Source organism: Pleurodeles waltl, chromosome 3_2 (genome assembly GCF_031143425.1).
Source record: "Pleurodeles waltl isolate 20211129_DDA chromosome 3_2, aPleWal1.hap1.20221129, whole genome shotgun sequence".
Taxonomy (NCBI): Eukaryota; Metazoa; Chordata; class Amphibia; order Caudata; family Salamandridae; genus Pleurodeles; species Pleurodeles waltl.
Window position 1 is genome coordinate 211923548 of NC_090441.1, and position 288358 is coordinate 212211905.

Sequence of the window (288358 nt, forward strand, 5' to 3'; positions counted from 1 at the left end):
CGGTATTTGTAATGGAGAAATTAGTGCCGAGACGTCCCTTTGGAGGTTACTGTTACTCTGTATAAATATCAAACAACGTAACTTAACATGAGAGTGTAAACAGTACTGGGAGAGTACCAGAACAGAGGCAACAGTACCAGGAGAGTGGTAAAAAAACGTGGATAGAAGTAGCAGTACTGAAGAGTGGTAACAGTACCGGGAGACTGTGAGGAAGGGCCTCTTTTGACATGGTAGCCCCCACTTTTGCCAGGGAAATGATGTGGTTTCGAACTGTAAGTGCTCTGGACCCCTCCTTAACAGGATCCAACGGGCAGATCTCTTTCCCTAAAACTGTACTATGATTGGCCCTTCAGCCACCTTTCTAAGCTCCTAGTAAATGGTACCCCTGGTACATAGGGCCTCAGTACTGAACACGGTCCCCCAGAGCTTCAGCACCAATGGTGTCACTCTGAGAGGCCCCACACCAGCCTCATGCAGACTGCCATTGCAAGCGCATGACACGGTGAATCTAAAAGTTGCAAACTCAACATGGCATTCACCCTGAGTGCCCTGTCCATTAACACTGCATGCACTGTAGGTAACTCACCCCACTGGCAGGCCTTACAGCCCTAAGGCAGGGTGCACTATAATGTATGTAAGGGCATGTGTTTGCATGAGAAAATAAGCCCCAACTGTGTCTTTACAAAACCTTTAGGCATAGTAAGTGAAGAGGGAAGTCATAGCAAATACATGTGCTGGCCACTGGTCAATACAAGTTCCCCGGCTACATGATGGCCTCTCTGAATACTGGGTTGTTTGGTATCAAACAACTCAGAATAATAACCCCACACTAATGTCAGTGTTGGATTCATTATAAAAGAGTACCCAGAGGGCACCTTAGAGGTGCCTTCTGCAAAACCTAACAGCCCTGGCATGGTTGTTGATTGGTCCTGACCAGTCTGTCCCCACCAGGCAGGATTCTGGACTCCTGGAATGAGAGCCTTTTCCTCTCAGGAGTCGGAGCACAGATCCCTCCCAGGGTGGAGGTTTTACCCCTCCTTTCCCAGGCAGGCACCCTGCACCAGCGGTCAGCTTCAAAGGCTTCACTGCCTTTACAATCTGACCTCTGCTGCTAGCAGCAGATGGGTGTTCAATGGTTTTTCTCCCACTTTGGGTGGGAAAACCAGCGGGAAACCTAGCCAGAGCAGGAGGAGTGGCTATCCCCAGCCTGCACCACCCCTCAGGTGTGGCAGGTGAGGTGACCACTCCATTTAATTTTCCTCCATCTTGGATGGTAGGGAAATAGTCAGTTAGTGTTAGGGATGGGACCCCTTCCCACAGGAAGTGATCACTTAGTGTCGCCACCCTAAGGTAGATAGTCCATTGGCCACTACCAGGTACTCCCCCTAACTTCCCCTAAACACAGTATTTAGTGGGCACCTCTAGACCTGAGATTCAGATTCCAAGGACAAAAGAAGACCAGCAACATAGAAGACCCAAGGCTCGAGAACTGAATTCCTGCTGCACCAAGAAGTAGGCACCAAACCCTGCCTGCTGCACCCAGGACTCGACAATTGCCACTGAGGGGTTGCTTGGACATCAGACAGACTCTAAAATCCCCCCAGAGGACCTCCACACTCCTAAACATCACCAAAGATCTCCCTTCAGAGTGAAGGCATCACTCTCCTGCAACAAAGACCAAAAGACCAGTGAAGTCCAGTTCACTGACCGGCTGCTGTCCAAGGAACTGGATGCCACAGCTGGACCACATTTCATCCGACAGACCATGAGGATAAAACTTACAAGTGTGCCAAGCTTGGTCGCACTGCAACCTCAAGTGGCCACACCGTGCAATAGCCCCAGGTACTGGTCATTCCACATCGGACACCCAAAAGGACGGTTCCACTCCAGACTGAAAAAAGACCAGGAAGAAGACCCAGTTGAGAGACTTCAGAAAACACCATGACCCCCCACCAGAGTGCCCCTGCTGACCTGCAAGCGACCCTCAATTTTAAGGGCAACTTTGCACACAGCTCCTGTACCCAGCCACCCTGTGCCCTGCACCAAAGATCCAGCTGTGCCCTAAGGGTCCCCCACCCTTGTGACCTTGACACTTCAAGGGGACCCGCTGGACTAACCTTGAAGTCCACCTGTGCAGTGGTTTATCTTGTGAGTTGTTGTTATGTGGCAGTGTATGAGGTGCTTCAGTACTCTGTGGTTTTGTTACTTGAGTGATGTTGGTGTAGCTAGTAAGTTGGTGTTATGCGGTGGTGTCTGAGGTGGGTCAGTGCTCTGTGGTTTGATTTCTTTGAGTGGCATTGGTTTATCTTGTGAGATGGTGTTATGCAGCAGTGTTTGGTTGCTTGAGAGAGTGATGTTGGTGTTATGTGGCAGTGTGTGAGGTGCTTCAGTGCTGTATGGTTTGATTACTTGAGAGAGTGATGTTGGTGTAGCTAGTGAGTTGGTGTTATGCTGCGGTGTCTGAAGTGGGTCAGTGCTCTGTGGTTTGGTGAGTTGGTGTTATGTGGTGGTGTATGAGGTGTTCAGTGTCTGTGGTTTGGTTTCCTTGAGAGACATTGGTGTATCTAGTGAGTTGGTGTTATGCGGCGGTGTCTGAGGTGGTTCCGTGCTCTGTGGTTTTATTTCCTTGAGTGACATTGGTTTATCTTGTGAGTTGGTGTTATGCAGTGGTGTGTGATGTGCTTCAGTGCTCTATAGTTGGGTGCTTGAGAGAGTGACAATGTATCTGGTGTTATGTGGTGGTGTGATAGCTGGGTTGTTGCTCTGTGGTTTGGTTGCATGAGACAGTGATATTGGTGTTATGCGGCGGTGAGTGAGGTGCTTCAGTGCTCTGTGGTTCGGTTGCTTGAGAGAATGGAGCTGGTGTATTTAGTCAGTTGGTGTTATACAGTGGTGTGTGAGGTGGTTTGTTGCTATGTGGTTTGGTGTCCTTGAGCGGCATTGGTGTATCTAGTGGGTTGGTGGTTTCAGTGGTGTGTGAGGTGGCTTGTTCCTCTGTGGTTTAGTGTCCTTGATTGGTGTTGGTGTATCTAGTCAGTTGGTCTTATGCAGCGGAGTGTGAGGTGGTTTGTTGTTCTGTGGTTTGGTGTCACTGAGGGTAGTTGGTGTATCTAGTGAGTGGGTGGTATACACCGCTGTGTGAGGTGGTTTGCTGCTCTGTGGTTTGGTGTGCTTGAGAGAGTGAAGCTAGTGTATCTAGTCAGTTGGTGTTTTGCAGTGGTGTGTGAGGTAGTTCGTTGCTCTGTGGTGTCCTTGTGTGGCGTTGGTGGATCTAGTGGGTTGGTGGTATACAGCGGTGTGTGAGCTGGTTTGTTACTCTGTGGTTTGGTGTCCTTGAGGGTCGTTGGTGTATCTAGTGGGTTGGTGGTATACACCGGTGTATGAGGTGGTTTGTTGCTCTGTGGTTTGGTGTGCTTGAGAGAGTGAAGTTGGAGTATCCAGTCAATTGATGTTTTGCAGTGGTGTGTGAGGTGGTTTGTTGCTCTGTGGTTTGGTGTCCTTGAGGGTCGTTGGTGTATCTAGTGGGTTGGTGGCATACAGCGGTGTGTGAGGTGGTTTGTTGCCCTGTGGTTTGGTATCCTTGAGTGGCGTTGGTGTATCTAGTGGGTTGGTGGTATGCACCGGTGTGTGAGGTGGTTTGTTGCTCTGTGGTTTGGTGTGCTTGAGAGAGTGAAGTTGGAGTATGCAGTCAGTTTATGTTTTGAAGCGGTGTGTGAGGTGGTTTGTTGCTCTGTGGTTTGGTGTCCTTGAGGGTCGTTGGTGTATCTAGTGAGTTGGTGATATCCAGCGGTGTGTGAGGTGGTTTGTTGCTTTGTGGTTTGATGTTCTTGAGTGGCGTTGGTGTTTCTAGTGGGTTGGTGGTATACAATGGTGTGTGAGGTGGGTTGTTGCTCTGTGTTTTGGTGCCCTTGAGTGGCGTTGGTGTATCTAGTGGGTTGGTGTTATACAGCGGTGTGTGAGGTGGGTTGTTAGTCTGTGGTTTGGTGTCCTTGAGTGGTGTTGGTGTATCTAGTGAGTGGGTGGTATGCAGTAGTGTGTGAGGTGGGTTGTTGCTCTGTGGTTTGGTGTCCTTCAGTGATGTTGGTGTATCTAGTGGGTTGGTGGTATACACCAGTGTGTGAGGTGGTTTGTTGCTCTGTGGTTTGGTGTGCTTGAGAGAGTGAAGTTGGAGTATCCAGTCAGTTGATTTTTTTCAGCAGTGTGTGAGGTGGTCTGTTGCTCTGTGGTTTGGTATCCTTGAGTAGCGTTGTTGTATCTGGTGAGTGGGTGAAATGCAGCGGTGTGTGAGGTGCTTTGTTGCTCTGTGGTTGGTGTGCTAGAGAGAGTGAAGCTGGTGTATCTAGTCAGTTGGTGTTTTGCAGCGGTGTGTGAAGTGGTCTGTTGCTCTGTGGTTTGGTATCCTTGAGTAGCGTTGTTGTATCTGGTGGGTGGGTGATATACAGCGATGTGTGAGGTGGTTTGTTTCTCTGTGGTTTGGTGTCCTTGAGGGTCGTTGGTGCATCTAGTGGGTTGATGGTCTACAGTGCTGTGTGAGGTGGTTTGTTGCTCTGTGGTTTGGTGTCCTTGAGGGTCGTTGGTGTATCTAGAGGGTTGTTGGTTTACAGCGGTGTGTGAGGTGGTTTGTTGCACTGTGATTTGGTGTGCTTTGTGGCGGTGCTTCATGCTATCATGTTGTCACACATTGCCATAAGGATCACTGCACCCTCTTAGGGGGGCATAGAGGTTGTTTGTGCAGGTGTCATGATTCCGAAACTCCAAAGGTATAAAGGAGTGGTTTTGGGAGGCTTAAACTACAAGGAAGGGCCCTTGTAAAATAGGTGGCTGCTCACGTCACCTTTCGGTGCAAAAGATGGTATTAGCTTCTGCAGTAAACTGCTCACCTGTCCTGACTTGAGCTCCCACAGAAGTGGTTCTGCAAGTCTTCAGAGGACGCACTGTGGTGTGTGGGCGTTGAACTGTGCACACAAACCAGCGTGTGCGCCCATTAGGACACAACACAAATACCTCCTCATGCAAACAATACATGAACAACACCTCACCAGATAGAGACACACACAGAAACACACACATACCCATAGAGAAAAACTACCCACAGTGGATGTCTGTATGTTCTGTGACAAACAGATATAAAGACATACAAAAACACCACTGCAGGTGCATATACACACCATGAACACACACCGTCACCATGTCCACTCATGGAGAGAAGAATCCGCACATCCCCACACAGACAGTGACCAGGGAGCACCCACCCACGGAGCGGGAGCAGGGGCTGCCTCTGGGGCCAGGGGCAGGGGAGCTGGGCAGAAGTGCTTTGAGGCTTGGGCAGAGTGGGTCCTGGCCCGCGACCCCAGACTTTCAGAGGGAACCTGTTAGGGTGAGCAGACGCCCAGGATTTTCCCGGACAGTCCCGGCTTTAAGGGAGGGTCGGTTGAGGTGTTCCTCCCAGAAACTGGGGAGAGAAATGTCCAGGCTGAAACTCGGTGCTGCCTGCGTCATCAAGCAGCTCAGGGGGTGTATCCCAGGGCTGCGGAGCCGCAGGTGGAGCCGGGGCCACCACAGGGGGAGCTGGGGCCACCACAGGGGGAGCCGGGGCCACCAGAGGGGGAGCCGGGCCACCAGCAGATGGAGCCGGGGCCACCACAGGGGGAGCCGGGGCCACCAGAAGGGGGAGCCGGGGCTATTCACAGGGGAGGGGCCTGAAGATAGATATGTACACGCCCTGATACCCAGGAGGACGTTTGGGCTCTGGTTTAAGAGGGCTCAGCACACCGTACCGCCGCCTTAGCGTCATTTATTTTACGCTAAGGCAGCGCTAAAGTGGCTTTTTCCCTGCACCATATTTACAATACAAGCATTGCGCCACTTTGTAACCCTTTGGACCATATTTATACTTTTTTAGTGCCGCATTTGCTCTGCTTTTTGACGCAAAAATGGCACAAACTTACAAAATACAATTGTATTTTGTAAGTTTGTGCCGTTTTGCATCAAAAAGCGGCGCAAATGCAGAGGTAAAAAAGTATAAATATGGGCCGTTGTGCTACATTATGCCTGCGTCAAGCATAATGTATGCAAAGGGGGCGTTCCCCCGTTAGAGGGGGCCGAAAAAATGGCGCATAAAATCGAATAGAGATTTCTTTGCGTCATTTTCTTTGCCACTTTTAATGCCTGCTCAGAGCAGGTGTGAAAAGAGGGCACACCCTTACTTGCAATGGGCCTCATGAACTGTTCAGGGTTAGTCTGAACAGTACATCAACGTCTGACGCATCCCCCCTGCCCTGCACCGTGGTGCTCCATATCTTTGAAACGGCCACACCTGGTGGCGGTAGGACGGCGCCAACAGACCACTGGGTGCAGCGACACTTTCCTTAAATCTGCCCTTTAGTCCTATTTCTATGTTGCTGCCTGTCCCGGTTTTTCGTCCTCAAACTCTGGTCACCCTACGCCTGGTAGAGCCAGCTCTGCCCTGCAGTCTTGCCCTGAGGAACTTCAATAATTCTTAAACAGGTTGTTTTTAATACCCTTCCCATTCACGTATTTGTAATATGGGTGTGTGCGTCTATTACAGACATTTTGCAGAGAGATATTGTGTTTATGTTTCAAGCAACATTCATAAAAAGGTTCTTTTATATGGAAACGGGACCTCGCATGTGAGACATGGGAGGGGGTCTCAGATGTTATTTGCAGTAGGAGTGGGCTGCTGCTGGGTTACAAATTCAGTGCTTAATTTGTCAAAAATGAAGTGCCAGGGCCCAGGATATTTCTCAGGAGCCCAGTGAAGCTTGCATCTCCCAAAGTCTCTGCCAGTGCTGCCAATCGCCCCTATCACTGCCACCTGCCGCCCTCACACTGCCACAACTTCAGCGGCCTCTACTGTTCCAAGCCACCCAAAGCTGCGAGGATGGCCTCATGGCGCGGATATCTATTTATGTTTAAAGTGCATTGAATTCTTACACACTCCCACAGTGTGCTTTGTTTCAATATAGACAGACAGAAGCACCATCTGCACGTCATAAATATGTGCCTGTGTTAGGAAATAAGTGATGAGGCTGGGCCCCGGCAAACACCCGCACAAATTAAGCACTAGCTTCAATGTTAAAAACACAGGTCACTGTCCTTGAATATTAGATGTAAACATTTTCAGAATTTGGACCTGTTCACTGACAGTGACCGGACAAAGAGGGCATGAAGGAGCTGAAACTGGATCATAATTTCAAAACTGTTCCGGACAGGGGCACCCAAAATACATTTGACCCAGGGCCCCCAGAGTGCTTCGGCTGGCCCTGGGCCCCAGATGAATGTGAATTGGTTGTTGCTGGGCCTCTTCTGCCTGCTGCGGGAGTGCCCAGACCCCGAGCAGAGCTGCCTGGCATGCACAGAGAAGGGAACAGGAAGAGCGGAACCCAGGCTGAGAAACACATGAGAACCATGAGCGGCGGAGAAGGGTGGAGCGGCCAAGGAAGGAGGAGAGAAACCTGATTACTAGATAGAAAGAGGAGGAGAGACCAGGTGGGAGGAAAGAAGGCCGACAGGAAAGAAGGGAACACGAAGGAAGGAAAGAAAAAAGTTGAAAATGAGGATGAAAGGATATATGTACGGAAGGATGAAAGGATGGGTGGATGGAGGGGTGGAAGAATGAATTCTTGGATGGTAAAAGAATGAATGGATGGAAGAGTGGAAAGATGGAGTGAATGGATGGATGTGTGAATGTACAGATGGATGGATACATGAATGTATTGATGGGTGAGTGGGTGAATAGATGAAAGGCTGGGTGGAAACAGTGTGGTTGGATTAAGGAAAGGAGGGTGTATGGAAAGTGAAGGGATGAACAAATGGATGAATGGACGAATAGATGAAAGGGTGAAAGGTTGGCTGGGAGAGTAAACGGGCCAAGAGGTGAAGGATGAATGTATGGAGGGATGGTCAGAAGAAGAGGAGACATGTGGGTGAAAGGACGGATGATGCATGCATTTATGTGATGTGTTGATGGGTGAAAAGATGGGTGGGTACTTGAAAGGACGTTTTCGAATGTTTGGCTGGGGCAATAAGTCGGCGCAAGAAAAGGGGACAAAATAAACGGATGGATGAATAGATGTCTGTGTGAATGGATGGACAGATACAGGGGGGAGGGGCAAAGAAAATAAGGAACTCTTCTGGGGGGTCTGGTTCCTTCACTTCACATGCTCGGTGTGATTAGAGCTACGCTTTAAGTGGGGGGTCCTGGTTACTCTCTTGTGCATACAGAACTCCTAATCCAACACAGTCCCACAAACACACTGCCGGGTGCACATAAACCCCAGGCAACACAGAGATACATCCCACCAAATGCACACACTGCCACAAGGCATCGTAAATACTCAAGAAACCACCACATGCACACACTGCCACAAGGCATCATTGATACCCAAGAAACCACCACATGCACACACTGCCAGAAGGCATCATAAATACCCAAGAAACCACCACATGCCCACACTGCCACAATTCATTATAAATACCCAAGAAACCACCACATGCACACACTGCCACAAGGCATCATAAATACTCAAGAAACCACAACATGCGCACACTGCCACAAGGCATCATAAATACTAAAGAAACCACAACATGCGCACACTGCCAGAAGGCATCATAAATACCCAAGAAACCACCACACGCACACACTGCCACAAGGCATGCATCATAAATACTCAAGAAACCACCACATGCACACACTGCCACAAGGCATCATCATAAATACTGAAGAAACCACTACACGCACACACTGCCACAAGGCATCATAAATACTCAAGAAACCACCACATGCACACACTGCCACAAGGCATCATAAATACTCAAGAAACCACCACATGCACACACTGCCACAAGGCATCAGAAATACCCAAGAAACCACCACATGCACACACTGCCACAAGGCATCATCATAAATACTCACAAAACCACCACATGCACACACTGACACAAGGCATCATCATAAATACTCAAGAAACCACCACATGCACACACTGCCACAAGGCATCATCATAAATACTCTAGAAACCACCACATGCACACACTGCCACAAGGCATCATCATAAATACTCAAGAAACCACCACATGCACACACTGCCACAAGGCATCATAAATACTCAAGAAACCACAACATGCACACACTGCCACAAGGCAACATAAATACCCAAGAAACCACCACATGCACACACTGCCACAAGGCATCATTGATACCCAAGAAATCACCACATGCCCACACTGCCACAATTCATTATAAATACTCAAGAAACCACCACATGTACACACTGCCACAATTCATTATAAATACTCAAGAAACCACCACATGTACACACTGCCACAAGGCATCATAAATACTCAAGAAACCACCACATGCACACACTGCCACAAGGCATCATAAATACTCAAGAAACCACCACATGCACACACTGCCACGAGGCATCATAAATACTCAAGAAACCACCACATGCACACACTGCCACAAGGCATCATAAATACTCAAGAAACCACCACATGCACACACTGCCACAAGGCATCATAAATACTCAAGAAATCACCACACGTACACACTGCCACAAGGCATTATAAATACTCAAGAAACCACAACATGCGCACACTGCCAGAAGGCATCATAAATACCCAAGAAACCACCACACGCACACACTGCCACAAGGCATGCATCATAAATACTCAAAAAACCACCACATGCACACACTGCCACAAGGCATCATCATAAATACTGAAGAAACCACCACACGCACACACTGCCACAAGGCATCATAAATACTCAAGAAACCACCACATGCACACACTGCCACAAGGCATCATAAATACTCAAGAAACCACCACATGCACACACTGCCACAAGGCATCATCATAAATACTCACAAAACCACCACATGCACACACTGCCACAAGGCATCATCATAAATACTCACAAAACCACCACATGCACACACTGCCACAAGGCATCATCATAAATACTCAAGAAACCACCACATGCACACACTGCCAGAAGGCATCATAAATACCCAAGAAACCACCACATGCACACACTGCCACAAGGCCTCATAAATACCCAAGAAACCACCACATGCACACACTGCCACAAGGCATCATCATAAATACTCACAAAACCACCACATGCACACACTGACACAAGGCATCATCATAAATACTCAAGAAACCACCACATGCACACAGTGCCACAAGGCATCATCATAAATACTCTAGAAACCACCACATGCACACACTGCCACAAGGCATCATCATAAATATTCAAGAAACCACCACATGCACACACTGCCACAAGGCATCATAAATACTCAAGAAACCACAACATGCACACACTGCCACAAGGCATCATAAATACCCAAGAAACCACCACATGCACACACTGTCACAAGGCATCATCATAAATACTCACAAAACCACCACATGCACACACTGCCACAAGGCATCATAAATACTCAAGAAACCACCACATGCACACACTGCCAGAAGGCATCATAAATACTCAAGAAACCACAACATGCACACACTGCCACAAGGCATCATCACACACTGCCACAAGGCATCATAAATACTCAAGAAACCACCACATGCACACACTGCCACAAGGCATCATAAATACCCAAGAAACCACCACATGCACACACTGCCACAAGGCATCATCATAAATACTCACAAAACCACCACATGCACACACTGCCACAAGGCATCATAAATACTCAAGAAACCACCACACGTACACACTGCCACAAGGCATCATAAATACCCAAGAAACCACCACATGCACACACTGCCACAAGGCATCATAAATACCCAAGAAACCACCACATGCACACACTGCCACAAGGCATCATCATAAATACTCAAGAAACCACCACATGCACACACTGCCACAAGGCATCATCATAAATACCCAAGAAACCACCACATGCACACACTGCCATAAGGCATCATCATAAATACTCACAAAACCACCACATGCACACACTGCCACAAGGCATCATCATAAATACTCAAGAAACCACCACATGCACACACTGCCACAAAGCATCATAAATACTCAAGAAACCACCACATGCACACACTGCCACAAGGTATCATAAATACCCAAGAAACCACCACACGCACACACTGCCACAAGGCATTATAAATACTCAAGAAACCACCACATGCACACACTGCCACAAGGCATCATAAATACTCAAGAAACCACAACATGCACACACTGCCACAAGGCATCATCATAAATACTCAAGAAACCACCACATGCACACACTGCCACAAGGCATCATAAATACTGAAGAAACCACCACATGCACACACTGCCACAAGGCATCATAAATACTCAAGAAACCACCACATGCACACACTGCCACAAGGCATCATCATAAATACTCACAAAACCACCACATGCACACACTGACACAAGGCATCATCATAAATACTCAAGAAACCACCACATGCACACACTGCCACAAAGCATCATAAATACTCAAGAAACCACCACATGCACACACTGCCACAAGGTATCATAAATACCCAAGAAACCACCACACGCACACACTGCCACAAGGCATCATAAATACCCAAGAAACCACCAAATGCACACACTGCCACAAAGCATCATCATAAATACTCACAAAATCACCACATGCACACACTGCCACAAGGCATCATAAATACTCAAGAAACCGCAACATGCGCACACTGCCACAAGGCATCATCATAAATACTCAAGAAACCACCACACGCACACACTGCCACAAGGCATCATCATAAATACTCACAAAACAACCAAATGCACACTCTGCCACAAGGCATCATAAATACTCAAGAAACCCCCACATGCACACACTGCCACAAGGCATCATAAATACTCAAGAAACCACCACATGCACACACTGCCACAAGGCATCATAAATACACCACATGCACAAGATCCACCTCCAATCCTCCCAACACACAATTGGCACACAGGCTGGGTCCTAGGGTGGGCCAGGTCCACCCAAACTTGACCTGTTGCCTTCCCATTGATAACATCAACCTCAATAAAAAGTTCATCGTTTTTCTACCCCCTATTACTCACCAGCCCTGGAGGAAAGAGGATGCAGAGCTCTGAGGGCTTTTCCTGACCTGAAGCTGCGGGTGCTGTCTTAGATTGGCTGTGAGGCAGAGATGGACATTGAAGTTCAGGGCCTGGCCCTTTGGTAATGTTCTAAGGATCTGCAAAGGCCCAACCCTGATACATCATTCGTGTAAAATAGTTGTTTTCATTATTAACATGGCTTTTCTGTTTTCGTGCTTTTAATTATCGGGCAGGATATTGGAAAGTGTATTACACATTTTAAAGTGTGTTCTCCTTATATTTAGTGTTTTAAGTACAGGGACTTTAAAGTTCCATGTCAGCCTAATAGCAACCCTTGTGATTATTGCAACATTAAAGGACTGATGACAGTGGAGGTAGATTGTGGCTGGTCAGGGGGTGGGGCCCAAGGTCAGCTGTGGGATGAGGCACCTGAGAGAGAGCAATGGTAGCAAAGAGGATAATCAGGGCTGGAAAGGGGGTGCGTTGCCGAGTCCATGGTTAGGTGGAGGTAGTAATGGAGGGACCCCCTCTCCGAAGACTGGCACCGAACCGTGTTACTCGCCTGATACTCCCGCCTTTGAAATCTTCTCATGACATTAAACGGGGAAAAATCGCTTTTTTTAGGTTAACATTTAGGAAGAGAGGAGGAAAGAGTGCATCTTACAAGGCCTTGTAAAGCTCAGGGGAGACAAGGAGGGCCCGAGGCAGGCCCGGCTAGACACACGCGCCCAGCTCTACAGGTCTGTGAGCCAACAAAGCAAGTGGAGGAACCAAGGGCCATATGTAGGAACACATTTTCCCATAGACACAGAATGGGTAAAAACCTTTGCTACATCTGGCCCCAAGTGTTTGGCTTGGCTCTAGGAGCCTGGAAATGAGCGGAGCCCTAAAAGGTTTGCCATGTAAATTCTACAAATCTCATGTAAAATAAGACAAAGGCGGTCATTCTGAAAGCACCGCCAACAGGCTGGCGGTGCTTTCTTCCCTATTCTGACTGCGGCGGTAAAGCCGCGGTCGCACCGCCGGGGCCGGCGGTTTTCCGCCGTTTCTGCCCCGGCGGTGATAATCCGCCAGGGCACGCTGCAAGCAGCACTGCCCTGGGGATAATGACCCCCTTACCGCCAGCCTGTTTCTGGCAGTTTTCACCGCCAGGAAGAGGCTGGCAGTAAGGGGTGTCCTGGGGCCCCTGGGGGCCCCTGCACTGCCCATGTCATTGGCATGGGCAGTGCAGGGGCCCCCTAACAGGGCCCCGGCCAGCTTTTCACTGTCTGCATGGCAGACAGTGAAAAGCACGACGGGTGCAACTGCACCCGTCGCATGGCCGCAACACCGCCGGCTCCATTCGGAGCCGGCTCCTGTGTTGCGGCCTCATTCCCACTGGGCCGGCGGGCGCAAACTTGGTTTGCGTCCGCCGGACCAGCGGGAATGTCGGAATGGGGGCCGCATGAGTGCGACCCCCAAAATCTCCTTAACACTAAAAATGTGCTTTTATTCAACATGCGGGAGCATAGCACCTAGAAACTTTATCAGATTATATCACTGGATCACTGAATTGATAGGCATTTACTAAAAGTGATAGTTTTTTAATATCACCAGTAATTGTGATGTGCGCCTTATGTGTGGCTTAGATTCTTAGTGCAGGTGAAGCATCATTAAAGTAGACTAAATCAAACAGAAAAGGTGCATGTATAGTGCACATCCTGAACACATGTATTTGAAGATGATTTCTGATGTGATCATGACAAAAGGAGACTCAGGGAAATAAATACTCACTTAGACTCACACAGTTTGGTCAGTCAGTGAAGCTGGGATTGATCCGAGGTTTTCTAGTTTTACTTTGTGCTATTCAGCCACTAGACGGGTATCTCATTCTCCTGTGGTGCATGAAAGATTAATGTTTTCTCTTTCATTCTTGGCCTATGATGTTATACCATGGGCAGCAGGGAGAAGCCAAATGAAAGTTCTGCTTATTTTGGGAGGACCTTGAGCTGAGCCATCTGGCTGGAGCCTTCAGTGACCTGCCCACCTCCACAGAGCTCCTGCTGGAGGCATCCCTGGCCTGGCCTTCAGAAGCAGGCCTCTATTGGCCACAGGCCCACCTCTTGGTGAGGCAACGCCCAAAGAAATAAATGGTCACTCCGTTCTGCTTCCTCATACAGGAGTCGAGGGCCAGCCTTTATCTCATCTACTCAGAAATTCCCAAGTTTCAGTGCAGGCCAGTGAACGGGCTGGTATTAGTGCGTGCCCATGTGGGTGCTGGCAGCGGCCATCTCAAGAGCGGTCAACCAGAAACGCAGGGTGAAGAGGAGGAACGTGTACAAGTATTGCTTTAGATGGATGGGATGGAGGGAACTTAACAAAAAGAGAAGACAGGCAATTAAAGTACCCTTCAATTCTACATTTAATGCATGCACACAGAATGTATCCTTTGTATTGTGGTGCAAACATGTTTTGAAGTTCAAATAATGCAATGTAGGGCTTCTAGGCTACCTCCAAAAGCCACAAATTAGGCCTGCAGCGGTTTACAGGAATGCACTTCATGCATAGCATATGATGGGATTATAATATGGCTGATGGGATATCCATCACGCTTGTGACAGCATAACCCTATCCACCAAGACCGTAATCAGGCCCTATGTCAGCCCTTACAGATTCCTCAGTTCAGCTTCCTACTTCAGCTGTACACAGCCATTAGAAGAATACAACACCCTCTAGCCACAAGAGGTTCATCAAAAACAAACATATGATAGGTGACCATAGCTGGCACAGGTGAAGTGGAGAGAGGGAAGGCCTAGACCCCACAGCAACACACCACTTAGAGACAATCTAGCACATGCTCTCAAGCCATGGTTGGAAGGGCACGAGACCCACTACCCTCATTGAACTCCAGTTTAGGGATCACCCTAACCCTGCAAACCACACACCAAAGGTTACTTAATTTTTTTTTCACATAGTAGAGAACCACACTGAATAAAGCACAAACCTGTACACAGCCCACATAAAATAGTCTCATGCCCCTTGATTGGTGTTAATATGACTGATATTATTACAACTGGTATTATGACTGCTGGTATTATGACTGGTAGTATTACAACTGGTGGAATTACGACTGGTGAGATTGCAACTGGTAATATTACAACTGGGGGCATTACAACTCGTGGTATTATGACTGCTGTTTTTACGACCGGTGGTATTATGACTGATGGTATTACAACTGGTGGTATTATGACTGGTGGTATTACAACTGGTGGTATTACAAATAGTGTTATTACAACTGGTGGTATTACAACTGGTGGTATTATGACTGGTGGTATTACAATCAATCAATCAATCAATCAACATTTTTTTATAGAGAATGCTACACACCTGTGAGGGTCTCAAGGTGCCGGGGAGGCATCAAAAAGGGGGAGGGGGGGGGCTGGGAGGGTCACTGTTCGAACAGCCATGTCTTGAGTTTCTTTCTGAAGAGCAGGACGTCTTTAGTTTTGCAGAGGTTGGTGGGGAGGGAGTTCCAGGTTTTGGGGGTGAGGTAGGAGAAGGACCTGCCTCCTGTGGTGGTGCGTTGGATGCGGGGGACTGTGGCTAGGGCGAGGTCGGCTGATCGAAGGTTGCGTGTGGGAGTGTGGAAGTTCACTCTGTTGTTGAGGTAGGTTGGGTCAGTGTTGTGGAGGGATTTGTGTGCGTGGATGAGGATTTTGAATGTGATTCTCTTGTCTATGGGGAGCCAGTGAAGGGATTTGAGGTGTGGTGAGATTCGTTTGCGGCGGGGGAGGCCAAAGACGAGGCGTGCGGCTGTGTTCTGGATTCTCTGGAGTTTGCGTGTGAGTTTGAGTGTGGTGTCGGCGTAGAGGGCGTTACCGTAGTCTAGTCTGCTGCTGATGAGTGCATGGGTGACTGTCTTCCTGGTCTCTGGGGGAATCCATTTGAAGGATTTTTTTAGAGTGCAGAGTGTGTGGAAGCAGGAGGAGGTTAGGGCATTGATTTGCTGTGTCATGGAGAGGGAGGGGTCTAGGATGATGCCGAGGTTGCCTGCATGGTTTGCGGGGGTGGGTGCGGTGCCTAGGGCGGTGGGCCACCAGGAGGCGTCCCATGTGGTTTTGTTGGGGCCAAAGATGATTTCGGTTTTGTTGGAGTTAAGCTTGAGGTGGTTAGTAGTCATACAGTTGGCGTTGTCGAGGAGGGCAGCGTGTAGGTTGGTTTTGGCGGTGGTGGGGTTGCGGGTAAGGGAGAGGATGAGTTGGGTGTCATCTGCGTAGGAGAGGATAGTGATTCCGTGTGCTCGGAGGATGTTGGCTAGGGGGATCATGTAGATGTTGAAGAGTGTGGGGCTGAGGGAGGACCCTTGGGGGACTCCGCAGGTGATCTTGGTAGTGTTGGAGTGGAAGGGCGGAAGGCGGACTCTCTGGGTCCGGTCGGTGAGGAAGGAGGTGAGCCAGTCTAAGGCTTTGTGGCGAATTCCTATGTTGTGGAGGCGTGTGCGGAGTGTGTGGTGGCAGACGGTGTCAAAGGCTGTGGAGAAGTCTAGGAGGATGAGTGCAACGGTCTCGCCGTCGACTTTGGTCCTGATGCCGTCAGTGCATGCGATGAGGGCGGTTTCCGTGCTGTGGTTCTTGCGAAACCCAGATTGTGAGGGGTCAAGAGTGTTGTTTGCTTCGAGGAAGTGGGATAGGCGGGCGTTGACTAGTTTCTCGGCAACCTTGGCGGGGAAAGGGAGGAGGGAGATGGGGCGATAGTTGGAGAGGATTACCGGGTCGGCTTTGGGTTTACCACTGGTGTTATTATGACTGGTGATATTACCACTGGTGTTATTTGTAGGAGGCTGGACTGGCTTGTAGTGAGTACCAAGGGGTACTTGCACCTTGCACCAGGCCCAGTTATCCCTTATTAGTGTCTAGGGTGTCTAGCAGCTTAGGCTGATAGATAATGGTAGCTTAGCAGAGCAGCTTAGGCTGAACTAGGAGACGTGTGAAGCTACTACAGTACCACTTAGTGTCATATGCACAATATCATAAGAAAACACAATACACAGTTATACTAAAAATAAAGGTACTTTATTTTTATGACAATATGCCAAAGTATCTTAGAGTGTACCCTCAGTGAGAGGATAGGAAATATACACAAGATATATATACACAATAGCAAAAATATGCAGTATAGTCTTAGAAAACAGTGCAAACAATGTATAGTTACAATAGGATGCAATGGGGAAACATAGGGATAGGGGCAACACAAACCATATACTCCAAAAGTGGAATGCGAACCACGAATGGACCCCAAACCTATGTGACCTTGTAGAGGGTCGCTGGGACTATTAGAAAATAGTGAGAGTTAGAAAAATAACCCTCCCCAAGACCCTGAAAAGTGAGTGCAAAGTGCACTAAAGTTCCCCTAAGGACAAAGTAGTCGTGTTAGAGGAATAATGCAGGAAAGACACAAACCAGCAATGCACAACTGTGGATTTCCAATCTAGGGTACCTGTGGAACAAGGGGACCAAGTCCAAAAGTCACAAGCAAGTCGGAGATGGGCAGATGCCCAGGAAATGCCAGCTGCGGGTGCAAGGAGGCTTCGAATGGACAGAAGAAGCTGAGGTTTCTGCAAGAACAAAAAGGGCTAGAGACTTCCCCTTTGGTGGACGGATCCCACTCGCCTTGGAGAGTCGTGCAGAAGTGTTTTCCCGCCGAAAGGATGCCAACAAGCCTTGCTAGGTGCAAATCGTGCATTTGGCGTTTTTGGACTCTGCTGGGGACCAGAAGGGACCAGGAGGTCGTAAATTGGACCTGAAGAGAGAGGGGATGTCGAGCAAGACAAAGAGCTCTCACTGAAGCAGGTAGCACCCGGAGAAGTGCCAGAAACAGGCACTACGAGGATGCGTGAAACGGTGCTCGCCGAAGTTGCACAAAGGAGTCCCACGTCGCCGGAGACCAACTTAGAAAGTCGTGCAATGCAGGTTAGAGTGCCGTGGACCCAGGCTTGGCTGTGCACAAAGGATTTCCACCGGAAATGCACAGGGGCCGGAGTAGCTGCAAAGTCGCGGTTCCCAGCAATGCAGCCCAGCGAGGTGAGGCAAGGACTTACCTCCACCAAACTTGGGCTGAAGAGTCACTGGACTGTGGGGGTCACTTGGGCAGAGTTGCTGGATTCGAGGGACCTCGCTCGTCGTGCTGAGAGGAGACCCAAAGGGCCGGTAATGCAGCTTTTTGGTGCCTGCGGTTGCAGGGGGAAGATTCCGTCGACCCACGGGAGATTTCTTCGGAGCTTCTGGTGCAGAGAGGAGGCAGGCTACCCCCACAGCATGCACAAGCAGGAAAACAGTCGAGAATGCGGCAGGATCAGCGTTACAGAGTTGCAGTAGTCGTCTTTGCTACTATGTTGCAGGTTTGCAGGCTTCCAGCGCGGTCAGCAGTCGATTCCTTATCAGAAGGTGAAGAGGGAGATGCAGAGGAACTCGGATGAGCTCTTGCATTCGTTATCTAAAGTTTCCCCAGAGACAGAGACCCTAAATAGCCAGAAAAGAGGGTTTGGCTACCTAGGAGAGAGGATAGGCTACTAACACCTGAAGGAGCCTATCAGCAGGAGTCTCTGACGTCACCTGGTGGCACTGGCCACTCAGAGCAGTCCAGTGTGCCAGCAGCACCTCTGTTTCCAAGATGGCAGAGGTCTGGAGCACACTGGAGGAGCTCTGGACACCTCCCAGGGGAGGTGCAGGTCAGGGGAGTGGTCACTCCCCTTTCCTTTGTCCAGTTTCGCGCCAGAGCAGGGGCTAAGGGGTCCCTGTAGGAGGCTGGACTGGCTTGTAGTGAGTACCAAGGGGTACTTGCACCTTGCACCAGGCCCAGTTATCCCTTATTAGTGTATAGGGTGTCTAGCAGCTTAGGCTGATAGATAATGGTAGCTTAGCAGAGCAGCTTAGGCTGAACTAGGAGACGTGTGAAGCTACTACAGTACCACTTAGTGTCATATGCACAATATCATAAGAAAACACAATACACAGTTATACTAAAAATAAAGGTACTTTATTTTTATGACAATATGCCAAAGTATCTTAGAGTGTACCCTCAGTGAGAGGATAGGAAATATACACAAGATATATATACACAATAGCAAAAATATGCAGTATAGTCTTAGAAAACAGTGCAAACAATGTATAGTTACAATAGGATGCAATGGGGAAACATAGGGATAGGGGCAACACAAACCATATACTCCAAAAGTGGAATGCGAACCACGAATGGACCCCAAACCTATGTGACCTTGTAGAGGGTCGCTGGGACTATTAGAAAATAGTGAGAGTTAGAAAAATAACCCTCCCCAAGACCCTGAAAAGTGAGTGCAAAGTACACTAAGGTTCCCCTAAGGACAAAGTAGTCGTGTTAGAGGAATAATGCAGGAAAGACACAAACCAGCAATGCAACAACTGTGGATTTCCAATCTAGGGTACCTGTGGAACAAGGGGACCAAGTCCAAAAGTCACAAGCAAGTCGGAGATGGGCAGATGCCCAGGAAATGCCAGCTGCGGGTGCAAAGAAGCTTCGACTGGACAGAAGAAGCTGAGGTTTCTGCAGGAACGAAAAGGGCTAGAGACTTCCCCTTTGGTGGACGGATCCCTCTCGCCTTGGAGAGTCGTGCAGAAGTATTTTCCCGCCAGAAGGACGCCAACAAGCCTTGCTAGGCGCAAATCGTGCATTTGGCGTTTTTGGACGCTGCTGGGGCTGAGGAGGGACCAGGAGGTCGCAAATTGGACCTGAAGAGAGAGGGGACGTCGAGCAAGACAAAAAGCCCTCACTGAAGCAGGTAGCACCCGGAGAAGTGCCAGAAACAGGCACTACGAGGATGCATGAAATGGTGCTTGCCGAAGTTGCACAAAGGAGTCCCACGTCGCCGGCGACCAACTTAGAAAGTCGTGCAATGCAGGTTAGAGTGCCGTGGACCCAGGCTTGGCTGTGCACAAAGGATTTCCGCCGGAAGTGCACAGGGGCCGGAGTAGCTGCAAAGTCGCGGTTCCCAGCAATGCAGCCCAGCGAGGTGAGGCAAGGACTTACCTCCACCAAACTTGGGCTGAAGAGTCACTGGACTGTGGGGGTCACTTGGACAGAGTCGCTGGATTCGAGGGACCTCGCTCGTCGTGCTGAGAGGAGACCCAAGGGACCGGTGATGCAGCTTTTTGGTGCCTGCGGTTGCAGGGGGAAGATTCCGTCGACCCACGGGAGATTTCTTCGGAGCTTCTGGTGCAGAGAGGAGGCAGGCTACCCCCACAGCATGCACAAGCAGGAAAACAGTCGAGAAGGCGGCAGGATCAGCGTTACAGAGTTGCAGTAGACGTCTTTGCTACTATGTTGCAGGTTTGCAGGCTTCCAGCGCGGTCAGCAGTCGATTCCTTGTCAGAAGGTGAAGAGGGAGATGCAGAGGAACTCGGATGAGCTCTTGCATTCGTTATCTGAAGTTTCCCCAGAGACAGAGACCCTAAATAGCCAGAAAAGAGGGTTTGGCTACCTAGTAGAGAGGATAGGCTACTAACACCTGAAGGAGCCTATCAGCAGGAGTCTCTGACGTCACCTGGTGGCACTGGCCACTCAGAGCAGTCCAGTGTGCCAGCAGCACCTCTGTTTCCAAGATGGCAGAGGTCTGGAGCACACTGGAGGAGCTCTGGACACCTCCCAGGGGAGGTGCAGGTCAGGGGAGTGGTCACTCCCCTTTCCTTTGTCCAGTTTCGCGCCAGAGCAGGGGCTAAGGGGTCCCTGAACCGGTGTAGACTGGCTTATGCAGAATTGGGCACCTCTGTGCCCAATAAAGCATTTCCAGAGGCTGGGGGAGGCTACTCCTCCCCTGCCTTCACACCATTTTCCAAAGGGAGAGGGTGTCACACCCTCTCTCAGAGGAAGTTCTTTGTTCTGCCATCCTGGGCCAGGCCTGGCTGGACCCCAGGAGGGCAGCTGCCTGTCTGAGGGGTTGGCAGCAGCAGCAGCTGCAGTGAAACCCCAGGAAGGGCAGTTTGGCAGTACCAGGGTCTGTGCTACAGACCACTGGGATCATGGGATTGTGCCAACTATGCCAGGATGGCATAGAGGGGGCAATTCCATGATCATAGACATGTTACATGGCCATATTCGGAGTTACCATGGTGAAGCTACATATAGGTAGTGACCTATATGTAGTGCACGCGTGTAATGGAGTCCCCGCACTCACAAAGTTCAGGGAATTGGCTCTGAACAATGTGGGGGCACCTTGGCTAGTGCCAGGGTGCCCTCACACTAAGTAACTTTGCACCTAACCTTTACCAGGTAAAGGTTAGACATATAGGTGACTTATAAGTTACTTAAGTGCAGTGTAAAATGGCTGTGAAATAACGTGGACGTTATTTCACTCAGGCTGCAGTGGCAGGCCTGTGTAAGAATTGTCAGAGCTCCCTATGGGCGGCAAAAGAAATGCTGCAGCCCATAGGGATCTCCTGGAACCCCAATACCCTGGGTACCTCAGTACCATATACTAGGGAATTATAAGGGTGTTCCAGTAAGCCAATGTAAATTGGTAAAATTGGTCACTAGCCTGTTAGTGACAATTTGAAAGTAATGAGAGAGCATAACCACTGAGGTTCTGGTTAGCAGAGCCTCAGTGAGACAGTTAGGCACCACACAGGGAACATATACATGCACACCTATGAGCACTGGGGCCCTGTGTGACAGGGTCCCAGTGACACATACATATAGGCCACAAACCTATGAGCACTGGGGTCCTGACCAGCAGGATCCCAGTGACACATAACAAACATACTGAAAACATAGTGTTTTCACTATGAGCACTGAGGCCTGGCTATCAGGATCCCAGTGAGACAGTGAAAACAGTGACAAACACCCTGACATACACTCACAAACAGGCCAAAAGTGGGGGTAACTGTAGGAAAGTACCATCTTGCCTGGCATGTTACCCCCATTTTTCACTGTATATATGTTGTTTAAGTTGTATGTGTCACTGGGACCCTGGTAACCCAGGGCCCCAGTGCTCATAAGTGTGCCTGAATGTGTTACCTGTGTAGTGACTAACTGTCTCACTGAGGCTCTGCTAACCAGAACCTCAGTGGTTATGCTCTCTCATTTCTTTCCAAATTGTCACTGACAGGCTAGTGACCATTTTTACCAATTTACATTGGCTTACTGGAACACCCTTATAATTCCCTAGTATATGGTACTGAGGTACCCAGGGTATTGGGGTTCCAGGAGATCCCTATGGGCTGCAGCATTTCTTTTGCCACCCATAGGGAGCTCTGACAATTCTTACACAGGCCTGCCACTGCAGCCTGAGTGAAATAACGTCCACGTTATTTCACAGCCATTTTACACTGCACTTAAGTAACTTATAAGTCACCTATATGTCTAACCTTTACCTGGTAAAGGTTAGGTGCAAAGTTACTTAGTGTGAGGGCACCCTGGCACTAGCCAAGGTGCCCCCACATTGTTCAGAGCCAATTCCCTGAACTTTGTGAGTGCGGGGACACCATTACACACGTGCACTACATATAGGTCACTACCTATATGTAGCTTCACCATGGTAACTCCGAATATGGCCAAGTAACATGTCTATGATCATGGAATTGCCCCCTCTATGCCATCCTGGCATTGTTGGTACAATTCCATGATCCCAGTGGTCTGTAGCACAGACCCTGGTACTGCCAAACTGCCCTTCCTGGGGTTTCTCTGCAGCTGCTGCTGCTGCCAACTCCTCAGACAGGCAGCTGCCCTCCTGGGGTCCAGCCAGGCCTGGCCCAGGATGGCAGAACAAAGAACTTCCTCTGAGAGAGGGTGTGACACCCTCTCCCTTTGGAAAATGGTGTGAAGGCAGGGGAGGAGTAGCCTCCCCCAGCCTCTGGAAATGCTTTCTTGGGCACAGATGTGCCCAATTCTGCATAAGCCAGTCTACACCGGTTCAGGGACCCCTTAGCCCCTGCTCTGGCGCGAAACTGGACAAAGGAAAGGGGAGTGACCACTCCCCTGACCTGCACCTCCCCTGGAAGGTGTCCAGAGCTCCTCCAGTTTGCTCCAGACCTCTGCCATCTTGGAAACAGAGGTGCTGCTGGCACACTGGACTGCTCTGAGTGGCCAGTGCCACCAGGTGACGTCAGAGACTCCTGCTGATAGGCTCCTTCAGGTGTTAGTAGCCTATCCTCTCTCCTAGGTAGCCAACCCTCTTTTCTGGCTATTTAGGGTCTCTGTCTCTGGGGAAACTTTAGATAACGAATGCATGAGCTCAGCCGAGTTCCTCTGCATCTCTCTCTTCACCTTCTGATAAGGAATCGACCGCTGACCGCGCTGGAAGCCTGCAAACCTGCAACATAGTAGCAAAGACGACTACTGCAACTCTGTAACGCTGATCCTGCCGCCTTCTCGACTGTTTTCCTGCTTGTGCATGCTGTGGGGGTAGCCTGCCTCCTCTCTGCACCAGAAGCTCCGAAGAAATCTCCCGTGGGTCGACGGAATCTTCCCCCTGCAACCGCAGGCACCAAAAAGCTGCATTACCGGTCCCTTGGTTCTCCTCTCAGCACGACGAGCGAGGTCCCTCGAATCCAGCGACTCTGTCCAAGTAACCCTCACAGTCCAGTGACTCTTCAGCCCAAGTTTGGTGGAGGTAAGTCCTTGCCTCACCTCGCTGGGCTGCATTGCTGGGAACCGCGACTTTGCAGCTACTCCGGCCCCTGTGCACTTCCGGCGGAAATCCTTTGTGCACAGCCAAGCCTGGGTCCACGGCACTCTAACCTGCATTGCACGACTTTCTAAGTTGGTCTCCGGCGACGTGGGACTCCTTTGTGCAACTTCGGCGAGCACCGTTTCACGCATCCTCGTAGTGCCTGTTTCTGGCACTTCTCCGGGAGCTACCTGCTTCAGTGAGGGCTCTTTGTCTTGCGCGACGTCCCCTCTCTCTTCAGGTCCAATTTGCGACCTCCTGGTCCCTCCTGAGCCCCAGCAGCGTCCAAAAACGCCAAACGCACGATTTGCGCCTAGCAAGGCTTGTTGGCGTCCTTTCGGCGGGAAAACACTTCTGCACGACTCTCCAAGGCGAGCGGGATCCGTCCACCAAAGGGGAAGTCTCTAGCCCTTTTCGTTCCTGCAGAAACCTCAGCTTCTTCTGTCCAGTCGAAGCTTCTTTGCACCCGCAGCTGGCATTTCCTGGGCATCTGCCCATCTCCGACTTGCTTGTGACTTTTGGACTTGGTCCCCTTGTTCCACAGGTACCCTAGATTGGAAATCCACAGTTGTTGCATTGCTGGTTTGTGTCTTTCCTGCATTATTCCTCTAACACGACTATTTTGTCCTTAGGGGAACTTTAGTGCACTTTGCACTCACTTTTCAGGGTCTTGGGGAGGGTTATTTTTCTAACTCTCACTATTTTCTAATAGTCCCAGCGACCCTCTACAAGGTCACATAGGTTTGGGGTCCATTCGTGGTTCGCATTCCACTTTTGGAGTATATGGTTTGTGTTGCCCCTATCCCTATGTTTCCCCATTGCATCCTATTGTAACTATACATTGTATGCACTGTTTTCTAAGACTATACTGCATATTTTTGCTATTGTGTATATATATCTTGTGTATATTTCCTATCCTCTCACTGAGGGTACACTCTAAGATACTTTGGCATATTGTCATAAAAATAAAGTACCTTTATTTTTAGTATAACTGTGTATTGTGTTTTCTTATGATATTGTGCATATGACACTAAGTGGTACGGTAGTAGCTTCACACGTCTCCTAGTTCAGCCTAAGCTGCTCTGCTAAGCTACCATTATCTATCAGCCTAAGCTGCTAGACACCCTATACACTAATAAGGGATAACTGGGCCTGGTGCAAGGTGCAAGTACCCCTTGGTACTCACTACAAGCCAGTCCAGCCTCCTACATTGGTTGTGCAGTGGTGGGATAAGTGCTTGAGACTACTTACCACTCTTGTCATTGTACTTTTCATAAGAGAAAAATATACAAAACAAGGTCAGTGTATATACACATAGCCAAAAAGTTTTGCATTTCCTCTTTTCACTCTTTTCTAAGTGCTGAAAAGTACTCCTAAACTTTCAAAAAGTTCTTAAAAGTTTAAAAAGTTTTTTCTGTCTTTCCAAAAAGTTCTGAAAACTTTTTACTCTTTTTCTATCACTTTAACTCTCTATAAAAAAATGTCTGGCACAGGCCAAAGTGTTGATCTGTCCAAACTTGCATATGACAACCTTAGCTGGAAAAGAGCAAGGAGTCTCTGTATAGAGAGAGGTTTGAGTGTAGGGAAGAATCCTTCCTTGGAACTGTTACTTAACATGCTTAGAGAACAGGATAAGGCCATAGGTGCCCCATCTGTTGAAAAAGTACCTAATAGTTCCCAATCTGATTCAGGGACTCCCCCAGGAAAAGATTCAGGAAAGAAACTTCCTAGCCTGCCCATTACTAGACAATCTAGCATAGATGGTAATGATGATGAGCCACACCAAATAAATAGTGTTGTCTCACATCATAGCAAAAGCATTTATTCTCACCATACTGGTAGTAATGTTTCTGTAAACCAAGCTGTTAAGTTAGCTTCTGTAAGGGACAGGTCTCCTTCTGTTCATTCCCATCATAGCTCTGTTTCTAGAAATGTCCCTCCCACCAACCCTGATGACAGAATGTTAGAGAGGGAACTCAATAAGTTGAGGGTGGAACAAACCAGACTGAAGCTTAAAAAGCAACAGCTGGATTTGGATAGACAGTCTTTTGAATTAGAGAAGGAAAGACAGAAGTTGGGTTTAGATACCCATGGTGGCAGCAGCAGTATTCCCCATAGTCATCCTGCAAAAAAGCATTATTCCAGGAATCTGCACAAGATAGTTCCCCCTTATAAGGAGGGGGATGACATTAACAAGTGGTTTGCTGCACTTGAGAGGGCACATAGGTTTGGGGTCCATTCGTGGTTCGCATTCCACTTTTGGAGTATATGGTTTGTGTTGCCCCTATCCCTATGTTTCCCCATTGCATCCTATTGTAACTATACATTGTTTGCACTGTTTTCTAAGACTATACTGCATATTTTTGCTATTGTGTATATATATCTTGTGTATATTTCCTATCCTCTCACTGAGGGTACACTCTAAGATACTTTGGCATATTGTCATAAAAATAAAGTACCTTTATTTTTAGTATAACTGTGTATTGTGTTTTCTTATGATATTGTGCATATGACACTAAGTGGTACGGTAGTAGCTTCACACGTCTCCTAGTTCAGCCTAAGCTGCTCTGCTAAGCTACCATTATCTATCAGCCTAAGCTGCTAGACACCCTATACACTAATAAGGGATAACTGGGCCTGGTGCAAGGTGCAAGTACCCCTTGGTACTCACTACAAGCCAGTCCAGCCTCCTACAGTAACAAGGCTAGAAAGAGGCTACCTTCTCACAGTCCCTGAACCGGTGTAGACTGGCTTATGCAGAATTGGGCACATCTGTGCCCAACAAAGCATTTCCAGAGGCTGGGGGAGGCTACTCCTCCCCTGCCTTCACACCATTTTCCAAAGGGAGAGGGTGTCACACCCTCTCTCAGAGGAAGTTCTTTGTTCTGCCATCCTGGGCCAGGCCTGGCTGGACCCCAGGAGGGCAGCTGCCTGTCTGAGGGGTTGGCAGCAGCTGCAGTGAAACCCCAGGAAGGGCAGTTTGGCAGTACCAGGGTCTGTGCTACAGACCACTGGGATCATGGGATTGTGCCAACTATGCCAGGATGACATAGAGGGGGCAATTCCATGATCATAGACATGTTACATGGCCATATTCGGAGTTACCATTGTGAAGCTACATATAGGTAGTGACCTATATGTAGTGCACGCGTGTAATGGTGTCCCCGCACTCACAAAGTTCAGGGAATTGGCTCTGAACAATGTGGGGGACCTTGGCTAGTGCCAGGGTGCCCTCACACGAAGTAACTTTGCACCTAACCTTTACCAGGTAAAGGTTAGACATATAGGTGACTTATAAGTTACTTAAGTGCAGTGTAAAATGGCTGTGAAATAACGTGGACGTTATTTCACTCAGGCTGCAGTGGCAGGCCTGTGTAAGAATTGTCAGAGCTCCCTATGGGTGGCAAAAGAAATGCTGCAGCCCATAGGGATCTCCTGGAACCCCAATACCCTGGGTACCTCAGTACCATATACTAGGGAATTATAAGGGTGTTCCAGTAAGCCAATGTAAATTGGTAAAAATGGTCACTAGCCTGTTAGTGACAATTTGGAAAGAAATGAGAGAGCATAACCACTGAGGTTCTGATTAGCAGAGCCTCAGTGAGACAGTTAGTCACTACACAGGTAACACATTCAGGCACACTTATGAGCACTGGGGCCCTGGGTTACCAGGGTCCCAGTGACACATACAACTAAAACAACATATATACAGTGAAAAATGGGGGTAACATGCCAGGCAAGATGGTACTTTCCTACATTATTACACCTGGTAGTATTATGACTAGTGATATTACAACTGATGGTATTGCGACTGGTGGCATTATCACTGGTATTATTAAGACTCGGCACCAGCGTTGCCAGTATCCAATCTTTGATATCAGACATATAGCTCAGTGGTTCAGTGGCCACTGAACTGACCTAATAACAGCATTTTGGAACCCTTGAGGCACCACCCCCCATCCTTGAGTCAATCAGCCCACACAGAAGTCCAGGAGGCACAGATCTATGTTCACATTTCAGTTTCTTACAGATTAGCCATTCCCTCTGAGCGCTGCACATCAGTGTTTAACGCAGCATTGCAGCGATGGGTACACAAGGATGACCAGCTCCAGTGTGAGATGTGTGCAGGTGCAGCCTGCAGTGAGACCCCTCTTCCCACCTCCCAGGTCCCGTCTCTAGCATCAGTAAAGACACTGACCTGAGCTCCTGTTACACTCTCACACTCTCCAGGATCCCTCTGTACCATCACTTAAAGGAAGTCCCCAGTAAAGAGACTGACATGGGCTCCTGTTACACTCTCACATTCTTCAGGCCCCCTCTCTACCATCACCTGCAGGAAGCCCTCAGTAAAGACAATGACCTGGGCTCCTGTTACACTCTCACACTCCCCAGTCCCCCTCTCTACCATCACCCGCAGGAAGCCCCCAGTAATGAGACTGACCTGGGCTCCTGTTACACTCTCACACTCTCCAGGCCCCCTCTGTACCATCACCTGCAGGAAGCCCCCAGTAAAGACACTGACCTGGGCTCCTGTTACACTCTCACACTCCCCAGTCCCCTCTCTACCATCACCTGCAGGAATCCCGCAGTAAAGACACGGACCTGGGCTCCTGTTACACTCTCACACTCTGCAGGCCCCCTCTGTAGCATCACCTGCAGGAAGCCCCCAGTAAAGACACTGACCTGGGCTCCTGTTACACTCTCACACTCTGCAGGCCCCCTCTGTAGCATCACCTGCAGGAAGCCCCCAGTAAAGACACTGACGTGGGCTCCTGTTACACTCTCACACTCCCCAAGCCCCCTCTGTACCATCACCTGCAGGAAGCCCAAGTAAAGACACTGACGTGGGCTCCTGTTACACTCTCACACTCTGCAGGCCCCCTCTCTAGCATCACCTGCAGAAAGCCCCCAGTAATGAGACTGACCTGGGCTCCTGTACACTCTCACACTCTGCAGACCCCCTCTCTAACATCACCTGCAGGAAGCCCCCAGTAATGACACTGACCTGGGCTCCTGTTACACTCTCACACTCTCCAGCCCCCCTCTGTACCATCACCTGCAGGAAGCCCCAGTAAAGACACTGACCTGGGCTCCTGTTACACGCTCACACTCTTCAGGCCCCCTCCGTAGCATCACCTGCAGGAAGCCCCCAGTAAAGACACTGACCTGGGCTCCTCTTACACTCTTACACTCTGCAGACCCCCTCTCTAGCATCACCTGCAGGAATCCCCCAGTAAAGACACTGACCTGAGCTCCAGTTACACTCTCACACTCTCCAGGCCCCCTCTCTAGCATCACCTGCAGGAAGCCGCAGTAAAGAGACTGATGGGGCTCCTGTTACACTCTCACACTCCTCAGGCCCCCTCTGTAGCATCACCTGCAGGAATCCCCCAGTAATGACACCGACCTGGGCTCCTGTTACACTCTCACACTCTCCAGGCCCCCTCTGTAGCAACACCTGCAGGAATCCCCCAGTAATGACACTGACCTGGGCTCCTGTTACACTCTCACACTCTGCAGGACCCCTCTCTACCATCACCTGCAGGAAGCCCCCAGTAATCAGACTGACCTGGGCTCCTATTACACTCTCACACTCTCCAGGCCCCCTCTGTAGCATCACCTGCAGGAAGACCCCAGTAATGAGACTGACCTGGGCTCCTGTTACACTCTCACACTCTGCAGGCCCCCTCTGTACCATCACCTGCAGGAAGCCCCTATTAAAGACACTGACCTGGGCTCCTGTTACACTCTCACACTCTCCAGGCCCCCTCTGTACCATCACCTGCAGGAAGCCCCCAGTAAAAACACTGATGTGGGCTCCTGTTACACTCTCACACTCTCCAGACCCCCTCTGTACCATCACCTGCAGGAAGCCCTCAGTAAAGACACTGACCTGTGCTCCTGTTACACTCTCACACTCCCCAGTCCCCTCTCTACCATCACCTGCAGGAAGCCCCCAGTAAAGACACTGGGGCTCCTGTTACAATCTCACACTCTGCAGGCCCCCTCTGTACCATCACCTGCAGGAAGCCCCCAGTAAAGACACTGACCTGGGCTCCTGTTACACTCTCACACTCTCCAGGCCCCCTCTGTAGCATCACCTGCAGGAAGCCCCCAGTAAAGACACTGACCTGGGCTCCTGTTACACTCTCACACTCTCCAGGCACCCTCTCTAGCAACACCTGCAGGAAGCCCTCAGTAAAGACACTGACCTGGGCTCCTGTTACACTCTCACACTCTGCAGGCCCCCTCTCTACCATCACCTGCAGGAAGCCCCCAGTAAAGATACTGACGTGGGCTCCTGTTACACTCTCACACTCTCCAGACCCCCTCTGTAGCATCACCTGCAGGAAGCCCCCAGTAAAGACACTGACCTGAGCTCCTGTTACACTCTCACACTCTGCAGGCCCCCTATCTAGCATCACCTACAGGAAGCCCCCAGTAATGAGACTGACCTGGGCTCCTATTACACTCTCACACTCTGAAGACCCCCTCTCTAGCATCACCTTCAGGAAGCCCCCAGTAATGAGACTGACCTGGGCTCCTGTTACACTCTCACACTCTGCTGGCCCCCTCTGTAGCATCACCTGAAGGAAGCCCCCAGTAATGAGACTGACCTGGGCTCCTGTTACACTCTCACACTCTGCTGGCCCCCTCTGTAGCATCACCTGCAGGAAGCCCCCAGTAAAGACACTGACCTGGGCTCCAGTTACACTCTCACACTCTGCAGGGCCCCTCTGTAGAATCACCTGCAGGAAGCCCCCAGTAAAGACACTGACCTGGGCTCCTGTTACACTCTCACACTCTCCAGGCCCCCTCTGTACCATCACCTGCAGGAAGCCCCCAGTAAAGACACTGACCTGGGCTCCTGTTACACTCTCACACTCCCCAGTCCCCTCTCTACCATCACCTGCAGGAATCCCGCAGTAAAGACACGGACCTGGGCTCCTGTTACACTCTCACACTCTGCAGGCCCCCTCTGTAGCATCACCTGCAGGAAGCCCCCAGTAAAGACACTGACCTGGGCTCCTGTTACACTCTCACACTCTGCAGGCCCCCTCTGTAGCATCACCTGCAGGAAGCCCCCAGTAAAGACACTGACGTGGGCTCCTGTTACACTCTCACACTCCCCAAGCCCCCTCTGTACCATCACCTGCAGGAAGCCCAAGTAAAGACACTGACGTGGGCTCCTGTTACACTCTCACACTCTGCAGGCCCCCTCTCTAGCATCACCTGCAGAAAGCCCCCAGTAATGAGACTGACCTGGGCTCCTGTACACTCTCACACTCTGCAGACCCCCTCTCTAACATCACCTGCAGGAAGCCCCCAGTAATGAGACTGACCTGGGCTCCTGTTACACTCTCACACTCTCCAGCCCCCCTCTGTACCATCACCTGCAGGAAGCCCCAGTAAAGACACTGACCTGGGCTCCTGTTACACGCTCACACTCTTCAGGCCCCCTCCGTAGCATCACCTGCAGGAAGCCCCCAGTAAAGACACTGACCTGGGCTCCTCTTACACTCTTACACTCTGCAGACCCCCTCTCTAGCATCACCTGCAGGAATCCCCCAGTAAAGACACTGACCTGAGCTCCAGTTACACTCTCACACTCTCCAGGCCCCCTCTCTAGCATCACCTGCAGGAAGCCGCAGTAAAGAGACTGATGGGGCTCCTGTTACACTCTCACACTCCTCAGGCCCCCTCTGTAGCATCACCTGCAGGAATCCCCCAGTAATGACACCGACCTGGGCTCCTGTTACACTCTCACACTCTCCAGGCCCCCTCTGTAGCAACACCTGCAGGAATCCCCCAGTAATGACACTGACCTGGGCTCCTGTTACACTCTCACACTCTGCAGGACCCCTCTCTACCATCACCTGCAGGAAGCCCCCAGTAATCAGACTGACCTGGGCTCCTATTACACTCTCACACTCTCCAGGCCCCCTCTGTAGCATCACCTGCAGGAAGACCCCAGTAATGAGACTGACCTGGGCTCCTGTTACACTCTCACACTCTGCAGGCCCCCTCTGTACCATCACCTGCAGGAAGCCCCTATTAAAGACACTGACCTGGGCTCCTGTTACACTCTCACACTCTCCAGGCCCCCTCTGTACCATCACCTGCAGGAAGCCCCCAGTAAAAACACTGATGTGGGCTCCTGTTACACTCTCACACTCTCCAGACCCCCTCTGTACCATCACCTGCAGGAAGCCCTCAGTAAAGACACTGACCTGTGCTCCTGTTACACTCTCACACTCCCCAGTCCCCTCTCTACCATCACCTGCAGGAAGCCCCCAGTAAAGACACTGGGGCTCCTGTTACAATCTCACACTCTGCAGGCCCCCTCTGTACCATCACCTGCAGGAAGCCCCCAGTAAAGACACTGACCTGGGCTCCTGTTACACTCTCACACTCTCCAGGCCCCCTCTGTAGCATCACCTGCAGGAAGCCCCCAGTAAAGACACTGACCTGGGCTCCTGTTACACTCTCACACTCTCCAGGCACCCTCTCTAGCAACACCTGCAGGAAGCCCTCAGTAAAGACACTGACCTGGGCTCCTGTTACACTCTCACACTCTGCAGGCCCCCTCTCTACCATCACCTGCAGGAAGCCCCCAGTAAAGATACTGACGTGGGCTCCTGTTACACTCTCACACTCTCCAGACCCCCTCTGTAGCATCACCTGCAGGAAGCCCCCAGTAAAGACACTGACCTGAGCTCCTGTTACACTCTCACACTCTGCAGGCCCCCTATCTAGCATCACCTACATGAAGCCCCCAGTAATGAGACTGACCTGGGCTCCTATTACACTCTCACACTCTGCAGACCCCCTCTCTAGCATCACCTTCAGGAAGCCCCCAGTAATGAGACTGACCTGGGCTCCTGTTACACTCTCACACTCTGCTGGCCCCCTCTGTAGCATCACCTGAAGGAAGCCCCCAGTAATGAGACTGACCTGGGCTCCTGTTACACTCTCACACTCTGCTGGCCCCCTCTGTAGCATCACCTGCAGGAAGCCCCCAGTAAAGACACTGACCTGGGCTCCAGTTACACTCTCACACTCTGCAGGGCCCCTCTGTAGAATCACCTGCAGGAAGCCCCCAGTAAAGACACTGACCTGGGCTCCTGTTACACTCTCACACTCTCCAGGCCACCTCTGTAGCATCACCTGCAGGAAGCCCCCAGTAAAGACACTGACCTGGGCTCCTGTTACACTCTCACACTCTCCAGACCCCCTCTGTAGCAACACCTGAAGGATGCCCCCAGTAATGACACTGACCTGGGCTCCTGTTACACTCTCACACTCTGCAGGCCCCCTCTGTAGCATCACCTGCAGGAAGCCCCCAGTAAAGACACTGACCTGGGCTTCTGTTACACTCTCACACTCTGCAGGCCCCCTCTCTACCAACACCTGCAGGAAGCCCTCAGTAAAGACACTGACCTGGGCTCCTGTTACACTCTCACACTCTGCAGGCCCCCTCTCTACCATCACCTGCAGGAAGCCCCCAGTAAAGATACTGACGTGGGCTCCTGTTACACTCTCACACTCTCCAGACCCCCTCTGTAGCATCACCTGCAGGAAGCCCCCAGTAAAGACACTGACCTGAGCTCCTGTTACACTCTCACACTCTGCAGGCCCCCTATCTAGCATCACCTACAGGAAGCCCCCAGTAATGAGATTGACCTGGGCTCCTGTTACACTCTCACACTCTGCAGACCCCCTCTCTAGCATCACCTTCAGGAAGCCCCCAGTAATGAGACTGACCTGGGCTCCTGTTACACTCTCACACTCTGCTGGCCCCCTCTGTAGCATCACCTGCAGGAAGCCCCCAGTAAAGACACTGACCTGGGCTCCAGTTACACTCTCACACTCTGCAGGGCCCCTCTGTAGAATCACCTGCAGGAAGCCCCCAGTAAAGACACTGAACTGGGCTCCTGTTACACTCTCACACTCTCCAGGCCCCCTCTGTAGCATCACCTGCAGGAAGCCCCCAGTAAAGACACTGACCTGGGCTCCTGTTACACTCTCACACTCTCCAGACCCCCTCTGTAGCAACACCTGAAGGATGCCCCCAGTAATGACAGTGACCTGGGCTCCTGTTACACTCTCACACTCTGCAGGCCCCCTCTGTAGCATCACCTGCAGGAAGCCCCCAGTAAAGACACTGACCTGGGCTTCTGTTACACTCTCACACTCTGCAGACCCCCTCTGTAGCATTACCTGCAGGAAGCCCCCAGTAAAGACACTGATCTGGCCTCCTGTAAACTCTCACACTCAGCAGGCCCCCTCTGTAGCATTGTAGGAGGCTGGACTGGCTTGTAGTGAGTACCTAGGGGTACTTACACCTTGCACCAGGCCCAGTTATCCCTTATTAGTGTATAGGGTGTCTAGCAGCTTAGGCTGATAGATAATGGTAGCTTAGCAGAGCAGCTTAGGTTGAACTAGGAGACGAGTGAAGCTCCTACAGTACCACTAGTGTCATATGCACAATATCATAAGAAAACACAATACACAGATATACTAAAAATAAAGGTACTTTATTTTTATGACAATATGCCAAAAGTATCCCAGTGAGTACCCTCAGTATGAGGATAGCAAATCTACACAAGATATATGTACACAATACCAAAATATGCAGTAATAGTATTAGACAACAGTGCAAACAATGTATAGTTACAATAGGATGCAATGGGGACACATAGGGATAGGGGCAACACAAACCATATACTCCAAAAGTGGAATGCGAACAACGAATGGACCCCAAACCTATGTGACCTTGTAGAGGGTCGCTGGGACTGTAAGAAAACAGTTAGGGTTAGAAAAATAGCCCACCCCAAGACCCTGGAAAGTGAGTGCAAAGTGCACTAAAGTTCCCCAAAGGACATAGAAGTCGTGATAGGGGAATTCTGCAGGAAAGACACAAATCAGCAATGCAACAACAATGGATTTCCAAACGAGGGTACCTGTGGAACAAGGGGACCAAGTCCAAAAGTCACAAGCAAGTCGGAGATGGGCAGATGCCCAGGAAATGCCAGCTGTGGGTGCAAAGAAGCTGCTACTGGACAGTAGAAGCTGAAGATTCTGCAGGAACGACAAGGGCTAGGAACTTTCCCTTTGGAGGACCGATCCCCCACGCCGTGGAAAGTCGTGCAGAAGTGTTTTCCTGAAGAAAGACCGCCAACAAGCCTTGCTAGCTGCAAATTGTGCGGTTAGGGTTTTTTGGATGCTGCTGTGGCCCAGGAGGGACCAGGATGTCGCCAATTGCGTCTGGGGACAGAGGGAGCGTCGAGCAAGCCAGGGAGCCCTCTCAGAAGCAGGCAGAACCTGCAGAAGTGCCAGAAAAGGCACTACAAAGTGGAGTGAAATGGTGCTCACCCGAAGTTGCACAAAGGAGTCCCACGCCGCCGGAGGACAACTTAGGAGGTCGTGCAATGCAGGTTAGAGTGCCGTGGACCCAGGCTGGAATGTGCACAAAGGATTTCCGCCGAAAGTGCACGGAGGCCGGAGTAGCTGCAAAAGTCGCGGTTCCCAGCAATGCAGTCTGACGTGGGGAGGCAAGGACTTACCTCCACCAAACTTGGACTGAAGAGTCACTGGACTGTGGGAGTCACTTGGACAGAGTTGCTGGATTCAAGGGACCTCGCTCATCGTGCTGAGAGGAGACCCAGTGTACCGGTGATGCAGTTCTTTGGTGCCTGCGGTTGCAGGGGGACGATTCCGTCGACCCACAGGAGATTTCTTCGGAGCTTCTAGTGCAGAGAGGAGGCAGACTACCCCCACAGCATGCACCACCAGGAAAGCAGTCGAGAAGGCGGCAGGATCAGCGTTACAGAGTTGCAGGAGTCGTCTTCGCTACTTTATTGCAGTTTTGCAGGCTTCCAGCACGGTCAGCAGTCGATTCCTTGGCAGAAGGTGAAGAGAGAGATGCAGAGGAACTCGGATGAGCTCTTGCATTTGTTATCTAAGGAAATCCCCAAAGCAGAGACCCTAAATAGCCAGAAAAGAGGGTTTGGCTACTTAGGAGAGAAGATAGGCTAGCAACACATGAAGGAGCCTATCAGAAGGAGTCTCTGACGTCACCTGCTGGCCCTGGCCACTCAGAGCAGTCCAGTGTGCCAGCAGCACCTCTGTTTCCAAGATGGCAGAGGTCTGGAGCACACTGGAGGAGCTCTGGGCACCTCCCAGGGGAGGTGCAGGTCAGGGGAGTGGTCACTCCCCTTCCCTTTGTCCAGTTTCGCGCCAGAGCAGGGCTGAGGGGTCCCTGAACCGGTGTAGACTGGCTTATGCAGAAATGGGCACCATGTGTGCCAATGAAAGCATTTCCAGAGGCTGGGGGAGGCTACTCCTCCCCTGCCTTCACACCATTTTCCAAAGGGAGAGGGTGTAACACCCTCTCTCAGAGGAAGTTCTTTGTTCTGCCATCCTGGGCCAAGCCTGGCTGGACCCCAGGAGGGCAGAAGCCTGTCTGAGGGGTTGGCAGCAGCAGCAGCTGCAGTGAAACCCCGGGAAAGGCAGTTTGGCAGTGCCAGGGTCTGTGCTAGAGACCCGTGGGATCATGGGATTGCACCAACAATGCCAGGATGGCATAGAGGGGGCAATTCCATGATCTTAGACATGTTACATGGCCATATTCAGAGTTACCATTGTGGAGCTACACATAGGTAGTGACCTATATGTAGTCCACGCGTGTAATGGTGTCCCCGCACTCACAAAGTCCGGGGAATTGGCCCTGAACAATGTGGGGGCACCTTGGCTAGTGCCAGGGTGCCCACACACTAAGTAACTTAGCACCCAACCTTTACCAGGTAAAGGTTAGACATATAGGTGACTTATGAGTTACTTAAGTGCAGTGTAAAATGGCTGTGGAATAACGTGGACGTTATTTCACTCAGGCTGCAGTGGCAGGCCTGTGTAAGAATTGTCAGAGATCCCTATGGGTGGCAAAAGAAATGCTGCAGCCCATAGGGATCTCCTGGAACCCCAATACCCTGGGTACCTCAGTACCATATACTAGGGAATTATAAGGGTGTTCCAGTAAGCCAATGTAAATTGGTAAATTGGTCACTAGCCTGTTAGTGACAATTTGGAAAGAAATGAGAGAGCATAACCACTGAGGTTCTGATTAGCAGAGCCTCAGTGAGACAGTTAGTCATAACACAGGTAACACTTTCAGGCACACTTATGAACACTGGGGCCCTGGCTGGCAGGGTCCCAGTGACACATACAACTAAAACAACATATATACAGTGAAAAATGGGGGTAACATGCCAGGCAAGATGGTACTTTCCTACAAGCATCACCTGCAGGACGCCCCCAGTAATGAGACTGACAGGGCTCCTGTTACACTCTCACACTCCCCAAGCCCTCTCTGTAGCATCACCTGCAGGAAGCCGCAGTAAAGACACTGACATAGGCTCCTGTTACACTCTCACACTCTCCAGGCCACCTCTGTAGCATCACCTGCAGGAAGCCCCCAGTAAAGACACTGACGTGGGCTCCTGTTACACTCTCACACTCCCCAGTCCCCTCTCTACCATCACCTGCAGGAAGCCCCCAGTAAAGACACTGACCTGGGCTCCTGTTACACTCTCACACTCTCCAGGCCCCCTCTGTAGCATCACTTGCAGGAAGCCCCCAGTAAAGACACTGACGTGGGCTCCTGTTACACTCTCACACTCCCCAGTCCCCTCTCTACCATCACCTGCAGGAAGCCCCCAGTAAAGACACTGACCTGGGCTCCTGTTACACTCTCACACTCCCCAGTCCCCTCTCTACCATCACCTGCAGGAAGCCCCCAGTAAAGACACTGACCTGGGCTCCTGTTACACTCTCACACTCTCCAGGCCCCCTCTGTAGCATCACCTGCAGGAAGCCCCCAGTAAAGAGACTGACCTGGGATCCTGTTACACTCTCACACTCTGCAGGCCCCCTCTTTATCATCACTTGCAGGAAGCCGCAGTAAAGACACTGACGTGGGCTCCTGTTACACTCTCACACTCTGCAGGCCCCCACTCTACCATCACCTGCAGGAAGCCCCCAGTAATGAGACTGACCTGGGCTCCTGTTACACTCTCACACTCTGCAGGCCCCCTCTGTAGCATCACTTGCAGGAAGTCCTAAGGACAGCCACTGGGATTGGTTCTCGATTTCACTCCCACACTGTGATGCTCCAAAACACCTGATCACCTGGACACACCAGACAAGACAATAACCACACAAGGCACAATACTGCCATGGCTCACACACACAAGGCTGGTGCAGTCCGGCCCTAACACCTGAACAATGTCTCAGTATGTACCTGTGAGTGCGACCATGGAGGAGGCTGGGCCAGCACTCTAATGCTGCTTTCCATGGACTTTACTTCCTTGGACGTATCCCTCCACAGACTTATCCCTCCAGAGACATACCCCTCCAGAGACTTATCCCTCCAGAGACATACCCCTCCAGAGACATACCCCTCCAGAGACTTATCCCTCCAGAGACATACCCCTCCAGAGACTTATCCCTCCAGAGACATACCCCTCCAGAGACATACCCCTCCAGAGACTTATCCCTCCAGAGACATACCCCTCCAGAGACGTACCCCTCCAGAGACTTATCCCTCCAGAGACATACCCCTCCAGAGACTTATCCCTCCAGAGACATACCCCTCCAGAGACATACCCCTCCAGAGACTTATCCCTCCAGAGACATACCCCTCCAGAGACGTACCCCTCCAGAGACTTATCCCTCCAGAGACATACCCCTCCAGAGACTTACCTCTTCTGAGACTTACGCCTCCAGAGACATACCCCTCCAGAGACTTATCCCTCCAGAGACATACCCCTCCAGAGACGTACCCCTCCAGAGACTTATCCCTCCAGAGACATACCCCTCCAGAGACTTACCTCTTCTGAGACTTACGCCTCCAGAGACTTACCCCTCCAGAGTCTTACCTCTTTAGAGATTTAACCCTCCAGAGACTTACCCCACCAGAGACTTACCTCTTCAGAGACTTAACCCTCTAGAGACTTACCCCTCCAGAGACTTACCTCTTCAGAGACTTACGCCTCCAGAGACTTACCCCTCCAGAGACTTACCTCTTCAGAGATTTAACCCTCCAGAGACTTACCCCACCAGAGACTTACCTCTTCAGAGACTTTCTCCTCCAGAGACTTATCCCTCCGGAGACTTAGCCCTCCAGAGACACACCCCTCCAAGAGACTCACCCCTACAGAGACTTACCCCACCAGAGACTCACCCCTCTAGGGAGACTTATCCCTCCAGAGACTTACCCCTCCAGAGGCTTACCTGTCCAAGAGCTTGGCCAACCAGGGATGATCCATCCACATACATCACCAATCAGGGCTTACACTCAAGTACTTCACTTGCAGGAATTTAAGATCCAAAGACCTCACCCTCCAAGGTTCTAAACATTGACGGGCATATATATGGGCTTTGTGGCAGAGGGCAGCGCAGAAAGTCATCTTGCTCTGCTGCCCTGCGTTGCAGGGAAAGAGCAGGAATATGCCACATTCATCCAATACGGAGCATTCCCTTCCTTTCCCCCTGTGCCGGCGCAGTTTCCACAGCCTAGCTTCAATACAGGCACCCTTTACCATGGTGCAAGGGTACTTTCCTGCACAAAAACAATCCTGTGAGGCTTTTCCCAGTCTCTAGGTGAGCTGCAGAATGTAGCAAACATGGAGAAAAAAAATGAGGAGAAATAAAGACATTTGTACTCGTTAGGCCTCTCCCGGGGAGGCGTATCTTTTTGGTGGATTACCCGGTTTACCAAATTTGGTAAATCTGGAAATGCATTAACCCCTTAGCTGCTGGGCCTTTCCCCCCCCCCAGTGCTGAGCCCTTTTTTGGCTATTTGGGGTAGTTCGCGCTTAGGCCTTCATAACTTTTTGTCCACATAAGCTAACCACGCCAAATGTGCGTCCTTTTTTTCCAACATCCTAGGGATTCTAATGGTACCCAGAGTTTGTGGTTTCCCCTGGAGGAGACCAAGAAAATAGCCAAAATACAGTGAAAATTTCGTTTTTTCCAAAAAATTGGAAAAAAGGGCTGCCGAAGAAGGCTTGTGGTTTTTTCCCTGAAAATGCAATCAACAAAGGGTTTCTGTTGCTGAAATCACCATCTTCCCACCTTTCAGGAACGGGCAGACTTGAATCAGAAAACCCCATTTTTCAACACAAATTTGGCATTTTACTGGGACATACCCCATTTTTACTATTTTTGGTGCTTTCAGCCTCCTTCCAGTTAGTGACAGGAATGGGTGTGAAACCAATGCTGGATCCCGGAATGCTAAACATTTCTGAAAACTAGACAAAATTCTGAATTCAGCAAGGGGTCATTTGTGTAGATCCTACAAGGTTTTCCTACAGAAAATAACAGCTGAAATAAAAAAAATATTGAAATTGAGCTGAAAACAACAGCCATTTTTCTTTATGTTTTACTCTGTAACTTTTTCCTGCGATGTCAGATTTCCAAAAGCAATATACCGTTTTGTCTGCTGGACTCTTCTGGTTGCGGGGATATAAAGGGCTTGTAGGTTCATCAAGAACCCTAGGTACCCAGAGCCAATAAATGAGCTGCACCCTGCAGTTGGTTTTCATTCTATACTGGGTATACAGCAATTCATTTGCTGAAATATGAAGAGTGAAAAATAGGTATCAAGAAAACCTTTGCATTTCCAAAATGGGCTCAAGATAAGGTTTTGTGGAGCAGTAGTTATTTGCACATCTCTGAATTCCGGGGTGCCCATACTAGCATGTGAATTGCAGGGCATTTCTCAAATAGACGTCTTTTTTACACAATCTCTTATATTTGGAAGGAAAAAATGTAGAGAAAGATAAGGGGCAATAACACTTGTTTTGCTATTCTATGTTCCTCCAAGTCTCCCGATAAAAATGATACCTCACTTGTGTGGGTAGGCCTAGCGCCCGCAACAGGAAATGCCCCAAAACACAACGTGGACACATCCCATTTTTTGACAGAAAACACAGCTGTTTTTTCCAAAGTGCCTACCTGTAGATTTTGTCCTCTAGCTCAGCCGCCACATAGGGAAACCTACCAAACCTGTGCATTTTTTAAAACTAGAGACCTAGGGGAATCCAAGATGGGGTGACTTCTGGGTCTCTGACCAGGTTCTGTTACCCAGAATCCTTTGCAAACCTCAAAAAGTGCCTAAAAAAACAAGTTTTCCTCACATTTCGGTGACAGAAAGTTCTGGAATCTGAGAGGAGCCACAAATTTCCTTCCACCCAGCGTTCCCCCAAGTCTCCCGATAAAAATGATACCTCACTTGTGTGGGTAGGCCTAGCGCCCGTGACAGGAAATGCCCCAAAACACAACGTGGACACATCCCATTTTTTGACAGAAAACACAGCTGTTTTTTCCAAAGTGCCTACCTGTAGATTTTGGCCTCTAGCTCAGCCAGCACATAGGGAAACCTACCAAACCTGTGCATTTTTTTAAAACTAGAGACCTAGGGGAATCCAAGATGGGGTGACTTGTGGCGCTCTGACCAGGTTCTGTTACCCAGAATCCTTTGCAAACCTCAAAAAGTGGCTAAAAAAACAAGTTTTCCTCACATTTCGGTGACAGAAAGTTCTGGAATCTGAGAGGAGCCACAAATTTCCTTCCACCCAGCGTTCCCCCAAGTCTCCCGATAAAAATGATACCTCACTTGTGTGGGTAGGCCTAGCGCCCGCGACAGGAAATGCCCCAAAACACAACGTGGACACATCACATTTTTTGACAGAATACAGAGCTGTTTTTTGCAAAGTGCCTACCTGTAGATTTTGGCCTCTAGCTCAGCCGGCACATAGGGAAACCTACCAAACCTGTGCATTTTTAAAAACTAGAGACCTAGGGGAATCCAAGATGGGGTGACTTGTGGGGCTCTGACCAGGTTCTGTTACCCAGAATCCTTTGCAAACCTCCAAAAGTGGCTAATAAAACAAGTTTTCCTCACATTATGGTGACAGAAAGTTCTGGAATCTGAGAGGAGCCACAAATTTCCTTCCACCCAGAGTTCCCCCAAGTCTCCTGATAAAAATGGTACCTCACTTGTGTGGGTAGGCCTAGCGCCCGCGACAGGAAATGCCCCAAAACACAACGTGGACACATCAAATTTTTTCAGAGAAAACAGTGCCTACCTGTGGATTTTGGCCTCTAGCTCAGCCGGCACCTGGGGAATCCTAGCAAACCAGCACATTTTTGAAAACTAGAAACCCAGGGGAATCCAAGAACAGGTGACTTGTGGGGCTCTGACCAGGTTCTGTTACCCAGAATCCTTTGAAAACCTCAAAATGTGGCTAAAATAACATGTTTTCCTCACATTTCGGTGACAGAAAGTTCTGGAATCTGAGAGGAGCCACAAATTTCCTTCCACCCAGTGTTCCCCCAAGTCTCCCGATAAATATGATACCTCACTTGTGTGGGTAGGCCTGGTGCCCGCGACAGGAATAGATCACACAACGGTCAATGTTGGTCCTTACGTGAGGCAGCTGTTGACCCTGGGGTGATCCATTCCTGACGCAGGCACTAGGTGTAGGCACTCGAGTGGGGTAGTGTTTTTATCAGGACAGGTGAGGAGTCACTGGGTGGTAGGAATTTTGTGGATCCCAGCATATTCCTGTAGTTTGTGTGACAGAAATGCGAGAAAAATAGAGTTTTTATTCACCTTTTCAGCTTTGCAGGGTATTCTGGGTAAGAAAACTTTGGGGAATCCACACAAGTCACACCTCTGTGGACTCCCCCGAATGTCTAGTTTCCAGAAATGTTTGGGTTTAGTGTGTTTCTCTATATGGCCGCCGAATCCAGGACCAAAAACACAGGTGCCTGCCTTACAAAACCAGTTTGTTTTGCCATAGATAATTTTGATGTCTCCACAATACGATTTGGGTGGTGGAATTTGGGGCTGAACTAAATTGGGGAGCTCCAAAGAGAGCACTCTCTCTCTCTCTCTACTTCCCGCCGCATTCACCTGCTCTCTGGGTTGGGCTAACCCACTATTACCCAGTTGCACATACAGCTTGCGAAGGGACAGCAGGACTGTCCTCATCACCTCCCTCATAATGTACTGGAAGAGGAGTTATCGAATGGGACTCCTCCGACTGAAAAATCACTCCCAGAGTCTGCGCCATTGTCCTACCCCTCAGATGCTGTCTCAGTATCTGATGTCTCAGTCTCTGATCCTATCTCAGAGCGGTCCTCTATAACCCGAGTGCAGGCAGCAGTCATCCATCAAGATGCCATCTCTGCTATTGGCTAAACTGTTGCTCTAAAACACTAGCCTACGTAGACAGTCACAAAATCGATTGTGTGTGTGAGATACGTGCAACAGTAGAGGCCACCTTACCTGCGCTTCTTCCCTCAATCAGCACGTTCTTTCAAGACACTCAAAAAACACCTTGTCACATACCATTCGTCACAGTCTTTAGCACCTCCTGCGCCAAGTCCAACAATCATTATTGGTGCTCCCACTCCCTCCTCCTAGGATTCCCTTATTACCACCCAGCAAAAGTGCCCTTCATCTCTCCATAGCCGCCCTCCACCCCGCACATACATTTCATTGGTATTTTAGCGCAGGTAATGGCTGACTTTACTAATGTACTCAGCTATTTACATAAAATACAGATTTGCTCTTTGCAGTAGGCATATAAACCTTCTGCGCTTCTTTATGGCACTAAAACTGCCACTAGACAAGTCTGACTCTTTTCCCCCCAGGGAAACCACACACATATTGACAAAAGTGATATATATATATGACAGCCAACCACCTGAAACTCAACTCAAGCAAAACCGAAATAATCCTCTTTGGCCCACACAAAAACACCTGGGACCCCTCATGGTGGCCCACCACGCTAGGCCCTACACCCACCCCCGCCAACCACGCACGCCACCTCGGCATCATCCTAGACTCCTCCCTCTCGATGACCCAACAAATCAACGCTCTCACCTCCTCATGCTTCAACACACTCCGTATACTGAAAAAAACATTCAAATGGATCCCCACAGAGACCAGAAAAACTGTCACTCACACACTCATCAGCAGCAGACTTGATTACGGAAACGCCCTCTACGCCGGCACCACTCTAAAACTCAAGCGCAAACTACACGCATCCAGAACTCAGCAGCACGACTCATCCTCGACCTCCCCGGACACGAACACATCTCTCCACACCTCAAATTGCTCCACTGGCTCCCCATTGACAAAAGGATCACCTTCAAGATCCTCATCCTCGCACACAAATCACTCCACAACACAGGCCCTGCCTACCTCAACGAGAGTCACCTTCCACACCCCCACACGAAACCTCCGCTCAGCTGACATCTCTCTCGCCTCTGTCCCCCGCATCAAACACACCACCACCGGGGGCAGATCCTTCTCCTACCTTGCACCCAAAACCTGGAACGCCCTCCCAACCCACCTTCGCAAGACCCAAAACCTACTTCTTTTCAGGAAGGGCCTCAAAACCTGACTTTTCGAACAGTGAACCTCCCAGCCCCTTTCCCTCCCCCCCCCCAAGCGCCTTGAGACACTCACGGGTGAGTAGCGCGCTTTATAAATCTCTTTGATTGTTATATATAGTTCTATCTATGTATATATCTACATAGATATATCTATAGATACATCCATGTACATAGATATATCTACATAGATATATCTATATATATATATATATATAGATCTACATATAGTTCTATTTTTCTTTTAGTTGTTGTATGGTTCCTTGGGGGCCAAAATGGCCCCCAGGAAAACCCTACAACATATAAAAAAATAAATATTGCCCTAACAGGGGGTCACCCTGCCCACGGGCGACCCCCTGTCTTTTTATTTCATTCATTTTTTTTAAATAAAATTTCCCCGGGGGGGGGGGGGGGGGGGGGGGGGGGTGTCGATCGCGCCCGTGGAAAAAGGAGCTGCAAACAGAAAAAATACCGAAACCATTAGTGCTCTGAAAAAATATTTTTGGGGGCATTCACAAACGGGAAGGGGTCCCATGGGGATCCCTTCCCATTTGTGAATGGGTTAGCATTCACTTCAAGTGGATGGTACCTGCGAGTTGATTTGCGACCGCTTTCGCGGTCACAAATCAACTCTACATCGCGATGCGGTCGCAAATAGGAAGGGAACACCCCCTCCTATTTGCGAGTCGGTACCGACTCGCAAAATGTGTTTCTGCATCGTGTGAGGCCTTTTGCGCCTCACAAATGGCGTTTTTCGCCGTTTGCGAGGCGCAAAAGGCTACCTACATCTGGCCCTTGGTCTCTAAAGGAACAAATAATCACATTTCAAATGACGCAAATTTAACACATTTCTTTCAGTAAATAGTGAGACACTGGCACGGCTGCAAATAAACCCAGGATTGCCAAATAATGAACTACTTTGATGTGGTACACTGGGTCACAGAGACAAACAGTGGCACCTGACTTCAGGAACTTCCAATTCCCAAATAGAAGTAATCCCAGGCATTGACCTGTCATGTAATCCATGGGAATGAATAGTTCCTGGAACCCGCTCTTCTAGGCCAGAGAAGGTTTCATTAAAAAGTTACCAAATATCCTGTTCCACATCCGTGGGTGAGTCACTCATTCATGATGAATCAGAGAATCAAGTATTGATTTTAGAAGTGTAAAAAAATGAGCTTACGTGTTGAAGTATTAAGATAATGGTGCTTGGCTGCTGAGAGCCCCAAAACAGGAGAACAATGGGCGGAGTGGCTGGGCCGCCCCCCCAGGAAACCCCTGGTGGTAAGGGACAGTGAAAAATGCTAAATGTCCCCCTCCTCATGGGAGAGGGCTCCCATAGCAAGGGGGAGCATTGTTTTTTTTATTTATTTGAAAATAAAAACAGAAAAGTGATTGGTACAATGTTGCGTCCTGCTGGCGGGGCCCTGTACCAAACAGAAAAATGCAGGAACCACTGTGATGGCGCTTTGTGGCAATGTTGTAGAAATGACCGCCAGCTTGGCAATCATTTATGAATCTGGAGGGTGGTCCCTCCCCCAGGTCGATGGAATAATTTACTCACTCGCCCTGGAGGAATAACGGGATGGTGACCCAAAAATAAATCAGGCCCTAAGTATTAATACGTCAAGCTCTTTCTATATACAACATTGTTCCTGGATACTGCTCACTCTGAACACTCACGTCACCCAACACACATACTGTGGGAAAGTACCATCTTGCCTCGCATGTTACCCCCATTTTTACCTGTATGTCAGTATGTTTTTGCCTGTGTCACTAGGATCCTGCTAGCCAGGACCCCAGTGCTCATAGTTTGTGGCCTATATGTGTTCCCTGTGTGGTGCCTAACTGCTAATCAGAACTCAGTGTTTATGCTCTCTCTGCTTTCTAAAATTGTCACTGCAGGCTAGTGACTAAATTTACCAATTCACATTGGCATACTGGTACACCCATATAATTCCCTAGTATATGGTACTGAGGTACCCAGGGTATTGTGGTTCCAGGAGATCCCTATGGGCTGCAGCATTTCTTTTGCCACCCATAGGGAGCTCTGACAATTCTTACACAGGACTGCCACTGCAGCCGGAGTGAAATAACGACCACGTTATTTCACAGCCATTTTACACTGCACTTAAGTAACTTATAAGTCACCTATATGTCTAACCCTCACTTAGTGAAGGTTAGGTGCAAAGTTACTAAGTGTGAGGGCACCCTGGCACTAGCCAAGGTGCCCCCACATTGTTCAGGGCAATTTCCCCGGACTTTGTGAGTGCGGGGACACCATTACACGCGTGCACTACATATAGGTCAATACCTATATGTAGCTTCACAATGGTAACTTTGAATATGGCCAGGTAACATGTCTAAGATCATGGAATTGTCTCCTATGCCAAATCTGGTATGAGGGTGCCAATCCCATGCATCACCGGGGCTCCAGCATGGACCCCAGGTACTGCCAAACTAGCTCTCTGGAGTTTTCACTGCAGCTACCGCTGCTGCCAACCCACAAACAGGCTTCTGCCCTCCTGGGGCCTGGGCAGCCCAGTCCCAGGAAGGCAGAACAAAGGATTTCCTCTGAGAGAGGGTGTTACACCCTCTCCCTTTGGAAATAGGTGTTAAGGGCTGGGGAGGAGTTGCCTCCCCCAGCCTCTGGAAATACTTTGAAGGGCACAGATGGTGCCCTTCTTGCACAAGCCAGTCTACACCGGTTCAGGGATCCCCCACCCCCTGCTCTGGCACGAAACTGGACAAAGGAAAGGGGAGTGACCACTCCCCTGTCCATCACCACCCCAGGGGTGGTGCCCAGAGCTCCTCCAGTGTGTCCCAGACCTCTGCCATCTTGCATGCAGAGGTGTGAGGGCACAATGGAGGCCTCTGAGTGGCCAGTGCCAGCAGGTGATGTCAGAGACCCTCCTGATAGGTGCTCACCTGGTTAGGTGGCAAATCCTCCTGTGAGGGCTATTTAGGTTCTCTCCAATGGGTTTCTCTTCAGATAACGAATGCAAGAGTTCACCAGAGTTCCTCTGCATCTCCCTCTTCAACTTCTGCCAAGGATCGACCGCTGACTGCTCCAGGACGCCTGCAAAACTGCAACAAAGTAGCAAGAAGATTACCAGCAACATTGTAGCACCTAATCCTTCCGGCTTTCTCAACTATTTCCTGGTGGTCCTGGTGGTGCATGCTCTGAGGGCTGTCTGCCTTCACCCTGCACTGGAAGCAAGGAAGAAATCTCCTGTGGGTCGATGGAATCTTCCCCCTGCTAACGCAGGCACCAAATTTCTGCATCAACGGTCCTCTGGGTCCCCTCTCATCTTGATGAGCGTGGTCCCTGGAACACAGGAGCTGGATCCAAGTGACCCAGACAGTCCAGTGGTCTTTCTGTCCAAATTTGGTGGAGGTACGTCCTTGCCTCCCTACGTCAGACAGTAATCCTGTGTACTGCGTGAACCGCAGCTGCTAGGGCTTCTGTGCACTTTTGCAAGGAATCCTTCATGCACAGCATAGTCCAGGTCCCCAGCACTCCGTCCTGCATTGCTCAACTCACTGAGTTGACCACCGGCTTCGTGGGACTCTGCTTTGTAGTGTTGAGACGACCGCCGTGTTCAAGTATTTCTGAGGGTGCTGCCTGCTTCTGCGTGGGCTCTCTGTGCTGCTGAGCTCTGTCTCCTCCTCGAAAGAGCAACCTCCTGGTCATTCTTGGACCCGGGCGGCACCCATTTTCTTTAACCGCAACCTTTGCAGTTAGCAGGGCTTGTTTACAGTCTTTCTGCATGGAAATAACTCTGCATCCTCCAGTACACTATGGGACATCTTCTGTGCAAAGGAGAAGTTCCTGGTATCTTCTGTTGTTGCAGAATCTTTAGCTTCTTCCGTCCGGGGGCAGCCATTTTGCACCTTCATCCACGGTTTAGTGGGCTCCTGCCCCCCCTGGACACTTTTGTGACTCTTGGACTTGGTCCCCTTCCTTTGCAGGCCCTCAGATCCAGGAATCCGCCTTCAGCGCTTTGCAGTCAGTTGTTGTCTTTGCAAAATCTCCTATCACGACTTTAGTGTGTTTCTGTGGAAGTAGGGTCACTTTACTCCTACTTTTCAAGGTCTTGGGGTGGGGTATCTTGGACAACCTTAGTGTTTTCTTACACTCCCAGCGACCCTCTACACACTACACTAGGCCTGGGGTCTATTTGTGGTTCGCATTCCACTTTTAGAGTATATGGTTTGTGTTGCCCCTAGACCTATTGCATCCTACTGTGTTCTACAGTGTTTGCACTACTTTTCTAACTGTTTACTTACCTGATTTTGGTTTGTGTGTATATTTTGTGTATTTTACTTACCTCCTAAGGGAGTATATCCTCTGAGATATTTTTGACACATTGTCACTAAAATAAAGTACCTTTATTTTTAGTAACTCTGAGTATTTTACACTGAAGGCAGGAAAAAGTACTGAAGGTTTCTTTTTTTTAGGGAGAGGCTGAGGTCACACATAGCGGCTTATCAATTTTTGACAGATATGCAAGGCACAAAAACCTTTTTTACTCTCATGTCCTTTCTCCCCCATGTGATTAAAGCTGGGAAATGAATAAGGCACATAGGACAGATATATGCATGGTTTGAAACCTTTTTATTCTTAATGTATTTCACACATTCATCATCTGTACTGTTATTTTAATGATTTTACTCATATTTTATCTTTTATAACAATATTTTAACAAACAACATTCAGGCGGGTTTTTTATATATTTGGTTCACTGTTCTTTGTATGTGCTTTATTGGTCACATTTCTTATGTACTAAATTAAGTTTTCAAATCAAATTGAATTGAATAAAACTAACAAATAAAATGTAGTTTTTTAATAATTATGACCAAGATGTGCAATTCTGAAAAAAACCTTTCCTTCTGTCTAGTTTTTTTCAAACCTTATATATATATTTTTTTAATTTATGAGACTTTTCAAAAACAGGTAAAAAAAGAGGAGTTCTGAACTGGGATGCACAATAAATATGGATTAACATTTGTGGTCAACCACAGCTTGCAACAAGGTGTTAACAGATTGCCCCCCAATATAGATTATTTTATTGCCTATGGTGCAATGTGTTGCCGTTTTTAGGGTTGAACCTGCGAAAGCATGTGCTAGCTCATGTGTCTCACTTGTGAGACTCTGTTGTTAACAAAAAGGGATTCGGGCCCACCCGCTGCTTACCATTTGTTGGCTTGTGTGGCACTCTTCTTTCCAGCCTCGTAATTCGGCACTGAAGGTCTAGCATCATTTCTGTTCCTCTTTGTGGAGCAGGGACTGAGCACTGATTGCTTCAACTTATACAGTGCCCGTCCACTGCTCCCTACATAGTTGAGGTACTATTTTGTTCTTTTTAACTTTTAGTGCCTGCAAACAGAAGGCGAGTAACTGGCAAAAATGTGCCCAGCAGGACAAACAAAATTGCAAAGATTTATTTCCTATAGTTAACTTTCTTTTATGTTGCTAAGTCCTCTTTTCTCACTTTGCATTCATGTTTTGTTTTTGATCCTGGGCAGTGTTCTCCAAAGAGGAGGATTATCTTGTTCTAAATATTGCAAAACAATATTGTTTCTTTCTTATTGGTAATTTCCAAAATTATCCTTTAACACAAAACCATGCAGTGCACCCAAATTTACCCCAATCAATCCTCCCCACTCCAATCCACGCCAGTCCACCCCACCTCACCCCACACAATCCACCCCACTCAATCTAATCCACCCAGACCAATCGAAACCACGCACGCCAATTCAATTGCACTCAAATCCTCCCAACCCACCCCACTCCAATCTGCCCCACTCCATTCTGCCTTGATCCAATTTACCTTACTCCAATGGAAAACATTCTGCCCCCTCCAATACAGAACAATCTGCCCCACTCCAATCTTCCACTCTCCAATCTGCCTCACTCCAATCCAAAACATTCTCTCCAATCCAATCCAAAACAATCTGCCCCACTCCAGTCTAAAATAATATGCTCCAATTCAACCCAAAACAATCTGCCCCACTCCAATCCAAAAAACATCTGCCCCAAAAATGTCTGTCCCACTCCAATCCAAAACAATCTGCCTCACTTCAGTCTGTCTTTCTCCAATCCAAAATAAGCCGTCCCACTGCAATCCAGAATAATCTGTCACACTCCAATCTGCCCAACTCAATCCACAACTGTCTGCCCCACTCCAATCCAAAACAATATGCCCCACTCCAATTCACAACTATCTGCCCCACTCCAATCCAAAACAATATGCCCCACTCCAATTCACAACTATCTGCCCCACTCCAATCAAAAACGATCTCCCCTCTCCAATCCACCTCACTCGAATTCACCTCACTCAAATCCAAAACAATCTGCCCCACTCCAAACTGCCCCACTCTAATCTGCCCCACTCCAAGATGCCCTCCACTCTAATTCAAAACAATCTGCCCCACTCCAATCTGCCCGATCCAATTCAAAACAATTTGCCTCACACCAGTCCACCCCACTCCAATTTGCCCCACTCCACTGACGTGGGCTCCTGTTACACTCACACTCCCCAGTCCCCTCTCTACCATCACCTGCAGGAAGCCCCCAGTAAAGAGACTGACCTGGGATCCTGTTACACTCTCACACTCTCCAGGCCCCCTCTGTAGCATCACTTGCAGGAAGCCGCAGTAAAGACACTGACGTGGGCTCCTGTTACACTCTCACACTCTGCAGGCCACCACTCTACCATCACCTGCAGGAAGCCCCCAGTAATAAGACTGACCTGGGCTCCTGTTACACTCTCACACTCTGCAGGCCCCCTCTGTAGCATCACTTGCAGGAACTCCTAAGGACAGCCACTGGGATTGGTTCTCGATTTCACTCCCACACTGTGATTCTCCAAAACACCTGATCACCTGGACACACCAGACAAGACAATAACCACACAAGGCACAATACTGCCATGGCTCACACACACAAGGCTGGTGCAGTCCGGCCCTAACACCTGAACAATGTCTCAGTATGTACCTGTGAGTGCGACCATGGAGGAGGCTGGGCCAGCACTCTAATGCTGCTTTCCATGGACTTTACTTCCTTGGACGTATCCCTCCACAGACTTATCCCTCCAGAGACATACCCCTCCAGAGACTTATCCCTCCAGAGACATACCCCTCCAGAGACATACCCCTCCAGAGACTTATCCCTCCAGAGACATACCCCTCCAGAGACTTACCTCTTCTGAGACTTACGCCTCCAGAGACTTACCCCTCCAGAGACTTACCTCTTTAGAGATTTAACCCTCCAGAGACTTACCCCACCAGAGAATTACCTCTTCAGAGACTTAGCCCTCTAGAGACTTACCCCTCCAGAGACTTACCTCTTCAGAGACTTACGCCTCCAGAGACTTACCCCTCCAGAGACTTACCTCTTCAGAGATTTAACCCTCCAGAGACTTACCCCACCAGAGGCTTACCTCTTCAGAGACTTTCTCCTCCAGAGACTTATCCCTCCGGAGACTTAGCCCTCCAGAGACATACCCCTCCAAGAGACTCACCCCTGCAGAGACTTACCCCACCAGAGACTCACCCCTCCAGGGAGACTTATCCCTCCAGAGACTTACCCCTCCAGAGGCTTACCTGTCCAAGAGCTTGGCCAACCAGGGATGATCCATCCACATACATCACCAATCAGGGCTTACACTCAAGTACTTCACTTGCAGGAATTTAAGATCCAAAGACCTCACCCTCCAAGGATCTAAACATTGACGGGCATATATATGGGCTTTGTGGCAGAGGGCAGCGCAGAAAGTCATCTTGCTCTGCTGCCCTGCGTTGCAGGGAAAGAGCAGGAATATGCCACATTCATCCAATACGGAGCATTCCCTTCCTTTCCCCCTGTGCCGGCGCAGTTTCCGCAGCCTAGCTTCAATACAGGCACCCTTTACCATGGTGCAAGGGTACTTTCCAGCACAAAAACAATCCTGTGAGGCTTTTCCCAGTCTCTAGGTGAGCTGCAGAATGTAGCAAACATAGAAAAAAGAAATGAGGAGAAATAAAGACATTTGTACTCGTTAGCCCTCTCCCGGGGAGGCGTATCTTTTTGGCGGATTACCCAGTTTACCAAACTTGGTAAATCTGGAAATGCATTAAAAGCCATGGGAGTTGCATGTAATACCTCCCTTGAGCAAAGTAAGGCAACGCATCGATTTGCACTTCGCTGCAATACCTTACACCAGATTTTTTAAGACGTTCAAAGCCATGGCTTTGCTTGGCTCCAAAAATCTGACTGAAGGTTTGCATCGCTCTTGTACCACACAAACCGGATCATAAATATAAACTAGGAGTGGGCGGTGACCTCCACTCCGCTGCCAAAATTAAAGGAGTTTTCGGAACATTCCACTCTCTGCTTCAAGTGCGAAGTTTGGCCAAAATTCCGCTAGACCCGGCAGCAGAGTGGAGTGCACAGTGTGCGCACTGCAGCCCAGTTATGGGCCACAAAGCGCAAGTGCATACAGTCTGTGCTTGCGCTGTGTGGCCCAGAACTGGGCTGCAGTGCGCAGTCAGCCCAAAGACGGCAGCGGCTGGGCGTGGCCGTGGAGCTCCTGTTACTGCTGCTGAGGGGCTGTACCAGCACCAGATCCAGGCCGCACTCATTTCATGGTCCTCAGCAGCCCAGGAGCAGGGAGCAGAGGGAGACAGAGAGCCAGGCCGCTGGCAACGGGGACCCAGGTAAAACCCTTCTTTCGCTTTCTCTTCTGTGTGGACAGAGGGGCCAGCAGTGGGCATGGAATGGGGGTTTGGACCTCTGAAGCAGGTTTGTGAAGGAGGGCAGTTGGTGAAGGGAAGTGTGCATGTGTGGCTCCAGGCAGGTGGGCTGTGTCCGTACAATAAGGCCTCAAACAGCAGCTTTTGCTGCCGTTTCGGTACACCCTGGCCTGAATGTGCCCGATCTCGGCAGCACTTAGAAGGCCCAACACTACTTAGCACTTCCGAGATGTGGTGTATTCAGCGCCAGGGTGGTGGGGCAGGCGGCACTAAGCCGCACATGGAACTCAGTGGAATTTCACAGTCTTTACCCAACTCCGCAGAATTCCACAGAGTACAACACCATGTGCTCCACCCACCACTTATACAAACCTGAGTGACTTAGCCTGGTCAGGACTCAGAAATCTGAGGACCTAGTTGTAGGAAAGTACCATCTTGCCTGGCATGTTACCCCCATTTTTCACTGTATATATGTTGTTTTAGTTGTATGTGTCACTGGGACCCTGGTAACCCAGGGCCTCAGTGCTCATAAGTGTGCCTGAATGTGTTACCTGTGTAGTGACTAACTGTCTCACTGAGGCTCTGCTAACCAGAACCTCAGTGGTTATGCTCTCTCATTTCTTTCCAAATTGTCACTGACAGGCTAGTGACCATTTTTACCAATTTACATTGGCTTACTGGAACACCCTTATAATTCCCTAGTATATGGTACTGAGGTACCCAGGGTATTGGGGTTCCTGGAGATCCCTATGGGCTGCAGCATTTCTTTTGCCACCCATAGGGAGCTCTGACAATTCTTACACAGGCCTGCCACTGCAGCCTGAGTGAAATAACGTCCACGTTATTTCACAGCCATTTTACACTGCACTTAAGTAACTTATAAGTCACCTATATGTCTAACCTTTACCTGGTAAAGGTTAGGTGCAAAGTTACTTAGTGTGAGGGCACCCTGGCACTAGCCAAGGTGCCCCCACATTGTTCAGAGCCAATTCCCTGAACTTTGTGAGTGCGGGGACACCATTACACGCGTGCACTACATATAGGTCACTACCTATATGTAGCTTCACCATGGTAACTCCGAATATGGCCATGTAACATGTCTATGATCATGGAATTGCCCCCTCTATGCCATCCTGGCATTGTTGGTACAATTCCATGATCCCAGTGGTCTGTAGCACAGACCCTGGTACTGCCAAACTGCCCTTCCTGGGGTTTCACTGCAGCTGCTGCTGCTGCCAACCCCTCAGACAGGCATCTGCCCTCCTGGGGTCCAGCCAGGCCTGGCCCAGGATGGCAGAACAAAGAACTTCCTCTGAGAGAGGGTGTGACACCCTCTCCCTTTGGAAAATGGTGTGAAGGCAGGGGAGGAGTAGCCTCCCCCAGCCTCTGGAAATGCTTTGTTGGGCACAGATGTGCCCAATTCTGCATAAGCCAGTCTACACCGGTTCAGGGACCCCTTAGCCCCTGCTCTGGCGCGAAACTGGACAAAGGAAAGGGGAGTGACCACTCCCCTGACCTGCACCTCCCCTGGGAGGTGTCCAGAGCTCCTCCAGTGTGCTCCAGACCTCTGCCATCTTGGAAACAGAGGTGCTGCTGGCACACTGGACTGCTCTGAGTGGCCAGTGCCACCAGGTGACGTCAGAGACTCCTGCTGATAGGCTCCTTCAGGTGTTAGTAGCCTATCCTCTCTCCTAGGTAGCCAAACCCTCTTTTCTGACTATTTAGGGTCTCTGTCTCTAGGGAAACTTTAGATAACGAATGCAAGAGCTCAGCCGAGTTCCTCTGCATCTCTCTCTTCACCTTCTGATAAGGAATCGACTGCTGACCGCGCTGGAAGCCTGCAAAACTGCAACAAAGTAGCTAAGACGACTACTGCAACTCTGTAACGCTGATCCTGCCGCCTTCTCGACTGTTTTCCTGCTTGTGCATGCTGTGGGGGTAGTCTGCCTCCTCTCTGCACCAGAAGCTCCGAAGAAATCTCCCGTGGGTCGACGGAATCTTCCCCCTGCAACCGCAGGCACCAAAAAGCTGCATTACCGGTCCCTTGGGTCTCCTCTCAGCACGACGAGCGACGTCCCTCGAATCCAGCAACTCTGTCCAAGTGGCCCCCACAGTCCAGTGACTCTTCAGTCCAAGTTTGGTGGAGGTAAGTCCTTGCCTCACCTCGCTAGACTGCATTGCTGGGAACCGCGACTTTTGCAGCTACTCCGGCCTCCGTGCACTTCCGGCGGAAATCCTTTGTGCACAGTCCAGCCTGGGTCCACAGCACTCTAACCTGCATTGCACGACCTCCTAAGTTGTTCTCCGGCGACGTGGGACTTCTTTGTGCGACTTCGGGTGAGCACCGTTTCACGCATCCTCTTAGTGCCTGTTTCTGGCACTTCTCTGGGAGCTACCTGCTGCTGAGAGGGCTCCTTGTCTTGCTTGACGTCCCCTCTCTCTCCTGGTCCAATTTGCGACCTCCTGGTCCCTCCAGGGCCACAGCAGCGTCCAAAAACGCTAACCGCATGATTTGTAGCTAGCAAGGCTTGTTGGCGTTCTTTCAGCGGGAAAACACTTCTGCATGACTCTCCTCGGCGAGAGGGATCCGTCCACCAAAGGGGAAGTCTCTAGCCCTTTTCGTTCCTGCAGAAACCTCAGCTTCTTCTGTCCAGTAGAAGCTTCTTTGCACCCACAGCTGGCATTTCCTGGGCATCTGCCCATCTCCGACTTGCTTGTGACTTTTGGACTTGGTCCCCTTGTTCCACAGGTACCCTAGATTAGAAATCCACAGTTGTTGCATTGTTGGTTTGTGTCTTTCCTGCATTATTCCTCTAACACGACTTCTTTGTCCTTAGGGGAACTTTGGTGCACTTTGCACTCACTTTTCAGGGTCTTGGGGAGGGTTATTTTTCTAACTCTCACTATTTTCTAATAGTCCCAGCGACCCTCTACAAGGTCACATAGGTTTGGGGTCCATTCGTGGTTCGCATTCCACTTTTGGAGTATATGGTTTGTGTTGCCCCTATCCCTATGTTTCCCCATTGCATCCTATTGTAACTATACATTGTTTGCACTGTTTTCTAAGACTATACTGCATATTTTTGCTATTGTGTATATATATCTTGTGTATACTGTAGGAAAGTACCATCTTGCCTGGCATGTTACCCCCATTTTTCACTGTATATATGTTGTTTTAGTTGTATGTGTCACTGGGACCCTGGTAACCCAGGGCCCCAGTGCTCATAAGTGTGCCTGAATGTGTTACCTGTGTAGTGACTAACTGTCTCACTGAGGCTCTGCTAATCAGAACCTCAGTGGTTATGCTCTCTCATTTCTTTCCAAATTGTCACTGACAGGCTAGTGACCATTTTTACCAATTTACATTGGCTTACTGGAACACCCTTATAATTCCCTAGTATATGGTACTGAGGTACCCAGGGTATTGGGGTTCCAGGAGATCCCTATGGGCTGCAGCATTTCTTTTGCCACCCATAGGGAGCTCTGACAATTCTTACACAGGCCTGCCACTGCAGCCTGAGTGAAATAACGTCCACGTTATTTCACAGCCATTTTACACTGCACTTAAGTAACTTATAAGTCACCTATATGTCTAACCTTTACCTGGTAAAGGTTAGGTGCAAAGTTACTTAGTGTGAGGGCACCCTGGCACTAGCCAAGGTGCCCCCACATTGTTCAGAGCCAATTCACTGAACTTTGTGAGTGCGGGGACACCATTACACGCGTGCACTACATATAGGTCACTACCTATATGTAGCTTCACCATGGTAACTCCGAATATGGCCATGTAACATGTCTATGATCATGGAATTGCCCCCTCTATGCCATCCTGGCATAGTTGGCACAATCCCATGATCCCAGTGGTCTGTAGCACAGACCCTGGTACTGCCAAACTGCCCTTCCTGGGGTTTCACTGCAGCTGCTGCTGCTGCCAACCCCTCAGACAGGCAGCTGCCCTCCTGGGGTCCAGCCAGGCCTGGCCCAGGATGGCAGAACAAAGAACTTCCTCTGAGAGAGGGTGTGACACCCTCTCCCTTTGGAAAATAGTGTGAAGGCAGGGGAGGAGTAGCCTCCCCCAGCCTCTGGAAATGCTTTGTTGGGCACAGAGGTGCCCAATTCTGCATAAGCCAGTCTACACCGGTTCAGGGACCCCTTAGCCCCTGCTCTGGCGCGAAACTGGACAAAGGAAAGGGGAGTGACCACTCCCCTGACCTGCACCTCCCCTGGGAGGTGTCCAGAGCTCCTCCAGTGTGCTCCAGACCTCTGCCATCTTGGAAACAGAGGTGCTGCTGGCACACTGGACTGCTCTGAGTGGCCAGTGCCACCAGGTGACGTCAGAGACTCCTTGTGATAGGCTCCTTCAGGTGTTAGTAGCCTTTCCTCTCTCCTAGGTAGCCAAACCCTCTTTTCTGGCTATTTAGGGTCTCTGTCTCTGGGGAAACTTTAGATAACGAATGCATGAGCTCAGCCGAGTTCCTCTGCATCTCACTCTTCATCTTCTGATAAGGAATCGACCGCTGACCGCGCTGGAAGCCTGCAAACCTGCAACATAGTAGCTAAGACAACTACTGCAACTCTGTAACGTTGATCCTGCCGCCTTCTCAACTGTTTTCCTGCTTGTGCATGCTGTGGGGGTAGTCTGCCTCCTCTCTGCACCAGAAGCTCCGAAGAAATCTCCCGTGGGTCGACGGAATCTTCCCCCTGCAACCGCAGGCACCAAAAAGCTGCATCTCCGGTCCCTTGGGTCTCCTCTCAGCACGACAAGCGAGGTCCCTCGAATCCAGCGACACCGTCCAAGTGACTCCCACAGTCCAGTGACTCTTCAGCCCGAGTTTGGTGGAGGTAAGTCCTTGCCTCACCTCGCTGGGCTGCATTGCTGGGAACCGCGACTTTGCAAGCTTCTCCGGCCCCTGTGCACTTCCGGCGGAAATCCTGTATGCACAGCCAAGCCTGGGTCCACGGCACTCTAACCTGCATTGCACGACTTTCTAAGTTGGTCTCCGGCGACGTGGGACTCCTTTGTGCAACTTCGGCGAGCACCGTTTCACGCATCCTCGTAGTGCCTGTTTCTGGCACTTCTCCGGGTGCTACCTGCTTCAGTGAGGGCTCTTTGTCTTGCTCGACGTCCCCTCTCTCTGCAGGTCCAATTTGCGACCTCTTGGTCCCTCCTGGGCCCCAGCAGCGTCCAAAAACGCCAAACGCACGATTTGCGTGTAGCAAGGCTTGTTGGCGTCCATCCGACGGGAAAACACTTCTGCACGACTCTCTAAGGCGTGGGGGATCCATCCTCCAAAGGGGAAGTCTCTAGCCCTTGTCGTTCCTGCAGTATTCACAGTTCTTCAGCCTAGTAAGAGCTTCTTTGCACCAACCGCTGGCATTTCTTGGGCATCTGCCCATCTCCGAGCTGCTTGTGACTTTTGGACTTGGTCCCCTTGTTCCACACGTACCTTCAGACAGGAATCCATCGTTGTTGCATTGCTGATTTGTGTTTTCCTTGCATTCTCCCTCTAACACGACTATTTTGTCCTTAGGGGAACTTTGGTGCACTTTGCACTCACTTTTCAGGGTCTTGGGGTGGGTTATTTTGCTAACTCTCACTATTTTCTAATAGTCCCAGCGACCCTCTACAAGGTCACATAGGTTTGGGGTCCATTCATGGTTCGCATTCCACTTCTGGAGTATATGGTTTGTGTTGCCCCTATCCCTATGTTTCCCCATTGCATCCTATTGTAACTATACATTGTTTGCACTGTTTTCTAAGACTATACTGCATATTTTTGCTATTGTGTATATATATCTTGTGTATATTTCCTATCCTCTCACTGAGGGTACACTCTAAGATACTTTGGCATATTGTCATAAAAATAAAGTACCTTTATTTTTAGTATAACTGTGTATTGTGTTTTCTTATGATATTGTGCATATGACACTAAGTGGTACTGTAGTAGCTTCACACGTCTCCTAGTTCAGCCTAAGCTGCTCTGCTAAGCTACCATTATCTATCAGCCTAAGCTGCTAGACACCCTATACACTAATCAGGGATAACTGGGCCTGGTGCAAGGTGCAAGTACCCCTTGGTACTCACTACAAGCCAGTCCAGCCTCCTACATTGGTTGTGCAGCGGTGGGATAAGTGCTCTGAGACTACTTACCACTCTTGTCATTGTACTTTTCATAAGAGAAAAATATACAAAACAAGGTCAGTGTATATACACATAGCCAAAAAGTTTTGCATTTCCTCTTTTCACTCTTTTCTAAGTGCTGAAAAGTACTTCTAAACTTTCAAAAAGTTCTTAAAAGTTTAAAAAGTTTTTTCTGTCTTTCCAAAAAGTTCTGAAAACTTTTTTTTCTTTGTCTATCACTTTAACTCTCTCTAACAATGTCTGGCACAGGCCAAAAAGTTGAACTGTCCAAACTTGCATATGATCACCTTAGCTGGAAAGGAGCAAGGAGTCTCTGCATAGAGAGAGGTTTGAGTGTAGGGAAGAATCCTTCCTTAGAACTGTTAATTAATATGCTTAGAGTACAGGATAAGGCCATAAGTGCCCAATCTGTAGAAAAAGTAGCTAATGGTTCTCAATCTGATCCAGGGACTCCCCCAGGAAAAGGTTCAGGAAAGAAACTTCTCAGCCTGCCCATTACTAGACAGTCTAGCATAGTTGGTACAGAGGTTGAATCACACCATACTGATGGTGTGCTCTCACATTATACTGGTAGCCAAGCTGTTAGGGTGCCCTCTGTAAGGGACAGGTCTCCTTCTGTTCATTCCCATCATACCTCTGTATCTAGAAATGTCCCTCCCACCCACCCTGATGACAGATTGTTGGAAAGGGAGCTCAATAGATTGAGAGTGGAGCAAACCAGACTGAAGCTCAAGAAGCAACAGCTGGATTTGGATAGACAGTCTTTAGAAATAGAGAGGGAAAGACAGAAAATGGGTTTAGATACCCATGGTGGCAGCAGCAGTATTCCCCATAGTCATCCTGCAAAAGAGCATGATTCCAGGAATCTGCATAAGATAGTTCCCCCGTACAAGGAGGGGGATGACATTAACAAGTGGTTTGCTGCACTTGAGAGGGCCTGTGCTGTACAGGATGTCCCTCAAAAGCAGTGGGCTGCTATCCTATGGCTATCATTTACTGGAAAAGGTAGGGATAGGCTCCTTACTGTAAAAGAAAATGATGCTAACAATTTCCAAGTTCTTAAGAATGCACTCCTGGATGGTTATGGCTTAACCACTGAACAGTACAGGATAAAGTTCAGAGATACCAAAAAGGAGTCTTCACAAGACTGGGTTGATTTCATTGACCAGGCAGTGAAGGCCTTGGAGGGGTGGTTACATGGCAGTAAAGTTACTGATTATGACAGCCTGTATAACTTGATCCTGAGAGAGCATATTCTTAATAATTGTGTGTCTGATTTGTTGCACCAGTACTTGGTGGACTCTGATCTGACCTATCCCCAAGAATTGGGAAAGAAGGCAGACAAATGGGTCAGAACAAGAGTGAACAGAAAAGTTCATACAGGGGGTGACAAAGATGGCAACAAAAAGAAGGATGGTAAGTCTTCTGACAAGGGTGGGGACAAATCTAAAAATGAGTCTTCATCAGGCCCACAAAAACACTCTGGTGGGGGTGGTGGGCACAAATCCTCCTTTAATCAGAACAAGGAAAAGAAACCATGGTGCTATTTATGTAAGATAAAAGGCCATTGGACAACAGATCCCAGTTGTCCAAAGAAAGGCACCACAGCTCCTACCACTACAACCCCTACTGCTACACCTAGTGTCCCTACTAATAGCAGTGGTGGTGGGAGCAAACCTACTAATAGCCAATCCAAGGGAGTAGCTGGGCTCACTTTTGGTAATTTAGTTGGGGTTGGTCTAATTAGGGAGACTACAGAGGCTACTTTAGTCTCTGAAGGGGCTATTGACTTAGCCACTTTGGTTGCTTGCCCCCATAACTTGGAGAAGTACAAGCAACTAACCCTAATAAATGGTGTTGAGGTCCAGGCCTACAGGGACACAGGTGCCAGTGTCACAATGGTGATTGAGAAACTGGTGCACCCTGAACAACACATACTTGGACACCAGTACCAAGTAACCGATGCTCACAACATAACACAAAGCCACCCCATGGCTGTTGTAAATCTCAACTGGGGGGGGGTATCTGGTCCAAAGAAAGTTGTGGTAGCTTCAGATTTACCTGTAGACTGTCTATTAGGGAACGATTTGGAGACATCAGCTTGGTCAGATGTGGAGTTGGAGGCCCATGCAGCAATGCTGGGCATCCCAGGGCATATTTTTGCTTTGACAAGGGCTCAGGCCAAAAAGCAAAAAGGACAGGGAAGCTTGGATCCTGGAACAATGGACCAAGTGCTCCCTAAAGCTAGGGCTAGTAGAAGCAAACCACTTCCTACTATCCCTCCCTCTACAGTGGATTCTACTTCTGAGGAAGAAGAATTCCCTCCCTGTGCAGAACCTACACCAGAGGAGCTGGAAGCAGATGCTGCTGAGCTTTTGGGTGAAGGGGGGCCTGCCAGAGAGGAGCTGAGTGTGGCACAGCAAACCTGTCCCACATTAGAGGGTCTCAGACAGCAAGCTGTCAAACAGGCTAATGGGGATGTCAGTGACTCACACAGAGTTTACTGGGAGGACAACCTCTTGTACACTGAGAATAGGGATCCTAAACCTGGAGCTGCCAGGAGATTAGTGATTCCTCAGGAGTACAGAAAGTTCCTCCTAACACTGGCACATGACATTCCCTTAGCTGGGCACCTGGGTCAAATGAAAACTTGGGACAGATTGGTACCACTGTTTCATTGGCCTAGGATGTCTGAGGACACAAAAGAATTTTGTAAGTCCTGTGAAACCTGTCAAGCCAGTGGCAAGACAGGTGGCACTCCAAAGGCACCCCTTATCCCACTGCCTGTGGTTGGGGTTCCCTTTGAAAGGGTAGGGGTTGACATAGTTGGCCCCCTTGACCCTCCTACTGCTTCAGGCAATAGATTTATCTTGGTGGTAGTGGACCATGCCACAAGATATCCTGAAGCTATTCCTTTAAGGACCACTACAGATCCTGCAGTGGCAAAGGCCCTCCTGGGAATATTTTCCAGGGTGGGCTTCCCAAAGGAAGTAGTATCAGACAGAGGAAGCAATTTCATGTCTGCATACTTAAAGGCCATGTGGAAGGAGTGTGGTGTAACTTACAAGTTCACAACACCCTATCATCCACAAACAAATGGACTGGTGGAGAGATTTAATAAAACTCTCAAAGGCATGATTATGGGACTCCCTGAAAAACTCCGCAGGAGATGGGATATCCTTCTACCATGCCTCCTTTTTGCCTACAGGGAGGTACCCCAGAAAGGAGTGGGCTTCAGCCCCTTTGAACTTCTTTTTGGACACCCTGTTAGGGGTCCACTCACACTTGTAAAGGAGGGTTGGGAACAACCTTTAAAAGCTCCTAAGCAGGATATTGTGGATTATGTACTTGGCCTCAGATCAAGGATGGCTGAGTACATGAAAAAGGCCAGTAAAAACCTTCAGGCCAGCCAAGAGCTCCAGAAGCAATGGCATGATCAGAAGGCTGTTTTGGTTCAGTACCAACCAGGGCAGAAAGTGTGGGTCTTGGAGCCTGTGGCCCCAAGAGCACTCCAAGATAAATGGAGTGGTCCACACACAATTGTTGAAAAGAAGGGTGAAGTCACCTACTTGGTTGACTTAGGCACTGCCAGGAGTCCCCTTAGGGTGCTCCATGTCAACCGCCTGAAACCCTACTATGACAGGGCTGATCTCACCCTGCTCATGGCAACAGATGAGGGACAGGAAGAAGACAGTGATCCTCTACCTGATCTCTTCTCTTCCACAGAACAAGATGCTCTTGTGGAAGGTGTAGTTTTGGCTGATTGTCTTACTGCTGAGCAGAAAGATAATTGCATAAATCTCCTAGGACAATTTTCAGAACTCTTCTCCATTGTGCCAGGCACCACTTCTTGGTGTGAGCACACTATAGATACTGGAGACAGTTTACCTGTCAAAAGTAAGATCTATAGGCAGCCTGACCATGTCAGGGACTGCATAAAGCAAGAAGTTCAGAAGATGTTGGAACTAGGAGTGGTTGAGCACTCTGACAGTCCATGGGCTTCTCCTGTGGTACTGGTACCAAAACCCAATTCTAAAGATGGAAAGAAGGAAATGAGGTTTTGTGTAGACTATAGAGGTCTCAACTTGGTAACCAAAACTGATGCTCACCCTATACCCAGGGCAGATGAGCTAATAGATACACTGGCATCTGCCAAGTATCTAAGCACTTTTGATTTGACTGCAGGGTATTGGCAGATCAAAATGTCAGAAGATGCTAAACCTAAGACTGCATTTTCTACCATTGGAGGACATTACCAGTTTACTGTAATGCCTTTTGGTTTGAAAAATGCACCTGCCACTTTTCAGAGGTTGGTGAACACAGTCCTGCAAGGGCTGGAAGCTTTCAGTGCAGCATATTTGGACGATATAGCTGTCTTTAGCTCCAGCTGGGATGATCACCTGGTCCACCTTTGGAAAGTTTTGGAGGCCCTGCAAAAGGCAGGCCTCACTATCAAGGCTTCAAAGTGCCAGATAGGGCAGGGTAAGGTGGTTTATCTGGGACACCTTGTTGGTGGGGAACAGATTGCACCACTTCAGGGGAAAATCCAAACTATTATTGATTGGATTCCCCCTACCACTCAGACTCAGGTGAGAGCCTTTCTAGGCCTCACTGGGTATTACAGGAGGTTCATTAAGAACTATGGCTCCATTGCAGCCCCTCTTAATGACCTCACATCCAAGAAAATGCCTAAAAAGGTATTATGGACAGCAAACTGTCAGAAAGCTTTTGAGGAGCTGAAGCAGGCCATGTGCTCTGCACCTGTCCTGAAAAGCCCTTGTTACTCTAAAAAATTCTATGTCCAAACTGATGCATCTGAATTAGGAGTAGGGGCAGTCCTATCACAACTTAATTCTGAGGGCCAGGATCAACCTGTTGCTTTTATTAGTAGAAGGTTGACCCCTAGAGAAAAGCGTTGGTCTGCCATAGAGAGGGAGGCCTTTGCTGTGGTCTGGGCTCTGAAGAAGTTGAGGCCATACCTGTTTGGCACTCACTTCATTGTTCAGACAGACCACAAACCTCTACTTTGGCTAAAACAAATGAAAGGTGAAAATCCTAAATTGTTGAGGTGGTCCATATCCCTACAGGGAATGGACTATACAGTGGAACATAGACCTGGGAGTAGCCACTCCAATGCAGATGGACTCTCCAGATATTTCCACTTAGACAATGAAGACTCATCAGGTAATGGCTAGTCTTATTGTCCTTCGTTTGGGGGGGGGTTGTGTAGGAAAGTACCATCTTGCCTGGCATGTTACCCCCATTTTTCACTGTATATATGTTGTTTTAGTTGTATGTGTCACTGGGACCCTGGTAACCCAGGGCCCCAGTGCTCATAAGTGTGCCTGAATGTGTTACCTGTGTAGTGACTAACTGTCTCACTGAGGCTCTGCTAATCAGAACCTCAGTGGTTATGCTCTCTCATTTCTTTCCAAATTGTCACTGACAGGCTAGTGACCATTTTTACCAATTTACATTGGCTTACTGGAACACCCTTATAATTCCCTAGTATATGGTACTGAGGTACCCAGGGTATTGGGGTTCCAGGAGATCCCTATGGGCTGCAGCATTTCTTTTGCCACCCATAGGGAGCTCTGACAATTCTTACACAGGCCTGCCACTGCAGCCTGAGTGAAATAACGTCCACGTTATTTCACAGCCATTTTACACTGCACTTAAGTAACTTATAAGTCACCTATATGTCTAACCTTTACCTGGTAAAGGTTAGGTGCAAAGTTACTTAGTGTGAGGGCACCCTGGCACTAGCCAAGGTGCCCCCACATTGTTCAGAGCCAATTCACTGAACTTTGTGAGTGCGGGGACACCATTACACGCGTGCACTACATATAGGTCACTACCTATATGTAGCTTCACCATGGTAACTCCGAATATGGCCATGTAACATGTCTATGATTATGGAATTGCCCCCTCTATGCCATCCTGGCATAGTTGGCACAATCCCATGATCCCAGTGGTCTGTAGCACAGACCCTGGTACTGCCAAACTGCCCTTCCTGGGGTTTCACTGCAGCTGCTGCTGCTGCCAACCCCTCAGACAGGCAGCTGCCCTCCTGGGGTCCAGCCAGGCCTGGCCCAGGATGGCAGAACAAAGAACTTCCTCTGAGAGAGGGTGTGACACCCTCTCCCTTTGGAAAATGGTGTGAAGGCAGGGGAGGAGTAGCCTCCCCCAGCCTCTGGAAATGCTTTGTTGGGCACAGAGGTGCCCAATTCTGCATAAGCCAGTCTACACCGGTTCAGGGACCCCTTAGCCCCTGCTCTGGCGCGAAACTGGACAAAGGAAAGGGGAGTGACCACTCCCCTGACCTGCACCTCCCCTGGGAGGTGTCCAGAGCTCCTCCAGTGTGCTCCAGACCTCTGCCATCTTGGAAACAGAGGTGCTGCTGGCACACTGGACTGCTCTGAGTGGCCAGTGCCACCAGGTGACGTCAGAGACTCCTTGTGATAGGCTCCTTCAGGTGTTAGTAGCCTTTCCTCTCTCCTAGGTAGCCAAACCCTCTTTTCTGGCTATTTAGGGTCTCTGTCTCTGGGGAAACTTTAGATAACGAATGCATGAGCTCAGCCGAGTTCCTCTGCATCTCCCTCTTCATCTTCTGATAAGGAATCGACCGCTGACCGCGCTGGAAGCCTGCAAACCTGCAACATAGTAGCTAAGACGACTACTGCAACTCTGTAACGCTGATCCTGCCGCCTTCTCGACTGTTTTCCTGCTTGTGCATGCTGTGGGGGTAGTCTGCCTCCTCTCTGCACCAGAAGCTCCGAAGAAATCTCCCGTGGGTCGACGGAATCTTACCCCTGCAACCGCAGGCACCAAAAAGCTGCATCTCCGGTCCCTTGGGTCTCCTCTCAGCACGACAAGCGAGGTCCCTCGAATCCAGCGACACCGTCCAAGTGACTCCCACAGTCCAGTGACTCTTCAGCCCGAGTTTGGTGGAGGTAAGTCCTTGCCTCACCTCGCTGGGCTGCATTGCTGGGAACCGCGACTTTGCAAGCTTCTCCGGCCCCTGTGCACTTCCGGCGGAAATCCTGTGTGCACAGCCAAGCCTGGGTCCACGGCACTCTAACCTGCATTGCACGACTTTCTAAGTTGGTCTCCGGCGACGTGGGACTCCTTTGTGCAACTTCGGCGAGCACCGTTTCACGCATCCTCGTAGTGCCTGTTTCTGGCACTTCTCCGGGTGCTACCTGCTTCAGTGAGGGCTCTTTGTCTTGCTCGACGTCCCCTCTCTCTGCAGGTCCAATTTGCGACCTCTTGGTCCCTCCTGGGCCCCAGCAGCGTCCAAAAACGCCAAACGCACGATTTGCGTGTAGCAAGGCTTGTTGGCGTCCATCCGACGGGAAAACACTTCTGCACGACTCTCTAAGGCGTGGGGGATCCATCCTCCAAAGGGGAAGTCTCTAGCCCTTGTCGTTCCTGCAGTATTCACAGTTCTTCAGCCTAGTAAGAGCTTCTTTGCACCAACCGCTGGCATTTCTTGGGCATCTGCCCATCTCCGAGCTGCTTGTGACTTTTGGACTTGGTCCCCTTGTTCCACACGTACCTTCAGACAGGAATCCATCGTTGTTGCATTGCTGATTTGTGTTTTCCTTGCATTCTCCCTCTAACACGACTATTTTGTCCTTAGGGGAACTTTGGTGCACTTTGCACTCACTTTTCAGGGTCTTGGGGTGGGTTATTTTGCTAACTCTCACTATTTTCTAATAGTCCCAGCGACCCTCTACAAGGTCACATAGGTTTGGGGTCCATTCGTGGTTCGCATTCCACTTCTGGAGTATATGGTTTGTGTTGCCCCTATCCCTATGTTTCCCCATTGCATCTTATTGTAACTATACATTGTTTGCACTGTTTTCTAAGACTATACTGCATATTTTTGCTATTGTGTATATATATCTTGTGTATATTTCCTATCCTCTCACTGAGGGTACACTCTAAGATACTTTGGCATATTGTCATAAAAATAAAGTACCTTTATTTTTAGTATAACTGTGTATTGTGTTTTCTTATGATATTGTGCATATGACACTAAGTGGTACTGTAGTAGCTTCATGTGAGAAGGTAGCCTCTTTCTAGCCTTGTTACCCCCACTTTTGGCCTGTTTGTGAGTGTATGTCAGGGTGTTTGTCACTGTTTTCACTGTCTCACTGGGATCCTGATAGCCAGGCCTCAGTGCTCATAGTGAAAACACCATGTTTTCAGTATGGTTGTTATGTGTCACTGGGATCCTGCTGGTCAGGACCCCAGTGCTCATAGGTTTGTGGCCTATATGTATGTGTCACTGGGACCCTGTCACACAGGGCCCCAGTGCTCATAGGTGTGCATGTGTATGTTCCCTGTGTGGTGCCTAACTGTCTCACTGAGGCTCTGCTAACCAGAACCTCAGTGGTTATGCTCTCTCATTTCTTTCCAAATTGTCACTGACAGGCTAGTGACCATTTTTACCAATTTACATTGGCTTACTGGAACACCCTTATAATTCCCTAGTATATGGTACTGAGGTACCCAGGGTATTGGGGTTCCAGGAGATCCCTATGGGCTGCAGCATTTCTTTTGCCACCCATAGGGAGCTCTGACAATTCTTACACAGGCCTGCCACTGCAGCCTGAGTGAAATAACGTCCACGTTATTTCACAGCCATTTTACACTGCACTTAAGTAACTTATAAGTCACCTATATGTCTAACCTTTACCTGGTAAAGGTTAGGTGCAAAGTTACTTAGTGTGAGGGCACCCTGGCACTAGCCAAGGTGCCCCCACATTGTTCAGAGCCAATTCACTGAACTTTGTGAGTGCGGGGACACCATTACACGCGTGCACTACATATAGGTCACTACCTATATGTAGCTTCACCATGGTAACTCCGAATATGGCCATGTAACATGTCTATGATCATGGAATTGCCCCCTCTATGCCATCCTGGCATTGTTGGTACAATTCCATGATCCCAGTGGTCTGTAGCACAGACCCTGGTACTGCCAGACTGCCCTTCCTGGGGTTTCACTGCAGCTGCTGCTGCTGCCAACCCCTCAGACAGGCAGCTGCCCTCCTGGGGTCCAGCCAGGCCTGGCCCAGGATGGCAGAACAAAGAACTTCCTCTGAGAGAGGGTGTGACACCCTCTCCCTTTGGAAAATGGTGTGAAGGCAGGGGAGGAGTAGCCTCCCCCAGCCTCTGGAAATGCTTTGTTGGGCACAGATGTGCCCAATTCTGCATAAGCCAGTCTACACCGGTTCAGGGACCCCTTAGCCCCTGCTCTGGCGCGAAACTGGACAAAGGAAAGGGGAGTGACCACTCCCCTGACCTGCACCTCCCCTGGGAGGTGTCCAGAGCTCCTCCAGTGTGCTCCAGACCTCTGCCATCTTGGAAACAGAGGTGCTGCTGGCACACTGGACTGCTCTGAGTGGCCAGTGCCACCAGGTGACGTCAGAGACTCCTTGTGATAGGCTCCTTCAGGTGTTAGTAGCCTTTCCTCTCTCCTAGGTAGCCAAACCCTCTTTTCTGGCTATTTAGGGTCTCTGTCTCTGGGGAAACTTTAGATAACGAATGCATGAGCTCAGCCGAGTTCCTCTGCATCTCCCTCTTCACCTTCTGATAAGGAATCGACCGCTGACCGCGCTGGAAGCCTGCAAACCTGCAACATAGTAGCAAAGACGACTACTGCAACTCTGTAACGCTGATCCTGCCGCCTTCTCGACTGTTTTCCTGCTTGTGCATGCTGTGGGGGTAGTCTGCCTCCTCTCTGCACCAGAAGCTCCGAAGAAATCTCCCGTGGGTCGACGGAATCTTCCCCCTGCAACCGCAGGCACCAAAAAGCTGCATCTCCGGTCCCTTGGGTCTCCTCTCAGCACGACGAGCGAGGTCCCTCGAATCCAGCGACACCGTCCAAGTGACCCCCACAGTCCAGTGACTCTTCAGCCCAAGTTTGGTGGAGGTAAGTCCTTGCCTCACCTCGCTGGGCTGCATTGCTGGGAACCGCGACTTTGCAAGCTTCTCCGGCCCCTGTGCACTTCCGGCGGAAATCCTGTGTGCACAGCCAAGCCTGGGTCCACGGCACTCTAACCTGCATTGCACGACTTTCTAAGTTGGTCTCCGGCGACGTGGGACTCCTTTGTGCAACTTCGGCGAGCACCGTTTCACGCATCCTCGTAGTGCCTGTTTCTGGCACTTCTCCGGGTGCTATCTGCTTCAGTGAGGGCTCCTTGTCTTGCTCGACGTCCCCTCTCTCTGCAGGTCCAATTTGCGACCTCCTGGTCCCTCCTGGGCCCCAGCAGCGTCCAAAAACGCCAAACGCACGATTTGCGTGTAGCAAGGCTTGTTGGCGTCCATCCGGCGGGAAAACACTTCTGCACGACTCTCCAAGGCGTGGGGGATCCATCCTCCAAAGGGGAAGTCTCTAGCCCTTGTCGTTCCTGCAGTATTCACAGTTCTTCAGCCTAGTAAGAGCTTCTTTGCACCAACCGCTGGCATTTCTTGGGCATCTGCCCATCTCCGAGCTGCTTGTGACTTTTGGACTTGGTCCCCTTGTTCCACAGGTACCTTCAGACAGGAATCCATCGTTGTTGCATTGCTGATTTGTGTTTTTCCTGCATTATTCCTCTAACACGACTCTTTTGTCCTTAGGGGAACTTTAGTGCACTTTGCACTCACTTTTCAGGGTCTTGGGGAGGGTTATTTTTCTAACTCTCACTATTTTCTAATAGTCCCAGCGACCCTCTACAAGGTCACATAGGTTTGGGGTCCATTCGTGGTTCGCATTCCACTTTTGGAGTATATGGTTTGTGTTGCCCCTATCCCTATGTTTCCCCATTGCATCCTATTGTAACTATACATTGTTTGCACTGTTTTCTAAGACTATACTGCATATTTTTGCTATTGTGTATATATATCTTGTGTATATTTCCTATCCTCTTACTGAGGGTACACTCTAAGATACTTTGGCATATTGTCATAAAAATAAAGTACCTTTATTTTTAGTATAATTGTGTATTGTGTTTTCTTATGATATTGTGCATATGACACTAAGTGGTACTGTAGTAGCTTCACACGTCTCCTAGTTCAGCCTAAGCTGCTCTGCTAAGCTACCATTATCTATCAGCCTAAGCTGCTAGACACCCTATACACTAATAAGGGATAACTGGGCCTGGTGCAAGGTGCAAGTACCCCTTGGTACTCACTACAAGCCAGTCCAGCCTCCTACATTGGTTGTGCAGTGGTGGGATAAGTGCTTGAGACTGCTTACCACTCTTGTCATTGTACTTTTCATAAGAGAAAAATATACAAAACAAGGTCAGTGTATATACACATAGCCAAAAAGTTTTGCATTTCCTCTTTTCACTCTTTTCTAAGTGCTGAAAAGTACTTCTAAACTTTCAAAAAGTTCTTAAAAGTTTAAAAAGTTTTTTCTGTCTTTCCAAAAAGTTCTGAAAACTTTTTTCTCTTTTTCAATCACTTTAACTCTCTCTAAAAAATGTCTGGCACAGGAAAAAATGTTGAACTGTCCAAACTTGCATATGATCACCTTAGCTGGAAAGGAGCAAGGAGTCTCTGCATAGAGAGAGGTTTGAGTGTAGGGAAGAATCCTTCCTTAGAACTGTTAATTAATATGCTTAGAGTACAGGATAAGGCCATAAGTGCCCAATCTGTAGAAAAAGTAGCTAATGGTTCTCAATCTGATCCAGGGACTCCCCCAGGAAAAGGTTCAGGAAAGAAACTTCTCAGCCTGCCCATTACTAGACAGTCTAGCATAGTTGGTACAGAGGTTGAATCACTCCATACTAATGGTGTGCTCTCACATTATACTGGTAGCCAAGCTGTTAGGGTGCCCTCTGTAATGGACAGGTCTCCTTCTGTTCATTCCCATCATACCTCTGTATCTAGAAATGTCCCTCCCACCCACCCTGATGACAGATTGTTGGAAAGGGAGCTCAATAGATTGAGAGTGGAACAAACCAGACTGAAGCTCAAGAAGCAACAGCTGGATTTGGATAGACAGTCTTTAGAAGTAGAGAGGGAAAGACAGAAGTTGGGTTTAGAAACCCATGGTGGCAGCAGCAGTATTCCCCATAGTCATCCTGCAAAAGAGCATGATTCCAGGAATCTGCACAAGATAGTTCCCCCTTATAAGGAGGGGGATGACATTAACAAGTGGTTTGCTGCACTTGAGAGGGCCTGTGCTGTACAGGATGTCCCTCAAAAGCAGTGGGCTGCTATCCTATGGCTATCATTTACTGGAAAAGGTAGGGATAGGCTCCTTACTGTAAAAGAAAATGATGCTAACAATTTCCAAGTTCTTAAGAATGCACTCCTGGATGGTTATGGCTTAACCACTGAACAGTACAGGATAAAGTTCAGAGATACCAAAAAGGAGTCTTCACAAGACTGGGTTGATTTCATTGACCAGGCAGTGAAGGCCTTGGAGGGGTGGTTACATGGCAGTAAAGTTACTGATTATGACAGCCTGTATAACTTAATCCTGAGAGAGCATATTCTTAATAATTGTGTGTCTGATTTGTTGCACCAGTACTTGGTGGACTCTGATCTGACCTCTCCCCAAGAATTGGGAAAGAAGGCAGACAAATGGGTCAGAACAAGAGTGAACAGAAAAGTTCATACAGGGGGTGACAAAGATGGCAATAAGAAGAAAGATGGTGAAAAATCTCAAGATAAGCATGGGGATAAGGGTAAAACCAAAGATCCCACTTCAAATCTTAAACACTCTTCAGAGGGTGGGGATAAAACAAATTCTTCCTCTTCTTCCCAACCTGCACACATTAAAAAGCCTTGGTGCTTTGTGTGTAAAAACAGAGGCCATAGGCCAGGGGATAAGTCCTGTCCAGGTAAACCCCCTGAGCCTACCACCACTAATACATCAAGCTCTAGTGCCCCTAGCAGTAGTGGTACTAGTGGTGGGACTGCTGGCAACAGTCAAGCAAAGGGTGTAGTTGGGTTCACTTATGGGTCCATAGTGGAAACTGATGTAATCAGCCCCAAGACAGTTTCTGTCACACCTAGTGGCACTGGCCTTGCCACACTGGCTGCTTGTCCCCTTACAATGGATAAGTACAGGCAGACAGTTTCAATAAATGGTGTTGAGGCCTTGGCCTACAGGGACACAGGTGCCAGTTTCACTTTGGTGACTGAAAACCTAGTGCCTCCTGAACAACACATCATTGGACAACAGTATAAGATTATTGATGTCCATAACTCCACTAAGTTTCTTCCCTTAGCTATAATTCAGTTTAGTTGGGGTGGAGTTACTGGCCCTAAGCAGGTGGTGGTATCACCTAACTTACCTGTAGACTGTCTCTTAGGTAATGACCTAGAGGCCTCAGGTTGGGCTGATGTAGAGTTTTATGCCCATGCAGCCATGCTGGGCATCCCTGAGGAATTGTTCCCTCTCATTTCAAGTGAAATGAAAAAGCAAAGGAGAGAAGGCCTGAAAACTCAGGATCCCTCTCCATCAACAGGTATAAAGGGTATCACAGTATCCCCTAACCACCCTACCATTCAGGATACTATTCCTGTGGTGGGAGAAACCTCTCCTGGGGTGGCACCTGTTCTAAGGGAATCATCAGCTGGCAAAGCTGGACTCCCTGAGGTGGAAGTACCTCTCTGTGGGATAACTAACATTGGTGAGAAAAACAGCACCATTTTAGTTAACATGGAGCATCCCTCCAACCCTTCCAGAGAAACTTTAGTGCAGAAACCCTGCACTACCTCACAACACTTAGGACAGCATCCCTGCCCTAGTGTGGAGCTCATAGGACAGCATCCCTGCCCTGCTCCAACTCAAGAGAAACAGCATCCCTGTTCTCTCTTCCAGCCAGATGGACAAAGTTTTTGCCCAGCTATGGCTTTTCTGAGACAGCATCCCTGTCTGGCATTTCCATCACTACAAATAGGTTCAGTGGACAATTCCCACTGCTCTAAACTAAAACTTACTGATAGAAACTCTGAAAATACATCTTCACATTGTTGCTTAGCTAAAAAACTTCAAACAGGGTGGTTTACATCCCCACAGGGAAGTAACCATATAGTGGATGATAAAGGGAGTAACCAGTCTATTGCAGAGCTACTCTCTACTTATCACCACTTAGACAATAAAGTCTCAACTGGCCAAGGTTAGCCTTATTGTCCTTCGTTTGGGGGGGGGTTGTGTGAGAAGGTAGCCTCTTTCTAGCCTTGTTACCCCCACTTTTGGCCTGTTTGTGAGTGTATGTCAGGGTGTTTGTCACTGTTTTCACTGTCTCACTGGGATCCTGATAGCCAGGCCTCAGTGCTCATAGTGAAAACACCATGTTTTCAGTATGGTTGTTATGTGTCACTGGGATCCTGCTGGTCAGGACCCCAGTGCTCATAGGTTTGTGGCCTATATGTATGTGTCACTGGGACCCTGTCACACAGGGCCCCAGTGCTCATAGGTGTGCATGTGTATGTTCCCTGTGTGGTGCCTAACTGTCTCACTGAGGCTCTGCTAACCAGAACCTCAGTGGTTATGCTCTCTCATTTCTTTCCAAATTGTCACTGACAGGCTAGTGACCATTTTTACCAATTTACATTGGCTTACTGGAACACCCTTATAATTCCCTAGTATATGGTACTGAGGTACCCAGGGTATTGGGGTTCCAGGAGATCCCTATGGGCTGCAGCATTTCTTTTGCCACCCATAGGGAGCTCTGACAATTCTTACACAGGCCTGCCACTGCAGCCTGAGTGAAATAACGTCCACGTTATTTCACAGCCATTTTACACTGCACTTAAGTAACTTATAAGTCACCTATATGTCTAACCTTTACCTGGTAAAGGTTAGGTGCAAAGTTACTTAGTGTGAGGGCACCCTGGCACTAGCCAAGGTGCCCCCACATTGTTCAGAGCCAATTCACTGAACTTTGTGAGTGCGGGGACACCATTACACGCGTGCACTACATATAGGTCACTACCTATATGTAGCTTCACCATGGTAACTCCGAATATGGCCATGTAACATGTCTATGATCATGGAATTGCCCCCTCTATGCCATCCTGGCATTGTTGGTACAATTCCATGATCCCAGTGGTCTGTAGCACAGACCCTGGTACTGCCAGACTGCCCTTCCTGGGGTTTCACTGCAGCTGCTGCTGCTGCCAACCCCTCAGACAGGCAGCTGCCCTCCTGGGGTCCAGCCAGGCCTGGCCCAGGATGGCAGAACAAAGAACTTCCTCTGAGAGAGGGTGTGACACCCTCTCCCTTTGGAAAATGGTGTGAAGGCAGGGGAGGAGTAGCCTCCCCCAGCCTCTGGAAATGCTTTGTTGGGCACAGATGTGCCCAATTCTGCATAAGCCAGTCTACACCGGTTCAGGGACCCCTTAGCCCCTGCTCTGGCGCGAAACTGGACAAAGGAAAGGGGAGTGACCACTCCCCTGACCTGCACCTCCCCTGGGAGGTGTCCAGAGCTCCTCCAGTGTGCTCCAGACCTCTGCCATCTTGGAAACAGAGGTGCTGCTGGCACACTGGACTGCTCTGAGTGGCCAGTGCCACCAGGTGACGTCAGAGACTCCTTGTGATAGGCTCCTTCAGGTGTTAGTAGCCTTTCCTCTCTCCTAGGTAGCCAAACCCTCTTTTCTGGCTATTTAGGGTCTCTGTCTCTGGGGAAACTTTAGATAACGAATGCATGAGCTCAGCCGAGTTCCTCTGCATCTCCCTCTTCACCTTCTGATAAGGAATCGACCGCTGACCGCGCTGGAAGCCTGCAAACCTGCAACATAGTAGCAAAGACGACTACTGCAACTCTGTAACGCTGATCCTGCCGCCTTCTCGACTGTTTTCCTGCTTGTGCATGCTGTGGGGGTAGTCTGCCTCCTCTCTGCACCAGAAGCTCCGAAGAAATCTCCCGTGGGTCGACGGAATCTTCCCCCTGCAACCGCAGGCACCAAAAAGCTGCATCTCCGGTCCCTTGGGTCTCCTCTCAGCACGACGAGCGAGGTCCCTCGAATCCAGCGACACCGTCCAAGTGACCCCCACAGTCCAGTGACTCTTCAGCCCAAGTTTGGTGGAGGTAAGTCCTTGCCTCACCTCGCTGGGCTGCATTGCTGGGAACCGCGACTTTGCAAGCTTCTCCGGCCCCTGTGCACTTCCGGCGGAAATCCTGTGTGCACAGCCAAGCCTGGGTCCACGGCACTCTAACCTGCATTGCACGACTTTCTAAGTTGGTCTCCGGCGACGTGGGACTCCTTTGTGCAACTTCGGCGAGCACCGTTTCACGCATCCTCGTAGTGCCTGTTTCTGGCACTTCTCCGGGTGCTATCTGCTTCAGTGAGGGCTCCTTGTCTTGCTCGACGTCCCCTCTCTCTGCAGGTCCAATTTGCGACCTCCTGGTCCCTCCTGGGCCCCAGCAGCGTCCAAAAACGCCAAACGCACGATTTGCGTGTAGCAAGGCTTGTTGGCGTCCATCCGGCGGGAAAACACTTCTGCACGACTCTCCAAGGCGTGGGGGATCCATCCTCCAAAGGGGAAGTCTCTAGCCCTTGTCGTTCCTGCAGTATTCACAGTTCTTCAGCCTAGTAAGAGCTTCTTTGCACCAACCGCTGGCATTTCTTGGGCATCTGCCCATCTCCGAGCTGCTTGTGACTTTTGGACTTGGTCCCCTTGTTCCACAGGTACCTTCAGACAGGAATCCATCGTTGTTGCATTGCTGATTTGTGTTTTTCCTGCATTATTCCTCTAACACGACTCTTTTGTCCTTAGGGGAACTTTAGTGCACTTTGCACTCACTTTTCAGGGTCTTGGGGAGGGTTATTTTTCTAACTCTCACTATTTTCTAATAGTCCCAGCGACCCTCTACAAGGTCACATAGGTTTGGGGTCCATTCGTGGTTCGCATTCCACTTTTGGAGTATATGGTTTGTGTTGCCCCTATCCCTATGTTTCCCCATTGCATCCTATTGTAACTATACATTGTTTGCACTGTTTTCTAAGACTATACTGCATATTTTTGCTATTGTGTATATATATCTTGTGTATATTTCCTATCCTCTTACTGAGGGTACACTCTAAGATACTTTGGCATATTGTCATAAAAATAAAGTACCTTTATTTTTAGTATAATTGTGTATTGTGTTTTCTTATGATATTGTGCATATGACACTAAGTGGTACTGTAGTAGCTTCACACGTCTCCTAGTTCAGCCTAAGCTGCTCTGCTAAGCTACCATTATCTATCAGCCTAAGCTGCTAGACACCCTATACACTAATAAGGGATAACTGGGCCTGGTGCAAGGTGCAAGTACCCCTTGGTACTCACTACAAGCCAGTCCAGCCTCCTACACTTCACACGTCTCCTAGTTCAGCCTAAGCTGCTCTGCTAAGCTACCATTATCTATCAGCCTAAGCTGCTAGACACCCTATACACTAATCAGGGATAACTGGGCCTGGTGCAAGGTGCAAGTACCCCTTGGTACTCACTACAAGCCAGTCCAGCCTCCTACATATACTTCCTATCCTCTCACTGAGGGTACACTCTAAGATACTTTGGCATATTGTCATAAAAATAAAGTACCTTTATTTTTAGTATAACTGTGTATTGTGTTTTCTTATGATATTGTGCATATGACACTAAGTGGTACTGTAGTAGCTTCACACGTCTCCTAGTTCAGCCTAAGCTGCTCTGCTAAGCTACCATTATCTATCAGCCTAAGCTGCTAGACACCCTATACACTAATAAGGGATAACTGGGCCTGGTGCAAGGTGCAAGTACCCCTTGGTACTCACTACAAGCCAGTCCAGCCTCCTACACTAGTCCTCCAAGAACTTGGCCCGCCACCGGGTTTGCTGTCCAAGTACTTTGTCTTTTCAGAACTTTATTCACAAGGATTTAACTCGGGACATTTTGTTTCAGAGATATAGCCATCCAAGGACCTAAGTATCCAGGAAATTGGCCGGTAGTTATTAACAATGGACTCAGCCCTTTACATGAGTTAGGTTGCTAAGTACATGGCTCTTCAGGGACCAAGCCCTGCATTCATAAACCATCCAGGAACATGTCAATAACCATTCATGAATTCATTCACAGGGTTAAAGCTCCAGTGACCTAGCCCTCCAGTAACTAAATCCTTTTCAAAATGGTCCTTGCCACCAAAGTCGCAAAGCTTGTGATCTGGGATGGGTGGAGTTCAGGCATAGAAAGGGGCTTTTAGGGTGCAGGGAAGTTGAATGTTTTTAGCGATCAAGAATGCTTGTAGTTTTGGGTAGTGAGGCGTTTTAAGATTCGTGGCTGAGTGGCGTTTAGGTGTTGTGAGGGATATTTAGGGTTCAGGGATGGATGGAGTCAAGGAGTGTTGAGGTGTTTTTAGGGTTCACAGATGGACATAGGCTGATGAGGCTTTTTAAACTGAGATGGCATGGTGGGCAAAAGAACGATGGGTGTGAATGCTACCCCAAGCGATTGTCAGTGATTGCTGGCATTTTTCCATCACCAATTGTGTGTCTGCTGTACCGTCCTAAGTGGCACGGGTATGCCCAGAATGTCGGACCCGCGCTCTCTGTGCCACAAGAACCGAACAACACCCAACTGGTGAGCCCAATCAGGACAAAGCCGGTCTCGGAGGCTTGTGTTCCGGTCCAGGGAGGAAGTGGCCGGCAGTCCAGGCTGAACTCTTCCCATGAGGAGAGGGTCAAAGCTGATTTGCATATGGCTGGGTCCAAACTGAAGTGGCATGGTGGGCAAAAACACAATAGGCTGGGATGTTTCCTCAAGCGATTGCCAGTGGTTAGCCAAGTTGCAAGCACTCCCTCCATCAACTTTAGTGTGTTTGAGGGGTTTTGAGATTCAGTGATGGGTAGAGTTTACTGGGTGAAGAGTTAGTAGGAATTGTAGGGGTCTGGGATGGGTGACATTTATAGGCAGAAATAGTTTTCGGGTTCCAGAATAAGTGGGGGTTAGGGTGGTTGAGGGCTTTTAAGGGTTCAGGGGCCTTTAGATGTAGAAAGGGTTCTTAGGGTTCAGGGATTGGTGGAGTTTAGGGTGGTGAGGGATTTTTAAAGTCAGAGATGGGTCGTGTTTATGGGAGGTGAGGGTTTTAAGGCTTGGGGATGTGTGGAGTTTAGGGGCAGTACGGGTTTTGAATGTTAAATTATGGGCAGGGAATAGGTGTTAAAAGCGTTTTGAGAGCTCAGGGATGGATGGATTTAGGGTCAGGAAAGGGTGGAGTTTAGGGATAGCGAGGGCTGTTGGGGTTCAGGGATTGGTGGAGTTTAGGGGTTGATAGGGCTTTGAGGGTCTCAGTGATGGTTGGAGTTTAGAAGTCAGGGATAGATGTAGTTTAAACATGATGAGGTTTGTAAGGGACAGAAATGGATGGTGATTCTGGTTTGTGAAGGGTCAGGGATGGTGAGGTGTCAGTGAATTAAAAGCACCTGAAGTAATTGTTTGACAATGTAAAATATATAAATCCTAAGTAAAATCCGCTGAAATAAAGCACTGGAAAACATGTTTCTGAAAGTTTGTGAAAGTAAAATCTACAACCATTTAACTAATGTACATTTTGGAAAATAAGCAGGCAAAAGGCAGTATTAGTAAAAGACATTGTAAGGACTGATTTCTATGATGTGGTAAATGCTGTCCATCTTGAAATTTCAATCAAAGAGTTTAAGTGAAATGGTGTCTCAGTAATGGTATTCCATGAAATAGTTTTTTAATGGAATCACATACACCCATGCCCAAAGGGGCCCTCTTCATCTGGGTGTTCTGTTATTTTGAATCTTGCCTACATTGAAGGGTCTTGGAATTTGTTGTGTAGACTTAGGGGGACCGTCCCTGCGCCTAGAAGTGTCCACCCAGTGCCTAGTTGGCACTTTCCCAGGCCACTTCAGTACCTTTTCATTCTTGCTGTGCCCGTCCTGGCTAAGAAACTTGACCATGTCAGCAGCCGTGTGATAATTCATACAGGTTTAATGGAGAGTATTCTCATACTGGGTAAAATAGCTGTGCCAGTAGTTTTTACATAATGACTAGGGGCCAGATGTAGGTAGGTTTCCGTTTGCGAGTTGCAAATTGCGAGTCCCATCCACTCGCAATTTGCAACTCGCAAAAGGAAATGCAGAAAGGTGTCTCAGACACCTTCTGCGACTCGCTATGGGGGCGCAAAGACCCACCTCATTAATATTTATGAGATGGGTCGCAGTTTGCGACCCCATAGCGAGTCTAGGCACTCACGGGGATGGTGGCCTGCTGGGGACAGCAGACCACCATGTCCGTGACTGCTTTCTGAATAAAGCAGTTTTTTTTTTTCTTTTTGCAGCCCGTTTTCCTTAAAGGAAAACGAGCTGCAAACAGAAAAAATACCGAAACCATTAGTTTCTGCTCTGAAAAAATATTTTTGTGGGCATTCACAAAGGGGAAAGGGTCCTGTGGGGACCCCTTCCCATTTGTGAATGAGTTACCATCCACTTCAAGTGGATGGTACCTGCGAGTTGATTTGCGACCGCTTTCGCGGTCACAAATCAACTCTACATCGCGATGCGGTCGCAAATAGGAAGGGAACACCCCCTCCTATTTGCGAGTCGGAATCACATTTTGCGAGTCGGTACCGACTCGCAAAATGTGTTTCTGCATCGCGTGAGGCCTTTTGCGCCTCACAAATGGCGTTTTTCGCCGTTTGCGAGGGGCAAAAGGCTACCTACATCTGGCCCTTGGTCTCTAAAGGAACAAATAATCACATTTCAAATGACGCAAATTTAACACATTTTTTTCAGTAAATGGTGAGACACTGGCACGGCTGCAAATAAACCCAGGATTGCCAAATAATGAACTACTTTGATGTGGTACACTGGGTCACAGAGACAAACACTGGCACCTGACTTCAGGAACTTCCAGTTCCCAAATAGAAGTAATCCCAGGCATTGACCTGTCATGTAATCCATGGGAATGAATAGTTCCTGGAACCCGCTCTTCTAGGCCAGAGAAGGTTTCATTAAAAAGTTAACAAATATCCTGTTCCACATCCGTGGGTGAGTCACTCATTCATGATGAATCAGAGAATCAAGTATTGATTTTAGAAGTGTAAAAAAATTAGCTTACGTGTTGAAGTATTAAGATAATGGTGCTTGGCTGCTGAGAGCCCCAAAACACGAGAAAAATGGGCGGAGTGGCTGGGCCGCCCCCCCAGGAAACCCCTGGTGGTAAGGGACAGTGAAAAATGCTAAATGTCCCCCTCCTCATGGGAGAGGGCTCCCATGGCGAGGGGGAGCATTGTTTTTTAAATTTATTTGAAAATGAAAAAAACAGAAAACTGATTGGTACAATGTTGTGTCCTGCTGGCGGGGCCCTGTACCAAACAGAAAAATGCATTAACAGGAACCACCGTGATGGCGCTTTGTGGCAATGTTGTAGAAATGACCGCCAGCTTGGCAATCATTTATGAATCTGGAGGGTTGTCCCTCCCCCAGGTCGATGGAATAATTTACTCACTCGCCCTGGAGGAATAACGGGATGGTGACCCAAAAATAAATCAGGCCCTAAGTATTAATACGTCAAGCTCTTTCTATATACAACATTGTTCCTGGATACTGCTCATTCTGAACACTCACGTCACCCAACACACATACTGTGGGAAAGTACCATCTTGCCTGGCATGTTACCCCCATTTTTACCTGTATGTCAGTATGTTTTTGCCTGTGTCACTGGGATCCTGCTAGCCAGGACCCCAGTGCTCATAGTTTGTGGCCTATATGTGTTCCCTGTGTGGTGCCTAACTGCTAATCAGAACCTCAGTGTTTATGCTCTCTCTGCTTTCTAAAATTGTCACTGCAGGCTAGTGACTAAATTTACCAATTCACATTGGCATACTGGTACACCCATATAATTCCCTAGTATATGGTACTGAGGTTTATAAACAAAGGTGGGGACTGGGAGATTACTGGTCCAGTGCACAGTCTCCCAAAATGAACCTATAATATCAATATAAGTGCACTGTTCCACAAGAGAGAGAGAAACAAGAAAACTAATTGAGTTTGGAAGTGGCAAATCTGTACTGAGTATTTTTAGGAGGGCCCTCAAGCACCCACTTGGGTGACAGGTATCATCATCGAGCTTACTCCTCGCCAGACTGGTGCTGCAATGCCTGGCGGGTCACCCAGCATTCTGGGTGGCACTCAACCATTGTAAAATTGCTAACAACAAGGGTCTGGGAAAGAAACTGAATAAGAAACGGAGAGTGTAGAAAAAGAGACAAAACTCTTAAAATTAGCTCTGAACCTGAGCCATTATTTTAATGCGATAGAAATTGGGTTCAGGCCAAGATTAAAAACAAAAATATAAGAGTGTTACTGGAAATAATGTATCGTTACACTCTATAATTAGGGAAGGTAGTTCACCTAATCCTACATGGTCAACATGTTTCGCGTCTATGGTTGGTCACAAAGTTATCCAGTGACGCTTCTTCAGGACCCACGAAAAAAACTTTTGATTATTAAACTACTTCTCCTATGTGTCAGTAATTAATCGAGTGCACATAAAGTCACTTACAGAGTAGAAGACAGAGTATGTCTAAGTCAGTTGGTCAGTACAGTCGCCCTGCATATAATCAAAAAGACACAGAACAATTAGTGCCAGTGGTCAACACAGAAAAAACACAATAAAAAGCAATTATAGTGGCAACCACCCTTAGTCAGTGTATAATAAATAGAGATGAAAAGGTTTTTCGATGCTTACCATCCCATATTAGAGATTGGGCTCCCTAGGTCTGCGCTAGCATCAACCAAGGAGAACGAACTAGATAAAAATAATAATGATATGTAATAATGTAGCACCGCAAAATAGTACATGGTGACATGGTGTCGGACAAGTCTGAGAATTTCCGTCTGGATTATGTCACTAAATTCGGTATTAGACACACTTGTGCGCAAAGATGTATATATACACATTTGTAGTGTTTGTTAAAAAGCAGTTATATGGAAAAGAGTGTATTCTAATGAACTTAATGGCAATGTCTCTGACCTAGAAGGTGTAACTGCCATTTGGCTACACAGTCATCTCAGAAGTAGGTTACCCTGTAAGTAATTAGGGGTCATATTACCAAAAACACACATAGGGAACACACACCTATTTTATCTTGCCCCTTAATGACCTGTTATAAGGATAGTGTATGCTAAAAATGCCCCAGGAGGGACTAATGCATATTGCCACATGTCCATTCATTATTCTGAATGGGAAACATAGTATATAACAAAGTGTATCCGGATCTTAATAAATCATGGCGGTCGCCCGGTAAAAGTAGAGGCACCATGAAAGTAATGAAACAGATGACGTAGAAGTTAAATGGTCTGCATGCACGGAAGACACACTAAATATCTCCCGTAATCCCTTGCTTACTTAGTATGCTCCTCGGTTCGTCAGGGAAACCTGCCCCGTGCCGCGCGCCTGTAGACGGCGTGTCGATGCGGCAGGGGGTTATTTAAACTGGCGCTGTGTACCGCGAACAACCCGGAACAAACCAGCTGGTTGTTCCGGGTACTAAAAATAAAAGAAGGACTAACATCTCGGCGGCCATCTTACGGAGTCAAGAAACATCGAGTAGTTGTCAAATGTTGCTATTCCTGTTCAGGCACCAAAAAAGGGGGGGGGTTACTATGGGGGCCATGTTATATTAACAAATAGTTAACAAATAGTTAACAAATAGTTATCAGGACCATGTAATGGGGCTAAAATGGCGAAGTAACCGGAGGCACCCTTTCTTTATGTTAAAAAAACGATGCACCAGTTCAAAAACAATTCAGCAATGAAAGTGCATTCTTATCATAATAAAAAGAAGTAAATCGTCCATGCTGAAGAAAAAATATATATATCTATTGCCCGATCTGTTAGAATCTCTTAACTGATTGTTTTAAAGATGCATTTCAATTAGGTTTAGAAAAAGGGTCAAATAACTGGTAAATGTCAATCTGTCAAAGTTGTGCATAATGTAACTGGGATATAATGACCCTTGCTCTTTCAAAAATTAAGGTGTTAGTAGATTCCAAGGTATGTCATCATTCAGTCTTTCTTTATGGGTTTTCAATCGGAAAACCCATCTCTGTTCGGTCTTGAATAAATAGTTTGGGTTATTGCTGTCATATCTGGGTACTTGTAGTACTATCCACCACATATCGTCAGGGCCGTGTTTAGCATCCAGAAAATGTGAACTGAGCTTCGTGGTAATGCAGGAGCATCTAATATTGCTCCGATGTTCATTAATATGTAATTTTACTGGACGGGTAGTCATTCCGATGTATTTTAAGTTGCAAGGACAGGAAATTAGGTAGATACACTGTCGTGTATTACAATTAGTGTGTTTGTTCAGATGCCAAATCCCAAAATGGTTAAGGTCAATGCTGTCTAAGCGTTTAGTGAGGAGACAGACATTACATGAGCCACATGGGTGGTGACCCATCACTGGAGGTAAATTCCACAATGTAGTTTGTTTCTGTGTCTCGTTTGACATACGAGGGCGAGGATGAACAAGTAGGTCTTTTATATTAGTTGACCTTTTGAAAGCAAAAAGAGGTTTAGGAATTACCGTTCCACCACTCTGAGTATGTTCCATCGTTTATTGATTAATTTTTTGATGGTATTGGACAATGGAGTGAAAGTAGAGACACACGTCAGACGTGTTTCCGGATCTTTAGGTGTTGGAGTTAACAGAGCATCCCTATGATTGTTACGAGCTCTTTTGTAAGCTGAGTTAATGATCTTGTTCGGATAGTGTTGGTCCTGTAATTTATGTTTCAAATCACGGGATTGGATATCAAAGGTTTGGGTAGTGCTACAATTCAGTCGTAACCTCAAAAATTGCCCAAATGGAAGATTATCCCGCAATGCTTTTGGGTGATGACTATCGTACACAAGTAAACTGTTGCGATCAGTACTCTTATGGAAAGTAGTGGTGGTAAGTATGTCATTATCAATTTTGATCACCAGGTCCAAGAATGATACTTGTGTGAGAGATGAGTGGGCAGTAAATCTCAGGAATGGGTCCAGATAATTGATCCAAATAGTGAATTCGTCAATTTCATCATAAGGACCATTCCAGATAATGAGAATGTCATTGATGTACCTCTTCCATACAGAAATCTTATTATGGAATGGATTGGATGTTTGTAATATAAAGAGTTTCTCAAAATTATACATATACAAACATGCCAAACTAGGGGCAAAAGTGCTTCCCATTGAGGTCCCTTGAATTTGGTGAAATAGGGAATCTTCAAATTGGAAGAAGTTGTTTTTCATTGCTAGAGTAGCACACTGCATAATAAAGTGGACTGGGGTGGAGGATGTCCATGTACTAGCAAGTAGGGTGGATTCCACTACTTGTAAGGTCGAGTCCTGTGGAATGTTCGTGTATAAAGCTTTCACGTCAAGTGTAATGAGGGCTTTTGCTTCATTAGATGAGTTGATGTTCTCAATCAGGTTAAGAACATGAGTCGTGTCCTTCAAGAAAGTGCTTGATTCTTTTACCAGTGGTTGAAGGAAGAAGTCACAAAATACGGAGAGGGGTTCTAGAACAGACCCAATGCCTGATACAATGGGTCGCCCAGGAGGAGGGAGAGTCCCTTTGTGTATTTTCGGCAGGCAATAAAAGTATGGAGTACTAGGGTGTCAATTATATTGATATTATAGGTTCATTTTGGGAGACTGTGCACTGGACCAGTAATCTCCCAGTCCCCACCTTTGTTTATAGAGTTTAGCACAGCAGCTTCGCTGTGGGACTTATATACGGGTCTTAATAAGTAGACCTTCTTCTTTCAATTTCTGTCTTCTACACTATTGATCATGGATAATTTTCAAAGCCTGAGTTTTGATGACGAGGCGGTTTCTGCGATCCTACAAGCTCCATCAACACTTGACAACGATGGGGCCAATCCCACAGGTAGTCTAAAAGAAGACTGGGATAAACTCTTCTCTCTCAAACGCGACTTAATCAAAACTGTCATGCACAGCACGATAATGACAGAATATCTGAGAGCAAATATTGCTCCTAGCGGTCTCTTGGTTGCCAATATACCCAGGATCTTTCTACACGATCTGGCATTCAGAAAAGACTGGGCACAGATCGCGTGGAAATGCACCAGAGATTGGCTAGTATTAATCATCAATGCTTCAAAGTGGCTGGCCGAATCAATTATGATACAGATCACCTGCATTGAAAGCACCATAAAAACAACGATAACTTTGTCTTCTTTTAAAAGCCGTCTTCTTGAGATCAACACAGAATTGAATGAGACGAGGGAGTTTTTAACTCAGCAGAAAATAACAAAATTACAGAAAGACATCAAGAGATTCGATCGTGAGAAAGTCTACCCTTATATTAAGGAGGACTACGATACAGATACGCAGTCTCGTTCATCTGATGACTCTACAACTTCCAATAGAAAAACTCGCAATTATAGCAACAGTTCTTCATCCGATGGATGGAGCACTGACGATGGGATGCAACCACCCATATACAACCACCCACCCATGTATAACCAACCACCATACCCCCCCCAACCAACCTCTTTATTGGCAACCACCTTATCCCTTCTTCCAACCTCGCCCTATGCCACCCTATGTACCTTTTTTAGGCCGCGGCCAGGGCAGAGGAAGAGGAAGAAGGAGAGGCAGAGGCAGAGGCAGACGGGTCCATTGGAAAAGAGAAGAACCTCAAATGGTTACCCGAAGTCAGGGCAAAACCCTTCCTCCACCGAGAGCTTAGTGGTTAATCTTTCCAATAGAAACCTTTCTATTGATGAATGTTCAGCCCTGAACAAAGGCTTGGGCTTCATCCCTACTACATCTGAAGACCCCTTTCGCCTTAACTGTGAACTTGCGCAATTTTTCAGGAAAATACGCCTTCATTTTTTCTTCTTAGATAGGCCGTTTTTTTCTGGGACCAATGATACGGGCCTTAAAAAACCATCGACTTTCATTCCCCCCACACATTCCCTCCCTGTCGAGGTATTGACTTTCGAAAAAGCTGTCATGGCAGATTTAGATACCATTTGTCCCAGCAGACCGTTCATGAATTTACCTGCCATTGAGAAGAAGGCTTTGAAAGATCTAGCCTCTGATCAATCAATCATTATCAAACCAGCTGACAAGGGGGGAGCGATTGTGATTATGAACACCGAAGATTATAGACAGGAGTGTCTACGACTTTTAAGTGACAGAATTCACTATGCTCACTTGACTCATGACCATACTATAGATCTACAGAAAACAATCAGAAGTATGATAGAAGAGGCTAGGAACAACACTTGGATCTCCCCTAAGGAAGCTGAGTTCCTACATACTGCACACCCTAGGACTCCATACTTTTATTGCCTGCCGAAAATACACAAAGGGACTCTCCCTCCTCCTGGGCGACCCATTGTATCAGGCATTGGGTCTGTTCTAGAACCCCTCTCCGTATTTTGTGACTTCTTCCTTCAACCACTGGTAAAAGAATCAAGCACTTTCTTGAAGGACACGACTCATGTTCTTAACCTGATTGAGAACATCAACTCATCTAATGAAGCAAAAGCCCTCATTACACTTGACGTGGAAGCTTTATACACGAACATTCCACAGGACTCGACCTTACAAGTAGTGGAATCCGCCCTACTTGCTAGTACATGGACATCCTCCACCCCAGTCCATTTTATTATGCAGTGTGCTACTCTAGCAATGAAAAACAACTTCTTCCAATTTGAAGATTCCCTATTTCACCAAATTCAAGGGACCTCAATGGGAAGCACTTTTGCCCCTAGTTTGGCATGTTTGTATATGTATAATTTTGAGAAACTCTTTATATTACAAACATCCAATCCATTCCATAATAAGATTTCTTTATGGAAGAGGTACATCAATGACATTCTTATTATCTGGAATGGTCCTTATGATGAAATTGACGAATTCACTATTTGGATCAATTCTCTGGACCCATTCCTGAGATTTACTGCCCACTCATCTCTCACACAAGTATCATTCTTGGACCTGGTGATCAAAATTGATAATGGCATACTTACCACCACTACTTTCCATAAGAGTACTGATCGCAACAGTTTACTTGTGTACGATAGTCATCATCCAAAAGCATTGCGGGATAATCTTCCATTTGGGCAATCTTTGAGGTTACGACGGAATTGTAGCACTACCCAAACCTTTGATATCCAATCCCGTGATTTGAAACATAAATTACAGGACCGACACTATCCGAACAAGATCATTAACTCAGCTTACAAAAGAGCTCGTAACAATCATAGGGATGCTCTGTTAACTTCAACACCCAAAGATCCGGAAACACGTCTGACGTGTGTCTCTACTTTCACTCCATTGTCCAATACCATCAAAAAATTAATCAATAAACGATGGAACATACTACAGAGTGGTGGAACGGTAATTCCTAAACCTCTTTTTGCTTTCAAAAGGTCAATTAATATACAAGACCTACTTGTTCATACTCGCCCTCGTATGTCCAACGAGACACAGAAACAAACTACATTGTGGAATTTACCTCCAGTGATGGGTCACCACCCATGTGGCTCATGTAATGTCTGTCCCCTCACTAAACACTTAGACAGCATTGACCTTAACCATTTTGGGATTTGACATCTGAACAAACACACTAATTGTAATACACGACAGTGTATCTACCTAATTTCCTGTCCTTGCAACTTAAAATACATCGGAATGAACACCCGTCCAGTAAAATTACGTATTAATGAACATCGGAGCAATATTAGATGCTCCCGCATTACCACAAAGCTCAGTTCACATTTTCTGGATCCTAAACACGGCCCTGACTATATGTGGTGGATAGTACTACAAGTACCCAGATATAACAGCAATAACCCAAACTATTTATTCAAGACCGAACAGAGATGGGTTTTCCGATTGAAAACCCATAAAGAAAGACTGAATGATGACATACCTTGGAATCTACTAAGACCTTAATTTTTGAAAGAGCAAGGGTCATTATATCCCAGTTACATTATGCACAACTTTGACAGATTGACATTTACCAGTTATTTGCCCCTTTTTCTAAACCTAATTGAAATGCATCTTTAAAACAATCAGTTAAGAGATTCTAACAGATCGGGCAATAGATATATATATTTTTTCTTCAGCATGGACGATTTACTTCTTTTTATTATGATAAGAATACACTTTCATTGCTGAATTGTTTTTTAACTGGTGTATCGTTTTTTTAACATAAAGAAAGGGTGCCACCGGTTACTTCGCCATTTTAGCCCCATTACATGGTCCTGATAACTATTTGTTAACTATTTGTTAACTATTTGTTAATATAACATGGCCCCCATAGTAACCCCCCCCTTTTTTGGTGCCTGAACAGGAATAGCAACATTTGACAACTACTCGATGTTTCTTGACTCCGTAAGATGGCCGCCGAGATGTTAGTCCTTCTTTTATTTTTAGTACCCGGAACAACCAGCTGGTTTGTTCCGGGTTGTTCGCGGTACACAGCGCCAGTTTAAATAACCCCCTGCCGCATCGACACGCCGTCTACAGGCGCGCGGCACGGGGCAGGTTTCCCTGACGAACCGAGGAGCATACTAAGTAAGCAAGGGATTACGGGAGATATTTAGTGTGTCTTCCGTGCATGCAGACCATTTAACTTCTACGTCATCTGTTTCATTACTTTCATGGTGCCTCTACTTTTACCGGGCGACCGCCATGATTTATTAAGATCCGGATACACTTTGTTATATACTATGTTTCCCATTCAGAATAATGAATGGACATGTGGCAATATGCATTAGTCCCTCCTGGGGCATTTTTAGCATACACTATCCTTATAACAGGTCATTAAGGGGCAAGATAAAATAGGTGTGTGTTCCCTATGTGTGTTTTTGGTAATATGACCCCTAATTACTTACAGGGTAACCTACTTCTGAGATGACTGTGTAGCCAAATGGCAGTTACACCTTCTAGGTCAGAGACATTGCCATTAAGTTCATTAGAATACACTCTTTTCCATATAACTGCTTTTTAACAAACACTACAAATGTGTATATATACATCTTTGCGCACAAGTGTGTCTAATACCGAATTTAGTGACATAATCCAGACGGAAATTCTCAGACTTGTCCGACACCATGTCACCATGTACTATTTTGCGGTGCTACATTATTACATATCATTATTATTTTTATCTAGTTCGTTCTCCTTGGTTGATGCTAGCGCAGACCTAGGGAGCCCAATCTCTAATATGGGATGGTAAGCATCGAAAAACCTTTTCATCTCTATTTATTATACACTGACTAAGGGTGGTTGCCACTATAATTGCTTTTTATTGTGTTTTTTCTGTGTTGACCACTGGCACTAATTGTTCTGTGTCTTTTTGATTATATGCAGGGCGACTGTACTGACCAACTGACATAGACATACTCTGTCTTCTACTCTGTAAGTGACTTTATGTGCACTCGATTAATTACTGACACATAGGAGAAGTAGTTTAATAATCAAAAGTTTTTTTCGTGGGTCCTGAAGAAGCGTCACTGGATCACTTTGTGACCAACCATAGACGCGAAACATGTTGACCATGTAGGATTAGGTGAACTACCTTCCCTAATTATAGAGTGTAACGATACATTATTTCCAGTAACACTCTTATATTTTTGTTTTTAATCTTGGCCTGAACCCAATTTCTATCGCATTAAAATAATGGCTCAGGTTCAGAGCTAATTTTAAGAGTTTTGTCTCTTTTTCTACACTCTCCGTTTCTTATTCAGTTTCTTTCCCAGACCCTTGTTGTTAGCAATTTTACAATGGTTGAGTGCCACCCAGAATGCTGGGTGACCCGCCAGGCATTGCAGCACCAGTCTGGCGAGGAGTAAGCTCGATGATGATACCTGTCACCCAAGTGGGTGCTTGAGGGCCCTCCTAAAAATACTCAGTACAGATTCGCCACTTCCAAACTCAATAAGTTTTCTTGTTTCTCTCTCTCTTGTGGAACAGTGCACTTATATTGATATTATGGTACTGAGGTACCCAGGGTATTGTGGTTCCAGGAGATCCCTATGGGCTGCAGCATTTCTTTTGCCACCCATAGAGAGCTCTGACAATTCTTACACAGGACTGCCACTGCAGCCTGAGTGAAATAACGTCCACGTTATTTCACAGCCATTTTACACTGCACTTAAGTAACTTATAAGTCACCTATATGTCTAACCCTCACTTAGTGAAGGTTAGGTGCAAAGTTACTAAGTGTGAGGGCACCCTGGCACTAGCCAAGGTGCCCCCACATTGTTCAGGGCAATTTCCCCGGACTTTGTGAGTGCGGGGACACCATTACACGCGTGCACTACATATAGGTCAATACCTATATGTAGCTTCACAATGGTAACTTTGAATATGGCAAGGTAACATGTCTAAGATCACGGAATTGTCTCCTATGCCAAATCTGGTATGAGGGTGCCAATCCCATGCAATCCCAGGGCTCCAGCATGGACCCCAGGAACTGCCAAACTAGCTCTCTGGAGTTTTCACTGCAGCTACCGCTGCTGCCAACCCACAAACAGGCTTCTGCCCTCCTGGGGTCTGGGCAGACCAGTCCCAGGAAGGCAGAACAAAGGATTTCCTCTGAGAGAGGGTGTTACACCCTCTCCCTTTGGAAATAGGTGTTAAGGGTTGGGGAGGAGTAGCCTCCCCCAGCCTCTGGAAATGCTTTGAAGGGCAGAGATGGTGCCCTCCTTGCACAAGCCAGTCTATACCGGTTCAGGGATCCCCCACCCCCTGCTCTGCCACGAAACTGGACAAAGGAAAGGGGAGTGACCACTCCCCTGTCCATCACCACCCCAGGGGTGGTGCCCAGAGCTCCTCCAGTGTGTCCCAGACCTCTGCGATCTTGAATGCAGAGGTGTGAGGGCACAATGGAGGCCTCTGAGTGGCCAGTGCCAGCAGGTGACGTCAGAGACCCCTCCTGATAGGTGCTCACCTGGTTAGGTGGCCAATCCTCCTGTGAGGGCTATTTAGGTTCTCTCCAACGTGTTTCTCTTCAGATAACGAATGCAAGAGTTCACAAGAGTTCCTCTGCATCTCCCTCTTCAACTTCTGCCATGGATCGACCGCTGACTGCTCCAGGACGCCTGCAAAACTGCAACAAAGTAGCAAGAAGATTACCAGCAACATTGTAGCACCTAATCCTTCCGGCTTTCTCGACTATTTCCTGGTGGTCCTGGTGGTGCATGCTCTGAGGGCTGTCTGCCTTCACCCTGCACTGGAAGCAAGGAAGAAATCTCCTGTGGGTCGACGGAATCTTCCCCCTGCTAACGCAGGCACCAAATTTCTGCATCAACGGTCCTCTGGGTCCCCTCTCATCTCGATGAGCGTGGTCCCTGGAACACAGGAGCTGGATCCAAGTGACCCAGACAGTCCAGTGGTCCTTCTGTCCAAATTTGGTGGAGGTACGTCCTTGCCTCCCTACGTCAGACAGTAATCCTGTGTACTGCGTGAACCGCAGCTGCTAGGGCTTCTGTGCACTTTTGCAAGGAATCCTTCATGCACAGCATAGTCCAGGTCCCCAGCACTCCGTCCTGCATTGCTCAACTCACTGAGTTGACCACCGGCTTCGTGGGACTCTGCTTTGTAGTGTTGAGACGACCGCCGTGCTCAGATTTCTTGAACCCGTGTTCAAGTATTTCTGTGGGTGCTGCCTGCTTCTGCGTGGGCTCTCTGTGCTGCTGAGCTCTGTCTCCTCCTCGAAAGAGCAACCTCCTGGTAATTCTTGGACCCGGGCGGCACCCATTTTCTTTAACCGCAAACTTTGCAGTTTGCAGGGCTTGTTTACAGTCTTTCTGCATGGAAATAACTCTGCATCCTCCAGTACACCATGGGACATCTTCTGTGCAAAGGAGAAGTTCCTGGTATCTTCTGTTGTTGCAGAATCTTTAGCTTCTTCCATCCGGGGGCAGCCATGTTGCACCTTCATCCAGGGTTTAGTGGGCTCCTGCCCCCCCTGGACACTTTTGTGACTCTTGGACTTGGTCCCCTTCCTTTGCAGGTCCTCATATCCAGGAATCCGCCTTCAGCGCTTTGCAGTCAGTTGTTGTCTTTGCAAAATCTCCTATCACAACTTTAGTGTGTTTCTGTGGAAGTAGGGTCACTTTACTCCTACTTTTCAGGGTCTTGGGGTGGGGTATCTTGGACAACCTTAGTGTTTTCTTACACTCCCAGCGACCCTCTACACACTACACTAGGCCTGGGGTCCATTCGTGGTTCGCATTCCACTTTTAGAGTATATGGTTTGTGTTGCCCCTAGGCCTATTGCATCCTACTGTGTTCTACAGTGTTTGCACTACTTTTCTAACTGTTTACTTACTTGATTTTGGTTTGTGTGTATATTTTGTGTATTTTACTTACCTCCTAAGGGAGTATATCCTCTGGGATATTTTTGACACATTGTCACTAAAATAAAGTACCTTTATTTTTAGTAACTCTGAGTATTGTGATTCTTATGATATTGTGCATATGACACCAGTTGTATAGTAGGAGCTTTGTATGTCTCCTAGTTCAGCCTAAGCTGCTCTGCTATAGCTACCTCTATCAGCCTAAGCTGCTAGAACACTACTAATCTACTAATAAGGGACAACTGGACTTGGCACAAGGTGTAAGTACCATCAGGTACCCACTATAAACCAGGCCAGCCTCCTACACATCCCATGTACTCGTAGAGCAAGCCTTTGGTACATAGATCTGTCTCACTAAACAAACCTGAGCACAGCTCAATATGAAGGGGCCAGCCCCCCACTATACAACACACCTATTAGTAGGTCATAGCTCCTCAACATCTCTTCACCTGACCTAAGCTACGCATCAAGAGGCCACTACCCACTACAGACATGTTCTGTTTGTAGGCCGAGTCCCACACCGGACACATCATCTATTACTACGGTACTACTAGAGTAAACCTCTTTTACGAAAAACTTTTCTTATGTTTGCAAACACTTTCTGTGTATATTTTTAATATGGACAGAGCGCTGTCTGGAGGGAATGGGTCACTGCCTACTTCTGCAACATACAGCTGCAATGCTGCGCACATGCATGATAGCATAAAATAATATTTTTTGTTGTTGGACAATTTATAATATAACGCACTAATTAAAGTATACTAGTGTTTAGCATATTCTTCCCATTGTGTACTCTTTGTACTTGGGAATGCCTCCTAAGCAGCTGAAGAAGAATCATGGATTCTACTACAAAGACGGTGACCTTAAAACTCAAAACACTGTAGAAAGAAGCCAAAGAAAAAACACAATCATGGTAAGAATATGCAAAGGTTTCTTTAAAAATGGGCAAGAGTAAACTTAGAAATGAAAGTGTCAGGTTGAAATGAGGTGGAAATGGATCATGTGAAGTGGGGAGTATGGCACCCCAGAAATCCAACCTTCTGCAGCATCGTTGGCGGAGGGAGGAGGCACACTGAGGGGCTTACGCTGATGAAGAAAGCTACTATCGAACTACCAGCTCACTGTTTGCTTTTGATACAGAAGCTCAGTCACATGAGGGGAATAGAAGGACCTCCACACCAAAGGAGAAGGTAATGCCTTGGAATACTGATGAAGTACTTAGGGACAAACCTTTACAGCAAGGTCCTCCACTCCAGTGTGTGAGTGGCAGTGCAGGGACTGTCTCACAGGACAAGAATCAAGGGACAAGCTTAGATTATTCCTTAGAAAGTTCAACAGAGGATCATAAAAGCAGAAAACCAGAAGTGGACAAACTCTGGATCCCTGTAAAGTAAGGACACTATCAAAGCTACAAGGACATTCGTTGACGTTCCTCTCGAAGGATGTACGTGGCAGTACTTTTCATCATTTCTGAGCACTGTCTGTGCATCACCCAAACATGCAGATTGGAGTTAGAAGGTTATTTTTTGTGGAAAACTCAGCTTTGCATTTAAAAGCTTTGAAAAAAGCTCTTCTACATGGTACTGTGTCAGAAGTCACACATATCTCAGGCAGTATTCAAATAACTGACTTTGGGCCTCAAAGTCAGCCTGAAGTAAACAAAGTTGTATGTCAGCCACCACTGACAATGAGAGTACTGGTCTTAAATTAGACAAGACGTACAAGAATTTAACTCACATTCAAAACAAGATAAGCATTTGTTGGTGTTGTAAACGCGTGAAAACTAAAATAAGAAAAATAGATATATGTGTAAAAACTGAAGTCTTCTTTCAGTGGTTAAACCCACCCTCTGTTTAATTGCAGAGGACTGGTTTGATTTGTGGGTTGAACAAGTAGTTGCAGGTGCTGCATATCTAAACTCAATGATAATAAAATACCAGCTAGAGGGATTCACAGTAAGTTAGAAATGTTCCCTCCTCCTGAACTGAGCTGAATGTATATGACAGTATTTTGATTCAAACTGTGCACCCTTTTCAAGCCATAGTCAAAATGCAACAAAAAAATCCAAAATGACCTGCAGGTGGCTTAGTGGGAGGTCTTAAAGGAAAGGTTGTGCTTTGTACACTAGACTTCAAACAGAACATCTACACTCTCGGCATAGATCGAGGAGTGGCCGAGCCATTAGTGGCTCTAGTAAACGGTGCGCCAAGGAAGAATACAAAGATTTGTCAGGAATTGGTTAGTATGGAGAAAGCAAAGAAAGCTGTAAAAATACCTCAAAAAGGAAAATATTTTCGACAAAGATATAGATCCGCGTGTGACTTCAGTGGGCGCTTCTGTTTCGAAGTCTACTGGTGGACATCTCGAAAGAGTAGATTCTGCAAAAGCTGAAGAGATATATGAGTACTACAGTAGTCACCCTCCATACTCTAGGGATATGATGCTTTAGAATTATATCAGATGAAACTAGCAAAATGTGAACTTAATGTTTATGAAAAGAGCTTCCATCTCGCTGCTTTCCACGTCTTTCCAGCAGAAAGGTTGTTGTGACGATCGCTCGGTGCAGATTCCTGCGTCTGAGTACAGATGAACTAGACTGCACTCTGAGGATCCATGGTTCAGACAAAACATTTCTTATCTGTTTCACCTTCTCTTTGGAAGTGAACTCTTAGTTTTGTCATGTGCTGGTGCACACATTGTGAAAATAGGCACACGTTTTCAAAAAATGAGTGCAAGTGGGTTTGTTGAGAACCTTCATGGATAAGATGAGTGTTAAAAATGGGGTCTTTGGTTGGCAGTCAGGTTACCCCCTGTCCAAGCAAGGACCCTCACTCTAACCAGGGTAAGACACACAATCCAAATTATCCTGTGCCCACCCTCTGGCAGCTTGGCACTGAGCAATCAGGCTTAACTTCGAAGGCAATGTGTAAAGTATTTGTGCAATAATTCATACAATAACACCAAATAGCACCACAAAAATATAACACACAGTGTTTAAACAAATATATAATATATAATATTTATCTGGATAAATGCAGGTCAAAATGATTAAGGATGCAATAAGTAAATGTTGAGATATCACTGAAAAATAATATAAGTGTCTTAAGTCTTTTAAAAGCAAATAAAGTCTCTTTCAAGCACATAGTACCTGGTTCGCATGGAAAATCTCTGCAAAGAACCACAGAGGAGAAGATGTGTGGAAACAAAGGAGGTGTGCGTCGATTTCTTGGGCCACACACGGCGATGTGTAGCTTAGTTTGTTTACGCAGGGACGGCTGTGCATGGATTTCCGGCGCTCGATCATGGATCCTCTTCAGGTTGCGGGATTTTCAGACGCCCCGGGGACGATGCATGGATTTCCTTCACTGGCAGGACGAAGTCACAGGAGCTGCGTCAATCCGGTGGGCGTTGCGTCGAATTTTCTACCGCTCTGGAAGTCGGGCTACATCATTCCGGCTTGGCTGTGCGTCGATCCAGTGGGCTGTGCGTTGAATTTCCGGTCGCTACGCTGGCGCTGCATCGATCTTCTCGTGGCGAAGTCGGGTTTCGTCATTCTGGTTCGGCGTGCAGTGAAATTTTCACTGCAGTGCAGGCTGTGCACCGTTTCTGGCAGGCTGTGCATCACATTTCGCCACAATAGGAGTCCTTCTTGTAGAGATCAAGTCTTTTTGGTCCTGAGACTTTAGGGAACAGGAGGCAAGCTCTATCCAAGCCCTGGGAGAGCACTTCTTCACCTCAGCCAGAAAGCAGCAAGCTAGCAGGGCAACAGCAAGGCAGCAGTCCTTCACAAAAAGCAGACAGGTGAGTCCTTTGGGCAGCCAGGCAGTTCTTCTGGTTCAAGTTTCTTCTCCAGTACATGTCTGAGTTGGTAGGGGCAGAGGCCCAGTTTATATACCCAAATGTGCCTTTGAAGTGGGGGAGACTTCAAAGAGTGGCTTAGAAGTGCACCAGGTCCCCTTTCAGTTCGATTCTGTCTGCCAGGGTCCCAGTAGGTGGTGTGGCAGTCCTTTATGTGAAGACAGACCCTCAACCCTCCCAGCCCAGGAAGACCCATTCAAAATGCAGATGTATGCAAGTGAGGCTGAGGATCCTGTGTTTGGGGTGTGTCTGAGTGAATGCACAAGGAGCTGTCAACTAAACCCAGCCAGACGTGGATTGTAAGGCACAGAAAGATTTAAGTGCAGAGAAATGCTCACCTTCTAAAAGTGGCATTTCTAAAATCGTAATATTAAATCCAACTTCACCAGTCAGCAGGATTTTATATCACCATTCTGGCCATATTAAATATGACCTTCCTACTCCTTTCATATCAGCAGCTACCACTCAAACAATGTATGAGGGCAGCCACAATGTTATACTATGAAGGGAGCAGGCCTCACAGCAGTGTAAAAACGAATTTAGTTTTACACTACCAGGACATGTAAACTACACAGGTACATGTCCAGCCTTTTGCCTACACAGCACCCTGCCCTATGGGTTACCTAGGGCATGCCTTAGAAAAAGGGGGGGTTTAGGCTTGGCAAGTACTTTTAAATGCCAAGTCAAATTGGCAGTGAAACTGCACACACAAGCCTTGCAATGGCAGGCCTGAGGCATGGTTGGAGGGCTACTTAAGTGGATGGCACAATCAGTGCTGCATACCCACTAGTAGTATTTAATCTACAGGCCCTAGGCATATATAGTGCACTCTACTAGGGACTTATAAGTAAATTAAATATTCCAGTTGTGTATGATCCAGTGTTACTATGTTTAAAGGGAGAGAGCATGTGCACTTTAGCACTGGTTAGCAGTGGTAAAGTGCGCAGCGTCTTAAAACCATCAAAAACAGTATCTAAAAAGTGGAGGGAGGCAGGCAAAAAGTTAGGGGTGACCACCCTAAGGCTGTTAGGTCTAACAATGGGAATCTTGAGTGTAGCCTCATGAATCACATGGCGTGCCGATGTGGACCAATAAGTACAGGTTACGTCAGCATGGTGAGCTCGAGTGCATGTTGCGCAACTTAGGTGCACCTACTTAGTTCGTAAGTGTAAGTTACGCGGTGTAAGCCTGGGATGATTTGCAAGACTTCCTTAGAGAATCTAACTTCAAAATTGCTGCATTAACTTTAAAACCCAAGGTGAATTATGCATGATACTGTTTGCAGGTTTTTTAATCACAATTTCAGGCCATACTTCACTTTTTCTGAAATAAAATAAATCTTCCTCTTGCTGAGGTCACTGACTACAGTCAGTGATTCTGTCTCTCACACATACACATACACACACACGCAAACACACAGATGCACATGCGGACACGATCACAGACATCCACTCACACTCCCGCTGATGAACAACTGGACCCACAGATACATACTTTCACACGCTCAGTTAGACACATGCACTCACATTCTGTCATATATACACATACAGAACCAGTGACTCTGTGAAACACACACAGACATGCATGCACTCGCACAAACACATTCACTCACACTCAGTCTTGCAGATACAAACTCAGTGAAAAACATCCTCTTATATCCTATGCACTCATTTACTCACTCACTCACAAACACACACACGCTCACACAGACAGCCAGACATACATACTCATATGTCCTTACACAGCCATTCGCACTCACAGACACACATGCACAACTGTACCCATACATGCATACCCTCATTCAGAGGTGTACACTGACACATTCCACATACTTTCTCACTCACTCATGCACACACATAACCAACAACACAATTGGTAACACACACAGCCAGACACATGCATACTCACACGTTGACAGTTATATCCTCACACTCACACACACACACATGCACAACTGCAGGCACACACACATACTCTAAAACACTCACACAGCAGATTCATACACTCACACCTTCCACACACTTGCTCACTCAAATACACACATGCACAACCACATGCTCTGTCATATACATTGAGCCAGAGATGCATGACCTGACACTTCGACAGACATCCCATTGTGCTCATACACATGCACATATATCACACAGTCACTCACAAAAATACACTCACACCTTCCAGACACTCACTCATAGATACACATACATAACCACAAGCTCTGTCAGACACAGAGCCAGAATGCACATATTCATACGTTGACAGATATCCCCTCATGCTCACACACACATATGCACACCTGCAGCTCCACACATATACCCTCACACATTCTATCAGGCACATACACACACACCTTCCACACACATACTCATTCATTTATATACCACATACACAACTACACACACTGTCAGATACACATGAGGAATTAATGCACTTATAAATCCACAGACGTTCCCTTACACGCACGCCCACACACACACGCACACACACACACAAACACACACACACAGAGTCACAACTAGATGCATACTGAAACACAGTTAATCAGACACATACACTCATAGACAATCACATACTTTGTTACACAGACATGCAGAGATGAACATTATAAAATCAACAGTTGAACTATATACATCCTGCCAAGGTTCTGTATCTTATAGCATTTTCCCACTGGCTTTACTTGGGCATCTAAGCACTATAGGTGCCCTTGTGATAATGTAACCCTCCAATCTACAAAGCATGTAGTCGTTTTCTGCAAATTTTACACTGAAGGCAGGAAAAAGTACGTAAGGTTTCTTTTTTTTAGGGAGAGGCTGAGGTCACACATAGCGGCTTATCAATTTTTTGGCAGATATGCAAGGCACAAAAACCTTTTTTACTCTCATGTCCTTTCTCCCCCATGTGATTAAAGCTGGGAAATGAATAAGGCACATAGGACAGATATATGCATGGTTTGAAACCTTTTTTATTCTTAATGTATTTCACACATTCATGATCTGTACTGTTATTTTAATGATTTTACTCATATTTTATCTTTTATAACAATATTTTAACAAACAACATTCGGGCGGGTTTTTTGTATATTTGGTTCACTGTTCTTTGTATGTGCTTTATTGGTCACATTTCTTATGTACTAAATGAAGTTTTCAAATCAAATTGAATTGAATAAAACTAACAAATAAAATGTAGTTTTTTAATAATTATGACCAAGATGTGCAATTCTGAAAAAAACCTTTGCTTCTGTCTAGTTTTTTCAAACCTTTTATATATATTTTTTTAATTTATGAGACTTTTCAAAAACAGGTAAAAAAAGAGGAGTTCTGAACTGGGATGCACAATAAATATGGATTAACATTTGTGGTCAACCACAGCTTGCAACAAGGTGTTAACAGATTGCCCCCCAATATAGATTATTTTATTGCCTATGGTGCAATGTGTTGCCGTTTTTAGGGTTGAACCTGCGAAAGCATGTGCTAGCTCATGTGTCTCACTTGTGAGACTCTGTTGTTAACAAAAAGGGATTCGGGCCCACCCGCTGCTTACCATTTGTTGGCTTGTGTGGCACTCTTCTTTCCAGCCTCGTAATCCATCACTGAAGATCTAGCATCATTTTTGTTCCTCTTTGTGGAGCAGGGACCGAGCACTGATTGCTTCAACTTATACAGTGCCCGTCCACTGCTCCCTACATAGTTGAGGTACTATTTTGTTCTTTTTAACTTTTAGTGCCTGCAAACAGAAGGCGAGTAACTGGCAAAAATGTGCCCAGCAGGACAAACAAAATTGCAAAGATTTATTTCCTATAGTTAACTTTCTTTTATGTTGCCAAGTCCTCTTTTCTCACTTTGCATTCATGTTTTGTTTTTGATCCTGGGCAGTGTTCACCAAAGAGGAGGATTATCTTGTTATAAATATTGCAAAACAATATTGTTTCTTTCTTATTGGTAATTTCCAAAATTATCCTTTAACACAAAACCATGCAGTGCACCCCAATTTACCCCAATCAATCCTCCCCACTGCAATCCACGCCAGTCCACCCTACCTCACCCCACACAATCCACTCCACTCAATCTAATCCACCCAGACCAATCGAAACCACGCACGCCAATTTTATTGCACTCAAATCCTCCCAACCCACCCCACTCCAATCTGCCCCACTCCATTCTGCCTTGATCCAATTTACCTTACTCCAATGGAAAACATTCTGCCCCCTCCAATACAGAACAATCTGCCCCACTCCAATCTTCCACTCTCCAATCTGCCTCACTCCAATCCAAAACATTCTCTCCAATCCAATCCAAAACAATCTGCCCCACTCCAGTCTAAAATAATATGCTCCACTTCAACCCAAAACAATCTGCCCGACTCCAATCCAAAAAACATCTGCCCCAAAAATGTCTGTCCCACTCCAATCCAAAACAATCTGCCTCACTTCAGTCTGTCTTTCTCCAATCCAAAATAAGCCGTCCCACTGCAATCCAGAATAATCTGTCACACTCCAATCTGCCCAACTCAATCCACAACTGTCTGCCCCACTCCAATCCAAAACAATATGCCCCACTCCAATTCACAACTATCTGCCCCACTCCAATACAAAACAATATGCCCCACTCCAATTCACAACTATCTGCCCCACTCCAATCAAAAACGATCTCCCCTCTCCAATCCACCTCACTCGAATTCACCTGACTCAAATCCAAAACAATCTGCCCCACTCCAAACTGCCCCACTCTAATCTGCCCCACTCCAAGATGCCCCCCACTCTAATTTAAAACAATCTGCCCCACTCCAATCTGCCCCGATCCAATTCAAAACAATTTGCCTCACACCAGTCCCCCCCACTCCAATTTGCCCCACTCCACTGACGTGGGCTCATGTTACACTCTCACACTCCCCAAGCCCCCTCTGTAGCATCACTTGCAGGAAGCCCCCAGTAAAGACACTGACGTGGGCTCCTGTTACACTCTCACACTCCCCAGTCCCCTCTCTACCATCACCTGCAGGAAGCCCCCAGTAAAGAGACTGACCTGGGCTCCTGTTACACTCTCACACTCTCCAGGCCCCCTCTTTAGCATCACTTGCAGGAAGCCGCAGTAAAGACACTGACATGGGCTCCTGTTACACTCTCACACTCTGCAGGCCCCCACTCTACCATCACCTGCAGGAAGCCCCCAGTAATGAGACTGACCTGGGCTCCTGTTACACTCTCACACTCTGCAGGCCCCCTCTGTAGCATCACTTGCAGGAACTCCTAAGGACAGCCACTGGGATTGGTTCTCGATTTCACTCCCACACTGTGATGCTCCAAAACACCTGATCACCTGGACACACCAGACAAGACAATAACCACACAAGGCACAATACTGCCATGGCTCACACACACAAGGCTGGTGCAGTCCGGCCCTAACACCTGAACAATGTCTCAGTATGTACCTGTGAGTGCGACCATGGAGGAGGCTGGGCCAGCACTCTAATGCTGCTTTCCATGGACTTTACTTCCTTGGACCTATCCCTCCACAGACTTATCCCTCCAGAGACATACCCCTCCAGAGACGTACCCCTCCAGAGACTTATCCCTCCAGAGACATACCCCTCCAGAGACATACCCCTCCAGAGACTTATCCCTCCAGAGACATACCCCTCCAGAGACTTACCTCTTCAGAGACGTACCCCTCCAGAGACTTATCCCTCCAGAGACATACCCTTCCAGAGACTTACCTCTTCTGAGACTTACGCCTCCAGAGACTTACCCCTCCAGAGACTTACCTCTTTAGAGATTTAACCCTCCAGAGACTTACCCCACCAGAGACTTAACCCTATAGAGAATTACCCCTCCAGAGACTTACCTCTTCAGAGACTTATGCCTCCAGAGACTTACCCCTCCAGAGACTTACCTCTTCAGAGATTTAACCCTCCAGAGACTTCCCCACCAGAGACTTACCTCTTCAGAGACTTTCTCCTCCAGAGACTTATCCCTCCGGAGACTTAGCCCTCCATAGACATACCCCTCCAAGAGACTCACCCCTACAGAGACTTACCCCACCAGAGACTAACCCCTCCAGGGAGACTTATCCCTCCAGAGACTTACCCCTCCAGAGGCTTACCTGTCCAAGAGCTTGGCCAACCAGGGATGATCCATCCACATACATCACCAATCAGGGCTTACACTCAAGTACTTCACTTGCAGGAATTTAAGATCCAAAGACCTCACCCTCCAAGGATCTAAACATTGACGGGCATATATATGGGCTTTGTGGCAGAGGGCAGCGCAGAAAGTCATCTTGCTCTGCTGCCCTGCGTTGCAGGGAAAGAGCAGGAATATGCCACATTCATCCAATATGGAGCATTCCCTTCCTTTCCCCCGTGCCGGCGCAGTTTCCGCAGCCTAGCTTTAAACACAGGCACCCTTTACCATGGTGCAAGGGTACTTTCCTGCACAAAAACAATCCTGTGAGGCTTTTCCCAGTCTCTAGGTGAGCTGCAGAATGTAGCAAACAGAAGAAAAAAATGAGGAGAAATAAAGACATTTGTACTCGTTAGGCCTCTCCCGGGGAGGCGTATCTTTTTTGTGGATTACCTGGTTTACCAAATTTGGTAAATCTGGAAATGCATTAAAAGACATGGGAGTTGCGTGTAACGCCTCCCTTGAGCAAAGTAATGCAACGCATCGATTTGCACTTCGCTGCAATACCTTACACCAGATTTTTTAAGACGTTCAAAGCCATGGCTTTGCTTGGCTCCAAAAATCTGACTGAAGGTTTGCATCGCTCTTGTACCACACAAACCGGATCATAAATATAAACTAGGAGTGGGCGGTGACCTCCACTCCGCTGCCAAAATTAAAGGAGTTTTCGGCACATTCCGCTCTCTGCTTCAAGTGCGGAGTTTGGCCAAAATCCCGCTAGACCCGGCAGCAGAGTGGAGCGCACAGTGTGCGCACTGCAGCCCAGTTATGGGCCACAAAGCGCAAGTGCATACAGTCTGTGCTTGCGCTGTGTGGCCCAGAACTGGGCTGCAGTGCGCAGTCCGGCCAAAGACGGCAGCGGCTGGGCGTGGCCGTGGAGCTCCTGTTACTGCTGCTGAGGGGCTGTACCAGCACCAGATCCAGGCCGCACTCATTTCATGGTCCTCAGCAGCCCAGGAGCAGGGAGCAGAGGGACACAGAGAGCCAGGCCGCTGGCAACGGGGACCCAGGTAAAACCCTTCTTTCGCTTTCTCTTCTGTGTGGACAGAGGGGCCAGCAGTGGGCATGGAATGGGGGTTTGGACCTCTGAAGCAGGTTTGTGAAGGAGGGCAGTTGGTGAAGGGAAGTGTGCATGTGTGGCTCCAGGCAGGTGGGCTGTGTCCGCACAATAAGGCCTCAAACAGCAGCTTTTTCTGCCGTTTCGGTACACCCTGGCCTGAATGTGCCCGATCTCGGAAGCACTAAGAAGGCCCAACCCTACTTAGCACTTCCGAGATGTGGTGTATTCAGCGCCAGGGTGGTGGGGCAGGCGGCACTAAGCCGCACATGGAACTCAGTGGAATTTCACAGTCTTTACCCAACTCCGCAGAATTCCACAGAGTAGAACACCATGTGCTCCACCCACCTCTTATACAAACCTGAGTGACTTAGCCTGGTCAGGACTCAGCAATCTGAGGACCTAGTCCTCCAAGAACTTGGCCCGCCACCGGGTTTCCTGTCCAAGTACTTTGTCTTTTCAGAACTTTATTCACAAGGATTTAACTCGGGACATTTTGTTTCAGAGATATAGCCATCCAAGGACCTAAGTATCCAGGAAATTGGCCGGTAGTTATTAACAATGGACTCAGCCCTTTACATGAGTTAGGTTGCTATGTACATGGCTCTTCAGGGACCAAGCCCTGCATTCATAAACCATCCAGGAACATGTCAATAACCATTCATGAATTCATTCACAGGGTTAAAGCTCCAGTTACCTAGCCCTCCAGTAACTAAATCCTTTTCAAAATGGTCCTTGCCACCAAAGTCGCAAAGCTTGTGATCTAGGATGGGTGGAGTTCAGGCATAGAAAGGGGCTTTTAGGGTGCAGGGAAGATTAATGTTTTTAGCAATCAAGAATGCTTGTAGTTGTGGGTAGTGAGGCTTTTTAAGATTCGTGGCTGAGTGGCGTTTAGGTGTTGTGAGGGATATTTAGGGTTCAGGGATGGATGGAGTCAAGGAGTGTTGAGGTGTTTTTAGGGTTCACAGATGGACAGAGGCTGATGAGGCTTTTTAAACTGAGATGGCATGGTGGGCAAAAGAACGATGGGTGTGAATGCTACCCCAAGCGATTGTCAGTGATTGCTGGCATTTTTCCATCACCAATTGTGTGTCTGTTGTACCGTCCTAAGTGGCATGGGTATGCCCAGAATGTGGGACCCGCGCTCTCTGTGCCACAAGAACCGAACAACACCCAACTGGTGAGCCCAATCAGGACAAAGCCGGTCTCGGGGGCTTGTGTTCCGGTCCAGGGAGGAAGTGGCCGGCAGTCCAGGCTGAACTCTTCCCATGAGGAGAGGGTCATGGCTGATTTGCATATGGCTGGGTCCAAACTGAAGTGGCATGGTGGGCAAAAACACAATAGGCTAGGATGTTTCCTCAAGCGATTGCCAGTGGTTAGCCAAGTTGCAAGCACTCCCTCCATCAACTTTAGTGTGTTTGAGGGGTTTTGAGATTCAGTGATGGGTAGAGTTTACTGGGTGAAGAGTTAGTAGGAATTGTAGGGGTCTGGGATGGGTGACATTTATAGGCAGAAAGAGTTTTCGGGTTCCAGAATAAGTGGGGGTTAGGGTGGTTGAGGGCTTTTAAGGGTTCAGGGGCCTTTAGATGTAGAAAGGGTTCTTAGGGTTCAGGGATTGGTGGAGTTTAGGGTGGTGAGGGATTTTTAAAGTCAGAGATGGGTCGTGTTTATGGGAGGTGAGGGTTTTAAGGCTTGGGGATGTGTGGAGTTTAGGGGCAGTACGGGTTTTGAATGTTAAATTATGGGCAGGGAATAGGTGTTAAAAGCGTTTTGAGAGCTCAGGGATGGATGGATTTAGGGTCAGGAAAGGGTGGAGTTTAGGGATAGTGAGGGCTGTTGGGGTTCAGGGATTGGTGGAGTTTAGGGGTTGATAGGGCTTTGAGGGTCTCAGTGATGGTTGGAGTTTAGAAGTCAGGGATAGATGTAGTTTAAACATGAGGAGGTTTGTAAGGGACAGAAATGGATGGTGATTCTGGTTTGTGAAGGGTCAGGGATGGTGAGGTGTCAGTGAATTAAAAGCACCTGAAGTAATTGTTTGACAATGTAAAAAATATAAATCCTAAGTAAAATCCGCTGAAATAAAGCACTGGAAAACATGTTTCTGAAAGTTTGTGAAAGTAAAATCTACAACCATTTAACTAATGTACATTTTGGAAAATAAGCAGGCAAAAGGCAGTATTAGTAAAAGACATTGTAAGGACTGGTTTCTATGATGTGGTAAATGCTGTCCATCTTGAAATTTCAATCAAAGAGTTTAAGTGAAATGGTGTCTCAGTAATGGTATTCCATGAAATAGTTTTTTAATGGAATCACATAAACCCATGCCCAAAGGGGCCCTCTTCATCTGGGTGTTTCTGTTATTTTGAATCTTGCCTACATTGAAGGGTCTTGGAATTTGTTGTGTAGACTTAGGGGGACCGTCCCTGCGCCTAGAAGTGTCCACCCAGTGCCTAGTTGGCACTTTCCCAGGCCACTTCAGTACCTTTTCATTCTTGCTGTGCCCGTCCTGGCTAAGAAACTTGACCATGTCAGCAGCCGTGTGATAATTCATACAGGTTTAATGGAGAGTATTCTCATACTGGGTAAAATAGCTGTGCCAGTAGTTTTTACATAATGACTAGGGGCCAGATGTAGGTAGGTTTCCGTTTGCGAGTTGCAAATTGCGAGTCCCATCCACTCGCAATTTGCAACTCGCAAAAGGAAATGCAGAAAGGTGTCTCAGACATCTTCTGCGACTCGCTATGGGGGCGCAAAGACCCACCTCATTAATATTTATGAGATTTCTGAATAAAGCAGTTTTTTTTTTCTTTTTGCAGCCCGTTTTCCTTAAAGGAAAACGAGCTGCAAACAGAAAAAATATCGAAACCATTAGTTTCTGCTCTGAAAAAATATTTTTGTGGGCATTCACAAAGGGGAAGGGGTCCTATGGGGACCCCTTCCCATTTGTGAATGAGTTACCATCCACTTCAAGTGGATGGTACCTGCGAGTTGATTTGCGACCGCTTTCGCCGTCACAAATCAACTCTACATCGCGATGCGGTCGCAAATAGGAAGGGAACACCCCCTCCTATTTGCGAGTCAGAATCACATTTTGCGAGTCGGTACCAACTCGCAAAATGTGTTTCTGCATCGCGTGAGGCCTTTTGCGCCTCACAAATGGCGTTTTTCGCCGTTTGCGAGGGGCAAAAGGCTACCTACATCTGGCCCTTGGTCTCTAAAGGAACAAATAATCACATTTCAAATTACGCAAATTTAACACATTTTTTTCAGTAAATGGTGAGACACTGGCACGGCTGCAAATAAATCCAGGATTGCCAAATAATGAACTACTTTGATGTGGTACACTGGGTCACAGAGACAAACACTGGCACCTGACTTCAGGAACTTCCAGTTCCCAAATAGAAGTAATCCCAGGCATTGACCTGTCATGTAATCCATGGGAATGAATAGTTCCTGGAACCCGCTCTTCTAGGCCAGAGAAGGTTTCATTAAAAAGTTACCAAATATCCTGTTCCACATCCGTGGGTGAGCCACTCATTCATGAATCAGAGAATCAAGTATTGATTTTAGAAGTGTAAAAAAATGAGCTTACGTGTTGAAGTATTAAGATAATGGTGCTTGGCTGCTGAGAGCCCCAAAACACGAGAAAAATGGGCGGAGTGGCTGGGCCACCCCCCCCAGGAAACCCCTGGTGGTAAGGGACAGTGAAAAATGCTAAATGTCCCCCTCCTCATGGGAGAGGGCTCCCATGGCGAGGGGGAGAATTGTTTTTGTAATTTATTTGAAAATAAAAACAGAAAACTGATTGGTACAATGTTGCGTCCTGCTGGCGGGGCCCTGTACCAAACAGAAAAATGCATTAACAGGAACCACCGTGACGGCGCTTTGTGGCAATGTTATAGAAATGACCGCCAGCTTGGCAATCATTTATGAATCTGGAGGGTGGTCCCTCCCCAAGTCGATGGAATAATTTACTCACTCGCCCTGGAGGAATAACGGGATGGTGACCCAAAAATAAATCAGGCCCTAAGTATTAATACGTCAAGCTCTTTCTATATACAACATTGTTCCTGGATACTGCTCACTCTGAACACTCACGTCACCCAACACACATACTGTGGGAAAGTACCATCTTGCCTGGCAAGTTACCCCCATTTTTACCTGTATGTTAGTATGTTTTTGCCTATGTCACTGGGATCCTGCTAGCCAGGACCCCAGTGCTCATAGTTTGTGGCCTATATGTGTTCCCTGTGTGGTGCCTAACTGCTAATCAGAACCTCAGTGTTTATGCTCTCTCTGCTTTCTAAAATTGTCACTGCAGGCTAGTGACTAAATTTACCAATTCACATTGGCATATTGGTGTAGGAAAGTACCATCTTGCCTGGCATGTTACCCCCATTTTTCACTGTATATATGTTGTTTTAGTTGTATGTGTCACTGGGACCCTGCCAGCCAGGGCCCCAGTGCTCATAAGTGTTCCTGAATGTGTTACCTGTGTTATGACTAACTGTCTCACTGAGGCTCTGCTAATCAGAACCTCAGTGATTATGCTCTCTCATTTCTTTCAAATTGTCACTAACAGGCTAGTGACCAATTTTACCAATTTACATTGGCATACTGGAACACCCTTATAATTCCCCAGTATATGGTACTGAGGTACCCAGGGTATTGGGGTTCCAGGAGATCCCTATGGGCTGCAGCATTTCTTTTGCCACCCATAGGGAGCTCTGACAATTCTTACACAGGCCTACCACTGCAGCCTGAGTGAAATAACCTCCACATTATTTCACAGCCATTTTACACTGCACTTAAGTAACTTATAAGTCACCTATATGTCTAACCCTCACTTAGTGAAGGTTAGGTGCAAAGTAACTAAGTGTGAGGGCACCCTGGCACTAGCCAATGTGCCCCCACATTGTTCAGGGCAATTTCCCCGGACTTTGTGAGTGCGGGGACACCATTACACGCGTGCACTACATATAGGTCAATACCTACATGTAGCTTCACAATGGTAACTTTGAATATGGCCATGTAACATGTCTAAGATCATGGAATTGTCTCCTATGCCAAATCTGGTATGAGGGTGCCAATCCCATGCATCCCCGGGGCTCCAGCATGGACCCCAGGTACTGCCGAACTAGCTCTCTGGAGTTTTCACTGCAGCTACCGCTGCTGCCAACCCACAGACAGGCTTCTGCCCTCCTGGGGTCTGGGCAGACCAGTCCCAGGAAGGCAGAACAAAGGATTTCCTCTGAGAGAGGGTGTTACACCCTCTCCCTTTGGAAATAGGTGTTAAGGGCTGGGGAGGAGTAGCCTCCCCAGCCTCTGGAAATGCTTTGAAGGGCACAGATGGTGCCCTCCTTGCACAAGCCAGTCTACACCGGTTCAGGGATCCCCCACCCCCTGCTCTGGCACGAAACTGGACAAAGGAAAGGGGAGTGACCACTCCCCTGTCCATCACTACCCCAGGGGTGGTGCCCAGAGCTCCTCCATTGTGTCCCAGACCTCTGCCATCTTGAATGCAGAGGTGTGAGGGCAGAATGGAGGCCTCTGAGTGGCCAGTGCCAGCAGGTGACGTCAGAGACCCCTCCTGATAGGTGCTCACCTGGTTAGGTGGCCAGTCCTCCTCTGAGGGCTATTTAGGGTCTCTCCTGTGGGTTTCTCTTCAGATAACGAATGCAAGAGTTCACCAGAGTTCCTCTGCATCTCCCTCTTCAACTTCTGCCAAGGATCGACCGCTGACTGCTCCAGGACGCCTGCAAAACTGCAACAAAGTAGCAAGAAGATTACCAGCAACACTGTAGCACCTAATCCTTCCGGCTTTCTCGACTATTTCCTGGTGGTCCTGGTGGTGCATGCTCTGAGGGCTGTCTGCCTTCACCCTGCACTGGAAGCAAGGAAGAAATCTCCTATGGGTCGACGGAATCTTCCCCCTGCTAACGCAGGCACCAAATTTCTGCATCAACGGTCCTCTGGGTCCCCTCTCATCTCGATGAGCGTGGTCCCTGGAACACAGGAGCTGGATCCAAGTGACCCAGACAGTCCAGTGGTCCTTCTGTCCAAATTTGGTGGAGGTACGGCCTTGCCTCCCTACGTCAGACAGTAATCCTGTGTACTGCGTGAACCGCAGCTGCTAGGGCTTCTGTGCACTTTTGCAAGGAATCCTTCATACACAGCATAGTCCAGGTCCCCAGCACTCCGTCCTGAATTGCTCAACTCACTGAGTTGACCACCGGCTTCGTGGGACTCTGCTTTGTAGTGTTGAGACGACCGCCGTGCTCAGATTTCTTGAACCCGTGTTCAAGTATTTCTGTGGGTGCTGCCTGCTTCTGCATGGGCTCTCTGTGCTGCTGAGCTCTGTCTCCTCCTCGAAAGAGCATACTCCTGGTCATTCTTGGACCCGGGCGGCACCCATTTTCTTTAACCGTTTGCAGTTAGCAGGGCTTGTTTACAGTCTTTCTGCATGGAAATAACTCTGCATCCTCCAGTACACCATGGGACATCTTCTGTGCAAAGGAGAAGTTCCTGGTATCTTCTGTTGCTGCAGAATCTTCATCTTCTTCCTTCCGGGGGCAGCCATTTTGCACCTTCATCCAGGGTTTAGTGGGCTCCTGCCCCCCCTGGACACTTTTGTGACTCACGGACTTGGTCCCCTTCCTTTGCAGGTCCTCAGATCCAGGAATCCGCCTTCAGCGCTTTGCAGTCAGTTGTTGTCTTTGCAAAATCTCCTATCACGACTTTAGTGTGTTTCTGTGGAAGTAGGGTCACTTTACTCCTACTTTTCAGGGTCTTGGGGTGGGGTATCATGGACAACCTTAGTGTTTTCTTACACTCCCAGCGACCCTCTACACACTACACTAGGCCTGGGGTCCATTCGTGGTTCGCATTCCACTTTTAGAGTATATGGTTTGTGTTGCCCCTAGGCCTATTGCATCCTACTATGTTCTACAGTGTTTGCACTACTTTTCTAACTGTTTACTTACTTGATTTTGGTTTGTGTGTATATTTTGTGTATTTTACTTACCTCCTAAGGGAGTATATCCTCTGAGATATTTTTGACACATTGTCACTAAAATAAAGTACCTTTATTTTTAGTAACTCTGAGTATTGTGATTCTTATGATATTGTGCATATGACACCAGTGGTATAGGAGGGGCTTTGCATGTCTCCTAGTTCAGCCTAAGCTGCTCTGCTATAGCTACCTCTATCAGCCTAAACTGCTAGAACACTACTAATCTACTAATAAGGGACAACTGGACTTGGCACAAGGTGTAAGTACCATCAGGTACCCACTATAAACCAGGCCAGCCTCCTACACATCCCATGTACTCGTAGAGCAAGCCTTTTGTACATAGATCTGTCTCACTAAACAAACCTGAACACAGCTCAATATGAAGGGGCCAGTCCCCCACTATACAACACACCTATTAGTAGGTTTTTACCTCCTCAACATCTGTTCACCTGACCTAAGCTACGCATCAAGAGGCCACTACCCACTACAGACATGTTCTGTTTGTAGGCCGAGTCCCACACCGGACACATCATCTATTACTACGGTACTACTAGAGTAAACCTCTTTTACGAAAAACTTTTCTTATGTTTGCAAACACTTTCTGTGTATATTTTTAATATGGACAGAGCGCTGTCTGGAGAGACTGGGTCACTGCCTACTTCTGCAACATACAGCTGCAATGCTGCGCACATGCATGATAGCATAAAATAATTTTTTTTGTTGTTGGACAATTTATAATATAACGCACTAATTAAAGTATACTAGTGTTTAGCATATTCTTCCCATTGTGTACTCTTTGTACTTGGGAATGCCTCCTAAGCAGCTGAAGAAGAATCATGGATTCTACTACAAAGACAGTGACCTTAAAACTCAAAACACTGTAGAAAGAAGCCAAAGAAAAAACACAATCATGGTAAGAATATGCAAAGGTTTCTTTAAAAATGGGCAAGAGTAAACTTAGAAATGAAAGTGTCAGGTTGAAATGAGGTGGAAATGAATCATGTGAAGTGGGGAGTATGGCACCCCAGAAATCCAACCTTTCCAATGCAAGGAAGACCAATTTCTGCAGCATCGTTGGCGGAGGGAGGAGGCTTACTGAGGGGCTTACGCTGATGAAGAAAGCTACTATCGAACTACCAGCTCAATGTTTGCTTTTGATACAGAAGCTCAGTCACATGAGGGGAATAGAAGGACCTCCACACCAAAGGAGAAGGTAATGCCTTGGAATACTGATGAAGTACTTAGGGACAAACCTTTACAGCAAGGTCCTCCACTCCAGTGTGTGAGTGGCAGTGCAGGGACTGTCTCACAGGACAAGAATCAAGGGACAAGCTTAGATTATTCCTTAGAAAGTTCAACAGAGGATCATAAAAGCAGAAAACCAGAAGTGGACAAACTCTGGATCCCTGTAAAGTAAGGACACTATCAAAGCTACAAGGACATTCGTTGACGTTCCTCTCGAAGGATGTACGTGGCAGTACTTTTCATCATTTCTGAGCACTGTCTGTGCATCACCCAAACATGCAGATTGGAGTCAGAAGGTTATTTTTTGTGGAAAACTCAGCTTTGCATTTAAAAGCTTTGAAAAAAGCTCTTCTACATGGTACTGTGTCAGAAGTCACACATATCTCAGGCAGTATTCAAATAACTGACTTTGGGCCTCAAAGTCAGCCTGAAGTAAACAAAGTTGTATGTCAGCCACCACTGACAATGAGAGTACTGGTCTTAAATTAGACAAGACGTACAAGAATTTAACTCACATTCAAAACAAGATAAGCATTTGTTGGTGTTGTAAACGCGTGAAAACTAAAATAAGAAAAATAGATATATGTGTAAAAACTGAAGTCTTCTTTCAGTGGTTAAACCCACCCTCTGTTTAATTGCAGAGGACTGGTTTGATTTGTGGGTTGAACAAGTAGTTGCAGGTGCTGCATATCTAAACTCAATGATAATAAAATACCAGCTAGAGGGATTCACAGTAAGTTAGAAATGTTCCCTCCTCCTGAACTGAGCTGAATGTATATGACAGTATTTTGATTCAAACTGTGCACCCTTTTCAAGCCATAGTCAAAATGCAACAAAAAAATCCAAAATGACCTGCAAGTGGCTTAGTGGGAGGTCTTAAAGGAAAGGTTGTGCTTTGTACACTAGACTTCAAACAGAACATCTACACACTCGGCATAGATCGAGGAGTGGCCGAGCCATTAGTGGCTCTAGTAAACGGTGCGCCAAGGAAGAATAAAAAGATTTGTCAGGAATTGGTTAGTATGGAGAAAGCAAAGAAAGCTGTAAAAATACCTCAAAAAGGAAAATATTTTCGACAAAGATATAGATCAGCGTGTGACTTCAGTGGGCGCTTCTGTTTCGAAGTCTACTGGTGGACATCTCGAAAGAGTAGATTCTGCAAAAGCTGAAGAGATATATGAGTACTACAGTAGTCACCCTCCATACTCTAGGGATATGATGCTTTAGAATTATATCAGATGAAACTAGCAAAATGTGAACTTAGTGTTTATGAAAAGAGCTTCCATCTCGCTGCTTTCCACCTCTTTCCAGCAGAAAGGTTGTTGTGACGATCGCTCGGTGCAGATTCCTGCGTCTGAGTACAGATGAACTAGACTGCACTCTGAGGATCCATGGTTCAGACAAAACATTTCTTATCTGTTTCACCTTCTCTTTGGAAGTGAACTCTTAGTTTTGTCATGTGCTGGTGCACACATTGTGAAAATAGGCACACGTTTTCAAAAAATGAGTGCAAGTGGGTTTGTTGAGAACCTTCATGGATAAGATGAGTGTTAAAAATGGGGTCTTTGGTTGGCAGTCAGGTTACCCCCTGTCCAAGCAAGGACCCTCACTCTAACCAGGGTAAGACACACAATCCAAATTATCCTGTGCCCACCCTCTGGCAGCTTGGCACTGAGCAATCAGGCTTAACTTCGAAGGCAATGTGTAAAGTATTTGTGCAATAATTCATACAATAACACCAAATAGCACCACAAAATATAACACACAGGCCCTCATTCTGACCTTGGCGGTCGGCGGAGAGGAGGCGGTCGGACCGCGAACAGACCGGCGGTCGGAAAAATGGCATTCTGACCGCGGCGGTCACCGCCGCGATCGACCGCCACTTCCCCACTCCGACCGCCACGGCGGTCATGACCGCCGGGCTGGAGTTTGCGCACTCCGGCCCGGCGGTCGTCCCAAGACCGCCAACGGTATCATGACCCTGCCTACCGCCGCGGTTTCTGGCAGTCGGGAACCGCCATGCGAACCATGGCGGTAAGCACTATCGGGGCCAGGGAATTCCTTCCCTGGCACTGATAGGGGTCTCCCCCACCCCCCACTACCCACCCGAGTCCTCCCCCCACACCCTCCACCCCCCTGCCACCCCCCAGAGGTGGTACGAACCCCCTCCCCACCCCCACCCCGACATGCACATACATGCACCCCGACATGCACACACCCCCAACATGCACATATACACACCCCCTACACACACATACACAACGGGGACACATACCCGCACACATACATGCAGACATGCGCACCTGCCGAACAGCACACATTACCCATAGACACAGCAGCACCCCCCGCCCGCATACACGCACTCACACACCCCCTCTACACACTCACACGCACACCCCCATGCACGCCCACATCACACAACACCCCCCCTCCCCCTCCCCTCACTTACCTTGTGCGTTGGTCCTCCGGGAGGCGACGGGAGCCATGGGGAGGTGACCGCCAACAGAACACCGCCAACAGAAGACCGCCACACAGATATGTGGGTCGTAATTCTGTGGGCGGTGTTCTGCTGGCGTGGCGCTGGAGGTTGACCAGTCTCCACTTTTCCGCCGACCGCCAGTGTGGCTGCTGGCGGTTTCCCGGCGGAACGCTCCCAGCGGTCGGAATGCGCACAGCGGCATACCGCCGCGGTCGGCGGTCTTCACCGCGGCGGTAACTCGGCGGTCTCGCGAAAAGACCGCCAAGGTCAGAATGAGGGCCACAGTGTTTAAACAAATATATAATATATAATATTTATCTGGATAAATGCAGGTCAAAATGATTAAGGATGCAATAAGTAAATGTTGAGATATCACTGAAAAATAATATAAGTGTCTTAAGTCTTTTAAAAGCAAATAAAGTCTCTTTCAAGCACATAGTACCTGGTTCGCATGGAAAATCTCTGCAAAGAACCACAGAGGAGAAGATGTGTGGAAACAAAGGAGGTGTGCGTCGATTTCTTGGGCCACACACGGCGATGTGTAGCTTAGTTTGTTTACGCAGGGACGGCTGTGCATGGATTTCCGGCGCTCGATCATGGATCCTCTTCAGGTTGCGGGATTTTCAGACGCCCCGGGGACGATGCATGGATTTCATTCACTGGCAGGACGAAGTCACAGGAGCTGCGTCAATCCGGTGGGCGTTGCGTCGAATTTTCTACCGCTCTGGAAGTCGGGCTACATCATTCCGGCTTGGCTGTGCATCGATCCAGTGGGCTGTGCCTTGAATTTCCGGTCGCTACGCTGGCGCTGCATCGATCTTCTCGTGGCGAAGTCGGGCTTCGTCATTCTGGTTCGGCGTGCAGTGAAATTTTCACTGCAGTGCAGGCTGTGCACCGTTTCTAGCAGGCTGTGCATCACATTTCGCCACAAAAGGAGTCCTTCTTGTAGAGATGAAGTCTTTTTGGTCCTGAGACTTTAGGGAACAGGAGGCAAGCTCTATCCAAGCCCTGGGAGAGCACTTCTTCACCTCAGCCAGAAAGCAGCAAGCTAGCAGGGCAACAGCAAGGCAGCAGTCCTTCACAAAAAGCAGACAGGTGAGTCCTTTGGGAAGCCAGGCAGTTCTTCTGGTTCAAGTTTCTTCTCCAGGACATGTCTGAGTTGGTAGGGGCAGAGGCCCAGTTTATATACCCAATTGTGCTTTTGAAGTGGGAGAGACTTCAAAGAGTGGCTTAGAAGTGCACCAGGTCCCCTTTCAGTTCGATTCTGTCTGCCAGGGTCCCAGTAGGTGGTGTGGCAGTCCTTTGTGTGAAGCCAGACCCTCAACCCTCCCAGCCCAGGAAGACCCATTCAAAATGCAGATGTATGCAAGTGAGGCTGAGGATCCTGTGTTTTGGGTGTGTCTGAGTGAATGCACAAGGAGCTGTCAACTAAACCCAACCAGACGTGGATTGTAAGGCACAGAAAGATTTAAGTGCAGAGAAATGCTCACCTTCTAAAAGTGGCATTTCTAAAATCTTAATATTAAATCCAACTTCACCAGTCAGCAGGATTTTATATCACCATTCTGGCCATATTAAATATGACCTTCCTACTCCTTTCATATCAGCAGCTACCACTCAAACAATGTATGAGGGCAGCCACAATGTTATACTATGAAGGGAGCAGGCCTCACAGCAGTGTAAAAACGAATTTAGTTTTACACTACCAGGACATGTAAACTACACAGGTACATGTCCAGCCTTTTGCCTACACAGCACCCTTCCCTATGGGTTACCTAGGGCATGCCTTAGAAAAAGGGGGGTTTTAGGCTTGGCAAGTACTTTTAAATGCCAAGTCAAATTGGCAGTGAAACTGCACACACAGGCCTTGCAATGGCAGGCCTGAGGCATGGTTGGAGGGCTACTTAAGTGGATGGCACAATCAGTGCTGCAGACCCACTAGTAGTATTTAATCTACAGGCCCTAGGCATATATAGTGCACTCTACTAGGGACTTATAAGTAAATTAAATATTCCAGTTGTGTATGATCCAGTGTTACTATGTTTAAAGGGAGAGAGCATGTGCACTTTAGCACTGGTTAGCAGTGGTAAAGTGCGCAGCGTCTTAAAACCATCAAAAACAGTATCTAAAAAGTGGAGGGAGGCAGGCAAAAAGTTAGGGGTGACCACCCTAAGGCTGTCAGGTCTAACAATGGGAATCTTGAGTGTAGCCTCATGAATCTTATGGCGTGCCGATGTGGACTAATAAGTACAGGTTACGTCAGCATGGTGAGCTCGAGTGCATGCTGCACAACTTAGGTGCACCTACTTAGTTCGTAACTGTAAGTTACGTGGTGTGAGCCTGCGATGATTTGCAAGACTTCCTTAGAGAATCTAACTTCAAAATTGCTGGCATTAACTTTAAAACCCCAGGTGAATTATGCATCATATTGTTGGCAGGTTTTTTTATCACAATTTCAGGCCATACTTCACTTTATCTGCAATAAGAGAAATCTTCCTCTTGCTGAGGTCACTGACTACAGTCAGTGATTCTGTCTCTCTCACACACACACACACATACACACACACGCAAACACACAGATGCACATGCTGACACGATCACAGACATCCACTCACACTCCCGCTGATGAACAACTGGACCCACAGATACATACTTTCACACGCTCAGTTAGACACATGCACTCACATTCTGTCATATATACACATACAGAACCAGTGACTCTGTGAAACACACACAGACATGCATGCACTCGCACAAACACATTCACTCACACTCAGTCTTGCAGATACAAACTCAGTGAAAAACATCCTCTTATATCCTATGCACTCATTTACTCACTCACTCACAAACACACACACGCTCACACAGACAGCCAGACATACTTACTCATTTGTCCCTACACAGCCATTCGCACTCACAGACACACATGCACAACTGGACCCATACATGCTACCCTCACTCAGAGGTATACACTCACACATTCCACATACTTTCTCACTCACTCATGCACACACATAACCAACAACACTATTGGTAACACACACAGCCAGACACATGCATACTCACACGTTGACAGTTATATCCTCACACTCACGCACACACATGCACAACTGCAGGCACACACACATACTCTAACACACTCACACAGCAGATTCATTCACTCACACCTTCCACACACTTGCTCACTCAAATACACACATGCACAACCACATGCTCTGTCATATACATTGAGCCAGAGATGCATGACCTGACACTTCGACAGACATCCCATTGTGCTCATACACATGAACATATATCACACAGTCACTCACAAAAATACACTCACATCTTCCAGACACTCACTCATATATACACATATATAACCACAAGCTCTGTCAGACACAGAGCCAGAATGCACATATTCATACGTTGACAGATATCCCCTCATGCTCACACACACATATGCACACCTGCAGCTACACACATATACCCTCACACATTCTATCAGGCACATACACACACACCTTCCACACACATACTCATTCATTTATATACCACATACACAACTACACACTCTGTCAGATACACACGAGGAATTAATGCACTTATAAATCCACAGACGTTCACTTACACGCACGCGCACACACACACGCACACACACACACACAGTCACAACTAGATGCATACTGAAACACAGTTAATCAGACACATACACTCGTAGACAATCACATACTTTGTTACACAGACATGCAGAGATGAACATTATAAAATCAAAAGTTGAACTATATACATCCTGCCAAGGTTCTGTATCTTATAGCATTTTCCCACTGGCTTTACTTGGGCATCTAAGCACTATAGGTGCCCTTGTGATAATGTAACCCTCCAATCTACAAAGCATGTAGTCGTTTTCTGCAAATTTTACACTGAAGGCAGGAAAAAGTACTTAAGGTTTCTTTTTTTTAGGGAGAGGCTGAGGTCACACATAGCGGCTTATCAATTTTTGACAGATATGCAAGGCACAAAAACCTTTTTTACTCTCTTGTCTTTTCTCCCCCATGTGATTAAAGCTGGGAAATGAATAAGGCACATAGGACAGATATATGCATGGTTTGAAACCTTTTTATTCTTAATGTAATTCACACATTCATCATCTGTACTGTTATTTTAATGATTTTACTCATATTTTATCTTTTATAACAATATTTTTACAAACAACATTCGGGCGGGTTTTTTGTATATTTGGTTCACTGTTCTTTGTATGTGCTTTATTGGTCACATTTCTTATGTACTAAATGAAGTTTTCAAATCAAATTGAATTGAATAAAACTAACAAATAAAATGTTGTTTTTTAATAATTCTGACCAAGATGTGCAATTGTGAAAAAAAACTTTGCCTCTGTCTAGTTTTTTTCAAACCTTTTATATATATTTTTTTAATTTATGAGACTTTTCAAAAACAGGTAAAAAAAGAGGAGTTCTGAACTGGGATGCACAATAAATATGGATTAACATTTGTGGTCAACCACAGCTTGCAACAAGGTGTTAACAGATTGCTCCCCAATATAGATTATTTTATTGCCTATGGTACAATGTGTGCCGTTTTTAGGGTTGAACCTGCGAAAGCATGTGCTAGCTCATGTGTCTCACTTGTGAGACTCTGTTGTTAACAAAAAGGGATTCGGGCCCACCCGCTGCTTACCATTTGTTGGCTTGTGTGGCACTCTTCTTTCCAGCCTCGTTATTCGTCACTGAAGGTCTAGCATCATTTCTGTTCCTCTTTGTGGAGCAGGGACCGAGCACTGATTGCTTCAACTTATACAGTGCCCGTCCACTGCTCCCTACATAGTTGAGGTACTATTTTGTTCTTTTTAACTTTTAGTGCCTGCAAACAGAAGGCGAGTAACTGGCAAAAATGTGCCCAGCAGGACAAACAAAATTGCAAAGATTTATTTCCTATAGTTAACTTTCTTTTATGTTGCCACGTCCTCTTTTCTCACTTTGCATTCATGTTTTGTTTTTGATCCTGGGCAGTGTTCTCCAAAGAGGAGGATTATCTTGTTCTAAATATTGCAAAACAATATTGTTTCTTTCTTATTGGTAATTTCCAAAATTATCCTTTAACACAAAACCATGCAGTGCACCCCAATTTACCCCAATCAATCCTCCCCACTCCAATCCACGCCAGTCCACCCCACCTCACCCCACACAATCCACCCCACTCAATCTAATCCACCCAGACCAATCGAAACCACGCACGCCAATTTTATTGCACTCAAATCCTCCCAAACCACCCCACTCCAATCTGCCCCACTCCATTCTGCCTTGATCCAATTTACTTTACTCCAATGGAAAACATTCTGCCCCCTCCAATACAGAACAATCTGCCCCACTCCAATCTTCCACTCTCCAATCTGCCTCACTCCAATCCAAAACATTCTCTCCAATCCAATCCAAAACAATCTGCCCCACTCCAGTCTAAAATAATATGCTCCAATTCAACCCAAAACAATCTGCCCGACTCCAATCCAAAAAACATCTGCCCCAAAAATGTCTGTCCCACTCCAATCCAAAACAATCTGCCTCACTTCAGTCTGTCTTCCTCCAATCCAAAATAAGCCATCCCACTGCAATCCAGAATAATCTGTCACACTCCAATCTGCCCAACTCAATCCACAACTGTCTGCCCCACTCCAATCCAAAACAATATGCCCCACTCCAATTCACAACTATCTGCCCCACTCCAATACAAAACAATATGCCCCACTCCAATCCACAACTATCTGCCCCACTCCAATCAAAAACGATCTCCCCTCTCCAAACCACCTCACTCGAATTCACCTGACTCAAATCCAAAACAATCTGCCCCACTCCAAACTGCCCCACTCTAATCTGCCCCACTCCAAGATGCCCCCCACTCTAATTCAAAACAATCTGCCCCACTCCAATCTGCCCCGATCCAATTCAAAACAATTTGCCTCACACCAGTCCACCCCACTCCAATTTGCCCCAGTCCAATTCACCCACTCCCATCCAAAACAATCCACCCCACTACAGTCAGTCCCAATCCAAAACAATCTGTCCCACTCCAATCCATGTTATAGGGTAAATTTGAACACGCTGTCAGAACTGAAAAATGACCACGCAGACTCCTCTTGGCAATTCCAAAGACAGCATTTACTGACTGTTGCGACAGGAAGAAAAACATTGCGGACTGCACCTCAGCCCTGCACAACCTGCCTCTACATTTTTTCTCAAATGCCTGTTCATAGACAGGCCTTTTTACATCCATCAGTGCAATACTTTATTCCACATGATCAAAAATGGATAACTTACAAGTTTAGAAATAAAATGGAAAACACTTGGAAATATTTGGTCCTATACCCCTGAATTCCTAAGCTAAGTCATTACTCGCTCTTCATTATACATTCGACAAAGGTTTATGATCAAGCATTCCCTGACCTATCATTGGGCATGTGCTCTTTTGCTAATGTAATTTATGTGAAGTGTGTGCTGACAACATTGTGTGGCGGGGACTCCTGAATGTTCAGAATTTGTTTTCTTTCCTTGAACCCATTGTAAATCGTGCACCTATGTGGTTTGGGCTGATTCAATTATGTACCCATTGTATAATCAGTCTACAATCTGTTCGTAGCCACAGAGGGCGTGCCAGGGACTTGTGTGCTGATGACGTAAATACTTACAGGTTAGCTAGACATGGGTTGGCCTTTAACAGATGACCCTGTCATGTTCCTTAATCCACTACTTCCTTGAGTGAACCTTTCACCTTGCTCTTGTCAGTGTGGGGATTAGGCCTGAACTGTTTCTTGATCGTGAACAGCGGTGTAGCTTCTATATGTGCCTGACGTTGTGCAATGTTTTCATGTTTCATTTTTACGGTGGTGCAACTACTTTTTGCATTCCCTACAACATTCAAACAATCTGCCCCACTCCAATCAGACCTACGCCAATCCAAAACAATCTACCCCACTCTGATCCACTTCAAAACAACCCAATCCACTCCAATTCAATTCACCTCACCCCAATCCAATTCAACCCACTCCAATTCACCCCACTCCAATCCAATTCACACCACTGAATCCTGTTCACTATACCACAATCCAGTCCACCCCACAGCACCCCAATCCAATCCACCCAACACATTACAATCCACCTCACTCCAATCCAATCCACACCACTGTAATCCAATCTACGCTACTACAATCCACTCCACCCATACCAATCATACCGCTCCAATTCACCCCATGTCATCCCACCCCATTATACCTCACTCCATTATATCCCTTCCCAGCCTACCCCATCCCAATCCAATCCCCCCTACTGAACTCATTTCACCCCACTCCAATCCAACCCACTACACCCCAAAACAATCCAACCCAACCCACCCCACCCCAGCCCAATCCACCACAACCAAATCCAATTCACGTACTCCAGTCCACCCCACCCAATCCAATCCACCCCATCCCATTTCACTCTACCACACTCCAATCCAATCCACCCCATCCAGTCCATCCTATCCAATCCAATCCAATCCACCCTACCCCACCTCATTTCAATTCCACCCGCTCCATCCACCATCCACTTTATGGCTGTTCCTCTACACAGTTCCTGCTGGCACAAGGAGAATTACACAAATGGCAACAACCTCCCCTTTCCTGATGGATTGCCAAGAACTCCCGCACAATAAACTGGATTTTTTCTGGGAGGCTCTTCTGTCTCATGTTCTTCTTCCTCATGTTCCCTCTCCTCCACTGAAGCTCTCTTGAAGACAGTTTAATTATTTTCAAAAAGTAATACAACTCTCCAAACTGAGCCAGCACAACCAGAAGCAGAGAACTGCACTCAGGACAGTAACACATCCAAATGATTCAGCTATAGTCCCAACTCCCTACTAAAGATCGTGGAGACTTCCAATGAGAAGTGTTGTTTGAGCGTGTCCTCAAAGTTGCAGCCACTTTGCAGAGCCATCGCGGAGCCCTGAAGAGAAAAGAGAGGAGCACGGGGGCCTCGTTGGTCAGGCACTAAATGTAGCCCAAAAAATTAAGTATTATTGGTGATAGCTAGGTAATTTTATTTAAATGACATAAACACAGTAAAATTATTTTCAGATGTGTTTTTTATGATAAAATGTAGGAAAAAAATGAAACTAGTTTTTAGTGTAGTCCTTACTACATAGCACTCCATTTGGGAAACAAACATTGAAATTCACTGAAAAAATCGAAGGGCTAAAAAAGCATTAACGTTAGGTTTAGATTTTAAATATGTTTATCTCTTCAAAGAGAAAAAGCAAACAGTGGCACAGTGAGCCCGGGACGCACGTCTGGGTATACCCTTCCCACTCAGGGGAACTTTGGCAACACAAAAGGATGATGGACGGAGTGCTGAAACTTTTCACTCATTCATCCTCAGTGGCTAGGGTCTGCCCAGACATGGGTCCCGTGCTCGCTGCACCACTGGATTCAAGGTAGCCTAGCTGATGAGGGGTGACATCCCATAACCGGTCCCAAGATGCTTGTTTCTGGTCCTGGGAGGATCCAGCCTGGCACTTCGGGTGGACTGTTCCCAAGGGGAACAGGGTCAAGACTGATTTTAATATAGCTGGTTCCGAACTGGAGTGGCGTGGCTAACAAAAGAGCGATGGATTAAACCCAGATCTGTGACTAGAGATGAGTGTTTGAAAGGTTTCAACACTCTGTCCATCATTTTATTTTGTGTTGTGATGTTGCGTTGTATTTTCTGTAATCACAGCCAAAGAGGTAGTCCTAATACTGAGCTTTTCAAGATTTAACTTTTTGTATGTGAACAGTTAAACTCATAAAGACGGCTGCCTGTATGAAAGACTTTAGCCTTGTTCAAAGTGATTTTTAATCTGTGGCTAGCAGCTTCTCAAAAGTAGTGTTGAGTTCCATGCCTGTACCTTGTAGGGCCTAGATTACAACAGTTGTGTAGTGTTTTTACCACCATATGAGCACATAAATATTGACATACAGACATACAGACACATGCACTCAGCACTTATGCACACATAGGTAGACACAGCCTGATGAGAAGTAAGAGAACCAAAAGGACACACATATAGACCACTAACACAAAAAATACATACAAAATATAAACATAGAGAACCACACTCACACAAATACATTCACGCACACACACCCTCACAAAGAAAGTCATACATATGCACACATACACAAGCACAGACTTTCACACACACATGCATACTGACAAATCCACAAAACTTCACTCAGACATACACATGTGTGTAATTACTGTCACTCACACATACCCTTACATTGTCATTCAGATGCGCACACACACATCCGTACACATTCAATCACAGATATACCAATGTACAAACATCTGTCACAAGCACAGATATACATATGCATACTTATCTGCAGACAATCACACTTAGAGACACACATTCAGGTACAAACACACACTCATGGATTTAACATTCACAAATACCAGTCAGTCTATCTTTGAACCAAAGTAGGCGATTCTTAAAACAACAACTATTTTTTTAGATTTTAGAATAAGATTGAATTTTTTTGTATTTTTTGCATTTGAAAGAACAATATTTAAAAGTAAAAAAGGGATTAAAACTTGGAAGTAGAGATGAAAAATAGCAGCAGTGACCTACCATTGCCTTCATAACTTGAGGCAGAGACTTCTCCAATTGTGCCAATCCTTTTGCTTAAGGTGCAGCAGGTAGCCATCTTATGGAGGGGAGGAAATATGGATGGCATGTTGCTGGTGATGCAAGTAGGTAGTCTCCAGGGGTCTGGGTTGGTGCAGCCCTAGATGTTCAGGCTTCTGCGGCATCACTCTGGAGTTCTTCACCTGCAAACCACTGATGATGGATGTTCTGGAGGTTCTTCAGCATGCTGGAAGTGCCTTGTGAGTACTTCTTTTGGGTTCCCTCAACCGTTCCTTTTGGCAAAGTTTGCACGTCACTTTCTTTGCTACCACCATTTTCTTTCCAGATTTATCTAAAAAAAAGTCCACAGCAATTGACTGCCTTTGGGAGGTGGTTCCTCCTCCTCCTCCACCTCCTTCTACTCTTGCTGGTTCTTCCTCCTCCTCCTCTACCTCCTTCTACACTTGGTGGTTCCTCCTACTTCTCCACGCCCTTCTACTCTTGTTGGTTCCTCCTCCTCCTCCATCTTCTTCTACTCTTGTTGGTTTCTCCTCCTCCTCCACTTCCTTCTACTACTGTTGGTTCCTCCTCCTCCTCCACCTCCTTCTACTCTTGTTGATTCATCCTCCTCCCCCACCTCTTTCTACTCTTGTTGGTTCCTCCTCCACCACCGCCTTCTACTCTTGTTGGTTCCTCCTACTCTACCTCCTTCTACTCTTGTTGGTTCCTCCTCCTCCTCCATCTCCTTCTACTCTTGTTGGTTCCTCCTCCTCCTCCACGTCCTTCTACTCTTGTTGGTTCCTCCTCCTCCACTTCCTTCTACTCTTGTTGGTTCCTCCTCCTCCTCCACCTCCTTCTACTCTTGTTGGTTCCTCCTCCTCCTCCTCCACCACCTTCTTCTACTCTTGTTGGTTCCTCTTCCTCCTCCACCTCCTTCTACTCTTGTTGGTTCCTCCTCCTCCCCCACCTCCTTCTACTCTTGTTGGTTCCTGTTCCTCCTTCTTCTACTCTTGTTGGTTCCTCCTCCTCCTCCTCCATCTCCTTCTACTCTTGTTGGTTCCTCCTCCTCCTCCTCCACCACCCCCTTCTACTCTTGTTTGTTCCTCCTCCTTCTCCACCTCCTTCTACTCTTGTTGGTTCTTCCTCCTCCTCCACCTCCTTCTACTCTTGTTGGTTCCTACTCCTCCCCCACCTCCTTCTACTCTTGTTGGTTCCTCCTCCTCCCCCACCCCCTTCTACTTTGTTGGTTCCTCCTCCTCCTCCACCTCCTTCTACTCTTGTTGGTTTCTCCTCCTCCTCCTTCTTCTACTCTTGTTGGTTCCTCCTCCACCTCCTTCTACTTTTGTTGGTTCCTCCTCCTCCTCCTCTAACTCCTTCTACTCTTGTTTGTTCCTCTTGCTCCCCCACCTCCTTCTATTCTTGTTGGTTCCTCCTCCTCCCCACCTCCTTCTACTCTTGTTGGTTCCTCCTCCTCCCCACCTCCTTCTACTCTTGTTGGTTCCTCCTCCTCCCCCACCTCCTTCTACTCTTGTTGTTTCCTTCTCCTCCTCTGCCTCCTTCTACTACTGTTGGTTCCTCCTCCTCCACCTCCTTCTACTCTTGTTGGTTCCTCCTCCTCCTCCTCCACCTCCTTCTACTCTTGTTGGTTCCTCCTCCTCCTCCACCTCCTTCTACTCCTGTTGGTTCCTCCTCCTCCACCTCCTTCTACTCTTGTTGGTTCCTTCTCCTCCACCTCCTTCTACTCTTGTTGGTTCCTCCTCTTCCCCCACCTCCTTCTACTCTTGTTGGTTCCTCCTCCTCCTCCACCTCCCTCTACTCTTGTTGGTTCCTCCTCCGCCTCCACCTCCTTCAACTTTTGTTGGTTCCTCCTCCTCCTCCTTCAACTCCTTCTACTCTTGTTCGTTCCTCCTCCTCCCCCACCTCCTTCTACTCTTGTTGGTTCCTCCTCCTCCCCCACCTCTTTCTACTCTTGTTGGTTCCTCCTCCTCCCCCACCTCCTTTTCCTCTTGTTGGTTCCTCCTCCTCCTCTTCCTTCTTCTACTCTTGTTGGTTCCTCCTCCTCCTCCAACTCCTTCTACTCTTGTTGGTTCCTCCTCCTCCCCCACCTCATTCTACTCTTGTTGGTTCCTCCTCCTCCCCCACCTCCTTCTAATCTTGTTGGTTCCTCCTCCTCCCCCACCTCCTTCTACTTTGTTGGTTCCTCCTCCTCCTCTGCCTCCTTCTACTCTTGTTGGTTTCTCCTCCTCCTCCTTCTTCTACTTTTGTTGGTTCCTCCTCCATCTCCTTCTACTTTTGTTGGTTCCTCCTCCTCGTCCTCTAACACCTTCTGCTCTTGTTTGTTCCTCTTCCTCCCCCACCTCCTTCTACTCTTGTTGGTTCCTCCTCCTCCCCACCTCCTTCTACTCTTGTTGGTTCCTCCTCCTCCTCACCTTCTTCTACTCTTGTTGTTTCCTCCTCCTCCTCCTCCTCTGCCTCCTTCTACTCTTGTTGGTTCCTCCTCGTTCTCCTTCTTCTACTCTTGTTGGTTCCTCCTCCAACTCCTCCTCCACCTCCTTCTACTCTTCTTGGTTTCTCTTCCCCCTCCCACATCCTTCTACTCTTGTTGGTTCCTCCCCCTCCTCCTCCTCCTCCTCCTCCTCCACCTCCTTCTATTCTTGTTGGTTCCTCCTCCTCCTCCTACACCACCTCCTTCTACTCTTGTTTGTTTCTCCTCCCCTCCCACCTCCTTCTACTTTTGTTGGTTCCTCCTCCTCCTCACCTCCTTCTACTCTTGTTGTTTCCTCCTCCTCCTCCTCCTCTGCCTCCTCTGCCTCCTTCTACTCTTGTTGGTTCCTCCTCGTTCTCCTTCTTCTACTCTTGTTGGTTCCTCCTCCAACTCCTCCTCCACCTCCTTCTACTCTTGTTGGTTTCTCCTCCCCTCCCACCTCCTTCTACTCTTGTTGGTTCCTCCCCCTCCTCCTCCTCCATCTCCTCCTCCACCTCCTTCTATTCTTGTTGGTTCCTCCTCCTCCTCCTACACCACCTCCTTCTACTCTTGTTTGTTTCTCCTCCCCTCCCACCTCCTTCTACTTTTGTTGGTTACTCCTCCTCCTCCACCTCCTTCAACTTTTGTTGGTTCCTCCTCCTCCTCCTTCAACTCCTTCTACTCTTGTTCGTTCCTCCTCCTCCCCCACCTCCTTCTATTCTTGTTGGTTCCTCCTCCTCCTCCACCTCTTTCTACTCTTGTTGGTTCCTCTTGTTGGTTCCTCCTCCTCCCCCACCTCCTTTCACTCTTGTTGGTTCCTTCTCCTCCTCCTCCTTCTTCTACTCTTGTTGGTTCCTCCTCCTCCTCCACCTCCTTCTACTCCTGTTGGTTCCTCCTCCTCCCCCACCTCATTCTACTCTTGTTGGTTCCTCCTCCTCCCCCACCTCATTCTACTTTTGTTGGTTCCTCCTCCTCCTCCTCCACCTCCTTCTACTCTTGTTGGTTTCTCCTCCCCTCCCACCTCCTTCTACTCTTGTTGGTTCCTCCTCCTCCACCTCCTTCTACTCTTGTTGGTTCCTCCTCCGCCTCCACCTCCTTCAACTTTTGTTGGTTCCTCCTCCTCCTCCTTCAACTCCTTCTACTCTTGTTCATTCCTCCTCCTCCCCGACCTCCTTCTACTCTTGTTGGTTTCTCCTCCCCTCCCACCTCCTTCTACTCTTGTTGGTTCCTCCCCCTCCTCCTCCTCCTCCACCTCCTTCTATTCTTGTTGGTTCCTCCTCCTCCTCCTACACCACCTCCATCTACTCTTGTTTGTTTCTCCTCCCCTCCCACCTCCTTCTACTTTTGTTGGTTACTCCTCCTCCTCCACCTCCTTCTACTCTTGTTGGTGTGCTTCTCCTGAAGACATTTCTACTTTGTAATCAAATGCAAAAAGATGAAATCCAAAAATAAAAGCATAAAAAAGATTGGGAGCCCGAAGTAGAGATTTGCACTCAGGTTGGGGTCACACCCAATCAGGGTGGACCCTTCCTCTCACAGAAAGTTGACAGACATTTAAACCAATCAGAAATGCTTTTTCAATGTGTTTGTGGATTTGCAGAAACGTTGCGGTGATGCAGCGAAGGCTCAGCAAATTCAGAAAAAGTTAGTAAAACACAAATAATGACGCTAGAGGCAGATTATATTATAATTTGGTGTTCTTGATTTTAAATCTCTTGTCTCAATGTTCATGGTGCCCCGAACAGGCATGGGCCATGTGTTTTGGCACCGTGTATCCAAGCTGGAGCCCAAAAAATAAAATCAAACCAAAGTTTTCTACTAAAAATAATTAACAATTATTGTTGTTTAAAAAAATATTTAAAAAATTCCATTCATTTTAACAATATTTCATAAAAACTGTGAATTTCATCTTGCACTCAGCGGATGACGTCATCTGTGATGTCAGCAATGCTGTCATTTGAGATGTCATCAGTGATGTCATCAATTATGTTATCGAACATATAGTGAGTGATGTAATGCATGAGATCATAAGCAGTGCATGGCAGCGGCGAAACTTATAGTTCGGAACAAGAACTATAACTAATGAGTTTCAGTGGTTTCTAATGTTTAACCCATTCTGTGCATCTGATGGCCGGGAGCTGCCCGACAACACGGTGGGCGTGTGCTTCGGATGACTGCCAGCTGTCCTAGCACGCGCCCACGGGGCAGCGCTGGCGCTCCCTCTGTCGGCCATCCTTTTCCACCTCTCCCAGCCCGCAGGAATGGCAGTGGAAGCACTTTCGTTGCCACCCTGCCCCGTTCTGCATCTGATGATGTCGGTGCGCACCGCACACCGACATCATGACAAGTCGTCGCCGATGTGCTTAAAGCCATTTGCTTCCAGCGTGTCAAGAAAAGAAGGTACGTTTCTCCTGGGGAGGTTTTTTTTTTTAAAAAGAGGCATTGGGAGAAAGGAAAGGGTTTTCCGTTCCTCCGATGTCTCTTAGACCATTCCTGCTCCACAATCGTGCTGCAATCATGCAGCAGAAATGCCACTAAACACCAGGGATTTGTTAGGTTTTGTAGGGCAGCGGCCCCTTGGGCAAGGGTCGCTGCCCTAAGGGGGATATGTTATATTGCCGTTTCTGCCCCCCTTAGGGGCAGATCGGCCTCTTTATTTTTGGCCCACCTGCCCCCATGGGGGGCAGAAACCACTAGACACCAGGGATTAATTTTTGCACAATATTTGTTTGTTTGGGAAACAGCCCCTTGGGCAAGGGTCGCTCCCCTTTGGGGAAAAAGTATTTTGGCCATTTCTGCATCCCATCAGGGGCAGATCATCCTCTTTTAGGCACATCTGTCTCCAAGAGGAGCAGAAACCACTGGACACCAGTGATTATTTTAGGTGCATTATTTGCTTGTTTAAGGAGCAGCCCCTTAGACAAGGGTCACTTCCATTTGGGGAAGATGTATTTTGGCCATTTCTGCCCCCTTGGTGGCAGAGAGGCCTCTTTATTTTAGGCTCATCTGTCCCCAAGTGGGGGCAGAAACCACTAGACAACAGGGACTTCTGTATGGATAATGATTTGTGTGTTTGGAGAGCAGCCCCTTGTGCAAGGGTCGTTCCCCTTTGGGGGAGCCCATATTGTGGCCATTTCTGCCCCCATTGGGGGAAGATCGGCCATTTTTTTAGGCCCATCTGCCCCCAGGGTGGAAGAAAACCACAAGACACAGTGAAAGTTTCGGAATGTTTGGTGGCCGGGTGAGTGTGGACTGGCACATCATTTGGATTTGCGGTCATAACGTTTTATTTTTCCTTTATCTTGTAGTGCAAAGCTTTTTCTTCCTTTGCTGTGACTCCTGCTGGTGTTTTGGGCAGTGGTAATTTGTATGCTGAACAGTATTTGAGGGACAACAGTGCCAGACTTAGGCCACACTCTAGAGTTACCCGGTGGATTTCCCCAAATGTGGAAGAGTTCAAGAAGTTCTTGGATGCAACATTTTTGATGGGCTTGAAAATAAAGACAGGAGGGATGTCTACACGCTGACTACCATCCATGACTAAAGTACTTCACCTGCGACTGTCTGTGGTCAGGTTGCTGAAGTGCGCAAACCTGTACACATTTTAGACTATAATAGTCATATGGGTGGTGCTGAGAGAGCGGATCAGAGGTTGGGACCTTACACTGCTGTTCGTAAGGCTTACATTTGGGACACGAAGTTGGCTATACATTTATTCCACTTAGCAACCTTTAACGCTTTTGTGCAAGGATTGTTCTCCAGATTCCAAGATGGCTTTTGTTCAGTTTCAGGAGTCTGTGGTAGGCAGGCTTGTTGCAGTGGAACAGGCAAGTGCAAGTGTTGCTAGGGTTGGAGTGTTGGAGGATGTGGCTAGATTGAAAGACTGCCACTTTCCTAATCACATTCCTCCCATTCCAAAGGAAACAATCCCTGTAAGCGGCGTAGAGTCTGTATGCAAAGAGCCATGCGTAAGGAGAGTTGAATGCACTGCCCCTATTGTCCTTCTAAACCTGGGCTGTGTGTGCGGGCTTGTTTTCACAAAAAAACGTTTGGGGGGCACCTGTGAGCGTTGCTTGGTCTGTCCTTGTTTTATATTTTTGGTTTAGTTTCACAGTTGCCATTAGTGTGATGTATTTAGTTGGAGCTGCTGTGTTTGTAGTTTTGTACTTACTTACAGTTGGTTTGTGTTTTCTATTTTGTTAGGAAAATGTGATGGTGTTGTCTGTGGACTGGCGCTTGGTGGAGGGTGTGCACGGGCTGCGCTTGACTGGCGGTGTGAGTGAGCTGGTGCTTGGATGGGTGTGTGAGTGAGCTGGTCCTTGGCTGACGGTGTGTGTGACGTGGCGCTTGGCTGACGGTGTGCATGGGCTGCGTTTGGCTGGGTGTGTGAGTGAGCTGGTGGTTGGCTGGGTGTGTGAGTGAGCTGGTGCTTGGCTGGGTGTGTGAGTGAGCTGGTGGTTGGCTGGGTGTGTGAGTGAGCTGGTGCTTGGATGGGTGTGTGAGTGAGCTGGTGCTTGGCTGGCGGTGTGTGTGAGGTGGTGCTTGGCTGACGGTGTGCATGGGCTTCGCTTGACTGGTGGTGTGAGTGAGCTGGTGCTTGGATGGGTGTGTGGGTGAGCTTGTCCTTGGCTGACGGTGTGTGTGAGGTGGTGCTTGGCTGACGGTGTGCATGGGCTGCGCTTGACTGGTGGTGTGAGTGAGCTGGTGCTTGGATCGGTGTGTGGGTGAGCTGGTCCTTGGCTGACGGTGTGTGTGAGGTGGTGCTTGGCTGGTGGTGTGCATGGGCTGCGCTTGACTGGTGGTGTGAGTGAGCTGGTGCTTGGATGGGTGTGTGGGTGAGCTTGTCCTTGGCTGACGGTGTGTGTGAGGTGGTGCTTGGCTGACGGTGTGCATGGGATGCGTTTGACTGGCGGTGTGAGTGAGCTGGTCCTTGGCTGACGGTGTGTGTGAGGTGGTGCTTGGCTGACGGTGTGCATGGGCTGCGCTTGACTGGTGGTGTGAGTGAGCTGGTGCTTGGATGGGTGTGTGGGTGAGCTTGTCCTTGGCTGACGGTGTGTGTGAGGTGGTGCTTGGCTGGTGGTGTGCATGGGCTGCGCTTGACTGGTGGTGTGAGTGAGCTGGTGCTTGGATGGGTGTGTGGGTGAGCTGGTCCTTGGCTGACGGTGTCTGTGGACTGGCGCTTGGCTGGTGGTGTGCATAGGCTGCGCTTGACTGGTGGTGTGAGTGAGCTGGTGCTTGGATGGGTATGTGGGTGAGCTGGTCCTTGGCTGACAGTGTGTGTGAGGTGGTGCTTGGCTGACGGTGTGCATGGGCTGCGCTTGACTGGTGGTGTGAGTGAGCTGGTGCTTGGATGGGTGTGTGGGGGAGCTTGTCCTTGGCTGACGGTGTGTGTGGGGTGGTGCTTGGCTGACGGTGTGCATGGGATGCGTTTGACTGGCGGTGTGAGTGAGCTGGTCCTTGGCTGACGGCGCGTGTGAGGTGGTGCTTGGCTGACGGTGTGCATGGGCTGCGTTTGGCTGGCGGTGTGAGTGAGCTGGTGCTTGACTGGTGGTGTGAGTGAGCTGGTGGTTGGCTGTGTGTGTGAGTCAGCTAGTGCTTGGCTGGTTGTGTGTGAGTAGTAACTAGCTGCTAGGCTGTTCACACACTGCTAGCCAAACACCAGTCCAGACACTCTGTCAGCTGGTGTGATTACTGAGTCAGGCATGTGGGCGTATGAAAGTGATGGGCCCTTAAATGGCGCTGTCTGTTGATGTGAGTGTTGTAATGTGCTGGGCCTGCAGCTGGCGCCATGAATGGTCTTGGGTGTGTCACGTATAAAAAGTGAGTGAATGGACTGTAAAGCGGTTGGTGCCTTGACGCGGCTTTACAGCTCATGAGCTTTGAGTCATTGGTTCATATATTCGACCTTTCAGTTATTAACAGTGCATTTCATTTTTGTGAAATTGCTTGTTAATAAAATTTGACCTATTGAACCATCACTCACCCTCGTGGTAAATCCAACCAGTATGTGTGTGTACTTGATGAACATATGGTTGCACAGTAATAATGATCTTTTCTGTCTTCCTCTGCCAGGGTGTAAATTGTCTCTACAGTGTCTCTTGTCGTGAATGTTGTAATGTGCTGGGCCGGCGGCTGGTGGTGTGAATGATCTTGTGTGTGTCACGTATGAAAGGAATGTGAATGGCCTGTAAGGCCGTTGGTGCCTTGTCGTGGCTTTACAGCTGACGAGCTGTGAGTCATTGATTCCATTTTTTTACCTAATAATTATTAACAGAGCATTCCGTTTTTGTGAAATCTCTTATATAAAACCAACTCTTGCGCCAAATCCAACTAGTATGTATATGTTGTCACAAAAAAACCGCTCTGCTGTAATCAGGCATCGAAGCTGGCCCCTGACATGCTAGATGTCTCGGCGGGACCACAATGATCAAGTTGCCACCAACAATGATTAATTCTTTATTTGCATGATTAATTAAAATCTTATCAAGAAAAACAGAGTACATGATCATTGCAAATGCCTAACATGTTTAAACAAGATCGTTAAGACTATTGCGAGCCTAAAGGCAAGTGGAAGACCTCCAAAATTTGTTAAAATATAAAGCACAGTTAAAATCCTACATTAACTGTATAGTACTTTACATGAGTCCGTTAAAATTATACTAAGTATTAAATCATTCCTGATACTGGAGGTTTTAGGCAGAAAACGCGAGAGCTAACGATGGGAGAGCATAAAGTACACAAACCCTTCAATGGGCATGATCACAAATGGACCCTGTAAATTACCAAATGCCTACTTATTGCTTGATCTCAACCGTTAAAAAAAGGCAAATTAATTTTATCTGCTAGCATAATACCATTTATATCAAAGGTCATTAAATTCTCATGGTGTACTAATATTAGCTATGAAGTGATGATCACAGGCAGCAAGTTAAGTATTTAGCTTGCAAGGCTAGAAATTTTACAAGCCAACAATTTATCTGCGGTTCGGTTGGATCGAACATTTTCATTACTGCCGGCCGGCAGGTACGGAGCCCGCTCATGATAAATACTGGGTTTTAACAGTTGACGGCGCGCTTCCTTTAGGGCCGGGAAGATACAAATCAGATGAACCATGTCCTCTCTGTCGGTGTTGCATAGCCTGCATAACATCTCACCCCATTATTCCATGCTGGCTGATCCGCTCGGGACGGAAGGGACCCTAGTCGCATGGCAAGCAGCTGGCGTTTAATGTGCACCGAAAATGTTGAAAACAAGTATTGTGCTGGTGCCAAACTGCTGTAATTGTGCATGACGATCCGAGCATGCGAGCGACCTGCAAATTTACGTTTGTCGTCCAGTAAGGATTGAAGTCTGGTTTCCCTTTTTTGTGCACAACAAAAAAGGGGGTCTGACATACTAGAGTCCCATGAATGTGTTGTTTGAGTCTCTTGCGGAGAACGTTGCAAGTATCTGTCTTTGGGTCTTTGGCTACAGAATTCCATAAAGCTACAATCAAAGGGCTTGTTTTATTTCCTCTTATTTCATACCAGGTCTTAATCATATGACATTTCCTGTCTAACTGTTGTGGTTTGAGGCTAAACTCTAGCCCAACTTGTGAAGAAGTGGTGCGAGGGACACAAAAGACTTGCTTATAGATTTTTATTTGTTGCTGTTCCAGGATTAAAGCATCTTTGCCATGTAGTGCCATGTAGTGCCGCGCTTCCACCTGTGATGGCTGATAAGAGTTTGGCAGACATAGCAGACAGTAGAGGTTTATAAGGTGGCCCGTTTAACCTTTTGGCTAGGCACAAAAGGCAAATGTCAGCCATTTACATTTCTGCGCGATGTGCTGCTTTTGTGGCACAAAATTCAGTTTGTGATCTATGTTGAGGCCAGATGTTTGTAGTGACTGATCTCTTCCAAGCCTGCATTGCCTAGCTTGAATTCTAATGCTGGATTAATGGAGCACCCCATGGACATAGTTTTTACCTTAGTGATATTCATTTCCAGTTTATTTGTTATTGCAAACGTGACCAGGGTGCAGACTAAACCGCTGTAACTAGGTTGGTGGATGAGTTTTATTCTTAACAAAACCTATGGGTGTTTTTTTTAACAATTTGAGTGTTAGGGACATCACAGAATAAGAGACTTGGTAGCGTACAGGCTTCTTATGTAGGGAAAATCTAGACACCCAAGACAGTACAGGGTGGTGTACCTCTCGTGGATCCCAACAAGTTTTCTTACCCACAATGCCCAGCAAATCACACATTTCCCTTGCATTTCTGTGCCATGTTCTTCCAGAAACAGAAATAAACCAGAAATGTTCTACTAACCAGCGTTTCCCTCAGTCTCTCAATAAAAATACTACCTCACTTGTGTGGGTGGGACAAGTGCCCGTGACAGGGAAGGGCCCAAAGTACAACGTGGACACATCAAAATGATCAATTACAAAACTACCTGTTTTTGCGGGGGCACCTGCTTTATTGGTTATGCTCAGCAGCCATCTGGGGAAACCTTCAAAACCGAGACATTTCTGAAAACTAGACACCCGGAGGAGTCCAGGGAGGTGTGGCTTGCGTGGATCCCCCAGTGTGTTTGTACCCAGAATCCCCTGAAAACCTCAAATTTAGCTAAAAAATCATATTTTCCTCACATTTTTGTGTGTGTTCATTGCTCCAAATTTCCTACCACCCGGCGTTTCCCTCGGTCTCCCAATAAAAATGAAGCGTGCCCACTTCTTTCTACCCAGTTTGTGCCCTGGTGAAGCGGCGAACTCTGCCGCGAAACACGTGCTGGCTGAAAGTTGTCGATTTGGCTCCACAACAAAAGAGCAGCACGAAATTAGCTTTATTTTGTAAATTGGCGTCTTATTAATGACTGATTGTATGTAATTCGTCATGAGAATATACAGTGTACACAGTATGGATCTACATTTCCAATAAAGGGAGTGAACCTTCTTGATGTAGTTCGGATTACTTGAAAGCGCCCAACAAGAGCAGTTCTGGAGGCCCAGATGCCACAATCCCTCCCCCAGGTCAGAGCAACATCAAAGGCAATATCATCGGATGAGGTGAATTAGAGTACAGGTCCATGCTGTGTGTGTTGTTAACAATGCACAGTTATGTAAATGCAGAGTAACGTCCAGACACCGATGGAGGCCGCCGCAGGAGGGTGGCAGGGTGTACAAGGCTGGTGGCTTGCTGGGAGGCGGTTACACCCTGGCACCAGGGGGCAGCCAAGGGCTCCGCCTTTTATCTGACCTGCTTTGGGGTGGGGTGGGGGGGGTTTGCGGTCTATGATGAAGCAGGCAATCGAGGAGCTCGAGTAAGGAGAAGAAAGGTTATTCTGGGGGACCACCCCCCCCCCCCCCAGCTCACAGGGTCGTAAGAGGTCGCCAGGTAAGAATGTAAACATACCTGGAAGCAGACATGTGCGAGGACAGTGACATGCCAGCAGGCATCAGTGCTCACATACAAGAACCAGGATTCACCTGGGCACCAGTACACAGGGTGCACTCCCTCCTGGCTTCGCCACACATGCCCCCGCATGCACGCCTGCTCCACACAGGGGTGTGCCCGCTTCACGCTTCTCTGTCTCTAATTTCACCCTCACCCTCCATTTCAGCTGCTTTCAGAGCCAGTGCCTACCTGTAGCTCCCCTCTGACTCACCTGGCCTTCAATGCGCACATTCTTTCCTTGGCACCTGCCCGCTTAGCGAGGCGGGTGCCCCTCTGGCACCGTCACACCTGCCTGCTTGTTTCAGCCTCGCCTCTGTTTACCTGCGCTGTGAGTACTGAGTGTCGTGGCCAGAGTACACCTCACCACCGATCCCTGGGGCTGGCTGATGGCAGCTTCACGCTCCAGAGCTACGTCAGCAGATCTAGAACCTGCTGCGTCGCACTGCAGAGCTGTGACCTACTCCAGAACCTGCACCTTCCCAATGCTGTGCTGCCTAGACTCTGCGACACTACACTGCACCAGACATAGAACCTATGCTTCACACTGCAGTGACATGCCTTCAGCCTTAGAACCTACTGCATCACATGCAGCATCAGACCTAGAACCTGCTGCGTCGCACTGCAGAGCTGTGACCTACTCCAGAACCTGCACCTTCGCAGTGCTGTACTGCCTTCTCGGCGCTAGAGTCTGCAGCACCACTGCACCAGACACAGAACCTATGCTTCACACTGCAGTGACATTCCATCGGCTTTAGAAACTTCTGCATCACAAGCAGCATCAGACCTAGAACCTTCTGCGTAACACTGCAGTGCTGTGACCTACTCTAGAACCTGCACCTTTGCAGTGCTGTACTGCCTTCTCGGCGCTAGAGTCTGCAGCACCACTGCACCAGACACAGAGCCTATGCTTCACACTGCAGTGACATACCATCAGCTTTAGAAACTTCTGCATCACAAGCAGCATCAGACCTAGAAACTGCTGCGTCACACTGCAGAGCTGTGACCTACTCTAGAACCTGCACCTTCACAGTGCTGTGCTGCCTAAACTCTGCACCAGACTCAGAACCTATGCTTCAAACTGCAGTGACACAGCACCAGCCTTAGAACCTGCTGCCTCACATGCAGCATCAGTTCTAGAAACTGCTGAACTGCTGTGTCACATTGGAGTGCTAAGATATGTACTCTAGAACCCACACCTTCACAGTGCTGTGCTGCCTTCTCGGCGCTAGACTCTGCAGCACTACGCTGCACCGGACTCAGAACCTATGCTTCAAACTGCGGTGGCATGCCACCAGCCTTAGGACCTTCTGCATTGCATGTAGCATCAGACCTAGAACCTGCTGCGTCGCACTGCAGAGCTGTGACCTACTCCAGAACCTGCACTTTCGCAGTACTGTACTGCTTCTCGGCGCTAGAGTCTGCAGCACCACTGCACCAGACACAGAACCTATGCTTCACACTGCAGTGACATGCCTTCAGCCTTAGAACCTACTACATCACATGCAGCATCAGATCTAGAACCTGCTGCGTCACACTGCAGAGCTGTGACCTACTCCAGAACCTGCACCTTTGCAGTGCTGTACTGCCTTCTCGGCGCTAGAGTCTGCAGCACCACTGCACCAGACACAGAACCTATGCTTCACACTGCAGTGACATACCATTAGCTTTAGAAACTTCTGCATCACAAGCAGCATCAGACCTAGAACCTGCTGCGTCACACTGCAGTGCTCTGACCTACTCTAGAACCTGCACCTTCACAGTGCTGTGCTGCCTTCTCGGCGCTAGACTCTGCAGCACTACACTGCACCGGACTCAGAACCTATGCTTCAAACTGCGGTGGCATGCCACCAGCCTTAGGACATTCTGCATTGCATGTAGCATCAGACCTAGAACCTGCTGCATCACACTGCAGTGCTGTGACATGTACTCTTGAACCACCACCTTTATAATGCTGTACTACCTTCTCAGCGCTAGACTGTGAAACACCATATCACCAGACTTAGAGCCTAGACTCAGAACCTATGCTTTACACCGCAGTGACATACCATCAGCCTTAGAAACTGCTGCATCGCATGCAGCATCACATCTAGAACCTACTGCGTCACACTGCAGTGCTACATGTACTCTAGAACCTGCACCTTTGCAGTGCTTCACTACCTTCTCAACACTAGACTCTGCAGCACCACTGCACCAGATACAGAACCTACGCTTTACACAGCAGTGACACAGCACCAGCCTTAGAAACTGCTGCATCACATGCAGCATCACATCTAGAACCTGCTGTGTCACACTGCAGTGCTGTGACTGTATAACCTACACATTCACAGTGTTGTGCTACCTTCTCAGTGCTAGACTCTGCAGCACCACTCCACCAGACTCAGAACCTTTGCTTTACACTGCAGTGACATGCCTTCAGCCTTAGAACCTACTGCATCACATGCAGCATCATACTTAGAACCTGCTGCATCACACTGCAGTGCTACATGTACCCTAGAACCTGCACCTTTGCAGTGCTTTACTTCCTTCTCAGCACTAGACTCTGCAGCACCACTGCACCAGACTCAGAAACTATGCTTTATACTGCTCTGACATGCCACCAGCCTTAGAGCCTACTGCATCACATGCAGAATTAGACCTAGAACCTGCTGCATCACACTAAAGTGCTATGACATGTACTCTAGAACCCACACCTTCACAGTGCTGTGCTACCTTCTCAGCACTAGACTCTTCAGCACCACTGCACCAGACTCAGAAACTACGCTTTATACTGCTCTGACATGCCACCAGCCTTAGAACCTACTGCATTGCATGCACCATCAGACCTAGAACCTGCTGCGTCACACTGCAGTGCTACAACATGTACTCTAGATTCCGCACCTTTACAGTGCTGTTCTACCTCCTCAGTGCTAGACTCTGCAGCACTACACTGAACAGGCTCAGAACCTATGCTTACACTGAAGTGACATGCCACCAGCCTTAGAGCCTGCTGCATCACATGCAGCATTAGACCTAGAACCTGCTGCATCACACTAAAGTGCTACGACATGTACTCTAGAACCCACACCTTCGCAGTGCTGTGCTACCTTCTCAGTGCTACAGTCTGCAGCACCACTGCACCAGACACATAACCTTTGCTTTACACTGCAGTGGCATGCCATCAGCCTAAGAACATCCTGCATCGAAGCAGCATTAGCTCTACCTAGGGCCTGCTGAATCACAATGCAGCATCAGCCCTAGAACCTGCTGCGTGACATTGCAATGCTGTGGCATGTGCTTTAGAACCCGCACCTTCACAGTGCTGTGCTACCTTCTCAGTGCTCTGCAGCACTACGCTGCAGGCCTTCTTTCTCAGCCTTCAGGTTCACATCATCACACTGTAATGATCCTGCACAAACACTGGAACATGCTGCATGGAACAACACCACTAGTGCAACAAGGCCTGCTGCTCCAAACTTAAAGCAAACTAGCAACACTGCACTGCAGCACCACTGCACCAGACTTAGAACCTATGCTTTACACTTCAGTGACACAGCACCAGCCATAGGACCTGCTGCATCGCACTGCAGCACTACTGTACCAGACTTAGAACCTATTTTTGTTACAATGCAGTGATATGTCACCAGCCTTAGAACCTGATGCATCAAACTGTAGCATTTGCCCTGGAACCTGCTGCAATGCACTGCAACATCAGCCTTAGAACCTGCTGCATCACACTGCAGTATCACCATAGAACTTGCTGCATTGCACCATAGCTTCAGCCTTAGAACCTGCTGGATCGTACTTCAGCATCTGCCCTAGAACCTGCTGCATTACACTGCAGCATTAATGTACCAGACTTACAACCTATACTGTACAGTGCAGTGAAACAGCATCAGCCTTAGAACCTGCTGCATCACACTGCAGCATTAATGCGCCAGACTTAGAGCATATACTTTACAGTGCAGTGAAACAGCATCAGCCTTAGAACCTGCTGCATCACACTGCAGCATTAATGCACCAGACTTAGAACCTATACTTTACAGTGCAGTGAAACAGCATCAGCCTTAGAACCTGCTGCATCACACTGCAGCATTAATGCACCAGACTTAGACCATATACTTTACATTGCAGTGAAACAGCATCAGCCTTGGAACCTGGGAGAAATTGCCTCTTTTGTCTTGGTAGGTACCCACTTTTTGCCTTGTATTTGATGTTGTCTCAAAGTTGTTAGTGTCCAGGGTCCCTACTAACCAGGTTCCCTGCGACAGATCTCTTTTCCAAAACTGTTGTGATGCATTGGTACAATTGGCAATACCTTTAGCTGCCACTATAAGTCCCTAATAGCTGGTACTTAGGTACCCAGGGCATGGGGCACTAAGGGTAGGCCCCTGAAGATTGTGCCACCCTGTAGGGCCATGCATCCAGATGCACCCCGCACTGCTATTGAAGACTGACTTTTCTGATGCAATCCTAAAATGCAAACTCGACATGACACACTGCCTATGTGCCCTGTCCTTTACACACAGCATGCAATATAGGTAAGTCACCCTTCTGGCAGGCCTTTCAACCCTAAGGCAGATTGCACTATACATTTTAATGCATGTGCTGGACACTGGTCAAGACGAGTTTCCCAGCTATATGATGGCCACTCTGAACCCTGGGTTGTTTAGTATCAAACAACTCAGAATGATAAATCTAAACTGGTACCAGTGTTGAATTTGTTACAAAATGTACCCAGGAGTCACTTTAGAGGTGCCCCCTTTTCAAAAGCTAACTACCCTGGCATGGTTGATGGACTGTCACAATCAGCCTGCCACCACCAGACATGATTCCGGAACCCTGGAGTGAGCGATCCTGCTCTCTGGGTCCCAGAACAAAGCCATTCCTGGGCAGAGGTGTTATCCCACCTCCCCCAGAAATGTGCACTGCCCTGCTAGCGAACTTCAAAGGGCTTACCATCCTTGAAACGCAACCCTCAATCCTGCTGCCAGCAGCAGATGGCCACAGCCATTGCAAGCCCCCACTTTTGGTGGGAGCAAAGGCGGGAAAACACACAAAGAACAGGAGGAGTGGTCAGCCCCAGCTTGCACCACCCCTAAGGTGCTGCAAGCGAGGTGACCCCTCCATTTCATTTTCCTCCATCTTGCAAAGAAGGAAAATAGCCAATCAGGTATAGGGAAGTGACCTCTGCCCACAGGAAGTGGTCACTTATTTGGTGTAGCCACCCTAAGGTCGATGACCCATTGGTCACCACTAGGACAAACCCTACAAGTCTGATAAGTTTGGTGGCATTGCGACACCCAGTGGCCAAACCGTGCAATAGCCCCAGGTACTAGCCACCTAACATCAGACACCCAAAAGGACAGTCCACACTGGACTGAAAAAGAACCAGGAGGATGTCCCACTCAAGGGACTTCAGCAAATACCAGGACCTCCCACCAGAGTGTTCCTACTGACCTGCAAACAACCCTCAACACAACCTACCTCCTGCTTTCAAGGGCACCCTTGAGCACCTCCAGGCTCCCGATTCGCTCTGCACCTAGCCACCCTGTGCCCTGCACTGAAGCTCCAGCTGTGCCGTAAGGGTCCCCCACCAATTGAAACCTCAACACTCCAAGGGGACCCACCTTCGCAGTGCTTTTCCAAGTGAAACTTCTCCAGCTGATCCACAGGGTCAACCGACAACCTCGATATATCTGCAAAAGGAGACACTGGTAAATGCATTGCCTGGTTTTAATTGCATTTTTAAGTATTTCTCCATTGATTCGTGTGGTGCGTAATCACGCACAGAACTGAAACATTTTCTAAACTTTGAAAGAACTTAACTGATTTTGATGATCTTGGCTCACTGACTCGCTCTGCACCAAAGATCCAGCTGTGTTCTAATGGTCCCCCACCCCTTGTGACCTGGAGACTCCAAGGGGACCCTCTGGACTCACCTTGAAGTCCACCAGTGCAGTGCCTTTCCAAGCGGTCCCCCGGAGAGGCCTTGCAACAGCCTCAAAGACTTTCTGCAGCTGCTCCTCCCAAAATCGGGAGCAGCACAAACTTCTCTAGCTAGTCCATAGGCCCCACCGACAACCTCGACCTACAACCGAGAGGAGACATTGGTAAATGAGCTGCCTGATTTTATATGCATTTTTAAAGTATGTCTTCATTGATTCCTATAGTGCGTAATTACGCACAGAACTGAGACATTTCCTAACATTTAAAAGTACTTACCCAATTTTGATGATCATGGTCTTAAAATTTTTATAAAAATCTGAACTATTTTTGTAAATTGGTCTTGAGTTATTCTTTTGGGTGTGTGTTGTGCTTTATTGATATTGTGACTACAATAAATGCTTTGCACTTCTCCATGGTTAGCCTAACTGCTCGATGAAGCTACCGTAAAAATTAGAGCATTAGGTGGTCCAGTCTTTACCTCTGTAAATCCACCTATGGTTGCCCGAACTCCATGCACAGTGTGATTGGTTTTGCACACTACATAGAGGGCCAGCCACCTACAGAACCTGCCATATTGCACTGCAACACTACTGCTCTAAACGTGTAACCTATCCTTTACAATGTAGTGACATGCCATCAGCACTAGATCCTGCTGGCTCACACTGCAGCATCAGCCCTAGGACCTACTGCATCGTACTGCAGCCTCAGCCCAAGAACCTGCTGCATCGCACTGCAGCATCAGTGTGAGAAGGTAGCCTCTTTCTAGCCTTGTTACCCCCACTTTTGGCCTGTTTGTGAGTGTATGTCAGGGTGTTTGTCACTGTTTTTACTGTCTCACTGGGATCCTGATAGCCAGGCCTCAGTGCTCATAGTGAAAACACTATGTTTTCAGTATGGTTGTTATGTGTCACTGGGGTCCTGCTGGTCAGGACCCCAGTGCTCATAGGTTTGTGGCCTATATGTATGTGTCACTGGGACCCTGTCACACAGGACCCCAGTGCTCATAGGTGTGCATGTACATGTTCCCTGTGTGGTGCCTAACTGTCTCACTGAGGCTCTGCTAACCAGAACCTCAGTGGTTATGCTCTCTCATTACTTTCAAATTGTCACTAACAGGCTAGTGACCAATTTTACCAATTTACATTGGCTTACTGGAACACCCTTATAATTCCCTAGTATATGGTACTGAGGTACCCAGGGTATTGGGGTTCCAGGAGACCCCTATGGGCTGCAGCATTTCTTTTGCCACCCATAGGGAGCTCTGACAATTCTTACACAGGCCTGCCACTGCAGCCTGAGTGAAATAACGTCCACGTTATTTCACAGCCATTTTACACTGCACTTAAGTAACTTATAAGTCACCTATATGTCTAACCTTTACCTGGTAAAGGTTAGGTGCAAAGTTACTTAGTGTGAGGGCACCCTGGCACTAGCCAAGGTGCCCCCACATTGTTCAGAGCCAATTCCCTGAACTTTGTGAGTGCGGGGACACCATTACACGCGTGCACTACATATAGGTCACTACCTATATGTAGCTTCACAATGGTAACTCCGAATATGGCCATGTAACATGTCTATGATCATGGAATTGCCCCCTCTATACCATCCTGGCATAGTTGGCACAATCCCATGATCCCAGTGGTCTGTAGCACAGACCCTGGTACTGCCAAACTGCCCTTCCTGGGGTTTCACTGCAGCTGCTGCTGCTGCCAACCCCTCAGACAGGCATCTGCCATCCTGGGGTGCAGCCAGGCCTGGCCCAGGATGGCAGAACAAAGAACTTCCTCTGAGAGAGGGTGTGACACCCTCTCCCTTTGGAAAATGGTGTGAAGGCAGGGGAGGAGTAGCCTCCCCCAGCCTCTGGAAATGCTTTCTTGGGCACAGATGTGCCCAATTCTGCATAAGCCAGTCTACACCAGTTCAGGGACCCCTTAGCCCCTGCTCTGGCGCGAAACTGGACAAAGGAAAGGGGAGTGACCACTCCCCTGACCTGCACCTCCCCTGGGAGGTGTCCAGAGCTCCTCCAGTGTGCTCCAGACCTCTGCCATCTTGGAAACAGAGGTGCTGCTGGCACACTGGACTGCTCTGAGTGGCCAGTGCCACCAGGTGACGTCAGAGACTCCTGCTGATAGGCTCCTTCAGGTGTTAGTAGCCTATCCTCTCTCCTAGGTAGCCAAACCCTCTTTTCTGGCTATTTAGGGTCTCTGTCTCTGGGGAAACTTTAGATAACGAATGCATGAGCTCAGCCGAGTTCCTCTGCATCTCTCTCTTCACCTTCTGATAAGGAAACGACCGCTGACCGCGCTGGAAGCCTGCAAACCTGCAACATAGTAGCAAAGACGACTACTGCAACTCTGTAACGCTGATCCTGCCGCCTTCTCGACTGTTTTCCTGCTTGTGCATGCTGTGGGGGTAGCCTGCCTCCTCTCTGCACCAGAAGCTCCGAAGAAATCTCCCGTGGGTCGACGGAATCTTCCCCCTGCAACCGCAGGCACCAAAAAGCTGCATTACCGGTCCCTTGGGTCTCCTCTCAGCACGACGAGCGAGGTCCCTCGAATCCAGCGACTCTGTCCAAGTGACCCCCACAGTCCAGTGACTCTTCAGCCCAAGTTTGGTGGAGGTAAGTCCTTGCCTCACCTCGCTGGGCTGCATTGCTGGGAACCGCGACTTTGCAGCTACTCCGGTCCCTGTGCACTTCCGGCGGAAATCCTTCGTGCACAGCCAAGCCTGGGTCCACGGCACTCTAACCTGCATTGTACGACTTTCTAAGTTGGTCTCCGGCGACGTGGGACTCCTTTGTGCAACTTCGGCGAGCACCGTTTCACGCATCCTAGTAGTGCCTGTTCCTGGCACTTCTCCAGGTGCTACCTGCTTCAGTGAGGGCTCTTTGTCTTGCTCGATGTCCCCTCTCTCTGCAGGTCCAATTTGCGACCTCCTGGTCCCTCCTGGACCCCAGCAGCGTCCAAAAACGTCAAACGCACAATTTGCGTCTAGAAAGGCTTGTTGGCGTCCTTTCGGCGGGAAAACACTTCTGCACAACTTTCCAAGGCAAGGGAAATCCGTCCACCAAAGGGAAAGTCTCTAGCCCTTTTCGTTCCTGCAGAAACCTCAGCTTCTTCTGTCCAGTCGAAGCTTCTTTGCACCCGCAGCTGGCATTTCCTGGGCATCTGCCCATCTCCGACTTGCTTGTGACTTTTGGACTTGGTCCCCTTGTTCCACAGGTACCCTAGATTGGAAATCCACAGTTGTTGCATTGCTGGTTTGTGTCTTTCCTGCATTATTCCTCTAACACGACTCTTTTGTCCTTAGGGGAACTTTAGTGCCCTTGGCACTCACTTTTCAGGGTCTTGGGGAGGGTTATTTTTCAAACTCTCACTATTTTCTAATAGTCCCAGCGACCCTCTACAAGGTCACATAGGTTTGGGGTCCATTCGTGGTTCGCATTCCACTTCTGGAGTATATGGTTTGTGTTGCCCCTATCCCTATGTTTCCCCATTGCATCCTATTGTAACTATACATTGTTTGCACTGTTTTCTAAGACTATACTGCATATTTTTGCTATTGTGTATATATATCTTGTGTATATTTCCTATCCTCTCACTGAGGGTACACTCTAATATACTTTGGCATATTGTCATAAAAATAAAGTACCTTTATTTTTAGTATAACTGTGTATTGTGTTTTCTTATGATATTGTGCATATGACACTAAGTGGTACTGTAGTAGCTTCACACGTCTCCTAGTTCAGCCTAAGCTGCTCTGCTAAGCTACCATTATCTATCAGCCTAAGCTGCTAGACACCCTATACACTAATAAGGGATAACTGGGCCTGGTGCAAGGTGCAAGTACCCCTTGGTACTCACTACAAGCCAGTCCAGCCTCCTACATTGGTTGTGCAGTGGTGGGATAAGTGCTTGAGACTACTTACCACTCTTGTCATTGTACTTTTCATAAGAGAAAAATATACAAAACAAGGTCAGTGTATATACACATAGGCAAAAAGTTTTGCATTTCCTCTTTTCACTCTTTTCTAAGTGCTGAAAAGTACCTCTAAACCTTCAAAAAGTTCTTAAAAGTTTAAAAAAAGTTTTTTCTGTCTTTCCAAAAAGTTCTGAAAACTTATTTCTCTTTTTCTATCACTTTAACTCTCTCTAAAAAATGTCTGGCACAGGCCAAAGTGTTGATCTGTCCAAACTTGCATATGACAACCTTAGCTGGAAAAGAGCAAGGAGTCTCTGTATAGAGAGAGGTTTGAGTGTAGGGAAGAATCCTTCCTTGGAACTGTTACTTAACATGCTTAGAGAACAAGATAAGGCTATAGGTGCCCCATCTGTTGAAAAAGTACCTAATAGTTCCCAATCTGATTCAGGGACTCCCCCAGGAAAAGATTCAGGAAAGAAACTTCCTAGCCTGCCCATTACTAGACAATCTAGCATAGATGGTAATGATGATGAGCCACACCATAGAAATAGTGTTGTCTCACATCATAGCAAAAGCATTTATTCTCACCATATTGGTAGTAATGTTTCTGTAAACCAAGCTGTTAGGGTGGCTTCTGTAAGGGACAGGTCTCCTTCTGTTCATTCCCATCATAGCTCTGTTTCTAGAAATGTCCCTCCCACCAACCCTGATGACAGAATGTTAGAGAGGGAACTCAATAAGTTGAGGGTGGAACAAACCAGACTGAAGCTTAAAAAGCAACAGCTGGATTTGGATAGACAGTCTTTTGAATTAGAGAAGGAAAGACAGAAGTTGGGTTTAGATACCCATGGTGGCAGCAGCAGTATTCCCCATAGTCATCCTGTAAAAGAGCATGATTCCAGGAATCTGCACAAGATAGTTCCCCCTTATAAGGAGGGGGATGACATTAACAAGTGGTTTGCTGCACTTGAGAGGGCCTGTGTTGTACAGGATGTCCCTCAAAGGCAGTGGGCTGCTATCCTATGGCTATCATTTAGTGGAAAGGGTAGGGATAGACTCCTTACTGTGAAAGAAAGTGATGCCAATAATTTTACAGTTCTTAAGAATGCACTCCTGGATGGTTATGGCTTAACCACTGAACAGTACAGGATAAAGTTCAGAGAGACCAAAAAGGAGTCTTCACAAGACTGGGTTGATTTCATTGACCATTCAGTGAAGGCCTTGGAGGGGTGGTTACATGGCAGTAAAGTTACTGATTATGAAAGCCTGTATAACACAATCCTGAGAGAGCATATACTTAATAATTGTGTGTCTGATTTGTTGCACCAGTACCTGGTAGACTCTGATCTGACCTCTCCCCAAGAATTGGGAAAGAAGGCAGACAAATGGGTCAGAACAAGGGTGAACAGAAAAGTTCATACAGGGGGTGACAAAGATGGCAATAAGAAGAAAGATGGTGAAAAATCTCAAGATAAGCATGGGGATAAGGGTAAAACCAAAGATCCCACTTCAAATCTTAAACACTCTTCAGAGGGTGGGGATAAAACAAATTCTTCCTCTTCTTCCCAACCTGCACACATTAAAAAGCCTTGGTGCTTTGTGTGTAAAAACAGAGGCCATAGGCCAGGGGATAAGTCCTGTCCAGGTAAACCCCCTGAGCCTACCACCACTAATACATCAAGCTCTAGTGCCCCTAGCAGTAGTGGTACTAGTGGTGGGACTGCTGGCAACAGTCAAGCAAAGGGTGTAGTTGGGTTCACTTATGGGTCCATAGTGGAAACTGATGTAATCAGTCCCAAGACAGTTTCTGTCACACCTAGTGGCATTGGCCTTGCCACACTGGCTGCTTGTCCCCTTACAATGGATAAGTACAGGCAGACAGTTTCAATAAATGGTGTTGAGGCCTTGGCCTACAGGGACACAGGTGCCAGTTTCACTTTGGTGACTGAAAACCTAGTGCCTCCTGAACAACACATCATTGGACAACAGTATAAGATTATTGATGTCCATAACTCCACTAAGTTTCTTCCCTTAGCTATAATTCAGTTTAGTTGGGGTGGAGTTACTGGCCCTAAGCAGGTGGTGGTATCACCTAGCTTACCTGTAGACTGTCTCTTAGGTAATGACCTAGAGGCCTCAGGTTGGGCTGATGTAGAGTTTTATGCCCATGCAGCCATGCTGGGCATCCCTGAGGAATTGTTCCCTCTCATTTCAAGTGAAATGAAAAAGCAAAGGAGAGAAGGCCTGAAAACTCAGGATCCCTCTCCATCAACAGGTAAAAAGGGTATCACAGTATTCCCTAACCACCCTACCATTCAGGATACCATTCCTGTGGTGGGAGAAACCTCTCCTGGGGTGGCACCTGTTCCAAGGGAATCATCAGTTGGCAAAACTGTACTCCCTGAGGTGGAAGTACCTCTCTGTGGGATAACTAACATTGGTGAGAAAAAGAGCACCATTTTAGTTAACATGGAGCATCCCTCCAACCCTCCCAGAGAAACTTTAGTGCAGAAACTCTGCACTGCCTCACAACACTTAGGACAGCATCCCTGCCCTAGTGTGGAGCTCATAGGACAGCATCCCTGCCCTGCTCCAACTCAAGAGAAACAGCATCCCTGTTCTCTCTTCCAGCCATATGGACAACGTTTTTGCCCAGCCATGGCTTTTCTGAGACAGCATCCCTGTCTGGCATTTCCATCACTACAAATAGGTTCAGTGGACAATTCCCACTGCTCTAAACTAAAACTTACTGATAGAAACTCTGAAAATACATCTTCACATTGTTGCTTAGCTAAAAAACTTCAAACAGGGTGGTTTACATCCCCACAGGGAAGTAACCATATAGTGGATGATAAAGGGAGTAACCAGTCTATTGCAGAGCTACTCTCTACTTATCACCACTTAGACAATAAAGTCTCAACTGGCCAAGGTTAGCCTTATTGTCCTTCGTTTGGGGGGGGGTTGTGTGAGAAGGTAGCCTCTTTCTAGCCTTGTTACCCCCACTTTTGGCCTGTTTGTGAGTGTATGTCAGGGTGTTTGTCACTGTTTTCACTGTCTCACTGGGATCCTGATAGCCAGGCCTCAGTGCTCATAGTGAAAACACTATGGTGGTCATTCCGACCTAGGCGGGCGGCGGTTGCCGCCCGCCCGTCGGAAGCCGCCTGAATACCACCCCGCGGTCAATAGACCGCAAGGGGTATTCTGACTTTCCCGCTGGGCCGGCGGGCGATCTGAATCAGATCGCCCGCCGGCCCAGCGGGAAAGCGCCTTCCACAAGGAAGCCGGCTCGGAATCGAGCCGGCGGAGTGGAAGGCGTGCGACGGGTGCAGCAGCACCCGTCGCGCTTTTCAGTGTCTGCATCGCAGACACTGAAAAGCCTAGTTGGGCCCTGTTAGGGGGCCCCTGCAGTGCCCATGCCATGGGCATGGGCACTGCAGGGGCCCCCAGGGGCCCCAAGACGCCCGTTCCCGCCGGCCAGGTTCTGGCGGTAAGAACCACCAGAGCCAGGCCGGCGGGAAGGGGGTCGGAATCCCCATGGCGGCGCAGCATGCTGCGCCGCCATGGAGGATTCCCCAGGGCAGCGGGAAACTGGCAGGAGACCGCCAGTTTTCCCTGTCTGACCGCGGCGTTAGCGCCGCGGTCAGAATGCCCTTAGGGGCACCGCCGGCCTGTCGGCGGTGCTCCCGCGCCCGTTGGCCCTGGCGGATTGTATCCGCCAGGGTCAGAATGAGGGCCCATGTTTTCAGTATGGTTGTTATGTGTCACTGGGGTCCTGCTGGTCAGGACCCCAGTGCTCATAGGTTTGTGGCCTATATGTATGTGTCACTGGGACCCTGTCACACAGGACCCCAGTGCTCATAGGTGTGCATGTACATGTTCCCTGTGTGGTGCCTAACTGTCTCACTGAGGCTCTGCTAACCAGAACCTCAGTGGTTATGCTCTCTCATTACTTTCAAATTGTCACTAACAGGCTAGTGACCAATTTTACCAATTTACATTGGCTTACTGGAACACCCTTATAATTCCCTAGTATATGGTACTGAGGTACCCAGGGTATTGGGGTTCCAGGAGACCCCTATGGGCTGCAGCATTTCTTTTGCCACCCATAGGGAGCTCTGACAATTCTTACACAGGCCTGCCACTGCAGCCTGAGTGAAATAACGTCCACGTTATTTCACAGCCATTTTACACTGCACTTAAGTAACTTATAAGTCACCTATATGTCTAACCTTTAACTGGTAAAGGTTAGGTGCAAAGTTACTTAGTGTGAGGGCACCCTGGCACTAGCCAAGGTGCCCCCACATTGTTCAGAGCCAATTCCCTGAACTTTGTGAGTGCGGGGACACCATTACACGCGTGCACTACATATAGGTCACTACCTATATGTAGCTTCACAATGGTAACTCCGAATATGGCCATGTAACATGTCTATGATCATGGAATTGCCCCCTCTATACCATCCTGGCATAGTTGGCACAATCCCATGATCCCAGTGGTCTGTAGCACAGACCCTGGTACTGCCAAACTGCCCTTCCTGGGGTTTCACTGCAGCTGCTGCTGCTGCCAACCCCTCAGACAGGCATCTGCCCTCCTGGGGTCCAGCCAGGCCTGGCCCAGGATGGCAGAACAAAGAACTTCCTCTGAGAGAGGGTGTGACACCCTCTCCCTTTGGAAAATGGTGTGAAGGCAGGGGAGGAGTAGCCTCCCCCAGCCTCTGGAAATGCTTTCTTGGGCACAGATGTGCCCAATTCTGCATAAGCCAGTCTACACCGGTTCAGGGACCCCTTAGCCCCTGCTCTGGCGCGAAACTGGACAAAGGAAAGGGGAGTGACCACTCCCCTGACCTGCACCTCCCCTGGGAGGTGTCCAGAGCTCCTCCAGTGTGCTCCAGACCTCTGCCATCTTGGAAACAGAGGTGCTGCTGGCACACTGGACTGCTCTGAGTGGCCAGTGCCACCAGGTGACGTCAGAGACTCCTGCTGATAGGCTCCTTCAGGTGTTAGTAGCCTATCCTCTCTCCTAGGTAGCCAAACCCTCTTTTCTGGCTATTTAGGGTCTCTGTCTCTGGGGAAACTTTAGATAACGAATGCATGAGCTCAGCCGAGTTCCTCTGCATCTCTCTCTTCACCTTCTGATAAGGAAACGACCGCTGACCGCGCTGGAAGCCTGCAAACCTGCAACATAGTAGCAAAGACGACTACTGCAACTCTGTAACGCTGATCCTGCCGCCTTCTCGACTGTTTTCCTGCTTGTGCATGCTGTGGGGGTAGCCTGCCTCCTCTCTGCACCAGAAGCTCCGAAGAAATCTCCCGTGGGTCGACGGAATCTTCCCCCTGCAACCGCAGGCACCAAAAAGCTGCATTACCGGTCCCTTGGGTCTCCTCTCAGCACGACGAGCGAGGTCCCTCGAATCCAGCGACTCTGTCCAAGTGACCCCCACAGTCCAGTGACTCTTCAGCCCAAGTTTGGTGGAGGTAAGTCCTTGCCTCACCTCGCTGGGCTGCATTGCTGGGAACCGCGACTTTGCAGCTACTCCGGCCCCTGTGCACTTCCGGCGGAAATCCTTCGTGCACAGCCAAACCTGGGTCCACGGCACTCTAACCTGCATTGCACGACTTTCTAAGTTGGTCTCCGGCGACGTGGGACTCCTTTGTGCAACTTCGGCGAGCACCGTTTCATGCATCCTCGTAGTGCCTGTTCCTGGCACTTCTCCAGGTGCTACCTGCTTTAGTGAGGGCTCTTTGTCTTGCTCGACGTCCCCTCTCTCTGCAGGTCCAATTTGCGACCTCCTGGTCCCTCCTGGGCCCCAGCAGCGTCCAAAAACGCCAAACGCACGATTTGCGTCTAGAAAGGCTTGTTGGCGTCCTTTTGGCGGGAAAACACTTCTGCACGGCTCTCCAAGGCGAGAGGGATCCGTCCACCAAAGAAGAAGTCTCTAGCCCTTTTCGTTCCTGCAGAAACCTCAGCTTCTTCTGTCCAGTCGAAGCTTCTTTGCACCCGCAGCTGGCATTTCCTGGGCATCTGCCCATCTCCGACTTGCTTGTGACTTTTGGACTTGGTCCCCTTGTTCCACAGGTACCCTAGATTGGAAATCCACAGTTGTTGCATTGCTGGTTTGTGTCTTTGCTGCATTATTCCTCTAACACGACTCTTTTGTCCTTAGGGGAACTTTAGTGCCCTTTGCACTCACTTTTCAGGGTCTTGGGGAGGGTTATTTTTCTAACTCTCACTATTTTCTAATAGTCCCAGCGACCCTCTACAAGGTCACATAGGTTTGGGGTCCATTCGTGGTTCGCATTCCACTTCTGGAGTATATGGTTTGTGTTGCCCCTATCCCTATGTTTCCCCATTGCATCCTATTGTAACTATACATTGTTTGCACTGTTTTCTAAGACTATACTGCATATTTTTGCTATTGTGTATATATATCTTGTGTATATTTCCTATCCTCTCACTGAGGGTACACTCTAATATACTTTGGCATATTGTCATAAAAATAAAGTACCTTTATTTTTAGTATAACTGTGTATTGTGTTTTCTTATGATATTGTGCATATGACACTAAGTGGTACTGTAGTAGCTTCACACGTCTCCTAGTTCAGCCTAAGCTGCTCTGCTAAGCTACCATTATCTATCAGCCTAAGCTGCTAGACACCCTATACACTAATAAGGGATAACTGGGCCTGGTGCAAGGTGCAAGTACCCCTTGGTACTCACTACAAGCCAGTCCAGCCTCCTACAATCAGCCCTACAGCCTGCTGCATCAAACTTCAGCATTATTGCACCAGATGTAGAATCTCTGCTTTACACTGCCGTGATACACCACCACCCTCAAAACCTGTTGCATCGCACTGCAGCACTACTGCACCAGACGTAGGACCTATGCTTGATAATGCACTGACATGACACCAGCCTTAGAGCCTGTTGCATCACACTGCAGCATCAGCCCTAGAACCTGTTGCATCGCACTGCAGCATCATCACTAGAACTTCCTGCATCACAGTGATAGTGCATAATTAGCCCTACAACCTGCTGCATCACATTACAGCATCAGCCTTATAATATGTTGCATCACACTGTAACACCACCTGCAGCATCACACTACAACACCAGGCCTAGAACTTGCTGCATGACACTGCAACACCAGCCCTAGAAATTGATGCATCAAACTGCAATGCCATGCCTAGACATTGCTGCATCACACTGTAACCCCACATGCTGCATCGCAGTGCAAAATCAGTCATAGAATTTGCTATGTCACACTGATGCTGCATTCCTACTCCTAGAGCCTGCTATGTCACACTGATTCTGCATTCCTACTCCTAGAGCCTGCTATGTCACACTGATGCTGCATTCTGAGTCGTAGAATTTGCTGCTTTACATTGATGCTGCATTCTAAGTCGTAGAACTTGCTGCATTACATTGATGCTGCATTCTAAGTTGTAGAACTTGCTGCATTACATTGATGCTGCATTCTTAGTCCTAGAACGTGCTGCATTACATTGATGCTGCATTCTAAGTCGTATAACTTGCTGCATTACATTGATGCTGCATTCTAAGTCCTAGAACTTGCTGCATTACACTGATGCTGCATTCTTAGTCCTAGAACTTGCTGCATTACATTGATGCTGCTTTCTAAGTCGTAGAACGTGCTACATTACATTGATGCTGCATTCTAAGTCCTAAAGCCTGCTATGTCACACTGATGCTGCATTCTAAGTCGTAGAACTTGCTGCATTACATTGATGCTGCATTCTTAGTCCTAGAACGTGCTGTATTACATTGATGCTGCTTTCTAAGTCGTAGAATGTGCTGCATTACATTAATGCTGCATTCTAAGTCCTAGAGTCTGCTATGTCACACTGATGCTGCATTCTGAGTCGTAGAACTTGCTGCTTTACATTGATGCTGCATTCTTAGTCCTAGAACGTGCTGCATTACATTGATGCTGCATTCTAAGTCGTAGAACTTGCTGCATTACATTGATGCTGCATTCTTAGTCCTAGAACGTGCTGTATTACATTGATGCTGCATTCTAAGTCGTAGAACTTGCTGTATTACATTGATGCTGCATTCTAAGTCGTAGAACTTGCTGCATTACATTGATGCTGCATTCTTAGTCCTAGAACATACTGTATTACATTGATGCTGCATTCTAAGTCGTAGAACGTGCTGCATTACACTGATGCTGCTTTCTAAGTCGTAGAACGTGCTGCATTACATTAATGCTGCATTCTAAGTCCTAGAGCCTGCTATGTCACACTGATTCTGCATTCTTACTCCTAGAACTTGCTGCATTACATTGATGCTGCATTCTTAGTCATAGTCATCCTTGACGCTGCTTTAGCGTTAAAAGAATTACGCTAGGATGGCGCAAGGAGGTGCTAGTGGCTTGTAAATATGTCCCAAAGGGTAAGTCACAGGTTACAGTTTGTATCTACAGGATTACCCACCAGGAGCTGGGGACTCCCCCGTTCAGCCTATGGTGGGACAGTGAGACCACCACACCAGTGATACCACACCACAACGTGCCGTGCAGCATCATGCTCAGGTGACATGTATATTTAGTGAACAGGGGATATCAGGTGCAGTTAAAGGTTACTAGAGGTATCAACAGGATACCCCACCAGGAGCTTATCTGCTCAGCCTCCGGCCTCAAATAGTAGAACTCTCAGACCAACAATCCCAGGGACACCACACCATGCTGTGCAGCATCACCCCTAGGTGGGGTCAGGGATACGTGGGGCACATGGAAAGAAAGATACAACACACACATCACACTAAGGGCCAGATGTAGGTAGAAATGTTTTTGTGATTTGCAAATTGCGAGTCGCAAAACCATATGCAGAATGGTGTCCCTGACACCATCTGCGAATCACAAGGGGGTCGCAAAGACCCACCTCATTAATGTTAATGAGGTGGGTCCCAATTTGTGACCCCCTTGCGATTCCCTGCACTCACAGGGATGGTGGCCTGCTGCAGACAGCAGACAGCAGACCTCCATGTCTGTTGCTGCTTTTTTAATAAAGCAGTTTTTTTTTTTTGTATTGCAGCCCGTTTTCCTTAAAAGAAAACGAGCTGCAATACACTCGGGAAAATGAAACCATTTGGTTTCATTTTTTCAGAGTAGGCAGTGGTCCACTGGACCACTGCCTGCTCTGTAAAAATATTTTTGGCGCCATTCACAAAGGGGAAAGGGTCCCATGGGGACCCCTTCCCTTTTGCGAAAGAGTTAGCACCCACTTCACATGGGTGCTAACTGCGAATTGCTTTGCGACCGCATTTGCGGGCACAAAGCAATTCTGCATTGTGGTGCGAATCGCAAATAGGAAGAGGAACATCCCTTCCTATTTGCGAGTCGCATTCCCATTTTGCGAGCCGGTAGCGACTCACAAAATGGGAATGGGCATCGCGATGCGCGTTTTGCATGGCGCAAACTGCGAATTTCGCAGTTTGCACCATGCAAAACGCTTTGTACATCTGGCCCTAGGTGTTTACGTTAGGAACCTCCTAGCACATAAACAGGTATATTCCAAAGCACGTTTCGAAGCATAGAACATGTATTCCAATGAAAATCACATAGATATTGGAGCACACAAAATGTAAAGTGCTGAAAAGGTTTACGATAAGGGGCAGGGTTTATGGACAGGGTTAGGATTAAAGTTTAGGATTAGGGTAGAGGGAAGGTCATGAGGAGGTCTGGGTTTATAAACAGTAGGATTAGAGTTAAGGATTAGGATTGCAGCAAAGAGCTGGAACAACCTGCCCCTGCATCTCAGACAAAGCCCGTCGCTCACCATATTCAGGAAAAACATCAAGACTTGGCTCTTCGGATGAGGCCCTTACCCTCCCCCATAGTGCCTTGAGACAATCACAGGTGAGCAGCTGCGCTTTACAAAAACTGATTGATTGATTCATTGATAGGATTAGGGAAGAGAGAAGGTCATGAGGATTTCTGGGTTTATAAACAGTAGGATGACAGTTTAGGGTTAGGGGAGAGAGAAGGTCATGGGGAGGTCTTATTTTGCTAGCAGTAGGATTAGAGTTTAGGATTAGGGTAGAGAGAGGTTCATGAGGAGGTCTGGGTATGTTAGCAGTAGGATTAGAGTTTAAGGATTAGGGTAGAGAGAAGGTCATGGGGATGTCTGGTTTATAAACAGTAGAATTAGAGTTTAAAGTTAGGGTACAGAGAAGGTCATGAGGATGTCTGGTATTATAAACAGTAGGATTAGAGTTTAGGGTTAGGGTTGAGCGAAGGTCATGAGGAGGTCTGGGTTATTAAAGAGTAGGATTAGAGTTTAGGATTAGGGTGGTGAGAAGGTCTGTGATGCCGTGCTCTTCTGCGGCGTCCCTTGTTCGGGCTGCAGTCGTGCGCTGCTCCGAGTATCGGAGTGCCGGCATCACCACAGCCCGCGTTTTTGTATTTCTCTTTTTGCGACGCAGCTCAGAAAGCACATTTCGTGCTCCAGGTCGCGCTGCTGCCCCAGCCTACCTTCCTGAAATTTTCCCTTACTTACCTCTGGGGACAATCCTCTTCTTTCTTCCTTTTTTCTTCTCCTTTTCTTCCAACTTAATTTCTTTCCTTGTTCTGGTGTCTATGCTGTCCTTCTTCTTGGTGTTCTTTTTCCCAGCATGCCTTATTCTTTTTTCTTTTATACTGATACTTTTTTCCTATTCTTTTCTATTCGGCTTGTCCCAATCCAAGATGGTGTCGCTCTTTCTTCCTACTTGTCACTTTCTGTTTCTTGGTATATCAACCCTTCAGTTCTTGTCTTCCTTGCGTTGCAAACACTTCCACTTATTGGTGATCCTCGCTCCTGTTTCTCCGTGCTTTCTCCAGTTACTGTTGCTCTTTGCAAGAGATTGTTAAATTTTAAAAAAAAATTAATTATTTCTTTTCCTCTTTTTCAGGAGTTCCTGTGTAGAAGTTTTTCCCACATTTTTGTTTTTTTTTCCTCTGGGACTCCTTCTGGAGGGTACGGTCTGCTTTGGCGTTCCCAGTCAAGCAGCATTGTGGCTACAAGAAAGGGTCGCCCCTATCTTCGTCAGTCCAGAACCAGTAGAAGACTGGGTGCTCCTTCAAGTTCTTAAGCCAATGGTGGTGAGCGATGTGCATACCATGACAGATTGCAATGCCAAAAGAATCAGCGTTGTGAGACAACCATGGAAGGACCACAGATGATGTCGTAGAAAATGCACAAGCTATGCTTCATACAGTGCAACAACAAGCTCAAGAATTACAACATTTGCGGGCTGAGAATCCCGCACTACGACAATATTTGTCTTCCCGACCTATGGGTTTACCTCCTGTGTCCATCTCGACACCTCGATATTCCGGAGATCTGCATAAGATAAAGGAATTTCCGTAACTCTTCAAGCAGATGTTCGAGCGACCCGGGTTGGAGGCAGCTGCTGAAGAAGCATTGTGTGATATACAGCAAGGCAATCAGGATGTTTTACAATATATATCCCGCTTCAAACAGTTAGCAGCTGAAAGCACTTGGGTGGAACACAATTTTGTAACGCTGTTTCTCCATGGACTTCGAGAAGAAATAAAAGGTAAGTTGGTACATTCCACTCAAGCTAGATCTCTGAAAGAACTGATGGATCAAGCAATTAATATAGAGTATAAACTTGCGGGAACATGAGATGGAAAAACAAAGAACTCGATTATCGTACCAGCCTGGAGTACTCCGTACCACAAGCCGACATTCTGACGAAGTCCATCTTGAAGCACCTAGATCTGCAGAGGAAGAACCCATGCAGATTGATCCAGTCCGTGGTCCTTTATCTGACTCAGAAAAGGAGGACAGACGGGATGGAAAAGCTGGTCAACGGATCCGCAGTTGTCCTGTCCGTCCCTCCAGGCCTTCGGGAAACACCAACTCCCGCCCCCTGTGAGGAGGAAGGGGACGGGAGGAGCAGAATTACCTTCAATATGTTCCTCCAGAGAGAATTTTTCTGCCTTGTTTATATTATCCGTTACGTTACAATGTTCACAAGATAAGGAAGAGCAACTTTTTGCTCTATTAGACTGAGAGGTATTCCACGAGTTCCTAAAGGAACGCCGGAACAAGTACACACAGTTGATGGTTCTCCATGAACCTCAGGACCAGTGGTGGAGTCTACACCTACTCTCTGTCTGCGTTTTGGTAGGCACCAGGCAAACATTACTTTCGATCTCATATCCTCGCCAAACCATACTATGATTTTAGGAATACCCTGGTTGACTCGGCACAACCCTTATATCAATTGGGAAACGAGAACCATATCTTTGACATCTTAGTTTTGCCAACAGAATGGCTACTCCATGAACTCTTATTGGTCTCCCAAAGGGTTAAGGGGGTGATTCCTACCCTGGCGGTCATGGACCGCCAGGGTAGGGGACGGAGGAAGCACCGCCAACAGGCTGGCGGTGCTTCTGGGGCCATTCTGTACCGCCGCGGTCAGAAAAGGGAAACCAGCGGTTTCCCGACGGTTTCCTGCTGCCCCAGGGAATCCTCCACGGCGGCACTGCAAGCAGCGCCGCCATGGGGATTCCGACCCCCTTCCCGCCATCCTGTTTCTGGCGGTTTTCACCGCCAGAAACAGGATGGCGGGAACGGGTGTCGTGGGGCCCCTGGGGGGACGGGCCACTGGCATGGGCACTGCAGGGGCACCCTAACAGGGCCCCACAAAGATTTTCAGTGTCTGCTTGGCAGACACTGAAAATCGCGACGGGTGCAACTGCACCCGTCGCACACCAGCAACTCCGGCGGCTCCATTCGGAGGCGGCTTCCTCGTTGCTGGTGCTTTCCCGCTGTGCGGGCGGGCGGCCTTTTGGCGGTCGCCCGCCAGCCCAGCGGGAAAGTCAGAATGACCGCCGCGGTCTTTTGACCGCGGTACGGTCTTCTGGCGGTTCCCGCCAGGCGGGCGGCTTCCGCCGCCAGCGGGGGTCAGTATGACCCCCTAAGTCTTTCTCCCAAAGATAATACCTGCTCTATTAATATGATACAGGGAGTACCTAGTTGTTACCAGGAATACTCTGATGTTTTCCAGAAGCCTAGCAAGCCCGTCTTACCTCCTCATTGTGTCTATGACTGTGCTATTCCATTGCTTCCGGACAAAGTGGTTCCCTTTGGTCGGATGTATTCCTTGACGGAACAAGAAAAGAAGGTACTGAAAGAATACTTAGATGACAATCTACAGAATGGTTTAATCGCCCCCTCTTCATCTCCTGCAGGGGCTCAGTTTTTCTTCGTTCCCAAGAAAACAAAAGATTTGCATCCCTGTGTTGACTTTCACGGACTCAACAAAATAACAATCAAGGATCGTTGCCCTTACCCTTGATTAGGGATATACTGGACACTGTCCAAGGAGCCAAGATGTTTACTAAATTGGATCTAAGGGGTGCCTATCATTTCTTGCGTATCCATTTGGTCACTACGAATATCGAGTCATGCCATTTGGTCTAACCAATGCACCCTCTATATTCCAACGATTCATGGATTCTGTGTTTTCTGATTTATTGAATCATAGGCCCTCATTACAACCCTCGTGGTCGGTGTTAAAGCGGCGGTAAAACCGCCAACAGGCCAGCGGAAAAGAAAATGGAATCACGACCGTGGTGGAAACCGCCAGCATAGACAGCCACTTTAACACTCCGACCGCCATGGCGGTACAAACAAACAGCCTGGCGGTCACTGCCAACAGACAGGCGGAGGACAATGTACCGCCCACAGTATCACAACCTACCAATCCGCACCTTTTCCAGGGCGCATTCACCGCGAACAAAAACACGGCGGTAACAGGACTTCGAAGGGAAAACGCTCACCTCTACACACCCCACGAGGAATCCGGACGCCATGGAACCCGAGCTCCAGATCCTGCCAGCCCTTATCTTCTTGCTCCTCTACCAGGAGCATGAACGCCGGCGGCGAAGACCACAGTGAGTACTGCACCTACGACACAGTGGAGGGGTCAATCAATCAATCAATCAATCATAGTATTTATAAAGCGCGCTATGTACCCGTTAGGGTTTCGAGGCGCTGAGGTGGGGGGGGGGGGTGGAGAGGCTGTTTAGCGTTCGAAGAGCCAGGTCTTGAGGAGCCTTCTGAATGTGACAGGAGAAAGGTCCTTTAGTGAGCTTCGGGGATGCCCGGAAGCATTCAGTGGAGGGCCCGGGGTTGAGGGCGCGGAGCTCTTCGGCCGAGAAGTGGGCGCGGGAGGCGCGAGGACCAGGGGTGGTGGCGCTGGGCGCGGTCCAGGCACGGACGGGCGCAGACGGGCATGCCCCTGGCGCGCCTCCGGCGCGCCAGCGGCGCGCCAGCGGCGCGGACGCGCAGCGCCAGCCATTAAGAAGGGAGGGGGGAGGGAGGAGCAGCTGGGAGGCGGGAGGCGGGAGGGAGCGGCAAATGGGGGCGCGAGGGGGGCGGGGCCGCAGGGAAGCAGCGGCTGGGGTCGAGGAGCGCACAGGGGGCGAAAGGCACAGAAATCGGGCAAAAACAGTCACAAATGCAGGAAAAAACACAATATGGACACAATACTGGCACTAAATACGATCGGGGAGACAGCAATCAGGGGGGCACAATGGGGCAAAAAGCGCCGGCGGCGAGGCGCAGAAAAGCGGAAAAAAGCTGAAAAACAAACTTACGGGACGGCGGAAGCGGCACTCGGGTCAAGTGAGCCCACTAGCCACCAGGGATGAGGCGCAGGAGGATGCCTGCGGGTGGAGGAGGGCCTCGAACACGCAGACGGCAGCGTGGTCGTGGGGCAGAGGCAGAAGGCAGCAGGTTGGCGCTGCGGTCGTGAGGGGCGAGTTCAGGACCTGAACCAGGTCCGAACTCGCTCACTGGCGACGCGCAGCGCCAGCCATTAAGAAGGGAGGGGGGAGGGAGGAGCAGCTGGGAGGCGGGAGGGAGCGGCAAATGGGGGCGCGAGGGGGGCGGGGCCGCAGGGAAGCAGCGGCTGGGGTCGAGGAGCGCACAAGGGGCGAAAGGCACAGAAATCGGGCAAAAACAGTCACAAATGCAGGAAAAAACACAATATGGACACAATACTGGCACTAAAAACGATCGGGGAGACAGCAATCAGGGGGGCGCAATGGGGCAAAAAGCGCCGGCGGCGAGGCGCAGAAAAGCGGAAAAAAGCTGAAAAACAAACTTACGGGACGGCGGAAGCGGCACTCGGGTCAAGTGAGCCCACTAGCCACCAGGGATGAGGCGCAGGAGGATGCCTGCGGGTGGAGGAGGGCCTCGAACACGCAGACGGCAGCGTGGTCGTTGGGCAGAGGCAGAAGGCAGCAGGTTGGCGCTGCGGTCGTGAGGGGCGAGTTCAGGACCTGAACCAGGTCCGAACTCGCTCACTGGCGACGCGCAGCGCCAGCCATTAAGAAGGGAGGGGGGAGGGAGGAGCAGCTGGGAGGCGGGAGGCGGGAGGCGGGAGGGAGCGGCAAATGGGGGCGCGAGGGGGGCGGGGCCGCAGGGAAGCAGCGGCTGGGGTCGAGGAGCGCACAAGGGGCGAAAGGCACAGAAATCGGGCAAAAACAGTCACAAATGCAGGAAAAAACACAATATGGACACAATACTGGCACTAAAAACGATCGGGGAGACAGCAATCAGGGGGGCACAATGGGGCAAAAAGCGCCGGCGGCGAGGCGCAGAAAAGCGGAAAAAAGCTGAAAAACAAACTTACGGGACGGCGGAAGCGGCACTCGGGTCAAGTGAGCCCACTAGCCACCAGGGATGAGGCGCAGGAGGATGCCTGCGGGTGGAGGAGGGCCTCGAACACGCAGACGGCAGCGTGGTCGTGGGGCAGAGGCAGAAGGCAGAAGGCAGCAGGTTGGCGCTGCGGTCGTGAGGGGCGAGTTCAGGACCTGAACCAGGTCCGAACTCGCTCACTGGCGACGCGCAGCGCCAGCCATTAAGAAGGGAGGGGGGAGGGAGGAGCAGCTGGGAGGCGGGAGGCGGGAGGGAGTGGCAAATGGGGGCGCGAGGGGGGCGGGGCCGCAGGGAAGCAGCGGCTGGGGTCGAGGAGCGCACAAGGGGCGAAAGGCACAGAAATCGGGCAAAAACAGTCACAAATGCAGGAAAAAACACAATATGGACACAATACTGGCACTAAATACGATCGGGGAGACAGCAATCAGGGGGGCACAATGGGGCAAAAAGCGCCGGCGGCGAGGCGCAGAAAAGCGGAAAAAAGCTGAAAAACAAACTTACGGGACGGCGGAAGCGGCACTCGGGTCAAGTGAGCCCACTAGCCACCAGGGATGAGGCGCAGGAGGATGCCTGCGGGTGGAGGAGGGCCTCGAACACGCAGACGGCAGCGTGGTCGTGGGGCAGAGGCAGAAGGCAGCAGGTTGGTGCTGCGGTCGTGAGGGGCGTGTTCAGGACCTGAACCAGGTCCGAACTCGTCAGGGAAAAAACAGGGACACACACACGCAACACTCCCACCCTCACCCACTACAACACACACACTAATACAGCATGATACATTACAGTTACACCCCTCAAATCCCCCGGAAGAATGCAAAGACAAAAGCAAATGAGTGTAACCATTGTATTATATTAAAATCCAGTACGCAAAAATATATATACACTATAAACAAATCTATACACCAACGATAGTAGTCCAGGTAGTGCTCCATTGAAGTCCGTGGAACACTGGGCCCACACGGCATGGGCGAGGCCCACACTCAATCCCCAAACATGACAGAGGGAACACTGCAGGGGCATCAGATAGCAATAAAACAGGCACCTCAGGAGGAAGGAAAGGGGGGGGCACCTCAGCCGGTTGAGTGCACAACGCCAAATCCACGAGGGGGCCACATGCCCACTGTTCAATCTTGGGGAGTGCAAAGCCGCAGTCTCTCAAGTCTCTACAGTGGGTGGGTTGCCCACTGTTTATACCTGGGGAGTGCAAAGCCACAGTCTCACAAGTCTCTACAGTGGGTGATTTGCCCACTGTTCAAACCTGGGGAGTGCAAAGCAACAGTCTCTCAAGTGGATAACCACTGGTTCTGGAGGGGGATTTGTGCCCAGAGTGCTCCATCCCGCCAAGGACTGAGGTAGTGGATGCCTTACTCCACTGGTTCTAGAGGGGGCCTTGTGCCCAGAGTGCTTCATCCTGCTCGTGACGGCCTCAGTAGCGTCAGTGCCCTTGGCGCTCATGGACCAGCGGTGCTTGTTGCGGCGGAGCCCTGTTCAGCTGTGCTTGTTGCGGCGATGTCCTTGGCAGCGGTGCTTGTGGCGGCAGTGTCCTGTTCAGCGGTGCTTGTGGCGGCGGTGCCCTGTTCAGCTGTGCTTGTGGCAGCAGTGTCCTGTTCAGCGGTGCTTGTGGCGGCAGTGTCCTGTTCAGCGGTGCTTGTGGCGGTGGGTCCTTGGCAGTGACTCAGCTTCTGGCGGTCCTGACTGGCCCAGCGGGGCTGGTGCTGGCGGTCCTTTATGTCCCAGCGGGGCTGGTGCTGGCGGTGCTGGCAGCCCCTTATGGCCCAGCGGGGCTGGTGCTGGCGGTCCTGTCCTGGGCAGCTGGGCTGGTATTGGCGGTCCAGTCCTGGGCAGCTGGGCTGGTGCTGGCGGTGGCCTCCTGGGCAGCTGGGCTGGTGCTGGCGGTCCTGTCCTGGGCAACTGGGCTGGTGCTGGCGGTGGCCTCCTGGGCAGCGGGGATGATGGCGGTGGCCTCCTGGGCAGCGGGGATGATGGCGGTGGCCTCCTGGGCAGCTGGGCTGGTGCTGGCGGTGGCCTCCTGGGCAGCGGGGATGATGGCGGTGGCCTCCTGGGCAGCGGGGATGATGGCGGTCTTCTCCGCCATGCTGCTCTTCCCAGACTTGCTGAGTTTCTTGTGCCCCTTCCCCACCTTGGAAGGTGTCGCAACTGACTCCACACTCCCACCTGTACCCCTGGGAGCAGCTTTGGTGGCTGGAGTCTTCCCCCTCTCCCACCGGGCACTGGACAACTTTTGATGCTTGACAGGTGGGGACTCTCCGTGCTGTGGCTCCGTGCCACACAGGCTGCCCTGCTGCCCGGTGCAGTCCAGATTCCGGTGACTACAGGCACCACTGGTTCCGGAGATGTTGTGGCTGAGGTGCTAGGTTGGGACCTGGAGAGTCGGACCCTAAGAGACTGACGGGGTGGGGGAGGTGAGGGAAAGAGGTCAAGGTTGGACAGGAAAAGTTTCTTGAGAACACTGGGATGGGTAGCTGGAGGGGGTTTGGGAGTGGAGGAAGAGGTTGTTGTTGTAGGAGGTGTTCGTTTGGTGACTTTGGGTGAAGGTGCATGCGCTGGAGGCTGTCGTGAGGTGGATGGCTGTTGGGTAGGTGTGTGGCTGCGTTAGTGTATCTTGGGAGGTGGCGTCACAGACACACTGGGAGAAGACACAGGGGACGTGTGAATGGTAGTGGGGGTGGTGACTGCACGTGAGCGGGGTGTGGTGGTGTGTGTGCTGGTGATGGAAGTAGTGGCTGTAGATGTAGTGCATGCAGGTGTGAGTGTAGACAAGACTGGGAGGGAGGAGGGAGACGAGGAGGAGGGGGACACAGTGGAGGCAGTGGATGTTGGTGTGTCTGCATGTGTGTGATGCTTGCATGAGTGCCTGTGGGATGTGTGGTGCTTATGTTTGCCTGAGTTTCCCTTGTGTGTTGACGTGTGTGCATGCTGGTCTGAAGGTGTGCTTGGGATAGCCTGAGGTAGAGGGGATTGGGTCTGGGTGGAGGAAGTTGGAGGGGGGAGGCTAGAGACAGGGACAATAGCTGCCATCAGTGCTGAGGCCAGAGTCTGAAAAGCTCGCTGAAGGGCCGCCTGACCAGAATGAATGACCTCCAGGAATTCATTTGTTTGTTGCAACTGCCTTTCAACACCCTGGATGGCATTCAAAATGGTAGACTGCCCAACAGTGAGGGACCTGAGGAGGTCAATGGCCTCCTCACTGAGGGCAGCAGGGGTGACTGGGGCAGGGCCTGAGGTGCTTGGGGCGAAGGTGATGACAACCCTCCTGGGTGAGCGGGCACGGGACAAAGGCTGAGGGGCTGCTGGGAGGGCGGTGCTGGTAGGGGGTGTAGGAGGCTGGACTGGCTTGTAGTGAGTACCAAGGGGTACTTGCACCTTGCACCAGGCCCAGTTATCCCTTATTAGTGTATAGGGTGTCTAGCAGCTTAGGCTGATAGATAATGGTAGCTTAGCAGAGCAGCTTAGGCTGAACTAGGAGACGTGTGAAGCTACTACAGTACCACTTAGTGTCATATGCACAATATCATAAGAAAACACAATACACAGTTATACTAAAAATAAAGGTACTTTATTTTTATGACAATATGCCAAAGTATCTTAGAGTGTACCCTCAGTGAGAGGATAGGAAATATACACAAGATATATATACACAATAGCAAAAATATGCAGTATAGTCTTAGAAAACAGTGCAAACAATGTATAGTTACAATAGGATGCAATGGGGAAACATAGGGATAGGGGCAACACAAACCATATACTCCAGAAGTGGAATGCGAACCACGAATGGACCCCAAACCTATGTGACCTTGTAGAGGGTCGCTGGGACTATTAGAAAATAGTGAGAGTTATAAAAATAACCCTCCCCAAGACCCTGAAAAGTGAGTGCAAAGTGCACTAAAGTTCCCCTAAGGACAAAGAAGTCGTGTTAGAGGAATAATGCAGGAAAGACACAAACCAACAATGCAACAACTGTGGATTTCCAATCTAGGGTACCTGTGGAACAAGGGGACCAAGTCCAAAAGTCACAAGCAAGTCGGAGATGGGCAGATGTCCAGGAAATGCCAGCTGCGGGTGCAAAGAAGCTTCTACTGAACAGAAGAAACTGCGGTTTCTGCAGGAACGCAAAGGGCTAGAGACTTCCCCTTTGGAGGATGGATCCCTCTCGCGTTGTAGAGTCGTGCAGAAGTGTTTTCCCGCCGAAAGAACGCCAACAAGCCTTGCTAGCTGCAAATCGTGTGGTTGGCGTTTTTGGATGCTGCTGTGGCCCAGGAGGGACCAGGAGGTCGCAAATTGGACCAGGAGGTAGAGGGGACGTCGAGCAAGACAAGGAGCCCTCTTAGCAGCAGGTAGCCCCCGGAGAAGTGCCAGAAACAGGCACTACGAGGATGCGTGAAACGGTGCTCACCCGAAGTCGCACAAAGAAGTCGCCGGAGAACAACTTAGGAGGTCGTGCAATGCAGGTTAGAGTGCCGTGGACCCAGGCTGGACTGTGCACAAAGGATTTCCCCCGGAAGTGCACGGAGGCCGGAGTAGCTGCAAAAGTCGCGGTTCCCAGCAATGCAGTCTAGCGAGGTGAGGCAAGGACTTACCTCCACCAAACTTGGACTGAAGAGTCACTGGACTGTGGGGGCCACTTGGACAGAGTTGCTGGATTCGAGGGACCTCGCTCGTCATGCTGAGAGGAGACCCAAGGGACCGGTAATGCAGCTTTTTGGTGCCTGCGGTTGCAGGGGGAAGATTCCGTCGACCCACGGGAGATTTCTTCGGAGCTTCTAGTGCAGAGAGGAGGCAGACTACCCCCACAGCATGCACCACCAGGAAAACAGTCGAGAAGGCGACAGGATCAGCGTTACAGAGTTGCCGTAGTCGTCTTTGCTACTTTGTTGCAGTGTTGCAGGCTTCCAGCGCGGTCAGCAGTCGATTCCTTGGCAGAAGGTGAAGAGAGAGATGCAGAGGAACTCGGATGAGCTCTTGCATTCGTTATCTAAAGTTTCCCCAGAGACAGAGACCCTAAATAGCGAGAAAAGAGGGTTTGGCTACCTAGGAGAGAGGATAGGCTGGCAACACCTGAAGGAGCCTATCACAAGGAGTCTCTGACATCACCTGGTGGCACTGGCCACTCAGAGCAGTCCAGTGTGCCAGCAGCACCTCTGTTTCCAAGATGGCAGAGATCTGGATCACACTGGAGGAGCTCTGGACACCTCCCAGGGGAGGTGCAGGTCAGGGGAGTGGTCACTCCCCTTTCCTTTGTCCAGTTTCACGCCAGAGCAGGGCTAAGGGGTCCCCTGAACCGGTGTAGACTGGCTTATGCAGAATTGGGCACATCTGTGCCCAAGAAAGCATTTCCAGAGGCTGGGGGAGGCTACTCCTCCCCTGCCTTCACACCATTTTCCAAAGGGAGAGGGTGTAACACCCTCTCTCAGAGGAAGTCCTTTGTTCTGCCATCCTGAGACAAGCCTGGCTTGACCCCAGGGGGGCAGAAACCTGTCTGAGGGGTTGGCAGCAGCAGCAGCTGTAGTGAAACCCCAGGAAAGGCAGTTTGGCAGTACCAGGGTCTGTGCTACAGACCACTGGGATCATGGGATTGTGCCAACTATGCCAGGATGGCATAGAGGGGGCAATTCCATGATCATAGACATGTTACATGGCCATATTCGGAGTTACCATTGTGAAGCTATATATAGGTAGTGACCTATATGTAGTGCACGCGTGTTATGGTGTCCCCGCACTCACAAAGTCAGGGAAATTGACCCTGAACAATGTGGGGGCACCTTGGCTAGTGCCAGGGTGCCCTCACACTAAGTAACTTTGCACCTAACCTTTACCAGGTAAAGGTTAGACATATAGGTGACTTATAAGTTACTTAAGTGCAGTGTAAAATGGCTGTGAAATAACGTGGACGTTATTTCACTCAGGCTGCAGTGGCATGCCTGTGTAAGAATTGTCAGAGCTCCCTATGGGTGGCAAAAGAAATGCTGTAGCCCATATGGATCTCCTGGAACCCCAATACCCTGGGTACCTCAGTACCATATATTAGGGAATTATAAGGGTGTTCCAGTAAGCCAATGTAAATTGGTAAAATTGGTCACTAGCCTGTTAGTGACAATTTGAGAGAAGTGAGAGAGCATAACCACTGAGGTTCTGGTTAGCAGAGCCTCAGTGAGACAGTTAGGCACCACACAGGGAACACATACATATAGGCCACAAACTTATGAGCACTGGGGTCCTGACTAGCAGGGTCCCAGTGACACATAAGAAACATACTGAAAACATAGGGTTATCACTATGAGCACTGGGCCCTGGCTAGCAGGATCCCAGTGAGACAGTGAAAACACCCTGACATACACTCACAAACAGGCCAATAGTGGGGGTAACAAGGCTAGAAAGAGGCTACTTTCTCACAGGGGGGGTGGCGGCTGTACCTGTAGATGCGGAGGGCACAGATGTGGCTGCCACCACAAGGGAGCTCCCATCAGAGGACGAGTCCGTATCACTGCTGTCAGCTCCAGTCCCCGCCGTGGAGCTCCACTCGCCCTCCGTCCCACTGGTGAATTCCGAGTCCGTAGTGTCGCCCTCCAGGGCCATGTGGGATGCAGCTCCCTCCTTCTCCGGGGCCACTGCTCCTCCGCCTGATGATGCTAATGCACACAAGAACAGGGAGACCACAAAAAGGTGGGGAACGACAGAAGAAAGACATGTTGAGTGCATGCATTACCGCTACTGTTGGCGGACACGACAGACACAGAAGCCCGCTGCACTACGCCGCGCAGTTGGGGTCCACTGTTCAATCCCTGGGGTATGGCCTACAAGGCTATGGCCGACATCTGCACACATGGATGTCACAGGAGCCTGTCTAGGTTTACATGGCACTGTACACAGGTAGGGTGGGGTGCTACAGGGTCTGCCAGAAGAAGGAGACCTAACTAGCACACTCGCCCTGGCATAGGGAAACCAACAGTCCACCTCCCACACCCAGACACCTCCATTGCACGCTGAATCAGCTGAATGAGAGTGTACTCACCCCCTTGTGGCTGCTGTGATGCCCTCAAGCGCCCATCCAACTCCGGGTACGTCAACGCCAGGATCCTGAACATCAGGGGGGTCATGGTGCGACGGGCACCCCTCCCACGTTGGGAGGCCATCCCCAGCTGGGCCTCCACCGTCTTCTTGCTCCAGCGGCGAATGTCCTCCCATCTCTTACGGCAGTGGGTGCTCCGTCTGTGATAGACCCCCAGGGTCCGGACGTCCTTGGCGATGGCACGCCAAACATCCTTCTTCTGATGGGCGCTGACCTACAGGAATTGTACAGGGGAAAAAGAAAAGTTATTATCAACTGCACCATCACAGTCATTGGCCCCCATCCCTACCCTTGCCATGTGGCACATGCACTCACCGTTGTTTCATGCACGCCTCAATCTCCCCCCCCATCTTTCATCCACCCCACTCCACACAGGCATAGCCCATACAGCATGCTCCCAGTGTATTTACCTGTTTGTCTGGAGGACCGTAGAGTAGCGTGTACTGGGGGAGGACCCCATCCACGAGTTTCTCCAACTCCTCCGATGTGAAGGCAGGGGCCCTTTCCCCAGACACATGAGCCATTGTCTCTTCCAGACTGAGGTCACAGCAGCACTTGCAGTGTAGGTCCTCTCCTGTCAAAGATCAGGTATCGAGTGATTGAACAGATAGAAAATGACGATCACTCCCGTGGCGGCGCGTACCGTCACCGCCGGCGTACATCGTCATTGGCTCCTGGGACCCATAGGGTCCAATGTTAACTAATGCAGAATTGCGCAGCGGTCTTCGACCGCCTACCACGACGGTGTACAACGCCAGCGCAGTGACCGCTCATTCAATTGTCCCACTTTACAGGTCAGGCAGCCGCCATTTCAGGGGCCCACATGGCTTAATTTTTAACTGCGTCACACATACCTAGGCCTTGCCTCAACACTCATACAGGCCAAATTTCGGATTATGATTCGTGTTCTGTGTAAGCTGTGGGTACGTACCTCTGAGTTGGTTGACTCTGTGCTCGCTGTTGTCCTTCATAGGCACCGTCCGCTGGGACATGTGAGGAGATGGCGGCATCGTCCGGTGTACAGACCGCTGGTGGACCTGTCGACAATGGAGGAAAGACATGTGATTATCACCTACAGGCCTGATCGTGCCACAACCCTGGAACCGTGTGCCCAGTTGGAGCCAGACCTGATGTCAGCTATCCACCATCCTACAGGAATCCCCCCTCAAGTGCAGGTGCTGTCAGTACTCCATTTCCTTGCAAGTGGGTCATTTCAAACAACAGTGGCCATAGCATCAGGGATGTCCCAGCCTATGTTTTCCAATGTGTTGTCCAGAGTGTTGTCTGCCCTGCTGAAACACATGCGGAGCTACATCGTTTTCCCTCAGGTGGAGGATTTGCCTACAATGAAAGGTGACTTCTATGCCCTGGAACATATCCCCAACATCATAGATGCCATTGATGGGACACATGTGGCTTTGGTACCCCCCCGCAGGAGTGAACAGGTGTACAGAAACCGGAAGAGTTATCATTCCATGAATGTGCAGATGGTGTGTTTGGCAGACCAGTACATCTACCATGTGAATGCCAAATTCCCTGGCTCAGTGCATGAAGCTTACATCCTGCGGAATAGCAGCATCCCTTATGTGATGGGTCAACTCCAGAGGTACTGTGTGTGGCTATTAGGTGAGCACCTGGAAGCAAGTCAGTGGGAATGGTTGTCTGGGTCTGGGAATAGCCCTACAGGTTAGTGTGTGTCTAACAGATGCCCTCGCCATTTGCAGGTGACTCTGGTTACCCCAACCTGTCATGGCTACTGACCCCAGTGAGGAATCCCAGGACAAGGGCAGAGGAATGCTACAATGAGGCCCATGGGTGGACTCAGAGGATTATAGAGCGGACCTTCGGCCTCCTGAAGGCGAGGTTCAGGTGCCTCCATATGACAGGTGGATTCCTATTCTACTCACCAAAGAAGGTGTGCCAGATCATCGTGGCCTGCTGTATGCTTCACAACTTAGCTTTGCGACGACTGGTGCCTTTTCTGCAGGAGGATGGTCCAGATGGCGGTGTTGTGGCAGCTGTGGAGCCTGTGGACAGTGAAGACGAGGAAGCAGAAGAAGAGGACATCGACAACAGGAACTTGGTTATCCTGCAGTACTTCCAGTGAGACACAGGTAAGAATACAAACCTGCCTACTACATGTACTTTAACACTACTACCTCTCTACTGTCTGTCGTTTTCACTCAGTGTATGGTCACTGAGTTTTCACTTTCCCTTACGATTTCACAGATGTGTGTCCCACTGTGTGACATCTGCTTTGTTTCCTCATGGACTAGAGCTGTGTGACATAGCTATGTTGACATTACAATTGAAAGAGCATTTTGTCACTGTAATTGCTAATACACTATTTCGAAATCACAGACAGACTCCAGATTGTTTTGTGCTTTAAGGGTGTTTATTTCATTGCTCAATATTGGAGGGGGTTGTAAAATAGTGAGGGGTGATGGTGGAGGAATGTCCATGGCAGAGTCCAGTCTATTAGTCTCAAAGGTGCATTGCCCAAATGGGCATTGGGAGTGGAGCTGGGGCAGTTTGAGGATTGACATGGTGACAAGGTGGGACAGAAGGATGACATTCAGGGTGGTCTCATTGCTTGGCGGGGGTCTTGGCATTGTTCTCTGTCTTTGTCCTGGATCTCAGGAACCGTTTGCGGGGTGGTTCTCCCTCTACAGGGGGTGGGGTGCTGGTGTGGTGGTCCTCTGGCGGTGCCTTCCGTCCACTAGCGCCGGGGGAGGTGGTGGGCAGTTCATCGTCCAGGCTAGTGTCAGGGGCCCCTTGGTGTGCCACAGTGTCCCTCCTGGTGCTGAGGACTTCCTTCAGCACCCCTACGATGGTGCCCAGGGTGGAATTGATGGATCTGAATTCCTCCCTGAAGCCCAAATACTGTTTCTCCTGCAGGCGCTGGGTCTCCTGAAACTTGGCCAGTACCGTTGCTATCGTCTCCTGGGAATGGTGGTAGGCTCCCATGATGTTGGAGAGGGCCTCGTGGAGAGTAGGTTTCCTTGGCCTGTCCTCCCCCTGTCGCACAGCAGCCCTCCCAGTTCCCCTGTGTTCCTGGGCCTCCGTCCCCTGGACCGTGTGCCCACTGCCACTACCCCCAGGTCCCTGTTGTTGTTGGGGTGGTGGGTTGGCCTGGGTTCCCTGTAGTGGTGGACACACTGCTGATTGACGTGTCCTGGGGACAGAGGTATGGACCCGCTGGGTGGGTTCTGTGCTGGTGTTTCCAGAGGGGGGAAGCTCTGTGGTGGCCTGTGATTGTCAGGGGAACCGACTGTCCAGAGGTCCCCGATGGGCCGGGCTGGTCATCTAGATCCAGTTGGACAGAGCTGATGTCTCCTGCAGGGGTATAAAAGGATGTTTATTACATCTGTGTGTGCCATGGTGTGCAATGGGTGGGTGACCGTGTACCCCAGTGCTTGCATTCCTGTGTTGGTCCTTGTGTGATGGTGGTTTAGGGGGGTGTATGGGTATGTGCAGTGGCCATGCTTTGGTGATGGGTGTCCATGCTTTGTTGTTGCATGCAGGGTTTGGTGTTAGGATGTGTGGTTTGTGATGTTGTGACATTTGTGAGGAGTTGGAGTGATGGGGGTGAGGGTGAGGGTGGGGGTATGTGATAGCATGCAAGTAGGGTGGGGGATGTAATAGTTAAGATTTGACTTACCAGAGTCCATTCCTCCATCTACTCCTGCGAGGCCCTCAGGATGCAGAATTGTCAAGACTTGCTCCTCCTATGTTGTTAGCTGTGGGGGAGGAGGTGGGGAGGTGGGGGTCCGCCGCCAGTCCTCTGTACCGCTATGTGGTGTCTTGAGACCCCGGAACGCACCTTCTCCCGTAGGTCATTCCACCTCTTCCTGATGTCATCCCTATTTCTTGGGTGCTGTCTGTAGGAAAGTACAATCTTGCCTGGCATGTTACCCCCATATTTCACTGTATATATGTTGTTTTAGTGTATGTGTCACTGGGACCCTGCCAGCCAGGGCCCCAGTGCTCATAAGTGTGCCCTGTATGTGTTCCCTGTGTGATGACTGTCTCACTGAGGCTCTGCTAACCAGAACCTCAGTGGTTATGCTCTCTCTGCTTTCTAAATTGTCACTAACAGGCTAGTGACCAAGTTCACCAATTCACATTGGCATACTGGAACACCCTTATAATTCCCTAGTATATGGTACTGAGGTACCCAGGGTATTGGGGTTCCAGGAGATCCCTATGGGCTGCAGCATTTCTTTTGCCACCCATAGGGAGCTCTGACAATTCTTACACAGGCCTGCCACTGCAGCCTGAGTGAAATAACGTCCACATTATTTCACAGCCATTTACCACTGCACTTAAGTAACTTATAAGTCACCTATATGTCTAACCTTTACCTGGTAAAGGTTGGGTGCTAAGTTACTTAGTGTGTGGGCACCCTGGCACTAGCCAAGGTGCCCCCACATCGTTCAGGGCAAATTCCCCGGACTTTGTTAGTGCGGGGACACCATTTCACGTGTGCACTATACATAGGTCACTACCTATGTATAGCGTCACAATGGTAGCTCTGAACATGGCCATGTAACATGTCTAAGATCATGGAATTGTCACCCCAATGCCATTCTGGCATTGGGGAGACAATTCCATGATCCCCCGAGTCTCTAGCACAGACCCGGGTACTGCCAAACTACCTTTCCCGGGGTTTCACTGCAGCTGCTGCTGCTGCCAACCCCTCAGACAGGTTTCTGCCCTCCTGGGGTCCAGCCAGACTTGGCCCAGGAAGGCAGAACAAAGGACTTCCTCAGAGAGAGGGTGTTACACCCTCTCCCTTTGGAAAAAGGTGTCAGGGCTGGGGAGGAGTAGCCTCCCCCAGCCTCTGGAAATGCTTTGATGGGCACAGATGGTGCCCATCTCTGCATAAGCCAGTCTACACTGGTTCAGGGATCCCCCAGCCCTGCTCTGGCGCGAAACTGGACAAAGGAAAGGGGAGTGACTACTCCCCTGACCTGCACCTCCCAGGGAAGGTGCCCAGAGCTCCTCCAGTGTGCTCCAGACCTCTGCCACCTTGGAAACAGAGGTGCTGCTGGCACACTGGACTGCTCTGAGTGGCCAGTGCCAGCAGGTGACGTCAGAGACTCCTTCTGATAGGCTCTTACCTGTGTTGCTAGCCTATCCTCCTTCCTAGGTAGCCAAACCTCCTTTTCAGGCTATTTAGGGTCTCTGCTTTGGGGAATTCTTTAGATAACGAATGTAAGAGCTCATCAGAGCTCCTCTGCATCTCGCTCTTCACCTTCTGCCAAAGGATCGACCGCTGACTGCTCAGGACGCCTGCAAAACCGCAACAAAGTAGCAAAGACAACTACTGCAACCTTGTATCGCTGATCCTGCCGCTTTCTCGCCTGTTTCCAGGTGGTGCATGCTCTGGGGGTAGCCTGCCTCCTTTCTGCACCAGGAGCTCTGAAGAAATCTCCAGCGGGTCGACGGAATCTTCCCCCTGCAACCGCAGGCAACAAAAGACTGCATCACCGGTCCTCTGGGTCCCCTCTCAGCACAACGAGCGTGGTCCCTGGAACTCAGCAACTCTGTCCAAGTGACTCCCACAGTCCAGTGACTCTTCAGTCCAAGTTTGGTGGAGGTAAGTCCTTGCCTCCCCACGCTAGACTGCATTGCTGGGTACCGCGTGATTTGCAGCTGCTCCGGCTCCTGTGCACTCTTCCAGGATTTCCTTCGTGCACAGCCAAGCCTGGGTCCCCGACACTCTAACCTGCAGTGCACAACCTCCTGAGTTGTCCTCCGGCGTCGTGGGACTCCCTTTTGTGTCTTCGGTTGAGCTCCAGTTCACTCCTCTTCCAAGTGCCTGTTCCGGTACTTCTGCGGGTGCTGCCTGCTTCTGTGAGGGCTCCCTGACTTGCTGAGCGCCCCCTCTGTCTCCTCATCCAAGTGGCGACATCCTGGTCCCTCCTGGGCCACAGCAGCATCCAAAAACCCTAACCGTGACCCTTGCAGCTAGCAAGGCTTGTTTGTGGTCTTTCTGCTTGGGAACACCTCTGCAAGCTTCTTCACGACGTGGGACATCCATCCTCCAAAGGGGAAGTTTCTAGCCCTCTTCGTTCTTGCAGAATCCACAGCTTCTACCATCCGGTGGCAGCTTCTTTGCACCCTCAGCTGGCATTTCCTGGGCATCTGCCCACTCTCGACTTTGTCGCGACTCTTGGACTTGGTCCCCTTGTTCCACAGGTACTCTCGTCCGGAAATCCACTTTGGTTGCATTGCTGGTGTTGGTCTTCCTTGCAGAATTCCCCTATCACGAATTCTGTGCTCTCTGGGGAATATAGGTGCACTTTACACCTACTTTTCAGGGTCTTGGGGTGGGCTATTTTTCTAACCCTCACTGTTTTCTTACAGTCCCAGCGACCCTCTACAAGCTCACATAGGTTTGGGGTCCATTCGTGATTTGCATTCCACTTTTGGAGTATATGGTTTGTGTTGCCCCTATACCTATGTGCTCCTACTGCAATCTATCATTGCTTGCATTACTTCCTTTTGCTATTACTGCATATTTTTGGTATTGTGTACATATATCTTGTGTATATTTGGCATCCTCATACTAAGGGTACTCACTGATATACTTTTGGCATATTGTCATAAAAATAAAGTATCTTTATTTTTAGTATATCTGTGTATTGTGTTTTCTTATGATATTGCGCATATGACACCAGTGGTATAGTAAGAGCTTTGCATGTCCCCTAGTTCAGCCTAAGCTGCTCTGCTATAGCTACCTTCTATCAGCCTAAGCTGCTAGAAACACTTCTTCTACACTAATAAGGGATAACTGGACCTGGTACAGAGTGTAAGTACCCCTTGGTACCCACTACAAGCCAGGGCAGCCTCCCACACTGTCCCCCTGCGTTGACCCTGTCCACTATTCTGCGCAATAGCTCCATCTTCCTAGCTATGGAGGTGTGCTGCACCTGTGATCCGAATAGCTGTGGCTGTACCCGGACGATTTCCTCCACCATGACCCTGAGCTCCTCCTCAGAGAACCTGGGGTGTCTTTGCCGTGCTATGGGGTGATAAGTGGGGTGATATGTAGTGGTGTGTTGTGTGAGGTGCGGGGAAGTTATGTGGGTGATGGTATTGTGTGCCTGTGGATGCTTGGTAGTTGTTTAGAGTAACTCTCTCTGGCCTTCTCTCGGTAATTTTGTCGTAGGGGTTTGCGGGTGATGTGGGTGTGTGTTTTATATTGTAGTGGGTGTGTGGGAGTGGTGTGTTTATGTGTATCAGGTGGGTGTATTTGAAATTGTCAAATGTGGCTGTGTTTTGTAAATGTGTGTGTATTTTGAGCACGGCGGTGTGTACCGCCAATGGAATACCGTGGTTGAAAGACCACCGCGTGGATTCGTGTGTCGTGATAGTGGGGGCGTATTTCTGTTGGCGTGACGGTGGAGGTTTTGTTTTTGCCAGTTTATCACTGACCTTTGGTGTGGCGGACTTGTGTGGGTGTCTGAATTTTGGCGGATTCTGAGCAGTGGGTCATAATGACCGTGGCAGAATTCCACTGCCGCGGCAGTGTGTTGGCGGTCTTCTGCACGGCGGTAAACAGCTTTTGCCGCCAATGTTGTAATGACCCCCATAGTGTGGTGATTTATCTGGACGATATCCTAATATACTCCCGTACTCTTGAACAGCATACTGAACTTCAGGTTCTGGAAAGACTCAGACAGAATCAATTATATTGTAAACCAGAAAAGTGTGAACTTAACAAGACTGAAGTACAGTATCTTGGGTTTTGCATCAATCAGACGGGAATAGCTATGGATCAAGACAAAGTACAAGCCATCTTGGACTGGCCCTCTCCCTCTTCTGTTAAAGAAACCCAATGCTTCCTAGGGCTCTCAAACTTTTATCAACAGTTTATACAAGACTTTGCCCATCAACAAAGTTTTATCACACAGACTATCAAAAAAGAAAATCTGAAGAAGGGATTTGTCTGGACTGATAGTGCAGAAAAGGCCTTTCAAGATCTAAAACCATCTTTTACCCAAGCACCTATATTGCGACACCCGGACACTACAAAAAAATGTATAGTTGTTACTGACGCTTCTGAGAGAGCCATTGGTGCAGTCCTACTTCAAAGAGAAGAAGACGATGGGTTGGAACATCCTTTCTTTTACCTCTCCCGCATACTGACAGAGGCAGAACGCAATTATTCAGTATTAGAGCGAGAATTACTCACTCTCAAGGGAGCCTGTAAAGAATGGAGACATTTTTTAATGGGTACAAAAGAACCATTTGAAGCAAGAACTGACCGTTGTAATCTACAATGTCTCAGGAGCTTCCAATGCCAAAACAGCCGTCAAGCAAGATGGGCCTTCTTTTTCAGCCAATACGACTTTGTTATAACCTCCATTCCCGGATCCTAGAATTTAGTGGCTGCTGCATTATCCCATCATTATTCTGAAAGCGCCAACACCTCCTCTCCAAATATCATTGAATCCAGTCGAATCATCGGGGTCAATCAGTCCTTTCTTCGCCGTGTTAAATCTGAATACCAGTACCTTCCACTAGAAGAGTGGAATAAATTGAATCCTCAACTACAAAAGGATCAGGACTACTTCCATTGTCAAGACGCTCCCTTCTTGCCTACTAAGAAAGTACAAACCGAGGCATTACAGATGTAATCTAGAGAGAAGGTCATGAGGAGGTCCAGCTATGTTAGCAGTAAGATTAGAGTTTAGGGTTAGGATGGAGAGGTCATGAGGAGGACTGGGTATAGTGACAGTAGGATTAGAGTTCAGGGTTACTGTAGAGAGAAGGTCATGAGGAGGTCTGGGTAAATTAGCAGAAGGATTAGAAATTATGATTAGGGTAGAGAGAAGGTCATGAGGAGGTGTGGGGTTATAAGCAGTAGGATTAGAGTTCAGGGTTAGGGTAGAGAGAAGGTCATGAGGAGGTCTGGGTAAATTACCAGAAGGATTAGAAATTATGATTAGGGTAGAGAGAAGGTCATGAGGAGGTGTGGGGTTTTAAGCTGTAGGATGAGAGTTTAGGGTTAGGGTAGAGAGAAGATCATGAGGAGGTCTGGGTGTGTTAGCAGTTGGATTAGAGTTTAGGATTAGGGTAGAGAGAAGGCCATGAGGAGGTGTGGGGTTATAAGCAGTAGGATTAGAGTTCAGGGTTAGGGTAGAGAGAACGTGATGAGGATATCTGGGTATATTAGACATAGGATGAGAGTTTATGATTAGGGTGGAGAGAAGGTCACGAGGAGGTGTGTTTATAAGCATTAGGATTAGAGTTTAGGGTTAGGGTAGCCTGAAGGTTGTGAGGAGGTCTGGGTATGTTATCAGTAGGATTAGAGTTTAGGGTTAGGGGTTAGGGGAGAGAGGTCATGAGGATGTCTGGGTTAATAAGCAGTAGGATTAGAGTTTAGGGTTAGGGTGAAGAGAAGGTCATGAGGAGGTGTGTTTATAAACATTAAGATTAGAGTTTAGGGTTAGGGTAGCCAGAAGGTCGTGAGGAGGTCTGGGTATGTTATCAGTAGGATTAGAGTTTAGGGTTAGGGGTTAGGGGAGAGAGGTCATGAGGATGTCTGGGTTTATAAACAGTAGGATGAGAGTTTATGATTAGGGTGGACAGAAGGTCATGAGGAGTTCTGGGTATATTAACAGTGGGATTAGAGTTTAGGGTTAGGAGTTAGTGGAGAGAGGTCATGAGGATGTCTCGGTTTATAAACAGTAGGATGAGAGTTTATGATTAGGGTGGAGAGAAGGTCATGAGGAGGTGTGGGGTTATAAGCAGAAGGATTAGAGTTCAGGGTTAGAATAGAGAGAAGGTGATGTGGAGGTCTGGGTATATTAGACGTAGGATGAGAGTTTATGATTAGGGTGGAGAGAAGGTCATGAGGAGGTCTGGGTATATTAACAGTGGGATTAGAGTTTAGGGTTAGGGTAGATAGAAGCTGTGGCTTAATAAACAGTAGGATTAGAGTTTAGGATTAGGGTAGATAGAAGGTCATGAGGATGTCTGGGTTTATAAACAGTAGGATTAGAGTTTAGGGTTAGGGTAGAGAGAAGATCATGAGGAGGTCTGGGTTATAAACAGTAGGATTAGATTTTAGGGTTAGGGCAGAGAGAAGGTCATGAGGATGTCTGGGTTTATAAACAGTAGGAGTAGAGTTTAGGGTTAGGGTAGAGAGAAGGTCATGAGGAGGTCTGGGTTTATAAACAGTAGGAGTAGAGTTTAGGGTTAGGGTAGAGAGAAGGTCATGAGGAGGTCTGGGTTTATAAACAGTAGGAGTAGAGTTTAGGGTTAGGGTAGAGAGAAGGTCATGAGGAGGTCTGGGTATGCTAGCAGTAGGATGAGAGTTTAGGGTTAGGTTTATATTTTGGACTACAGATGAGCTGTGAGTAGGTTGGGCTATTGGACTTCAGGGTTAGGTTTATATTTACGGGATAACAATGGGATGTAAATAGGTTCAGGTGTATTAGGAGTAGGATTGAAGTTTACGAGTTGGTTTATGTTCATTGTAGAGACAGAGTACATTTCTGTTTCTCCGTATTAGGGTTAGAGGATAGGACTGCAGTTAAGGTTTAGGGTTTGAGATAAGGTTGCAAGTTGGTTTCTGTTTATTAGAAGTAGGATTAGAGTGTAGGGTTACTTTTATAGTTAGGGGATTGAAATGAGTTTTGAGTTTGATTTTCTTAGGAATAGGGTTAGGTTTATGGGTAGGAATAAAGATGAGCTTGTGATTGGGTTTGCGTTTATTATGAGTAGGATTGAGTTTAGGTTTAAGTGTAGAGGTAGAGATGGGCTTGTGTTTAGGTTGGAGTTTATAAGGAGTAGGGTTAGAGTTATGCTCATTGTTAACGTTAGAGTTTGTTTGTGCGTATGTTTATGTAGGAAACTGCCACTGTTCGCATGGTTACCCCCTAACTTTTTGCCTTTTGTTGATTCTAGTTATGATTGAAAGTGTGCTGGGACCCTGCTAACCAGGCCCCAGCACCAGTGTTCTTTCCCTAAACTGTACCTTTGTCTCCGCAATTGGCACAGCCCTGGCACACAGATACGTCCCTTGTAAAAGGTACCCATGGTACCAAGGGCTCTGTGCCAGGGAAGATCCCTAGGGGCTGCAGCATGTATTATGCCACCCTTGGGACCCCTCACCCAGCACTTGCACACTGCCTCACAGCTTGTGTGTGCTGGTGGGGAGAAAAAGACTAAGGGCCATATTTATACTTTTTGACGCACAACTGCGCCAACGCAGTTGTGCGTCAAAAATTTTACCGCCGGCTGACGCCATTCCAATGCGCCATGCGGGCGCCGTATTTATTGAATGACGTTAGCCGGCGCTGCGGACTGGTGTGCGTAAAAAAAAATGACTCACACCAGGCAGCGCCGGCGTAGGGGAAAATGGAGATTGGGCGTCAAAAAATGGGGCAAGTCAGGTCTGAGGCAAAATTTTGGCCTCAACCCGATTTGCGTCATTTATTTCGACGCCCAACCCCCATTGAAATGACTCCTGTCTTAGCAAAGACAGGAGTCATGCCCCCTTGCCCAATGGCCATGCCCAGGGGACTTATGTCCCCTGGGCATGGTCATTGGGCATAGTGGCATGTAGGGGGGCACAAATCAGGCCCCCCCTATGCCACAAAAAAAATACCTACCTGAACTTACCTTTCTTTCCCTGGGATGGGTCCCTCCATCCTTGGGTGTCCTCCTGGGGTGGGCAAGGGTGGCAGGGGGTGTCCCTTGGGGCATGGGAGGGCACCTCTGGGCTCCTTCTGAGCCCACAGGTCCCTTAACGCCTGCCCTGACCCAGGCGTTAAAAAACGGCGCCCATCAGGCTGGGCATCGTTATTTAAGGCCTGCCCCCTCCTGTGCGTCAAAATGACGTCACAGTATAAATATGGGGCACAGGCCTTAAAGTCATTTTTTGGAAGGGAACGCCTACCTTGCATATAATTAACGCAAGGGTGGTTCCCCCTTCCAAAAAATGGCGCACATGGTGGAACTTTGACGCCCGCTGCGTCGGACATCAAAGTATAAATATGGGGCAGGGTTTGCGCCGATTGTGCGTCAAAAATTTTGACGCACATTTGGCGCAAACAGAGTATAAATATGCCCCTAAGTCGACATGGCACTCCCCTCAGGGTTCCAAGCCCACAACCCACGGCCTGTGGCATAGGTAAGTCACCCCTCTAGCAGGCCTTACAACCCTAAGGCATGGAGCACTATACCACAGGTGAGGGCATAGGTGCATGAGCACTATGCCCCTACAGTGTCTAAGCCAATTCTTTGACATTGTAAGTATATGGTCTGGGAGATTGTCAAACACGAACTCCACAGTTCCATAATGGCTACACTGAATGCTGGGAAGTTTGGTATCAAACCTCTCAGCACAATAAATGCACACTGATGCAAGTGTGGGATTTATTGAGAAATGCACACAGAGGGCGTCTTAGAGATGCACCCTGTATACCAGTCCAACTACTAGTGCAAGGCTGACCAGTTTCTGCCAGCCTGCCACATCCAGATGGGTTTCTGGCCACATGGGGTGAGTGCCTTTGTCACTCTGTGGCCAGGAGCAAACCCTGTACTGGGTGGGAACCGTAACATGTGGCGGTGAGCCTCAAAGTCTCAAACCTGGTGTTACAGCGCTCCAGCTAGTGGAGATAACCGCCCCCCCGGACACAGCCCCCACTTTTGGCAGCAAGTCCAGCGGAGATAATGAGAAAAACAAGGAGGAGTCACCCTCCAGTCAGGACAGCCCCTAAGGTGTCCTGAGCTGAGGTGACCCCTGTCTTAGGAAATCCTCCATCTTGTTTTGGAGGATTCCCCCCAATAGGATTAGGGATGTACCCCCCTCCCCACAGGGAGGAGGTGCAAAGAGGGTGTAGCCACCCTCAAGGACAGTAGCCATTGGCTAGTGCCCCCCAGACCGAAACACACCCCTAAATTGAGTATTTAGGGGCGACCCTGAACCCAGGAAAACAGATTCCTGATGACCTACAACAAGAAGGACTGCTGACCTGAAAGCCCCGCAGAGATTAGAGACGACAACTGACTTGGCCCCAGCCCTGCCGGCCTGTCTCCAGACTCAAAGAACCTGCAAATCGACACATCCAGCGGGATCAGCAACCTCTGAGGACTCAGAGGACTGCCCTGCAACCAAAGGACCACAAAACTCCCCTGGACAGCGGCTCTGTGCAAAACAGCAACAAAGAAACCATCTTTAAAGGGACTCCAGCTTCACTCCAGAAGCGTGAGTCCCCAACACTCTGCACCCGACGCCCCCGGCTCGTGTCCAGAAGAACTAACACTGTAGAGAGGACCCCCAGGCGACTCCCACGACATGGACACCCTGAGACGACCTCCCCGCATCCCCACAGTGAGGCCTGCAGAGAGAATCATGAGGCTCCTTCTGCCTGTGACTTCCCGGTAACAAAGAAACTGATGTCTGGAAGAAGCACTGCACCCGCAGCCCCCAGACCGGAGAGAAACCAACTACCGGTGCAGGAGTGACCAGCAGGCGGCCCTCATCCTTGCCTAGTCGTGGCTGGCCCAAGAAGCCCTCCTGTGCCCTGCCTGCATCGCCAGAGTGAACCCGGGTCACTCCATTGATTTCAATTACAAACCTGATGCCTTGTTTGCCCACTGCACCCCCCGCCCCTGTGCCACTGAGGGTGTGCTTTGTGTGCATACTTGGGACCCCCCCAGTGCTCTACTACCGCCCCTGGTCTGCTCTCCGGGGACACAGGTACTTACCTGCCAGTAGACTGGAACCGGAGCACCCACTGTCTCCTTAGGCAAATATGTTATTTGGGCCCTACTTTGACCTCTGCACCTGACCGGCCCTGTGTTGCTGGTGCTGGGTTTTTGGGGTTGCCTTGAACCCCCAACGGTGGGTTGCCTATGCCCCGGAGACTGAACTTGTAAAGGTTTTACTTACCTGAAACACTAACCAATACTACCTCCCCAGAAACTGTTGATTTTTGCACTGTGTCCACTTTTAAAATAGCTTATTGCCATTTTTACCAAAACTGTGTACATTACTGTTTTAATTCAAAGTTCTATATTTACCTATGCCAAGTACCCCTACAATTTATGTACTTATTTGAATTCTGAATCTTGTGGTTCTAAAATAAATTAAGAAAAAAATATTTTTCTATATAAACTCCTATTGGCCTGGGGTTAAGTGAGTGTGTGTACTCATTTATTGCCTGTGTGTGTACAGCAAATGCTTAACACTACCCTCTGATAAGCCTACTGGTCGACCACACTACCACAAAATAAAGCATTAGTATTATCTATTATATCCACTATCAGCCTCTAAGGGGATCCCCTGGACTCTGTGCACACTATCTCTCACTTTGAGATAGTATATATAGAGCCAACTTCCTACAGTTTAGGATTATAGGGAGTAGGACTAGGTTTTAGGGTGAGGAATATGTTTATGAGTAGAGATGGAGTTGTGGGTATGTTTGGATTTACTAGGAGTAGGATTGTGTTGGAAGAAGCAGGGTTCTGAGTATGTTTGGGATTCATTAAGTGTAGTACTAGAATTGGTTATTAATTATGGTTATGGTTTCAGCTTATTAGGAGTAGAATTAGGGTTGGGGTTACGTTTAGAACATATAACTGTGAGGAGGTTTTGTGTTTATTATGAATAGGAGTAGATTTTAGGGTTGGGTTTATGTTTAGGAGTAGAGATGGTATTTAGGTCTGATTTGTTTATTAGGAGTAGGATTCAGTTATAGGGTTGGGTTTATATTTAGGGTAGAGATAGACCATGAGTGGGTTTAGGCTTACTATGAGCAGGATTGAGTTAATGTTTAGGATAAGAGATGTGGTTGAGTTTATCCGGAGTAGCATTAGAGTGTAGAGTTAGGTTTATGTTTAGGGTGAAGATGGGGTTATAAGTAGGCTTGAGTTTATCCGGAGTAGCATTAGAGTGTAGAGTTAGGTTTATGTTTAGGGTGAAGATGGGGTTGTAAGTAGGGATGAGTTTATCCGGAGTAGCATTAGAGTGTAGAGTTAGGTTTATGTTTAGGGTAAGAGATGGGGTTATGAGTAGGTTTGGGTTAATCCGGAGTAGCATTAGAGTGTAGAGTTAGGTTTATGTTTAGGGTGAAGATAGGGTTTTGAGCAGCCTTGAGTTTATCGGGAGTAGCATTAGAGTGTAGAGTTAGGTTTATGTTTAGGGTGAAGATGGGGTTATGAGTAGGCTTGGGTTTATCTGGAGTAGCATTAGAGTGTAGAGTTAGGTTTATGTTTAGGGTGAAGATGGGTTTATAAGTAGGCTTGAGTTTATCCGGAGTAGCATTAGAGTGTAGAGTTAGGTTTATGTTTAGGGTGAAGATGGGGTTATGAGTAGGAGTGTAGAGTTAGGTTTATGTTTAAGGTGAAGATGGGGTTATGAGTAGGCTTGAGTTTACCCGGAGTAGCATTCGAGTGTAGAGTTAGGTTTATGTTTAGGGTGAAGATGGGGTTATGAGTAGGCTTGAGTTTATCCGGAGTACCATTAGAGTGTAGAGTTAGGTTTATGTTTAGGGTGAAGATGGGGTTATGAGTAGGCTTGAGTTTACCCGGAGTAGCATTAGAGTGTAGAGTTAGGTTTATGTTTAGGGTGAAGATGGGGTTATGAGTAGGCTTGAGTTTACCCGGAGTAGCATTAGAGTGTAGAGTTAGGTTTATGTTTAGGGTGAAGATGGGGTTATGAGTAGGCTTGAGTTTACCCGGAGTAGCATTAGAGTGTAGAGTTAGGTTTATGTTTAGGGTGAAGATGGGGTTGTAAGTAGGGATGAGTTTATCCGGAGTAGCATTAGAGTGTAGAGTTAGGTTTATGTTTAGGGTAAGAGATGGGGTTATGAGTAGGTTTGGGTTAATCCGGAGTAGCATTAGAGTGTAGAGTTAGGTTTATGTTTAGGGTGAAGATGGGGTTATGAGCAGCCTTGAGTTTATCCGGAGTAGCATTAGAGTGTAGAGTTAGGTTTATGTTTAGGGTGAAGATGGGGTTATGAGTAGGCTTGAGTTTACCCGGAGTAGCATTAGAGTGTAGAGTTAGGTTTATGTTTACGGTGAAGATGGGGCTATGAGTAGGCTTGATTAGAGTGTAGAGTTAGGTTTATGTTTAGGGTGAAGATGGGGTTATGAGTAGGCTTGAGTTTATCCAGAGTAGCATTAGAGTGTAGAGTTAGGTTTATGTTTAGGATAAGAGATGGGGTTATGAGTAGGCTTGAGTTTACCCAGAGTAGCATTAGAGTGTAGAGTTAGGTTTATGTTTAGGTTGAAGATGGGGTTATAAGTAGGCTTGAGTTTATTCAGAGTAGCATTAGAGTGTAGAGTTAGGTTTATGTTTAGGGTGAAGATGGGGTTATGATTAGGCCTGAGTTTATCCGGAGTAGTATTAGAGTGTAGAGTTAGGTTTATGTTTAGGATAAGAGATGGGGTTATGAATAGGCTTGAGTTTATCCGGAGTAGCATTAGAGTGTAGAGTTAGGTTTATGTTTAGGGTGAAGATGGGGTTATGAGTAGGCTTGAGTTTATCCGGAGTAGTATTAGAGTGTAGAGTTAGGTTTATGTTTAGGATAAGAGATGGGGTTATGAATAGGCTTGAGTTTATCCGGAGTAGCATTAGAGTGTAGAGTTAGGTTTATGTTTAGGGTGAAGATGGGGTTATGAGTAGGCTTGAGTTTATCCGGAGTAGCATTAGAGTGTAGAGTTAGGTTTATGTTTAGGGTGAAGATGGGGTTATGAGTAGGCTAGAGTTAATCCGGAGTAGCGTTAGAGTGTAGAGTTAGGTTTATGTTTAGGGTGGAGATGGGGTTATGAGTAGGCTAGAGTTAATCCGGAGTAGCGTTAGAGTATAGAGTTAGGTTCATGTTTAGGGTGAAGATGGGGTTATAAGTAGGGTTGAGTTTATCCGGAGTAGCATTAGAGTGTAGAGTTAGGTTTAAGTTTAGGGTGAAGATGGGGTTATGAGTAGGCTTGGGTGGGTGACTTTTCTATGCTTTAAATTATTGGAATGCTACCGCACCACATGTCCCACCACCTTAGGACCCGGTTTGGGTCTTGGCGGAGCGGATTCTCTGTATTCCGTCCACCGTAGTACGATTCCATTATATCTTATGGAAATCATGATACAGTGGACGTGATATCCATCGTGTTTGTGACAGAGCATTCCCTCCACCGAGATCTAAATCAGGCCCTAAGTGCAGTTGGACAAACCTTCCAGTCCAGGAGCCTTCTGCACAACAGCGCTAAATGACTGTGTGTGTCTCGGGTAAACGTGTTAAAGTGAATCATTCGATGCATCAATAGTTGGGATACAAATGAAATAGTCTCTTAGGGTCGGTTTGGTTTCAGTGTGTGAGTGTGGCCTATGTGCAGGGGCATGTACTCATTTGAAAGTGCTCCTGGGACGGCAGTGCAATAGTTCTGCAATGGGATGAGTGCCCTTCAGGGGCATGTACGAGTGTCATAGTTCTGCAGTGGGATGGGTGCACTTCAGGGGCATGTGTTCATTTGAAAGTGCTCCTGTGATGACTGTGTCACAGTTCTGCAGTGGATGAGTGCACTTCAGGGTCATGTGTTCACTTGAAAGTGCTCCTGTGATGACAGTGCCTTAGTTCTGCAGTGGGATGAGTGCACTTCAGGGTCATGTGTTCACGTGATGAAAGTGCTCCTGTGATGGCAGTGTCATAGTTCTGCAGTGGGATGAGCTCACTTCATTTGAAAGTGCTCCTGTGATGACAGAGTCAAAGTCCTAACAGTGCCATAGGTCTGCAGTGGATGAGTGCCCTTCAGGGGCATGTGTTCATTTGAAAGTGCTCCTGTGATGACAGTGTAATAGTTCTGCAGTGTGATGGGTGCACTTCAGGGTCATGTGTTCATTTGAAAGTGCTCCTGTCATGACAGTGCCATGGTTCTGCAGTGGGATGAGTGCACTTCAGGGTCATGTGTTCACGTGAAAGTGCTCCTGTCATGTCAGTGTCATAGTTCTGCAGTGGGATGGGTGCACTTCAGGGTCATGTGTTCATTTGAAAGCGCTCCTGTGATGACAGTCATAGTCCTAACAGTGTCATGGTTCTGCAGGGGATGGGATTCAAGATGGCGGCCAGTGCAGACGCCTGATCCTGAGCTCTGCCGAGGCCCCGGGTTTTTTATCCTTTTATCGCGTCAGTAACGGACCGAGAAGTGTTGAATTTTGCTTGTGGCCCCGAGAGAGGCACCAGAGCTCCCAAGGAGGAGAACAGTGGCCTCACCTGGTACCGCGGTATCTACACGGACGGTGAGGCCTTCTGGGAGCGGAGCGACCGAAGGAATGCCAGGCCTGCCCTGCAGCGATCCAGGCCTGTGAGGCGAAAGGCCGCGGGTGTGTGGCCGCACTACGCGATGGCTGACGGGCTGCTACCGCACCCACTGCGGGGTGCCTGGGTACACCACGCAAGTTCAGCACCACCTGCCGTGCAGGCGGCTGGTGGAGCCATTGAAGCAACACGCGGCGGCCATGGAGAAGCGGCAGCACCACGAGCCAGCTCCCGCTGATTTACCCCTTGTTAGAAATGGGGTTTTTGGTTGGCAGTCAGGTTGCCCTCTGTCCAAGCAAGAACCCTCACTCTAGTCAGGGTAAGTCACACACAATCCAAAATCAGCCTGTGCTCACCCTCCGGTAGCTTGGCACGAGCAGTCAGGCTTAACTTAGAAGGCAATGTGTAAAGCATTTGTGCAATAAATCATACAACACCATAGCATAACACCACAAAAATACACCACACAGTGTTTAGAAAAATATATAATATTTATCTTGGTATCTTCAGGTCAAAACGATCAAAGTTGCAATAAGAATTTGTAAAGATATCACTGAAAAGTGATAGAGAGTGTCTTAAGTCTTTAGAAAGTAAACAAAGTCTCTTTCAAACACAAAGTACCTGGTTTCTGGTGGAAAATCTCCTCAGAGGGCCACAGGAGAAGAGGTGCGTGGAAAACTGGTGTGTGCGTCGATTTCTCCTCAGCACACATGGACTTGCGTCGTTATTTTCCACGCGGGGAGTCGGGCGTCGTCTTCCGGCGCGCGGACAGTCTCTTACTGTGGTTTGCAGGGAGTACCAGATGTCCAGGGTCTGTGCGTGGATTTTCCTGCTTGTTTTCCGGCTGCGCGTCGTTCTGCGGGGCTGCGCGTCGAAGTTTCGATCTCACGTCAGGCGTTGCGTCGATTTCTCCGGCGGAGTCGGGCGGCGTTTTCCTTGCGAAGCAGTGTGTCAAAGGTTTGATCTCATGGCAGGCGTCGCGTCGATTTCTCCTGGAAAGTCGGGCGGCGTTGTCCTTGCGAGGCCGTGCGTCAAAGTTTCGATCTCACGGCAGGCGTCGCGTCGATTTCTCCTGCGGAGTCGGGCGGCGTTGTCCTTGCGAGGCCGTGCGTCAAAGTTTTGATCTCACGGCAGGCGTTGCGTCGATTTCTCCCGGGAAGTCGGGCGGCGTTGTCCTTGCGAGGCCGTGCGTCAAAGTTTCAGTCGTCCCGAAGACGTCACATTGATCAGCGTCGGTGTGCGGCGTTTTTTCTTGCCGCGGAACAAGCTGTGCGTCGAAAAGTTCGGCGCACGGAGCGTCCAAGAGGAAGAGAGAAGTCTTTTTGGTCCTGAGACTTCAGGGAACAGGAGGCAAGCTCTATCCAAGCCCTTGGAGAACACTTTTACAGCCAGACAAGAGTTCAGCAAGGCAGCAGGCCAACAGCAAGGCAGCAGTCCTTTGTAGAAAAGCAGACAGGTGAGTCCTTTGAGCAGCCAGGCAGTTCTTCTTGGCAGGATGTAGTTTCTGGTTCAGGTTTCTTCTCCAGCAAGTGTCTGATGAGGTAGGGCAGAGGCCCTGTTTTTTACTAAGTTGTGCCTTTGAAGTGGGGGTGACTTCAAAGAGTGTCTAAGAAATGCACCAAGCCCCCTTTCAGTTCAATCCTGTCTGCCAGAGTCCCAGTAGGGGGTGTGGCAGTCCTTTGTGTGAGGGCAGGCCCTCCACCCTCCCAGCCCAGGAAGACCCATTCAAAATGCAGATGTATGCAAGTGAGGCTGAGTACCCTGTGTTTGGGGTGTGTCTGAGTGAATGCACAAGGAGCTGTCAACTAAACCTAGCCAGACGTGGATTGAAGGGCACAACAAGGTTTTAGTGCAAAGAAATGCTCACTTTCTAAAAGTGGCATTTCTAGAATAGTAATATTAAATCCGACTTCACCAGTCAGCAGGATTTTATATTACCATTCTGGCCATACTAAATATGACCTTCCTGCTCCTTTCAGATCAGCAGCTGCCACTTCAACAATGTATGAGAGCAGCCCCAATGTTAGCCTATGAAGGGAGCAGGCCTCACAGTAGTGTAAAAACGAATTTAGGAGTTTTACACTACCAGGACATATAACCACACAAGTACATGTCCTGCCTTTTACCCACACAGCACCCTGCTCTAGGGGTTACCTAGGGCACACATTAGGGGTGACTTATGTATAGAAAAAGGGGAGTTCTAGGCTTGGCAAGTACCTTTAAATGCCAAGTGGAAGTGGCAGTGAAACTGCACACACAGGCCTTGCAATGGCAGGCCTGAGACAAGGTTAAGGGGCTACTGAGGTGGGTGGCACAACCAGTGCTGCAGGCCCACTAGTAGCATTTAATCTACCTGCCCTAAGCACATGTAGTGCACTCTACCAGGGACTTACAAGTAAATTACATAGTCAATCATGGATAAACCAATCAGTAGTACAATTTACACAGAGAGCATATGCACTTTAGCACTGGTTAGCAGTGGTAAAGTGCCCAGAGGTCAAAAGCCAACAACAACAGGTCAGAAAAAATAGGAGGAAGGAGGCAAAAAGTTTGGGGATGTCCCTGTCAAAAAGCCAGGTCCAACACCCCTGAGTGCTGGATATGGGAGCCGGAGGGGTGTCACTTCATAAGCTACAATTTTGACCTGCACAAAGCTGCGTGTAGCTTTAGGGTGTCAACGGAGAACCTTGGAGCTCCTCGTGGCAGCAATGGGGGTCCTCCCAGCAACCTCCAGTGAGTCTGAACGCGATTTTCACGTGAAAGTAGCCATGAGGCCCCTCTGCACAAAAACGGTGAGGGAGCCTAAACGAACAACCGCCAACTAGCAGTGACTTACCAACTGGTGACGGGGTGAGGAAAGGACCCTATGTTGGTGGCTTCCCCCCCCACCCGCCTGAGGGGATTAAACTGAACCCCATGAGGGTTGCTTCCCAGTGAAGGGGAGATTCCGCGCATTGAACTTCAGACTACAGTGGAAACGGAGGTCGCACTAGTGAGATGGTCCAGGACAAAACTTTGGTGACATACCCCCCTCACGGCCTCCTGCAGCCCTATCTGTGCTCCTGACCACCATCTAGAGCGAATTATATGTTAGTATCTATCCATGTGCTTGGGTTTGTGGTGGTGTGTTACATTCCTTTGCAAGAGGGTGCTCCCCTGGTGACGAACGGCCGTCCTCCCTCTCATTTGCACAGCTTTGATGGGTAAGACTAAAGGCACCAAGAACATTGGGCAAGACCCATATCAACTCCTGAGAGACGGTGATACGCTGGATACTATTACTCAATTGACCACAATGCCTAAATCGCATTCTGCTCAGTTTGATAGAATCCTCTAAGCTGTTCTCCACACAAAAACTTTGCTGGAGGCTAGGATCGACGCAATAGCTGTGGAGGTTAATCTGCTTAGGGTAGATCATCATAACTTGACAGAGCGGGTGGAAGGAGCGGAATCCTCGCTTGCCACTCTTCGCCTTACGGTACAGGAACTTCAGGTCCAGATGATGCAGGGGAAGCTGGAGATGACTGCTCTTCACAAGCGGGTGGAGGAAGCAGAGGGGAGATCGTGCCGCAACAACATCAGGTTGGTGGCATTCCCTGAACAAACGGAAGGCCCCAGTGTGGAACTATTTGTGGAACAATGGTTGATTGACACCGTCCTAGGTGGCAACTCCTCGAAGTTTTTCTTGGTAGAAAGGGCCCACAGAGTACCCGGTAGAACCCCTCGCCCGGGTGCACCTCCACGACCCATAGTGGCCCGTCTCCTTAATTTTAGATACCAAAAGTTAGTCCTGCAACTCTCCTGCGCAAATGGACCGTGGCGTCATGAAAATGCCAAGATCTCAGCCTATCCGGACTTTACCTCTGAGGTCCAACAGCAGTGTAATTCCTTTGTTAAAGAGAAGCAAAAACTGAATTATAAATATGCGCTTTTATTTCCAGCAAAACTTCAGGTGGTTGATGGTGAGGTAACGCAAGTGTTCACCTCACCATAAGATGCGTGGACCTGGTTACACACCAAGGGACTAATGCGCCCCCCACAGGAGTCTCAAAACAAGGCCACCTTGCTGACCGCCTGGTGGCCTCGTTCAGCAGAGCGAGACCATCCCGTGCCCAGGCAGCCAGGGAACGAGAAGGGGCAATAAAGGAAGCCTCCCAATTAGCCAATAACCCCTTTTTTGCACTATCGGATTAATCCTCCAATTGATTCTGATACAGATGCAGGATCTCCATCACCCTCCCAGAACTCGCTTGGAGAGGAGACCCGGTACTCACTCCATGCATGGCAGATGGCCTTTGATACTACCATAGACTTTATCATCCTTATGCACCAATGGATCTGATGTGGGTAGTAGGTGCCCGTGGAACAAATGACTTGTTCCCTCCTGGTTTGTAGCTTCTCCGGGACCCAGGCTTTTCCTTGCTCTGTCCCCCCCGGGGCCCGCACTGCGGACACACACCTTATATACATCTTCCCCGGAAGAGAGGGAGACAAAAGGCCTAATGCCTTGGCCGAATGGACGCATGTATATCACAGTTCTTGATGTACTGCTTGATTGTTTGGGGAGTTTTGAGATTATACTTGTTGTGGATCAGGCCTGGGATTGGGGAGTTGTTTCTCTTGTTCTTATTGTTTTTAAGGTGCCTGGTAGACAGGGAGAGTGAGGATTGGGTGGAGGGTTTGGGGTGGTTGGGAGAGGGGAAGCGGATATGGTGATGAGCATTATCTGTTGATTTTATGGCTGCAGAATCCGCCATGTTAACTTGGAACATTCAGGGTATGGGTAATCCTATTAAACGATACAGGGTGTATACTTAACTCAGGCGTCGTCTGATACATTTCACCTGTCTCCAGGAGACGCATTTGACACATGGGGAATTGATAATCTGAACCGTCGCTGGAGGGGCCAAATTTATGGTACTTGATATTCAGCGTACACCAGGGATACACTAATTTGGGTGGCGCCGGAAGTGCCCTTCGTTAAAGCCAGGGTGCACATAGACTGGGCCTGGCAATAACTTCTCCTAGAGGGCCAACTAAATGGTCACCCTGTCATGCTGGCATCGATATATGGCACTAACACTGCACAAGGGACTTTCTTTCATGATCTGACTCTGACTTTATTACATGATACTGGGCCTCCTAGTCTCTGGGGAGGAGACTCTAATTGTGTACAAAATACCACACTGGATTGCTCGACCCCCTACTCTTCCAAATACCCCTGGCCTACAAGCCCCTAAACACTTCCAACAGTGGTCTCATTCCATGTGTTTACATGGTGTCTGGCGGTTAAATCACCCAGGGTCCAGGGAATGCGGAATACCAAATCACACAAGACTAGATTATATTTTCTGTGACTCTCTTTTATGGCCTCATATCTGTGGTTACGAATATCTAGGCAGAACACTATCTGTTCACAATCCCCTTAAATTTACTTTCCAGTGGGGCAAACTATCTCAAAGTACTTTAAGCAAAATTCAGGCTCTGTAGGTGACCTCAGAGTGGAATGGGATGCGATGAAGGTGGTTCTGCGAGGCCACTGCATGGCCACCTCTTGGGGGGTGAAATCTACCCTTATGCGTAGTATATTGAACCTTGAACATGATATACGTAGGCTGGAAAAGGAGGCTACATGTGACCCCCTAGTGCGCCCACTGTGGTTGGCTCAGCGCTATCAACACCGGGAAGAACTGCAGTGACTAGGCAACGTAGACTATAAAGCACACCTTACCCAACAGCATAAGGACGGAGACAAACCGGGGCGCCCACTGTCATGGCTGCTGCGCTCGGAGGCGCCCAGGACGGTTGTGGGGCGATTCGCAACAACAGGGGTGAAGTGGTAAACACCCAAGAGACAATTACTGAAACCTTTACACAGTATTATGAAACATTGTACACTGCACCGCATGCCCCCGCCGTTTTCCACACCCACTCGTTTCTGCAGGATCTGCCCCTGCCCACCCTGACCCAACAGCAGAGACAGGACTCAGAGCAACGTTCCAGTTAGACGAAATACAATTAGCGATTCAACAGATAGCCAGAGGGAAGACCCCGGACTGGATGGGTTTCCAGTTGAATTTTCTGCTGCCTACAGGGACACTCTTGTGCCTCGGTTGCTAGGTATGTATGGGGCGTCATGTCAATGAGGGGAACTCCCACCTTCGGTGTGCGAAGCACTGATAGTAGAGTTACCCAAACAGTGTAAAGATCCGCTTGAAGTGGGCTCATATCGTCTCTTATCAATTGCAAACATTGATTACAAGATCCTAAGCAAGACCCTGGCAAACAGCCTGCTCCCGGTGATTTCTACCTTGATACACCCCGGTCAGTGCGGATTTGTACCGCGCAGGGCCACATATCACAATACCAGACGGCTATGCCACATCATAGATGCAGGCTCCAGGGGTACGGACCACCCGGTGGCTGAATCCCTGGACTTTGAAAAGGCATTCAACACGCTTAGCTGGGCCTACTTGATGGGGGTCCTGGAACGATTTGGACTGGCCCTCGTTTTATACAGGGCGTACTGCTGCTATATACCGCTCCCCGGGCGAGAGTCAACACTGGCAGCCAGGTATCTCGCTCCTTTTCCATCCAGAGGGGGACATGTCAGGGTTGTTCACTTTTACCCGGTGCTTTTCGCGCTGGCTATGGAACCGCTGGTGGCGCGATTGCAGGTGAGGGAACTAGAGTGTGGACTCTGGGTGGGCGGACGGTGGCATATCACATCTCTATATGCAGATGATGTCTTAATTTATTTGCGTGAGGCTGCCAGTGCCCTACCGGAGTTATTTGCTTTATTCAACCAATTTGGTGAAGTGGTGGGCCTTAAGGTAAATTGAGGTAAATAATGTGCGTTCCCCCAGCGTAAGGCTAGCGACGTAGCGGGGCTGCCGACAAGTGGGGAGCGACTTATGTGGGCCACTGGGACCTTTCGTTGTTTAGGGATTAATGTGTATCACTCTGAGATGGACCTAGTGGAAGGTAACTATGGCAAGACCCTGGCCTCCACCTGACAATCTTTGTCCTTATGGACGCGCCTTCCTCTCTCCCCTACGGGTGGAGCGGCCATTGCCAAAATGTTGGTGTGGGAAGTTGGCTCTGTAGATACTATCTCAAAGTGAGAGACAGTGTGCACAGAGTCCAAGGGTTCCCCTTAGAGGTAAGATAGTGGCAAAGTTAGATAATACTGATGCTCTATTTGTGGTAGTGTGGTCGAGCAGTAGGCTTATCAGAGGGTAGTGTTAAGCATTGTTGTACACACCCAGGCAATAAATGAGAACACACACTCAGACTTAACTCCAGGCCAATATGTTTTTATATAGAAAAATAATATTTTCTTAATTTATTTTAGAACCACAAGATTCAGAATTCAAGTAAAAACATAAATTGTAAGGTACTTGGCATAGGTAAGTATGGAACTTTGAAGTAAAACAGTAATGTACACAGTTTGGGCAAAAATGGCAGTAAGCTATTTTAAAAGTGGACACAGTGCAAAAATCAACTGTTCCTGGGGAGGTAAGTACAAGTTAGTTTATCAGGTAAGTAAAGCACTTACAAGTTCAGTCTCCGGGGCATAGGCAGCCCACTGTTAGGGGTTCAAGGCAACCCCAAACCCACAGCACCAGCAACACAGGGCCGGTCAGGTGCAGAGGTCAAAGAGGGGCCCAAATAACATAGGTGCCTATGGAGACTAAGGGTGCTCTGGTTCCAGTCTGCTGGCAGGTAAGTACCCGCGTCCTCAGGGAGCAGACCAGTGGGGTTTTGTAGAGCACTGGCGGGGTCACAAACAGGCACACAAAATACACCCTCAGCGGCACAGGGGTGGCTGGGTGCAGTGTGCAAAGTAGGTGTCAGGTTTTAGATAAGAATCAATGGAGGGACCCGGGGGTCACTCTGGCGATGCAGGCAGGGCTCAGGGGGGCTTCTCGGGCCAGTCACTGACTGGGCAACAATGAGGGCCACCTGCTGGTCACTCCTGCACCTGTAGTTGGTTTCTCTCGGGCCTGGGGGCTGCGGGTGCAGTGCTTCTCCCAGGCGTCGGGTTCTTTGTTACTGGGCAGTCGCTGTCAGGGGGAGCCTCTGGATTCTCTCCGCAGGCGTCACTGTGGGGGTGCAGGGAGGTCGTATCAGGGTGTCCCCATCATGGGAGTCGCCTGGGGGTCCTCCTTGCAGTGTTGGTTCTTCTGGACACGAGCCAGGGCATCGGGTGCAGAGTGATGGGGACTCACACTTCTGGAGTGAGGCTGGAGTCCCTTTAAAGATGGTTTCTTCTTGGATGTTCAGACAGACCCGCTGTCCTCTGGAGTTTCTTGGTCCTTTGGATTGCACGGCAGTCCTCTGAGTCAGCAGAGGTCGCTGGTCCTGCTGGATGCGTCGCTGTTGCAGGTTCTTTGAGTCTGGAGACAGGCTGGCAGGGCTGGGGCCAAGTCAGTTGTTGTCTCTGTCGTCTCTGCGGGGCTTTCAGGTCAGCAGTCCTTCTTCTTGTTTCAGCTCATCAGGAATCTCTTTTCCTGGGTTCAGGGTCACCCCTAAATACTCAATTTAGGGGTGTGTTTAGGGTTGGAGGGATTTAGGGATCCTTTGCCTCCACCCCTCCCCTGTAGATACCGCATTCTTACCCAACAGCATACTTACCCGACTTCTAAGGTCCTTAAGGGGTCGGGAGGTGAGTGCTCCCGATACGCGCACTGGGGGGACACTGAACATCGCTCAGGGAGCATAGGTCCATGACCGCTCACCCTTCATCCCCCCAAGCTGGTGATTCCCCCCCTGGGACCACAGTCCCGGGTGGGTGACTTGTCGTGGATACCCTCTAACCCTGAACCGCACATACCAGACACGTTATATAGTTTTCATCTTCACCAAGTCATGCTCCCTTACTCCGTATTACTTATATAAGGGCCTTATAGTAAAAGACGCTGACCGGCCGCAATATGAAGTGTGATTGATATTATGGGATTGCGACACATGCAGAGACAACATAAAAGATTAATATATCCCTAATTATAGCATTGATATGTCACCCTACTGAGTATGCAAGAGGTGGCGGCAAATGCTTAGGATGTCAAATTACCATCTGATGAATGATGTTATGCATCCCGTCACTGCTAAGAGACTGTGTTGTGATTGGCATTACTGTTACCAGCAGTTGGAAATGGCCTTTCTGCAGGGTCACCGCCAAACTTTTTGCCTTCCTCCTTCTCTTTTTCTGACTTCATTTGTTGCTGGCTTCAGGACTCTGCACACTTTACCACTGCTAACCAGTGCTAAAGTGCATATGCTCTCTCCTTAAAACATGGTGACATTGGCTCATACCCAATTGGCTTATTTAATTTACTTGTAAGTCCCTAGTCAAGTGCACCACACGTGCCCTGGGCCTGTAAGTTAAATGCTACTAGTGGGCTGCAGCACTGATTGTGCTACCCACTTAAGTAGCCCCCTAACCATGTCTCAGGCCTGCCATTGCAAGGCCTGTGTGTGCAGTTTCACTGCCAATCCGACTAGGCATCTAAAAGTACTTGCCAAGCATTAAACTCCCATTTTTCTATATATAAGTCACTCCTAAGGTAGGGTCTAGGTAGCCCATAGGGCAGGGTGCTATGTAGGTAAAAGGCAGGACATGAACATGTGTGTTCTATATGTCCTAGTAGTGTAAAACTCCTAAATCCGTTTTTACACTGCTGTGAGCCTGCTCCTTTCATAGCATTAGGGCTACCCTCATATACTGTTTGAGTGGAAGCTGCTGATCTGAAAGGAGTAGCCATGTCATATTTAATATGGCCAGAATGGGGATACAAAATCCTGCTTGATGGTGAAGTTGGATTTTATATTACTATTTTAGAAATGCTACTTTTAGAAAGTGACCATTTCTCTGCACTTACATCCTTTTGTGCCTTACAATCCACGTCTGGCTGGGTTTAGTTGACAGCTCCTTGTGCATTCACTCAGACACACCCCAAACACAGGATACTCAGCCTCACTTGCATACATCTGCATTTTGAATGGGTCTTCCTGGGCTGGGACAGTGGAGGGCCTGCCCTCACACAAAGGACTGCCACACCCCCTACTGGGACCCTAGCAGACAGGATTGAACTGAAAGGGGACCTGGTGCACTTCTAAAGCCACTCTTTGAAGTCTCCCCCACTTCAAAGGCACATTTGGGTATATAAACAGGGCCTCTGACCCTACCAACTCATACACTTTCTGGAGAAGAAACTGGAACCAGAACCTGCAACCTGCAACCTGCCAAGAGGAACTGCCTGGTGGCCCAAAGGACTCACTAGGACTGCTTTTCTGACAAGGACTGCTGCCTTGCTGCTCCCTGGCTGTGCTGAGAAGTGCTCTCCAAGGGCTTGGATAGAGCTTGCCTCCTGTTCCCTGAAGTCTCAGGACCAAAAAGACTTCACTCCTGCAACTGGACTCCTTGTGCGGCGAAAAATAGACGCACAGCCTGCTAAAAACAACACACCGAACCGGAATGACGCAGCGCGATTTCGCAAGGAGAAGATCGATGCAGCACCTGCATTGCGACCAGAACTTCGACTCATGGCCCACCGGATCAACGCACAGCCGACCCGGGACGACGCAGCCTGACTTCCAGAGATTAATCTACGCAGCGCCTGCCATGCGGGAGAAATTTCCACACAACGCCCACTGGATTGACTCAGTGCTTGTGACTTCACTCCGCAAGCCCAGGATTTCACGCACAGTCCAAGTGGCGCCAGAAAACCCCGCTACCCGAAGAGGAACCAAGTCCGTACACCGGAAATCAACGCAAAGCCCTCCCCTGTGGGAAAATAACGACGCATGTCAGTGTGCGAAGGGGCAAAACTGACGCACACCTCCCCATTTTCCACGCATCGCCTCCTCTGCGGTCCCTTGCGGAGATTTTGAACACAAACCAGGTACTTTGTGCTTGCAAGAGGCCCTTTATTGTTTTTAAAAGACGTTTACTTGTTTTTCAAAGACTTATGACACTTTATATCACTTTTACAGTGATATCTCAACATCTACTTATTGCATTTTAATTGTTTTGACCTGCATCTCATCAGATAAATATTATATATTTTTCTAAACACTGTGTGGTGTATTTTTGTGGTGCTATATGATGTTCTTGCATGATTTATTGAACAAATACTTTTCACATTGCCTTCTAAGTTAAGCCTGACTGCTCAGTGCCAAACTACCAGAGGGTGGGCACATGATAATTTGGATTGTGTGTGATTTACCCTGACTAGAGTAGGGGTCCTTGCTTGGACAGGGAGTAACCTGACTGCCAACCAAAGACCCCATTATTAACACCAGCTATTTGACCTGTACTGTTGAAAATTAATAACAATATATATTGAAAAAACGTTCTGCAGTGGATGAGTGCCCTTCAGGGTCATGTGTTCATTTGAAAGTGCTCCTGTGATGACAGAGTCATAGTCCTAACAGTGTCATAGTTCTGCAGTGGATGAGTGCCCTTCAGGGTCATGTGTTCATTTGAAAGTGCTCCTGTGACGTTGGTGTCATAGTTCTGGAGTGGGTGAGTGCACCTCAGGGGCATGTGTTCCCTTGAAAGTGCTCCTGTGATGGAAGTGTCATAGTTCTGCAGTGGGATGGGCGCACTTCAGGGTCATGTGTTCATTTGAAAGTGCTCCTGTGACGTTGGTGTCATAGTTCTGGAGTGGGTGAGTGCACCTCAGGGGCATGTGTTCCCTTGAAAGTGCTCCTGTGACGTCGGTGTCATAGTTCTGCAGTGGGATGGGCGCACTTCAGGGTCATGTGTACATTTGAAAGTGCTCCTGTGACGTTGGTGTCATAGTTCTGGAGTGGGTGAGTGCCCTTCAGGGGCATGTGTTCCCTTGAAAGTGCTCCTGTGATGGAAGTGTCATAGTTCTGCAGTGGGATGGGCGCACTTCAGGGTCATGTGTTCATTTGAAAGTGCTCCTGTGACGTCGGTGTCATAGTTCTGCAGGGGATGAGTGCACTTCAGGGGCATGTGTTCACTTGAAAGTGCTCCTGTGATGGAAGTGTCATAGTTCTGGAGTGGGTGAGTGCCCTTCAGGGGCATGTGTTCACTTGAAAGTGCTCCTGTGATGGAAGTGTCATAGTTCTGCAGTGGATGAGTGCACTTCAGGGTCATGTGTTCATTTGAAAGTGCTCCTGTGACGTCGGTGTCATAGTTCTGCAGGGGATGAGTGCACTTCAGGGGCATGTGTTCACTTGAAAGTGCTCCTGTGATGGAAGTGTCATAGTTCTGGAGTGGGTGAGTGCCCTTCAGGGGCATGTGTTCACTTGAAAGTGCTCCTGTGATGGAAGTGTCATAGTTCTGCAGTGGATGAGTGCCCTTCAGGGTCACGTGTACATTTGAAAGTGCTCCTGGTAATTGAATCACCCCCTCTGCCAATGACACAGGGGTCGCACTGTCCTCACTGACCCATGCCTCAGGCTGGCAGTAGCAGGGACAGAGCCCTCCTCACTTCCTGTAGAGTCTCTTCCCTGCCCTCCCCCCGCCCCCAGCACCATACAGGAGGCTGCTGGCAGGCCATCCGAGTTCAAAATGTCCCTGACGTCACTTCCGCTACCCCTGGCCTTCAGTGAATAAACCTCTATGGATCTGAAGAAGAATTTGTTTTAGGCAGGCGCCCTCGGGAGTTTGGAGTTAATCTGATTATAATGCAGGGTGTCTGCAGCCCTTGCACACAAGCCCGTCTCTAATTTACAGGCGACCTGTGACCACCCACCCGCCTATTATAACGAAATGACATCAGAACTCAAATGTAATAACATATTACAGCTGAGTTCTGACATCACAGTGCCCGCTGCCGGAGTCACAGCCCAGGGGGTGTAATTGAAGCAGCGGGTTAGGTACACAATGGTACACAGCTTCCCTCGCCCCTGCTCTCTCTGTGATTCTAGCTGGACAGTGACGAGTAGAGGGGATATTTATGACAACACTCCTTGGCTTATTATAGAAACCATAGAATAATTCTGCATGTTTCTATAGATTCCAAGCTAGGGCTCCTTCTTCAATAAACAAACTGACTTGTATTAAACTGATTCTAATATGGTTTTGCAAGAAATATCTAACAACTTCTTTGATGTGTTTCATTTTGCACTAGAGATTCTATGTTTATTCTTCGTGTTTGCAAACATGCTCTATCTGGCTAACGAAAGAGCAATGCACCTGGATTTAAGTGGTGTGTGAGAAGGGTGATGGTGTGAGCATGTATTATAAGGAAAAAAGTACCCCCTTCCTTCGGCCTTGTACTTCTATATGGTCACAGCCCCTCTATGACATACCACACCCTTATAATGTACGACAAGGGTACTTTATCCCATGTGTTACACCTCAGCAACCCCAATACATATGGGCTGTGAATTGTTAATATACATTTATTATTCTTCACACAACATCTATTTACCGGACGATATTAAAACTCAAACATTGTGATAGAACAGTATATCACTGACTAAAAATCACTGGAATATACTTTTCAACCCCCGCCCACACCGTAATGTCCACTCAGGGACAATCTGAGGAGCTGTCGCTGCCCTAGTCTTCCGTGGTCATTGGTGACACCTAGTGTCCGTCGGGGTCGGAGGTCACAGCCCTGGGACTGAGCTTCGCTGCTGGTCTGTGGTAACCAGGGCCCTGGACTGTTTGTTTTCCGCAGCTTTGGTGTGTGCCTACCTGTAAGGACTTGAAGTAAACCTGAAGTGACACATCAGCCTCAGGGTCGGCCACGCCCACCGGTGACACCTGCTTCTGGTTTGAATGTCTGATCCTGCTGACAACAATTGTTTGGAACTAATTCACTGTGATGAGTTCCACACCTGACCCAGCCCAGCCTGCAGCCCAGGGGGACTCTTGCCCTGAAGGACCCTGCGGTGAGCCGTGTCAAAGGTCACCGATAGATCCAACATGACAAGGACTGAAGACAACCCACTCTACCACCTTCACAAAGGTCAGAGCCGATTGGCTGCCTGCTACATGGCTGTCCACTTGGGCCACGTCCATCCTCTGCGCAGCCATACAGGGGTACAGGTGTACCCAGGGCCGGCTTTCGCGCTGGTGGCACCCAGTGCGACAATTATTTTTGGCACCACCCTTCCCCCATGACCACCTCCTCGGATTCCCTCACTACCACCTGGCAAAAGTGCCCCTCATCTCTCCATAGCCCCCCTCGCACACACATTTCATTTGTTTTAAAGCACGGGTAAAGGCTGAGTTCACTGATCCACTCAGCCATTCACATAAAATACAGATCTGTTCTTTGCAGCAGGTGTAGTAACTCTCTTTGCTATTTTATGGCGAGTCGGAATGTGTCACTGGTAAAACCTCTGATCGCGCTCTCTAGCAGGAACATTAATCACAAGAGTTATCTTGTTGTTGTATGTTTAAGTATAGTGGAAGGTTGAGGGGTGGAATGTAGAATGTGGGGAGATGGAACCTGGGGGTTGGAGGTTAGGGCATTCTGATGTGGGAGACGGTTGAGAAAGGATGTGTGGACCAGCTTGAGAAAATAAACTTAAGAAATACAAGATTACGTGTGTCCTCATCATTACATTTTGGCGACGAGGGAAAGGAAGATTCAATGAAAGAAGTAGTGGACTTTTAAAGGTTTGACAGGATGTACTCCAGGCGCACACTACGGAGGAGGTGAAGGAGTAGTACTTCACGCAATTTCAACAGAAGGAAACACATGAATTGAACGGGTGCGCGATATGGAGGCACGGCAGTGAAGGTGGGCTTTCAGTTTTTATTTTATTTTGGTGCTTTCTGTTCCTCCTTCTTCGCTGCCTTTGCCTGCCCGTTTGAACTGCTGTTGTGGGTTTGGTCGCGCGGCCTAATTTAAACAACGCGCCGCGCGACATCCTTTTCTGGATCCTAGAGCGTGCTGTAGATACTGTGCTGTAGGCGCAGTAGCGAATCTTCGCATCGTACCGGATTGAATTTAAGTGGAAGACTGCCGTGTTGAGGATTACATGAGGATTACATTAGCAATATACCTTACTTGTTTGCGCAGCCCTGTGTTGGAGTACACCTGTTTCTTGCTGTTCCTGCCGTCTGTGCTGTTCTCTGCATATTGTTCTGGGCGGAGCCGGGACTTTGTCTTCTAGACATAAACAGAGGACTATCGGATGGTTTCTTCTATTATTGTCACTAAAGGTCTTTAAAGGAAAAATGCGGAAAAGGAACATCTTTGTGACAAATATTCATTAACTTTATGAACAACTAAAGTCACTTACATAAATTTCTTTTTATTTATTTATTTATTTTTCATATTTTTTTCTCCCCCCTTTTTATATATAAATATACTTATTAAAAGGAAAAGGGAGAAAAGATGCAGTTTGGACCTCCTGCAAAGTTTTTACAGAACAAGGGAGAACCACCATTGCATTGGACTAGGTGGAAGGAAGAGTTTTTGACTTATATGAAAGCTATTGATGATGACGAAATGTCACAAGATAGGAAGAAAAATATTTTATTACATTGTTTAGGCTCTGAGGGGCAGATGGTTTTCAGAACTTTACCACCAGTACTGTTACCAGATCATACGGAGGGAGAAGTGGACGTTTTCAAGGAAGCGCAAATGAGATTGGAGAAGAGATTCAAACCTACTGCAAGTCTGGCATTAAATAGATTCAAGTTTTATACTAGGGCACAGCAGTCTGATGAGACATTTGATGAGTTTTTAACAGCACTACGAGGATTATCTATACATTGCAATTTTGGTGATATGACTGATGAGATGATTCGGGATCAAATTATAGTGCATGTGAAAAGCAGGAAGATCCAAGAACATCTGTGGGTTATGGGGGATCCTAAATTGCAAGATGTAATCTCTACTGCGAAAGCTCTAGAGCAATCTGAGAAGTGGATGAGATCTGTACAGGATGTCGATAAAGTTAATAATATAGAATCTGAGGTGGTGGGTGCAATGATGGGTGGTAATTCGAGTGGTAATCCTGGTTTCAAGAATACTGGTGTGGGTAAGAAATGGGTGAGACAAGATAGGATGGAGAAACTATCCTGTTTCCGTTGTGGTAGTGTGAACCATCTTTCATCGTCGCCCCAATGTCCGGCAGTTGGAAAAGAATGTATGAAATGTGGAAGGTTGGGACATTTTGCTCGGGTATGTAAAGATTTCAAGAAAAGTAACTATGTAGCCAAAGGGAAGATGGCGTGTGTTAGTAGTGGTAAAGATGGTCATGATTGGCTGAAGGGTGATAATGAACAAAAGGGCATGGTGTTGTCACTCAAGCATGGGGATGAAATACGGTGCGAACAGATAAAACGACCTAGATGTGAGGTACAAATCGCTGGGAGGAGGTTGGAGTTAATGGCAGACTCTAGGTCACCTTGGACAATTGTTACACAAGATTATTTTAAGCAAGTCTTTGAGGGAATTTGGGATTTGACCGATTTGAAGGAACCAGATATTATTGCTGAAAGTTTTGAAGGGAGGACTATTGATGTGACTGGTTTTGTTGAAACTGGAATCACTTTTAAAGAGAGACGTGCCAATATTAAATTGTATGTTGCAGTTAAGGGGGTTAATGTCCTAGGATGGAGGGACCAAGGAAAATTGGGTGTAATTTTGAATCCCCGGTGTAGTGAACCTGTATTAGTGATAGAGTCCAGGGAGGCAACAGAGTGGATTACTTCTAAGTTTCCACAAGTTTTCACTAGTAAATTGGGCAAATTGATCAACTACAGCCACAGAATTAAAGTCAAGGCTAATGCCAAACCTGTAATTCAGAAACTTAGGAATGTTCCCATTAGTGTCAGAGATGAATTAAAGAAGATCTTGTCAGATATGGTGAATGAGGGTGTGATAGAAGAGATTGAATCCTCTGAGTGGGTTTCTCCGATCGTTTTAGCACGAAAATCTGACAATTCTTTGAGACTGTGTGTGGATCTGAGAGCTGTAAATGTTAACATCATTGTGAATTGCCATCCTTTACCCAAGATAAATGAGGTCATTAGTATGTTGGAGGGGGCGAATATTTTTTCCACATTGGATTTGAGATCGGCGTATCACCAAATTTAATTAACGGAAGATTCTAGACATCTCACGGCGTTTATCACCCCGCAAGGGTGATACCAATTTAAGAGGATGCCGTTTGGATTGGCGTCAGCAGCGTCAGTCTTCCAGAGAGCGATGTTTCATTTGTTTAAAGACATGGACAAATATGTGAAGTGTTTTCAGGATGATGTTTTAATTTTCACAAAAGATGAAGTTGAACACAAACTGCATGTAGAAAATGTTTGTAAAGTGTTGAGTGTGAATGGTTTGACTTTAAGGGAGAAGAAGTGCAAATTCTTCTTGAAATCTGTTGAGTACCTAGGTCATACAATTTCGGGAGAAGGTGTTGTACCAAAACGATCCCTAGTGGAAGCAATAGTAAATGCTCCTGCTCCTGATGATCGTGAAACATTATTATCATTCACTGGCTTGTGTGAGTATTATAGCAAATTTATTGAGAATTTTGCTACAAAAATGGAGCCTTTGAGGGAGCTTACGCGAAAAGGAATCCAATATGTATGGACAGAAAAACAGAGTAATGCATTTGAGAGGATTAAGAAAGAGATAATACAGGCACCTACTTTGAGACCTTTTTGTGTGGGGGCACAATGCATAGTTACTGTTGATGCAAGCATGTATGGGATTGGTGGGGTTTTATCTCAGAGATGTGGGAGAGACAAATGGAATGTTACGTTTGCTTCTCGCACATTGACGGATGCAGAAAGAAGGTATGCAGTAATTGAGAAGGAATTGCTAGCATGCATTTGGGCTGTGGAGCACTTTCGGGACTATATTTGGGGGTCCAATTTCATTCTGCAGACAGATCATAAGCCTTTAGTAGGTATTTTATCTCCTGGGGGAGGTTGGAATACCACTGCTCGTATTGCCAGACTTGTTTCCAGGTTGCAAGCGTATTGTTTTAAAATGGAGTATGTGCCGGGTAGAAGTAATGCTGTAGCGGATTGTTTGTCGCGTCTTCCACAGGATGAAGGGAAAGGTGTGAGTATTGTGGAAAGGGATGTGGTATCTTCTGTGTCTGGATACATGTCTGCCGAGTTTGGTAGTATACATGAAGATGAGTGGATGAAGTGTGATGAGGAGGATTTAGTTTTCCAAGAGGTTAAGAGATATGTGAGGGACGGTTGGCCAGGAAGGAATTGTATAGCTGCTGAGTTAGAACCATATGGTAAAGTTAGGGATGAATTGCATATAGAGAGTGAGTTGTTGTTTAAGAATGGGAAGTGCATTCCACCCAAGGGTATGCGAGATGTGATTTTGAAACTGGCACATCGTGGTCATCCTGGAATGTCTTCTATGAAAAGATTGATACGCACTTGTTTTTGGTGGCCTGGTTTAGACAAAATGGCAGATCGGGTTGTGAGGGAGTGTTGTGTGTGTGTAAATGTGGAGAAAATGCTGAGAACAGTACCTGCTCCCCTTGAACCTATTCCCTGGCCGAATTGTCTGTGGCAGAAGTTAGGTTTTGATGTTTCTGGCCCATTTTTTTCTCTTCCAACAGATACACGTTATGCTTTGGTGTTAATTGACTATTTTTCCAAATGGCCAGAGGTGAAGTTGGTTGCTCAGCGACATCTGCAGCTATTATTGAGTTTTTCAAGGAGGTATTTGCTAGGGAAGGATACCCGGAGGTGTTGATTTCGGATAATGGCGTCCAACTGACTTCTGGTGAAATGCAAAGTTTTTTTAAATATAGTAATATCAAACATGTTACTACACCTCTGTATGATCCTCAAGGGAATGGTCAAGTAGAGAGATTCAATCGAGTTCTTAAGGATAGTATTTGCTGGGCAAGAGGATTTGGGGGAATGTGGAAAGAGAAATTAAGGGAGAAGTTGTGGTATTATCGCATTACCCCGCAAAGTACCACGGAAGTGAGTCCATTCAAATTACTGAAAGGAAGACATCCTGTGTCTAAATTGTGTCCGTGGTGGTTTAAGAAGAAACTGAGTAAGGACTGGGAGGATATCTCAGTGGAGGAAGTTAGAGAAAGGGTGAGGGGGAAACAAGAGAAATTTAAGAAGAGATATGATGACAAGTGAAGGTGAGGGAACCTAGTTTTTCGGTTGGTGATTGGGTAAAGGTGCGTGAGCCAGGTTTTGTGAGGAAAGGTGCATCTAAGTTTGGCAGGGCTTTGAAGGTTGTAAAAGTGTTCAAAAAAAGTGTTGTTACACAGGATGGTAAAGTGTGGAATGTGAGCAGATTGGCAAAATGTGCTGGTAATTTTGAGTATCATGATGGAAATTGTGGAACTGATCCGTTAGTGATGTTTGGAAGTGGGATGCAATCTGGTGTTTGTATAAAAAAAGGGGCAAGTTGTGAACAACAGGAAGTCATGGAGAATGGTTCTTGTGAAGGAGAGGCTAATAAGGAGTTGGGTGACAGTAATGGTAATGTTACTATGGATGATCATTCTGTTGTGAATTATCATCCTGTGAATTATAATTCTGTTGCGTCACGTGTAAAGTCCTATGTCAGGACGAGACGACAGCCTGCAAAGCTCAAAGACTTTGTTTAGAAAAAAAGTATGGTGTTTACATTATGTTTTGATTTACAATACATTTTCTGTATTCTGTTGTTATATGTATTTTAATGTTTATATTTCTTTTGTTAGTTTTGTTTAAGGAGGGAAAGTGAGTTGTATGTTTAAGTATAGTGGAAGGTTGCGGGGTGGAATGTAGAATGTGGGGAGATGGAACCTGGGGGTTGGAGGTTAGGGCATTCTGATGTGGGAGATGGTTGAGAAAGGATGTGTGGACCAGCTTGAGAAAATAAACTTAAGAAATACAAGATTACGTGTGTCCTCATCATTACACTTGTATCTACCTGAAAGCTGGATACAAAAGGAACTCTGCCTAAGAGGTTGGTGGCTCCTCTCCAGGTCAGCACCCGGTGCAGCCGCACCCGTCGCACCGCCCTGAAGCTGGCCCTGGGCGACAGCACTTGACACTACCTGTGTTTGTCCTCGCCGGGGAGGGACCTCAGTGCGCAGCGCATGCAGGAGGTGCCTGAATCAAATCAAATCAAATCATTAACATTTATAAAGGGCGCTACTCACCCGTGCGGGTCTCAAGGCACTAGGGGAAAGGGGGGGTTACTGCTGCTCGAATAGCCATGTTTTTAGGAGTCTCCGGAAAGTGGAGTGGTCCTGGGTGGTCCTGAGGCTGGTGGGGATGGAGTTCCAGGTCTTGGCCGCCAGGAAGGAGAAAGATCTCCCACCCGCCGTGGAGCGGCGGATGCGAGGAACGGCAGCGAGTGCGAGGCCAGAGGAACGGAGGAGGCGGATGGGGACGTAGAAGCTGAGGCGTCGGTTGAGGTATTCAGGTCCCTTGTCGTGGAGGGCTTTGTGTGCGTGGGTGAGAAGTCGAAAGGTGATCCTTTTGCTGACTGGGAGCCAGTGCAGGTGTCTCAGGTGTGCGGAGATGTAGCTGTTGCGGGGTACGTCGAGGATGAGGCGTGCCGATGCGTTTTGAATGCGTTGCAGGTGATTTTGGAGTTTGGCTGTGGTCCCGGCGTGGAGGGTGTTGCCGTAGTCCAGGCGGCTCGTGACGAGGGCGTGGGTCACGGTTTTTCTAGTGTCAGCGGGGATCCAGCGGAAGATCTTGCGGAGCATGCGGAGGGTGAGGAAGCAGGCGCAGGACACGGCGTTGACTTGCTTGGTCATGGTGAGAAGAGGGTCCAAGATGAAGCCGAGGTTGCGGGCGTCGTCTGTGGGGGTCGGTGCGGTGCCGAGGGCCGTGGGCCACCAGGAGTCGTCCCAGGCGGACAGGGTGTTGCCGAGGATGAGGACTTCCGTTTTTTCAGAGTTCAGCTTTAGGCGGCTGAGCTTCATCCAATCTGCGACGTCCTTCATACCCTCTTGTAGGTTGGTCTTGGCGCTGGCGGGGTCCTTGGTGAGGGAGAGTATAAGTTGGGTGTCGTCGGCGTAGGAGGTGATGATGATGTTGTGCTTGCGAACGATGTTGGCGAGGGGGCTCATGTAGACATTGAAGAGTGTCGGGCTGAGTGATGAGCCTTGAGGTACGCCGCAGATGATCTCAGTGGGTTCTGAGCGAAACGGAGGGAGGTAAACTCTTTGGGAACGGTTTGAGAGGAAGGAGGCGATCCAGTCCAGGGCCTGGCCTTGGATCCCGGTGGAGCAGAGGCGGTTGATTAGGGTGCGGTGACAGACGGTGTCGAAGGCAGCCGAGAGGTCAAGGAGAATGAGGGCGACTGTTTCACCGTTGTCCATCAGGGTTCTGATGTCGTCAGTGACTGAGATGAGGGCGGTTTCCGTGCTGTGGTTGGTTCAGAATCCGGTTTGTGAAGGGTCGAGCAGGTTGTTGTTTTCCAGGAAGGTGGTCAGCTGTTTGTTGACGGTCTTCTCTATTACCTCGGCTGGGAAAGGCAGAAGAGAGATGGGGCCGAAGTTTTTCAGGTCGCTCGGGTCAGCCGTAGGTTTTTTTAGTAGGGCGTTGACTTCGGCGTGTTTCCAGCATTCGGGGAAGGTAGCAGAAGAAAAAGAAGAGTTGATGACGGTCTGGAGGTGCGGGGCGATGATGTCGTCGGCTTTGTTAAAGATGAAGTGAGGGCAGGGGTCCGAAGGGGCGCCGGAGTGGATAGAGTTCATGATGGATTTGGTTTCTTCAGTGTTGATGTGGTCCAGTTGTTGAGGGTAATGGCCAAGGGGTGCGGGTTCGGTGGTGTTGGGTTGGGTCTGGTGTCCGAAGCTGTCGTGGAGGTCGCTGATCTTGCGATGGAAGAAAGTGGCGAGGGATTCGCACAAATCCTGTGATGCCGTGACGGCGTTGGAGTTGGCGTTGGGGTTGGAGAACTCCTTGACGATGCTGAAGAGTTCTCTGCTGTTGTGGCTGTTTTTGTCCAGTCTGTTGGTGAAAAAGTTCCTTTTAGCAGTGCGGATCAGGCGGTGGTGTTCGCGGGTAGCGTTCTTGAGGGCGGTCATGTTGTCAACGGAGTGGTCCTTGCGCCAGGCATTCTCGAGGGCGCGACAAGTTTTCTTTGATTCTTTGAGGGTGTCAGAGAACCAGAGAGGTTTTTTGGTGTTGGTCTGTCAATGCGTGCGTTTGAGGGGAGCAAGGTTGTCTGCGCAGTTGGAGATCCAGTTTGAACAACTGCAGGACTGATGAACCCTCAAAGGATGTACAGTTCGAAAGTCTTCATTCAACTAACATAAAGCCAGAGACTAGAAACGTCTGGCTAAACTCCGGAGCACACTTCCAAGCCCCGTTGAGTCACTCTCGCACCACGCAATGTGGTGCGTGCGTGACACAAGCTCAAAATGAGATTTATTAAACCACCAAGGCCACCTTATGTGGCCCTGAGTAGCTTTATGAATCTCGAGTAAAGCAACATAGCGCAAATCTATGTTACATTACTCTCCGGCAGAACGGTGTTCCATGGGCGTTGTGTGGGTGTTCACAAGCAACATCCATGGATTTTACACATTCCCAGATTTACCCAAAGTCATAGACCTGGGAATTTGCCAAAACCTATGCCTCCCCAGGGGAGATGTCCAGGGAGAAAAATGTTTAATCCTTGTTTGTTCCTATTTCTATGTGTGCTACATTCTGAAACTTACACAAAGAGGAAAAAGCCTCAGGGGGTTGTGTTTGTGCAGGAAGGTCTCGCAGTGCTCAGGTCAGTCCCGGGGCTGCGGCATTGGTGTGACGGTCTTGTCTGCAGCAGAGAAGCTTCTGTGCTGGGTGGTTGGTGCCAGCATCTTAACTATTTATACCAAACAACTCTCCAGCAGAGAATCATTATACGGCATATTTATACTCCATTTGTGCTGAATTTGCGTCATTTTCTTTACGCAAATCCGTCGCAAAACTAACTCCATATAAATATTTTGACACGAGACCCGTCTTACGTCAAAATATTGGAGTTTGCACCATTTTTTAGATGCGTGAACCTACCTTGCGTCAATGAGCTGAAAGGTAGACATTCCCATCTAAAAAATGGTGCTAACCCTACAGCCCCATATTCATCCCCCCCCCCTGGTAAAATGAGGCACGTTTGAGAGGAGGGGCTAAATAATGGTGCAAAGCGTGCTTTGCAGCTTTTATTTAATGCCTGGGTCAGACCAGGCATTAAGTGACCTGTGGACCCATTTCTATGGTTAAACACCATGGAATGGGCCAACAGGTGCCCACCTCAAGCCCATGGAACACCCCCACCCACACCAGAGGGACACCAGAGGATGGGGGACCCCATCCCAGGTAAGTAGGGTAAGTATAGGTAAGTATTTTTTTTTTTATTAAAGTGCCATTGGGGGCCCAACTTGGGCCCCCCTGCATGGCACATGGTGCAATCGCCATGCCCAGGGGACACTGGTCCCCTGTGCTGGCCATTTGGGTGGTAGGCATGACATGCATTCGCCATGCACAGGAGGCACCTTCACACAGCTCATTCTAAACCAGCACTTTGCAAAGTCCCTCGCTCTGCGTGTTTGGTGTGTGCGCTCTGAAAGATAACCTGGGCGCTTTAAAAGGGACGGTGCGCGCGCACCCTAAAGGGGCATAGGTCAGCATCATTTATCTGGACCTCATGTCATAGAAGGGATTCAGAGGAGAGGGGGCACCTCCTATCAGGGCTGTCTATACTTGGGCTATGACGCCATGAGTCCCTCTGTGATGTCACGGCACAGGAAGGGCTGGCATGCTAACCTTCCAATGGGATTATATTATTAGTTTATTTATCACGCTTCCATATTTATTATCAAGCATTTATTGCGTTCACACTTTGCTTATGGATTGTTTCAGTAAAGAGGGTTAAGCCACCATGTTCACCTTCGTGCCTTTAATAGAATCCAAAACTCCGGTCGAATTAGTGAACGAGACTTAACACAAAAATGAATTTATGGGTGGAGTCCCCCCTACCTGAGAAACCTGCTGACCATCCCCAGAGGCACAAAGGGACTCACGCCCCTCCACGCCCTGAAGCTGGAGTCTCAAGGACCAACCCAGACTTTCTTGGGAAGTAACATGCGCCTAAAAGCCCCTCCCGTGCTGCGCCCTACCTCCAGGAAACCTTTAACAGGCACGGCAGGTTCTCCCAGGAGCCGTCTGGTGCCCGTCCTCGCCCCTGCTCTGTGCCCTGTAACGTGAATCACTCCTTCTGCCGTTCCAGAGGCCCTCTTCTTTACAAGAGCCTCATATAAAACACATTATAGCGCACAGAGGCTCATAAAACCCGTTCAGTGGAGGATTAATCACCACTTTCCTGCTCCCAGGTGCTCCGCGCGCCTCAGGACACTCCGACAGATCCGGGGCGCAAGAGGAGGCTGCATGCCACCTCCCTGCCACCTCTCTAGGTCTGGCTGGAAAGTACAGCTGTAGGCCGGACTTATTGTTAGCAATTCTTGAAAACACTCCTCAGGCGTGCTTTCCCTCCACCGAGCGGGTATTTCTCTCTCTCCCCGGTATATATCTCCTCTCCGACTAACCCCAAACCTCTTTCTAATACTATGATCTCCGAAAGAGCCCTCCCAGACCGTTCTCCCCTACTCCTGCCGGCTCACCCCCACCCTCAGTTTACTACTAGCATCTCCCTCACAACCCCACTGAGCTATTGCCTCGTATCTCTCCTTTGACGCATCCAAAACCTCGTTTTACTGCTACGATCTCCCTAGTTGGGTTCTAGAGACTCTTCCCTCCTCCATCTCTCCTTTACTCGGCCCAAACCTCCTCTTACTGCTGTGATCTCCCAATTCACACTTTCTAGACTCTTCCCGCCTCTATCCCTCTTTACTCTAGTCAAATCAACCAACAAACCCATGTGTCCGCCGCTCAGATTAACTCATATTTCAAGTACTAATCCACCACTAATACTTTTGGGTTCCGGAGTAGCGTGCTACTCGCCGAAAAGTACTTCGACGCCTCGTAAGGAGTTGTAAACGCTATTTCAATAAAATTAGAATTACAACATTGTCTGTTGTGTGCATCATTTCCCCCTCTAGGATGTGCTTCACTGGGATGGATGAGGCTCGTTTCACACCTGAGAAGTGCTCCCCATCACATTGTTAAACCCTTATCTAGTGGACACATTCTATTCAGGAACCAATTCTTTTTCTACTTTTTCCTCAGGCCTTGGTAAAGCCGATAGCCCTGGCTTCAACCTCTTCAACAGCATGTATGCATGCAGCTTTAAAGCCCAATCTCTTGGTTTTGTCAATGCTTGTTAACATCACCACAAGCACAAATGCTGATAAACTACCGGTGCGAAAGTACAGCCTTCCGCTCCCTGTGGAGCTCTAATCAGCTGCCTTGATGTCTCAAACACGGCCTTCATGCCCCACATGGACCACAGTGCACTGAAGCATTCATCCAGTCCAGCGCCTATGCAGTCTGCCTACTGCTTCAGATGCTTGCTCCATAAATTCAACAATAAGGCGCAGCCTTTGCCTGCGGTGGCTAGAACACTGGACGTGTTTGTTCTCTAGTTTCGGACCCTGTTCCACCACCTCGTTTGTTAGGCCCCTGCTGCGGCGTAACAAAGGCCCCCGCAGCCGCGGAGCTCCAGGGCCCCCCTTAGCAGAGGTTGGAGGGGGTTGACGCTCTATGTACCTTGCAAGGGACCCCCTCAATTTTCGCTACGCCACGGGCCCCTGCCGGGGCCACCAAGGGCCCTTGAGTAGAACGTGGTGTCTGATAAACAATCACTGGTAAAGGCACCTCTTGGCGCATCGACAGTCAGGCAGGCAGAGTCAGGCAGTTCACATTTCTTGCATCTTTTTCATGGTCTTTTCGCACCTTCTCAGGAGGAAGCTGGGCACCTGCTGATCTGGGTCTGGGGTCTGACACGAGTACTCGCATGTGAAGCCATGTGTGAAGAAACCTATAAAGACCATGCACTCTGTGGTGGGGCCAGCATTAGATGCTCATCCTACAGAGGGGAGAATGGCGTGCTGTTGCTCAGCATAAGCAATATTGTATGTTTGCTCCTTTTGCTGAGTACAGGTGCGCTGCTTGAGTGGGTGGTGTATATGTTTGCCTTATCTCCGACAGTGCGGGTGGTGGACAGAAACCTGGGGTCAGATGCTGAGATATTCTTCAAGGCGGTGCTAAGCAGACATGTTTTGGTTGAACAGGGGTCGCGTCTTCTCATCCTCGCCGGGTCGATGCCGCCACACACAGACACCTTCAGCTGTGGGATGGCACAGAGGCAGATGCCAGGCGGCCACTTGCCGACTGGCTCCCAGCAGGTCAGTTTCGGACAGGACGAGCCCGGGGGAGGACGCCGGAGGTGCAGTAACAATCTCTACCAGAACCCGAGGGTGCGGGAGCAAGAAAGACGCCCCTCCTTCATGTACCCCCGAAAGCACGCAACGCAGACAGCGGGTACAGCGCCTCCGCTGCGTTGCGAGAATGGAGACAGCTGAACAGCGCTATGTGTACCAAGATGTGGTCTCTTCAGCTCTCTTCCTGAGCTGGTGCACTTATGGTGGCCGTGTAAAAACACACACAGAATGGTTTTTGGACAGAAGGGGTCCCTTCCTGTACAAATAACAAACTTTAAGGGGTGTAGCACGTATGGAAAGAGAGAAAAACATGAGAGTTGTTACACCTGCCTCAGGGAGGCACAGGATTTGGGCTCAAATTCCTGTTTACAATTCTTTGTAGGTCGAGATCTTGGTCAACACCCATGGGTGGTGGCACGGGAACGCCTGTGCACACCCCAAGGAACACTTTTCTATGCAAAGTAATGCAAGACAGTGCACTCTGATGCTTTGAGTTACTTTGGGCTACAAGTGATTTGTGTTGGATTGTAGCTCCCACCAGCAGCAAAGTCTTGATAAGTCCGGGCTTGACTTCTGAGGTGGGGGTTACTGTGCAACTGAGGGGAGTCTCTCCCCTCTGAAATCACCAGAGAGCCACCTGGTTACCCTCAGCACGGACGCAGAACAGGGCGCCCCGCCGACTGCCTATCCCCGGGCAAGACACCTCTGGGGCCTGGCGAGCTCCCAGCATGGCCTAGCTCCGGAACTGCCTGGCCAGGTCCTCCTGGAATCGGAACACAAGCAAATTAACACAAGACAAGCACAAGACACTTTGGGGGTCATTATGACCCCGGCGGTGAGTGTAAATGGGGCAGTAGTACCGCCAACAGACTGGCAGTACATACCGCCACATTATGAGACTGGCGTGTTGGCTGCAGCCAACCCGCTAATTTACCATTCCTACCGACATGTCGGTATGAGCCGCCAGGCTGGAGATATCAATCGTCAGCCCGGCGGCCGGCACAATACCGCCGGCGGCATTATGAGCCTGCCCACCACCATGGTTTTCGTGGCGTTAGCCACGCCATGAAAACCATGGCGGTAGGCCCTACCGGTGACAGGGAATTCCTTTTCTGTCACCGGTAGACGGCTGCCCCACCCCCCTAACACAAACCTGACACCCCCACCCCCCCTCCATCCAAACCCCGCCCCCATACACACTCTAACCCCCATCATTCACATACACCCCCCACCCCCGATCCAAACACACACAAACCCACCCCCTCTGATCCAAACACACACCCCCAACCCCCTCCGATCCTCTCACTCACCCCCCATACACGCACACACCCGCAGACACGCACCACGCATACACCCAATCACTCACACTGGCATACACACATTCATACACACACTGGCATGGACGCATTCATACACACATACTTCCAGACATGCTCGCGCACATTTTTACATACAATCACACTGACATGCAGACACGCACTCACTTCACCATTTTTACATGCATTCTCTCAAGCATACAACCACGCAAACAACACAACACACACAGATGCATTCACACACTCACTCACACATTCATGCACACATTCAGACACACACACACAACCCCCTCTGCCCTCCCACCCCCTCTCCTGTCGGAAACCTGACTTACCTTGGTCGAGGAGGTCTTCCGGCAGGAAACGGGAAGGGGTGCTACTGCCGCCAGCAACTTTCCACCAGCAGAATACCACCAGGCCGTATCACAGGTCATGATATGGCTGGTGGCGTTCTACTAGCGTGGCAGTGCTGGTGGTAGGAGCGCCACCTTACCACCGCCCCCCACCATGAACACTGCTGGATTTCCGCCCTTCTTGTGGCGGACGTCCGGCAGTGCTCATAATATGGCAGACGGATGGTAGCCACGGTGGCGGTATTTTGGAGGCCGTCACCACGGCGGTAGGTGGTTTTTACCGCCAAAGTCAAAATGACTACCTTTGTACCTTAGGTTCACGCTTGGTGCTGTGCCAACTAGAGTTCAGGTGTGGAAGTGGGGTTCATCTAAACAGAAGGCCGGCTTTGTGCCCTCAAACCAGGGTACCTGGGGACAATCTCCCACGGTGTGACTATCTGTACAATATTAGGCCTTCTTCCATCTGGCGGGTGTCACCTTTATTTAACCAGTTTTACTGACAAACTGGTCCTCTGCCGCGGACACGTAAATATGTTTATCTGTGGCCACTCAGCTTTGGCAGAGCTGGGCACATAATGAAAAGCCCTCAGGTTGCAGGGTGATGAGTTTATGTAGAATTGTAATGAGCATTTTAATTCAGTTAATTATTGTGTGTGTTATTGGCTTTGTGCAGTGTTTGGGATGTTCTTTGTAGATATGTCAATAATGTTGAACTGGTTTTATGATGTTTTAATTATTAGTGCAGCTTGTTAAGGCTGTGCTGACAACAACGGAGATACTGTTGGGCAATAAAAGCTAACGTGTGGTCATTTATTTGACACAAACAAACACTCTTCCTCATAAACAAATCTCTTCCCCTTAGTGAAGTGGGCGCGTGGTCACCTTTCAGTGCTTGTTTTAACTATTACACTTTATTAAAGGAGACCTGAGCTTTTGTGGGTGGTGTCGTGATGGCGGGGCGCTGCCGGCGGTAGAAGCGCCCGTTCCCTGCCGGACGACCTCCTCGCCGGATAAGGTAAGTCCGGCGTCCAACACGGGAGGGGGGTGAGAGGGTGGGGGGTGTTGTGTGTGAGTGGGTGTTTGTCTGCATGTGTGTATGCATGTTTGAATGGGTGTGTGCATGCATGTTTGTATGGGTGCGTGCATGCGTGGTTGAATGCAAGTATGGTTGTTGAAGTGAATGCGTGTATGAGTGCTGAGGTGAATGCATGTATGAGTCCTGAGGTGAATGCATGTATGACTGCTGAGGTGAATGTATGTAGAGTGCCGAGGTGAATGCGTGTAGAGTGCTGAGGTGAATGCATGTATGAGTGCTGAGGTGAATGCATGCATGACTGCTGAGGTGAATGTGTGTAGAGTGCTGAGGTGAAAGCATGTATGAGTGCTGAGGTGAATGCATGTATGAGTGCTGAGGTGAATGAATGTATGAGTGCTGAGGTGAATGCATGTATGAGTGCTGAGGTGAATGCATGTATGACTGCTGAGGTGAATGCATGTATGACTGCTGAGGTGAATGTGTGTAGAGTGCCGAGGTGAATGCGTGTAGAGTGCTGAGGTGAATGCATGCATGACTGCTGAGGTGAATGTGTGTAGAGTGCTGAGGTGAATGCATGTATGAGTGCTGAGGTGAATGCATGCATGAGTGCTGAAGTGAATGCGTGTAGAGTGCTGAGGTGAATGCATGTATGAGTGCTGAGGTGAATGCATGCATGAGTGCTGAGGTGAATGCATGTGTGAGTGCTGAGGTGAATGCATGTATGAGTGCTGAGGTGAATGCATGCATGAGTGCTGAGGTGAATGCATGTGTGAGTGCTGAGGTGAATGCATGTAGAGTGCTGAGGTGAATGTGTGTAGAGTGCTGAGGTGAATGCATGTAGACTGCTGAGGTGAATGTGTGTAGAGTACTGAGGTGAATGCATGTATGAGTGCTGAGGTGAATGCATGCATGAGTGCTGAAGTGAATGCGTGTAGAGTGCTGAGGTGAATGCATGTAGACTGCTGAGGTGAATGTGTGTAGAGTGCTGAGGTGAATGCATGCATGAGTGCTGAGGTGAATGCATTTATGAGTGCTGAGGTGAATGCATGCATGAGTGCTGAGGTGAATGCATGTATGAGTGCTGAGGTGAATGCATGTAGAGTGCTGAGGTGAATGTATGTATGAGTGCTCAGGTGAATGCATGCATGAGTGCTGAAGAGAATGCGTGTAGAGTGCTGAGGTGAATGCATGTATGAGTGCTGAGGTGAATGCATGTAGAGTTCTGAGGTGAATGCATGTAGAGTGCTGAGGTGAATGCATGTATGAGTGCTGAGGTGAATGCATGCATGAGTGCTGAAGTGAATGCGTGTAGAGTGCTGAGGTGAATGCATGTAGAGTGCTGAGGTGAATGCGTGTAGAGTGCTGAAGTGAATGCATGTAGAGTTCTGAGGTGAATGCGTGTAGAGTGCTGAGGTGAATGCATGCATGACTGCTGAGGTGAATGTGTGTAGAGTGCTGAGGTGAATGCATGTATGAGTGCTGAGGTGAATGCATGCATGACTGCTGAGGTGAATGTATGTAGAGTGCTGAAGTGAATGCATGTATGAGTGCTGAAGTGAATGCATGCATGAGTGCTGAAGTTAATGCATGTAGAGTGCTGAGGTGAATGCATGTAGAGTTCTGAGGTGAATGCGTGTAGAGTGCTGAGGTGAATGCATGCATGACTGCTGAGGTGAATGTGTGTAGAGTGCTGAGGTGAATGCATGTATGAGTGCTGAGGTGAATGTATGTATGAGTGCTGAGGTGAATGTGTGTAGAGTGCTGAGGTGAATGCATGCATAAAAGCGGAAGTGAATGCGTGTATGAGTGCTGAGGTGAATGCATGTAGAGTGCTGCGGTGAATGCATGTATGAGTGCTGAGGTGAATGCATGCATGAGTGCTGAAGTGAATGCGTGTAGAGTGCTGAGGTGAATGCATGTATGGGTGCTGAAGTGAATGTGTGTATGGATGCGTGTGAGTGAATGCATGTATGTAAGTATAGGTGAATGAGTGTATGCGGGGTGCATGTGGGTGTCTGTGTGCATGTGCATGTATGCGGAGAGAGGGGGTGGGGGTGCTGAGGTGCATGCATGTATGAGTGGTGAGGTGAATGCATGTATGACTGCTGAGGTGAATGTGTGTAGAGTGCTGAGGTGAATGTGTGTAGAGTGCTGAGGTGAATGCATGCATGCCTGCTGAGGTGAATGTGTGTAGAGTGCTGAGGTGAATGCATGTATGAGTGCTGAGGTGAATGCATGCATGAGTGCTGAAGTGAATGCGTGTAGAGTGCTGAGGTGAATGCATGTATGAGTGCTGAGGTGAATGCATGCATGAGTGCTGAAGTGAATGCATGTAGAGTGCTGAGGTGAATGCATGTATGACTGCTGAGGTGAATGCATGTATGAGTGCTGAGGTGAATGCATGCATGAGTGCTGAAGTGAATGCATGTAGAGTGCTGAGGTGAATGCATGTATGACTGCTGAGGTGAATGCATGCATGAGTGCTGAGGTGAATGCATGCATGAGTGCTGAAGTGAATGCGTGTAGAGTGCTGAGGTGAATGCATGTATGAGTGCTGAAGTGAATGCGTGTATGGATGCGTGTGAGTGAATGCATGTATGTAAGTATAGGTGAATGAGTGTTTGCGGGGTGCATGTGGGTGTCTGTGTGCATGTGCATGTATGCGGGGAAGGGGGGTGGGGGCACTGTACCTGAAGGTGGGAGGGGTTGGTGCTAGGGGGTGCTGTACCTGAGGAGGGATGGGGGGTTCTGGTTTGGAAAGGGGGTGGGGGGTATTGTGCTTCCTAGGGGGGGGCTGGGGGGAAGTCATCTGCCAGAGACAGGGAAGAAATTCCCTGTCACCAGTAGCCTTTCTGCCAGGGTTTTTGTGGTGGTGCTACCGCCATAGAAACCCTGGTGGAAAGGCGGCTCATAATTCCGCCGGCGGTCTTCTCTTAACCGCCAGGTCGGAGATGGTCATCTCCGGCCTGGCAGGTCCAACCACCCTGGTGGTATGAGTGGGGATGTGGCAGGTTGGCAGAGGCCAACTCGCCACACTCATAATGTGGTGGTCTTTACCGCCAGTCTGTTGGCAGTGAAACCGCCACCATGCCCTGGCAGTCAGAAGACCGCCAGGGTCATAATGAGGGCCTGCATGCCTGATGGCTGCCTTGTGGGGAAGCTTCAGCTCAGTTTAGGGGGCTTCAGTCGGTCATGGTGACAAGTCAAGGATAACAGCCACAGGCCAGATTAGTTCACCAAGGAAAACATATTTCAGATGCCATATGTCTTATCTGTTTATTATGAAATAAGTTATGATCAATACAGTGGACCTGACATATCCATTGTGAAAAGCAAATGACTGGCTGATCACCTCAAGGACAAAAACCTCGGAGACCCCTTCCCGATCGGGGTTCAGACTCAAAAAGAGCACAGAAACTGCCCCGTTTGCTGAAGTCTCCACTTGGAAGAAGGCCAAGGGTCTGAAGCTCAACTCCAACAAGACAGGGGTGGTTTAATTGCCACATACTTTCCTTTAGGAAACATAACAAAAGAAAGTTGAATGTGCAAGTGCACGAAACTGCAGTCGTTCTAGGGAAACTGAGGAGCCAGAATAGACCGTGCGCGCTTGGAAGTGTATGTACCTTTCGGATGTCTGTGAACTAGCAGAAAGTTGCAAAGGCAGGCGCTTCTATAATATGATAGAGGCCCCATGAAAACTGCTGCTAGCATCTTGTTAAGCGGCTGTGAGGGCCGCCCAGTGAGGCGAGCTGCAGTCCTATGACTCTTGCATCCCTAGGGCCAGATTTACAAGAAATGCAGTACAGTGCTGTGCCATAATCAGCAGTGCTGTGCTGTGCCATAATCAGCAGTGCCGTGCTGTGCCATAATCCGCAGTGTCGTGCTGTGCCATAGTCAGCAGTGCCGTGCTGTGCCATAGTCAGCAGTGCCGTGCTGTGCCATAATCAGCAGTGTTGTGCTGTGCCATAATCCGCAGTGCCGTGCTGTGCCATAATCAGCAGTGCCGTGCTGTGCCATAATCCGCAGTGCCGTACTGTGCCATAATCAGCAGTGCCGTGCTGTGCCATAGTCAGCAGTGCCGTGCCATAATCAGCAGTGCCGTGCTGTGCCATAATCAGCAGTGCCGTGAAGTGCCGTGCTGTGCCATAATCAGCAGTGCTGTGCTGTGCCATAGTCAGCAGTGCCGTGCTGTGCCACAATCAGCAGTGCCGTGTTGTGCCATAATCAGCAGTGCTGTGCCATAATCAGCAGTGCTGTGCAGTGCCGTGCTGTGCCATAATCAGCAGTGCCGTGCTGTGCCATAATCAGCAGTGCCGTGCTGTGCCATAGTCAGCAGTGCCGTGCTGTGCATAATCAGCAGTGCTGTGCTGTGCCATAGTCAGCAGTGCCGTGCTGTGCCATAGTCAGCAGTGCCGTGCTGTGCCATAATTAGCAGTGCCGTGCCGTGCTGTGCCATAATCAGCAGTGCTGTGCTGTGCCATAGTCAGCAGTGCCGTGCTGTGCCATAATCAGCAGTGCTGTGCCATAATCAGTAGTGCCGCGCTGTGCCATAATCAGCAGTGCTGCGCTGTGCCATAATCCGCAGTGCCGTGCTGTGCCAGGTTTGAAACGCAGGGCTACGCCATATTCCCAAGATGCTACATTGAGCTGCCAGCACTAACGCAGGCACCCTTGCAGCATAATGCAAGGGGGCCTGGTTGAGGGGATAGATTGTTTATGTGCAGGAAGGTGTCCCTTCACCTATTACCTACAATGGCCATTTGGCACTTCTACGTGTGCTGCAGAAAGCAGCACACATAGAAGTACCAAAGTGTCATTTTGGAATGATTGTTTATGTGCAGGAAGGGGCACCTTCCTGCACATAAACAATGGTCCATGGCATTTTGCTTCTTCTATGTATGCTGCAGAATGCAGCACACATAGAAAAAGCAAAAATCGAGCAGGAATAAAAGCATTCCTCCTCGCTTTGCCATGCTAACTCCACCCCTGGGGTGACATTGGTTGTCGGCGCTGCCACAGATTTACGAGTTCTCGTAAATCTAGGGCAGCGTCAAAAGCAGTGGGTGTTGCAGTGGAACGCCTACTGCGACACCCATTGCTTACTGCAACACCCATTGCACGCCCCTCTAACACAGAAAACTGTGACAGATCGGCCCATATTTACAAGGAGGCGTAACACCACACAAAAGTGGCTTAACGCCTTCTTGTAAATATGGAGCAGTGATTAACGCCACAAAAAGTGCCACTCCAGTGGTGATAGGGGCTTGTAAATCTGGCCCTTAGTGTCTCTTGGTGCACCTGGTTTCACTCCAGCTCCCTGCTCTGGGTGTCTTGAAGCGACATCAGGCTAAGCCGGGGACAGGTGGTAGGCCAGGTCCTGAAGAGACTAAGAACTAAACCTTTGCTGGTTACAAGCGGAAGAGATGAAGAGAGCCTGGCGTCTCCTACACCACAGTTCTCCATGACCACCACCACCTCTGGTCTCCTTCTCCCACCCTCCCGCTCTTCGCTCTCCTGCACCAGCAGAGTCATCTCGCGAGGCTCCTAGGAAGCATCAGGGATTCCTGACCATCTCATGAGCAGTACAGCGCAGACCCAGGTCCAGGTGACATACAGGTGCAAACATTGCGCCTTTGGTTGGCGAGATACTTGACGCGGATGAGTGATCGGAAACAGGTTTTCAACAAGTAATCATCGGAAGCAAAAAGCTGGATAAAAACTCTCAAAAACATTGTGGGTCCCTCCGAGGTCTGTAGATTATAAGGTGTGGTGCTTACTTGAGAATGGTGCTGCCCAGAGAGGGGCAGTTTGTGACAACCTATAGAAGAATGTGGTTCGGTCACATGAGCTTTCAACCCTGGATCAAGCACGGACGCGTATCCCGGATCCATTGGTTTTTAAGATTCACATATCCATTCACTCTAGGGATTTGTGTCTCATCATATGCTCATCTTATAGTCACATACGGTCCTGATGGCTCCACTCAGCCTTTCATCCTTCTGAGGTCGAGAAAGTGAGTACTCTTGGGTACCCATAAGCAGCTATTATTTCCACCAAAGGACTGTTGAGAAGTTCGGTGCATTTATGTTTCTGTGCATTATTTACAACATGCAGAGCATGGCTTCCTACCACATGTAGAGAGTGTGTCTTCCTGAGCCCAGCTAAGTTAGTCTTGATGTAGGCCTAGCAGGCACCGTGTACAACATGGCTGTGTAGGAGGCTGGACTGGCTTGTAGTGAGTACCAAGGGGTACTTGCACCTTGCACCAGGCCCAGTTATCCCTTATTAGTGTATAGGGTGTCTAGCAGCTCAGGCTGATAGATAATGGTAGCTTAGCAGAGCAGCTTAGGCTGAACTAGGAGACGTGTGAAGCTACTACAGTACCACTTAGTGTCATATGCACAATATCATAAGAAAACACAATACACAGTTATACTAAAAATAAAGGTACTTTATTTTTATGACAATATGCCAAAGTATCTTAGAGTGTACCCTCAGTGAGAGGATAGGAAATATACACAAGATATATATACACAATAGCAAAAATATGCAGTATAGTCTTAGAAAACAGTGCAAACAATGTATAGTTACAATAGGATGCAATGGGGAAACATAGGGATAGGGGCAACACAAACCATATACTCCAAAAGTGGAATGCGAACCACGAATGGACCCCAAACCTATGTGACCTTGTAGAGGGTCGCTGGGACTATTAGAAAATAGTAAGGGTTAGAAAAATAGCCCACCCCAAGACCCTGAAAAGTGAGTGCAAAGTGCACTAAAGTTCCCCTAAGGACAAAGAAGTCGTGTTAGAGGAATAATGCAGGAAAGACACAAACCAACAATGCAACAACTGTGGATTTCCAATCTAGGGTACCTTTGGAACAAGGGGACCAAGTCCAAAAGTCACAAGCAAGTCGGAGATGGGCAGATGCCCAGGAAATGCCAGCTGCGGGTGCAAAGAAGCTTCTACTGGACAGAAGAAGCTGAGGTTTCTGCAGGAACGAAAAGGGCTAGAGACTTCCCCTTTGGTGGACGGATCCCTCTCGCCGTGGAAAGTTGTGCAGAAGTGTTTTCCCGCCAAAAGAACGCCAACAAGCCTTGCTAGCTGCAAATTGTGCGGTTAGCATTTTTGGACGCTGCTGTGGCCCAGGAGGGACCAGGAGGTCGCAAATTGGACCAGGAGGTAGAGGGGACGTCGAGCAAGACAAGGAGCCCTCTCAGCAGCAGGTAGCACCCGGAGAAGTTCCAGAAACAGGCACTATGAGAATGCGTGAAACGGTGCTCACCCGAAGTTACACAAAGGAGTCCCACGTCTCCGGAGAACAACTTAGGAGGTCGTGCAATGCAGGTTAGAGTGCCGTGGACCCAGGCTGGACTGTGCACAAAGGAGTTCTGCCGGAAGTGCACAGAGGCCGTAGTAGCTGCAAAAGTCGCGGTTCCCAGCAATGCAGTCTAGCGAGGTGAGGCAAGGACTTACCTCCACCAAACTTGGACTGAAGAGTCACTGGACTGTGGGGGCCACTTGGACAGAGTTGCTGGATTCGAGGGACCTCGCTCGTCGTGCTGAGAGGAGACCCAAGGGACCGGTAATGCAGCTTTTTGGTGCCTGCGGTTGCAGGGGGAAGATTCCGTCGACCCACGGGAGATTTCTTCGGAGCTTCTAGTGCAGAGAGGAGGCAGACTACCCCCACAGCATGCACCACCAGGAAAACAGTCGAGAAGGCGGCAGGATCAGCGTTACAGAGTTGCAGTAGTCTTCTTTGCTACTTTGTTGCAGTGTTGCAGGCTTCCAGCGCGGTCAGCAGTCGATTCCTTGGCAGAAGGTGAAGAGAGAGATGCAGAGGAACTCGGATGAGCTCTTGCATTCGTTATCTAAAGTTTCCCCAGAGACAGAGACCCTAAATAGCCAGAAAAGAGGGATTGGCTACTTAGGAGAGAGGATAGGCTAGCAACACCTGAAGGAGCCTATCACAAGGAGTCTCTGACGTCACCTGCTGGCCCTGGCCACTCAGAGCAGTCCAGTGTGCCAGCAGCACCTCTGTTTCCAAGATGGCAGAGGTCTGGAGCACACTGGAGGAGCTCTGGACACCTCCCAGGGGAGGTGCAGGTCAGGGGAGTGGTCACTCCCCTTTCCTTTGTCCAGTTTCGCGCCAGAGCAGGGCTAAGGGGTCCCCTGAACCGGTGTAGACTGGCTTATGCAGAATTGGGCACCTCTGTGCCCAACAAAGCATTTCCAGAGGCTGGGGGAGGCTACTCCTCCCCTGCCTTCACACCATTTTCCAAAGGGAGAGGGTGTCACACCCTCTCTCAGAGGAAGTTCTTTGTTCTGCCATCCTGGGCCAGGCCTGGCTGGACCCCAGGAGGGCAGATGCCTGTCTGAGGGGTTGGCAGCAGCAGCAGCTGCAGTGAAACCCCAGGAAGGGCAGTCTGGCAGTACCAGGGGCTGTGCTACAGACCACTGGGATCATGGGATTGTGCCAACTATGCCAGGATGGCATAGAGGGGGCAATTCCATGATCATAGACATGTTACATGGCCATATTCGGAGTTTCCATTGTGAAGCTACATATAGGTAGTGACCTATATGTAGGTCACGCGTGTAATGGTGTCCCCGCACTCACAAAGTCCGGGGAATTGGCCCTGAACAATGTGGGGGCACCTTGGCTAGTGCCAGGGTGCCCTCACACTAAGTAACTTTGCACCTAACCTTTACCAGGTAAAGGTTAGACATAAAGGTGACTTATAAGTTACTTAAGTGCAGTGTAAAATGGCTGTGAAATAACGTGGACGTTATTTCACTCAGGCTGCAGTGGCAGGCCTGTGTAAGAATTGTCAGAGCTCCCTATGGGTGGCAAAAGAAATGCTGCAGCCCATAGGGATCTCCTGGAACCCCAATACCCTGGGTACCTCAGTACCATATACTAGGGAATTATAAGGGTGTTCCAGTAAGCCAATATAAATTGGTAAAATTGGTCACTAGCCTGTTAGTGACAATTTGTAAAGAGAGAGCATAACCACTGAGGTTCTGGTTAGCAGAGCCTCAGTGAGACAGTTAGGCACCACACAGGGAACACATACATATAGGCCACAACCTTATGAGCACTGGGGTCCTGACTAGCAGGGTCCCAGTGACACATAACAAACATACTGAAAACATAGGGTTTTCACTATGAGCACTGGGCCAGGCTAGCAGGATCCCAGTGAGACTGTGAAAACACCCTGACATACACTCACAAACAGGCCAAAAGTGGGGGTAACAAGGCTAGACAGAGGCTACCTTCTCACAGGCTGCCTCCCCCATCTTCCCTCGGCACATTTTGCTTTTATTTTCTGCAGCACGGCGTTGAGCTGAGTCATGTTTGTTTATTTCCATGACCATTGTTTTTACTGTTTTTCGAAGGAAAATTCCTGGCTGGTTACAAATCTACATCTTCTCTCGAGGTCCCTCGAGGTGGCTCACTGTGCCCTATTCATTCAAGCAGCGACCGTCCCTGTAGCATCTCAGTGCTGCCACCGCGGATGGCGTTAGCACGGAGGGGCAGAAACAACATTCATAAAGAGAGATAGTGCTTAGATGCGAAGACGTTCATGAAGGTTGCGCGCTCTGTTTGGCTCAGAATGTGATGCTTCCCATCATGCCAGATGAGTCTCAGCTCTAGTGAGTTTAGGTGTGAAAATAGTATATGTAGCCCCTCGGATTTGGGGTTGGGCAAAGCCCCTCGGATTTGGGGTTGGGTCAAGCCCCTCGGATCTGGGGATGGGCCAAGCCCCTCGGATTTGGGGTTGGGTCAAGCCCCTCGGATCTGGGGATGGGCCAAGCCCCTCGGATTTAGGGTTGGGCCAAGCCCTTCGGATTCGGGGTTGGGCCAAGCCCCTCGGATTTGGGGTTGGGCCAAGCCCTTCGGATTTGGGGTTGGGCCAAGCCCCTCAGATCTGCGGTTGGGCCAAGCCCCTCGGATCTGGGGTTGGGCCAAGCAACTGGGATCTGAGGTTGGGCCAAGCCCCTCAGATTTGGGGTTGGGTTAAGACCCTCGGATTTGGGGTTGGGCCAAGCCCCTCGGATCTGCGGTTGGGCCAAGCCCCTCGGATTTGGGGTTGGGCCAAGCCCCTCGGATCTGCGGTTGGGCCAAGCCCCTCGGATCTGGGGTTGGGCCAAGCAACTGGGGTCTGGGGTTGGGCCAAGCCCCTCAGATTTGGGGTTGGGTTAAGACCCTCGGATTTGGGGTTGGGCCAAGCCCCTCGGATCTGCGGTTGGGCCAAGCCCCTCGGATTTGGGGTTGGGCCAAGCAACTGGGATCTGGGGTTGGGCCAAGCCCCTCAGATTTGGGGTTGGGTTAAGACACTCGGATTTGGGGTTGGGTTAAGCCCGTCGGATTTGGGGTTGGGTTAAGACCCTCGGATTTGGGGTTGGGTCAAGACCCTCGGATCTGCGGTTGGGTCAAGCCCCTCGGATCTGGGTTTGCGTCAAGCCCCTCGGATCTGGGGTTGGGCCAAGCCCCTCGGATTTGAGGTTGGGTTGGGCCAAGCCCGTCGGATTTGGGGTTGGGCCAAGCCCCTCGGATTTGGGGTTGGGCCAAGCCCCTCGCATCTGTGGTTGGGCCAAGCCCCTCGGATCTGGGGTTGGGCCAAGCCCCTCGGATCTGGGGTTGGGCCAGGCCCCTCGGATTTGGGGTTGGGCCAAGCCTCTCGGATCTGGGGTTGGGCCAAGCCTCTCGGATCTGTGGTTGGGCCAAGCCCCTCGGATCTGGGGTTGGGCCAAACCCCTCAGATTTGGGGTTGGGCCAAGCCCCTGGATTTGAGGTTAGGTCAAGCCCCTTGGATTTGGGGTTGGGCCAAACCCCTCAGATTTGGGGTTGGGACAAACCCCTGGATTTGAGGTTAGGTCAAGTGTGAGAAGGTAGCCTCTTTCTAGCCTTGTTACCCCCACTTTTGGCCTGTTTGTGAGTGTATGTCAGGATGTTTGTCACTGTTTTCACTGTCTCACTGGGATCCTGATAGCCAGGCCTCAGTGCTCATAGTGAAAACACTATGTTTTCAGTATGGTTGTTATGTGTCACTGGGATCCTGCTGGTCAGGACCCCAGTGCTCATAGGTTTGTGGCCTATATGTATGTGTCACTGGGACCCTGTCACACAGGGCCCCAGTGCTCATAGGTGTGCATGTATATGTTCCCTGTGTGGTGCCTAACTGTCTCACTGAGGCTCTGCTAACCAGAACCTCAGTGGTTATGCTCTCTCATTACTTCCAAATTGTCACTGACAGGCTAGTGACCATTTTTACCAATTTACATTGGCTTACTGGAACACCCTTATAATTCCCTAGTATATGGTACTGAGGTACCCAGGGTATTGGGGTTCCAGGAGATCCCTATGGGCTGCAGCATTTCTTTTGCCACCCATAGGGAGCTCTGACAATTCTTACACAGGCCTGCCACTGCAGCCTGAGTGAAATAACGTCCACGTTATTTCACAGCCATTTTACACTGCACTTAAGTAACTTATAAGTCACCTATATGTCTAACCTTTACCTGGTAAAGGTTAGGTGCAAAGTTACTTAGTGTGAGGGCACCCTGGCACTAGCCAAGGTGCCCCCACATTGTTCAGAGCCAATTCACTGAACTTTGTGAGTGCGGGGACACCATTACACGCGTGCACTACATATAGGTCACTACCTATATGTAGCTTCACCATGGTAACTCCGAATATGGCCATGTAACATGTCTATGATCATGGAATTGCCCCCTCTATGCCATCCTGGCATTGTTGGTACAATTCCATAATCCCAGTGGTCTGTAGCACAGACCCTGGTACTGCCAGACTGCCCTTCCTGGGGTTTCTCTGCAGCTGCTGCTGCTGCCAACCCCTCAGACAGGCATCTGCCCTCCTGGGGTCCAGCCAGGCCTGGCCCAGGATGGCAGAACAAAGAACTTCCTCTGAGAGAGGGTGTGACACCCTCTCCCTTTGGAAAATGGTGTGAAGGCAGGGGAGGAGTAGCCTCCCCCAGCCTCTGGAAATGCTTTGTTGGGCACAGAGGTGCCCAATTCTGCATAAGCCAGTCTACACCGGTTCAGGGACCCCTTAGCCCCTGCTCTGGCGCGAAACTGGACAAAGGAAAGGGGAGTGACCACTCCCCTGACCTGCACCTCCCCTGGGAGGTGTCCAGAGCTCCTCCAGTGTGCTCCAGACCTCTGCCATCTTGGAAACAGAGGTGCTGCTGGCACACTGGACTGCTCTGAGTGGCCAGTGCCACCAGGTGACGTCAGAGACTCCTTGTGATAGGCTCCTTCAGGTGTTAGTAGCCTTTCCTCTCTCCTAGGTAGCCAAACCCTCTTTTCTGGCTATTTAGGGTCTCTGTCTCTGGGGAAACTTTAGATAACGAATGCATGAGCTCAGCCGAGTTCCTCTGCATCTCCCTCTTCACCTTCTGATAAGGAATCGACCGCTGACCGCGCTGGAAGCCTGCAAACCTGCAACATAGTAGCAAAGACGACTACTGCAACTCTGTAACGCTGATCCTGCCGCCTTCTCGACTGTTTTCCTGCTTGTGCATGCTGTGGGGGTAGTCTGCCTCCTCTCTGCACCAGAAGCTCCGAAGAAATCTCCCGTGGGTCGACGGAATCTTCCCCCTGCAACCGCAGGCACCAAAAAGCTGCATCTCCGGTCCCTTGGGTCTCCTCTCAGCACGACGAGCGAGGTCCCTCGAATCCAGCGACACCGTCCAAGTGACCCCCACAGTCCAGTGACTCTTCAGCCCAAGTTTGGTGGAGGTAAGTCCTTGCCTCACCTCGCTGGGCTGCATTGCTGGGAACCGCGACTTTGCAAGCTTCTCCGGCCCCTGTGCACTTCCGGCGGAAATCCTGTGTGCACAGCCAAGCCTGGGTCCACGGCACTCTAACCTGCATTGCACGACTTTCTAAGTTGGTCTCCGGCGACGTGGGACTCCTTTGTGCAACTTCGGTGAGCACCGTTTCACGCATCCTCGTAGTGCCTGTTTCTGGCACTTCTCCGGGTGCTACCTGCTTCAGTGAGGGCTCTTTGTCTTGCTCGACGTCCCCTCTCTCTGCAGGTCCAATTTGCGACCTCCTGGTCCCTCCTGGGCCCCAGCAGCGTCCAAAAACGCCAAACGCACGATTTGCGTGTAGCAAGGCTTGTTGGCGTCCATCCGGCGGGAAAACACTTCTGCACGACTCTCCAAGGCGTGGGGGATCCATCCTCCAAAGGGGAAGTCTCTAGCCCTTGTCGTTCCTGCAGTATTCACAGTTCTTCAGCCTAGTAAGAGCTTCTTTGCACCAACCGCTGGCATTTCTTGGGCATCTGCCCATCTCCGAGCTGCTTGTGACTTTTGGACTTGGTCCCCTTGTTCCACAGGTACCTTCAGACAGGAATCCATCGTTGTTGCATTGCTGATTTGTGTTTTCCTTGCATTCTCCCTCTAACACGACTATTTTGTCCTTAGGGGAACTTTGGTGCACTTTGCACTCACTTTTCAGGGTCTTGGGGAGGGTTATTTTTCTAACTCTCACTATTTTCTAATAGTCCCAGCGACCCTCTACAAGGTCACATAGGTTTGGGGTCCATTCGTGGTTCGCATTCCACTTCTGGAGTATATGGTTTGTGTTGCCCCTATCCCTATGTTTCCCCATTGCATCCTATTGTAACTATACATTGTTTGCACTGTTTTCTAAGACTATACTGCATATTTTTGCTATTGTGTATATATATCTTGTGTATATTTCCTATCCTCTCACTGAGGGTACTCTCTAAGATACTTTGGCATATTGTCATAAAAATAAAGTACCTTTATTTTTAGTATAACTGTGTATTGTGTTTTCTTATGGTATTGTGCATATGACACTAAGTGGTACTGTAGTAGCTTCACACGTCTCCTAGTTCAGCCTAAGCTGCTCTGCTAAGCTACCATTATCTATCAGCCTAAGCTGCTAGACACCCTATACACTAATAAGGGATAACTGGGCCTGGTGCAAGGTGCAAGTACCCCTTGGTACTCACTACAAGCCAGTCCAGCCTCCTACATTGGTTGTGCAGTGGTGGGATAAGTGCTTGAGACTACTTACCACTCTTGTCATTGTACTTTTCATAAGAGAAAAATATACAAAACAAGGTCAGTGTATATACACATAGCCAAAAAGTTTTGCATTTCCTCTTTTCACTCTTTTCTAAGTGCTGAAAAGTACTACTAAACTTTCAAAAAGTTCTTAAAAGTTTAAAAAGTTTTTTCTGTCTTTCCAAAAAGTTCTGAAAACTTTTTTCTCTTTATCTATCACTTTAACTCTCTCTAAAAATGTCTGGCACAGGCCAAAAAGTTGAACTGTCCAAACTTGCATATGATCACCTTAGCTGGAAAGGAGCAAGGAGTCTCTGCATAGAGAGAGGTTTGAGTGTAGGGAAGAATCCTTCCTTAGAACTGTTAATTAATATGCTTAGAGTACAGGATAAGGCCATAAGTGCCCAATCTGTAGAAAAAGTAGCTAATGGTTCTCAATCTGATCCAGGGACTCCCCCAGGAAAAGGTTCAGGAAAGAAAATTCTCAGCCTGCCCATTACTAGACAGTCTAGCATAGTTGGTACAGAGGTTGAATCACACCATACTGATGGTGTGCTCTCACATTATGCTGGTAGCCAAGCTGTTAGGGTGCCCTCTGTAAGGGACAGGTCTCCTTCTGTTCATTCCCATCATACCTCTGTATCTAGAAATGTCCCTCCCACCCACCCTGATGACAGATTGTTGGAAAGGGAGCTCAATAGATTGAGAGTGGAGCAAACCAGACTGAAGCTCAAGAAGCAACAGCTGGATTTGGATAGACAGTCTTTAGAAATAGAGAGGGAAAGACAGAAAATGGGTTTAGATACCCATGGTGGCAGCAGCAGTATTCCCCATAGTCATCCTGCAAAAGAGCATGATTCCAGGAATCTGCATAAGATAGTTCCCCCTTACAAGGAGGGGGATGACATTAACAAGTGGTTTGCTGCACTTGAGAGGGCCTGTGCTGTACAGGATGTCCCTCAAAAGCAGTGGGCTGCTATCCTATGGCTATCATTTACTGGAAAAGGTAGGGATAGGCTCCTTACTGTAAAAGAAAATGATGCTAATAATTTCCAAGTTCTTAAGAATGCACTCCTGGATGGTTATGGCTTAACCACTGAACAGTACAGGATAAAGTTCAGAGAGACCAAAAAGGAGTCTTCACAAGACTGGGTTGATTTCATTGACCAGGCAGTGAAGGCCTTGGAGGGGTGGTTACATGGCAGTAAAGTTACTGATTATGAAAGCCTGTATAACACAATCCTGAGAGAGCATATACTTAATAATTGTGTGTCTGATTTGTTGCACCAGTACCTGGTAGACTCTGATCTGACCTCTCCCCAAGAATTGGGAAAGAAGGCAGACAAATGGGTCAGAACAAGGGTGAACAGAAAAGTTCATACAAGGGGTGACAAAGATGGCAATAAGAAGAAAGATGGTGAAAAATCTCAAGATAAGCATGGGGATAAGGGTAAAACCAAAGATCCCACTTCAAATCTTAAACACTCTTCAGAGGGTGGGGATAAAACAAATTCTTCCTCTTCTTCCCAACCTGCACACATTAAAAAGCCTTGGTGCTTTGTGTGTAAAAACAGAGGCCATAGGCCAGGGGATAAGTCCTGTCCAGGTAAACCCCCTGAGCCTACCACCACTAATACATCAAGCTCTAGTGCCCCTAGCAGTAGTGGTACTAGTGGTGGGACTGCTGGCAACAGTCAAGCAAAGGGTGTAGTTGGGTTCACTTATGGGTCCATAGTGGAAACTGATGTAATCAGTCCCAAGACAGTTTCTGTCACACCTAGTGGCATTGGCCTTGCCACACTGGCTGCTTGTCCCCTTACAATGGATAAGTACAGGCAGACAGTTTCAATAAATGGTGTTGAGGCCTTGGCCTACAGGGACACAGGTGCCAGTTTCACTTTGGTGACTGAAAACCTAGTGCCTCCTGAACAACACATCATTGGACAACAGTATAAAATTATTGATGTCCATAACTCCACTAAGTTTCTTCCCTTAGCTATAATTCAGTTTAGTTGGGGTGGAGTTACTGGCCCTAAGCAGGTGGTGGTATCACCTAGCTTACCTGTAGACTGTCTCTTAGGTAATGACCTAGAGGCCTCAGGTTGGGCTGATGTAGAGTTTTATGCCCATGCAGCCATGCTGGGCATCCCTGAGGAATTGTTCCCTCTCATTTCAAGTGAAATGAAAAAGCAAAGGAGAGAAGGCCTGAAAACTCAGGATCCCTCTCCATCAACAGGTAAAAAGGGTATCACAGTATCCCCTAACCACCCTACCATTCAGGATACTATTCCTGTGGTGGGAGAAACCTCTCCTGGGGTGGCACCTGTTCCAAGGGAATCATCAGCTGGCATAGCTGAACTCCCTGAGGTAGAAGTACCTCTCTGTGGGATAACTAACATTGGTGACAAAAAGAGCACCATTTTAGTTAACATGGAGCATCCCTCCAACCCTCCCAGAGAAACTTTAGTGCAGAAACCCTGTACTGCCTCACAACACTTAGGACAGCATCCCTGCCCTAGTGTGGAGCTCATAGGACAGCATCCCTGCCCTGCTCCAACTCAAGAGAAACAGCATCCCTGTTCTCTCTTCCAGCCAAATGGACAAAGTTTTTGTCCAGCTATGGCTTTACTGAGACAGCATCCCTGTCTGGCATTCCCATCATTACAAATAGGTTCAGTGGATAATTCCCACTGCTCTAAACTAAAACTTACTGATAGAAACTCTGAAAATACATCTTCACATTGTTGGTTAGCTAAAAAACTTCAAACAGGGTGGTTTACATCCCCACAGGGAAGTAACCATATAGTGGATGATAAAGGGAGTAACCAGTCTATTGCAGAGCTACTCTCTACTTATCACCACTTAGACAATAAAGTCTCAACTGGCCAAGGTTAGCCTTATTGTCCTTCGTTTGGGGGGGGGTTGTGTGAGAAGGTAGCCTCTTTCTAGCCTTGTTACCCCCACTTTTGGCCTGTTTGTGAGTGTATGTCAGGATGTTTGTCACTGTTTTCACTGTCTCACTGGGATCCTGATAGCCAGGCCTCAGTGCTCATAGTGAAAACACTATGTTTTCAGTATGGTTGTTATGTGTCACTGGGATCCTGCTGGTCAGGACCCCAGTGCTCATAGGTTTGTGGCCTATATGTATGTGTCACTGGGACCCTGTCACACAGGGCCCCAGTGCTCATAGGTGTGCATGTATATGTTCCCTGTGTGGTGCCTAACTGTCTCACTGAGGCTCTGCTAACCAGAACCTCAGTGGTTATGCTCTCTCATTACTTCCAAATTGTCACTGACAGGCTAGTGACCATTTTTACCAATTTACATTGGCTTACTGGAACACCCTTATAATTCCCTAGTATATGGTACTGAGGTACCCAGGGTATTGGGGTTCCAGGAGATCCCTATGGGCTGCAGCATTTCTTTTGCCACCCATAGGGAGCTCTGACAATTCTTACACAGGCCTGCCACTGCAGCCTGAGTGAAATAACGTCCACGTTATTTCACAGCCATTTTACACTGCACTTAAGTAACTTATAAGTCACCTATATGTCTAACCTTTACCTGGTAAAGGTTAGGTGCAAAGTTACTTAGTGTGAGGGCACCCTGGCACTAGCCAAGGTGCCCCCACATTGTTCAGAGCCAATTCACTGAACTTTGTGAGTGCGGGGACACCATTACACGCGTGCACTACATATAGGTCACTACCTATATGTAGCTTCACCATGGTAACTCCGAATATGGCCATGTAACATGTCTATGATCATGGAATTGCCCCCTCTATGCCATCCTGGCATTGTTGGTACAATTCCATAATCCCAGTGGTCTGTAGCACAGACCCTGGTACTGCCAGACTGCCCTTCCTGGGGTTTCTCTGCAGCTGCTGCTGCTGCCAACCCCTCAGACAGGCATCTGCCCTCCTGGGGTCCAGCCAGGCCTGGCCCAGGATGGCAGAACAAAGAACTTCCTCTGAGAGAGGGTGTGACACCCTCTCCCTTTGGAAAATGGTGTGAAGGCAGGGGAGGAGTAGCCTCCCCCAGCCTCTGGAAATGCTTTGTTGGGCACAGAGGTGCCCAATTCTGCATAAGCCAGTCTACACCGGTTCAGGGACCCCTTAGCCCCTGCTCTGGCGCGAAACTGGACAAAGGAAAGGGGAGTGACCACTCCCCTGACCTGCACCTCCCCTGGGAGGTGTCCAGAGCTCCTCCAGTGTGCTCCAGACCTCTGCCATCTTGGAAACAGAGGTGCTGCTGGCACACTGGACTGCTCTGAGTGGCCAGTGCCACCAGGTGACGTCAGAGACTCCTTGTGATAGGCTCCTTCAGGTGTTAGTAGCCTTTCCTCTCTCCTAGGTAGCCAAACCCTCTTTTCTGGCTATTTAGGGTCTCTGTCTCTGGGGAAACTTTAGATAACGAATGCATGAGCTCAGCCGAGTTCCTCTGCATCTCCCTCTTCACCTTCTGATAAGGAATCGACCGCTGACCGCGCTGGAAGCCTGCAAACCTGCAACATAGTAGCAAAGACGACTACTGCAACTCTGTAACGCTGATCCTGCCGCCTTCTCGACTGTTTTCCTGCTTGTGCATGCTGTGGGGGTAGTCTGCCTCCTCTCTGCACCAGAAGCTCCGAAGAAATCTCCCGTGGGTCGACGGAATCTTCCCCCTGCAACCGCAGGCACCAAAAAGCTGCATCTCCGGTCCCTTGGGTCTCCTCTCAGCACGACGAGCGAGGTCCCTCGAATCCAGCGACACCGTCCAAGTGACCCCCACAGTCCAGTGACTCTTCAGCCCAAGTTTGGTGGAGGTAAGTCCTTGCCTCACCTCGCTGGGCTGCATTGCTGGGAACCGCGACTTTGCAAGCTTCTCCGGCCCCTGTGCACTTCCGGCGGAAATCCTGTGTGCACAGCCAAGCCTGGGTCCACGGCACTCTAACCTGCATTGCACGACTTTCTAAGTTGGTCTCCGGCGACGTGGGACTCCTTTGTGCAACTTCGGTGAGCACCGTTTCACGCATCCTCGTAGTGCCTGTTTCTGGCACTTCTCCGGGTGCTACCTGCTTCAGTGAGGGCTCTTTGTCTTGCTCGACGTCCCCTCTCTCTGCAGGTCCAATTTGCGACCTCCTGGTCCCTCCTGGGCCCCAGCAGCGTCCAAAAACGCCAAACGCACGATTTGCGTGTAGCAAGGCTTGTTGGCGTCCATCCGGCGGGAAAACACTTCTGCACGACTCTCCAAGGCGTGGGGGATCCATCCTCCAAAGGGGAAGTCTCTAGCCCTTGTCGTTCCTGCAGTATTCACAGTTCTTCAGCCTAGTAAGAGCTTCTTTGCACCAACCGCTGGCATTTCTTGGGCATCTGCCCATCTCCGAGCTGCTTGTGACTTTTGGACTTGGTCCCCTTGTTCCACAGGTACCTTCAGACAGGAATCCATCGTTGTTGCATTGCTGATTTGTGTTTTCCTTGCATTCTCCCTCTAACACGACTATTTTGTCCTTAGGGGAACTTTGGTGCACTTTGCACTCACTTTTCAGGGTCTTGGGGAGGGTTATTTTTCTAACTCTCACTATTTTCTAATAGTCCCAGCGACCCTCTACAAGGTCACATAGGTTTGGGGTCCATTCGTGGTTCGCATTCCACTTCTGGAGTATATGGTTTGTGTTGCCCCTATCCCTATGTTTCCCCATTGCATCCTATTGTAACTATACATTGTTTGCACTGTTTTCTAAGACTATACTGCATATTTTTGCTATTGTGTATATATATCTTGTGTATATTTCCTATCCTCTCACTGAGGGTACTCTCTAAGATACTTTGGCATATTGTCATAAAAATAAAGTACCTTTATTTTTAGTATAACTGTGTATTGTGTTTTCTTATGGTATTGTGCATATGACACTAAGTGGTACTGTAGTAGCTTCACACGTCTCCTAGTTCAGCCTAAGCTGCTCTGCTAAGCTACCATTATCTATCAGCCTAAGCTGCTAGACACCCTATACACTAATAAGGGATAACTGGGCCTGGTGCAAGGTGCAAGTACCCCTTGGTACTCACTACAAGCCAGTCCAGCCTCCTACATCAAGCCCCTTGGATTTGGGGTTGGGCCAAGCCCCTCGGATTTGGGGTTGGGTTAAGCCCCTCGGATCTGGGGTTGGGCCAAGCCCCTGGGATCTGGTGTTGGGCCAAGCCCCTCGGATTTGGGGTTGGGTTAAGCCCCTCGGATCTGGGGTTGGGTCAAGCCCCTCGGATTTGGGGTTGGGTCAAGCCCCTCGGATCTGGGGTTGGGTCAAGCCCCTCGAATCTGGGGTTGGGCCAGAAGACTTTCCTGAAGACGGAGATGCTGATGGGGATGCTGCCCCTTTCTCTTTTCATTTTGCTCCCCACTTGGGACTTGGAATACTTTTGATTTTGCACTTCTTATTCTGTACCCCATCTGTTGGATTCTGTAATAAAGCTCATAATATTCTGTTATTGAGCAGGCCCTTTTGATTTTTTTTAATGTTTTTGGAGGGGACTTACCTCGAGGACACATTGGTCCAAATTTAAGAAGGCCTAGCACCACATTAGAATCATTTTTTTGACACCAGCGTGGCGTTACGCTTGCAAAATTGCCACGCCATATTCACAAAATGGCGCAATGCATGCCTTGCGCAACTTTGTAACCCTTTGCGCCACATTATGCATGCGCCATGCATAATGTTTTTAAAGGGGGCGTTCCGGCATGAGGAGGCCCACAGAAATGGTGCAGTGAAATTTTCAATATTTCATTGCACCATTTTTGCCGTACTTTTTAACACCTGCTGAAAGAAAGCGTTAAAATGATGCACCCACTGGAGTATCAAAAACTGCAGGGCACCCTTCGCTCATAAGACCCAAGGGTGACTGTTAGCTTTACAAATACACATTGTGTTCGGCAGAGCTGCAAGAACGGAGCAGTAATAGGTGCAGGGCTGCTGCCTTGGGCATTCAGGACCCACTGGTGGGCATGAGATGGACCCAACACCTCTCTCATGAGAGTTCTTGATGTCCAGCCACTGTAGCGACCATGACGACCCCTTCTTTCTGCTGCCTGTCCGACCAGGCCTCATGTGCTTCAGCCCCTGGATCACTGCAAGTGACTGAGAGGAAGGCGCTTGTGTCTGTGAGTAAGTTCACATCTATGGGTCCTATCTGCGAGGCAGTGTCTTAATAACTGTTAAACATCTTCTAGGGTTTTTCATGCTTTTGTTCAGGTGCACCTATAATGCAACGTTTGCCAGTCAGAATTCCTCTGGGTAAATATTTCAATCTAATATTCATGTGTTTTAAAGTCTATTCAGTTATCATCAAAGTTTATTATGCACTGCCTGTCTCCTCCATCCTTAGAAAGTGAAACCAATGAGGAGCAGGCATTAAATGACGCACCCAATTTGATCAATGGGCTTTGCTGCACCAGCATCAACATTTTTGACACTAGTGCAGCAAAGTGCCACAATAGCGTAAAAAATGTTGACGCTATTGTCCTAACAACCGCCATAATGCGCCATATTGTAAACACGGCGCAACCATGCTATTGTTAGATAGAGCAGGGGTGACGCAAGAAAACAGGCGCATCAGGATCGATGTGCCACTTTCTTGTGAATATGCCCCATGGTGTGGACTGATGCCCGTCAAACAGTAAGCTAACTACTTCGCAAAATTCAACCATCTCCAAGGCATCATCATTGGAGGCACCTTTGCCATTCAGTTTGGGTGGCATGAACAGCTTGTGCCCAGAGAGTGTTGGTGAATCGGAGACTCTGATGTGTACTCAGGTCAATGCGAAGAGTCGGGTAGGCCCCTTTATGGGCCGTGTTGGGCCTCATTCGTGTGATATCATACATCTACTCAAAGACTATCAGAATTTTTCGTATGATGGTCTGAAACAATTGCTGATGGCATACTTTCTTCCAAAACCTAACTTTGATCATGGAAGATACCTTTTCCACTCCACAATGTAAGTCCATAGATGCTTTTATGACGAGATTAAAGGATCGAGAGCTGCACTGTTACTTCTACACCTACAATGACGAAGAGGCGCCAAGATCACAAATCATTGCTGCTATGAATCTGACATCCTCAGACAGTGACTGCTCCACAAGCCAAGAAAACATGAAAATACTCTTTTCATGGCAGGAACGTCCCGTATTGTTGAATATCAAGCAGATGTTAGGAGACACCATAAAATCAAGCGAGAAGGTGAGTAGTCGCTGTGGAAGGTCATGGGGATACGCTCATTGAAAGCCGATGTTAAACGTACCCATTTTGTGGCTCATGAGAGGGAAAAGGAGTGGGCGGTGCGGCGCGTGGTGGTTGACAACAAAAAAAGAACAATATTTGAAAAAAGATACCTTTTTCGCCGCGCCGCTCGATCCACTCCGTGCCGGTCTTGCATTGCAGGCACAGGCTTCCAGCACCCTGCGTCCAATCCTAATGCTGGCCGCATGAAAGCAACATTAGGATTGGATGGAGCGCCAAGCCAGAGCGCTCTGAGGCAGAGTGGGAGCCTCGGCCTGCTCTCTCCAACCCGGCACTGCGCATGTACACATGTATGTTTCCTCCTGTATGTTTGGCCGGCCCAAGGCTGCCGGCCAAGCATACATGCGCAGTGAGGGGGAGTGCTGTGCTGCACGCCCCATGGCCTCACCCCTTTTAAACATAGTTTATTGTGTTTTTACTGTTCAAGTTTTGCAGCTGCTGCTGCTTGTGGGGCAGGGGCGACGTTCCTCTGCCATAGTGGAGGAGCCGCCCCTGTGGATTTCACTCCCCGCATTCAGACTTGTGTCCTGACGTGTAGAGCATCTGTGGCAAGAAGGGTCACTTTCAATCAATATGTTGAATTAAGAGAGAAAAACAAACTGGCTCACAAGTGACTTCAACCTCTGACGAGAGAGAAACTGTGGAAGTGCTATCAAAATGAACATTTCACACTCGTCACAGGGTAAGGGAGGTGGCTACCTTTACTGGATCATTTGGGTCATCTCTCAGAAACTGAACAATCTCAATTCAGTCACATGGTCACAAAGACTGCACAAGACTTGAAGGAACTTGTTATATACATGGACATGGGTGCAACATCCATTCTGTTTCTTGTAGACACAGGTGCTACCATTGAGGCCAATGCAGACAATGATTTCCCTGCATACTGAAGTAAACATGATTCTCTGTGTGGCTTGGGACTATGACTAATTTCAATTTTAGCAATTTGCAGACACTGATTTTGCCAAATGTAGACATAAACCTGTTCTAAATGGATGTATGTATATAGGCCTATGGATTACAACGCACCTTTAAATGTCTAGGTGTTTTTAGCCCACTTCTTAAACATGGTGATCTCTCTTTGCAAACTGAGGTATACATCACTTAAGCCACTGCAGGTACTGGATGCCTGTTGAGTTTCAGATCAGCAGTTAAGCTTGGCCTCCTCAAAGTTTCATGATGCATTGTTCAGCGGGTACTGGGGATGATTAAGAACCTTGAAGAACTTTTTGCATAGCTGTTTGATCTTAGGCAAGCTGAAAGATTGTTAAGTTCATGTGCACTCTGACACTATTGTGAAATAGGTTGCCCAATATTTTAGAGGCCTTCTGTTCAGTATTCAAAAACAGTTTGAACAAGAACTCAACAACCTCATGAAATTTGACATCATGCAATCTGTTCAACGTCCCACTCCTTGGGTCTCACCCATTGTCCTTGTTCCCAAGAAGCAAGCAAGAGGCAGCATATGTTTGTGTGTGGACATGCGCCAACCTAAATAAAGAGTTCAGAGACACATCTTGCGCCTCGAATACAAGGTTTGATACATCAGCTGAATGATGTCTGTGTCTTTTCTAGCATTGCTCCGAGCACAGGCAACCATCAGTTAGACTTAGCAGTAGAGTGAAAATATATTAACATTTTCACCACTCAATGTTGCTTATTCAGTTAAGAAACACACTGTTTCTGTGTCTCCTCTGCAGATGAAATTCGTTCGAGATGAGAGAAGAAAAGTCATATGTGGTACACAAAGTTGCTTTATTTATAGTGATCACATTCTGGTGTATGGAATGGCCTAGAGGAACACAATGCTGCCCTTCTTAAAGTCTGCCAAACAGTACAAGATATTAATCTGACACTCAACAAAGACAAATGCACCCTTCTGACTAAAGGTCTGAAATCATTTGGACATATTTTCTCGGTTGATAACATGAGTCCAATCTCCATTAATGTCACTGCTGTGATATCCACAACACACCCAGAGAATGTCTGTGATCTTTACTTCTTTCTGGGGCTTGCCAGTTACCTTTCTAGGTATTTGTCTAATTTCACCTCAATAAATGAACCTTTGTGGAAGCTCACACAAAAGAGATCTGCTTTGAAGTGGTCCTTACAGTGTCTGTGTGCTTTTCAAGACATCAATGATGAAATAACACCAGTCAATAACATTGCATACTATAACGCTTCATTACTAACCAAATGAACAGTTGGTGCGAGTCCCTTAAGATTTATAGTTATCTTAGTGCATAGAGAAACTGACCCCAAAGCACCTAGGCATTAGATTGTATTTGCTCATAGCAGTCTTACTAAGCCCAAGGTGATCTACACACAGGCCAAGAAAGAATTGCTGGCTGTAGTGTGGGCTTCTGAGCACTTTTGTCCCTTCCTGTATGGAAAATCCTTCACAGCTGTGACTAACTACCAGATTTCTTATCAATATTTGGCAATCCAAAGGTCAGAATGACTTCACGCATTGAGAGATGGGGTTATTGTTTGCAGGACTACTGATTTAAACTGATACACAAACCTGGAAAAGACAAGAATCCTGCTGATTTTATATAAAGTTTTCCTATACAAAGCTCAGCAACTGTTCTATCCATAGCTCAGGTATGTGATTTGACAGTCACGACCATGTGCCCTGAAGCGCTGAGATTTAATACACGCATCCAGACAAGACCCCACTCTGTGTGTGGTAAAGACTTAGATTGAATCTCAGCAATAAGCTTAGATAAGGAATAGCTAATGATCATTCTAGCTGCAACAGCAGCAGGCATTTCTTGAAGAATGCTTTTATGTATGTATGTCTGAAGGGCAGAGTTCTGCTTCAGATCCTGCTTTGCACCACTTGGGTCTTTCACTAGATTCATTTTTTGTAAGTAGCTTGAAGTGGTACAGTGTAGGGAGTGCTGTGGAGATCGCATGATTTGGAGATGTTTTTGGTAGGGGGATGCTACTGCATGTTTTTAAAAGAAAGTGGGCTTCAGGGTAATCTTTTCTGATTAATTACTTTGCAACCACAAACCACTGTCTCCGCCGCCCCATACAGCTCATGCACCTAAGGGCTTGATGCAATGCAGATCAATCTGGAACAGCCAGCCTAGAGATACCACAGTGGGACAAAACACCACACACTGCAGCCTCCCACATCCACAGGGGCAGTCCTGTGAAGTCCACAGGCTCAAGAGACGGTCGGCAACACCATCCACTGCAGCATCCCACCTCCACGGTGGCCAGGTGGCCTGCCACTGCAGAGATCCTGAACACCTGCGAGGTCCACAGGCTCAATAGATGCCCCACAACACCACCCATGGCACCTTCCCACTTCCACAGTGGCCAGGTGGCAGTCTTGTGATGTCTACTGGCTCTAGAGATGCCCCAGAACACTACCCACTGTACCTTTCCACCTCCACAGTGGCAGTCTGTGAAGTCCACATTCTCAAGAGACGCTCCACAGCACAACCCACTGCAGCTTTGCACCTCCACAGTGACAGGTGGCCTGACACTGCACAGATCCTGAACTCCTGTAAGGCTCAGACTCAAGAGACGCTCCACAACAGAACCCACTGCAGCTTCGCAGCTCCACAGTGACAGGTGGCCTGACACTGCACAGATCCTGAACACCAGTGAGGTCCAGAGTCTGGAGACATGTTCCACAGCACCACCCACTGCAGCTTCACAGCTCCACAGAGGCCAGGTGGCCCGACACTGCACAGATCCTGAACACCTGTGAGGTCCAGAGTCTGGAGACATGTTCCACAGCACCACCCACTGCAGCTTCGCAGCTCCACAGAGGCCAGGTGGCCCGACACTGCACAGATCCTGAACTCCTCTAAGGCTCAGACTCAAGAGACGCTCCACAACAGAACCCACTGCAGCTTCACAGCTCCACAGAGGCCGGGTGGCCTGACACTGCACAGATCCTGAACTCCTGTGAGGTCCACAGGCTCAAGAGATTCCCCACAACACCAAGATACCCAAGTACCAGTCCTCCTGAGATTAGATTGTGCTATTGACTAATCATGTGATATAATTATGTGCAGTTATAAGCCTTACATCGATATTTGGGCTATCTTACCACCAGAGAGCGCCAGAGAGCATTCCTAAGATGAAACAAAAGCCCTATCCTGCTGAAATGTCCACTGTCAGCCACCATGGTTGTTCCTTGACAACAGACACATGTTTAAGTCTTCCACAACTTTTAGCAGGTCAGTTTCCGACAGGTCTGAAAGGGAAGGGGCTCCAATTTGAGGCTGCGGCCACATTTTACGCCTTCCACAGAGCTGGCCGGACCCCAGGCGCAGAGAGGCCTCCCTCATGCAGCCACACTGGCCTGGCTCCAGGTACCTTGGGAGGAGAGATGTCTGCCTTCAGTCCCCACAACTTGTTATTTTAGATGCAGTGGGCTCGCTTGGCTCTTCAATGTTTACAGTTCCCTTTGTTTATTATTCTTTTTATGGTTTTTGAGGAAACTGTTTTATTTTATTATTGATGTTTACTTGCTAGTGGAGGTTTGGAGACCTGTGGTGTGAAAAGTTTTTTCCACCAGCAAAGTTTCATGCAGTTCTCGTTTTTGACCCTCAGAAGTTACTGGGTTGAACTTTACAAAGTTTATCTCTTCAAAGTGATATAATTTCACTCTACTCAGACTCAAGCAGGCTGTGCTCTGTGAGCAGAATCTTCCCTGCAAGCTTCCCTTTAATTGAGCTTCTTAATGCACAGTATCACTCAGAGAAGTACTGCCTTATCTGCAAAGTATGTTTTCTTCAGAACCCTTCAAATTTATATGCAACTAATTATTGAAAAGTTGCAATTTTAATGCAGACAACGTAAAGCAAAAAGCTTTGCAAAAAATGTAATATTTCAATAGTACTTGTTGCAACAACAAAAAACCCGGAGACATCTGAAGAGAGTAGAGGCGCGCCACAACCATCCATGGTCCAGGTGGCTGCCATGACAGTTGTCGTTGGTGGAGCTGCATACTTTTCTTTCAACCAACCCACTTCTGTGCGCTAGATCCGAGGGGTTTGGTGGTTTCCTCTTCCACCACCTAAGTCTTCACACCTTCACAACAAACCGCAGTAACGATCACTCCGGCTCTGGTTACTTTTAGCTTCAGCCTTTAAGCTGTAGAGTTCTCCACACGGAGGATGACACCCACCCTCGCCTTGACGTCGGGCGCATCGGTCAGCAATGGTTCACACATTTACCATCTTGGCTTGGTCTTCAAGCCTCCTACCCTGGTCCATCTACTGCTGGGTTACTGCTCACAGTTATTGGGGACCAGACAGGGCTGTTGCCAGGAATCTATCTTGGGAGATGCATGGGGGGGGTGGCAGGAAAGGTGGGGGATTGATGGGGGGGGGACATGGTCCTCACTAATGAAAATATTAGTGGGCTTGGGGTCCAGGAGGAAGAGTTCTACCTTCAGAGGTTTTTGAACCCTCCTGCAATATTAGTAAGATTTTTAAAGCTGCAGTGATATCAGTCATATGCTTCGTTATGGTGTTATTCTATCCGAAGACGTGTGAGGCTAAACATGTGACCTTTGGTGCTTTTTAGAATATCCGAGTCAAAACAAAAGTTAATTGAAAGATAAATCCAAAGGAGAGTAGACGTATTCCAGAGTTTTCTCGAACGTTATGGGAAATGGTGAATCTCAGAGCACCCGAGGCAGTATCATTGGTCAAAAGTTGATAAATCTTTAGTCATTTGCATATTCTCCCACGAGGCCATTTTGAAGAATTGATAATAAATGGACAGTAAATGTAAAAAATTGGAATGGATTAAAAAATAGTTATATCAGCACTTTACCAAGAAATATGTGGGCATAATTTGAGAAGTGGCGCATTTGTGGAAAACATAAGATTGTGAAACTGGCTGCTGCATCCATTCCGTGTAAGATGTTCAGCTCGGACACAATAGTATGCACATAATACGTGTTCATACCACCTCCACATGTGGAGGCCCATAGCATGTTTCCTGGCGTGGACTGCTGGGATGCTGGGAGAGATCTAGGAAAGTGCTGGAGCGCAGGAAGCGAGTCATAGGAAGTAGTCGAGAGTGACAAAGTCATGAAAATAAGAAGTGAGCATGGGAAGAGCATGTTGAGAGACCAATCAATCAATCATTCGCATTTATAAAGCGCGCTACTCACCCATTAAGGGTCTCAAGGCGCTGGGGGGGGGGGTCAGTGCTCAAAGAGCCAGGTCTTGAGATGCCTTCTGAAGGAGAGGTGATCAGGTATGGCGCGAAGGTGGCTGGGCAGAGAGTTCCAGGTCTTTGCTGCCATGAAAGAGAAGGATCTTCCTCCGGCGGTGGCTTTGCGGATGCGGGGGACGGCTGCCAGGGCTTGTCCGGTCGAGCGTAGCGTGCGCGGAGGAGTGTAGAAGGAGACGCGGTTGTTGATGAGTTTGGGTCCGAGGTTGTGCAATGCTTTGTGTGCTTGGGTGAGGAGTCTGAAGGTGATCCTCTTGTTGACTGGGAGCCAGTGGAGTTTCTTCAGGTGTCCGGAGATGTGGTGGTGGCGGGGTATGTCCAGGATGAGTCGTGCGGCCGCGTTCTGGATCCGTTGAAGTTTCTTCTGCAGCTTGATGGTGATGCCGGCGTACAGAGTGTTCCCGTAGTCCAAGCGGCTGGTGACGAGGGCGTGGGTGACGGTCTTCCTGGTGTCGATGGGGATCCAGCGGAAGATCTTGCGGAGCATGCGGAGGGTGTTGAAGCATGCTGAGGTCACTGAGTTGACCTGTCTGGTCATGGAGAGGGATGAGTCCAGGATGAAGCCGAGGTTGCGTGCGTGGTTGGTGGGCTGGGGAGTGCTGCCTAGGGCGGGAGGCCACCAGGAGTCGTCCCAGGTGGTGGTAGTAGGGCCGAGGATGAGGACCTCCGTTTTCTCTGTGTTCAGTTTCAGCCGGCTGTCTGTCATCCAGTTCGCTACTTCCTTCATACCGTCGTGTAGTCTGGTCCTTGCTGAGGTGGGGTTGTTGGTGAGGGATAAGATGAGCTGCGGATCTGTGTTGGCGATCGCTTCATCGGCACCAGATTAGGGTAATATTGGTGAGATGCACAGAGAACAGGAGTGCCAAGAAAGTGACAGGGTCCAGACACCACTGTCCATCATGAACCACAACTAGTCCAGTCTAACCTGGCCTAGACTGCCCAGTATGGCACCCTACCTCAACACAATGCCAGTATAACCATGCAGGTTCCCCAGATTCCCCTAGTGTTGTAGGACCACACTCATGTGTAAGCGGTCCAGAAATGCACATGATACAACAATCCCCCTGGCCACAGAGCTGCTGAAGCTCTTGCTTTTATGCCTTTTTTAGGCCAGAACCCCCTGGTTTTTAGCTCAGAGACATCCTAGACTGTCTCGCTGACAACAGGAAGATATGGAGGCCAAAACCCCAAAAAGAGTCCTCCCAGGACAGCGCGAGTGTGTATGAGATGTCATGAGACAGAGTGAAAGAGGCAGGCTTGAAAGGAGCAGTAAAACTGCAGATTTTCAACTAAAGTCATTAGAGATGGACTCAATGATCTCAATAAGGACCTTTGAGTGTTCAATGGTATAACACGCCTGTTTCATAAAGCATTCGCCCCAGACTCGAAGCTAGGATTGTCTCCAGAAAATGGCAGATTCCCCGTTACTATTGTGCTCTAACTCAGACCCTGCGTGGTCCTGCACTGAGAGAGTTTCCTGCGATTGATTTATTGGTACAAAGCACAGCTGGACTGGCAGGACCCTCAGGGAATGACCGAAGAAGAAAGCTCCAGTCAGTGGAGACTGCAGCTCCAAGATTCTAACACATTTCATAATGAGTATTACCTGGGCCATTTCTAGGTGTGCCACTATGCCCAGACGGACTCGTGATGAACTTACTAAATTCCAGAGGATATAAGTTTAAGTTTGCCCTTTCAGGGATTCCAACTGATGATGTGCAGATTGGGGCAGACAAGAGGTGGCTGAGAAATACCCATCCAACTCCTTATCATACTAAGGTCAAGAAGGCTCCTCCTACCGTTCAAAGAAAGTTATTGACCAAGAGTTTTGTTCTGTTTGATGCACTTACATAAGGTGTCATAGCGCCTGGACTCAATACCAGACACAGAACAAGGTAAGAGATGGACACTAGATGAGGCTGAAGACATGACACAGAACAAGGTAAGAGATGGACACTAGATCGGGCTGAAGACATGAGCTCCTAAAACCATCCAAACACATAGGGCTCCAATACAGGAGCCACTGAAAATCCAATTACCTAAAAGAGGCAAAATCCATGTTAGGGGGAGGTCCATCCAAGTAGGCAGTATTTTAAAGAATTACCACCTCGCCGCCCAAGTCACTGGATTAATACTATCAGTGCAGCGGAAAACCTTTAGTACCCCAATAACCTGGTGTGGACACCATGGGCCTGAAATTTTAGTTTTGATTATAAATCTGGTGGAGTGGAAGGAAAGAAGACTTAAGGCTTTAATTAGAGTTTGGAAGATGGAAAGCTTTGTCACAGATGTGCCAGATGTCCCGTCCACCATATTACAAGTGTATCCCGCCCACCATTATTGTGAGTGACAGAGTCGTGTGGCACTTGTAAGAAATTGGATGGGGTATCCGTCACATTTTGATTGAGTATCCCATCCTCCAAAATGAAATGAGAAGATTATATAAGGGGAAGGTTTTTCAGACAAAAACAATTTGTAATGAGGGCATTTGCTAATGCGTGAATCTGGACATTCACAGGTTTATTTGTCTCTACGTCAATCCAGAAGAGCTATGTCCATCAAAGGCAAATAACACGCATACCAAGATTCACTTGGTAATTATAACTGTCAACAAACTACATTTTAAAAAGTGATCTGATGTTTACTAAATCAGTGACGTGGCACATTCAGGACGCTCTGGCCCGTGTGGGTCTGGGGATATTCTAGTGCGGCAGCCTGGAGTTGGCCTGGTGCACTGAAGTCAAGAAGGCTGATACCTTAAAGGTTTATGGCCATTTCTGATCATATGTTCTGATCATCATGTGTTCTGATCATATCTCTCCAGGCTCACCAAGTCTACAATGGCTTAATGATTACATCTTGTCACATATTTAGAAAGTTGGACGCTGTTTCTGTAGGAAACCTGCAGTGCTGATAGAGACATAGTCTCACGGTGACCAGCCATCTCAGCTGCCTTTACTGACACTCAATGACCAATGGGAGGGTGTAAACATCTGCAGAGATCAGTAACCAATCTCCTACATGGTGTGAGGGGGCCTGATTACAAAGGACATTTCACTCTCTTTCCAGCCCTGACCCAGAGATTCCAAATTGTCCTATATCAGGCAAGCTTTTTCTAATGTGTTCATGTAATTTCAGGAACAAGACTTTTAGAGCTGAAAAACAGAAAACTACAGAGACAGAAAGAAAAGAATAAATTAGAACTGGGCAACTTGCTCACACCTGACGCGGTAAGCCAAACCATCTGACTACCTCTTGTAACCTTAACTGCAAGCAGCAGAGCGCATCAACCGACTGGAAGCAGCGGCCATCGGGATCTCGGTGAAGAGCTGGACAGTGACCAAAGGGCCCCCTGGCCAGAAGATTCAGTTCATCAGTCCCACACTCATCCTCTTGGCACGCATTGCTGCCTGTAGACGAGACAGCTCATGTCGTCATCCCATGTCAAGAGTGAGTCGCTCATCCAGACCGGGATTTTGCTTTGCATTCTGGGTATTGATAGTGTTGCATACCGATGGTCCTATTCACAAAGGTACATTTGGTCATAAAAATAGATGCAGGACTGAATGTACCTTTTTTACAGCTGCCATAAATTCAGAAAGGGATTCCTGATCTGTGTAACCCATTTACGAAGGTAAAGTTCTCTAGTGAATTCCATTAAAGGGGCGAGACGAGTTGTTCTATGGGACTGCTTGCCTTGAAACGATGGGAATGCCAACAAGCATGTTGGTTTGAATGCATTCCACAAGTCCAAGCGGATGTTTTTCAGCCCTGGAAATGGTCAGGGATATATTTGCTTCAAAGTAAGGCTGGAGTAACTCCCATTCCAGGGTGAGAAGAGGGATTGATTACCTCCAGATTTGGTTGGGCTTTCGGGGAAGGTGTTTCTCTATAGTGAAAAATGTTTTCCCAGCAGAGAAACATAAATATGCATTTGAAAAGGGGAACCGTTCCCACCCGTGGAAACTTCTCCGTTATGGAGAACTTCAACAGCAGCAATAAGAGCGCATTTTAAAAATCACTCGAACTGTCCAGGAGTGCACCTGAATATCTGTGTCCGTCACAGCTCTCCAGACATACCACTGGAAGTGCTGATGAACAGCACACATTACACAAATGTTGTGGCACAGGTTAGGCCCCTGCTTTTCTACTTCTGCAAACAGGCACACTGATTGGAAAAAAATCTAAAAGCACCAGAAAACAAAGTAAAAGTTTGGAATAGAAGAAGTACTCCTGGCTGACAATGGGCAACTTGGCGCACAGGCAGTGCCCGCCCTGGGTTGGTTTCAGTGACATCTGTGCCTCGGGTACAGGCCAATCTTCAGAGCAGACACTGCTCTATTGTTTCTGATGCTATTGTTAATTATTTTGGTGCGTCCAGTAATACAAGTTTGTTAGGCGTAGTCTGCTTTCAGTGAATCTCAATATGGCACTTTAAAAGCTTGTTTCTGTCACTTGATCAGTGAGAGGATCAGTCATTTTCCCAGTTTATGATATTCAGTCCGGATTTACTTTGGTCAAGTGAACCTCAGGTGGTTGGACTGCAGCATAAGATTATATAAATCAATTGTACCAGCAACACGAGCGCGTGTCAAGGTTCTATAGGCCGAGGTAAAGTGTTAAGCGACAGAAGAAAGGAAGGCACAACACGTGCATGGCGGGGAGCAGGCAGCTGAGCGATGGCTGCTACTGCCGGAGGTTGCTCTAGAGCTCAGTGAGCTATTTGCCATCCGCGGCCAGTGCCCACAGACAGCACTCACTGCTTGTGCTTCTCTTGGCCCCACCTGCTGGCTTTTACTTGACCCCAGGAATCACTGCAACCAAAAAGCCAGGCCTGTGCCTCAGTTGTGTTTCTGCAGTTGTCAGGTGGCAGGCGAGACAGGCAGTACAGATGTGTGTACTGAGCTGGACCTTTGACTGCTGCACCTGAGCACTCAGTCGCTGGATGGAATGAGGTACACCAAGCCCGGGCAACTCAACACAGCTCATCTTATCATAGGTCCTGCTCTAAATACCTCTTGCTGGGCCACCATTCTGCAATTTTCTAAGCAAGGAAGAGCACAGGTCAGGGAACGGCCCCTGACCTGCCATGACACATGCATGATCCACAACCAACATTAATTGCACCCTAGAGCACCTGGAAAAAGACACAAACATGTACAACTTCCTCAGCTACCAAGTTTTTGCTTTGTTTATGTGTGACATTAACATGGTCTGAAACAGCTTATACATGACATGTGGATGTCTTATGAGTGACACAGTTCAGACATGACCCCTATGTGTAGTGAGGTGGTCTTGAAACTGCCTTAAAATATCTACTATAGTCATCAAGTGTTATCCAAACTAAGCACAGCTCTCACATTTCCAGGTTTAATCTATGATTACCTGGCCCAATCCACTTTTTCATTCTGGGAATAGTAGTGCTGTCGACCCTTTTAAAAGTCATAACTGCAAGCTCCAGAAGGCAAAGAAAAGATTGAGCTGGAAGAGATACTCATGCATGGAACTGGAAAACGTGAATGCTGTGAATCAGCAAGATCCTTCGCTTTTCTAACACGATCATCATAGAGGCAAAATAAAAGACACTGTTGGAAATGGAAGTTGTTCATGATACATCTTGTAAAGGTGATTGAACCTGGGCCCATTCGAACAAGTGATGATTGTCTGTGCATACCAGACGGTACGACCAGTGGCTCCTCTGTCGGCAGCTTGTGCGGCGTTAATCATACATTTCATACCGCAGGGGAGATTTAAACTATCTTAGAACCTGCCCCTTTTATTCTAATCTGTGCTGGTGAAAGTATTCCCCACTCTCCAAACTCAGCCTTTGACCTACGTGACAAGACTGTGCTTCTCTTGTTGAAAGGATGCTCACGCCAGGGATGCAGGCTGATGCACAGCCACAGTCACTTGTCAAGTGGCACAGACACAACCTACAGAGCCAGTGTCTACTCCAATGGCACGGGAGAAGGTAGGGGGAAGAGTTTAGGGAAATATTTTTGTTTCCAACTATTTAGTAACAAGGGAACCATTGGGCAAAGGAACGCACCTGCACAGCTCATAGGAGTTGCGATAGTGCGCCAGATTTTCCACATTCTCACGCATTGCAGCGCAGAAGACAAAAATGCCGCGTTTCGCGAGGGGAGAGCAGGTGAGCCCCATATCTCCAGAGAAGACTCTTCCTTTCCCTCTCCCTAGTGCTGGTGCAAACTTTGCTGTAGAGCGCCACGCACATACCTTGTGCCATAGTGCAAGCATGTGTGCGTGAGTCTAGCATTGGTTTTATAATGGAAGGGGGCTCTTCCAGTACAAAATACTATACTTGGGATATATTTTAAACTTTTTCTGCTTTGTCTATGTGCTGTACAGTGCAGCACACTTGCAAAGTCCAAAAAGAAAGGAGAAATGGAAACATTTCTTCTTTTAATGCCCGATTTTAAATGATGTTATGTTTTGGTGCAAAATTATGTCTTGAATTTTTGGAAGATAGGGTTTTGCGCCAAGAACCATGGGTGGTTCTATGGGAATGCCCATGTACCACTGGTGTTACGCCCCCTTGGCGCTAAGTAACGCAAACCAGCACTAGGAGCTCCTTTGGGTTACTTTTAGTTAACTTTCCTGCACAAAGTAAATAACAAAAATGCATTTTGAACTGGTTTACGTGACTTTTGCGACACAAACACAGGACACAATGTTGGTAAATCTGCCCCATGTGTGTTGTATTATTGAGAACCCAGGAGTGAAACAAATGTTAGTGTCTTTGTAAACGCGGAGGTTGTGGTACACAAGCCAAGAGCTGCTGTTAATCAGAATGTAAGATGTTATTTATCTCAAGGGTGAACAGAAATAGACTTTTCTTGGGGAAGGTCTCACTTCACACACCTGGCAGTGTAATATTAAATTGATCTGCAAGGAATATGTGACCCTTGCACAGGGTGTTGCCGGCATTCAGAAGTACCAGGCCTGGTCAGTGATGGGCAGCCCGTCTGCTTTCAGGGACAGGGGAGGGAGGGGGTATGGTTAGGCTGTACCACAAGGATTATTTACAGCTCTGTAGTGCAGTATACTTAGGGGCATATTTATACTCTGAGCTGAAATAGTAGCAATTTCTTTACGCTATTTCAGCGCAAACTTACCTCCATATATATATATTTTGAGGCTAGACTAGTCTATCATCAAAATATTGGAGTTAAAGTAATTTTTGGGATGCGTTTATCAACCTTGCATCAATGAGATGCAGAATGGGCGTTCCCAGCCGAAAAATGACTCTAAGCCCCTAGCGCCTTCTTTATTCTCCTGTGCAAAAATGGTGCACAGGAGGGAGGCAGACCTAAATAATGGCACTAAGCCTGCTTGGGTCAGGGCAGGCGTTAGAGGACCTGTAGGCCCATTTCCATGGTGGAACACCATGGAATAAGCCCAACGGATGCCCTCCCCAGGCCCCAGGGATGCGCCCACCCACACCAAAGGGGCAGCGGAGGATGGGGGACCACATCCCACGAAAGTACAGGTAAGTAAAGGTCAGTATTTACCTTTTTTTTTTAAATGTCATGGGGGCCTGGATATGGGCCCCCATACATGGCACAAGTGCAATGGCCATGCCCAGGGGACCCTTGTGCCGGCCATTGGGGTGGTGGGCATGACTCCTGTCTTTTATAAGACAGGAGTCATGTGGTATGGATGGTTTAGTGTAAAGAAATGACGCTAGGCTGGTTAGAGTCATCATTTTTTACTCTAACCAGCCTAACGTCCATTTTTTTGATGCTAGCCCATCCATGCGTCATTCCATTAATGCGGTGCCCGGCTGGCGTCCTGGAATGGCGCAAGCCAGCGCTATACTTTTTGACACAAAACTGCGTTTGCGCACTTTTGCATCAAAAAGGTATAAATCAGGGCCTCAGAGTCCACATCCTATACCCCAGACAGAGCATAATCCCCCTGCACTAGTTTACACTGAGCTCGCGATCTGCAGGGCGCGCAATGCTGAGTGTTTGTCTGTCTCAGTTCACATGTCTGGGGGGTCTTTCTTCGCTCGCACTGGAGGGGACGGGTCTCTGCTCTCGAAGCAGCCCCTGAACAAGGAGCACTGATGCTTCGCTCACCCTCCAGGGCACTTCTTGTCCAGGTGTCTGCTACATCTCCTCACATAATGATCAGTGTCTTTCACAGCGTGGCCCTTCAGACTGGACCCCAGGACTGGCAGCATCTCCCCCTCTCCTGAGGCGGTGTATACGCAGGGTTTACTAGAAAGCATTCCATGACTCCAGACCCCTGGGTAGCTGCCGGGGACACGTGAAGCAGTCCCACATGAGACAGCACACACCGGGGTAGGACTAGGTTACATCCAGTCTGCATATCATTCACCGGTTACAGCCAGTCTGAATATCAGGCATTCAATGACTCCAGACCCCTGTGAAGCAATCTCACATGAAACGTATTTAGAGACCCAACCCAGAAGGGGAAAGTTCCACAGAAAAAAAGGTTTTTGTTAGGGTTGAATACCACCAACCTCCTACCACCACCCACAGGACATTATCCATGCAGCAACTGTAGTGTATGGCATCTGACACGTGCAACCAAGAGGGTCCCTTTCAATAACAACTCCACATGGGAAATCAGGGGTTTTACCAACTGTAACACCCAAGGAGTAGTTTATATGATTACATACCCATGCAATCTGCATTACAATGGAATGACTACCCGCAAAGCAAAGATTTGCATAGGGGAACATCGCAGTAACTTAAGGTGTGGCCACGCCACGACAAAAGTGTCCTCCCATTACATCGATAGCGCCCACACAGTAGACGATTACCAATGGGTCATCCTCGATCATCACAAGGAGGTTAAGTCTGAGCCCTTCCTTCTTGAAAGGGAACAATGCTGGGTCTTCAAATTACGCACTCATCAACTAGGTCTCAACAAAATGCAACATTAATAACTGTTCCCCCTACTTGAGCAAGACACCCAGATGTCCAACACCATATGTGGACTTAACTCTTTTGGATTCCTCAATTACCATTAAGACACTTCTCAACCCTTTTTTTTTCAGCCCTAACTACAGACATCTTTTTCTTGCATATACATTTTCCTTATGTTACGTAATCCTCCCTCTTTCTCCCTCACTCTTTTTTCCCCCTTTTCCCCTCCTTTTTTTACCCCCTCTTCCCTTTTTTCCCTTTATTTCTCCTCTCTTTTTCTTTTGGTAATTTTCCTTCGTTTTTCCCCCCTCCCCTGCTCCCGGCACCCCCCCTTTTTTTCCTGCCTTGTTGTGTGTCCGTTTTTAAGTTAAGTGATGCCATATCAACACAGGCATCTCGAGGGGCACCCATATTTCGGGGCCCTTGCTGTCCTTAATTAGGCCACTGACGACCGCCATCTTTGAAGGTCGTCTGTGTAGCCTTTTACACGCCGACAAGCCTGGACGCATGAGCAGTTCTCCATTACAAATACCGGATCCCTACGGGGATCGTGGTAATATTCGGGCCCCGGTGAGGTGAGGACTATGTTATTGGCGGGAGTGTCGCTTTGAAGAAGTAAGTGTGCACTATGCTGTACACCACCTGCAGTGGCAACAACATGCTCATTGGGTCTGACTTTCACTGCATATTTATTTATATATATTTTCTAGTGTGTGACTACAAGCACAACCCTGAAAGTAGGTCACGCTTGCACCACATGTGTTTTCATAGAGGTGCCTCACGTTTTAAGTGTTTTGTAGTGTTTTTTATATGTAGTACGTCTTGTATTCATTTTTATGTACATTTACTGGTGCCATTTGGCTGGGTGATGGTGACAACGGCACCACACCCCTGAGAGATGCATTTACATCTTTTATTTTTCCCTCTTTCTTCCACAGATTTGCCCAGCAGAGCATTGGCACTGATGGTTAGTATTTAATTTAATTGTATATGTCACTTTACCACCTTACCGGCGCTGTCTGCGGTGGGGATCCCCTGGCCCTCTCCTCCTCTCTCCTGTCTCCCGCACGCCAGGACTGAACACCTCTCCTCCTCTCTCCTGTCTCCCACACGCCAGGACTGAACACCTCTCCTCCTCTCTCCTGTCTCCCGCACGCCAGGACTGAACACCTCTCCTCCTCTCTCCTGTCTCCCGCACGCCAGGACTGAACACCTCTCCTCTCCTCCTCTCTCCTGTCTCCTGCACGCCAGGACTGAACGCCTCTCCTCCTCTCTCCTGGCTCCCGCACTCCAGGACTGAACGCCTCTCCTCCTCTCTCCTGTCTCCCGCACGCCAGGACTGAACACCTCTCCTCCTCTCTCCTGTCTCCCGCACGCCAGGACTGAACACCTCTCCTCCTCTCTCCTGTCTCCCACACGCCAGGACTGAACACCTCTCCTCCTCTCTCCTGTCTCCCGCACGCCAGGACTGAACACCTCTCCTCTCCTCCTCTCTCCTGTCTCCCACACGCCAGGACTGAACGCCTCTCCTCCTCTCTCCTGGCTCCCGCACTCCAGGACTGAACGCCTCTCCTCCTCTCTCCTGTCTCCCGCACGCCAGGACTGAACACCTCTCCTCCTCTCTCCTGTCTCCCACACGCCAGGACTGAACACCTCTCCTCCTCTCTCCTGTCTCCCGCACGCCAGGACTGAACACCTCTCCTCCTCTCTCCTGTCTCCCGCACGCCAGGACTGAACACCTCTCCTCTCCTCCTCTCTCCTGTCTCCTGCACGCCAGGACTGAACGCCTCTCCTCCTCTCTCCTGGCTCCCGCACTCCAGGACTGAACGCCTCTCCTCCTCTCTCCTGTCTCCCGCACGCCAGGACTGAACACCTCTCCTCCTCTCTCCTGTCTCCCACACGCCAGGACTGAACACCTCTCCTCCTCTCTCCTGTCTCCCGCACGCCAGGACTGAACACCTCTCCTCCTCTCTCCTGTCTCCCGCACGCCAGGACTGAACACCTCTCCTCTCCTCCTGTCTCCTGTCTCCTGCACACCAGGACTGAACGCCTCTCCTCCTCTCTCCTGGCTCCCGCACTCCAGGACTGAACGCCTCTCCTCCTCTCTCCTGTCTCCCGCACGCCAGGACTGAACACCTCTCCTCCTCTCTCCTTTCTCCCACACGCCAGGACTGAACACCTCTCCTCCTCTCTCCTGTCTCCCGCACGCCAGGACTGAACACCTCTCCTCCTCTCTCCTGTCTCCCGCACGCCAGGACTGAACACCTCTTCTCTCCTCCTCTCTCCTGTCTCCCGCACGCCAGGACTGAACGCCTCTCCTCCTCTCTCCTGGCTCCCGCACTCCAGGACTGAACGCCTCTCCTCCTCTCTCCTGTCTCCCGCACGCCAGGACTGAACACCTCTCCTCCTCTCTCCTGTCTCCCACACGCCAGGACTGAACACCTCTCCTCCTCTCTCCTGTCTCCCGCACGCCAGGACTGAACACCTCTCCTCTCCTCCTCTCTCCTGTCTCCCACACGCCAGGACTGAACGCCTCTCCTCCTCTCTCCTGGCTCCCGCACTCCAGGACTGAACGCCTCTCCTCCTCTCTCCTGTCTCCCGCACGCCAGGACTGAACACCTCTCCTCCTCTCTCCTGTCTCCCACACGCCAGGACTGAACACCTCTCCTCCTCTCTCCTGTCTCCCGCACGCCAGGACTGAACACCTCTCCTCCTCTCTCCTGTCTCCCGCACGCCAGGACTGAACACCTCTCCTCTCCTCCTCTCTCCTGTCTCCCGCACGCCAGGACTGAACGCCTCTCCTCCTCTCTCCTGGCTCCTGCACTCCAGGACTGAACGCCTCTCCTCCTCTCTCCTGTCTCCCGCACGCCAGGACTGAACACCTCTCCTCCTCTCTCCTGGCTCCCGCACTCCAGGACTGAACACCTCTCCTCCTCTCTCCTGTCTCCCGCACGCCAGGACTGAACGCCTCTCCTCCTCTCTCCTGGCTCCTGCACTCCAGGACTGAACGCCTCTCCTCCTCTCTCCTGTCTCCCGCACGCCAGGACTGAACACCTCTCCTCCTCTCTCCTGTCTCCCACACGCCAGGACTGAACACCTCTACTCCTCTCTCCTGTCTCCCGCACGCCAGGACTGAACACCTCTCCTCCTCTCTCCTGTCTCCCGCACGCCAGGACTGAACACCTCTCCTCTCCTCCTCTCTCCTGTCTCCCGCACGCCAGGACTGAACGCCTCTCCTCCTCTCTCCTGGCTCCCGCACTCCAGGACTGAACGCCTCTCCTCCTCTCTCCTGTCTCCCGCACGCCAGGACTGAACACCTCTCCTCCTATCTCCTGGCTCCCGCACTCCAGGACTGAACGCCTCTCCTCCTCTCTCCTGTCTCCCGCACGCCAGGACTGATCGCCTCTCCTCCTCTCTCCTGTCTCCCGCACGCCAGGACTGAACGCCTCTCCTCCTCTCTCCTGGCTCCCGCACCCCAGGACTGAACGCCTCTCCTCCTCTCTCCTGTCTCCCGCACGCCAGGACTGAACACCTCTCCTCCTCTCTCCTGGCTCCCGCACTCCAGGACTGAACACCTCTCCTCCTCTCTCCTGTCTCCCGCACGCCAGGACTGAACGCCTCTCCTCCTCTCTCCTGGCTCCCGCACTCCAGGACTGAACGCCTCTCCTCCTCTCTCCTGTCTCCCGCACGCCAGGACTGAACACCTCTCCTCCTCTCTCCTGTCTCCCACACGCCAGGACTGAACACCTCTCCTCCTCTCTCCTGTCTCCCGCTCGCCAGGACTGAACACCTCTCCTCCTCTCTCCTGTCTCCCGCACGCCAGGACTGAACACCTCTCCTCTCCTCCTCTCTCCTGTCTCCCGCACGCCAGGACTGAACGCCTCTCCTCCTCTCTCCTGGCTCCCGCACTCCAGGACTGAACGCCTCTCCTCCTCTCTCCTGTCTCCCGCACGCCAGGACTGAACACCTCTCCTCCTCTCTCCTGGCTCCCGCACTCCAGGACTGAACGCCTCTCCTCCTCTCTCCTGTCTCCTGTCTCCCGCACGCCAGGACTGAACGCCTCTCCTCCTCTCTCCTGGCTCCCGCACGCCAGGACTGAACGCCTCTCCTCCTCTCTCCTGGCTCCCGCACTCCAGGACTGAACGCCTCTCCTCCTCTCTCCTGTCTCCTGTCTCCCGCACGCCAGGACTGAACGCCTCTCCTCCTCTCTCCTGGCTCCCGCACGCCAGGACTGAACGCCTCTCCTCCTCTCTCCTGGCTCCCGCACTCCAGGACTGAACGCCTCTCCTCCTCTCTCCTGGCTCCCGCACTCCAGGACTGAACGCCTCTCCTCCTCTCTCCTGTCTCCCGCACGCCAGGACTGAACACCTCTCCTCCTCTCTCCCGCACGCCAGGACTGAACGCCTCTCCTCCTCTCTCCTGGCTCCCGCACTCCAGGACTGAACGCCTCTCCTCCTCTCTCCTGTCTCCTGTCTCCCGCACGCCAGGACTGAACGCCTCTCCTCTTCTCTCCTGTTTCCCACACGCCAGGACTGAACACCTCTCCTCCTCTCTCCTGTCTCCCGCACGCCAGGACTGAACACCTCTCCTCCTCTCTCCTGTCTCCCGCACGCCAGGACTGAACACCTCTCCTCCTCTCTCCTGGCTCCCGCACTCCAGGACTGAACACCTCTCCTCCTCTCTCCTGTCTCCCACACGCCAGGACTGAACGCCTCTCCTCCTCTCTCCTGTCTCCCGCACGCCAGGACTGAACGCCTCTCCTCCTCTCTCCTGGCTCCCGCACTCCAGGACTGAACGCCTCTCCTCCTCTCTCCTGTCTCCTGTCTCCCGCACGCCAAGACTGAACGCCTCTCCTCCTCTCTCCTGGCTCCTGCACGCCAGGACTGAACACCTCTCCTCCTCTCTCCTGTCTCCCACACGCCAGGACTGAACGCCTCTCCTCCTCTCTCCTCTCTCCCGCACGCCAGGACTGAACGCCTCTCCTCCTCTCTGCTGGCTCCCGCACTCCAGGACTGAACGCCTCTCCTCCTCTCTCCTGTCTCCCGCACGCCAGGACTGAACACCTCTCCTCCTCTCTCCTGTCTCCCACACGCCTGGACTGAACACCTCTCCTCCTCTCTCCTGTCTCCCGCACGCCAGGACTGAACACCTCTCCTCCTCTCTCCTGTCTCCCGCACGCCAGGACTGAACACCTCTCCTCTCCTCCTCTCTCCTGTCTCCCGCACGCCAGGACTGAACGCCTCTCCTCCTCTCTCCTGGCTCCCGCACTCCAGGACTGAACGCCTCTCCTCCTCTCTCCTGTGTCCTGCACGCCAGGACTGAACACCTCTCCTCCTCTCTCCTGGCTCCCGCACTCCAGGACTGAACACCTCTCCTCCTCTCTCCTGTCTCCCGCACGCCAGGACTGAACGCCTCTCCTCCTCTCTCCTGGCTCCCGCACTCCAGGACTGAACGCCTCTCCTCCTCTCTCCTGTCTCCCGCACGCCAGGACTGAACACCTCTCCTCCTCTCTCCTGTCTCCCGCACGCCAGGACTGAACACCTCTCCTCCTCTCTCCTGTCTCCCGCACGCCAGGACTGAACACCTCTCCTCCTCTCTCCTGTCTCCCGCACGCCAGGACTGAACACCTCTCCTTTCCTCCTCTCTCCTGTCTCCCGCACGCCAGGACTGAACGCCTCTCCTCCTCTCTCCTGGCTCCCGCACTCCAGGACTGAACGCCTCTCCTCCTCTCTCCTGTCTCCCGCACGCCAGGACTGAACACCTCTCCTCCTCTCTCCTGGCTCCTGCACTCCAGGACTGAACACCTCTCCTCCTCTCTCCTGTCTCCCGCACGCCAGGACTGAACGCCTCTCCTCCTCTCTCCTGTCTCCCGCACGCCAGGACTGAACGCCTCTCCTCCTCTCTCCTGGCTCCCGCACTCCAGGACTGAACGCCTCTCCTCCTCTCTCCTGTCTCCTGTCTCCCGCACGCCAGGACTGAACGCCTCTCCTCCTCTCTCCTGGCTCCCGCACGCCAGGACTGAACACCTCTCCTCCTCTCTCCTGTCTCCCACACGCCAGGACTGAACGCCTCTCCTCCTCTCTCCTGTCTCCCGCACGCCAGGACTGAACACCTCTCCTCCTCTCTCCTGTCTCCCACACGCCAGGACTGAACGCCTCTCCTCCTCTCTCCTGTCTCCCGCACGCCAGGACTGAACGCCTCTCCTCCTCCTCCAGCAGCGTTGGAGAATCCTCGGCTCCACTTGAAAGAGAAAAGCGGGCAGGCCCGGCAACCCAGAGGAGTTTCATAAAACAAACTGTCCACGCCTTCCTTTCCTCCACAGCCCCCCGAGATGGATAACTGTCATTTTAAGCAGTGGTTAGAGGGACTGAATTGTTTTCACAATAGGTTCCTGAATTGATTTTACATCACGTTTAATCAACCTTATTGCCTTTCCAAGCGACAGCCGGTAACTGGCCCAGAACAAGTAACGCGCAGGAGGTCTGGTGTTTTAACCAAAAGCCCGGAATACAACTCCAGGTGGCTCGTGGCGCGTTTGCTAAAAGGTAAACACGTACTCACTGCGCCCTTGAAAGCACAAGAGGGATAGACAAAGTATTCTTCCTTTCCGGTCGCCTCAAGGCGGAGCAGCATCTTGTCTCCAGTGTCAGGAGGGGAGAGTGAAATGGTATTTCGAATAGGATTGTTTTGAACACCACACGATGTTCTGGCCCATCAGATTCCCACAAGGGGTTTCTTGTAGGCCCATAGGTCCGTTGCACCATATTGTTGGTCCAAGCTGTTAATGCATACAAGACTATTTTTCTATACCACTCCCAGCCATGGGCATGTATGTGTTGACTTACAGTCAGATCTGAACCTATTATATTCCACTGTGGTTAGTACATTGTCTATATGTTCATTTCTTGTTGTCTTTCGTTTGCCTTTCCTTCCTCATGTGTCGGTGCACGCGAGGGCGTCGAGCTGTGTTTTCGGATGTTGACAGGGTCTGCTGGTTGAAGTTCAGAGGTTAAGCCGTTCCGTGGAGAGATGTGACACCAGTGACAATAATTCTAACCTGTGTCTGTGTCTTTACTACACTGTACAAAAATCAGCAAATCCATATAAAAAGCCTCTCCTGCTATAACATTTCTGATCCACATTCCTGTTGCTAAATTAGAATAGACCTAGCCATAAAAGTAGCTGGCCTTCTCTAGGGAGTCCCTGTATGCTCAGAGTTCTTTATGTGCATGTGTATTTTACATATATATATATATATCTATACACACACACACACACACACACAAAAATATTGTGCCACCAGAACACACAAAAAAGACAAACACGTTTCGGCACTTGGCCTTTGTCAATGCCTTTCAATCACCACAATTTAAATAAACAATTTATTACATGTGCAGCTCCCTACAGTACATTAACAAAAAGAAAGAACACAGGAAAAGCATTGTCATTGATACATTGAAAGAGAGGTGGCCATTTTGAAGTGTCAAAACAACAAGTGATGGACGGAATGCTGAACATTGTCAAACATTCACCCCCAGTCACAGATCTGGGTTTAATCCATCGTTATTTTGCTGCCCATGCCATTCCAGTTTGGACCTAGCCATATGCAAATCAGTCTTGACCCTGTTCCCCATGGGAACAGTCCAGCCCGAACTGCTAGGCCAGGTCTTCCCTGGACTGAAACAAGCATCCTGGGACCGGTTTCGGGGTTTCACCCCTCATCAGCCAGGCTAGCTTGAATCCAGTGGCATGGGAAGCACGGGACCCACGTCTGGGCATACCCTTCCCACTTAGGGCGACAAATGCAAAAACAACAAGTGATGGACGGAATGCTGAACATTGTCAAACATTCACCCCCAGTCACAGATCTGGGTTTAATCCATCGTTTTTTTGCTGCCCATGCCATTCCAGTTTGGACCTAGCCATATGCAAATCAGTCTTGACCCTGTTCCCCATGGGAACAGTCCAGCCCGAACTGCTAGGCCAGGTCTTCCCTGGACTGGAAACAAGCATCCTGGGACCGGTTTCGGGGTTTCACCCCTCATCAGCCAGGCTAGCTTGAATCCAGTGGCATGGGAAGCACGGGACCCACGTCTGGGCATACCCTTCCCACTTAGGGCGACAAATGCAAAAACAACAAGTGATGGACGGAATGCTGAACATTGTCAAACATTCACCCCCAGTCACAGATCTGGGTTTAATCCATCGTTTTTTTGCTGCCCATGTCATTCCAGTTTGGACCTAGCCATATGCAAATCAGTCTTGACCCTGTTCCCCATGGGAACAGTCCAGCCCGAACTGCTAGGCCAGGTCTTCCCTGGACTGGAAACAAGCATCCTGGGACCGGTTTCGGGGTTTCACCCCTCATCAGCCAGGCTAGCTTGAATCCAGTGGCATGGGAAGCACGGGACCCACGTCTGGGCATACCCTTCCCACTTAGGGCGACAAATGCAAAAACAACAAGTGATGGACGGAATGCTGAACATTGTCAAACATTCACCCCCAGTCACAGATCTGGGTTCAATCCATCGTTTTTTTGCTGCCCATGCCATTCCAGTTTGGACCTAGCCATATGCAAATCAGTCTTGACCCTGTTCCCCATGGGAACAGTCCAGCCCGAACTGCTAGGCCAGGTCTTCCCTGGACTGGAAACAAGCATCCTGGGACCGGTTTCGGGGTTTCACCCCTCATCAGCCAGGCTAGCTTGAATCCAGTGGCATGGGAAGCACGGGACCCACGTCTGGGCATACCCTTCCCACTTAGGGCGACAAATGCAAAAACAACAAGTGATGGACGGAATGCTGAACATTGTCAAACATTCACCCCCAGTCACAGATCTGGGTTTAATCCATCGTTTTTTTGCTGCCCATGCCATTCCAGTTTGGACCTAGCCATATGAAAATCAGTCTTGACCCTGTTCCCCATGGGAACAGTCCAGCCCGAACTGCTAGGCCAGGTCTTCCCTGGACTGGAAACAAGCATCCTGGGACCGGTTTCGGGGTTTCACCCCTCATCAGCCAGGCTAGCTTGAATCCAGTGGCATGGGAAGCACGGGACCCACGTCTGGGCATACCCTTCCCACTTAGGGCGACAAATGCAAAAACAACAAGTGATGGACGGAATGCTGAACATTGTCAAACATTCACCCCCAGTCACAGATCTGGGTTTAATCCATCGTTTTTTTGCTGCCCATGCCATTCCAGTTTGGAAGTGCCATTCCAGTTTGGAAGTGTCAACAGATACTTTAATCATGCTCCAAGTCTCTAAGTTGCTGTAAGGGTTGTTTTTCCCCTCACCCCAGATATGCCTTCTAGGACATTCAGGATGACAGCCGGCCTGTCCCAGGCATAGCCTTGACTTATCCATGACATATTATGCGCCTTCAGATCAAATTTCTGGAGGTCTCCCTGGACTCTCCGTGCCTGACCTTTGACATACTGAGATTGATGGAAATAAAACACTGAAGTTTGCGGACCAAACATGTATTTCCAAAGAAAAAACCCAAATTACTCATCATTTACAAAAATAACAGGATTCTATGTACTGTATACTGCATTTCGAGTTTATAAATCCTTATTTTCAGTAACTTGTAAGTTGATGTTTTGGGCTAAATTATTAAATTTTTTAAATACACTTAAAGCTAACGTTGAAGATTGATGCCAGGGTCAGGAGACGCTCCATTGTTTCTGGTCTTTAAATCATAGGGCACATATTGTTATCACTATTATTTCATAACTTGCTTGGAGGCATTTCAATGAATAATGGTTTATGTGACATCATTTTTATTGATGACTGAGGTCTTAGAAAAGTGATACTGGTGTGACTGCCCTATAGTCTTCCTGTGTCTCTGACAACTGAGTAAAATTCACAGTTACAGTTTGGCTATTAATATGGACAGCTATTTTCCTTCCAACAATAAGTGACAGATCTTCAATTTCTGTAGTAATACGAAATGTGATATCTATACAACTAACATAAAACCATCTAGTCATTGTGGGCTTTTTGCTTCAAAGAATTGAAGAACGTCCAGCATTTACAACGATAATAATATTCAAGACCATAATAAGCCTTGGAGCAATTAAAAAATGACTTCAATGTTACCTGGCAGTTAAAATACAGGACATTGAAAAGTTGCACAAGGAGAGGCTTAATCACTCGAGTGCTTTGTTTCTCTGAATCTAACCTCTGTTAAAGTGCTTGTGCTAGTGGTGTAACGAAACTTGAGGGGGCACCTTGCAGGGTACATGGAGGGTCCCCCTCCCACCCTCAGTGCTGGCTGTGCTAAGGGGGGGTCCTGGTGCTTGCCCCCCCCTGCACTGCAGCTGCTGTGGGGGCTAATGCTACACCACTGGCTTGTGCTAAGGGGGGGGTCCTGGTGCTTGCCCCCCCCCTGCACTGCAGCTGCTGTGGGGGCTAATGCTACACCACTGGCTTGTGCTAAGGGGGGGGTCCTGGTGCTTGCCCCCCCCCCCTGCACTGCAGCTGCTGTGGTGGCTAATGCTTCACCACTGTCTTGTGCTAAGGGGGGTCCTGGTGCTTGGGCCCCCCCTGCACTGCAGCTGCTGTGGGGGCTAATGCTACACCACTGTCTTGTGCTAAGGGGGGGTCCTGGTGCTTGGCCCCCCCCTGCACTGCAGCTACTGTGGGGGCTAATGCTACACCACTGGCTTGTGCTCTCTCCCTAAAACATGGCTACACTTGCTCATACTTAATTAGCATATTTAATTTACTTGTATATCCCTTGTAGAGTTGTACGCTGTATACACAGGGTCTGTAAATTAAAAGCTACTAGTGGGTCTGCAGCACTGATTGTGCCACCCACATAAGTAGCCCCTTAACCACGTCTCTGGCCTGCCACTGCAAGGCCTGGGTGTGCAGCTTCACTGCCACTTCGACTTGGCATTTAAAAGTACTTGCCAAGCCTTAAACTCCACTTTTTCTACACGTCACCCCTAAGGTATTTTTTGTTTTACGCTAATTCACCGCAAACTTAACTCCATATTTATACTTTGGCGCTAAACCCGTCTAGCGCCAAAGTTTTGGAGTTTGGGTAATTTTTTGCTTGCGGAAAACTACCTTGCATCAATCAGATGCAAGGTAGGAGTTCCCGGGCAAAAACCAATGCAAAACACCTTGCACCATACATAAAAGACAAAAACAAGATTTAAAGGCACCTTCATTGCTCATTCACTGTCTGAATGAACAGAACACTATTTTTGGTCAGCTGGCCAGAACGGGTCAGTAGCTCTAAAAATGCTTATAAAATCCGATTCGTCATGGCGAGTGGGTGAGCAGATAACTTGAGGCCTGTAAAGGCTGCATCATCGAAGGTCTAACGCATGACGTAGGTTTCTAAACGGATGATAATATGGAGCAAGAGTTCAGCTAAACTGAAACCCCAGCTAACTATTCAATTGCTCTGGAACTGTCATGCATAATGTTTTTGTAACTCCTATAACCTATGCTAAATATCTTATTTCCAATTACAGACGGTCAACATTTGGATTTAAACAAGCAGGGGTGAGTACCAAGGAAGACCAGGTAATTCTGTAGATGTTCCAGGTGGGATTAAGGGTCTCTAGATAAATCACGTTCATGAACCACACCTTTGCTTCTATTACAGGTTTGCCGGACTGAGCACGTTATTGATTTGAATGGACCGACATGCGTACAAACATAAGGACCAGGTAATTATTTGGTAGGTCCCCCATCTGGGTCACCTGGCACATTATAATATGTCAACATGTTGTAACCAACTGTTAGCCATCTTTTCTTCTGTTGCATCTCAGACAGGACTGGTGATAGATGAGGACGGGCAGACCGGAGGACCGGCAGAAACAGCAGGTTTTTATTTGCTAGTTCTCCTTATGGTGCATCTGAGACTTTGAAACGATCAAGTGCTTTAATCATTTTTCCTTCTTTTACAGGCATCTTGGGCCCCGCTACACAAATCTTTGAACAGGCACACATGAGTAGAAGCAGAAAGACAAGGTAGTAATTTAGCAAATTTTTACTGTGGTGCACCTAGTGCAGTGGAATATGACAACCCACGTTAATCACCTTTTCTTCTGTTGCAGGCATCTCCGACAGCACTACTCATAGGTTACAAAACGCACATGTGAGTAGAAGCAGAAGCACAAGGTAATTACTTGGTTGATTTCACTTGTGATGCACCTAGTACATTATAACATAACATTCGCCAACCCTTTGTTTTTTGTTACATCTACAGGCAGGTGTGAGTACAAACAGAAAGACCAGGTAATTACTCGCTACATTTTCCAAGAGATAGCTGACTTATCTGGTAGATTGCATTCAATAGCATAAGAACTAACTTTAAAAAATGTTCCTCTTTTTCTTTTGCAGGCTTTGCGGCATAGTAGGCTCAGACTGATTGCCACCAAAATGTTCAAGCGCAAAGCTGTGACTTCTGCAGAGAGCAGTGCTTCACCACAAAGGAAGAAATGCTGTCTTGTGTTCAAAGAAGAATGGCTTAAACAAATTGTGGAGACTAAGACACAGAAGTCACGGATCAAGGTTTGCGTACAACTGGGAGAGCTATTTCTATACAATCCAGAAGAAGGCCTGATTTGCAAAGTATGTGCAGAAGCAAAGGTCACAGGGAACTTTTCTACTGGGAGGAAATGGAGTGATGGCGGAAAGCTGGACTACTTGAAACACCATCTATGTAGCAAAGTTCATGAACCTGCTTTGTTGACCCTGAGAAATAAAAGTACCGCTGCCAGGCTGGGTTTCGTCATGCGTACCATGCGGACGGAACCGCCAGTGACAGAGCAAACAGACTAGAAGTGGTTGAACGGCAAAGATCTCTGCCTGAGGAGATAAAGATTCTCATCAACAATGTGTTGCTAGCAGTCAAAATGAACACTTCAATGTTATCTGTTCAAGGCATCTATGACCATGTCACATTGTATGTGAAGATACCAGACAGCTGGAGGAGCAAGACTGTGCCTTTGAGATTTTGGAGGCCATCAACAGCGTGATACGCTCTGACTTCATGGCAGAACTTCGCAGTGCTCGGTATCGCACATTGATAATTGATGAGAGCACAGATATTTCAGTTACAAAATTGCTCATCCTCTACTTCAAGTTCCGATCTGTAACATCAACAGAGCACAAAACAGTGCTTGGGGGAATTGTAACTCTGAGTGCATGCAATGCAGAGACTATCACTATAGCTGTAAAAGACTTCTACACGGCCAATAAGCTGGGCCTTATGGAAATGGTCACGTTCACATCAGATGGTGCATCAGTGATGATGGGAAGGAACAATGGTGTTGCTACCCGCCTCAAACAATCCATTCCCCATCTAGTTGAGCAGCACGATGTGCACAGAGAAGATTTGTGAGTTGACGATGCCTGGAAAAAAGTGCCGATGATCAGGGAAATGGAAACATTACTGAGGACTGTCTACACTGTGTTCTCCCGCTCACCTGCAAGGAAGTCCAAGCTGGACGAAATTGCTTTGGTCACTGAATGTGAAGCGGTCTCCTTTTGGTCACTGAATGAAGTGCGGTGGCTTTCAAGGCATTTTGCTGTTGGTGCACTCTTGCGTAATTAAGAGGTCGCTCTCAAATACTTGAGTCATTCTCCTCAACTCTTTCATGATCAAATTGCTAAATATTGCTACAAAAAAACTATCTGACTCAAACTACCATATTTCCTTTGCAGCACTGAATGACATTCTGAGTGAACTTGCATCTCTGTGCAAGTTGTTTCAGAAAAGCTGTACGGTATGCAAGAGCAAAAATTGGCCAAATAAAGGAACAGTACGGGGTGACACTGTCTTTTGGAGAAACACAGTAAGAGATCTGATGGCTTTGTGCAGAGAAGACTGAGAGTATGATAATGAGCCGATGTTATCTTTCATTAAACTTCTTTGTGAGCACAAGGGAAGAAGGTTCCCAGAAGATGAATTGAAGGAATGGACAAGCTTTGATTTCCATGCAGTAACAACACAATCACAGTTTGATTTTGGGACTGAGAATGTACAAAGACTTGTTGAAAAGTATAAGAAGGTCTTGGTCCTGGGTGATTGTGACACCCCTGATGATGTTGTTAAGCAATACAGAGATTATAAATATGTGGTGGGAGATCATATAAAAAGCGGATTGTTTAGGACCTTTCAAGACGTGGTGAATTTCACCCTGCGGAATGCTGCACCGTATAGTGTTGTATCTCCGCTTGTTGATGTCTGTGCAACTTTCCAAGCTTCAAGTGCAGACTGCGAACGAGGATTCAGCCTCATGAGCTCAATCAAGAACAAATTAAGAAACAGACTCGAGGAGAGTCACCTAGATATGCTGATGAGGACAAGGCCCTACCGCTCAAATGGGAAGGTTGACCTAGAACGAGTTTACCAGCACTGGAACAATGGCAAGGACCGGCGGGAAAAACAAACATGTCACACATCTAATGTTGGCACCTGACTTGCCTAACCTCTCATGCGGCTCCTCCTACAGTCCATGCGTGGGTGGGGTAGGAACATTTCTCATCCTGTCTCTTGGAGGAGCCTCGTGGCATTTATCAGTAGAGTGTTCATCAAATTATAAACGTTAACGAATTGTACAATGTCCTTTATTTGATGTGCGGGGCCCTCTGCAGCACTTTGAGAGTATTCATTAAAGTTTCACAATGGTTCAACCTCCTGATTTCTGTTTTCTCTAACTGGGGTGTAGGTGGCACTTAACAGGTCATGTCCTTGGGGTGTGCCACCAGGTCACAAAACTGCGTTAATGCCCTATTAAATGGAGCAATGTTTATACAAATATCCCTTTTTTGCTTTAGTGGTAAAACAAAGCTATGGAGCGGCAAATGCCAAAGATCTTGGTAGTTATGCGCTGCGCTCGCGTGAATGGTCAATTTCTTGGCGCACGTATCCTTGGCTGTAGCGCACAGAGACCTCACACTGCTGCACACAGTGGAAAAAATTAGAGGGAACATTGGTTACAGCCAGTCTAATTATCATTCACTGGTCTGAATATCATTCACCGGGGTAGGACTAGGTTACACCCAGTCTGAATATCATTCACCGGTCTGAATATCATTGACCGGGGTAGGACTAGGTTACACCCAGTCTGAATATCATTCACCGGTCTGAATATCATTCACCGGGGTAGGACTAGGTTACACCGAGTCTAATTATCATTCACTGGTCTGAATATCATTCACCGGGGTAGGACTAGGTTACAGTCGGTCTGAATATCAGGCACACGGAGGGGTGAGCATCACTCACACTGACCGTCAGCCCTCTCCTGACTGCTCCTGGAGCGGGCGAGCATCACTCACACTGACCGTCAGGAGCATCACTCACACTGACTGTCAGCCCTCTCCTGACTGTGCTCCTGGAGCTGGCGAGCATCACTCACACTGACCGTCAGCCCTCTCCTGACTGTGCTCCTGCAGACTGACTGACAGGCTTAAAGCACAGAAGGGAAGTTATGTTTTACTCTGAAACAACCTGCCCAGCTTTCACTCTGTGAGTCTCTGGACCACTCAGGCTAAGCTCTGGTGAGTAACACTGTGCTGGGCTCCACAACCCATCATTAGATGGGAAAAGAAGCGAAATTCATCAAGATTTGGGGGGGCTGAAAGAAAGAAAGACTGGACGAGCCCCCCTACTGCCCCTCCCCCCGAGGCCAGGGCCCTGGGACCGGATCTCTGCTCTTTCACACCGTCCGTAAAGCACCCCCTCCTCTCCTAGAAGGTGATTTAGTGAAAAGACTGATTTTAAGGCAGGAGCTCTGAAGATGGCCGGCAAGACGGCTACAAGTTAAAAAATAAGGCTCGAGCCCACCCTCAGAGTCTGCGCTACGTCTGAACAAGCCACACAGACCCCCAGGATACGGCGGCGTAAACAAGGACAATATGGGAACGTTTGTGGCACAATATTGAGTTTTTAGTGGCATTTTTGCACCACTTTATTTCACTACAGCTCATTAGTTTTCATACCTTTGTTTTGGATTTTAATTTGTAAGTATGAGTCACGCTCGCTACTCTATTTTTGGGCCCGTGGGAGTGCGCTTTCCACATATTCCAACATTTACACATACATGTAGGTATCAGCATCCTGTACAACAGAGAAGAGTGTGCAGCCTCACTAGCCGACGGGTTTTATCATGTATAACCCTGTGTCGTACACAATACCAGCCCTTTGCAACAGGTGGTCCTGCACAGCGACAGAAGATTGTCATCTGTTTGCAGGTGTGCGTTGTTACTTGTTGCAAAGGATGTTCTGGGGATAGTGAAATGGGCAGCTCGACCAAATCATAAATATATAAATAAAAACCTACTGGCGGTCACCACTAGGTATAGTTAGGACCATGTTTCATTGGAAACATTTTTTTTTATTTGCCCATATCTTTAACATTGTTAGACAAATATTCACCAAAATTCCCCAAAAAAGTGTCATGGTGAATCTTGTTGCGGGGTGATCCATCAAACGGGGGCCAAGAAAAAGGGGGCCCAACAAAGATTGCGTTTTCCATATTCATTTCCATAGGATTCTTTAGACACGACTACAGGCTGAACCACTGGACGGAATTACACCAAATTTGGCAGAAAGCTAGCTGTCGGTACACAGGTTCAAATTTGTATGTCTCTGGCTGCGAAGTATTCATGAACAAAGATGAGCTTGTGCAGGGAAATGCACAGCTCTGATTGGCTGCCAACTCTTCAAACCAGGAAGTGTTGGCAGCCACCTTGAGACTCAGCTTGAGCCGAGTTCCCAAAAATAAGGTTTCAAAAATAAATAAAAAGAGCGAGGTTAAAGATACCCTGACCCCTTAGCACTGGTGGGAGAGTCACAGAGGGACCCCCCAGAGCAAAAAATATTTTTAAAAATTATTATTAAAAACACGCATGTGCTTCCGTGCTTGTAATTTTCTAATAGGCCCCTGGGTGGGCCAGGGCCTGGGGGCATTAAATATTTAGTGGGTGGGGGCCTCCCAGCCCCCCCACAGCTCCAGGAATTACCTTCTCCCTGGAGCTTTTATGTTTTTATATGCTGGGGGTCCGTGGCCCCTATGCGCCCCAGGTGACCACCCCCCCAGGGCTTTGCTTTAAATATATGTGGGGGGGGCTGTGGCCCCCCACACCCCAGGGACCACCACCCCTAGGTCATCAATACACTATATGCAGGGGACCCATGCCCCCCCCAACACCCTGGGGTCCACCACCCTCTGGGGCAAAGTGTAAAAAAAAGAAAGGGGGTCCCTATGGGCCCCCAGAACCATCACCTCCCCAGGGCTAAGTCTTTATTGAAGGGGGGTTGCCCTGACCCCCTCTTGGAGCCACTGATGGCCCTGAGGACCACTGCCCCTCCCTTACCAGGGCTGGCTCCTGCTATGTCCCGGGGTGCCGACCCCTGGGACATAGCTGTTTGCTGTGGCTTGGCTTCAGCACTGCAGTTGCAGCCAAGCCACAGCAAACACTCTGCTCTTTGACAGCTGGACCTAAGGTCAAACAGCAGAGCTTTCATCTCTAGCACCCTGCACGTGTTCAGGAGACAAAGATTATATGCTTCAGCAAGCACGGAGCTGCTATCATAGCAGCTCCGTGCTTGCTAAAGCAATGACACTGCAAGGGAAGCCTTAAAGCTTCCCCTGCAGTGCCAGGTAGCCCGTAAAAAGAGCATTTTATTTAAAAAAAATAAAAAATAATAAACAAATAAATGAGGAGGGACCACTAGGGAGCACCTAAGGGCTGCCTCGTGGTCCCAGAAAGTCAATAAAGGGCTAAAAAAAAAAAAATTTTAAAACACCGTAGCCCAGTGTGAAGTTACAGACCTTCGCACTGAGCTTTAGGTGTTCAAGTCCAGATGGACTCATTTAAAAAAAAAATTGTTTAAAAATATATTTAAATGAAAAATACATTTTTTATTTTAAATTAACTCTATCTCTCTCCCTCTCACTTTATTTCGCTCTCTGTCTCTCTCTCAATTAATCCTCCTACTCACACAATTACGCACCCACTCACACGCTCACTCAGACCATCACACACCCACTCACAGACCCACTGACACCCTGATGCACCCACTCACAGACAAGCACACACTGATGCACCCACTAAAGCAATTATGTATGCAGTCTCTCACCTAGACAGACGCTGAAAGCCACTCTTAGCCCCAGATACATCCTCTCACAACTATTCTCACACCCAGAGAGGCAACGGACAACTTCCGCAGTGCATGCACAAAGAACCGTGCACAGCATCAGGTTGGGTGATTAGGGGGGATGGCAGCAAGGACTGGCTGCAGGCCAGCCCCTGCGGTCAACCTCTACTGTGCACGGGAGAAGGCTGTGTACTGTGCAAGGCTGGGAGCTTATAGAGGGTTGGCCACATGCCCTGGGGCCAACCACTGCCGCGCACAGCCTTCAAGTGGTTGGATTAATGTAAAGTAATTAAAATTATTATACATTATAAAAAACATTGAAATTCACTCAAAAAACTAAAGGTAACAGGGGCGTTATAGTTAGGCTCTGAATTTATTTGTATAAAACCATAGAAATTCAGCAGTTATAGTCAGAGTTATCTCAAGTAACTACAACTTGCGCCCCACCATCCAGTTTTTTCGTCAGAAATTTTACTGCAAATATTACATTGATATAATCAATGATGTCATCAAAGATGTCCTGAGTGCTGTAATTTGTGGGGTAATTAGTAGTGCATGGCGAGGGCACAAGTCATAGTTACCTTAGGGCACGTGCCTTCGGCCATGCACAGCAGTATTGTATTTATTAGCCCTGGTCAGGTGGCGGTTACCAGGGCTGCAGGGGGATTGAGTGGGCCCCCGCATTGTATTTGTTAGCCCTGGGTAGGTTGCTCCCCCGTCCTCACAGCGCCACCAGACCTGTGTGCCTTCTCCCTTTTGCTATCTGCCCGCTTGGTTTTGCCTGTGTGTGCCCTTTGCTGTCTGCTTGTTGTGATCGCGCTCCCCTCTCTCCGTGTACCCCGAGTGTGTGCCCTTTGCTGTCTGCCTGCTTGGTTTTGCCTGTGTGTGCCCCTCGCTGCCTGCTTGTTGTGATCGCGCTCCCCTTCTCTCCGTGTACCCCGAGTGCCTGCCTTCGCCGAGTGTCCCCGCCGTCCCCCCCGTCCTTCCGGCGCTTTTTCTCCTCGTTTTCCGCGTTTTTTTCCCCGTTTTTCGTACCTTTTTCGGTACTTTTTCGTTTATAGGCCTCCTCGCCATTCTCAAGGCTTTCCCGCCGTTGCTTTTCCCGCTTTTTCACCTACCCGGCCACCTCCCGCCTCCCAGCTAACCCCGCCTCCCCGGCTACCCCTTAATTGGCGGCCGCTGCGAGGCCGTGCAGCGGACGCGCCGCTGGCGCGCCAAAGGCGCGCCTAAGGCAAGCCCGTCTGCGCCCGTCTGCGCCCGTCCGCGCCTGGACCGCGCCCAGCGCCTGACCCCCTGGTCCCCGCGCCTCCCGCCTGACCTACGACTCCGCCACGCTCACCAAACTCAACCCCGGCCGCACGCCGGGCTGCTACTGCGCCACCCCAAAACGGACCCACGGATCCTTCACCTGCAACAACTGCCGCTTCACCTGCCTTCGGGCCCACTCCGCTCCCGCCAAGAACAACTCCCCCGGAAGCAATCTCCACTGCATCCTGGTCAACACCCGATCCATCCACAGGCACGCCATCGAACTGTGGAACCTCATCAACTCAACAAACCCAGACATCGCCTTCCTCACCGAGACCTGGATGAACCCCTCCTCGGCACCCGACATCGCCATAGCCATCCCCGACGGCTTCAAAATCATCCGGAAAGACCGCACCAACCGCATCGGAGGAGGCATCGCCATCGCACACAAAAACTCCATCCGCATCTCGACCCACACCGACGACTCACTCCCCGACGCCGAACATCTCCACTTCACGATCCACAGCGACCCCAAGACCACCCTCAGAGGCACCCTCATGTACAGACCACCAGGACCTCGCGCCAAGTTCAGCGAAGACATCGCAGACTTTGTCAACCCTCACGCACTCTCGTCCACCGACTACATCCTCCTAGGAGACCTCAACTTTCACCTGGAGAACCTCACCGACAAAAACACCACCGCCCTACTGGACAACCTCGCCAACCTGGGACTGAAACAGCTAGTCAACACACCCACCCACCACGCCGGACACACGCTCGACCCCATCTTCTCCTCCAGCAAACACATCACCGTCAGCCACGCCACCGAACTCACCTGGTCGGACCACAGCTGTGTCCACTTCAGCTTCAAGAAAACCACTGTGCATCACCACACCCAGCAACCACCAAGAAGACACTGGAATCGTATCACCACTGAACAGCTCGCATCAACCCTCTCCCAGAACCAACCCACCAGCACCACCGACCCAAACGAAGCCGCCAACAACCTCACAAGCTGGATCTCCGACTGCGCCAACCTCCTGGCCCCCCTGAAGACTCAAGCTAACACCAACAACCACAAGAAAAACTCCTGGTTCACCCCCGACCTCAAGAACTCCAAGAAAGAATGCCGCGCCCGCGAGAAGGCGTGGCGCCTCAACCAGACCGAAGAGAACATGTCAGCTCTCAAGGACGCCACCCGCCAACACCACCAACACCTCCGCGCCGCACGAAAAACAGCCTACCGGAACAGACTTGACAACAACGCCCACAACAGCAAGGAACTATTTGGCATCGTCAAAGAGCTCTCCAACCCGGACGCAGAAAACAACCCCATTCCCCCCTCACAGGACCTCTGCGACTCCCTCGCAACCTTCTTCCACCACAAGATCATCGACATATACAACAGCTTCCCGACCGCCAACGCAAACCCCCACCCGGAACCCGCCACCGACATCACCACCATCCTCACCTGGAGCCCTACCACCACCAAGGAGACCACCCGCGTCATGAACTCGATCCACTCCGGATCCCCATCAGACCCCTGCCCGCACCACATCTGCAACAAGGCCGACAACATCATCACACCGCACCTCCGAGACGTCATCAACGCCTCCCTCACCGCTGCCACCTTCCCGGAGAGCTGGAAACACGCAGAGCTCAACGCCCTCCTAAAGAAACCTACAGCAGACCCCACCGACCTCAAAAACTTCCGGCCCATCTCTCTCCTACCGTTCCCCGCCAAAGTGATTGAGAAAATCGTCAACGCTCAACTCACCACCGCCCTGGAAACCAACGACTCCCTCGACCTCACACAGTTCGGTTTCAGGGCCAACCACAGCACCGAAACCGCCCTCATCGCAGCCACGGACGACATCCGAGCCCTGACCAACAAGGGAGAAACCGTGGCCCTCATACTCCTGGACCTCTCTGCAGCCTTTGACACGGTCTGCCACCGCACCCTGATACGCCGCCTCAGCAACGCCGGCATCAGAGGCAAGGCCCTGGAATGGATCGTCTCCTTCCTCTCCGGAAGGACTCAGAGAGTCCGCCTGCCCCCCTTCAGATCCACAGCCACGGAGATCATCTGCGGCGTACCCCAAGGATCCTCCCTCAGCCCCACTCTCTTCAACGTCTACATGACCCCCCTGGCGAACATCGCACGCAAACACGGACTCGACCTCATATCCTACGCCGACGACACCCAGCTCATCTTATCCCTCACAAACAACCCCACCTCAGCTAGGACCAGACTACACGAAGGAATGAAGAAGGTAGCGAACTGGATGACAGACAGCCGGCTGAAACTGAACACAGATAAGACGGAGATCCTCATCCTCGGCCCTACTCCCGCCGCATGGGACGACTCCTGGTGGCCCCCCGCCCTAGGCAGCACTCCCCAACCCACCGACCACGCACGCAACCTCGGCTTCATCCTGGACTCATCCCTCTCCATGACCAGACAGGTCAACTCGGTGACCTCGGCATGCTTCAACACCCTCCGCATGCTCCGCAAGATCTTCCGCTGGATCCCCACCGACACCAGGAAGACCGTCACCCACGCCCTCGTCACCAGCCGCCTGGACTACGGGAACACCCTATACGCCGGCATCACCACCAAGCTGTAGAGGAAACTACAACGGATCCAGAACGCTGCCGCACGACTCATCCTGGACATACCCCGCCACCACCACATTTCCGGACACCTGAAGAGACTTCATTGGCTCCCAGTCAACAAGAGGATCACCTTCCGACTCCTCACCCACGCACACAAAGCCCTCCACGACCTCGGACCCAAAATCATCAACAACCGCGTCTCCTTCTACACCCCTCCGCGCACTCTACGCTCTACCGGACAGGCCCTGGCAGCCGTACCCCGCATCTGCAAAGCCACCGCCGGAAGATCCTTCTCTTTCCTAGCAGCGAAAACCTGGAACTCTCTGCCCAGCCACCTTCGCGCCATACCTGACCACCTCTCCTTCAGAAGGCAGCTCAAGACCTGGCTCTTCGAGCACTGACCCCCCCCCCTCCAGCGCCTTGAGACCCTTTATGGGTGAGTAGCGCATTTATAAATGCGATTGATTGATTGATTGATTGATTGATTGGGAAGGTGGCTGTCCCCGGGGCTGCATTGGTAGGATGGGTGGTGCCCCCGCATTAGCTGCGAGGAGGCCGGATGGCCCCACTGCATTCGTTTTACATTGATGCCCTGGGGAGGTGGCAGTGTCCGGGTCTGCAGGGGGACTGAACACCTATGCATTACTTTTGATTAAATCCCCCGGTGAGGTGGCTTTATCCGGGCTGCAAGGGGGTCCGTGGCCTCCCTGCATTAAAATGGCAATGCCACCAAGACTTGGCCTGCGTGGGTGCTTCAGCATTTTCAAGCGTTGGAGCATGCGCTTGATTTTTTTTGTTTTTTAAAATTTTGCCAGATCCGCGGATTCATCCGTTTTAGCTTGGGAGGAGGGGTGCCTCTGGGACCCCAGAGCTAAGGGGGTGTCCATACCCTGGCCCCTTTTTTTAATGTTTTTTTCCTGGGACTCGGCTGAAGCCAAGTTCCAAGATGGCTGAAAAGACTTCCTTGTTGAAGTGTTGGCAGCCAATCAGATGTCAGCACGAGATAGGGAGGGTTTGCGTCTCTATACATTCACATTTGGATTTTCTTTAATTTCTGAAAAACTACTGAACGGATTTACACCAAATAACAAAAAGGGCACTTTCTGGACAAAGGGCTATCTTTCTGCTACATTTGGTGTAATTCCATCCAGTGGATCGGCCGCTATCACTGCCAAAATCCCTATGGAAAAATGGATGGGGAAAACCTGTTTTGGGACCACCCCCCTTTTTCTTGGCCCCGGTTGACGGATCACCCCAAAACTTTCCAAACAGACACTGAAGTGAGTGCCATACTTTCTTGGAACATTTTGTGGAGAATCTTCAAAACGGCGCAAAACTTATTGGCAAAAGGACAAAAATACTTTTTCTATAGCAACTAGGTCCTAACTATAAGTACCTAGTGGCAATCATCACTAGATTATATATATAATGTCCTCTGGCTATGTAGGACAAATATATAATTGTGTGTATGTTCATATCAGCAGAGATGACCCACAAGAAACAAAAAGTTATGAAATCTTTAGAAGCCAATCTTCTGAAAACCATGTGACAGGCACGAGGCGGCTTCAAACTGTCAATTAGTATCACAAGAGCACACATTTCTGTGCGACCCAAGGAACCAGACTTAAGATTCGCTTTGGACAACGACTCCTACCACTGGTTGTATGATGGAACCGTGCACGCGGCAAACCGGTCGGAACAACGCATGCGGCAACCACGCATGCCTGAACAATGCCCACGTTGTTTCCACGCATGCCTTTACCACGCATGCCTTTACAACGATTTTCCGTTGTAAAGGCATGCCTAGTAAAGGCCAGTGTGGAAACGGCATGTGTGGCTCTCGCATGCCACCCCAACCCTAAAAACAGAAGTACCCCGACCCCCCACCCTGAGCCCTAAAATCGACCCTCACTCCCAAAAATAAAACCCAACCTCTAAAAACAAAATTACCTGAACCCCCCCACCCGCCCCTAAAAACAGAAGTACCCCGACCCTCATCTTTAAAAACTACCCCGATGCCCCCACCCACCCTGAGCCCTAAAACCGACCCCCACCTCCCAAAAATAAAACTACCCAACCCCTAAAAACATAATTACCGCAACCCCCCACCCCCACCCCTAAAAACCCAACCCCTCACCTGCCCTGAATATAAATTTACCCCAATCCTCCACCCCGCCCCTAAAAAACCTGCACTAAATACAAAATTACCCCATCCCCCACCCCTAAAAACCCACCCCGCCCTAAATACAAAACTACACCGATCCAGCACACCTAAAAACCCACCCCCGCCCTAAATACAAATTTACCCCAACCCCCCACCCCTGATAACCCGCCTCCCACCTGCCCTAAGTACAAAATTAACCCAACTCCCCACCACGCCCCTAAAAACCCGACCCCCCCTCCTGACCTGAATACAAAATTACCCCAACCCCCATCCCCACCCCTAAAAACCCAACCTCCTCACTTGCCCTGAATACAAAACTACCCCAACCCCCCACCCCACCCCTAAAAACTGACCCCCCACCTGCCCTAAAAACAAAATTACCCAGACCTAGCACCCCTAAAAACCTACCCCCGCCCTAAATACAAAATTACCCCGAAACCCCCACCCCTATTAACCCGCCCCACCTGCTGTAAATACAAAATTACCCCAACCCCCCACCCTCGCCCTTAAAAACCCAACCCATCCACCTGCCCTAAATACAAAATTACCCCAACCCCACCCCTAAAAACCCACAAACCCACCGCCCTACAAAATTACCCCAACCCCCAAATACACCTGACCCCCACCCCGCCCCTAAAAACCTGACCCCCCCACCCACCCTAAATCCAAAATTACCCTGGCCCCCACCCCTAAAAACCCAACCCCATCCCCCAAATACAAAATTACCCCAACCCCCACCCCTAAAAACCCAACTTCCTCACCTGCCCTAAATACAAAATTACCCGAAACCCCCACCCCTATTAACCCGCCCCCCACCTGCTGTAAATGCAAAATTACCCTAACCTCCCCACCCTCGCCCCTAAAATTCCGACCCCTCCACCTGCCCTAAATACAAAATTACCCCAACCCTCACCGCTAAAAACCCGCACACCCACCCGCCCTACAAACATAATTACCCCAACCCCCCAAATAAAAAATTACCCTTACTCCCACCCCACCCCGAAAAACCCAACCCCCATCCCCCAAATACAAAATTAACCCAACCCCAATCCCCAAAAACAAAATTACCCAACCCCCCACTCCCTCCCCTAAAAAAAATAAAAACCAACCCCCCACCCCCGCCCCTTAAAAAAAAAATAACCTAACCACCCCAACCCCTTCACCCCCCACCCCCACCCCTATAAGCTACCCCCAACTCTGCCCCACTCCCACTTACCTGACCGTGTCCTCTCCCAAGGGATCTTCATTTTTCTCTGCCTTAACCACGCATGTGCGTTCTGCACATGTGGGGTTAAGGCAGAGAAAAAGGCCTGCGTTGTTCAGGCAAGCGTTGTTCCGCTTGCGTGAACAACGCAGACGTGGTTCCGAACGTGTTGTTCCGGATCTTTCTGTAGGAGGCTGGCCTGGCTTGTAGTGGGTACCAGAGGTACTTACACCTTGTGCCAGGTCCAGTTATCCCTTATTAGTACAATAGAGGTGTTTCTAGCAGCTTAGGCTGATAGAAGGTAGCTATGGCAAAGCAGCTAAGGCTGAACTAGGAGACATGTAAAGCTCCTACTATACCACTGGGGTCATATGCACAATATCATAAGAAAACACAATACACAGAAGTACTAAAAATAAATGTACTTTATTTTTATGACAATATGCCAAAAGTATCTCAGTGAGTATCCTCACTATGAGGATAAGATATATACACAAGATATATGTACACAAACCAAAATTATGCAGGTAATAGCAAGAAAAGTAATGCAAGCAGTGTAAAGTTACAGTAGATTGCAATAGGAGCACATAGGTATAGGGGCAACACAAACCATATACTCCAAAAGTGGAATGCGAACCACAAATGGACCCCAAACCTATGTGAGCTTGTAGAGGGTCGCTGGGACTGTAAGAATACAGTGAGGGTTAGAAAAATAGCCCACCCCAAGAGCCTGAAAGGCAGGTGTAAAGTGCACCTACTACCCCCAGAGAGCACAGAAGTCGTGATAGGGGAATTCTGCAGGAAGAACAAACACCAGCAACGCAACAACAGTGGATTTCCGGACCTGAGTACCTGTAAGACAAGGGGACCAAGTCCAATAGTCGCAACAGTGTTGAGAGTGGGCAGGAGCCCAGGAAATGCCAGCTGAGGGTGCAAGGAAGCTGCCACCTGTTGGAAGAAGCTTGGAGTTCTGCAAGAAAGAAGAGGACTAGGAACTTCTCCTTTGGAGGATGGATGTCCCCCGTCGCGATGAAGCTTGAAGAGGTGTTCCCACGCAGAAAGACCGCAAACAAGCCTTGCTAGCTTCAAGGGTCGCGGTAGAGGTTTTTGGGTGCTGCTGTGGCCCAGGAGGGACCAGGATGTTGTCATTCGGAAGAGGAGATAGAGGGAGTGCCCAGCAACGTAGGGAACCCTAACAGAAACAGGCAGCACCCGCAGAGGTACCTAAACAGGTACTTGGAAGAAAAGTGAACCGGAGTCCACCCGAAGTCACAAAAGGAAGTCCCACGACGCCGGAGGACAACTCCGAATGTTCTGCACTACAGGAAGGAGTGTCGGTGACCCAGGCTTGGCTGTGCACTAAGGAAATCCTGGAAGAGTGCACAGGAGCCGGAGCAGCTGCAAATCACGCGGGTCCCAGCAATGCAGCCTAGTGTGGGGAGGCAAGGACTTACCTCCACCAGTCTTGGACTGAAGAGTCACTGGACTGTGGGAGCCACTTGGACAGAGTTGCTGAGTTCCAGGGACCACGCTCGTCGTGCTGAGAGGGGACCCAGAGGACCAGTGATGCAGTCTTTTGTTGCCTGCGGTTACAGGGGGAAGATTCCATTGACCCACGGGCGATTTCTTCAGAGCTCCTGGTGCAGAGAGTAGGCAGACTACCCCCACAGCATGCACCACCTGGAAACAGTTGAGAAAGCTGGCAGGATGAAGCGATACAAGATTGCTAGTAGTCGCCTTGCTACTTTGTTGCGGTTTTGCAGGCGTCCAGAGCAGTCAGCGGTCGATCCTTTGGCAGAAGGTGAAGAAGGAGATGCTGAGGAACTCTGGTGAGCTCTTGCATTCGGTATCTGAAGAATTCCCCAAAGCAGAGACCCTAAATAGCCAGAAAAGGAGGTTTGGCTACCAAGGAAAGAGGATTGGCTACCAAGAGAGGTAAGAGCCTATCAGCAGGAGCCTCTGACGTCACCTGCTGGCACTGGCCACTCAGAGCTGTCCAGTGTGCCAGCAACACCTCTGTTTCCAAGATGGCAGAGGTCTGGGACACACTGGAGGAGCTCTGGGCACCTCCCCTGGGAGGTGCAGGTCAGGGGGGTGGTCACTCCCCTTTCCTTTGTCCAGTTTAGCGCCAGAGCAGGGCTGGGGGATCCGTGAACCGGTGTAGACTGGCTTATGCAGAGATGGGCACCATTTGTGCCCATCAAAGCATTTCCAGAGGCTGGGGGAGGCTACTCCTCCCCAGCCCTGACACCTATTTCCAAAGGGGGAGGGTGTAACACCCTCTCTCTGAGAAAGTCCTTTGTTCTGCCTTCCTGGACCAGGCCTGGCTGGACCCCAGGAGGGCAGAAACCTGTCTGAGGGGTTGGCAGCAGCAGCAGCTGCAGTGGAGACCCCGGAAAGGCAGTTTGGCAGTACCCGGGTTCTGTGCTAGAGATCCGGGGATCAAGGAATTGTCCCCCCAATGCCATTGGTGTGACAATTCCATGATCTTAGACATGTTACATGGCCATGTTCGGAGTTACCATTGTGACGCTGTACATAGGTAGTGACCTATGTACAGTACATGCGTGTAATGGTGTCCCCGCACTCACAAAGTTCAGGGAATTGGCTCTGAACAATGTGGGGGCACCTTGGCTAGTGCCAGGGTGCCCTCACACTAAGTAACTTTGCACCTAACCTTTACCAAGTAAAGGTTAGACATATAGGTGACTTATAAGTTACTTAAGTGCAGTGTAAAATGGCTGTGAAATAACGTGGACGTTATTTCACTCAGGCTGCAGTGGCAGGCCTGTGTAAGAATTGTCAGAGCTCCCTATGGGTGGCAAAAGAAATGCTGCAGCCCATAGGGATCTCCTGGAACCGCAATACCCTGGGTACCTCAGTACCATATACTAGGGAATGATATGGGTGTTCCAGTAAGCCAATGTAAATTGGTAAATTTAGTCACTAGCCTGTTAGTGACAAATTTGGAAAGCACAGTGAGCATAACCACTGAGGTTCTGGTTAGCAGAGCCTCAGTGAGACAGTTAGGCATCACACAGGTAACACATACAGGGCATATACTTATGAGCACTGGGGCCCTGTGTGGCAGGGTCCCAGTGACACATACAACTAAAACAACATATATACAGTGAAATATGGGGGTAACATGCCAGGCAAGATGGTACTTTCCTACACTTCCCCACTACTACTTCTTGCTATAAACATTATGCAGTGTTCCTACAGGACACAATCGCTTTTTTGTTTTAGAGGTAGGGGAGCCAACAGATCGGGAGCCTATGGACAAACCAAGCTGTATACATGTTTAGCATGTAAATCATACAGGAAACCTCATGTAAAAATAAAGTATTTTCACAATTCCTAAAAGTGTTTCACTAAAGTGCACAACTATTATTTCAGTGAAGTGAGTGGCCTTTATTAAGTGATAGTTTTCAAATATGACATTAGTGGCCCCACTCCCCCACCTTGATAATGCCATATGGTCATATGTACCTTTTCATGAGGCCTAGATTCTTTTAAAACCACGGGCACTCACAAACATTTTTGCAGGGGCCACAGGGTGTGGCCTGTGATGTGATGGAGGGCCACATTGATTCCCGCAGGGTGATGGTCAGGGTTGGCAGTCAGGTGGGCGAAGGGTAAGTTATGCACATACAACAAGCATCTGAAGTGCACAGTGTGAAACCCAAAACTTGGGAAAACCTTTGGATTAATCCTGGCTTCTCCACTTAACTGTGTGATCCTAGGAAACTGTTATTACATAACGAGGATCTCGAAATACTTGACTTTAGGATGTGTGCTGTACAAAACCATCTCCTGGGTTTGATTTAACAAACTATAATATTGTTTATGTATAATATAAACCCAGGCTACCCAAGAGTGCACATAACAACTGACGTGCATCTTAGATCACTCTGTGCATTGTTGTCATGATGGGGGGAATGAGTTTTCTAAATTCATGTTTGAAAATTATCAGTTAAAAATACTTCTCAATGCACTGATATAATCTGATATGCGAAGGTGAAACATATTAATGATATACACTCTTTGAATTTTGAACAATCTTTATCATATTTTTACACTTTTGCTGCAAAAAGTATTTAAAATCAAAGGTGTTTCTAAATTTAAGCTGTGCAGGAGACGTTGTTACTTCCTTTCTTTAACTTAAATTAACCTTTAAATAAGTGCTTGTCTGGGGGGGGTCTCTCTCTACTGTTATGCATTTTATATATATATATATGATAGAATAGGTTTTATATATATATATATATATATATATATATATATATATATATATATACATATAAATATAAATAACATAGTGGCAGAGTGGCAGTAATATAACATAAAATAAAAAACACTCTTTGTGTAGAAACTTGTTCCTAACTATAACTACCTATATTTCACATTATATATATATATATATATATATATATATATATAGCCTAGTGGTGATCACCGCTAGGTGGTTATAGTTAGCAAGCTGCCTGTTGGGGAACAGACATATGCTAAACGTCCAATGGTCTTAGAGCCCCGCCCACTGCTCGCCACTGGCTGGCTTTATCACGCTGATTTGGTGACACTTTATTCTTCAGTATACATGGGCTTTATTTCCTCATCCTGTGTTTGTCCCACTCCGGGATGAAGGATGAGTCCTTGTGCCCCCCACTCTTGAAGCACTATTTTTTAGGTGTGGCCTAAGAGGGTTCAGCTGTCTCGCCAGCCTCACGTTTCCCAAAGACTATCAAACGAGAAATACAGACATGTACAGGGGTCCCGATCCATACTTTCAGCATTGGTCTCTTGACGTCACCCAAATGATAGTCTACCCAACCCCAGCAGAAGGTATAGATCAACAGAGCAGCCCCTCCAGCCAATGGACGCCCGCACGATGAGCCCTCCGTCATGCACACAAGCACCGAAAAAATCATTTCCTAAAATAGAGATTGTGTGACAGCATTCTATATATTCTTTGTATTAGTCGCCGAAAGCGTAAGGGGTGATGCGGGTAAGAGCTGAGGGCGCGAGAGACGAGACGATGCTGACTCCACGCCAGGTGATGGATCGCGGGTACAAGTGGGAGCTGTCTCCTGGGGGTGCAGCCCCCCGACCCCCGGAGCGCGCTCAGGAAGCAGAGCATCGGATGGGCAGTGAAGGGGACCCCCCCCCCCCCGCATACCCCTCTGTGCGCGCTATGAAGCGGCCCCCAACATTGAGTAAACCCCTGCACGGTGCTGAGAAGCTACAAAGCGCGCACGAGAAGTACAGATGCAACTGGGAGGGGTGAATGGATTACTGAGTTTGGGGGTGCCCTCTAACGAGAGGGGTTGGCTGGTGCAGATGTCGGTGTGACTGAGTGCCCTGTTAACGCACCTTTTCTCTCACGGACCCTGCCCCAGCCCTCCTGCTTCGAGACGCTCCGAGGTCGTCTCTCAGCTTGTCCTGGGCGCAGTCAGGATTGGTAACGAGCAAGCTCCGTGGCACATTTCTGAGCCCTTCTCTATCCCCCTGGAGCCCATCACTCATACTGATCCTCCCTAGCAGTCCTGCCTCAGCAGCTCTCCTGCTGAGGTGGGATACACCGTGCAAGATGCACTGTGCTGCTTGGTGCCCCTGATAGACTCCCTTTAAACATACCCACAAAGGGAGGGATACGTATTCACTCTTCTGTAGCAGCACACTGATATACTATGTGAATCTAATGTGAATAACAATGAATTATTTCTAGACTTGACTGATTTGCTTTCCCAGGCACTGACCCCAATGTTGTCCACATGATGTGGGACTCATTGAAATCACTGGAGCCGGTGAACATCAATATATGGACCAGCAGAAAAATACCTGAGTACTCGCCCAGACCGGCAGCGGACGCAGGGCCTCGTCCACTAATAGCTGACTTGCTTAACCAAGGTGTCTCGTGCCGACTGCTGTGGGGTGTAACACCCGGGTTTTGCCAATCCGCGAAGCATGTATGGCCAACATGAACAGGCGTGCACAGGACCTCCCTCAGATCAATAATATGGACTCCCTCGGCTGCTCTATGCTCTGCCACCATCCCTTTCTGTAGCCAAACACCCAATGGTTCACTGTGGTACTTCTCGGATCTGCCTTCTTTCCATCCCCACCGAGGAGTAGTCCGGACCTCTTGGCATTCTCATCACAAGTGTCTCAGCTTTGGTGGTGGAGGCTTCCTCAGGGATTCACAATGTCCCCCTCAATCTTATCCCCAGCTTTAAGGAGCATGGACATTTTTCACCCGGGGTCCTTCTTTGGTTCAGCACGTTCTGCTGGCGTCTGTTAGAGCACCGAAGGTGGCCTCAGTCGGCCCGCCACATGGAATTGGCTAACAGTTCCTCCAGACTCAGTCGTGGTGATTGCGACTACGAAAAGAGCTAACAGCCAGTCATCAGACGATGCTCCTCCACCTGATAAGGAGAGTAGAAAGTTTGATGCCACTGGAAGAGAGTAGCCATGCAGCGGCTATTCAATGGCGAATAGCAAATTCGCAAGCACTTCTTGCCACGTATGATAGAGCCCACTGGGACGAGATGCAAGAATTTATTCAGTGCCTCCCAAATGAGCATCAAAAGATGGCACGGCAAGTTGTAGAGGAGGGACAGGCCATAAATAACATCTAGATAAGGTCTGCCCTCGATGCTGCCGATACAGCTGCAAGGAGTGTAAATACAGCCATTACAACAAGTAGGCAAGCTTGGTTACACTCGTCTGATTTTAAACCAGAAATTCAACAGGTTGTACTTAACATCCCTTTTGATGATAAACATTTATTTGGGCCTGAAGTAGATACCACCGTTGAACAACTAAGAAAACACTCTGATGCTGCCAAAGCAATGGGAGCATTATATACTACACAATATAGAGGCTCCTTTCAAAAGTCACAGTTTAGAGGAGGATTCACACCACAGTCCTCTGAAGCGTCTACCTCCCAGGCAAAGCAGGGACAACAGCTGCAACAATATCAAAGAGGGGGCTTTACAGGGTCCTAGCCTCAAAACAAGCCACTACACCATCCAAACAGTGAGCTTTTACTCACTCCTCCAACACACACATCTCCTCAGGGGTCTACAGCAGTTCCACTCTCATTGGCAAAATATCAGCACAGACAATTGGGTGCTGTCAATTATCCGCAATGGCTATTGCCTAGAATTGATCTCTACCCCTCCAAACATCCCACCACGTTACCACAAATTGTTCCCAGAACACAACGTTCTGTTACAACAGGAGGTACAATCCCTATTACAAAAACAAGCAATAGAATTGGTGCCACATTCTCAACAAGGAACAGAGGTACACTCTCTATACTTCCTCATTCCCCAAAAAGATGGCACTATAAGGCCCATCTTAGACCTCTAAGAACACTTTCACATGGTAACTCTGCAGGACGTCATTCCACTACTAAAAAACACAGGATTACATGACTGCTTTAGACTTCAAAGATGCGTATTTCCATATACCCATCCATCCAGCTCACAGAAAATACCTGAGGTTTTCATAGCAGAAAAAGATTATCAGTTCAAAGTTCTGCCGTTCTGCATAACAACGGCTCCAACGGTGTTCACAAAATGTCTAGCGGTAGTGGCAGCCTACCTAAGAAGGCAACACATACATGTATTTCCATATCTAGACGATTGGCTAATAAAATCAAGGAATTGTACACAATGCCAACAACACACTCAATACATAATAGAGACCCTACATACATTAGGGTTCACTCTAAATGACCAGAAATATCTCCTTCAACCAGCACAGGTACAACCTTACCCAGGTGCTATTTTAAACACACAAAAAGCCGTAGCCCATCCAAATCCACAAAGGATACAAGCTTTCCAAAATCTTATACCACAAATGCAGCCAAATCAACAATACACTGTAAGATTTATCATGAAACTATTAGGAATGATGGCATCCTGCATAGCAATAGTACTGCATGCAACACTAAACATGAGAACACTACAACAGTGACTCTCACAGCAATGGTCTCAAGCACAGGGTCAGTTGCAAGATGTAGTGTTAGACCGCTAAACACCAAGAGGCAAAAAATGCATTATGCAAACAAAACAAGCACCAACTTCTGCACCAAGAGGCCAAAAATGCATTATGCAAACAAAACAAGCACCGACTTCTGCACCAAGAGGCCAAAAATGCATTATGCAAACAAAACAAGCACCGACTTCTGCACAAGAGGCCAAAAATGCATTATGCAAAGAAAACAAGCACTGACTTCTGCACCCTCTCTACAACGTCCTGATTATGATAAACCTAGTACTTTTTCTGGGCATGAATGCAATGGCTTTGCCCTCGGGGTACTGGTCCAGGACCATTGGGATCCAAGAAAGCCTATGGCTTACTATTCTGCAGCCTTGGACCCAACCATGGGTGGGCTCCCATCATGTCTATACTGCATGTTGAAGTTTCTGTAGACACTGGATTAGGTTTCCCTTGGATTGGCGCTTTTCTCTTCACCACTCACACCCGGCATCTCTCTAGTGCCAGAAAATCCCTCATTACTCTCACCTGATGCCCCACTTTGAACCCCTCCTTCGTAACGCCCACCAAACGACTTTTTAGTCATCAGCGCAATCTCACAAAACCACGTACTGACCCAACAGAGATCCTGTTCCCAATTCTGAGCTGTTATTCTTTGTTGATGTATCACATCTCAGAAGAAAGGGCGTCCTGGGTGCAGTTTTTGATTTATGTACTGTATACCAGGTTGAGGAAAGCGGTTTCTTACCAAACATGGATTCTAACCAAGCATCTGAGCTTGTTGCACTCGCCCACCCATGGATGCATTCTGGCCAAATAAAATTATTGTAACTGTCTAGAGACTTGGTTGGAGCGATGCTGGACTTTGGGCTCCTTTGGATGCAAAAGGAGTGGAGAGTCCCAACATCTGCAGGAATTCCCAGAAAGAGCCACAAATACATACAACAGCCTCTGAGTGCTCTAAAGTTTCCAAGGCAATTTGTCGTGGTCGTGTGTGCAGCCCGCTGATACCCTGATGAGGCTCCTTAGGCTGCTATAAAAACTGCTCTCTGAAAATACTAGTGGTGTAACTTATGTTGTACAACTGATGTATTTCCTGTACCTTCTCTGGAAGACGTACCTCGATTGCAGGAACAAGCCTCTGAAAGTGAGAAACAGTATTGGAACAGGCAGAAATGTGAAAGAGACCCTGAGGTGGTGTTTGGAAAAGGCACAGAGTATGTGGTCACACCACAATTCCCACTCCCCAACCTTGCTCCACTGAATAACGGAGCAGCCCATGCCGGCAGGGATAACATGCTACGTGCCACAGCAACCCACTGGTATGCTCTCTTCTTAATGACCCAAAACAATTGCTACTTTTGTCACTTACCACTACCATAACACTGGTAAGGGGTGAAGACCACCCCTGCTACTCAGGGATCCCTCATGCACCTGCAGGCGGACTGTAGACCTAGCAATGTAGTACATGATAGTCTGCTTAACATCTAAAGTATGTTAAGCCCATACTGCAACCAAGTCAGGTTGTGGGACTAAGACAGGGAGTTCAATGGGTTGTAAAGGTGGAACTGATAGGGAGGAGTTTCGGGTTGGTGCGGAGGAAAACCATATCCCTCTGCATCTGGGAGAAAGATTCATCCAAGGTTAGTGCCTGAAGCTCAGTGACACGTGTAAGTTAAGTGATGGCAATTGGAAATGCCGCCCTTCAAGAGAGAAGCTGGGTGGGGGCAGGAGTGGAGGAGCTTGAAGGGGTCCCATGAGTCTTTTCAGTAAAATGTTGATGTTCCATGTTAGGGCTGGTGGGACCCG